This window comes from Ceratotherium simum, chromosome 1 (genome assembly GCF_057802395.1).
Source record: "Ceratotherium simum simum isolate JZ-2026a chromosome 1, ASM5780239v1, whole genome shotgun sequence".
NCBI classification, from domain to species: domain Eukaryota; kingdom Metazoa; phylum Chordata; class Mammalia; order Perissodactyla; family Rhinocerotidae; genus Ceratotherium; species Ceratotherium simum.
In genome coordinates, this window is record NC_141900.1 from 93,346,588 (window position 1) to 93,606,263 (window position 259,676).

At 40.5% G+C, this 259,676-nt stretch overlaps 2 protein-coding genes, 1 long non-coding RNA gene, 1 other non-coding gene and 1 pseudogene across 11 annotated transcripts; 3 read left to right on the forward strand and 2 right to left on the reverse strand.

Moving 5' to 3' along the window:
* Positions 1 to 7,973: 7,973 nt before the first annotated feature.
* On the reverse strand, positions 7,974 to 114,415 carry CREB3L2 (cAMP responsive element binding protein 3 like 2). 5 transcript variants are annotated; one of them, XR_015552257.1, is made up of 13 exons: positions 113,931 to 114,415; positions 53,701 to 53,917; positions 40,222 to 40,397; positions 38,403 to 38,490; positions 34,559 to 34,743; positions 32,376 to 32,522; positions 31,335 to 31,393; positions 29,971 to 30,039; positions 17,164 to 17,263; positions 16,753 to 16,879; positions 15,138 to 15,354; positions 13,249 to 13,481; positions 7,974 to 8,631 (listed from the first exon to the last, which is right to left on the reverse strand). XR_015552257.1 is itself a non-coding variant. In XM_004430719.3 (12 exons), the coding sequence occupies exons 1-12, from the start codon at positions 114,030 to 114,032 to the stop codon at positions 13,406 to 13,408; spliced, it is 1,563 nt and encodes a 520-aa protein (XP_004430776.1). In that variant the 5' UTR covers positions 114,033 to 114,415; the 3' UTR covers positions 7,974 to 13,405. The 5 variants fall into 5 exon arrangements, 2 of the variants coding, with proteins under 2 accessions (XP_004430776.1, XP_087287497.1); XR_015552256.1 differs by having other exon boundaries at positions 7,974 to 13,079; XR_015552255.1 differs by having other exon boundaries at positions 7,974 to 13,110.
* Positions 114,416 to 128,006: 13,591 nt separating this feature from the next.
* Positions 128,007 to 128,485, forward strand: LOC101395766 (small ribosomal subunit protein eS7 pseudogene; annotated as a pseudogene).
* A 42,521-nt stretch (positions 128,486 to 171,006) lies between these two features.
* On the forward strand, positions 171,007 to 207,739 carry AKR1D1 (aldo-keto reductase family 1 member D1). Of its 4 annotated transcripts, XM_014787719.2 has the most exons (9): positions 171,007 to 171,099; positions 182,202 to 182,369; positions 183,862 to 183,978; positions 188,925 to 189,002; positions 192,960 to 193,082; positions 198,485 to 198,594; positions 199,332 to 199,497; positions 205,060 to 205,142; positions 207,138 to 207,739. In XM_014787719.2, exons 1-9 carry the CDS (start codon positions 171,007 to 171,009, stop codon positions 207,178 to 207,180), a joined length of 981 nt encoding a protein of 326 aa, XP_014643205.2. In that variant the 3' UTR covers positions 207,181 to 207,739. The 4 variants fall into 4 exon arrangements, with proteins under 4 accessions (XP_014643205.2, XP_087291881.1, XP_087291885.1 ...); XM_087435755.1 differs by lacking the exon at positions 192,960 to 193,082; XM_087435759.1 differs by lacking the exon at positions 183,862 to 183,978.
* A 7,091-nt stretch (positions 207,740 to 214,830) lies between these two features.
* Positions 214,831 to 235,779, reverse strand: LOC147918284 (uncharacterized). The gene is made up of 3 exons (XR_015553337.1): positions 235,432 to 235,779; positions 225,739 to 225,840; positions 214,831 to 214,971 (listed from the first exon to the last, which is right to left on the reverse strand). It is a non-coding gene; the product is annotated as an uncharacterized LOC147918284 (long non-coding RNA).
* Positions 235,780 to 248,652: 12,873 nt separating this feature from the next.
* LOC147918285 (U6 spliceosomal RNA) lies at positions 248,653 to 248,758 on the forward strand. Its single transcript, XR_015553503.1, has one exon. It is a non-coding gene; the product is annotated as a U6 spliceosomal RNA (small nuclear RNA).
* Positions 248,759 to 259,676: the final 10,918 nt, after the last annotated feature.

The window sequence follows — 259,676 nt, forward strand, 5'->3', positions numbered from 1 at the left end:
GAGCTGCAGAAAGGCAAATATGCGAGTTAAGAGATATTGCAGATAGAACAAGGTCTGGAATAAGAGTTCCACAAGGAATTAATAGAGGGAAGGGGAAGAGGCAATATTTGAAAAGATAATGGCAGAAAATTTCCAAAATTGATGAAATACACCAATCTTCAGATTAAAGAAACACAATGAATCTCAAGTAAGGTCAATAAATACACCGTTGAGTTTATTATTAGACAAAGAAGAGATCACAAAGTAGCCAGAAGAAAAAGCCAGATTATCTTCAGATAATCAAGAAGTAGAAAAAAGTGATTTCTCAACAGCAAAATTGGAACCCTGGAGACAGTGGAATCAAAATAGAGAGAGAGAATAACTATCAATCTAAAATTGTCAAAAAAAGAGGTAATTATGTGATATGATAGAGATGTTAGCTAACATGGTAATCGTATTGCAGTATATAAATGTATCAAATCAAATAATATCTCAATACAAAAAAATTGTATAGCCAGCAAAACTATCTTTTAAGAAGTAGGAAAAATAAAAGATGATAACAGACAAACTAAAGCTTAGAACAAGACCCTCACATAAGCCTTTTCCTGTTTAACACTTAGCAGGTATTTTTAAAGTTCTGCTGCAGCCTCCTGGTCTGCAGTACCTGCTTCTCCTGCAGGTTTAACATTTTTCGTATCTTATTGCTTTTTGAAATGTGCAAGCCAGCACTAGCTGAGAAGGATTTAACATTTTTCTGACCCTGGGTAATGCGACCATAAATTTCTTTGGCTTTCAGCTTCCTAACAATGCTGCCCACTACGCTTTTTTATCAATCCTCATCTCATGAATCCAGAAATGCAGCAGCTTTTCCATCTTTATAGCTTCACTACTTGTTATAGATGTTACTTTAGCACTTGCCAGAGTAGCCTCACATACAGGTTGGGATTTCCTCTTCCTTTTTCTGGATGTGCTGTATTGTTGATTGATTGGCACTGAACTTAGAGCCAACAGTACTATAACCCATGCCTGAATGGAGCTTATCTAACACATATTTTCTCCATAAGGCACATCATAGCTTTTTGCACTTAGGAGCATTACACAGAGCTTTAGCACTATGCGTGAGGGCCATTTTAAACAGCAAAATCACCAACAAAAAGCACAAAAATGGAGGAAACATGGCACTAAATTGATCACAAAAGGACATCTGTTTACAGTATGAGAGCTGAAACGAGAAGGCAAATGTCACCTTGTTCGACCTTAACTGGGAACACGTGCATCAGGCAACTCAAATTTTTTGCTGCTCTGAGCAAGTCCATGAATTATCATGAAAGCACTGTGATTACTGATTTTGGAGTTACAAATAAATTTTAATGATGAGGCAAATTCACAAATAAGCTATCTGCAAATAACAAGGATCACCTGTACAACTAACATATTGTACAGAAATTGCATGAAAAGGGCAGAGCTGCTCAGAATTAAGCCATTCTAAAGTCCTTACATTGTTCAGAAAGAAAGCAAATATACTGACTAATTTTTAAGGTTTAAGTTAAATATGCATTAAAAGAATAAAAATAGTTTGTTTCAAAAGAATAAAAAGAGTGTGTTTGACTTCAAGCAATAACAACCACAAGATGTCATTTTATACCCAGCAGATTGGCAAAAATTAAAATCAGATAGATACCATCAAGCATTGGTGTATTTGGGAAACAGAACACATATATCGCTGATGGAAATGTAAATTGATACAACCATTTTCATAAAAGTTTGTCAATAGCTAAGAAGGTTTATGTATTTTAAAATGTGGTACCCAGAACTGAATGGAATATGATATACATGAATCAGTTTAACTCAGAGCAGAGTGTACTCTTGCTTCCTATGACTCGAGGCAGATTCTGAGTTTGCACTCACTTTACGACAGTCACATTCCAATGTGTCAGCAGAGACTTCAAGATATATCTCCAAGCCAGAGCTTCCTTAATCTATTATTGGAAAGGTAAGGTTTTGGATCTAAAAATAGGTATGCCATACACCAAGTGCTCTGCCTCTATCCGCTACCATCCACTTCTCCCTCTTAGTTCTGCCTGCGTAGGTGCCGCAATCAGGTATCCAGGGAAGGCAAAGGGAGTAAGGCTTACAAAGGGGGTGTGAAATGCCATGAGGTCCTCATGAGAGGTCTCCCCTTTGCCATATTATCTTCTTCCCCTTTCAACCTAGGACACATTCAGCTTCTAATATATTTTTGATCCCAGTTTGAAGGTTTTTTTTTAAATTTGTGTCAAAAGTTCAAGCTCTTAATTGTTAATAACATCTACTCTTTTAGACATGCAGAGCCCTTTCCCTTTGTTTGTGCAAAAAGTCAGACATCTCTAGAGCAATGAAAATATCATCAGAGATCATTGCAGGCTTAGCAATGTCAGAGGGAGATGGAGTTTGGGCAGCAGAGAGAGAGAGACTCACTCACTGTTAGTGCTTGGTGCCAGACTTTTACTCCATCAGTTAGGCAATGGTGGGACGAGAGCACGTGCTGAATCATCTAGAAAATTCTTGGAGGTTATTTGATTGAGATAATACAAATAGAACATGGCTTAAGCCACCAAAGACAGAAGAAAGCAGAGGTGAGGCATGGGCGAAAACAGGAAGATTAAGTAAACTACATTCGGAATGATTAGACTCTCCCTGGCCCTACCCACCCCCCCACCCCATCCATCCAGAACACCTGCCCACAGTCCATTCCCCAGTCAGGACATTGAAATGCTCTCCTCCTGAGAAACTGAATGGCCCCAGACCATTCATGTACTCTCCTTTGGGAACCCGAACAAACAGAGCTAACTTGTCATCCTATCCCCTGGAGAGTTCAATCTGTTCATTAATGCTCTGTTTTATTATATTTTTGAGAATTTTAAACTTCATATTGTGACTCTCATAAAGACATAACTTTTATGTTTTGATCCAGGACAACATTTATATATATATACATACATATATACACACACACACACACATACATATATACACACACACACACACATATATACACACACACACACACACACACACACATATATACGTATATGCACACACACAGGAGCGAAATTAAAGTTACATGAAACAGTGTTAACCTCTACTTGATTTATTTTGATATTTTCAATTTTATTCTGTGCAGTGCCATCCCATCCCATCTCATCCCAATCCATCCCATCCCGTTCTGTTTTTTTTTTTTAAATTGTTGGTCAAAACACAGTGAATTGATTTCCCAAGCCCTTGACCCTCAGTTTGAAGAATACTAGGCTAAAGGAAAATGAACATGCACTTACCATGACTCTCAAATTTAGGACAACTAATCACTGTACATCATTAATGTTCTTTGATGTATGTGAACGGACAACAATAGCCATTCAGATCTTTGAGGAAGGCTGACAATATAAAAGAGAGAGACCAAATGGGGAGGGGAAATGACAAGAGAGAAGTGTGTGTGTGTGTGTGTGTGTGTGTGTGTGTGTGTGCTGGAAGTGGTAAAATTCTTATATACCATAATAAAAACTAAATGTCTAAAACTGATATATCGGGTATTAGCAGCATAAACACATAATTCAGAAATATAGAGATAAACGCTTTTCTAAACTGAAATTGGTTACTTCCAAGAAGTAAGACTAGTGGATAGAAAAGAGCTAGAACAATGGACTGCTATTTTTCAATAAAGGCTTTTTAGTACTCTAATTTTTTTAGCTATGTACAATATCACCACAATAATTTTTTTTAATTTAATTGTATTGCAGGAAAATTTTGTCATTAGTTCCAATAGCACTCTTTCTATCTCTTTTTTCCTCATTATGCCATACATGCAGTCCCTAATTCTAATTGACTATCCCTATAGCATCCCTCCTAGTTCAATTTATATCCCCTGTCAAGTACTGCCTCTGGGGTAGGATTGCATGGAATTATGTGTCTGGTATTGCAAATACCATTTCAACCATATTTTCTTTTATGCATTCATTTACAATTTAAACTATCTCAAACCATGGTAAAAAGCTGTATCAATCATTGAAAGCATTTAAATGATAGCTAAGCCAAGAAAGGAAACATTCTGGGGATTGCAGGCACCTTTTCTGTCCTGGTGGTCTCTAAACATGTAGGTAGTTTTATCTTTACATTGTTTTCTTTGCGGGGAGGTTTTTATTTTGAACCAGCCCAAGCACATGGAACCTCTCATACACCCATCAGGAAACTGAACTTGCCGCCTGTTTCGCAGTAATACTGGGGAGGACATTAGTTATGAACACTCTGACAGCCCCAATTCCCAAATACTTTTCACTTAAGAAACATTAAACATTTTGAAACAGACTTCTTGGAGAACAGCACAACAGCCTCTCCAGCAGCTTTCATGGTATTCCTCAATGGTTATTTTTGTTCCTCCATCTAAAAACAACAGCATAGAAGGAGGAGGAGAACACATGGGCTCCTTGCAGGGCCAGAACTCTTGCTTAAAATTGCCAAAAGATCTAGAAACAGCTGTACCCATTGGAAGACAACATCAACTTGTGCAACGCACCCAGACTCACCAAACAAAGAGGAATCGAGTATAACCAGCCTCTCAAATGGTGACTTGGATTATTTTGCAAGAAATGATTGAGATGAGCCATCTTCCTTCTTTTTCCCTCTCTGTAGAGACGGCGGAATGTCTCTTTGGGAGTGTCCCAAATCCTGCTAATTCTAGGAAAAAGACTATGGCAGTGGCATCTTACAAAGCAATCCCTTGGAGGCATCATGGATGACTTGGACAGCTAGGCTGTCACCTGCCCAGATAAGGCACAACTAATGGAGATGGTACTAGGTTGTAAATCAGGACAGCTGGTTCGTGATTCTTCCCTGCAGAATTTCACTCACTGTGTAACCTAATCTGGAGCAATGCACGTCTCTGCAGCCCCCATTTCCTCACTGAGCAGCAGAGACAATAAAGATTGCCCACCTTCCTCATGGGTGATCAACTGGTACATCAGACGACATGTGAAAGACCTCTATGTAAAGCACAAGGTCTTATACAAGTGGGATCATCAAGAAAATTTTTAAACGTAATTTTTGAGAATAATGAAGGTTTATCTCTGGGACTAAGAACAGATCCCAGACTGCAATGTTTTTTCATATAGTGCAAAGAAGGGCAATCAATGTGCAGACTCCTCCATCACTCACAGTCCAGCTGCCTCCCGACTCAGGCCTCTCGTTTCCTGTCCCTCAAGGTGAAACTAACCACCCTCCCCACCTTCTAGACTCATCACCAATATGATATCTTTTCCTTTATTCTCTTGCTTGTGACTCCCAGAAAGTCAGCCACCATGTGGTCTAGAGGCTGTCAACTCGGAGGACAGAAGCACCGGGTAAGTAACATGAATGAGTGAACCAGCCTGGGAGTGGGGAAATGTGTCCACCCAGAGATGACCTCCATACTATTACTCAACTTCTGAAGTTGCCAGGTCTCCCAGTCTCTCAGGAGAAGATGGAAATCTGGAATGTCATGAGAAATCTTTGAATGTTGAAAGGTTAACCAATAATTTTTAAATGTTTGAAACATCATGAGACTAAACCAGAAATATCTGTGCATGAACTGAGGGTTTGCAACTTCTGATCTAGGTTAACTCTGTATTTTTACAAGTAAAGATCCTCAAGCCCTAAGAAAAGCATAGTGTAGTTCAAAGACTATGTCCTTGGAGTCACTGAAGACCAGGGCTCAAATCTTTCCTCTGCAGGTAATTTTGGTATGACCTTGAGTAACTTTCTAACTTTTTGAACCCCAGTTTCCTCAACTGTGAAAGGGGATAATTATATATCCTCCATAAAGTTTTTGGAGGAAATAAATAGGATCATAGATAATACATGAAAATCACCTGGTACATAACAGTTACTCAATAAATGTCTCCTTTTTCCTCAAGGCCAGCAAGTTAACGGTATAACTATGCAAGAACCCATAACCCTATAGCTCGTGAATCCAGTTCAGTCTTTTCCCCACTGTATCCCAGTGTTTCCATGCCTCTATAGCTCTCATTTTCAGAGATATGAGGTCTGATTTACTGATTTACACGCCTAGGACTTTAGACACCTGCTTTCAGATTTTCCTCTTTTCCCATGAACAAGCCCTACCACTCTCTACAAGTCTCATTTTTCTTCTCTGGAACAAAAGTGACAACCAGTACGAAACGAAACAATACATTCTGTGTTATATTACCCTAAATCATGTAGGCCCATCGGGGAAACCCAGAATGCCCATGAGTCTGGGATCAGCCTCTGATTTGACATTTCGATGCCTAAGGAATGTGTTTTAAAATGTAGGTTTTGGGGCCGGCCCCGTGGCTTGGCGGTTAAGTGTGCGCGCTCCACTGCTGGCGACCCGGGTTCGGATCCCGGGCGCGCACCGACGCGCTGCTTCTCCGGCCATGCTGAGGCCGCGTCCCACATGCAGCAACTAGAAGGATGTGCAGCTGTGACACACAACTATCCACTGGGGCTTTGGGGGGAAAAAATAAATAAATAAAATCTTTAAAAAAAAATAAATAAATAAAATGTAGGTTTTATTATTACTCGGATATGGTGAGGCCAAGAGATCAAGAGACAATTGCCATTGAAAAGACAGCTTGTTACTCACAGTTCTCAAGATGAGGGAACATGCCATACCATGCAGGGCCACAGAGAGAAGCACCAGGCTCTGTCAGGAGGCAGAAGGAGTGAGGGGGAAAAGCAGGCAAGAGCCTTTATTGTGGTTTCTGCAGGAAGGAAGGAGCAAGGCAAGGTAAGCAGGCTTAGGCTTGGCTAGTTTGAATAATTTCAGTGGGTTCTAGGGTATAGGGACTGTCTCTAGTTGTCTGGTACCTGGCTCTGGGCTGATTAGGGCAGGGGACAGTGGTCCCTGTGAGAGCCTGTGGAGGTGGCCGGGGGTATGGGCTCTGGATTGGTCAGTTTGTATATGCAAGATGTGCTTGTAGGCAAGTCCTTTACTATCTCTAGGAATTGGCTAGCCCTGGGAGGGGCAGCCCCTGCTGGATCAGCAAGGGCCCAGATGTCAAAACATTAGAAATACAGAAAATATAAAGGCATAATTAATACAGAACATTCTCAAATCAGTGAGCATTTGCCCCCTCCACACATCACTGGCATGATATCAGCATGCTGAGGAGAAGGCTTCCATAATAGGCTCCCAAAATAAGAAAGAAAGAGGGAGGACGTGTTACTAAAAGCCTCCACAGGGAAAGGCCTCTTGCGTAGGGACAGAAAAAGAGGAGGCCGAGGTGCTCAGAGGGGAAAGGCAGTGGGAGATTAATACACCCCCGAGCCCAAAAAGGGTTAGGCATGCTGCTAAGAAGTAAAAAGGGGTTTTTTTCCCCAGGTAAGCATGGTCCATGGCCTTAGTCTCTAACATCCTGGGTACTCTTTCTGAGGCTAAATGAAGCCCCACTCCCTCCGAGTGGAGAAAACTAAATTTGAATGCAGAGATTGCAATGGAATGAAGATGATTCTGCTTGAGTGCATTGACCTTTATCAACCATTTCATCAGAATTTCTGGAGCATGAATCTGTGTTAGGCGTCCTCTGCAACTGTTCATATGAAGAAGGATCTTTCTCTTCTGGCTGAAGTCCAAGCCATCATTCTCAAGCATCCCAAGATGGGGAAAGCAAAATCAAATTGACCGAGTTCTGAAATCCAGTTAGGGAACAGTTGTAGGAGACAACAAAAATAGCAGTCAGGCAACAGAAATCTCTAGAGAATACTGTTTTTCTTCCTGTGACTGACTGAAAAAACAATTACACTTCTCAGTATTCCTTGAACTGAGACTTGGATTCAGTACCAGATAATATACAAATTGCTGGTTTGAGACACTTCTTTTGGTTTGACTAGATAATCACGAAAGAACGGTTAGGCACACATACGCAAATCCACGCTCATAAGAAAAGCAAAATACATTTAAAACCAGATTACCAGGATTTTAAAGACTGGACAACATTTTACTATTTAAGAAAAAATATTTTTATTTGCAAGAAATGGAAATACAAAAGCATAACAATTCCAATTCCAATTCATTTTTCCCCCAAACTAAGTATAAGTATCCTACAAAGCATTTTTTTTTCTTTTTTGGTATTTACTCAGCTATGATAAAGAATAAAAAGCCATAAAAAACAGCGCAATATGACAGATAATAGACTCACAATGTATTTAGACTTAAACACTGCTGGTCTATATAACCTGTTACAAAAGAGAAGAAAGCCCAGTCTGTCAGCATATCATTAAAGCTCACGGTTGATTACAGTCCAGGGTCTGCTAAGCATTGTTTAAAAAGGGTCACTCACAATTTGTCAAAGAGTGCTGGTGTTTTCCATAGACTCATAAAGCATTTTATCTGAAAGGGAGATTTTCTGAACAGTGTAGATCACGAATCCATGGTGCAAAAAGTTCATGTTCTCAACCAGCTGGTGAGCAAAGGATACAAGCAGAGAAATAGAGCTAAAACCCCTCGGTTTTCTTTTCCAGGATGCAAAGCCTGCTAGCTGGAACTCACAGAAGATTGCATGAACAAGACAGGAGATGAACATCCGGTGGCCATCTCCAGTATGAGGCAAAGAACTGAGCATTGCACAGCAGGGCCAGCGCAGGAAGCAGACGCTGCATTTCCTGTCCAGAGAACCTTAAAGTTCATAGTGTGTCCACAGTAAGGAATCCACTCAGCTTAATCCACAAATTGCTGCACTTCCCATGACACTTAGCTGTTTATCCATCTCATAGTAACTAGTTGCCCTTGTTTACTCTTTCTATAAAATGAAAAGACTTACACTTTATTTAGCACAGCACCCAGCACTTAGTAAATACTCAAGAAATATTATTTCCTTTCCTTCTAGAAACCAAGACAAAATAAAGCATTCCTGAATTCTATGTTGCCCCAAATGACAAAACGAAACAGCATCTAGTTTTTTCCTGTGCTAAGTGCCAACCCCTTGACCACGGAGGCATCGAGCATTAATCTTCAAATGAGCCAGGATCCTTTGCACCGAGAAAAATGTTCTGCTGTGAGAATTTATAATACCTTTAATGCCAGCTGGCCATTTTTGATGTGATTGCACTTCTGCAAAATGGGATTTTCCTAATGGACATAACCCTGTGTCTTTTCTCTTAATGTGCAAATCTGACCATGGCTCACTTTGAGGAAACCATTTTTGAGACTTTGAAACAAGTTCTTTCTCCCACACCCACTTCAATCTAATACTTCAAGGCTGTATATAAAATCTCCCAGGGACAAGGGAGTCCTCAGTCATCCTGGATTCATATATAAGGCATATGTAAGGCACAAGGGCGTGTCTAAGACAAGAAGGAATGTGTATGTGTGCATGTGTGTGTGTGCGTCCATGTGTGAGAGAGAGAGAGAGAGAAAGAAAGAGGGAGAGAGAGACCTAGCACATGTGTCTTTTGAATATCTATTGACGAATGAAATTTCCTCAGCCCCTTTATTCCTCCATATTCCCTAGGGCCTCATGCAGCATTCTTCCTCAGGAGTGATGGGCTGACTCACTGAATGAATGAGTGAATGAATGAAAAATCTGAAATCTGTCTCTGGCTCCTTCATAGCCCCCATCTCACAGCCCCCTACTATCTCCTGGAACTGCCCTCCCAGAGGGGCTTATCCTAGCAGATGTCTCCTAATTGTCTCAGCTGCAAAGCATTCAAATAAAATGATTCTCACCAGGGCACCACCTGCTAGTGGGTCCACAGGTCCAGCCAGCACTGCAAGCACAAGTGCTCGTGCCTTAAATGAAGGTTCTCCAAGACTGGATTCAATGGAACCAAACTACTGACTCATGGTAGACGAGGGAGGCTGAGAGCCTTTTCCTCCATCTCCAATCTCCCCGTTAGCAAGGCCGGCACGGATGGTCCATTTCCTCAACAGGCAGCAGGATGCCTCCATTCGTGCCTTGGGCTCAAGTACACATCTCATATGACAGTGTGTTCAGGGGAGCTGGCCCTGAGAGGGCCTGTCTCTGTGGTTTGGGTTGATCTGAGGACATGGGTGGAAGGAGCCATGAAGTGCTGAAAAATTTTAATGAAACACTTGTGACAAAAATCCTGGACACTGACTCACTGCCAGAATAAAGACGAATCAATTCAACACTCCTACTCTACAGGCACATGAGATTCTCAGCCCTCTTTGGGCATTCAGGCTAAACCGAAAGATTTAGGAAGGAAAAAACATGGTATTTATAGTTGGTTTGTAAATAAGTTGAGCTAAAAGCTGCTTTCACAATCTACAAATTAGGTCTCCAAATCAAAATCATTTATATTAACAAAAAGGTTATCTAGTTTTGCCTACACTGGTGTCAAACCTCACCCCCACCCCCTGCCCGAAAGGAGCAACCTGGTTCTGCCCTTGGGTTTTTACATAATGCTCTCTTTCTGTGAGCTAGGATCCAGAGTCCTAACACTTCACAGAAATTCCTTCTCAAAAACCGGCCCGACGCCTTTCATTTGCAGTATCCATTTCTAAGTGCAAAGTGAGACCTGTGAAAAGAAGCATGCTGAGACTCAGGTCTCATCCAGCAAAAAAGTACTTGTTCTCTGAATTTTTGCAAGACATCTCCTTCACTAGGGTAATCAAAGCAAGGGAAGAGGAAAACCTGTTCACATGATGAAAATATAACTAGTATATATTTTAATTAACATAATTATTCTTTATGGTTTACGGTTGCGCTGACCGTCTCGTATTTTTTGAAACTGAAGTTGGGAAGCTGACGTCTGCCACTATTTGGAATCTTCAGGGCTAAACAGGTATTACTGACTAGTCTAGGATGCTGCTCTGTGGGGGAAACAAACCCACTGATATTCTGGGCTTAACCCTGGAACAGAAAATGTGAACCCATCCATTAATTATTTGACACCAGTGTGGTATTATCCAACTCTTCTGTGCGCCTTGACTTCATTACGTCTCCCTCAAGGCATAACTGTTTAGTTCCCTCTCCTCACCCAAGCAAGGAGTGGAGGGTAGAGGTTTTTCTCAAACCAGCAGCAGTGCTGGTTCCTGGAACCCCCTTAAAATGGCCACTTGAGCTCTCAGGCTGGTATCCCATGTCTCTAGATACAGATTCAGCTCTGGAATAACAGTTTCCCAGAGAGAAAACCCTGCTCTTGGAGGTCTGGAGGGAGTGATGTCAAGCACGGGTAGCTGCAGGAGAAAACGAAATCCTCAAGGCCCTCAGGACAGGGGCTAGAAGTTTGCTGCCCTTTCCCTCCTCCCTCCTCGCTCAGAAGAGCAGGTTTTCCACTCTGGCTAATCCAGGAGCCCTAAAAACCCCATCTAGCTCTGTCGCAGCAGGTGGGCAGGCTGATCCATTCTCACTTCTGCCCTTAAATATGAAACCTTGCTTTTCTCATTGTCCACATACTACTTGAGTTAATTCTATCTTTTTACCTTCTTAGACCCCACAGGCTGCCTGTGCCTGATAATTAAGCTCAGGAGGATGCTGAGCAGAAGAGAAGGAGAGGGGGGAGTAGAGAGAAGCAGGAGCAGGGGGCGTGCTGGCATCCCCTCTTACTGCACAGCTCAGACGGTCTCAGCCTTCCCTGACCAATGCAATGGACAGTGAGAACCGTGCAGACAGCAGGGCTGCCGGGACCAGTGCAGTCCCGATCTGCTTTCACACACTGCCCAGAAGATGAACTTGGCCATCTCCCAGTCTAGAACTCTCTCCATCACAGTAGGCAGAGAGAGGAATCACTCACAGTGAGCCCCAAGTGTACCTAGGCAGACAGAGCAGAGATCTGCTTATGAGGTACGATGGCCAATGTTAATGATGCCAAATCCTATATCTGATATGGAATGGAAGGCCCAGGTGTGGGCTTAATCCCTCCTAAGTACAGGTTCCAATGACAATGTGGATCAGAGAGAGTGGGGAGTTAAAAAGGCCCTTCAGCTACCACTAAAAATAAAATACACAATGTAAGCAAATCCCCTACACAAAATCTTTTACAAGCTAAGGAAAAACACTTAAGGGGAGTCTTCTACATGATACAATAAAAAGGCAATTTCCATTTCTTATTTGTACGAAAGAGGAAAGATTTTTTTAAACTACAAGAGTTACTTTAATCATTAAAAAAAAAAAAAAAAAAGTAGGTTGGGGGGTTAGGTTGTATCTCTTTGGGTGAGCTGCAAAGTAGCCAAACCTGACTATAGAAGGTAAGACTGTGGAGACAGAAATGTCACCTGCTCCAACCCAGGCCTCAGGCCCACCCCCTGTATTAAGGCAGAAGAGGAGGGTAAAGCAGAAGAGCTGGGGGACGTGGGGGAAGGGGCCAGGAGCAGGTGTGGAGAGACAAGCTAGCAAGGTTGTCCAAAACGCCTGTTGTCAGGGCCAGGGCTTCCCCGCTCTGTTATGGGCACAGGACAGAAAAAGCGTCTGGCCACAGGCCTGAGCAGGGCATTGCTCGTCTCTCCCTCTGAGTTCATTCTACAGGACACACGCTCAAGGGGATTTCCCAACTGTAATTATAGGCCTCCAGTTTAACAAGAAAAAAAAAAGAAGAAGAAGAAAAGGAAACGAAACATGGTCTAGAAAGATTGGGGATCCCAGAGCCTAGGGTGTCCTCCTAGCTCCAAAGGCCAACAGAAGACTTTGCTAGCTTGGAGGGAGGCGTCAGATCTCTTCAGTGTGGTTGTGCAGGAAGCCTCAGCAAGCTAATAAATACTATTTACAAATGGGGAGGAGAAGCCAGGGAGGCAGAACTAGAGGCATGTGGGGACCCAGGTCATGGAGAAGTCCTACAAGCAACAAGATGGGGTGGGTGCGCCTGGAGTAGAAGAGCCTGATTCCTTCAGGCATTGCACTTGCGGCCTGAGAATATGAAGGCGGAGCCCGTGCTCCAGGGCCGGGAGGACAATCGGCGAGGGCTGGACAGGACAGAGCGGCAGGGGGTACTCGCTGGAGGCCCAGGCCTTCCAGGGCTGACGGGGCCAGACACACCGGATACCCGGGCTGAGGAAGGCAGGACATTGGTCAGGGCTTTGCCAGATCCCAACAGGCATCCTGGGATCTTTGTGGCTAGAGTCCGGGGTCTCTTCTCCAAAGAGGTGGTCACCCCTGGTGAGAATCAGGCAGCATCTTTTTGGCACTATAGGTAGAAACAAGCCGGCTTGTCCCACCCCGACCCTAAAATAATTTCCTATGGCAGTAAGCGAAAGGGAGGGGGAGATGCCAGGCCCCCTGTGCAGAGAGGGACATGGGACTGGAGGGGGAGGTGCTCTCTCACCACAGGGGGAAATCCCAGGCTGTCCTCCATCCAAAGCCACGACTGCTCGCCCATGTCTTCATCCAAATCAGGTGACAAAAAGAAAAAGCTGATGACAAAGGTGGTTTGGGGATGTAAAAGTAGAGTGAAGAGAGAGAAGGAGGTGGAGACTGCCTCTTTAGAAAGTGGCGTTCACTCTTCTGTCGAGTTCTACGACTTTCAGTGTTTCGTTCCCCTCCAGTTTGGCGCTGACCCTGTGAAGGCATTGAAAGGAAAAAGTGTTAGCCACCAACTGTCAACAACGATCTTCCTGCTTGGTAGTCTGATATAATCATTCTGTGACTGCAACTTTGCAGGCTGCCCCACGAGTGGTCCCTGTCCTTTTCCCTCCTAATGGCAATTCTCTGTTCCAAAGTCTCCCACTACCAGCCTATCCACTCGTCCACATTCCCACCTTCATCCTCTCCCACGAGGAGACATCCCAACCCAGATGATAAACATGGTGGTTTGATACTGATTTGTTATAAATGGCTTTAAATTATTGTATTTACTGAGGATGGTTAGACCTATGCTAGACTCGGGGAAGGAGAAAATAAAAGGATAAAAGCTGATCCCTGATCTAGAATAGCTAATAATCTAGATAAAGATTTAAAAAAAAAAAACTTGAAGTAACAATAAATATATAACAGAAAATATATGTTATTAAATTGTGTAGCAGCCTAGAAAGTCTCTAGGCATTCAGAGGAGGACTATGAGGGCCTTGGTATCTGGCAGACATCCCAAAATAGGTGGGATTTCAATGGGGCCTTGAATAGCTGAGCTAAGAGGGGAGAAGACTTGCGTCAGGAGCCAAGAAATGAAGCAGTTGAGTCTTTCCTCTAGCTCCCAGTGGCAGCTCGACAATTTCTCTATAATGGGAATAACAATGCCTAACTTCTTAAAGTATTTAAAAGGATATATATATATCATATTTGCATAATGTTTAAAATAGTAAGCACTAATAAATGTTAAATATGCCTGTATAATGCAAACAGATAAAAGTATAGATAATTATGAACGTTCCTCTGAAGGAACGGGGAAGAAAGCCAAAGAATTTGAAACAATCTCTCTCACTTGCGTTGGAATAGTATCATTTCTGGGAAGCAGAGCATTCAGCTAGATCACCAACCACACCACTCATAACCAAGAGTGTCCACACAGACCCTCCTTCCTGTGTTGTGTGGCCTTCCCAGGTACCTCCTCTAGCACCATAACAATACTCTGCAGTCATACAAGCCCTTATGTTTACAAAAAACACTTCCCCACAACTATCTACAGGAAACAACTCATGGATTGGAGCCAAATATATGTTATTTTCAATATGGAAACACATACATGCATAGTGTCTCTCAAATGATGTCCCTCCATATAAATATCTAAATATAAATATATAATCATAATTAATATGTTTACTTACATATAAGTCATAAAACTATATATTGATATATAGCATCATATATATGTATCTCCAGTTGGAAGCTAGAGAAGGCACCTTGAGGCTACATTTGCAATAGCAAGCACACTGCTGTTACTGGGCTGTGTGTTTACTTGAGTGGCTTGGAAAAGAGGATGAAGATAGCAAGGAAGCAATTCAAGCCCTTGCTCCACTTCTTGGAGCCATCACTACCAACTCTCTAATGTTGCAGCAGACATGGGGGGAGCTCACGCTAGGTCTTTTCCTCATCTCTGCTAAGGGCAGCTGTTGGCAAGCAGTGGATTCTCCAGAGTCCCGGGTCCTGGAAACAGGTTCTGAAAGAGCTGAGGGACTGGACTAGGCCTATGGGAGAGTCTACGCCCTACATTGCAGGTTGCTGACTCATAGCCCATCATCCGCGCATTAGAGGAGTTTAATCTATGTCCATTTGACTCACAAGTGCTGCTGCAGCTCCAACAGCACTGATTTCTCCAGGCTGGTCTCATTCGAGATAATGAAATGAGGAAGATCCACGTCTGGCCTAGCCTCCAGCCCTGACGCCCTGAGCAGGGAGGAGCCTCTGTCCCAGCGCCCAAGCTCCCCAGCTGAGGCTGGGGTGGATGACTCCTCCAGGGGAGAATGTTCCTCATAGATCAGCAGGTTCCTGGATCTCACTGAGGACAGAGCAAAGTAACAGGCGTTAGCGAGGCACCGCAAAGGCACATCACACCCCCCGCCACTCGATGCCCAGGGCTGGGGGCAGATGACAAACAATTCGTGGGTTCTTGTTGCCCAGGAATGAGGGTGCCAATGAGAGCTGGCTTCCTATAAAGGCTTCAGGGTTTCAGAGTTTTGTCCATTGAAAAATTATACCAATTATACAGTGTTGGAAGAACAATAGAAAAGCAAATAAACATGAAGCAAACTGCTACCCCCACTACTTTGAAAATAAAACCCCCCTCCTTACCCACCCATAACCATCTAGGGGAGACAACTCATGGAGAATGGGAGTCAAACACCTGGAGATGTCCAGACCCAGCTAAAATAAGAAGCATTCCCAATGAGCAGGTCTTTCAAGAGAACGTACAAGGGCAGAAAACTGCATTTTCATTTAGAAACTGGAAAGAAGACACAAAGCTAAAGCCATAAATCAAATGATGGAGACAGTCCCTTTTGTTTTATAGGATGGTTACATAACTAGATGGCTCTGTAGCAATTTTCCACAACATAAAGACTATGTTTCCATTGGCTTCCATTTAAATTTAGAGACATATTCCTTTAGGAAAAAAAGAATGTCCCAAGAGACCACTGAAATTATTTGGTTGAAATGCTAGAATTTCTGTCAGATACCTGGCAGGGATACACCTGCCCAGTGAAGACCACGAGCCTTTCAGAACTGTAAAATTGTGCCTACCCCAAACCCCATAGCCCCTAATTCCACACTTGTTCTTATTAGTGTATATATTATGATCCCTACACACCACCTCTTGATTTCCTACATACTTAAAAGAGATCATTGATCTAGGTGAGACTATCACATACTTCTTATCTAACATCTAAGTCTCCAAATTCTCTAAATCTTGGGCATAATGTTTCATAAGACAGACTGACTCTTTAATTTTATTTTGCAAATTCTTACTATAGTAATATACAATTCCACTGAGTGGAAGTAGAAACACAGGAATTCCCTTAAAATGTCGTGGAAAACTTAATGCTCCCTCCCTCCACCCCAAAAAGCCACATCTATCTCCCTTATCAGAACTCAAAGAGGAGACATCAAAATTTGCCAGGGGACATAGTCTAGAGCAGAAGTTTGCAAACTGTACTCTGTCGAGCTCTAGAGAATTCCCAGTGGTGCCTCAGCCCGATGGTTGAGGGGCACAAGGGGAGCCCCAGTAGCCTGGGCACAGACTCCCTACAACTCTCTTCCCTTCCTTCAATGGAGAAGCTACACTTTTACCACTTTTTGAAAATTAGACTTTCACATAAGATTCCCTTCAGAAAGTTGAACTTTCAGAAAGCTCCAGAGAAATGAAACAAGACACTTCCCAAGCTGCTGAGTGCTGTCTTACCGACAGAAGCTGTGTACGGCTCCGACATGGAATGCTGGCTGGGCAGAGCCATCTTGGTGGCAGAAGGATAGGGCCCGTAGCCCTGAAAGAAGCTGCCAAATGCGACAGCAAAGCATAACACAACGACCTGTAGGGTGAGGGAGAACATGAGGAGCTGTCAATTCCAAGATCCACGGAGCAAACCTTTAGATCTGCACCACCTGGGAGGTCCAGGGAGACAGACCCGCCTCCACCAGGCCAGCAGACTGCACCCACAGACCAATCGCTGTAACATCACAGCAGAGAAATAGCCTGGGAGTGAGCTGTATGCTTCCTCCAACCCACAGCACTTGGACTTGGCAAGCTGGGGAGAGACTGGAGATTGGGGAGTGGGCCAGGGCAGTTATGGTGCTGTCCCTTTGGGAAACTCACCATGAGGCAGGTGCCGGTCTGCGTGCCGGCCAACTTGCAGGTGCGCGAAACCTTGCCCATCACCAAAGTCTGAAGCTTCTGCAGCTGCTGCAGGAGAGTTCTGCAATTCACAAATGGAAACCATGAGGGGGTCTGAGAGAAGAGAATGCCTTTGGGTGATCTCTGCCCCATGCTCCAGGAATGTAGCTGGGACTTCGTGACTAATTTGAATAGAGCACTGAGGGAAAGTTTCCTTTGGAAGAAGATGTGGGTCCCAGTGCTTCCAGCACCAATGTTGCAAAGCTTCTGGGGGCTCAGAATGAGCCCACTTTAACAGCTTGTCCAGTCCCTGTGCTGTCCTGAGTAAGAGGTCAATGTCCCAAGTTATCCCTCACATGCCAGAACTTGTCTGTCAGCCATTGAGAAAAAAAAGAAGAATGTTCTGATTGGCTGGTGATGGTGATACAAGGAGCGCTCATTTACCCAAGAGATGAGAAACACTGAAGAAGACATCAGAAAGGAGAAAAGCAAAGAGAAGCAAAAATGCCCAGATGAGAACTGAAGGAGTGGCCAGAGGTGGTGGCCGTGACTGGAAATGGCAACAGTATCACTGAGCAACAGGCATTCGACGGCAGGTTTGAAGAGACAGAGAAAGAGGAAAAACAAGAACGACAAGGAGGCAAACAGCCATGGGCCCCTCAAGCCTCTGGTCCTTGAAGGCTCACAGCACCTCCACAGCCAGAAATGAAGCCAAAACAAGAAAGAGCCAAGAAGCTTGCTCAACAGGACACAAGCTCAGAGCCAGGCATCCTGAAAACCATCCTCTGATACAGACTCTGCTCTTTCTCCAGGAAGAGACAGACAGCAGGAGCAAAAAAGAGTTGTTCTAGTCCTAAATTGGACAAGTGTGCACACTCTTAAAAGGGAAGGGTTTGGGATGAGAATAGTATATTCTGCTCTGTGTGACATCAAGCCACAGAAAGAGCAGATGGGGAAATTCTTTGCAAATTCTGAACACTGCAAGCCACAGAAAAGGATCTCACAACACACCCTCCTGAATTACAGCCTCTGCGATGAATTTTGCCTGAGCAGAGCAAAGACTTGAGGCCCCTCCTCGCCCTCACCCCTCTTCCCCAAGCCCAATGCACACGGCAAAGTGGGAAGATTTTACAAGCAGATGTTTTTTCTTGAGTCTCAAAGATTTCCAGAAAATTCATGCTGTGATGTAACATTAGAAAGCCAGACAAGTTCATTGGAAAACATCAGCAAATAAGTCATTTGCAGAAGAATTCTGGGCTATTATAGATAACTTGCCTCTCACTGCAGTCCATCTCCTGAACAGCCTTCAAGTCCCAGAGGAAGCAGGATTTACCAGGGTTTCCAACTTCTCCCCAGCAAGTGCCAATGAAACGAGTTCTCCCGGACTTAAGCCAATTAAGGACAGGTTGGCCATAGAATGATACAGCTTTCAGCACTGAGACTGATGAGAGTGGGGGCAGCATTGGAGCAGGCCACAGCACACGTAGCGGAGGCTTTCTGACTCACAAATCCCCATTTGGCCCCATCTACACCATATTTGTACCTTGTGCACCGATTTTAATTTAAGCAAAACAAAATCATGCATCCTATTAATTAATATCATTAATTTAAATTCTATTAATACGGAGGTCTTTTTAGTAGTTAGTTGCACTTTTTGGGCTTTATGGTTATCTAGAAGTATAATCACTTGTAGTTTCAACCCAGTTTGTTTACGCATATTCAAGCAACAACAGTCTTTAAAAGCATTCTGTACATTACTCTAGGCTGAGAAATACTGATGGCACGATTACTTTAAATTCTACTTAAAGAAATCCTGCCATCTGTGACAACATGGATGACCCTGAAGGGCATTATGCTAAGTGAAATGAGTCAGACAGAGAAAGACAAATATTGCATGGTATCACTTATATGTGGAATTGAAAAAAAAAAAGTCAAACATAGAAACGGAGAGTAGAAAAGTGGTTGCCAGGGGCTGCAGTTGGGAAAAAGGGAGAGGTTGGTAAAAGGGTATAAACTTTCAGCTATAAGATGAATAAGGTCTGAGGACCTAACGTATAACATGGTGACTATACAGTTGATAACACTGTATTGTATAATTGAAATTTGCTAAGAGAGTAAAACTTAAATGTTCTCACCGAAAAATTAAAAACAAAAAGGTAAATATGCGAGGTGATGGATGTGTTCATTAGCTTGATGTAGGATTCCTTTCACAGTGTACACGTATATCAAATCATCACTGTGTACACTTTAAATATCTTACAATTTTATTTGTCAATTCTACCTCAATGAAGCTGGAAAAAAAAGAAAAAGTTTGCAACTAAATGATCATCTGATGCAGCAAGTTATTTTCCTCATTACACTTTTTCTCTCTTCTCCCATGACCTCTCAAGAGTACTCCATTCCTACCCACTAGCATAGGTGCCTTTTCAAAACTGAGAGTAAGTGACCCACTGCATCTCCACTCACCTTCCTGGTAAGTATTCATCTCACAGAGCTGAGGTTTGGCCGGTGGGAGCACACATTTTATCGACCACCATCTGTAACGCCAGCCCCAAAGCCCTCGCTGGGTTGTCCCTGCTGTATTTCTGGAAGTCCTGGGGCAGATACACAGGTGAGCCCACAGATAAGACCCGTGTTTGACCATGTGGCACAAATCCTTTTCCAGTGTATTTTCACCACCTCCCGTGGTACCAGTTAATAAAGTCTTTGTTGCCAGCTAAACTACAGAAAGGGGCCTCCCTGTTTCCTGGGTTGCCTGCTGCAGAGCCACATCTGTAAGTGACGGCTGCCACTTTTGCTGGGCACCTCAACTCCCACAGGGCACTCAGGCTGCCTGTGCTGGCAGCCCACGGTGCTGAAGTTCAGTCGTGCTCTGTGCACCAGTGGGGAACGTTTCTCATTCTAGGCTTTCATTAGACAGCAGCTTTCCAGATGTTACCAAAGCTGTTTACTTTTGCTTTAAAGTGGTAAGGTGTTTTTAACGTGAAATCGCCATTTCCATTTTTACCAAAAGTCCCTATTTACCCACAATTATCCCACACTTTGTCCCTGCCTGTTCCCTGCCCCTTGTCCAGTCTTTAGAGCATCAACCACCAAGAAAACCAATTCCACACAACACTCAGAATCACTCCTGCCTTCCAATTTCTGGTTGAGATCACTAGGCCTGGTACCCTGCTCCCCAGGATAAAGAGTCTCCCAGGAGGCTCCACGGTCCCTCCTGAAAGCAGACCTCTAGCAGGCCAGATACACCTAAACCCCAATGGTAGAATGACTTAGACTCAAGTTGGGAGCCCCAGCTACAGGTGCAAAGAGCTACAAGTTTGGAATAAGGACCACGTAAGTTTTTTTAGCTGGGCAAACGGGGACGGCGTCACGTTTACCACTTGTGTGGCACTTTACTTAGCATTCATCGGCACATCCTCTCCTAACTCAAAGATAATTATATTCTGAATCTACTGCAAATGAAAATGGTTGTTTAATGGTCCCTGATTTCTAACAGTATATAATCCAACTCTTTAAGATGAGCAAAGATGTAGTTTAAAATAGATTTTTTTAGTTTGAGATTTTGGTGGAAAGCAACAGTGATTTATAACACGCTGTTTGCTGCTGCTTCTCCTCGTTGGATTAGTGAAGGTGAACAGAACTGACGGTGGAAATGATGACACTCTGAAGGCCCCATCAATCAGCGACACTGAGTGATTCCACCCGAGGACAGTGGATTAGCTCATCCATCCCAAAAATCTAAAGAGATTTCCATGATCTGATAAGGTTTGGGAAATGCATATACAGGTGTACAACAGAAACACTCACTTTCACCATGAGAAAGAAAATTAATAGTGATTGAGTGCCCCCTCAACAAGTTCTAGGAACTTTATACACTGAGATACTAAGTAATTGTCTCTAAGTAAGTAGATGACCTAAGATGTAAACCAAAACCTATCTGACTCCATATCTCATGTACTTTTCAATGTGGTACAGCATGGTACCCTAACCTACAACCTAATAAAATTAATAACCAAAGACTTCTTACTAGTAGAGTTTTTCTTAAATCCACTGACATTAACATCATATTGACAATAGCCCAACCAAGAGATACGTCCACGATTAGATATGAAAAGGTCACTATCAACAGGGACCAAGCTGCAGATAGAAGAGCCACAATGAAACCCAGTCCAATGGCAATGAGTACATGCTAACAAAGTTTCAGTGACAATGATATAAAAAAAAAAACAACTAAGGGCAAATATACATTTCCTGGTACATCTTTGAATACATCAAAGATAAAATGTAAATGATGGATAAAAGAATCAAGGGTGCTCCATGCCCTATTTCAGGCGCCAGGAAGTCAAACCTGGGCTTTGATTAAAAAATGGAAACTAAAACATCTGTCTTTCTGTCAGACGCCAAAAGAGCTGATGAGATGGCTTTAGGATTGCTAAACTGGTGCACGTTCACCGGAACAGGGGGATAGGCTCCCAAGGCAGAGAAACCTGAGTTTAGATCTTAGTTACCACTGCTGTGTGCCTTTCATCAAGTTACTTAAGTCCTGACTTTAGGCAGCTAGTCAAAGTTAATTCCCTTGACCTCATCAGCTACCAGAATAATGAGAGAATCCCCTCCTGGGGTACTGTGGGTTTGCTGCAGCAAATACACCTTTGAAGAGCACTCGCTGTCTCTTTCCACTGATGACAGATGAAGCCAGCCCTCTTCATGGGAAAGCCTGGGACCTCATAACTGAGATGAAGGTCTGAGATGATGTGGTACTTTCCCTGACGCCACTGGGACAGATGCCATGGCCTGCTGTGTTGGGAGCTTGGATGACAGCTATTACGCAGCTTGCATGAAGGGCTGGGAGGCGAAAAGGCTGCCATCAGATGAAATGGAAGAATGAGTTTAAAACTAAAGCTTTAAAAAGTCAACCATAGGACAGATCCCATGGTGCACTCACAGCTCAGCATAAACTTCTCCTTTATTACTGTATTTTAAATCATAAGTGATCACGGCTATTTATGGCTTAATGAATTCTTGGGCTTCCGGGAGCAAGGTCTTAATTTAGAGAAAGGAGTACTCTTAGCAAACGTTTATCTGGGCCAAGAGATTTTCCACAACTTGTTAAATCGGAGTGTCCAACACTCGATTGAAAATGTGGATTTTGTCCTGTGGTGAGATGTAAAAATAAACTTAATGGCTGTCCTCATACAGTTCCTTGCAAAAGAGCAATCGAAGGCAGCTGCCAGCCTTGCCCAAAATAAAGCATCCCACCCTGTATCTTGGGAGGCATATTAAAGGAAATTGGGCAAAACACTCGAAAGTAGCCAAGAATGTGAGACACAATCTTATAACAACTGAGAAACACATCAACAGGCTTGTGTTTTCTTTGTATTTGATTTACTTTTGTTTTCTTCTGTTTCTTTTATTTATAAGAAAAAGAGCGGGAGAGAGAGAAGAGTTACACAGTCATTGCATCTTATACTTTGAACATTCAAGTATGTAATTTGCCACTGGTGTCAGAAACCAGGACTGAAGTAAAAGACTAAACTGGTGGTTCCCAATTACTTGCTGTGCTGGGAGCTTCAAACCAGGCCCTCTCTATAGACATACTTTCTATTGAACCTTGTAACACATCTTATTCAGAAATGGACCTAGCTGGGCTCTGGTGTTTGTGTGCACATCTGTGTGTGTGTATAAACCACTCTTTGGGTAAATCAGCCTCCTACAGAGATGAAGGAACTTTTTTCACATCCTTATGGAACTATCTAGAGCTGTAATTTCCAAATTCCAAATCATGAATCATTAGTGGGTTGTGCAAACCATTGGAATGTGACTGGTGTGTTTTTTAATGAAACAGAATCAAACAGAACGTACGATATCTGGGAGCATCATAGATAGTAAATAAGTATTCATTTGTGAAACATTCATATAAGTTATGTATATGAAGTATATGTACGTCTGGTATGTCTGGGTTCACTACACAAAACGTAAAATGATTACACTCAGAAAAGTCTAAGTGCCACTTATCTAGTGCATACAAGCAAAAAAATTAAATATCAGTGATTATCAGGTGGCTTCATGATGGACGAGCTAAGCATCCACGTCCTTCTGAAGCAAAATCCCATCCGAATCCATCCCCACCTCCAGTCTTCTAGAGTTAGTGTCTAAGATTTGAGGGTTAGGAGGGTGGTGTCCAAAAGCTGAACCATCCACTTCAAAGTCTTGGGGTGGAGGGTGGGGAGGTGGTGGGATACAATGATAATAATTAGGAGTTCTACACATTATACAACAATATTTAAGGAGACTCATGAACTATCTCAAAGACTTTTAAATACTAAAGTGTGACATATACAAAAGATAATCACGTTCTGCTGAAATCCTAAACTGAATAAATATTCATTTATTTATGATCTTTTACTGAAGTTTCAAGGATTGTTCATGGGACTCTGGTCTAAATGAAAAAAAAAAAAAGTATAATTGTCTCCTTTCTCTTTGTGTGTAATTGCTACATTACAAAAGGGACCAAAGGACACTTCTGAAATATTCTATTACCTATTTGCCCAAGAACACAAAAAAGAGAGTTCTAGAATGTTTTCTGGGGCTGTGGAATTTCTAATTTTACTACTAAATTATATTAAAATGCACTTCTGATCTCTCTGGGGAACTTACTCTGGTACCCAACAATCCTTTGAAGTCTGAAATATTTTCACCTGAAAAGAAAGCTTATACTCTTCACACAACCAGAAGCGAGAAATAATGAGAAATGAAAAGTGAATGAAACCAAGGTAAAGGTCTACAAAGGAGTAACTTGGGTCATTTATCAGCACTCCAATGGCCTCTCTGTGTACAGCAGGGGGGTAGGCTCATCCAGTTATGGTCAGTCTAAAGAGAAGAGGAGAACCCACACATGGAAGGCCATAAGACTGCATAGGGAGCAATATACAAAACTGCTGCAAATGGACGCAGCTGTGTGGCTAAACAAACAAACTAGGAAAGCAGAACATAGTTAAAGCGGGTTTAGCTGGAAAGACCTTTACCAGGAATTGTATATAGATTTTAAAGAACAAGCAAAGTAGAGGTAGATAGAGAGAAGGACTATAGCCAAGAGGAAAATTAAGGAATTCTTATTTCTAATAACAATTAGAGATACATATCAGCACAAGAATGTCCCTTACTTCTGTGAGGTCTGGAGAAAGAGTGCAAATGAGGCCCACATACCATACATCTCCTCCTCACCCAACCCACCCCAAGCCAGGCAAACTCTGCCCATAGGTACCCCAAATACTTGCTCCCTCAAATTCCCTCCAAGGCTGGGTTTGAATTTAGAATTCTCTGACTCCCCAGGGCTCCTCACCAAAAAGCAGTGGTATGGACAGAACTACTCCTGGCCACAGCCTGATGCCTTTCTCTTCCTATCTCTGGCTCTGCCCCACACCAGTTGGGAGACACAGCTCTCTTTGGGTCTCATGCTGCTACATGTTTTACTGACTACGCCATGACTGCAAAGCCCTGATTGCTCCTTTCCATGGGCCATAACATAGGTTGTTTATGAAGCGGTAACCTTGAGAGAAGAGGTAATGTCTCCCCCTGGGTGGAAATCAGGCTTAATTACTGCTTGCTATAAAAGCAGTGGATTCCCCAAACTCAGGTTCCTTAGCTGTGACACAAACCCACTGAGAGCACAGCATCCACCTGGATCCATCCTGGAACTTGGGGGCAAGGAGAACCAATGAAAATATGCTCTTGCTCATACTGCTTGTTGTGCTGTAAGTAATCAAGTTCTTTGTCTCTGACCCAGGAATCTCATGTCTTCTGTAAATAAGATCAAATGGAATCCCAGATCAAACACACTGTACAGGGTTTCAGGCACACACTTGCCAAGGTTCAAATTCCATATACAGTGCTCACAAAGAGCTGTCTTTGGCCACCCCATCAGCTTAAGAGCCTGGTCTACCCTTTGGAGAACAGACTTGCGGTAGAGATCTACACAGGCCTTGGAAATGGGTTAAGGCCATTTGGGCAGGGAATTCCAGGATCCCAGGTACCAGGGAATGATCTAGAAGGGGCAGAGTGAGAGCTCTAGATAGACACATCCCCTTGCTCCTGCTGACTACTCACCCCACGGAGAGGGGTGTGCTAGAGGAAAGCTAGAGCAGCATCCTCTAAAACACTGGGTCCAAAGCAAGCCCTGTTGCTCAGGTCTAACACTGGCCCTGTGCTGGGGAAAGGGAGTGGTCCTCAAAGGAGAAAGGGGCACAGCAGAAGAGAAATCAAGTTAAGGACTTAATTTAAAAATTAAGTGGCTGAGTTCTAGTCCTGCTCTACCTCTAAATGCTTGGATGACCTTAACCTCACCAGGCCTCAGTTTCCTCTTCTATAAAATAAAGTGATGAGCAGTTAAATAAGATGATCTCTAAAGAGCATTTCAAGTCTAAACGCCCCTACGATTCTACAAGTCAGGGCTGGAGGAGGGGGCCTGTCGCTCACTGCCCTGCAGAGGCATGAGAGTAAAATAAGAAATGAGTGGAGGAAACTGAGCCGCAAACACCTAAAACTGCTGGGCTGGGCAGTGGATGTGCATCACTTGTTTAGAATAAGAGGAGAAAGACAGGATTTCTCAGGAATGAGACCAGCGTAGGGCCACACAGAGAGCTTGTAGCTTAGAGAGGTGAATGAGAAGCATAAGAAAGCCAGGAGGATCCTCCAGCAGCCACACACGGCCTTGCTTGGACTTTTAAGTGAAAATGTATTTCCTGATTGAGCATACGGGGGGCCCCCTGAGAAACCATCTCTCTCTCATCTTACACATTTCCCGATGGCACGCAATTAGCGGATGGCCTCAGCAAAGGAAGCGTGAAGGTGCCTTCACACTGTTTCGGCTCTGCTCCGAGGCTCCTGGGGTCAGGCTGCAGAAGGGTTAAGAGGACTTCTTCATCTCTCCTGTCCCAATCCTCTTCCAGCTTCCTGAGCTCAGGTAAAAGGGTCTTTTCACCTAGAAGCCAACAATACACTAGGTGGTTGCTGCTGAGGCCAGTATAAACTGAAAGATTCAGGACTGACTCATTTCTGAGGACACATTTTCGTCTGGATGGAAAAGTCGCTTGTGGGGTGTAGCACAGAAGTGGTAAAATGCAAAGAGGTATAATTCTTCTTTAATTTGGTCAATGATGAAACACCCACTCGCCTTTCCTGCCATGTCATGCCACAGGAAACAATGGCACCCAAGGTGTCCCACCCCACTTCCAGTCTCCCAGGACCCTGTTCACGTACTCCTACCTCTGTCCAGCTACCTCCAAAGGATAATAATACAAGAAGCGTGAAAAGGAACACAAACACAGGTGTATGTTCATTAGACCGAGCCCTGAACTTAGTGCAAACACTGGGTCACTTACACAATGTGACGTGAGTAAAGGGTCCAAAAGTCTCCACTTACCACACACCCAAAACACCAACTCCTCTTGACTGGTTCGGGCAGGAGATTGCCAAGGTTTACATGACAGTCACTTTGGCTAGCGGGGTGTCCTCTGAGCAAGGGGAGGCCTCAGCAAGGAACAAGAGGAGAAAGGAAGAAGAGGAGCTTCCCCAACAAGAGCAGCTCTGCTTTTATTTCTTGATCTCTCAAGCCAAAACACATTAAAAGCTGCTCCTGGGTTGTGAGAACTCCTAGGAGCTCCCTGATAAGATTTCTGTGGGAAGATTACAGATTAATCCATTGTCAGCCATTACTACCATAAAAGAGTTGTCCAGGAGAGGTAAGCTTTGATGAGAGAGAAGAAATGGGAGGAGAACACACACAGGGCCTCTGGGGGAACCACGGTGGAGGCTCCTGACAGTCAAGGGACAGAGCAAAGTATCAATATCATGAGGTAGACTTTGTTTTTTCAATGGAGGTTCTGGAAGGCTACACGACTGGAGAAATGGCCCACACCGTCAGTAAAGAACAGAAGGAAAATCATCACGAGAAGAACGTAAAATAACACTGACCCGAAGCTCAAATAGGTCATAGGTTCCCACACCTCATATGGCATAATAACTAATATTATATTAAAATATCTATGGCCATTATTTAAAGAGATAAAAACAATTGACAAAACATGGATTGTTGTTACACAGATTCAGATGAGACTTATGTCAATGTTCCTCAGATGAGAGCTCTTTACCAAAATTTGATAGAAATGAAGATTCTGTATACACATATTTATTGATATGAAAATATGGCCAGCATGTTTTGTTAAATGGAAAAATTTCTTAACAAAAGAGTATGTACAATATAAATATATACATATAAAATATTCCAAAATGTAAACATATCTCTGGATGAAAAGATGGTAATTTTTTTTCTTTTTTAAATATATTTTCTAATTTTTTCTACAATGGGCCATGTGTGGGTTTTTGGGGTTTTTTTTTTAAGTTCAAAAAATATGATACAGCACTGTCGGCCTGGAGAGGGGAGAGACCTTCATCTCAAGCGCCCACGGCTCCCCAGCATAGCCCGTGCTGTGCCTCTGCTGCCCCCTTGTGGCTGTGGGAAGACCTGACACTTGGAGTCCCTAGACAAGACCAAACATGGACCAAACTCCACAGTTATCTTGGATAGATTCCTCTTCCTCTTTTCACCAAATCATGACCCGGATTTGTCCCACTCATGAACACAGGGCTTCCACGGCAGCAAGTGCTAGGATGGGCGTGAGAACTCCTGTCTGCTCAGGATGCTAAAGAGATGGGTACAAACTCTGGCAGGGGTTCAGGACCCAGAGAAACACTGGCAGGAGTGAAGGTGGAGATAAGAAGGGAGGAAGCCTCAGGAGACTCACGGCCAAAGGCGACCGTGAAACCAGAATGCTAAAGTGGTACTGGAAAGCGTCTCCTCTGTCTCAAGGGACCAAGGTGATACCACATGGAGCTGATGACAGTTATTTCATCCTGCAGTCTGTCTACAGGGCACTTGAGGAGACTGCCCTGGACCTGCTATATGAGCTCACGTTCCCAGAAATGCACAGGGAAATTCAGTGGGGTCACAACGTCCAATATTCCCACTGATGCTAGTTTTAACTTATGACTAGATTAGCCTGTTCTTTGAGCAACAAACCATGAATATTTAGGAAATGGGAGCCAAATTTAATGTTATTATCCAAAGACACGCAAACAGATTTAATTTGAACTGTTAACATTTGCAAAATTTTTAGGCATTAAAGCTAAGCCTTTAAATGATTAATTAATATTTTGCTTACCTAAAAGTCAATTTTTCTCTGCTTGAATTATCAGATCTATAACAACTAAGAGCAACAGGACCCCCCAACTAACGACTACTTTCCTTTTTTTTTTCGGTGAGGAAGATCAGCCCTGAGCTAACATCCGTGCCAATCCTCCTCTTTTTGCTGAGGAAGACTGGCCCTGGGCTAACATCTGTGCCCATCTTCCTCCACTTTATATGGGACGCCGCCACAGCATGGCCTGACAAGCAGTGCATTGATGCGCGCCCAGGATCTGAACCCAGGCCGCCAGCAGCGGAGCGCGCACACTTAACTGCTGCGCCACAGGGCCAGCCCCCCGAATACTTTACTTTTCAAAGCATAGGTATGCACCGTGTATACACACAAACACACAAATTCTGGACAAATGCTCCCCAACTCCAGTTTCTTAACCCCATACCTTAACCCCTTTCTCTCGCATATGACCCAGGGATAAAGCTCAATATTTATTGTGGACAGCAGAACAGAACCCTGCCTAGTCTTTTTTGCACCACCCTCTCACCTTCCAGTGCTATATCAGACAATGCTCCACTGCTAGTCATGGGGTTTTCATGGCCAATTTTGGGGGGAAGTGGTTAAGTGGGTGGCCAGGTCCTTCTTCCCAGTCTGTCTTAGTTTGGAAGATGAAACCCGTCCACCATGGGTGACATCGGTGGCGTAGCTCTCAGCATCATAGCAACATGCAACCATCACACTATGACAACCAATGGACGGGTGGTGTGGTTCCCTGACTGGGAAACAAACCCGGGCTGTGGTGGTGAGAGCACTGAATCTTAACCTCTAGCCCACCAGGGCTGTCTGATGCTTCTCCTATACTGAGGCTCCAGAGCCAGATTGCCTGCATTCAAATGCAGCTCTAGCATTTACTGTGTGACCATGGGCAAATGACCTAAACTTTCTGAGTCTCAGCTGCCTCAGAAGGGGGTGTGAAGGGGATGGTCACAGGACCACCTCATAGAGCTGTCAGAAGGTTAAACGAGTTAATATCTGTAAAGTGCTGAAAACAGCACCTGGCACAGGACATGCTGGAGGAACTCATTAACTCACTCTGTCCTACAGTTATTTTTCAAAATGGGTTTGAAATGTAATTAATTAATTAACTAATTAATTTTTAGAACAGTAATTAAAAAAACAAACTGATTTTCTCTTTCTTTTTCACTAATGAACACCATTTCTTACCCAAATTGGGGGACAGTCAAGCGGCCAGTGCCTCTTTCTCCACCTCTAAAGTTTGATGGCATTTTCAGGAGAACCAAACTTATTGACTTTATTTTCCTCCAAGCCTCTTCCTTAACCCCCTTATAATAGTCCTTGTCAGGATCAGCCTCTTCATCAATCTAATATCTTTTAGGAAAGTAAAAAACATGCGTGTGTGTGAGTGTGTATATGCGTGTGTGTATGTGTGTATGTCAGGAACAGGTAGGTGGGGTATGGTCATCCTGTGATCTCCTCCGTTTTCCTTCCAGTTCTGGTCCTGGATCTGCCCAACTCCTTCCCCACCTTCCATGAGGCAGTTCCATCAGCTCCTCACTCCAGCAACACTTACCTATTGGTATTCTCCAGAACCTCTACCTTCTTCCGAAGCTCCAAGTTCTCAGTTGAACAAGACTCCACCCTACAGAGGAGAGAAAAAGAAGAAAATTAGTTTTATCAGAAGAGCAAACACTAAGCCAGGAGCTAGGGTGGAGGTAGATGGAGACAGAGAAAGAAGACAGGGAATTAGTTACCCTGGGGAGGCGAAGGAGAGAGCTTGGCCAACCTGAGTTGGGGAGAAGAGTAAGGAAACAAAAGAAAAAAAATAGAGAGAGCTGAGTAACAAGTGCCTCGATAGTGGAAAATGAACACGGATGGTGCACAACATAAACTCTTTTAGGCTGTTCCCACCTTGCTTTCTCTCACCCCTTCCCCACCATTCTCAACGCCCATCACACTTCTCCCTCCATACTACAGGGGTCTGGGTGCCATGAGCTGTACTCTTGGCCAGAAGGACTGATAGGAAGCCATGGGGCTTGGGGCAGGGCGAGAGGGGAGGACAAGAACCCAGGACTTCACGACAAGGAATCTGGGTCCCAGAGCATGCATGCCCCAAAGAGGCAATAAAGAGATTTTCAGGGAAACATCTTGACCCTGAATGCCTACAGAAAATGGAACCAAATGGGACTACTAAGTGCTAAATTACCAAACTCTAAATCAGGAGGTAGAAGCACTAACTTACAGTAGGAACTTCAAGAACCAGCCAGGATCCATCGACCACTCCTTTCCCCAGATACACATGAAGACTCATTTCTGCGTCTGGGGCCACATTCCCATCTTAAAATGATATTAGTTGGTCAGCTGGAGAACTGTTTTCTAGGGCTAGTACAAAATTGAATTGAATTCATATTTTTCTAACAGCCCTCCTGATATCCCAGGCTCTTCAGAAGAACAAAAGGTGCCTTCAAGTGTTTTTTGTAAAAGTCACTCGCCTATAGCATGAGCTATAGTGGACAGAAAATAAAGAACACCACCTGACTTATTTCATTCCCTGGTTGTTTATTCTCGGCAGCAAGGGAGTGTGGCCAGTGGGAACTGATTAATTAGCACTGCTCCTTTTGGCCGAAACAGTGCCTCTCCTCTGAGGAGTTCCAGGAATGTGCCCGAATGTTAATATTTGTACTTGCTTGAAAGGAAGCCCTCAAGGACTCAAGGATCCTAAGACTGAGTGTATTTTTCACTTCTTGCCGTACTTATAAGCTTTCCCCTCTAAAAACCACTAGGCGGCAGGCAAAACATAGTTGATAAACCAACGGGCTTTCGTGGCAGCCAGAATGAAGACTTTACCTCCTTCTCGTGGAAAACAGATGCTCTGCACACTCACATTTCTCTATGTATATAGCCCAATAAGCACAACCAGTTTGGCAGGAGGCTTACTTTTTCTCCAAGCTGTCCATGTATTCTTTCTTCTTTCTCCTACTTTCCTGGGCAGAAATCTGAGATTTAAGGGGAGAAAAAAGGATTAAGTTCCAGCTATATCAGTAAACCAGTTATGTGCAAATGCAAGACAGGAGGCCGACAGCACAGACATCACAGAAGCCCCACTCACTTCTGTGACCACCCCTTATTTATTTAACCTGCTGTTTCATCTACTAATCACTTCTTCTGTCCTCTCTGGTTTCAACCAGCCTATGTTCTCATGCTTTCCAACAAACTAGCCCCCAGTGGGAGGGACAGTGGGCCAGGAGTCAGAACAGAACACACAGGTCATAAACCATCTTATGGTCTTACAGAAATGATTTCAACTCCACGGACCTCCGTTGGTTTAGCTATAATAAACAAAGTAAGACAGTTCGGCTTGGCCACGTATAAACTCCCCGCTGCTTCTGCACGTGGATAAAGAGTTATAACTAGGCTCTTTCCTTCTTCCTCTCTTTGCCTCCTCCCTCCTGCTCTGCCCATGCCTTAGCCATGCCCCTGGGCCTCACTAGCCCTGATTCACACTGCAGGGGCCTAGAACTAGGAGACTGCTGGACCCAGGTATAGAACAGCAGTCTACAGAATTTTTTTTTTAATCAAAAACCACTATCAAGAAAAAAAAATTAAGCAAACACCTGCAATGTATTTATATTTATTTATTTATAAATTATATACAAGCCAACTAGAGGGAAATACTGTGCACTTCATAAAACAGAAATTTAAACGGCTGAGGTAAAAAAATAAATGTTAAGTGGGAGTTCTAATATTTTCCCCCCGACCCCTGAATGGATTATCTTGGGCACCAAGGAGGGTGCACACCCGATTTGGGAGTCCATTGGCCTAGAGGATGGATGGAGGGGCTGGAGGGAGACAGGGGCAAGCCTTGGTCCCCACCTTGGCCTGGGCCGGTGTTGGCCATTGGGAAGGGAGGGAGAGCACGTGGGCTTGGTTCTGCTCACCATCTCTGCTCACAGAGGTGCCTAGATTTGAATGACCCACCTTATTCTTGATTTTCCTCCGGATTTTCTTCAGGGCCTTCTCCTCTGATTTTGTTAGGGGCAGTTTGGTGGGGATGGGATAGCCCTCAGCGATCAGGGTCCTCTTCTCCTCCTCTGTCAGGACCAGGGGGCCTGATCCCTGCAGTTTCTGTGCAGACCAAGGAGCAGAAAAGAGTCAGAGAAAAACATCCAGGACACTGAGGAATCACCCCCTGGGGGTGAGGAGAATCTGTTATAATACCTCGCAAATGGCTGAGAGAAAAGGATGCCCACTTGTTTTTGGTGAGAAACGGATATTTTAAAGTGGAAGCAAAGACGGAGAAGACACTCTTGTGTGAGCGTTATAACTCAGGGTTCGTAATTCAAGGGAAAAGGTAAAGAAACCTCCACCCACTACTTCCCAGAAAGTACCCCACTAGCTAAAAAGTCAAAATTAAAGCACAGAATTCATTTCCCCCATCCCTAGGGATTTCCTGGCCTTGGAGTGATGAGGGCTTCACTTGGAGCTCTGTTTGTGGGAAAGAGTTTGGTTGTTCTCCTGAAAAAGCAATTTTGCAAGATGCTTTCTACACATGAGGGGTCATTTCTTGTCCTCCACTTACAGCTAAGGGGCCAGGGCTCCCAGGGATACACCTGCAGGCACTTTCCATGAAAGTCACTGGTCGGTACAGTCACAGATTGTCCATCATCAACAAGGATGAGAACTGTAGCTCATCTCATTTAGCTCATATTAGAATGACGTGCTTATAATTAGTCAAACAAATTGCATACCTATCATGTATTAGCTCCATGTTAAATGCCATGGAGGACTCAAAATGAACTCCATCTCTCAAGCAGCTAATGATCAAGATTGAGACTGAATCGACACACACAAAAGGATGAGAGCCATTAAATGCTACACTGTAATATTAACTCAAGGTGCATTAAAAATTTGGAGAAAGAGAACACTTACATGAATTTGTGTGATTAAGAGAAGGATTAGGGTAGGAGATAAAACTTGCATGGGGCCTCCTGAAAGAAAGGGGATGATTTACATAGAGAGAGGAGGGCATTCCCAGCAAAAGGTAGTATTTTGAAAAGGAACCGAAGCAGCCACTCTGCCCAAGTAGGTAAGAAGTTCTCAAAGCAACAGCAGGTTGGGGCACATGTGAAGGGCCTTTCGCTCCTAGCAGAGGTATTAGGGCTTGACGCCAACAGTTAATAGGGAAACACAACACGGTTGTTGAGCAAGAGTATGATGTGGGGAGGATTTCCTCCAGGAATACGTAGAATGGACTGATTGTAGGAGGACACAGATACACAAGATGAACACTATTCTACTAATCGAAGGAGTGGAGAGTCCAGTTACAGCTGAGAAGGCAGAGATAGCAGGGAAAGAGTTAATTCCCTTGCCTTCGGTAATAGCGCTCCTTGAGAATGTGGCCACAGATCTAGAATCTTCAGAGAAAGACTGAATTCAAATTTTCAAAATTACATTAATTGATAGATGGTTCTTACAAAATTTTTAAATATCTTATTTCATTTAAATTTGCTGTACATGATACTACAATAAGGTTGATTATAATTTGTAAATCTTCACAGAAATCAATGAACTCTTCAGAACAATAAGAAGTTAATTATCTATCCCTATTTTTTCTCTGGAAAATGGTGTCCTTATACGTGTGAGGGATGAATGATGACTCATGATTTCTAACCTGAGTCACTGGGGTAAGAGTTGAACCACAGACAAAAAAGGGTTAAACTGTATTTTTGAGCTTTGGACATCAAAGCGTTTAATCTCAGAGAGATTTTTAAGTTCATCACAGATTGCTTATTTAAAAAATAAGTTATTTCCTATCGTAGGTCATAAAGACCACCTAGATTTATGGTAAATATTTGTGATATAATTTTGAGGAGAAAAACAACACAACACTTTTATTCCTCATACCTATAGCTATGTAAAATAAACATGAATAAAAACGGGAAGTGTGCACAGGAAAAGGAAGAGAATTGTGTTAGCATGGTGAGATTACAGGCAGCTCGTAAAAAATGTTCTTTAAGATTATCACCTGCTTTAGTAGTTACACCTAAAACATGCTGACAAGAATGAAAATCCAGTGGTCCTGCATGGCGCCCACTGTGGGTGAAGCTCCGAGTGACAGAAAGACAGGGGTTCAGGCCCAGAGATGCGAGTTGAACACTTACATGTGGCGCTGTGAGGAGAGGAGAGCTGGAGAGGGCCGAGGGGGCCCGGGCCACGGCCCTGGCCGGGCTGTGGGTCTGAGGCAGGCCAAAGGGGTGCAGGCGCGGGTTGGGGCTCAGGCTGCCCTCTGAGTCGCTGCTGTGGCTGCTGGGAGGGGTGGGTGGTAAGTGCAGGTGGTCCACGGAGGCTGAAGAAAAGAAAACAGATTTCACGCGTCAGACAGCAACAAAGCAGGACTTAGGGGCGATCAAACAACCGTACATCCATACAGCGGAACCCGGGACAGCTGAACAAAAGAATAAGGAATCTCCATGCGCTGACGTGGAAAGATCTCCAAGATGTATTGTTAAGAGGGAGTTAAAAATAAATCAAGGTGCAGAACAGTGTATAATGTGGCCCTCCTTTCGTATGAAAAAGGAGAGAAAGAGAACACAGACTCATATTTGCTTGTATCTGCTTAAAGAAACACTAGAAAATATATAAGAAACGAATAAAATTCTGACCTAAGGGGCGCAGGGGGAAATTAGCTAGGGACGGTGTTGGCATAACTCTTCACTGTATTCATTTCATGTAGCTTCTATAGTTTGACTTGTAAACCATGTTAATAATATGATCTTTAAAAAAAAAAATAGCAAAATCTGGGAGCCCATGAGGGTTTGAGAAAAACGCGTTTATTTTTAGAGGAATGTGCATGGTAGGGCCTGCAGGCAAGATGCCAGGCATTCTTCATTCAGCAAATACTAAATCCATCTGTAGATAGATAAATAGGCACTGGAAAATAAAGGGGGGGGGGGCTTTCTCCTGCAAAGTCCTCCAGCATCTAAAAGTCCATCTTTTGCCTCTCCTCGGGGAGGCAGACACTCTCTGCCAGGGCCTGTGAGCCTCAGACAGTGTCCATCAGGCATTTCCGGGGCAGCAGGGATGGGCTCCTGGAGGAAGAATCCACTCTGAGTTCAACCTGACAAAAGAGCTCTGGGGTCTCACTCCTTTCTCTGAACAGCCTTTTTCTGAAATACCTTGAAAGCCAGCCACTGTTACTAAGCCCAGGGACATAATCTTGGGTAAGCCTTTCACAACCACACCCCTCTTGGGGCCCCGAGGACAAAAGAGCCCTTAGCACAGCGGCTCTAAACTGGGCACAGTGCCTGGGTGCCTCCCACACACCTGGGGATGCTCAGCCAGAGAACTGCATGGGGTCACGGAAGGGCCTCGGCCTTCTCCTCTTCATCAAACAGAGAAAGCCCACAGACTGTCGATGCGAAGGCCTTTCTGAGACACAACAACTGACCTAAGAAAAATGGCCCATCCAGAGCTGCCTTTGGAGGTGACAAGCAGCAACCAGGTGGCTCTCTCTCCTGAAACACCTGAATATCCGAGGTAACAACAGCTGATGTCCCTCTCGGCCACCCCCTTCCTACTGCCCTCCCCTCCATTCACAGCACACATTTTTTTCTTCTTTCTCTCTCTCTCTCTCTTTCTCACTGTAACCCTCTCTTTCTGTTTTTCTAACACATTACTTTTCACTAGATGTTTCTCTTTTTCTCTGCCAAAGGGCTCCCTTGGTTTTTTAGTGTCTACAGGCACTCAGAGCTAAAGAATATTCTAGAACAATCATACATACTTCTATTGCCAACAGTTCCAGGCAGCTAAGGAGGGTAAGTGTGTGCCTTAAATCTGAGCTTGGCTAGAAAGGAGTCCTGAGAGGGTTAACCAAGGCTTTCCCAATGCCATGAATGCCTATGGCACCTTATGGTGTTAAATAAATTCAACACGGAGGCCATTAGACTGAGGCCTTAATGTTGTGGCAGCCTAAGCAAGCAAACCAAAACCTCAGCCTGCCAATGCCTCGAGGTTACGAAATCAAAACCCAAGAACAACCCATCACATACAGCCAACTGGGCTTGAAGCTACAGCCAACAATCCTTTCCCTACTTTGCTTCCGCATCTCCTCTATAAAAGTCACCCGGAGCTCCTGTTGGTGGAGCCCCCTAACCACTTCCGGTATGGCGCTGCTGGATTTGAATTGATTTTTGTTCAAATAAACTCAAAATGTATAATATGCCTCCATTTACCTTTTAACAATGGTTTAAAACAAACAAAAAAAAACACCAGAAGCCGACTAACCTGTTAGGGACTCCCGTTGTCTGCACGCTGTGCTGGTACATCCGGGAGGACCAGCCAAGAGGGCCTACCTAGAGCCTCCCTATCCCTTTCACTTGGCACAGGCCAGATAATACTTTTCTCCTTTCTAGGCAGAGGGTCTCCCACAAAAATCAGAAATGGTATGACAGGAAAAGCGAAGCAAACTTGCATCTCCTCTTTCCTACCTATTAAGAGCTACTGACCTGGCCACAGGTGCCTCAGTAACAGATTTCTAAATATCATTTGAAATGCCGCTCTTAGGTTACTGAAAGGGGTGGAGACAACGAGCTACTTTGCCTAGAAGCTCTGAGGCATCAAGGATATTGAATTTCCTGATCTCTGTCTAGGATAATGAGAAAGGATCGCCATTTCCTTTACTCTTGAAACATTTCTCCTCCCGCGAACCCAGATTCTAAAGCCACGATGGGATTCATTGTTACAGTTATGACACTTTCTGAAGCATACTGCAACATAAATTAAAACAGCAAGAGTATTCAATATGATAGTAATAACAGGTGTCATGAAAACGAAAGGAATTACTTGAAAGCAGTATATAAAGCTGAAAGGCATTAATGTGTATCATTTAGTGCAAAGAAATACTGTCCCAATAAGGATTCTAGTCAATATTATTAATTTTTTAAATTTAATCCTTTCGTTACCGATAATAAAGGCAAATGCCAACCCTAATTAAATTGTCCCAAATCAAACCCTGAGTTACTTTCTAGTGGAATGAAGGTAGACTATGCTTCCATGACAACTGTTCATATGTGACATCTACACATTAAGTATATAGCACAGCACATACCTTTTCTATGACAAACGCAAATACAAATTTCTTATTTGTTGACCATACGAATGAACTGTGCTTCTAAATCTGGACTGAAAGTATAAATACAAAGGGGGGTGATGGCATGACTGAAGACAGAATTAAGAAGAGCAGAGCCTGTGCAGGGGATCTGACTCAATAAGGCAGAGAGAGCTTCTCTACCATCCATGAGACTTAGGGGTCTGCATTCAGAATTCCTAACAATGAGCTTCATATGAGAACAAGGGGGAGAAGTCAGAAAGAAACTGACACAAAGAAAGAAAAAGGGAAAGTAAGACAACTTCAAGTACGACATTATTTAGTTCTAAACAGATGGCAAGAAGCCCAGGAGATACATGAATATTACAAATAGGTAGGAGGCTCCTTGCAACTACTGTCATCCAAAATCAACATTTAAAAACACTGAATTGATCAGATAAATTGTGAATTCACTTTACAAAGGGTTTAAATCAGAGTTGTTTTAAACAGGCAAGAAGCCTTCGTGGAGGTCTGTTTATTGGCCTCTCCCGGTCATCACTTCAGTGCAGGGAGCTGGGTTTATTCACAGGTTTACCAGGGTGGCCCCAGGGCAGCAGCTTTCTTGAGCGTCAGCGCCCAAGTCGTAGCAGTCTATCAATGTTTTGAAAAATCACCCTGGCTAGGAGTAAAAGTAAAGTAAAAGCATTAGCTGGAAATTAAGCATGTACGTAGAGTGGTAAATAAAATTCAGCTTTTGAAATTTGTATTTAGAATCAAAGTTCTTAAGAACAGAACTATTTCATAAAGCAAGCTACACCCGTGGTACAGACGAATCCCAGCACGTTCTCCCACATCCCCGTTCTCTTCGACTGCGCCCCGACACCGGGTAACCCAAAAGAATGCAGGCAGAGCAGACGCACCTTCTTTAGGAGAGAAGTTTAGGAATTGATCCACTTCATGAGGCTCCAGCTTAATCTTGGGAATAATGGTCTGGCACGAGGAGTCAACCTAAATGAAGAATTTCAAACATAGTTGTTTTTTTTGTGTGAGGAAGATTAGCCCTGAGCTAACATCCGAAGCCAATCCTCCTCTTTTTGCTGAGGAAGACTGGCCCTGGGCTAACATCCGTGCCCATCTTCCTCCACTCTATATGGGACGCCGCCACAGCATGGCTTGAGAAGCTGTGCGTAGGTGCGCGCCAGGGATCTGAAGCTGCGAACCCTGGGCCGCCGCAGCGGAGCGTGCACGCTTAACCGCTACGCCACGGGGCCGGCCCCTCCAACACAGTTTTTAAAAACCAATAACAACCCTGAAGAACACCCAGGGGAGCTATCTGTCATCTGTGTCTTCCTCTCCAGGCAGCCCCGCTTCTCTGGAGCCGGCTGAGCCCACCGAGCACAGGCTGCTGCTTTGACAAGGAGGCGTTTTAGTTCTTGACCTGTCTCTCATTGCCAAACCTGGCATTACAGTGGATGCAACCCTCGGAATTCTAAAACTAAAACCTCAGAGCTCACATATCAGTGCTTCTTGCTACTGTTTTTACGGTAATATAAGGGCATTTTATCATGAAATAGTCTGGTGAATTTTTAAAAGGCCACAGGCCTCCACCAGTTTGTCCTGCAGTAGGAACTACATGAACCAAGCCCATCCGTTCTCTCCAGGCTTCCTGATGCCTGACCACATCTAACCATGAAATACAGAGCAGAGAAAGGAGAACAGGCATCTGGCCCACACACAGGGAGAAAGGCCATAACCCTAACCTTTCTGATACATACTTAAAAATCAACTGAAGTAAAATCTTGTACAGCAAGGAGACTAATACATGCTCTAGAAGCCCAGTGCAACAAAGAGACTCAGGTAACTATTGAGAAAGGAACTACAGAGGGCAGCTGCAGAGGTGTTCAGTCTATAATCCTTCATCTCCTACACAGATAGAATGTAGGAGCACCAAGAATGGATGTGCAGCAAGGCCTTGGTGGCTCTGCTGCTTCTGTGTTCCCTTGTCCTGAACAGGTAGACCACTCCACCTTGCTCAGAGGAGATCCGACTTGAAGAACGTCAGTGGAGGCATTGTTTATAACCTGAGGCTTTGAGCCTAAGGAAAGTTAGGACTGGCTTCCAACATCTGTAAGATGTACAAGTATGATCCTGGTCCAATGCCAGACACTGGAAATACCACAGACAAGACGAAGTTAAACTAAATTCTACTTGCTGCAGGAGTCGAATCAAGCAAGGAAGAAATTCCCAATTTCTTATGCTTTCCACAGTAATACAATAAGAATTGTAGGTGGGAGACCCCTGTATGGGTCAGGGCAACTCAGCATTGCATTAGGAAAGTAAAATATTACATAGGAACCACCATTCCCAACAGCCATGGCACTGTAAGCCACAGATTGCATTGTCGTCTTCACCACTCCCTTTCCACTGGCTTAAAATCAGTCCCATGGAGAATTTTTTTTTATCATGGATATTCATCTGGTTTTTATTTTGTAATAGAAATCACAGGAAAAATGAAATCAGACTTGCTACCAGTTTTTCTAGGCAATGTCTTTAAATGAAGTATATAATCAATGCTGACACCAAATCAATATATCCTTGATATACACATACATACATACATAGTTATATATCCTTAGACATAGACAGCCACTAGCTCCAAAAAGATTAAATGCCTTACTGGCGAATGAGGATCTGTATCGTTTGATCCAACCCCTTTATATGGAAGAAAATTGAGTATACCCCAGGATTTATTTCCAGAGGGGGTTCCTCCTTTTCAAAAGGGGTGGAGATGGCTGTGATGGTCAGAGTGACAGAGGGAACAAGTCCTGGGGGTGGCTCATCCGTAATTGGTTCTGTCTTGATGGTTGTTGATGCGAAGTCTGTAGACAGGTACCATTTCTCACTCTCCACCTCATCTATGGGAAAAAGACAAACACATATGTGAATTTGTTCAGGGCATCAGGCATAAGTAAAACAAGTGACCACTGATCTTTCTCCTCAAAGAAAGCTCCAACAAAGAATTATTGAGAGTAGAATAACAGGAAATAAAGTGAGGATGTGAGAGAGGAGATGAATGGATAAAGAAATGAATGGCAAAGTAAGAATCTATACTAGTATTTGCTTGTGTATAAGTATGCCAAAAGAAACTCTGGAAGGATCTGTATAAAAGAAAGAAGCTTGGCTTCCTCGGCCAAGCAAGAGAAGACTGGGTAGATGGGGAACAGGATAGGAGAGTGAATTTCAATGTGTAATGTTCTATACTTTTTGGTTTTCAAACCAAGTGAATGTGGTATCTGTTCAAAAATAAGTAAGTACATTTAAAAATAAGAAGTGAATGGTGAGCAACCAAGTCTCAGGAAAGAGTTAAAGAGACAATGGTTATGAGGTCTCTATCCTTCTCCCCAATGGACAGTTATTTGTTTTCTTAGCTTTTTTTCTTCTCACTCCCTGCCTTTTGTCCTCTTCTGTTTCCCTATGACCCCACTTATGCCTTAAACCTGACCTAGACTTCTCGAACTTTACTTAGCCCTCTGGGAAACTTCAGCATTTGTAACAAACATCTGCCTGAAATGGACTAAATACTCATCCAGAGAAAAGGACCAGATCTTAGCAAGCCTGGGTCTTCGCTTGCTGCTGGCTTTCAGGATTATCACGAGGCCCGGGGATGGCAACGAAGCCACAAGACAGAACAGACAGAAGCACCGCTACCATTTAACGCACATTCTTCTAGGAGCCTGCACAGTACCATGTGGTTCTTACCAAGTTACTTCAGAGCCAGCACCTCAGCACAGCCAAGGAGAAAGAGGCAGGAGGGCAGGAAGGGAAAAGACAAGGAGGTTGCAAATGGGTACAGAACAAGAAAAAAACAAGCCAGAGATACCCAAAGTCAGCATTCCTTACCTGATCCCAGTTTCACTAAAATGAGGCTAAAATAAAGCAAAGATATGCTCCTTGCTTTATAAAAACATTTAAACACACACACTACATGCTTAGTGAACCATTACTGCAGAGGGGAGAAAAGTCGTTCACATTACGAAACAATTTTAAACTCAAGAATTAGGCTCAAGTTTTCTGATGAAAAGGTACATGAAAATCATTCAGAACTGCTACGGATCGGGGGAGAGCGGGCACAGAAGCTAAACACTAAAGTTTGCAATTATTAAAATGGTATTTCATAAGCAACTTCCTTCAATCACAGGAAAACGTTAGATTCACATTCACAAAGGAAAATCCAATTTAAAAGTGACTTGATTAATTATCCGAGTCCTAATTTATTTCCTGAGGTAAAATAAAGACGGCCAAGACTTCTGTAGGTTGAAGACATTTTGCTTTTAGAGCTGGTTCTACAGAGCTGCTGAGTGCTGTGGTGCGCTGGGGGAATTTCCATCATTCACGGGGTGTGCCCCACATCCTGGCTGAGGGGGAAGGGAGGAGACAAAGGGGCTTTTGACGGCGGCCAGAGGAGGGAGACCACACTGTACCTGACACAGACCTCTGCTAGCCAGAGGGGCGCCCAGCTCAGGTCAGGGAAGCCACTGCAGGAGGAGCCAAAAGAACATTCTAGCACCTCTCCCCAAAGGAGCTTGGGAACTAGAAGGCTCTGGCACCTTCAAGGAAGACACGCTCAGGACAGATTCGAGGAAGGGTGGGAGAGACAGATCACAGACCACACTTTCTCCATACAGGATTGATATGTTGATGTCTCTGCTTTGTGAAGTCAACACTTACAGCCTATCCACATTGAGCAATATTTACCCCTGGCAGAGGCTGGAAGAGAGATAGTAGGATGAAATACAGCCTGGGTATAAGTTAAAATTAACAGGAAGGAGGCACCCCTGAGAAAAACGTTGTGCGCAATTACCAGGAAATGGTGAGATAAGGCCAGATCCGTTGTCCATGCAGTTATGATTATGGTGATGAAACTTAACTCACAAGGCAAACAAAAGAAATGGCAAAAATAAATACAAAAAGTAAATAGAAAATGAAATCAGTTCTTCCAGTCTAGCTAAGCCTTTCTCAAAGCACACACATTCATAAAATAGGTCAAGATGGTTTATAGTCTTAAGGCTCAGTGTCCTACACCCCTATTTAGAAATTTTATACATACATAATCATTGCTGTATCAGAGATGGAGACTGAAGGGCAGACGATGATGCTTGAACTGTGAAACAAAACTTCCTCTCTCAAAGACGACAAACTCTCCCGGTGAGAAGCCAAGGAAGCTGCCCCTCCTCCCCTGAGCTTTTTCGAGGACAAACAACTGGTGTTGCCTTCACACTCCCACTGCAATTATTAGCTACAGTAATGGTTCACTAAGCATGTAGTGTGTGTGTTTAAATGTCTTTATAAAGCGAGGACCATATCTTTGCTTTATTTTAGCAATTTATTACTCTATCTTGAAAGACGTTTTTTGAGTTAGAAAGACTTAAAGGCCATCGAGCTCAAATACATCATTTTATAGATGAGAAAACTGACACGCGGGTCTAGATCACACAGCAATTTAGTAGTAGAACCCAGATCTCTGCACTCCCGACCAGAATTCTTTCCAATAGGAGACAATTTAACATGTGGATAAAGTTTTGTGCACAAATATGCTCCTTGTGGCATTATTTATAATCACAAAACACTGAAAATAATCAAAACATTAAAGAGCAAGGGAAAGGTTAATGAATTTTGGTGCATCCATACAACGGGATATTTTGGCAGCCAGTAATGTTAACATGTACAAAGCCTTTTTAACAACAAGGTGAAGATTTATGATAGAATATGAAAGAAAAAACCTGGGTATAAATCTATATACTATTAACGAAGAAAGTGATAGAAATATGCCAAAATAGTACAACTATCTCAGAGGAATAATTCGGAACATGTGTGACTTTTTCTGTAAATTGTATGCTATTTCTAAATTTCCTGTACTGGGAATATACTGTCCCTGGCTGATGACACGTGGACATGGCCTGCTTCTGCCTGCTCTACTTTATGTCTTACGATGGTAGTTATTAGATAGAAGCCCCAGCAGCTCAAGGTGCTCTTTCAGAGTCCCTTGACTTAACAAGAGTCAATGAGTACCTTCATGTCTGTAATAAAAGGCATTGTGGCTCCTGTTCTTCACTCCTCCCTCAATCCATGTCCTTTGCCATGTAATTTTGCAGTGCCCTCCTACGGTGGACTACCCCTACCCTCAGATTGGCCACATGACTTGCTTTGGCCAACGGGATGTTAGCTTCCTAACACAAGTAGAGTCTTGAAATGTGCTTGCATGACTGGACTTACACACTTGTACTTTTGCCATCACATGAGAAGGATGTGCCAGGACAATCTACTGATCCCAGGAGAAGGATGACAGACACATAAAACAGAGTCACCCCCAAATGAGCCAGGCTAAGATCAGCCAACTCTCAACTGGCCTTACACATGAGTGAATCTAGCTGAAACCAGCAAAATCACTCAGCTGTCCCCCACCTGAATCAGTTAACCTCCAGCCAAGGCACATAAACTATAATAATAATAAATTGTTGTTAAAGCTAATAAGTTTTGGGGGTTTTTGTTATGCAGTAACATGGCTGGCTGATACAATGTAGCTGAATTTGTATACACAAGAAATTAAATCCATTACATCAGAACCTATTACAACAAAATAGCTGTACCTTGTTTCCATAATAATTCCTCTAAACCATCAATTGTGACCCATATCAAGAAATATTTATAGATTGACTGATTAGACCTACCAGTTAAATCATAAAATAAATGACTTAAGATGAAGAAAGTCAGCCAGTAAGAAGTTTGCTGAGAAGAACATTCCAGTGGCAGTTGAAATTAGAGAAAAGAGCTTTCATACTAAACTACTGGGTGTTGGCTTGTACTCTGTCCCTCAATGGAAATAAACATCAAATCAGAGAAAACAAAATGACAAATGCAACCTATGAGGTAGGGGGTTAACAAAGGATAGAGTGAAAGGGAATGAGTAGAATATGTATTATGATTTTTCCACATGACATTATTTTTATAGTTTTATTTTAGTGACAGAAAGATCAGTAGAGCCACCATGACTTAGACCTGGAATTATCCTTAGATGTTTGAGTTACTGGCTACACTACAAAAACAAGAGTCAGTACACACTCTACACCCTCTAATTTCTAAAATTTGAAATTCAGATATTGAGTGCAAAAATTTTTTCCTAAATTGTGTTTACATGCCTTTTAAGTTTCATTTCAGAAGGAAATAGTAGCGCACACCGTGGGGAGTAAGAACAACCGCCATATCATCTGATTTTATTTAAACAGCTTCCTGTCAAAGGTCAAACTCAGCTGGCACATTTCCTGAGTATCACCACTTAGCTATCAGCAAGGAAACAAAAACAAGCCACTGTCTCATGGTGATGAGCAAGTCCTTCACATCCAAGGACAAAATGGAGCAGCTATGAGCCATGGGGCCGGAAGCCAAGATTACCAAGATAGCAGGGTGGACAGAGGGGCTGAAAAAGACACAAAATTGAAGCCAACGTAGAGGCAACCAATGCAGATCCCCAATCACTTCCATGTACTGCACAAATAACTGCACTGAATAGATACTGATTCCTACAAACGGGGAAAAAAAAGATTAAACTCTAAATTGGGAGTAGGCAGGATCTTTATAAACATGTTATATATATATATATATTACATATACATACATACACAAATACATATGTAGATATAGTGTGTGCACATATTCTAAAAAGAGAATCATGTGGGGTCAATACCCTTTATACGATATACACATATATATCCATTTGCTATGTATATAACATGTTTAAAGTGAAAAAGAAATTTTTGTAAATTAAATAAGTATGCCTCATCTATATTCCCCAGCATTTGGCAGCTGTGTTTGCCCTTTGAAATTTTTCAAAGGAGGTGGCAAATCTTGACCGGTTTTTGATGTAAAAATCTCTTAAAGGAAACATGCTAAGGCTGGGTTCTGGAGGCTGGAAGAGGGACAAGAATTCTGCTGAGTGTGTCAGAGTCATATTAAACTACAGCCCACCACACGTTCGAATGGAAGTTAGAGGCCTGTCTGCCCATGGTCTCTCCCTGAGTGTCTTAACTCTGAAATAACCTTCAATCGTGAGTGACACAAAGAGATGCTGATAACAGTAAAAACAGCAAACACTTAACTATGAGTGTTTACTGTGTGCTTAGTATCGTTTTAAGTCTTTACATATATTAATTAATTCAATCCTAGGAGGAACCATGTAAAGTATGCTCTACTATCACCCCCACTGTACAGACAAGGAAGCTAAGAGATGAAATAACGCACCCAAAGTTACACAGCTGGTACAGGGCTGACCTGGGATTCAGACTCAGGCAAACTAGCCCCACGGCCTGTGCTCTTGGCCACTCTAGCACATTGCTTTTCAAGAAATCAGTGATTAAACAGATCTCTAGCCAAGAGTGATTATTCTTCAATTAATGTTATTTTGAGCCTACAATTAGCCACTACAAAAGGTGCAATATTCGTTCTTTCCATATTTCTCATCTCAGTTTATACAGATTTCTAACCCAACGTTTGAGAGGTGAAGAATCCAGTTTAAGACCAACCAATAATAGCTAAAACATTTTTAGTGCTCACCATGTGCCAGGCCCTGTTCCAAATGTTTCCATGCATTAGACGGGCCTTCGTGATCAACACGGTTTTTCTCAGATACCTCCCTTACTCCGTATTCTTTCTACGGTTGTGTATACAGAACCTCTTTGCCTTACTGCTCTCACTCATATTGTGACCAGAAATTATGTACTTAATTATGCAGTAATCTGCATGAGGCGATAATAATAATAGCTAAGATTTATTTAGCACTTACTAATTGCCAGGCACTGTTATAAATGCTTAATATGTATTAACTCATTTAATCCCTAAAATGACAGTATGAAGTAAGTAGTATTATTATTATTATTCCCATTTTAAAGTTGAGGAAAGTAAGACCCAACATTACATCATCAGTAAGTGGCAGAGCCCAGATTCAAATCCTGGCAATGTGACTCCAGAGATTAACCGCTATACTCTATCAGTGTTCTGCGTTTAGCATCAGGTCCTCCTGCAGGATACTGTGTTTAGAGAATGAATTAAATAAATATCTTGGAACAAATGATTGATTTCAAAAGATTTATGTAGTACATACACAAAAAATCCTCATGTACACTTTTTTCTTCATTGATATTAGGACCCTCACTCATGAATATTCAAAGTCATTTTAATGCTAGATAGATATCAACATTGCTTTCTTACACTATTCTAACACTGCAATGGCTAGGCAGACAAAGAAGTCATTATTTCACTTAAAAAGGGGGAAAAACATCATTATCCTTTTTACCTGTTAGAAAAAGAAAATAAAAGGTAATATCAAAAAAGGTGATGAATAGCAAAAGAGCAAATACCACAAGCCCAGGTTTCAGACTCAGAGAGAACAACTGTTCCTCTGCTTGTCCAATGCAACCACATCAGGTTCTTTCTTGAGCCCACCCATGTCAGAGGCCCCAGTTACTCTCTGCAGGTGGATGGCAAATACGTCTTCCTTTTCTACCCCTGAATCTACTCCCTCTAAGGTGGCTCAGACTGATGTTCTTGTCAGTAGCTCAAACTAAATGTGATGAAGATACAGCTATTCATCACTTCTCTGTGACTTTCTTTCAGGTCCCACTTCCTGGGAACATTTCAACATCAAGATGTCTTCAACACTGCAAACAGAAAACCTAAGTCATCTATGACTCATCTCTACCCTTTACTCAGCATACTTGATCTTCTGCTAATCCTGCTCTGGGTTTCATCTAATCATTTCAAAATCCGTTTTTTCTTTGCCATGCGTGTTATACACCTTTCCATTTCTCCCTGTATTATTATATCCATGCACACCTTCCCTGCTCTGGCATCATCAGCCATGAGACATTATTTTCTTCTTCTAGTCTCCAAAAAACACCATCCCACTTTCCCTGTTTCCCACCAAACTCTGAGTCTTTGCCTTCCACCAGGCTGTCCCATTTCCCCCAAGCCACCTCATACCAGCAGCACATGTTCCTCTTTAGCTCACAGACTATTGTTTTCATTCCCACCTGTGGAAACAGCTCCTTAAATTTAGGGTATCCATACTAAGCCAGCCTACCCAGCCATTCCTTGCCCCTGCTGGCTCGAAAAGCCCAGCTAAGTCCATCAGAAGGAAGAGGATTATTTATTTTCCTGGCCCCACCCTCTACAGACCTGCAACAGCCACAGGTGTAGTCCTTTATTCCACCCAAAATAAAGGTGCCTTGACTTGCACATGGTGCAGATACTGTATCAGATCACTTCTGCATTAGTATATTTTATGCTGAGTCTATTGATACATTATATGTTTTCTAACTTCGTATCATCTTAGGAAGATGACTGAAATTAAAGAACAAAGCAAACGAATACCTAGCATGCCAATTTAATTACGAAAGAACATGACTAAAATAGAGTAACGCATGAATATACCTCCATGTGGGGAGGCGCAAGGCTTGGTCATTCAAATAGAAGCCTTTCAGTCCTCAATCAAAGCATAAAGTATCCACAAATATTCCACTTGGATATTTCTGCTTATCTCTTTATAACCTTCTCAATTTTTTTTTTTTTTATACAAACAGAAAATCCTGCTTAGCATCTGGTTAACAGCCTTAATCATGGGGAGAAGCGAATGAGCTGGATGTAGGGTATCTTCCTGGTGGTTTTGATGGCTAAGCCCACACTCCTGGGACTGGCTCCTGTGGGTGCTGAACCACATGACGTTCTTTAGCTCGAGTGTTTCAGAGAAGCCTACAGCCCAATTCAGCCCTGAAGACAGATGACTCCTATGGAAACTTAGAGGAGTATTTCTCAACCATTTTTGGTCACAGACTCTTTTGAAGATCTAAAAAAAGTTATAAATGCTCTCAGCAGAAAAACTGGCAAATGTTGATAGCCCAAACTTTTGTATACAATTTTAGGAGTCTACAGTCCATTTGAGGTCCATGAAAGGATAACAGGATAAGAACACCTATATTTGCCCTATATAATTGACCTAGACTTCAAGGAGGGAAGGGGAGGGGGAAGGGAGAGATAGCAGGGAGAGAACAAGGAAGGAAGAATGGAAAGAAAGAAAGGTTATGGTGGGAGAGAGAAGAGGGGAGGGAAGAGGGAGAAAAAGAAAGAGAAAAATCTTAATAAATTGGGAGAAAGTCTCTACTCAAACTGTTTATCTTATCACTTTGTTTCAGGTTTAGAAGCAATTAGAGAAGAACTGCATTTAACCTAAGTAATATTGGACAAGAAGATCTGGATCATTGGCTTTCCCAGGTAGAATGAAATACTCACTATCCATCACTAGAAACAAGGACTCCTAGTTTTGCTTAAGCTGTTTTCACAATGCAACAGATAAAGAATATTAAATTTAATATGAACAGCAATTTTTAAATGCTGCCTGCTTATGTGTTGCCTAAAGAACCATCCTTCTCCTCCGTCACGGAAGGGATCTGCTTGACAGAGAACTCGGCTTGAGAGGCATCCCTGTGGACTGATCCTCCCTTAAGGGGGGTGCAAACTGGGGTTTAAACGAATAAAATAATTCTGTTCCCAAACATTTGCCCATCCATAGAACTCAGAAAAATAATTGAAACTAAGACCTAGACCTAGCTTTCCTCGGCAAGTTCCCCATCCATTCAAGCACACTGCCTAACTTTGACTTCACACATCCCAAATGGTTACTATCTGTGTTCGTTATTCCCTACTTATGAAAGTGCTTTTGCTGGCAAAGGAAGGTAGCTTTTGCTCAGAGAAAAAAATAGTTCTTAATGAAGATAAACTGTGGATCAGAAACTCTTTGCAAAATATATCTGACCCGTTGTACCTGTTCTCGGCAAACGACTAGCACAGCCTATTGTGGCACAGGATCTATAAACAGAACGAGGCGCCAGTTGGGGGAACTGAATGGTGTGTGCTTTGTCCTAAAGATAAGAAAGCCTTCCTGGAAGAGATTGACTGATTATCTCTCCCACACTAAGCTATTAACATAGGTGGCAGCACCCATGGGTTCCTTTATGCTGCATTTATATTGATCAGAATTAAAAAACAAAGACAGAGTGTCATCACGGAAGAGAAAGGGACCCTGAACTTTTGGAAATCTGCTTATTTGCAATCATATCACTAGGAATCTTGTTTTAGAAGAATCAGTGTCCTAGCCCTCTGCCCTCTATCTGCTTCCTTCTAATCATTGTTATTGTTTCAACTCTACTCCACGCTTCAAGGCCCAAATAAAATTCTGCCGTATCTTCAATGCGTGTGCTCTCTCCGCTCTGAACTTCTACAGTTTCATTTCCTCTTGGGACATTGCTCATATTATGTCTGATAAGTACTGGGGTACATGGTATTTTCACTAGACTCTGAGCTACATCGTAGGCAGGATCTAATTTTTACTATTGTGTCCCAAAAGTATCTAGGATGGTGCCTGACACACAACAAATATATGTGGAATTGAAGGGAAAAGTGAGTCTGCCTAGATTGTTTAGGCATCTCTAATTTGCATATTCTACAACAGCAAGGCTGTGGAATGGCTGATTACTCCACAAATGCTAACTGTCTGAACACAATATATAAGTATTGCTACATTGTCATCACATACCTGCCATGGGGCCTTTGCACTTGCTGTTTCCTCTGCCTAGAAGCCTCTTCCTGAGACACCTAGTTCTTTCCCTTATCTCCTGCTGATCTTTGCTCAAATGTTACCTTCAAAGAAGGGTCTTCCCTGTCTACCCAATTCAAAATTTCAATTCCTCTCCTGCTATGGTTTGAATGTTTGTGTCCTCACCAAATTCATATATTGAAATCCTAATGCCCAATGCGATGGTATTGGGAGATGGGTCTTTGGAAGATGCTTAGATCATGAGGGTGGAGCCGTCATGAATGGGTTAGTGCTCTTATAAAAGAGACCCCACAGAGCTCCCTAGCCCCTTCTGCCACGTGAGGATACAAGAAGAAGTTTGCAACCAGAAGAGGGGCCTTACCCAACCATGCTGGCACCCTGATCTCAAACTTCCAGGCTCCAGAACTGTGAGAAATAAATTTCTGTTGTTAATAAGCCACCTAGGCTGTGGTACTGTGTTATTGCAGCCCAAATGGACTAAGACACACACACCCCATTTCAGCAACTCCCTATTCCTTTTCCTGATTTATTTTTCTGTATACCACTGATCACCATCTAATATACTATATATTTTACTTCTTTTTCTTATTTTACATCCCCCCCATATCATAGAATGAAGCAGAAATCTTTATGAATTGTGTTCAATCCTTTACCCTCCAGTGCTTAGAATAGTCCATGGTAAGTTAAGCACAAGGTAGGTACTCAATACATAACTATGGAATGAATTTTTTAAATGAATCATAAAGCATTTGTAAAACACCTACTTCTACTTAGCATTGTGCTTGATCCTGTATAAGAAAATTGCTATAGGCCAAGAAATACCAGCTGATCAAACACATGCACCCTAGTGTGTCCGCACAGTGAGGGTGAAAGCAATGCATGAGACAGCAGAGCAGGTGTCTTTCCTGATGCCATCACCAAAGGTTAGGAACATGCTTCAGTCTTCCATACCTTCTCCCTTAACAACTCAAGAACCACTAAATGAATGGATGGCTACACTGTATGGCACTGATAACATGTGACAAAGGAGTTCAGACATGGAAGAAGTCACTTTACAGGCAGCACTATGAGGAGAAGTGTGGTAGTCAGCTTCTGAGACATCCCCCAGTGATCCCGTCTTGGCATTCACATCTTTGTACAGTCCTCTGTCACAATGAATCAGGACAGAATAACGTCCAGGGCTAGGTCAGAAAAGGCATCTCAGCTTCTGCTTTGGGCTCTAGGATCCCTCACTCTTTGGAAGGCAGCTGCCATGTTGTGGTGACACTCAAGTAGCCCCATGGAGAGGCCCACATGGGGAGGAACCAATTCGCCAGCATCAAGTTGCCAGCTATGTGAGGGAGGCACCTTGGAAGTAGATCTTCTAATCCTAGAAAAGCCTTCGAGGACCGCAGCCTCAGCCAACATCTGATTTCAACCTTGTGAGAGATCCTGAACCATAACCACCTAAGTGAGCCACTCCTGAATTCCTTACCCACAGAAATCATGAGAGGTAATAAATGACTACTATTGTTTTAATCCATTAATTTGGAGAGATTTGTTACACACCAATAGATAACTAATACAAGACGTATTGGAAATGACTTCCACAAAAGAAGGAGGACTTGAAATAGAGGCATCAAAAGGATTGTTGGAATGATATAGGCAAAGCAGTGAAGGGAGTATGGGGAAAAACCATGGACAAAGGCAAACACAAATGTTATACAGAAACCATATCCACAGAGAACCTCAGGATTGGAAGAAATCTTAAAAGTCATTTAGTCCAACCTTTTATCTAATGCTAGAGTCCACCCTTAAAATAATAAAACTAAGGCGAGGATGGCATGAATGTAGCTAAGGTGAAACCCAGAAGAAGGCTGACTTCCTATAGTTCTCCTCCATATAGTGATACAAATGAGGAGTATTTAGTCATAACAGAGACCATATTCCTGCGTTTGAACTGAGGCCATTCCTGGAAGTGATTTAATAAGAATTGAGGAAGAAGGAAGAGGGAGAGCAAGAGGAGGGGAGAAGAAAGAGGAAAAGGAGGACACACAGAAGAAACAGAAGCAGAAGAAGGAGGAAAAGAAGAACAACAACAATAACCACCCTATAGCAACAGAAGAAGAAAGAGGAGGAGAGGAGAGAAGGAAAAAAAATTGATTTATTGAAATGCTATGTGGTGGGCACTGTCCTAAGTTCTTTAAACACATCATGTCATTGTACCTTCACAACAATTCCACATCCTCAAAATATTTTAGTTCTGTTTCCTCCCCTCCTTCCCAGGAGACTGCACCTCATCCCATTCCCCTGATCTGAGCCAGAGAAAGTGGACAAACTACAGAAAAGAAGGATTAAGTCATCATGCACCTAGCCTCTTGTCAGGAAAAATCTGAGCATATAATTAAGGCTCCAGCAGGGTCCAGCAAAGAAAGAATCCACTCACAGATTTGGGGCATTCCCTTCACTGTGGATACAAGGCCAAATTTCCTGGGCTGCTGATCAGTACACCTCTATTCAAAGGAAGAATATATCTGAGATGAAAAAGAAAAAAACCTATAGCACTCTCTGTCCCAAGATATGATATTTTACTGGTCCCAGAGTTGGTTCTTTCAGAGGCCAGTAGTAGATCTGAGAACCCAAACTGGAAGAGAGATTTCCCCACAAAGCTAATGCCCTGCTTGAAGAAGTAGATACAGGCATTTGCCTTTAACCAGGGGGAGGCAAGAAGGAATTGTTCTGTAGGCAGCCACTTCAAAAGATGCTGCCATATGTACAGTGGTGTAAGGATGCAGGGAGGACACCCAGGTCAAGCCAGAGGATGTCAAGTTAGTGACCGTTCCCCACCATATCATCCTCCTGTGAGAAGAAGGCATATGCTGAATTAAGATTAGAGAAAACAGTTTTTAAAACTTACTCATGGTACTAAAATAGCTGGTTATACTTCTAGGAAAACAAAACATACAAAAATAAATTTAAAAGGTCTACATATCTTAGAAAGTTTGGAAGATATAGCACATACCAATTAAAGGCCTATAGAATAATAGTCAAAGAATCTTAACATCTCTAAGGCCAGGAAAACTAGACCTTTAACAAATGCCATACTGATGTCACTGATGATGAGCATAAAAGGATCACCAACAAGAAAGTCTAGGAATGCTCACCAAGATCTCATACACACGGGGTCAATGGAACATGCCGAAAATGGGTTAAGAGGATGCCCAAGAGGCTCCTACAGAGAAGAGTGGTCATAAAAATTATTTCTCATAAAAAATGACATGACCTCTTGAAATAATGGACTCACTGGAATTATCAACCAAATAGGCCAATCTGATTTGTAAAAGGATGCTTTGTTGCCCAATCCACAGGGTTAAAGGAAGCAATTACTAGTGAGTTCCCAGAGTACAGTCTCGAGTAGAGAAATGTGTCCTGTGCCTTGGCCCAAGCACAGGGCTTTACACACAGCAGGTATGTGGCTAAAGTGGGTGGCGACAACAATATAACACACATTCCACACCAACAAGGAGCTCAGAGTCCCAGGTGCCAGGTCCCAGGTATTTCCCCTGCTCTGAGCTTACCGTCATTGAAGCTGTCACTGGTGGTAACGTGGGTGAACGGTGACGGGGCCCGAGGCTCCTCGCACAGAGAGTAGCTGTGCTCGGCCTGGATGAGAGGCGCCGGGGACGTTGGGGATGGCTCCACCTCCATCGACACACTCTTCTCTGAGAGGAAAGGGTCATTCAGGAGCTGACCCAACACGTTCTGGGAAAACTCATCCAGAAGTTCTGAGAAGTGCTACAAAAAACAAAGGAGGAAGAACTCAGTTTCTCTGAACCATGATCTGATATTTACACACATATTCTAAGGCAAATATATCATCCACCACTTTAAATGAAGTCACTAAGATACAGTGTCCAGTTATCTACGGCGGTGTAGCAAACCACCCCAAAGTTGAATGGCTTAAAACAACCACAATTTATTATTTCTCACCACTCCGTGGTTTGGCTGGGTGGATGAGCTGATTTCTTCTGGGTTCACTGATAGAGCTGCAACGAGCTGGAAGGTTGGCTGGGGGCTGGGCTGGGCTGGGACAGCTGGATACTTGGGCTTTCTGCTCAGAGGTTTTATCAGGCTGGAATTCCTCACAGGATGGCAGAAATGTGAGGGAGAAAACCAAAATAGATTCCCCCTCTTGACAAGAAGAACAGCAAAACAATTGCAGATGAGCGTGGACAGAGGATAGCATGACTCACTAGGGGCCATCACTGAAACCATCTACCACATTTTGCATTGGGAATATTTTTAAATTAGCGGTCTTGTATTTCTATTGCATGAGAGTGCTATTTATAGCAAGGCGCCAAGTTCAAAGGCATCACACGCCTCTTCTCTCTATTCTCCCCACCACCTGGGCTTTGTTCCTCTGCAGCTTTTCCTTAATCTCCTTAATTTCTTCTCATCCTCCATTTCCAACACCACAACTCCCTAGCCCCCATCATGCCATTAAGATGATACAGGGATGGTCTGTACATATATTCACAGGATTCCTACATCCCTTGTTCCTCTCAAGGATCTGCAGCCGCATCCACTCTCGCTCACTGATAGGAGGATATTCGTGGTATGAGGATCTGTAGAGCAGCTTTCTCAGCCTCAGCACTATTGACATTTTGAACCGGATAATTCTTTATTATAGGGGTGGAGTTGTTCTGTGCATAATAGAATGTTTAGCAGCATCCCCGGCCTCGACCCACTAATGCCAGAAGCGCTCTCCTAGCTTTGAAGACCAAAAATGTTTCCAGACACTGCCAAATGTCCCCAGGGGAAAAAAATCATCCTTGGTTTAGAACCACTGCTATAGAGTATATTAAAAATAAGAAGAAGAAAACTCAATTTAAAAGTCCATTTTGGCACCAGCTGTTAGAGCCACTTCTTCCTTCTTAACGTTCCCTGAGTCACAGCCCAACAGGTGTCATCCTGATTGATTCAACTTTAGGGACACTTCAGGTATAGAAAGGATTATGAAAGCAGATACAGCAATAAGAGATCTGATTGCAAATGCGGATACTTGGGGTAGGCAATGAAAACTCTTGGGATTCCCATGGATAACTAAGTGCTACCACTGAACTGATGTGTTAGTGAAGGCGTTATTAAAACGAATGCAGCTTGGGGAAGGGAAGGCAGGAGGTGACCCTAAGGTTAGAGCTCTAAGACTAGGCTAGTTGTCTGACAGAACCTCTCCACTAATAAAGGAGAGAAGCAGACAACAGAGAGGAGGGCCTTGTAGGCAAGGTCCTTAAAGCAGAGTTAGATTGGTGGGGCTGCATCTCATCAGGACAGAACGCAAGGAAGCCACAGGCCTTGGGCATGTCCTAATAGGCATCGGTTGTCTATGAGAACAAGACAGGGTGGTTGGGAGAGAGTTCTCTGCGTACAGACCCATTGAGAACTGCAAGGGCCTTAGGAGCATCTAAGGCAAGAATTCCCAAATGCCAACTGTCTGCATCACAATTACGGGGAGAGTTTCATTTTAGTCGTTTTATAATGAGATATTTCAAGCATTCGGAAAAATTATAGAGAATAGTACCACGAATAATTACGTACTCATTCCTTTGGGAAAAAAATCTTATTTTCCCATGTTTGCAGCTGCAACATTTTTTTCTTTATTCTTTCTTTCTTGATTAAGAAATAAAACATGAAGGGAGTGTTAAAACTCCCATCCTTTCCCCTTCTTTCCTCTCAAAATTAACTTAGTAGTTAATGCCTGAACCTGGCATTCATCATTTCCATTCAGGTCTTCACACTGTTACTACACATGTATGTTTCCATTACATACATATGAATTTATTAAACTTTAAATAAATAGAAACATATGTCACACATCCTTCTGCAACTTTATTCTCTCAAAATTTTTTTTTCATTATTCATGTTTATCCATGTAGCTGTATTTCATTCATTTAAACTTCTGAATTGTATTCCATTGTATTTATCCATTTCCTCTCGAGGGACATTTAAAGATTTTTTTATTATATGTATATGTACTAAACATTCTTGAACAGGAAGGGAAGTTTTTAAAACATACAAATCCTATGACTCAGCTTCAGAGATTTTGACTTAGAACGAGTCAAAGGCATCCATATTAAAACCACCACCACCACCTGCGATGCTCACTTCAGTTTTTCAACCACTGAAAGTTGACCCATTTCCATTCATCATCCCTCTCCCTACACCACTTTACAATTAAGTCCCTAGAAGTTTACAAAGTCCCTAGACATTCAGATATGTTCAAGGTCAGACAAAGATTCATGGACTATGTGCTAAATTTTAAATTGGCACTGGAGATAGAAAACAATAAATAAGAAGATAGAAAAAGCCCATACTTTCCTTGAGCTTCCATTTAGGCCAGTGCTTCTCAAATTTCTATGTGCATATGAATCACCTGAGGCTCTTAAGACATAGATGCCGATTCACAAGTCTAGGCGGGCCCAAGATTCTGTATTTCTAACCAGCTCCCAGGGAATGCTGCTAGTCCATGGACCACACTTTGCATAGCAAGGAGCAGAACAGCTGCAAGGCTAAGATTAGAACTCAGGTCTCCTGACTACACAATAACCTGAAGTCAGGGTCTGATTCCCTAAGTGGTTCCCAAAGACAAATTTACTGGTTGCCTGATGGTGAATATGCTGCAAGCGTCTGACGGAGTTCCTTTCAAGACCAAAATTGAGGTAAGAAAAAGAAAAATAAACAACACAGAATGTACAATGCAAAAGCAAAAGTTGAACTCAGAGACCCACATTTCCAAGCTACAATTCTGTCCCTTGAACTATAATGTCAACTCTGGCCAGCTGTGCTGGCCCTGCTAAGCCTCTGGGAATCCTGTTGTATTGTGAAGCAAGGCTCTTCTCGATTGCTGTGCATTCCCATGGACGTTGCCAGGTTGGGCTACTCTGCTGACACTATGTGGTCTTTCTCCTGAGCAGCACTAATGAGTGTTTTCATGAACATCCCCTGGCTAACCAATAATAAACCTTCTCAAACTCTGCTAACTGTCCCTGAACTCCCCCTACTTTGGATTTTGTAGTAACTATCACGTTACCAAACCATTTAGTCCTAAATGATAGGGAGTCCTGAAGTCCTTTTTCCCTCTGGAAAAAGATGCTCCTCAGAAGAAGGGACCGACTGTGCCTAACCACCACCCACACCTAGGAACATAGCAAAGTGATGAGCACTGAGTAGGTCTGGGGAGGCACTTGTGATTGAAAAGAAACGCCCAACTTGTCCCAACCAGACACTGTGACTCAGCCCAGCAAATTAGCTCCAGCTGGGTCTCCTTGGCAGCTGTGGGCTCCCGGGCTCAGCAGACAGGTCAACATCCCACTACTGGTGCAGGGACCAGGCCAGAATCTGCCCACCATTAACGTCAGCCAGTGAGAGAGGGGCATACGGTCTTGGAGGCCAACAACCAGAGAAAGGAGCAAAGTGAGCCTCAAAAAGGGAGCCTTTTTGGATCCTGCACACACGTTAGCAAAGGACTACTCATGTGAACCCAAAGGTTATTCAATTTTAGTTGAATTCTTTCAAAGACATGGCATAACAGCACTTTACCATTCTGCCTAATAGTTTAGTCAAGCTTTATGGATTTACAAAGTACTTTCATAACTTTCCCTTCAATCAGTGCTCGCAACAATCCTGGGAAGAGGGCTTTAAACCTACTGTCCAAGATCTCAGTCACCTACTGTTTGAACTAGCCTTCAACTAGGGTCCTCTTATTTCAAACTGACTGAACTCTTCCCACATTGTTTCTCCCAGGAAAGAGGTGTTTAAGCTTCACAGTCCAACTGCAGGGAGAAGTTCTAACAAGTATAAAAACATGATGCCAATGCTGACGATTGACGACGATGTTGATAGGGTCAGGTGCTGGGCTCACCTGATGGACGAAGGGCTTGACATAGTAAACTTTCAGAAAATGAGCGAGGCGCTTTCCTATAAGGTAGACATGTCCCCATTTATAGATGAGAAAACTGGGGCTCGGGGCAGTTAGGTACATTGCCCAGGGTCCAGGTTGCACAACTGACAAAAGGTAGAATTGAGATTCCATCCCAAGGCTAGCCAGTTCCAAAGCCCATGCACTCTCTACTACAGCATGCTGCCTCATTTAAGTCAGCCTCTAAAGGTGACACGTAGTGGAGACTGGAATAAAAAAAAATGACTCCTTGACAGCCCATCTACTCGTCCATTATGAACACGCAGTCTTCCACATTCAAAGTGTAGAAACAGGCCACAGAGTAGTTGGATGGAAAGGCTCCTGGTATCACTGCTGTAGGACATCAGCAGTAAGGATAGAGATATTTAGTTGCCCTTAGTGCATAGCTCTGCCAAAGAGTTCAAAGTAACATCACAGAATCTCTGGGTTGGAAGTAACCACTTGACTGGGTCAAACCCCTGCCTCGTGACATGAATGTTCCTCACCCACCTCAGTAAACATGTTTGGTAACTTCCTTTAAGAATCTGTGTCAAGCTCTTGTCTCCCCGTTACCTAAAGACGCAGCATTTAGTATCCTCCAACCTGACCACAACCATCCTATCAAGTCTTGTCTCCCTTTATTCTGATACACGATGCTTTCATTCCAACCCTAAGAGTCTCCATATGACATTGTGGTAATGTAGCTTTGGAGCCAGACAACTCTGAATTTGAATCCTGGCTCCTAGCTGAGCATGCCTGAGCAAGATCCTTCAGTTCTCTAAATTTCAGTTTGTTCCCCCTGTAAAGTGAGGGTAACAACAGTACCAGCTTCCTACTGGCAGGATTAAATTAAATAATGCATGTAATGCACCTAATACTTCACTGGCGTAATGATCAATTTTTTAAAAAAACAAAACACTATCAAAATTAAAACAATAAAATGTTGGCATTTTCCACTCGCACACTGGCTTCTCACACAGTTCTTCCTAGAACATCCTTTCATTTTCCTGTCTATCCATCAGGAAATTACCTAAGACAGAACAAATCTGTTTCCTTTACAGCCATCCTACACAGACACAGCTTGAACTGATCTCTCACTTCCCCGACCAACTACAGCCCTTCAAATAAGTAGCTCTTAATTTGACTCATTTTTACTTTTCTTTGATGTTCCTTTCATTGCCATCTTACTTAAATCTTTTATCATTAGGCCTTATAAAGTCTATAACCCAGATGTAAACATTTTTACCCACCCCCCTCTGAGCCAACCACAGACCATACATCATATGCACTCAAAAACTATCTCTGGTTTCCATCTATTATCATTCTACAAGATCCTGGCCAAACAGTAAACAAATCCGAACTAGAGCCCAGGCCTCCCAACAATTATAAACAAGTGCTATCAAATGTTTAAAACATGTATCCAAATACACAAATCAGATAAATTAGGAGAAATTGTTAACTTTACATAAATTACTTCCTTTATAAAAAATTACCACGGCTCTGAAGCATTGACACTTGTGTTTGCAGGTCATTAACTGGTTGTCAAAGGAGCTTCCAAGGAAAGAGTGGTTTATGATCTGGGCTGCCTCCTGCTGCTAACAATTGCCCCAAGATCTGAGGTCAGGGGGGTGACGAAGGGGGAATAAAGTAGGAGGAAAATGAAGGATTCATAATTCTTGAGCTCAAACAACTGGTTGCATAAAGCTACTAAGCTGTCTTCCTTGCACTGCTCACCGCTGAGGCTCACTCATTCAACAAACACAGTGAGCAGCTACTCTGAGCAAGGCACTGTGCTGGGCGAGGAGGTGGGAAGATGAATGAAGGTCATCTTCAAAAGACAGCACTGTCCTGACATGTGACGTGAGTTATCTGAAATGTATGTCCTGTGCTCCTATTGACCAATATGCTCTTAGAGCACGTTCTAAGTAGTTTTGCCCTCCCAAGGTGGGCCCGACAGGTACCTTTTGTGCTGGAGCTAACTGAAGAGAGCTGCACCCGAGCAAGGATGGGAGTTCGAGTCCCAGCCCTGCACTTCACTGGTTGTCCCTCCACCTCTTCTTGTAAAACTCCACCTTGTCTGTAAAACTCGTGTGTGTGTGTGTGTGTGTGTGTGTGTGTGTGTGTGCTGGGGGTGGGGGAAGAGTGATGGAATAGACTTTGGACTTGATGGGTAGTTTCTCACCTTTTTTTGATTTGTGGACCCTTTTGAGAATCTAATGAAAACTTCCTGCCTGAAAATTGCCCACAGACACTACACACGAACACGGCACACGATTCCAGGCGGCTCACCGGCCCCTGAAGCCTGTCCCTGGACAGGAGAGGAGGATTCCAGGAAGCGGGTTAAATGCTCCCAGCAGAGCGGATAGTAACAACACACCAGTAGTTCTAGGTCCTTGCTAACAACCTATTTAGCCCTAATACCCTATCATTTTCTAAAATGTGGCAGGCAATATAAAATGGAGCTACCAAAGCTTTTCAACTTAGGAAAAGGAGCAGAGAAAACGCCCTTCTTCTGCTCCTTGAGTTTGTTCAGCTTTGTCTCCCTTCCCCTGCCCAGCGTGAAGGGGGCGGGGCGCAGGAGGTAATGGTTCTGAAAGCAGAACCCGCAGCGCCTGGGAGAGGCCGGGGTCCAAGGCCTCCCAACTCTGCTCTGCGCCCCACAAAGATGCTATTCTCCAGGCCTGCTGCCGGCCACCGGCTGAAGGCTCACTCTCAGGCAGAGGAAGAAGGGTTTTTACTGAAAAATCACAGGTAGGAGCAAGCCTTGCCCAGAGCACAGAATGCTCCAAAGACGGGAGCACGGATGTAGGGGATGTGGTGGGGGCAAGCTGACAACTCCCAAAGCCTCAAAGAAATGCAGAGAAATAATTTTGGCCACACACCTCAAATTCACTTTAGAAACCAAGGTTTCCCTCCAGCAAAACACAGTGTGCCAGTATTGCACAAGTAACAATGCAATCCAATCCTGAATGGTCTAGAGCAGTTCTTCTTAGCTTAACATTTGATGTGAAAAAATTCATTGTTTCATTCCATAGAAACAAATTAATTAACGAGATTAAGGGAGAAACAACCCGTGGGTGGATCCTGCTGGCAAAGGAGAACTAAAAGGTTCAGAGTTAGCTGGCAAAAGAAATTCAATCTGCCTACTTCTTGGCTCATTGATATATATATATATAAATAGCTGCAAATGCCTGAAAACGCACTTCTTAGTTCTTTCGGAATCCAAACTAGCCTTAGCCTGGTAGAAGGCCCCTTCTCTGGCCCAACAGTATCCAACCAGTCCCCAAAAGAATACAAACGATAAGAAAATATAATAATAATAATATCCTCTTCCACGTTCAATGCATAGAGCTTTACATATGACAAAACACTTTCACATCATTATTGTATCTGATTCTGACATGATCAAGGATTACCGAGAGGGTGGAGAAGCAGACTGTGGAGTAGAGTGGAGGAGGGCAGGAATCCCAGTTTCCAGCTTTCGTTCCTATGTACTTTCAGCATAGCCTGCTGCCTCCCGATCACTAACACAGAGAACTCAGCAACCAGACTCCTGACTGTCAAATGCTTTTTGAATTGTAATTTGGGCCTGAGGTTAGGGTAATCTCCTCACATTTTGGGAGGAATTCCTTGGGATTGTTTTAGAGCAGGCAGAGCTGTTCCAGAAATAACATATAATCATATGAGGTAGAGTAGTCTTCTTTGATTTGTTTTGAGAAACTCAAACCATCCCTGCAGTCCTTCTCTTGCCTCTTCCTTCAGCCACAACAGACAGCTGAATCTCCCAACAAATAAAAGCCCTTCAAAATCATGATCAAGCCAAGCCTTCCAGGCTGAGGCGGTACAGATTATGCCATTCTGTTCTCTCCATCCATGGTGGGAGAGCTACAGGGACCTGGGATGTTGAAAGGCAGCCACCTTGACAACTGATTCTTCCCTCATCTTTTTGTCTTCACTTTGATCCCTAAGTCCAGATTCTTCTCCACACTCTCAGTCCAGCAGAGCTTTCCGTCTGATCCATCCTACATGCCAAGGCCAACAAAATGTTTGCTTTTAACCTTCCCACACTTAAAACTCTCCAACATTACTCAATCTAAGTCCAAACTCCCCACAGTTAGAGTTAAAATAGATTTAAATTTCTTATTCACCATCTCCCAGTTAAATTCCCTGAAGAGGTTCTTCCTAATTGATGTTTAATCTTCTGTTGATACTCCTCCTTCTGTCCTTTACCTTCAATTTGCAGTTTTCAACCCTTGTCTGTTCTCACTATATAAGCAAATTCAGGGGCTGTTTAGTCAGTCTCTTCTAACTGGGTCTCCTGCCTCCTGTCAAACATAACCTTCTCCTCTCAGGTTCCTTCCACTCTCTTAAACAGAAAACTACCCCATTTCTGCCCTGCCACACCTTCCATATCAACACTTCAGTCTTTACCAGGAAACACCCAGGGCATCCCCTCACATCCTTTAGTGAAGGCAAAAGCTAAGATATTCATTGTTTGCACCCTCTTGGGTCCCACTCTAAAATAACTAAAATATGGTATTCTGTCATTCCAGAAAAACTTCTCATTATGATGACAGGCTCCAAATCATAGACTGATGAAGCTTGAAGAAACCCTGGAAATCATCTAGCCCAATCTGGTCATTCTAATTTAAGAAAACTCGGGTCCAGGGTAGTACGTGAAATCAAAGAGTTGAGGGTTGACCTCTTTACACTGCAGATTCTGTAACAAGAAAGATGGTCACTAAACATATGCATCACCAAACAGATGACCGAAGAGGGTCCCAGAGACTTCCTCCATGGAATTCGCTGAACAGGACATGCTGTTTGTAATAGGACAGTTCTGTCTCCAAGTCAAGATCCAATGCCAAAGATATCAGGTTTGAAAAATTAAAGGAGCCATAAAGTTTTCAGGAAAAAAAAAATAGCATAGTCCCTCGAAACCTATCTGTTATTTATGAGCCAGATATGTCGTAAGAATTACTGAGATAATCTCATTCGTAGAGTGCCACGCAGGGTAAAAGGAAAGTACTTCAGAGGTACGAGGTCCTATCTGCCTTGTTTAAACGGACAGGGAATGACTCACTGCCAGGAGGCACCCCTTCACCCCCAGATAAAAGCAACAGGAATCCCACAGGTTGCCAAACTGGGAGACCCAGGAAGGTTCTGGCTTAAAGCTACTTAGATTCTTGTTCTGTCAGATGTCACACGCATGCTCCACCTCTCTGGAACGCTGGCCTGCTGAAACATACCAGAGGATCTTAAAGATTTTTTTTTTTTTTTTTTTTTTTTTTGCTCCCAAAGCCCCAGTAGATAGTTGTATGTCACAGCTGCACACCCTTCTAGTTGCTGTATGTGGGACTCAGCCTCAGGATGGACAGAGAAGTGGTGCCTCGATGCGCACCCGGGATCCGAACCCGGGTCGCCAGCACCGCAGCGCGCGCACTTAACCACCAAGCCACAGGGCCAGCCCATACCAGAGGATCTTAACCATCTGAAGGGGTGTTTTATGCACTGGAGTCATGAGTCAGAAGACATATTTTCTAGATCAGCTCTGTAATTATTAGCAGCAACCTTGAGCAAATCACACATGCTGTCTACTCCATTTGAAATTAGGAAAAATATCATCTGTTTTTCAAAATTGTCATGAAGATAAAATGAATTCATAGTCTGATCCAGATATAATATGGTTCTATGGTAAGTGAAAATTGGCTGAGAACCATTAGGGGGCTAGGAGCATGAAAGCTACTTCACATCTACCCACATAGTTATTTCTTACCTCCCTCTTTACTAGCCAGTTAGTAATGGCAAATACTGGGAGCATGGCATGAGTTGGTTGTCTGCTCCTGCATGTTCCTTCCTCTTATGAAACCCAACCAGCAGAGGAAATGAACTCTGTTCTATCTCCAAGTGCTACTAGAATCCAAGAGCTCAACAGCCTGGTCAAGACACGATATCTTGAGACAGTGGGGAGTGAAAAACTACCAGTTAGCTCTCTATTACCCCCCACTGCCTGCTCCAAGCTGAGCCAATAACTCCAGTCCCATTACTAGAAACAAGACAGATTGGAGAGGCAAGCTCCATTATTTTAAATGAAGAACCTAAAGTTAAGAGATGCTAAACCACACTCTTCCTCCAAAAGAGCAAAATTTGATGTTTTTTCACTTAGAGGAGTTCCTTTCACTAATGAGAGCTCAATAAATGTTAGCTGTTTCATTGTCGTTATTACTACATGCCTTCATGCCTTGTTGAAATTGAGACAATTTATTAACCATTTCTCTGATCTATCAGCTATTAACACTATGAAAAATTATGAGGCTCATTAAATAACATTTATTCTTGGTGATCTTGTACTAGATTCTAGTTTGCCTTTTGCTTATTAAGGGGCTCAGTGCTCAATTTGTCAATTCATAGTTGATAAATCTTCCTTTTCTCCATCGAAAATCAGGCCCATATCTCCAGTCTCAAACGCCTCTCCATTCCCTGCAGTTGCTCCATGGGTCACGAACAACACTTGGATCACAGCCATACGTTTCCTCAGTGCCCTGTCATTTTAAGCAGCAATTAGAATTTTTATGCAAACCTCTCACTCAAACTCTTATAAAAGAACAGGTCACAGCCAGACTCAATTATCACGTTCCCACTTTGGTGACACTGCTGACCAAAAAAAAAAAAAGGGCCAGAAAACCCAAAGTAAGCCTTGGTAAGAAGAATGAGATCCACACCCAGTGGGCAACTGAGAGCCCACGACAGAGCCCAGCAGAAAGAGAGGGAAATGGAGCAATTTGGTTGTGAGAAAATGTCCTGGACATGGTCAAGATTCCTTTTGCTGATTCTAAGCAGCACCCAGCCAAATCTTTCCCAAGAGATGGATATTTTCAGAGTCTCCAGTCTTGCCCTGGCAGTGGAGTCCAGTTGCTCCAAAAGGTATCCCTCTAAGTGCTCTGGCCCCCCGGATTGTCCCTGTCATCCAGCTACAGCCCTGCCCTTCCTCTTCATTTGACCTTGGGAGAGTTGGAGAACGCCTAAGGAAGGTGAAAGAAAAGAAGCCATAATATTGTCTTTCTAAGAAAGACCATAAATGGAATCTAGTGATCTCAGAGAATAAGCAAACAGAAGATATTCTGCAGTCCCTCTGGCAAACACGTGCAAACACCACGTTAGAACTTGTTACCAAACAGCTGAATTGAGTACTTTTTTCTCCCAAAAGACAATGTAGAACAATGCTTCTACAATTCTTTCATGATTGGACAGTGGTGGATAACGGCTTACTGCATCATGCATAGCAAGCATTTGCCTTCTGGTCATAAAAGATTCTTTTCCGGTACGCATGAAGCAAATGGTCTCAGAAATTACATAATGTTTAAAAGTAATAATGATGCAATGCCTTGCAGGGGGTGGAGGAATATTTTGGAAAGAAAGTCAGCAAAGCTGTTTAAATAAACAGTATAAGAAGTCAAAAGTGTAGCTGCTGGTGTAGTAGAAAGAATGCTCTATTTGGAATCAAAGGTTTGGATTTAGACCTAGCTCTGTCACAGCCTGGTTCTGTGACCTCAGGCAAGTCATTTAACTTTTCTGGGTCTCTTTTCTTAGAATATAAAATAAAAGAGTAGGACAGCTGGTCTCCCGGGTCCCCTGAAGCTCTAACTTTCTGAGACCAGTGATGATGTAGGTGGCCTCTGCTTCCACTCACCTAAGGGAATAAAATAGCCTGAAAACAAATCTTAAGCCTGAGTCACTGTTCCCTGCAACTCCCTCTTTTCTGAGCCTCTTTTGGCAAAGAATTAGTTCCCCTGGGATGGCTGAGCTAACAGCTGGACAGTACTGGCTGATTTCCGCCTTTGAACAGCTGGTTTACGAGACAAACAACCAGACAGGCTTTTAACAGAAAAAGTGACTCAACTTTTGCAGCCAAGTATAGATGGAGAGAAATATCAGACCCAAAAAGTGCTTTCCCCTGACCCACACCCCCTTACATGGACCAATAGCCTTCTAGCCTTAGCTATGCAAGACCTCTATGAGAAATGGGGGAGAGAGAGAGGACTAGCCAATTTCCAGGAAGCCCCAGAAAAATTCATGGCCATAGTTTCATGTTTTCTGTTCCATTCCTTAGAAGAAACCAAAAGTCCTGAAGTGGTTAGAGGTTCTCAACCAGAGCATGCTGGTAGTTTAGGTAAAAAGATTCTTCATTGATTGGAATTGTCCTGTACATTACAGGGCCCCCTGAGCACCAAATGCTAATGGCTTCCTCTCCCCATCATGATGACAACCAAAAATGCCACCAGATATTTCTAAAAGCAAAAGAAGCTAACCCTCAATATGTAGACTCAGCTGGATCATGAGGAATCTATATGTTAATTATGGTTCTTTCCACAGGTCTGTTTTCATTATTTATGTGAAACACAGCACTATATCAAAAAATTCTCTTGATGACTGAGTCATTGAATTGTATTCCGTCCACTGCCTAACGACCCACCAATATGAGAGTGCCCTTTTCCCCACTAGTCCTAATACTCGCAACATTTGCAAGCTCTGGTTTCCAATAGGTTAAACTTCTAACTAACTTTTAAAGTCTGGGTTTATAATAAACTGATCCTTTCCCCACCTTTGTTTAAACAGACTTTTGCCACCAGCAGCCCATTTAGAAGGAAAAGGGAAAGAAAAACAGCAACTCAACAAAGCTGTACACAGAATCTGCGAGTAGAAGGGAGGTGCAGCTGGACCCCTCACCGACTCGTGAAGTCTGCAACACGCAGTAAAATTAGTAAATTGTGCCAGTGCTCATACTCCAGTCTCAACAAAGTGGTTTGTTTATTAGGGCTTCTGGCTCACAAAAGAAGTATTTGAAAACTCTACATGTAGCCTTGGGAACAGACCAGGGGAAAAGTAAACATAAAGCACAAGTTTTGCCTTTGCAAGCAGCAAGCACTGTACCGAGGACATTAGAGCTCCCAACAAGGGAAGATAAATAAGGTCAGCGTTGAGTGAAAACAAGGGGATCACAACCAGTGAGAAAGATTTACTGCTCAAAGTTGGATAAGCCTGACTTGAGAGCATCATCTGCCTATCTGAAGCTTCAAATAGCCCAGATAAGATTGTTGCCATAAATTACGGTCTAAGTAAGCAGCTATTAAAAATATTATTGTCGAAAGCTGTTTGTTAATAAACGCCACAACATATATCACAACAAAATGTTCACAATACATATCAGTGTGAAAATATATTACAAAAACTGAATTCCCTATATTTTCAATTATAAAGTAGAGAATTGTCTATAAATACTATAACATAGAAATGTTTGAAAGGATATCTGGCAAAATATTGACAGTGCTTCTGCATAGTGTAACAGATGTGCTTTTTTATTCTTCTTATCTATATTTTCTACAGTGGAAACCTACGCGTTTATAACAGGGAAAAAGCATTTGTTTTTTTAAAAAGCCTCCATTTAATCAAATTAAGTGAGACCTGGTTTAAATAGTCCTCAGGGAACAAAGAACAGTGAGGACAGCTGACTAGAGTCAACATTTTCTGCCCAGAAGATGGATATTCTATGTTTCGTTCCTGATAAAAAATAACCCATTGGCAGGCGCAGGCTTAAAAGACCACTTTACGGGACAATAATACTTCACTTTTCCTCTGACACTTTAAATGTTAAATGAACAGAAATCTCTCTAATTTTTTCCTCCATGTTGACAGCAATTAGGACCCACAACCACTGGGCCTTTCTCCAACTAGCAAGGCTGCTACAAGTGAATGTACAGGGTTTGTCTTCAAAAACAGCTTCAATCAGGAACTCTGCATACAATGGACCTGCAAACGCTGTAAATGAGCTCCTCTTTATTCATCCTCTCCTCACCAGAGTGGGCCCTGAAACATCTCCCAGCAATTGCCCTAGCAATAACACTTTTTCTTTTATAAATCAAAATTTCCACCCTGAGCCATGACAATTAAGGTTGTACCCTTAGATTGTATTTAGTGGTAGTTTTTGTTCTTTCAGGACTTGGGGCCACCAGCCACAAATATCTAAAATAACATCTTTGATCCTGCTCCCCAACCCACTTTCCCCTTCCCAAATTATAGTCTGCTACATGGAGGGAATAGACAAGCACTGGCCACTCACTCTCTCTTACTCACTGTAAAAGGCTGAATTCTAGGACAATCCCAAGATTCCTGCTCCCTGGTGGACACACTCTATAAGATCAGTATGTGCCCTGTATTACCTAGGGATACGATGGATGGCGTGCTTGTGAGTGCCAGGTTACATAATGGAGAAGGCAATTTTGCAGATGTAAGTAAAGTCCCAATTCAGTTGACTTTGAGTTCATCAAAAGGGAAATTATCCTGTGTGTGGGTCTGACTTAATCAGGTGAGCCCTTTCAAAGAAAGTCTAGAAGTCAGAGAGAGAGTCTCCTGCTGGCCTGGAACAAGCAGGCCACCAAGATTTCTACAGATGCAAGAAACTGAATTCAGCCAACAACCACGTGGGCCTGAAAGGGGACCCCGAGCTCGGAGGAGACTGCAGTCCCAACTGGCACCTGACGGCAGGTTGGGGAGTGAGACCCTGAGCAGAGGACCCAGCTAAGCCACGCCCAGACTCCTGATCCAGGGAAACGGTGAGATAATACATCTTGCTGTTTTAAGTCACTAAGTTTGTGAGAATTTATTACATAGCAATAGAAAAACTAATACACCTACCGGCTGGCCACATATCTGTCCACTCCCTCGCCCACACTCTCTCTTCTTCTTGCCCATCTTCTGAGGATGTTTATGCGGAGGAAAAAAGAATCCTGAGGACAGATGTGAGGGCTGAAGACTCTGTGATCCTTGGAGTCAGCCTCAAACTGGGGAGTGAGGCCCTGCCCCTCCCTTGACTTGTCTGGGGTGCTCCACCCCCGTTTCTTCACTCTGATGCTTTGCCTCACCTCCCTCTGTTCACTCCTTCTGGGAAGTCAGGCTGAGATGGTGGCTGTGACTTCATACCTGGCCTCCCAGATCACGGATCTAGGTTTGGATAAATCTTTTTCCTGATAGACTGGTCAAGACCAAGTTGATTTTTTTTTTAAAGAAACTTTTATAAGAAAACCGAGGGGAGGAAGGAGGAATTTTTGAAATGAAAGGAGTAGACATTTACACAGGACACATTTCTTGCTCTAACTTAACTAAAGGCTAGTCAGAGCCTGGCTTGGCTGGTGTGGCTCCTGGAATAGTTGTCTCCACATCCACTTCCTTCCCCAGCCCTGTCTTTGCAGGAGGTGTACAACTGTGCCAGTCTCCCTCTGGCCCGACTTGCATTTGAGTTGGCACCCTACTAGCTCTGGAGCCTCCCTCCCAGGTCCTCCCACTCTGGTTTCTGGCTCCATGGATGAACAAGGTACTTCCTCATCTGACCTTAACAACTCCACCCCTACGCCTCATACTGGGACCTTACAGGACAACACTTCTGCTTCACTCACTGTCTTTAGGCCTCTGTGCTCCTGTGTCTTACTCTTGTTCTCTAACCTCTTCGGCGTCAATTCACCTAAGCTATATTAAGAATCTCTATGTGTTAGGCAACTGTGCTGAATTCTAGAGATACAGAGATGCTGTCATGCAGCTTAAGGTCTACTAGGACTGTTTAAAACATGCTTGCTAGTCCATTATTGAGGCTGATACTATATTATTCCAAAACCCAATTCATGGTCAACCTATTTTTCTCAGCGAGTGCTCAAGCTTCATCTAGCTAGTAGTCAAAGGAACACCATGGTGGAGACCAAAACTTACCTGCAGCTTTTCTATCTCCAATAAATATATTCTATAAAGTCAGGAGAAAACAAATGTAATAGAATCTCAGTGCCTAGGTTCCATCTCCCTACGAGACTCCTCACTATTAGACTGTTTATTTGCAGATACCCATTGCAAGTAACAGAAGGAAACAGAATACTGATTCACTTTGACCAACGTGACTCAGTAGAGGTAAATATTAACCTCTAAGAGGATCCCCTTGGCTATTCAAATCTGTGCTGGGCTCAACACAAGAATTCCCTAGTTTGAATTTTCCTATTGAATCCACAAGCATGAATATTAGTGTTTTACTGAAAAACAGCCTCAGGAAAACAAGGCCATCCCCATCCATGTATCTGTCTTAGACTGCAAGCTCCTAGAAGGCACGTCAGATGCATTTCGTTGTCTTTGTTCTGTGACCCGCACAGCACAATGAGCAAGTGGCTATTCAAATGAGTTCTAGTGATGACAAGAAAACCAGCATGGTCACTGGGAATTGCCCATGTCAGTTTGTTACTTGGTCCCAAGCTTAATGACTGATGGCTGCGTATGCATCCTCGGGAATATAATGGACATTCACACAAGAATGGGAAAAATCCCAAACAAGTTATACACGAAGGTACCCCTCCATCTAGTTGGGAAATGAGTCTACAGCTTACCTCAGGGTCCAGAGATCACTGGTCTCAGAGTAACCTCAAAGGCCAAGCCAGCAAAAACCAAACGTCGTTTTCTCTCAGGCAGATACCAGCTATCAAAGTTCAGAAAGAAACAGCCACATGGACCTGGAGTTTAGCATTCTGATTGCTGACCTCATCGTCCCGCCACTGTGAGGTTTATGGTGACCTTATAGGAGCACTCTGGCGGTTGAGTTTCATCTTCTAATGTCACACAGATGTTAAAAAGAACATGATGGAAACTGTGTTGTATAGGTGTAAACTGGATCTCAAACATTTTATTAAGGACCCACTTATTCTTTTAATTGCAAAATTATCAGAAGAAAGGGAATCTTTTCAACCCTAGTAATTCAAAGGCTGGCTGCTTGGAAGGCTTTACCTAGTTTGGGGATCTTCTTGTGCAAGTCATTTCCTTTCATTTCACTTTTCCGATCAATAAAACAGGCACGGTGTTGCTCCAGCCTCTTCCCACACCACTTATTTGACCTGGGTCTGTTATATGTAGCAAGCCTCTTCCGCCACTTCTTCCAACATTCAACAGATATTGTCAATATCCCAATCAAGATTAGGAAAAAAATCTAAGGGAAACTTCATTAATGTTTATTTTGAAACATTTATGTTTCTTACACATAAGAAACATATTTTCTTAGGGGAAAATAATGTGTTATGGAAGATTAAAAAAACTAAATAGTGACATTAGCTTAGACACTCATTGATGCAGAAGCCAATGCACACTGTTGATTCAATAATGATGCTATTGAGGGTGGTAATCTCCAGGAAGAGTTGCTAGGAAACAAAGGTCACTGTCAAGATTATTTATTGATTTTCTCTAAGGATCAATAGATAAACTCCTTGTCAACATAGTTCTTATCATCAGAGGCCCAATGAGGAAAGTGGCCAAATATATTATCTCAATAAATCTTCACAACAAATGTATGAGTTAGGTAATATTATTATCCCCATTTTGCCAATGAAAAAATGCAAACTCAGAGAGGTTCTACGACTTGGCCAAAGTTGCACGGCTGAGGAAGGGGCAGAGCCAGGAAATCAAAATCAATTCTTCTGACTGTGAAAGCCACACTCTTTCCACTACACCATATACCTCTTGATTCTCCATGGTGAAAACGTAGGTGGATATTATTATGCATTTGTGGGCCACATGAGAGGTACTGTGTTTTCAATGGGATATCTATTCTCACCAAGCAGGCACTGGTCAGAGAAAGGACCAAGACTCACTCTCAGAACCTCTCCTGAGGGCAAAATGCCTGATAGTCACTTCAGAAAGACAGGTAAGGTTATGTATGCTTCCCATCAATTCACATTTGTGTCTTTTTCTGGGAAAATGAAAGTAACAATTCCATCTCCCTCACTGGTTCATTGTAAAGATCAAATTACATAGACCACATCAAAGAACTTTGCCAATGCTAAAGCCCTCATAAATGTAAGGTGGGATTATTACCATTATCCCCTATGGAGACACAGAGAGCTGTTTCTTCCCACCTCCAGGCTTCTGACCTATTCCCTAGTAGTGCTTTTTTCAGGATTTGGTTTGTTTAGGGTGGGGAGTGAGGAGGATTATGGAGGCTCCACAAACACCAGAGTAGAAGCGTGTCTATGTCCCCATCCAAAGTGAGTCATTTATGGTTCAGTTAATCGTGGCATAGCCAGTCGGTAGAATAGCACACAGCTGATCCTCATTATTTGTCAATTGGATATTTACAAATCTGCCTACTTGCTAAAATTTATTTGTCACTCCAAAATCAATATTTGTTGTGCTTTCAGAGTCATTCACAAATACTCGCAGAGCGGCAGAAGTTGGAGTTTCCTGAAGTGCACATTTTCAGCTGAGGTTGAACAGGGCAACACTCTGCCTTCTTGTTTCAACTCTCCTACTGTAAACAAGTGGTCTATGGAGTGCCACATTTTTCACATTTTTGTGCCTTTTTGTTGGTGACTTTGCTGTTTAAAATGGCCCCCAAGTGCAGGGCTGAAGTGCTGGCTAGTGTTTCTAAACTCAAGAAAGCCGTGATGTGCCCTGTGGCAAAAATACATGTGTTAGGTAAGCTTCGTTCAGGCAGGAGTTACAGTGCTGTTGGCATGAGTTCAATGCTAACGAATCAACAAAAAGTATTATATAAGGTGTCTTTAAAGAGAAACATACATAAGGTTATATATTGATCAGTTGATGAAAGTCTTGTGACCAGAGGCTGGCAGGAACCTAACCCAGGATTTCCAATAGGGCCAATGATTCAGTATTCACTAATTCAGTGTTCCCAGGGACTTTCTGGTTCCCCAAAACCAGAATGGACTTTATTTAGTCATTAAAAGTTGTAAGTACAGAATACAAACTTGAGGAAGTGTGGGAAAATGACTGCTATTCATTTAAAGGGCTACATATTAACTATCTAAAACCATATACATGAAAAAGACTGGGAGGGAATATACAAAAGAGATAATAGTGCCTCTAGGTTAGTGGCATTATAGAAGGTTTTTTTTTTTTTTCTTATTTCTCCAAGTTTGGTAATATTCATGGTTTAAAAATAAAAATTTAAATGCAAAATAACTCCCACCATTAATATCTGTGAGAAAAATACAAAGTCCTTTTCGTCCTTTCTATGACTAATACTACGTTAAGCAACCCCCGACCCCCGCAAAGGTACTTAAAACCATCTGGAGGACTGGTGAGGTTTGATTCACTTTTCTGAGAATCTTGAAAATGATCTTCCTAATATGGATCGGATTTAGCAGCTGACAACATTGAAGGTTCTCTTCGTGATTTGATTTCTACTAACTATTCACTACCATACACCCAGCCTCCTTCCCTACTTCCCCATTGTTGATGTGACATCGCTCCCAGGCCCTCAGATTCTCAGCCTCTCAACTCAAATGTCACCCCAGAAAAGCAGTGCCTATGCCTCCAACTGTAGTCACGGACCCTGTTGTACCATCTTCGTGGCATTTACCATTATCTGAAATTATCTTATTTATTTATCTGTTCCAGCTTTTACAGCCTGACCCCTGCCCCCTCACTAGAATACACTGTCTGTCTTGCTCATTGTTCCACAGCCACCTCATCTCACTCCACCCCCTAGCATACCTAGAAGGGCCACCTGGCAGATAGGAGAAGCTCAATAAATATTTGCTGACTTACTAACTCTTAGGTTTTCCTGATTCCTTTTTCTCCTTTGACCCCAAACCAGCCATAATCGTTTATTTACCTATCTTATTCCAGGAGGAGTTTAGGATTATATCAATCATTTAAGAAGTCTTTTTAATTTATACTTCTCAATGTCCCTTGATTCCATCTGAATTTATTTCCTGGGAGACAACAGGGTTCAGAGTTGGAGACTTAGTCCTCTCTAACTCGTTGTGGTTGATTTAAAGTGGGATTAGCCCCTGGTGGTGTTTTGTTGAAAACCTGCTTATCACTTGGCTGATTAATTGCTACTCCACATAACGCATTCCTTCTTCATGACCAAATTACTGCAACAGCCTTCCAACGTCTCTACACACGCTCCAGTCTGGCTGAGGTCCGAGGGAGTGATGGATGAATAATAGTGTCTGAGATTTGCTGTTGGTTTATGTTAATGTTCTTTAAAAAGGGCCAACAGTCGCCAACACATGACCCTCTTGAAAGGGGAGTGTGTGCAGGGCTGTGGAGGAGAGGAGATTTGGGATGGTGATGACCATCTCGAAATGTGATGATGGAGAAATCATTTTATCTCTGTTGAAAAACTCCTTTTTCACTTACTTGTGTTGTAAGGCCACGAAGGGATATACACTGAGCTATTTCTGATATCACGTCTTAATCTGAAAGCAGCCGTAATATAGAAAAAATGCTTTACCTAATCCTGTTTTCATGATGGTTTCTAGGCAACTGCTTGATGCTTGATATGATCATGGGTCTTCACACAGCCCAGTAATATCACACAGTCATGTAATTTCACCAGGTGGAAAAAGAAGCAAGGGTTTGTGAGCAGCAAACATGGAAGAATAAATGGAACTTTCTTGATGAATCGTAAGGAGAAAAAAATCCAGACACTCTTACTAGAGAGATCAAAATCTTGAGAGGCCCCAGTGCGGCCTTCTGTCTGGTATTTTGAAGTTCCACAGCATAACTAGAATTCCACCCTTTGATCCTGAGACACAGGTTGTGTTTGTTCTACTTATGCATGAAAGATAACTAAAATAACTAAAATTGTGAAATTGCCCATAACATTTAACGATTACTGGGGGAAAAGTGTAGGATTTCAGTGTTTACTTAATTTTGCTGCAATTGTATATTATTTTTCCTGAAAAGAAAAGACTAGTAATCAATGCTAGAGACATAATCCACAGGTTATAACCACGCCTTCTCTTCCAGGTGGGGACTGCAGATGGTGACCCAGGAGAAGTAGCAGCAGAGCCAGGAGGGGCTGTGGGCTTGGGACCATCTCAGAGGTGCCTGTCTCTCTCTGCTCTTGACCGCATGGCCCCAGCCTTCTATTTTCATAAACGTTCAGCAAAAGGAAAAGCACTGCAAAGAAATTAGGACGTCGCAGCGTGGTGCCACCCTCTACAAAGACAGTCATACTTAAGTCTGAACTACTTAAGGAGCACCCCTATTTTTTAAAATGGATTGTTTTGTTTTTCCAACCTCCCCAGGTCACCACGTGTAAAGTTCACCTGGAACAGTGAACGAAGGAATTTGGGATGCTGTGGCAGGGAGAGGAGGCAAGAGAGAGAAGGGACAGGCAGGGGGCATGAAGGGAGGGTGACTAGCTGCCCCAGATTGCCCCAGACTTTCCTGGTTTTAGCACTGAAAGTCCTGCCTCTCAGAAAACCCCTCAGTCCCAAGCAAACCGGGACAATTGCTCAACCTACAGAGGAATAGAAAGAAAATTGCAGACATTGCCTAAGCATGGGCGTAATTAGTCATTTAACACTCTTAGTCTCGGAGAACCCAGACTCAGGAAACCCTGCTCCACGGTGTCCCTGCTCTAAAACTGCAGAGAGCCAGCGTCTGCGATGTTGGAGTTCCCCACCCTGCTCCCTCCACTGGGAGTCTCGGTTCTTAGTGAACACCAAATAACCTCTAAAGGGCAACATTCCTATACATAGCCCCTGGTAGAGACGCCATTCTTCCACCATTTTAACCTACATTTAACGTAAATAATCGACGGCCATAATAAACCAATTACTTTCCTGACCTCTATTTCTCACCAGGCCAGCCTTTTGGAAGTGGTTAACATATACGCCACCACTCCATCTAGAAATCCTTGCCCCTTCTCCATCTTCATAGAGTAGGAAGCCTTTAACCAGGCATAGAAAAAGCACATGTTCACAGACATTTCCTTTAAAAAGCAAGCAGCAAAGCCCTGATGGATGGAAGCAAGTCGCATCCTACTTTGCTAAGTGCCACAGGAAAGTGTGACAATGGCAATTTTATGACTCAGTACTGCCACCCCACTCATCTCCCCTTAAGCCTCTCAAGCCAAACATAAACATCAGGTTCAAAATACTTATTGAGCCTAGAAATATATACATCAGGGTGCCTGGCACATTCACTTATAATTTGTGATTAAAATTTTGTGGGTTTTTTTTTTTACCTATACAAGTGATGGAATTGTTAACTAAACTTATTGTGGTAATCATTTCACAATATATGGGAGTCAAATCAATATGCTGTACACTTTAAACATATACAGTGTTGTACGTCAATTATATCTCAATAAAACGGGAAAAAAATAAAATAAAATTTGGGTTATAATCAGGAAATAATTTAAAATAAAGAGTAACTCAGAAAATAATTTCACAAACACTCCTGAAATCCACCACCTAGATTTTTTAAATGTAAATCTGCTATGCTGGCCTCAGATTTCCAAAAAAGAATTGAAATGTTACAGATAAAACTAGAACCCCACACAAAGAGGCATGTACCATAGGAAGGTGGAAACTGAAGCTCAGAAAGATTAAATAACTTCCCCAAGGCTACACAGCAGGGTCTCTGGGAGCTTTCAAATCTTAGTCTTCCCTGCTGCAAGTAAAATTTCTCTTCTCTCACTGGGTACCTTTCAATCCACTTCAAATCATTCTTAACTTTACGCTTAAAACACTAACCAAGGCACTTGATTCCAGGACTCAGATTTTGCTGCCACCAAGTGCTAACAGATGCCACGTATTTGGTGGCAAGACCGAACAGCCAATTCACCTCAGGAATGTAAAACTTTGAATCAGAAAAGACCCAAAAGGCCTTCTAATTATTTATAAACAGTTGTTTCCTGCTTATAAGTGGAAATGAAATTAAAAAGCAGCAATTTTTGGGCCGGCCCAGTGGCACAAGCAGTTAAGTGCGCGCGCTCCGCTGCGGCAGCCCGGGGTTCACCGGTTCAGATACCGGGCGCGCACCAGTGCACCGCTCGTCAAGCCATGCTGTTGCAAGCATCCCACATAAAATAGAGGAAGATGGGCACGGATGTTAGCCCGGGGCCAGTCTTCCTCAGCAAAAAAGAGGAGTATTGGCATTGGATGTTAGCTCAGGGCTGGTCCTCCTCACAAAAAAAAAAAAAAAAAGGAAGCGATTGTATGAAGAGAATAAGATATAACTAGTACTGTACAATTTCAACATAATTGAACATTTTAAACTATAAAACATCAAATCAAAACTGAGCTTTCTCTTATTCACAAAAGCTCTCAAGCCCACCTCAGCCCCTTTCAGATTGCCATTTTCACTCTACATTTTCCATCTTCGGGGCCCTGACAATCAATCAATGCCAAATATTTTTTCAGAAGCCAAAGCCCAGAAACACCATATTGAAACAGCACAAAATAACAATGGCAGTTATTTCATTTTAATTTGTATGTTGCAATCCAGGTTCTGAACGTTATTACCAGGACATTTAGCACAATGTCTCACCTGAAAAGTTAGATCATGCAAACGGGTGAAACCACATTCCCCAGGGCTAGATGAATTTGTTCACCCTTTTCTAGGAAAAGGGATCTGCCCCTTGAAGGAAAGTGGCAAAATTCAATTCACCCAGTCGTTGAAGAGCTGCTTTTAGAGATGAACAGCGTTTCATTTTGTAAAATAAAGGCCTTTCTAAAAACAGTGTGTGTGAATTTAATCCAATTTCCTCCTTGATAGACATTAAAATTCTCAAAATGTTTTGTCTTCCCTTCTTCCTGCCTCTCCACTCACCCAGCCCCCGCTCTGGTCTAGCCAGACATAATGACATGGATTTCCCCAAACATACAGTGCTCAGCACGCCTCCTGCCTTTGGACACGAGATTCCTGCAGCCCGCAATTCCACTTCCCTCCCTCTCCACCTAAAAACTCCTACTTCATAACCCAGCCTCTACCCACCACGCAGGAAGTCACGTCACTTGGTACCCAGAGCCCCTTACATATACTTCTCTTACTGTATTTACTCCCTACTTTGTGCATTTTTAGCTATTTCCTGCTCTTCAAGGATGTGACCACAGGATCTAACATGGTGCCTAGACATGGCAGAAGCCAAATAAATGCTTAGTAAGTCAATGAAAGTCATGGCCTCTGTTGCTCTCCCCGTCCTTCTCTGTCACATTCTGACCATCCACAAGGCTGCCTAGTGACACCATTCCGGGGTCACCCTTCACACGGAAATCTCAATCAGCCCTGACTACCTCCCTCCAGAAAAAAAATACAGCAACTGCAACCTAAACAACCAGGTCATTCCCTCAACTAAGAAAGAACCCTTAAACTGGAGAGAAGATGGATAATCCTTTGTTTTAAGAAAATGAAGAATATTTTCCTAACCCAAATAATTCCTACTCCCTCCATTCAGTTTACCTACTTTATAAGTTTTCTTCAAAGAACACATCTGAAGAAAAATGACTGAGTGTAACAGAAGAATGGTAAATGCAATGACCTTTATCTCTCCTCTGCCAAGGTATTAATTGATCAATAAGCAAAAACATTTCAGATGAGCTCTTATTAATTTTTGCTGTAACATAGGGTGGAATAATGATCATAATATAGCATCTGCTCCCAGAAAGTGAAAGTATCTGGCATATTCTATACTAGGCCTGATCCACTGAAGTCTTGAGGAGCTGTTTCCAGATCATCACTGTATCTAACCTCCACGGTCACTGAGAGAAGCAGGCAGCTCCCTGACCCCTCCCCTTCCTTCCTTGCTCATGCAATTCCCCAGCATCCATGGGGATATAGTTGAGTTTAGAATTTTTTTTTTTTTTTGGTGAGGAAGATTAGCCCTGAGCTAACATCTGTTGCCAATCCTCCTCTTTTTGCTGAGGAAGATTGGCCCTGGGCTAACATCTGTGCCCACCTTCCTCTATATGTGGGACGCCTGCCACAGCGTGGCTTGATAAGCGGTGCATAGGTCCACGCCCGGGATCCGAACTTGTGAACCCTGGGTCACTGAAGCAGAGTGCACAAACTTAACCACTATGCCACAGGGCCAGTCCTGAGTTTAGAATTTTTAGGTCAGAAGACAATTCAGAGACTTAGTGTTACCCAAGGCATATAAGGCCAAGGCTATGGGTTACCGCCTTGATGGTCTAACACAGGTTAGAAGAGCATTCATGTTGAAAAAAAAAAAAAAAAGAACCCCATTAAATTTGAAACTTAGAGACAAACTGAAATCTCAAATCTGGTGTCTGGGGAAAATGACTGGAATTTCTACTCCTTCAAAATGATCAGAAAATAAATTCTTAGCTACTTAAAACAAACCCAGCAGCTTGAGATCATCTGATGGATTATAAACAGTTCAAAGTAACTTTATTTAAGGAACTACCTTATCTGTTTAGCATTTGCTGCAATACAATGTTTAAAGGTTCCAAGAGATCCAGTTAATTAAATGGGAAGGCCCCTTTTTCCCATGTCACACTTTCTGCATCAAAGGACAATGAATAAGCCGCTCTTGAGCCGGGACCGCCTGAGCAGCCCCCAGCCAGGCCATCCAGCTGACACCACCCTACCCTGCCTGGCCACTGCTTAGATATGGACGAGTGGACTGGTCGGGGATGAGATCCAAGGACAGCCCTGTGGGGTCAGGGTCAACCTTCTGGCACCAGCACCTTACAAACTTGAGCTCTGGACAAAACACTATAAGGGAAGTAATAACTTAAGCATCTCTTTTCAGTCTTCAGAATAGCAATTCATGAAAAAGGACGAAAATTAAAACAGAAGAGAAAGAATCTGTTGACTCCAAGGAACTAGAATTGACTCATCAATGAGGATTATAGAGTCCTCATCTGGGGAGGATTGCAAAAATGTCCTCAATACTTTGCAGCTCCTCTCACTAAGAGAAAGTCTCTACTACTCTGCTCGTTGATTCTGGAATGGCCTTTTGAGTTGCTTTGGCCAACAGAATGCAGTGCAAGTGACATTGTCCAAGCTCTGAAACTGGACAGCACTTGACTAAGAGTCTTTGGCACTTTCAATCTCCCTCTTAGAAACTTGAGCTGCCATGTGAACAAGCCAGGGCTAGCCTTTTGCGTGATGAGAGACCCAAGGTCCAGCACCCCCACCATCCCCTTCCTCTTTCACTCCAGCAGATCACCAGCCATCCCCCAGAAGCAGAGCTTTCTACCTGACCAACAACTGACCACAGATTCACGAGTGAGCCCAGCTGAGATCAGCAGAAGAATTATCCCTCTGAGCCGAGTCCAAATTGCTGGTCCACAGAAATGTGGGCTAAATAAATGGTTGTATGTTTTAAGTCACTAATTTGTTATGAAGCAAAAACTCATGAACCATTCTCAGAAACTATTCTGGAAGAGAAGAGAGGACCGTACATCTGAGTGGCATTAAACTCCTTGAAGACAGGGAACCAGACCAATGATTTCTCAAGTATTCTATAAACTAGAGTGAATGAAATCATGATGAATATCAAAGTTATAAAGACTAAATTAAATTATCCAAGGTAAATTACATCCTTTATCATCCAGTAAAGGAAGTGGGTACCATATTGAGAAAATTTAAAGTAATTTTATTACCGAGCTTAGCAGTGCAGCAGAAAATGGAATGATGAAACACTCACTTGCCTCAATAACTTTTCACTTTCACTCTCTTCCCTTTATTTCTCAGAAGTCTACTCTTCCATCTTACCCCTCCCTAGTTTTTATAATTCCCATCACTTCGTATCGCCATTGCACTCCTCTCACAAAAACAGCAGCAACAGCAGTAACTTCCACTTGGGGAGGCACTTTTCTAGGTGCTTTACATACATTATATTGTGAATTCTCACAAGCGTCCCATTAGGTAAGTGTGACTAGACCATTTTATAGACCAGTAAACTGAGGTGCAGAGAGGTTAAGTAACTTGCCAAGGTCACAGGGTTTGAATGTGCTGGAGCTAGAATTTAAACCACCCTCTGTGTGATTACTCAGCTCACGAATTTTCCATTATGTAACACTGCTTCTATGGAATAATAAGTGCTGAGCTCATAACACAGACTTTTCAAGAGAATGCAGGCTTACAATACAGTGACTATAAATGAATGCAGAAATAAACATTTATATATATACATAGACAGGAGGGAGAGAAAGTGTGAAAAAGAATAAAAGAGAGAAAGATGCAGCTGTGCAAACCACAATTCTGACAAAAGAATGGGAATTTTATTGATTTTGGACACAGCCTTTCCAAGACTTAGAGAGAGAGAGAAAGAAGTAAGAACATATGATGGTTAGGATCAGCGGTATATTAGCCTGCAGCCATCCAATAAAAGACACCTCTGAACCCGAAGCACATATATGTGAAGACATCAGGAGGGGAACCACCTAAAATTCACAGAAATGCAACTGGTTAATTGTGCATATTTTTAAACAGTTCTGCCATAATACAACCACCCCTAAAATCAAATGTGTTTCATTTAAATTAACAAATAAATATAATCGTATTTATCAATTATTTTAAACTTAAAAGTGACATTTCTTTTATTCAAAAAGAAATGTGGCCTTAAAAAGTAAATCTATTGGCCAGCCCCAGCGGCCTAGTGGCTGAGTTCAGCGTACTCCACTTCCGCAGCCTGGGTTCGGTTCCTGGGCGCAGACCTACACCACTCATCTGTCAGTGACCATGCTGTGATGGTGGCTCACATACAAAAAAAAGAGGAAGACTGGCAACAGATGTTAGCTCAGGGCAAATCTTCCTCAGCAAAGAAAAAAAAAGTAAATCTACTGTTTTAGTAAGAAACTTAAATTTTTAAATTAAATCTTTATATTCTGTATTAAATTCATTTCCTGGGCCGGCCCTGTGGCTTAGTGGTTAAGCGCTCGCACTCCACTGCTGGTGGCCCGGGTTCGGATCCCAGGCGTGCACCGAGGCACTGCTTCTCAGGCCATGCTGAGGCCATGTCCCACATACAGCAACTAGAAGGATGTGCAGCTATGACATACAACTATCTACTGGGGCTTTGGGGGAAAAATAAATAAATAAATAAATAAATAAATAAAATTTAAATTCATTTCCTTCTTCCAAATTATTTACAAACTAGAGAGTAGAGATGAAAATTTCTAAAATTTGTGACTGTCCCCAATTTTCCCAATGTAAATTAATTAGTCCAGCATCCCTGAGGTCAGACCAGCATATAACTAAGCAGCAGTGTGGGGGAAAGTGTGTTAAGTCCTCTGAATTAAAACTGGGGAAGGAACACCACCACAAGAATCCCCCCTTCCTCCATAGCCAAAGAAAAGCTGAGTCTGATTCTCTCCGGCTGAGTCACTGTCACTCCCCACACTCAAGGGCCCAGAGCTGGAGAGGTGTCAGCCTTTCCCCACTCTCCTCCCCCAGGAGGAGGTCCCTTCTCCCCACCTTTGCCGTAACAGGACACTCAGGGCGCTCCTTCTGCGGATCTAGCTGCTAGGCCTCAACTCTCGCTGTGGGGTTGTGGAGTTGCTCCCCTGTCACATCACCACACCTTCCCCTTTCCGTTTCTATACTAGACCGTCCTACCTTTCTCTCTGCTACGCTGGTCCCTGGAGAACTGAAGCGTTTTCTTATCCTGCCCAGAGACACACCTCACAGGCCTCTGGATTGTCACCTTGACCCCTATTCTACACTCTGTCCCTGGAAGTTCTCAGACTCATCTTTTGTGTTCCCTGAAAGACCCCCCACCCCCCTCCCTGCCCAGCACACTGTCCAGGGCTCTCTCACCTGATCCGAAGATGACGGCCTCCTGCCCCCGCTCCTCGGCCGCCTGTCCCTCTATGCCAGACTCCCTAACATATCTGAAGCACAGAGTCCCCTTCCTAGGAACTCACACTGCTCCCCTGTGTCTCCATGACTCTGTCTCTAGCCCTCCATTTCTCTGTCCCTACCCCCCTCACCTCCACACCCCTGCTCTGCTTTCCCGTCTGCCATCCGACCTAAAGTCAGAGCCCAAGTCAGAAAACTCTTGTTCTCCAAGGGAGTAGAACCAGGGAATGTTCAAAGTGAAAGGGACCTTGGAGGTTTTAAAATTTAAAAGCAGGCTCAAGGGATACCACACAAAGGACTTCTGAAGAGGAAGACCTCACTAAGTGACTTAGAGACCCCTGCCGGGCAGCTTGAATTGTTAAGCTGTCATACACTGAACTAAAAGCTGTCTCCTTTCACGGGATGGTCGTGGGTCTGACTTTGGAATTTATTTGAAGACTGTCTTAAAGAAGGACTCGGATATTTATTCTCAGATTATATCACTCCTCTGCTCAAAAGTCCCATTAATCCTCTGCCTTTCTCTGCCACCCAGCATCATCCCCCACCTCTTTCCATTGCTCTCTCTGCTCCGGGCACTTGGTCTCCTCAATGCTCCCCATGCACCAAGACACCCCTTCAGGAAGCACTTTTCCCAGACATCCGGGTTGAGTGCTCCTTGACTTGCACTGCCTTCAGGTTCAAATGAAACAAAATCAGAGAGGCCTTCCTGACTGCCCTATGTAAACAAGCCACTCCATCTGTTTGATTGTTCCCCTGTTTATGCCAGCTCCACGAAGGCTAGAGCTCTGTCTGCTTGATTCACTGCTGCGTCCCCAGCACCCAGAATGTAGTACCCGGCACACAGTGAGTACCCCATACATATGTATTCAATAAATGAATTCCCACCCCCATCCATCCTCACCATCCCCCATCACTCACATACAGATTTGCTTTCTCTCACATTGGTCTGCAGATCTAGCTTTTCTACCTAGCAAGGTGATTTTGAATACTGATTCTGACATATAAGCAGTCCCTGTCAGCTTTGAGTCCCTTGGGTCTTCAGTTCCTCCATTTCTCCTTCCTTCCATCCCTCCCTCACTCCAGCCCCCTCCTTTAACTGCCCTTCCTGATCTGTTAACTTCTACCCCAACAAAAGTCTTGATAAGTATATGGTCTATGCCATCTTCCAACTTACTGATAAGATAGATGAACAGACATAGCGCTTCTAAAGACTCCTCTCTCCTTTGGCTTTAAGCCAGAATCTACATTCTCTTGACTACATCTCAGAAAATCCATGCTACCTCTTAGCCAGCATTGCTTTCTTCTTACTCACAGAGGATCTGTTTAATAATCAGCTCTGGATGTTTTCCAGGTATTAAGGTCAAGATTTTCACTTTTCAAAAATCTATACCATTCTCACCTCTTTCTAATTTTCTGGTGACTCATACTTCACTTTGGTATTTCTTACACTGGTTTTTTTACAATCCATGAGATTTTTATATTTGTCCTAAGATAAACATCAATCCTCCTATCTTCTGGATACATTCTTTTGAAATCTGGGCTTATCAGAAAATTCTCTAGTCACTCTCTGGTGTCATTATCCCCCATCTTTGTTTTCCTTTTCATGTTTCTTATAGATTGAATTTAAATTTTCTTCTAACATCATTCTTCATGAACTATATTCATATTAGAGTCTTTGGCCATGGAGCTTACCTAATTTTTTCCTGGATTATTTGAAATCCTCCTCCCTAAATTTCTGATACAGGGATAATTATGTTCAGGTATTACCTGATTTGTTTTTATAACCTTAAAATAGAAATGGTCATTCCCCTCTTAGTTTGGTGTTTTGTTTTGTTTTGTTTAGCCTATTTTGCTCAATGTTTTGGTATATCTGTTGAAAATAAAAAAAATTAAATGAACAAATGATGACATCAAAATAAGAATTTATCACAATCTTTTTTCAGCAGAAATTCCTAAAAAGTCTAAACAGTCCCCCTTATCTCCGTTAAAATTACCAGGCTCAAGAAACCCTCACTTAATCTACCAGCAAGTCTATACCCTGGCTCCAAAAACACTTGTCACTCCCAAATCAATCATATATTTTGACAGGGGAATGTTCTCCTCAGCTGTTTATCCTTCCCACACACTCAGCACAGATACTGAAGCACCTGAGGCTATGGACCCATCAAATACAAGAATTTTAAGCCATCCAGACAAACCAGATCTTTCAGATAAAGGTTTTTTGTGGGCCCCCTGTTCCCAGGGAGGGAAGGACCCGGACAGGTGTGACATGCAAGGTAGTCAGACATTATATTATCTGGACAAACTGATTGCTTCCAAATTCTCCAAATTCTACCCTTTTCTTTAGATTATAGAGAATCACAAGCCAGCACAGTAGTGAGTAAAATCGAGTTCCACTCCAGTGATTATCCAACAGGGGAACAAGATAGATGAGGAAACTACCTGTGTGAAGACACTTGAAATGCAGCAATCCCCAAAACCAGGGTTAGATTGAAGAGCACTGTGGGGGGCAGAGCCCACAACTGCTCAGACTATTGCCAACTGCAGTAATCATGTCTTCTTCAGACAACTAACAATTTACCTATAAACAGAAATTTCGTTCTCCTCCCTCTCTCTCTCTCTAACACACATCGTACACACACAAGCATACAAACATTTTTACACTCATTATAGGAGAATAAGAGCCAAAAAAGACAGAAAAATGTGGAATTCTGCCAACTTAAGCATTTGATTTTTTTCCTCTAGAATAATTAAATGAAATCAATGACAAAAGCCACTGGATTTTGAGGCTTTGGAGTCTCCTTCTGAAATATAGAGGACTATTATTAAAATGTTAAGAGAACCCACAGATGATTAGGCCAATGCTAGTGGTTCTCCTGGAATATTACCTTGGGCCACCTTACAAGGAACCCTGGCCTCAGAAAGCATTGATTAAATAGTCTTAAAGAAGGAACATGGCCCATGCGAGGAGCAAGGAGCCGGAACAGAAAGCCCTGGGTTCCCATCTGAATGATGCAACTATCTGCAAAGCCTCGGCGCCAAATCATATGCTATTTTCTATGGTGAAGTGAACTGACCAGGTGAGCTCTCAAGTCTCGCTCCACTTAAAATTGTCTGATTCTACATCTGAGGAGGAGCAAAAGAAAGTGCTGTTACGTATGCCAAAATCAGCAACTGGGAGATCAATCCACTGAATGCAGCTTCCTAGTCTAAGCCAGAAATTCTTAAACTTGAGCGTTGTCTTAGTCCATTCGGGCTGCCATACCAAAATACCATAGACTGGGTGGCGCCGGCAGATTCAGTGTCTGGTGAGAGTCTGCTTCCTCATAGACGGTACCTTTTTACTGTGTCTTCACATGGCAGAAGGCACCAGGGATCTTTCTGGAGTCTCTTTTATAAGGACACTAAATCCCATTCACCTCCCAAAGGCTCTACTGCCAAATGCCATTATATTGGGGATTAGGATTTCAATGTACGAATTTTGGAAGGACAAACATTCAGGCCATTGCAAGCATGTATCAAAATCACCTAGAGGGTCTACTAAAACACAGATGGCTGGGACTCACCCCTGGAGTTTTTCATTCAGCAGGTCTGGGGTGGGGCCCAGGAGTATGTATTTCTAACCAGTTGTCAGATGCTGCTGCTGGTCCATGGAGCACACGCTGAGAACACTGGTCTCCAGGGAAGAGACTTGATGTTCACTGATGGGATCAGGGACTTAGGGAGCCGGGGCTGGGAGGGGTACCAGTTGACCAAGGGGAGTCAAAGAAGATACAGACCAGAGAAGAGGTACAAATGTGAACAGCCATGAAATTCTTCCAGAAAGTGAAAACATAGGGCTAGTTACGTCTTCTTAAATTATATCCTGTTATAAATTGTCAAATAGATTATGTTATTTTCATTATATATCTAGCTTAAATACTTTTAAAAACTATGTCCTAATAACCTTAGATTGTAATTTAATGCTCTTTCAAAAGCAAGGAAAAAACAAATGCAAATTCAGTCAACAAAGAAAACTGGAAATACACGATGCACCAGCACTCAGGGGAAAGGCGTTCTTCTTGGTTCACCACGTTCTTCTTGGTGTTGAACGCATATATTGAAGAAGTGTGTGTTGATTCTAGCCACAGCTCAGAAAAGGGAAAGCTGGGAACAGCTAATCTTTTGGAGAGAAGGGGGAGAAAGAATGCCTCGCTTTTGGCTATAGAAAGTTCAACCTGGAAATTTTATAAAGAACAAGCAATAACATATTTTGCCTCACTTTCCTGCCTCTAGACTGAAAAATAATAAAAATAAGGAAATTATAAAAAGAAAAATGAGAGGGAAAAAGGAAGAACTGATGTAATATTAGAATTAGAGTTCCCTCGCAAACGCTTTATTGACAAGCTGCAAGAACTGTAGTTCTGAATCATTTTTCTGCTCCATATAATACATATGAGCAGCACTCTCCTCAAGGTCATCTCTCTCATTACGTACAGATGCTCAAGTGTCTGGGAATGAGAGCGTGGAAGGAGAGTGTTCTGGGCTGAACGTTCGTGTCCCCTCAAATTTTATACGTAGAAGCCCTAACCCCCAATGTGATGGTATTTGGAGGTGGGGCCTTTGGGAGGCGAACAGGTTAACATGAGGTCATGAGGGTGGGATCCTCATGGTAGGATGAGTGCCCTTACAAGAAGAGACCAGAGAATATGCTCGATTGCACTCCTTCTCTCTCTGAACTGGGAGAAATAAATTTCTGTTGTTTAAGCCACCCAGTGTATGGCGTTTTGTTATGGCAACTCAAGCTAAGACAGAATGGGAGTGAATTGAGATCAGCCCAGCAGTTTGGGGTCTGAGCTCACAAGCGAGGTATCACCATCTACGAGTGACAATTTACCTAACTTTGGGCCAAGTACCCAGGAAGAAAACAGCCTCTTTAATGTAATAATGTCATCCCGCCAATAGCAAATCTAAAAAGAGAATAAATGCCAGGCTTAGTTTGAGTCTCAGCTGCTCCCTCAGTGCCTTCACCCCCACCCTAGTTCTTCCCTAATGCTAACCCAAACAAGAGATGCCCCAGATAGCTCTCAGCAGCACATAGCCCTTGCCACTCACCTGAGCCGATGGGACAGCTGAGTTCTGGCACTTGGATTTTCTTCCAGATCCCACGCCCCATGACTTCCAACTGGCGTTTTGCTCCTGATTGCTGGAACCTGCCTTACGCTTTCCCTCTCAGTACAGGAGGCCTGCCCTGCACTCCATTCCGAAGGATCTTCTTCTATGCCCCCCAACAGATCAGTCTCATGTTGGCCTCCTGTATGACTTACAACCGTTTCCTATCTGGGATTCCCTTCACTGCAGTGCTCCAGCCACGTGTTGGGACACCATGTAAATACCTAACACCACATAAATACTGTTTTTTGAGCACCAACTCTGTGCCAGGGTCTGTGCTTTAACATGCATTATCCCCAATCCTCAACACAATGCTGCAAGGTAGATATCACTCTTTCCATTTGTGGGTAAAGAACATAAGACTTAGAAACTTAAATAATTTTCCTAAGATCACACAGTTAGTCAGCAAAGACTTGTTATTTTAACCTGTCTGTCTGACTTTAAAGTCCATAGTCTTTCCAATACACCGCAGTGCCATTTCTACCGCATCTTGGCATACCCTGTCCTTTCCCTATCCTCCACTGCTCACGCCTCCTTGGACTGGAGCTGGTCACTCTTACATCCTCTTAGCCTCATGCTGTGCCAGGCTGTCTGAGCTTCCTCCACCAGGGTCTACACTAGGTCAGTCTCCTAGTACACCCCCCTCCACCCCACCACCTGGTCTCTGTCCCAACCCATAAATGAATCCAATTTGGCAGCTCTGCCCTGCCACATCATCAGTCTCCATGTTGAAGCATAAAATAATCACAGTGCATAAGAACAAGTCTTGTGAATAGTATAGGTCGTCGGGGAAAAGGAGGGAGAAAGGAAAGGAAGGGAAAAAAGAAAATGAGGAAGGAAAAAGAGAAAGAAAGGAGAAGAAAGAATCAAGAAAAAATTAGAGCAGAAGAGACAGAGGAAGAATGAAAATGTGGCGCCCAGTAAAACACCATGTGTCAAGTGAGGACATTCGAGAGGCTGCTTAGTCAGGACAGACAGGAAAATCTGGACCCGGAGCAAGATCCCTGATCTTCCCAGTTAAGCCAAAGCAAACTGTTCCTAGTTTGAGAAGAGAATGTGCATGATATCAAGATTACAAATCATAAAAGCAATGTTTGATCTTTCATTGGATACTGGATTTTAAAAAATCCAGCTAGAAAGGACATTTGGGGAACGACCGGGGCAATTTGAACATGGACATATTAGGAAATAGCAGTCTATCAACATAAATTTTTTTGAGCGATATGATTTTCAGTGAGGTTGTTTAGGAGTATGTCTTTATCCTTCAAAGATACCTGCTAAAGTATTTAGAGATGAAACGTCATAATGTCTCGACTAACTCTCAAAGGATCAGCAAAAACAAAACAAACACACACACATATGCAGAAAGACACCAAGACAAGCTAATACGGTAAAATATTAACAATTGGTGGCTTTAATTGGAAGATATATGTCTTCACTGTACTAATTTTACAACTTTCTCAGGTCTCAAATTTTTCGAAATTTTCTTTCAAGAAAAAATTGGGGGAAAAAAATGGTAAACTAGCCCCAACCTAAGAAGCAAACACTTCCATAAGCCTCAGGACATTTCCATTTACCCCATAAATTCCTCCTACTGACCTGGAAGGCACTGTTATGCGCGGATTAAAAGCTCATCCAGCTCTGGATTCAGGCTGCCTGTGCTAGGATACCATCTACCACTGATGAGCCAGACAAGCGACTTAACCTCTTCAAGCCTTAGTTTCCTCACCTGTAAAATGGGGCCAAAAACAGTACCCAACTCAAGGGGCTGCTTGTGAGAGCTGCTGTGAGAGAGGACAGAATATATAACAGTACCCCACTTAAACTGCCCAAACAGAATCCCAAAGCACAAGGTGACTATTGTGTTGTAGAATTTTCTTCTTCTTTCTTCCTCTTACGTAAAACACAGAGAAGCAATCTCAAAAAGATAGCATGTGCCCAAGACCACAGAAACTGGAATTGATCCACACATCATGTCTTTAACGGGAGAACAGGGTGACGCCTCTTTACCAAACAAAGTTTCTCATAAACTCTGTTTCCTAACCTCACATTCAGGGTTAAGCACTCTCAGTGGAGAAAGCAACCGTAAGAAAGAAAAATGAGCCTCCTCCGGTAAGGAGGACAGTCCACGGAGTGGGGCAGGGGCTAGGTCGGAAGCCCAAAGCCAAAACAGAGTCTCTCTTTTGGCAGGGAAGTCTCAGGCCAAGGACCTGGAGGGCTGGCTTCTCCCCTCCCCACAGTAACTGCCTTGATGACTGAGAGTGTGGCCCAGACAGAGCACATTCCACAGGACCGGAACGTGGGCGCGGGGCCAGCAGCCGTTAAACACCACTTTTGTATCCCCCAGCAAGAAAGAATGTCTGGAACCAACAGCATGTGCCTTGTGCTAAGAACAGATTTCTCCTCTGGCTATTCCTCCGGGCTACAGAAGGACCCTTAATGCCTCGCACACCCACCTACGCTGCCCTTACTTTATAACTGTGTGCCTCAGTGCGAGATGCTTCAGGGCATCCGTATTTTTTTAAGAAGTCTCAAGTATGTTTCCAACATCAGTAAGAACATAGTCCCTGAATTAGGTTAGCAGCAACACTGAAATACACACAAATTTAAAAGAAAATAATCAAGTCTATACAGAGCCTAAAGTTGCCCACTTATTCCCAGAATTTGAGTTATATATTAAAAAAAAAAAAAGGCTTGCAAGACATCTAAGTTATTACACAGGACATTATTATTAAGGGGAGCTGCAGATATTGCAGAAGCCGCACTCTCTGTTGCAATGTTGTGACGAGTGGGTGCACGCAGAACTCACGTCCTTACTCTGTGCAATCAGAATCCCCTTCTAGGGGTCTTGTTCCCATTGCAAACCATCTTACCGTATGTTCTTCTGCCCTTAATCATGGACTTCTCTGGATAGTCAGAAAAAGCCATAGAATGTTTATAAAGCATATTTTGGCTCTTTTCACCTTTCTTAAGTTATTAATTAAGCCAACCTATTTGAAAGAGAAAAAAAGGAATATAACCTAAAATTCTAACATTTGGATATTGGTTAAGAAATACAAACACACAAAATTTACAAGACATAGGCATTAAAAGGTAATAGATAACTATTAAAATAAGAAAAATGTCTATTATTGAATGTAAGAGTATGACACAAAAGTTATATGAAACAAATGGATTATGGCTATGTCAAAGAACTATTCATAGAAAAATGTCTGAATGCTAATTAAGCATAATAACAGTTCTTCTTGATATGAAAAAGCAAAACAATGAATCTAGAATAAGGGCAGATTTCTTATTTTGAATTCCACAGTCATCTAAGGGTACCAAACACCAGGTCTCCGTAGCATTCACTGATAAATCACCGTGGATCAATCAACACACGGAGAATTTTCACGTCAGCAAGTTCCCATATGGACACCCTGGCAACACAGTCCTCCTGTTTGATTTGGGGAATGTCCCCAAATGCCAATGAAAGGATAGAGGCTTCAGAGCCTCTGTGAAAATATTTACACATGAGAAAACATGCACACGCACGCACACACACACACACACACAACCCACACCAGAAAATTGAAGAAATAGGCTAGTATGAAGGACTGAAATGGTTTGCAATTCCTCAACTAATGACAGACTTAGTCATAGAGAGCCCTACTCCACTTGTTTGCCTTGTGTAGAAGCCTTGGGTCCTGAGGGGTGGAGATCCTGGCTGTTCTCTGAATCCGTAAGCTCACGGTGGGTGTGTGCTCAAAGCTGATAAGCTTTTACTAAGTTGGTTTAGAACTACAGCAAGGAACACAGGACAGAGTTTCCTAGACAGTGACCCACAGGTGCCTATTCTCTTTGATCACAGTGGAGATCCACACGGCCCTTGGGAGCTAGAAGAAAGCAGAGCTGGAGTCCGTTAGTCTACTGTGTTCCTCAGAGGGACCGACCAGCAAAAGGTAACAGGAGACGTCCTCAAGTCAAGAAAGTAGCAGCATAGGGCCCATGTGGCACCGGATACATGACTATGCTCTGACACTTACTATGATGGAGACACTAGAAGGGACAGGTTATTATATACGCCTAACGCCATGCAGGCAAAATGTGAGAACAGCAAGAGGGGTCTCAGGCAGCCAGAGCTTTACAATTTATTCTCCACACCCTCCTCTGAAAAACCCATTTTTATCGATTAAACAATTATTCATACAGAGCTTCTAATTAATGACTCTCCCATCCATATTCACAGTTAAATTCTCCAATAGTTAATTACGCAAGTTTTCACAAGATTTCTAGCAATGTAAAAACATCTGAGGAGTTGGCATTGCACGTTCTGAGGAGCATTTCCAAACCAACGATTGCTCATCATTGACTCCGCTGGGGTAAAGCGGGAGTCAGCTGGCATGAGACATGATGCAAGAAGGAACTGATCAGAGGCAGAAACAGCCATACTACAAAATTAGAAATAAAAGAAATAATGCCAAGCATCTGCCTTTTAAAAAAGCCAATCTCCTTGTGTAAAGAAATGGGAATAAAATGACTTGTCCTACCTACCCCATCGGGTTAATTCATCGAACAAACATTTCTGAGTGCTGGGTACTGGGGTACAATGGTGATGAAAAGCAAACACATCCTTGCTCTATTGGGACATACACGAGTGAGAGAGAAGATGTCAATCAATCAAAATAATGAACATAAAATATAAAATGTTATAACTCCTCTGAAATAAAATAACCCAGATCTCTAAGAACAGGAAGCGTTTCCTCAAGGCTTGAGTCAATCTAGAGGATAAGCAGCAGTTAACTGGGCAAAGGGGAGAGGGGAGGAGGACAGTTCCAGACAGGGGGAATAGCATGTGCATGTGCAAAGGCCCTGTGGCAGGAAGGAATATATTTAAAGAACTTAAAAAGGGGAAAGGGGTTCTTCTGGCTGGAGTACAGATTGCCAGGGAAGAGCTATACAGACGTCAAACCACAGAGGGAGCTGTAGGCCTTGTTAGGGACTGTGTTTTTATCATAACAGCAATGTAAAGCCATTGAGGGGTTTAAGGAATGACAGTGACTTAATCAGATTTGCATTTTGTAAAGATTTCTCCTAAATTTGGGGATGATGGGAAGGAGAGAGGACAAAATAGATGCGAGGAGAGTTGTTAATAGGTTACTCCAGTAGTCCTTGTAAAAGATGGGGGTAGCGTTGTCCTGATGAGGCAGCCAAGGAGATGGAAAGAAGTGGATGGAACCAAGACATTTAGGAGGAAAAGGTCCATAGGACTGAGTGACAGATTGGATATGAGGGTTTAGGGAGAGGGTGACGTCAAGGATGGCTCCTAGGTGCCTGGCCTGCTGGAGCGAATGGATGACTGCACCATTTGCTAAGATACGGAACAGGCTTGGGGTGGAGCCTGGGGGAGAGACACATCATAAGTTCAGTCTTGGACATATTTCGTGGAGGAACCCCTGAGACAGTCGGTGGAGAGACACATTGGCAACTGGATGCTCAGGTCTTGCAGAGAGATCCAGGCTAAAGATATAAATCACAGGCCTATCACAATATAGATGGTAATTGAAATGACAGAAGTTGCCCAAGGGAAGGTTACAGAGTGAGAAGAGCTGACATTTCAGCATCAAGCCCTGAGACACTCAAACCCTTTTAGAAGATTGTATGACTTAAAGGAGATAATGGATATCAATGGATCTTACAAACTGTAAAGTACCATAAAAATTAGTTACTATAAACACTGAAAACGCTCAGAGACTAATCTCTCTCTGTATTTTATATGTGTAGAAACTGCAAGAAAGGTTACAGATCAAGCTCAACAAGGTCAGTAGTTGTACCAGACAGGACTGGGTAGGAGTTTAACGCATATCAAAACTCCAAAAAGTCCAGGAGAACAGACAGTTTGAGTTCTCTGTGAGCCCAAGAGGCCCTGGGAAGGGAGCTTAGAGTCACTCACAATCAGCAGGGTATTTCTTTTCCAGAACCCACAAATGAGTCCCGTCCTTAGGCCTCTGCAATAAGCTGGCTACAGCTCCCTGGGGCCTGGCTGACACACTGTAACCTCACATCTGCAGGACTCTTGCCCTTCTCCCTCCCTTAAAGGGCCTTTGTCATTTGTTCCCCAGCCCCACAGGCAGGACAGAAGAGCCTTTACTTCTGAACTCCTTAAAAGCGGAATGAAGTTGGGGGAGCAGGGAAGTCAGAGAGAGACTTCATTCTGCACATTTCAGGGAGGACCAGGACCCATGACTCAGTGAGAAGTAGAACACAAGCACCACACAACGCGCTTCTTGAGGCCTCCTCATCTCCCGATGCCTCAACACCCAATTTTAAAATAGCAGGCAAGAGGGAGGCAATCAAGCCTTGCACAAAACAGCTTTTATTTTTCCCTTAGGAAAACTGTTTTCAACTATATTCATTTGCAGAAATTAAAAGTGATTTCACCCTCCAAATAGTGACCTTAGAATCATTCTGTCCAGCTGCAGCAATGAAATGCAATTCAGTGCCGGCCATTGGGAAAGACACGGAGTGGGAGGCTGGACCAGATGACCCTCAATGGTTTCTCCAGCTCCAAGATTCTTCCCCATGTGGAAGAACCAGATGTTCCTATAAAAGAGTTAGCATCTTTCAAAAACATTTATTTTCTCTATGCTAGTATGGGAATCAATGGCACTCAGAATTCCAATTAATCAAGTTTTGGGTTCAACACAGATATTTTATCAGTCAGGAGTTTGCTCTCACCAACTTTCTCTCTGGGGTCTTCTCGGGGTCGCTTTCCTGAATATACAATGGCCACCCAGCCACCAGGCATGTGCTGAAACCTGCTGACCCTACACTCTTCTCCCACAGCACAGATGCAGTCACTCTCTACTCACCTGCACCATCAAGCCTTGGGGGCATCAGCCCCAAATTAATCATCTGGAGAAGTGTGGAAGGTTTTTTCCAACATTCTAATTTGAAAAACGTAAATCAGAGCAAAGTTGAGAGAAGTTTATAATGCCTACTGTATGCCTACCACCTAGATTCTACCATTAACATTTTATTGTTCTTGCTTTATCACAAACCTATCCACCAATCTATTCATCCATCACTCCACTTTACTTTTTATGTTTTACATGGTAAATCGCAGACTTCGGTATAAATATAAATCTGATCTGGGGACTATGTAAAAAATTCTTATGCCCCATCTCCAGAAATTTTGAATTAGTTAGTCCTGAGAGGGGCTCAGGCGCCAGCTTTTTTTTTAAATCTCCCCAGGTAATTCAAATGTGTAGACAAAGGGAGAGGCCAGAATGCATCGGCTTCCCATGAGCCCTGACAGGTAGGAGTGGGAGAGGCCAGAGGGTGGAGACAAAGAATGCCACAGCCATGCAGCCTGCAGTGCTCAGTCTTCTTGTATGTGCACACCAACACACACAACCCACAAACACAAAAGGCAAAGGATGCGGAGGCAGGGTTGGAAAGACTTGCCTTTATTCCTTTAGAACTGAGGCTGCAACAGGGGAGGTTCAGGTCTAAAGGCACTCCCTGAGTTACGCACTGGCCGTTGCCCCTGCCCAGCTGCCTCCCTCCATCCTTGCCAGTTTCCTTCTCCCCGTCACGCTGCCTCCAATCTACAGTGGAAGGCTGCACGGAAATGAGGTTGCAGGTCTTCTCACATCTAGCAACAGGGAGAAGGGAGGCTTAGCAATAAACTCTGCCCAGGTTTTTTAGTCTAGACGATCCAGAAGCAGAACGTTTCAGTGGCAGCAGTGGCTGATGCAGCAGCATCTCCATTTCTGCTCTCACAGAGACCCAGGGGACACCATGAAATGGTTATGCAACAGTGCAACAACTGCAAAATAAAACTGTGGGGACAGATAATACTTATAGGAGTTCAGAAAAAGGAATGACGATAGTGATTATCATTAACTGGGCATCTAATCAAATATCAGAAAATCAAGTATCAGAAAAGCCTGGATATTAATTTCATGTTGAAGACAATAGACAGATCGATCCTATGTAACAACACCAATAAACCTCATTTTCTTTTGTTTAAGAAATGTAGAAGCAGTACTCAGCAGTGCCTTTTAATCTGAACTTAATATCTTAGAATTAGGGAGAACTCTTAACCTTTTCTAAAATGACACCACATAAATAATCTCATTTAACCCTCACACCAACTCTGTGAAATCAATGGGTAGTATCATCCCACCTTACAGATGAAGCAAATAAGGCCAAGATAAATAAAATTAAATCAGAGACTATTGAGCTCAATGAACCCAAAATGTAAATGACCTGACTTCTGGCCACATTTTTGTAATTTGAAAGCACTTTACAGAAAAATTGAATTCAAAGTCCAATAGAATAATCTCTCTTAAAACAGATTTAACAGGAAAGATGAGTTTGAAAAGCAATCAGGACAAAGCAAATAAAATGTCCTGATGCCATTTCTGATTCTAATTCCAGAAGCATTTCAGATGGGTGCAGAAACAGCACTGTTTACGAAACGCAGATAATCGACAACCTGGGAGAGCCATGCCTCGGTCTGGACGATGCCAGCTAAGTTTACACAGCTTAGAGCATCCGTTAAACTTCTGTGAATTTGGGGAGAGTCCAAGATTTATCTCTAAATGGACTATAAACTACTTTGTCTTTTTTTTTTTCTTTAATTTATTGGTGGGGCATAAGGGGGCCTCTTTTAAAAAGCAAGAGATTTACACAAAAATCTGTATTTTGGGCTTCTTTTAAAGCCAGATCATCTGCAATATTGGGTCCAAATTCCTGTCTGGCAAGTGTCTGTCAGAGCTGAGTGGCTGCTGCTTCCTCTGAACAGGTGCTGAGCTCTCCCAGTCTCTCCAGTCCCTCTGCTCCCTACCAACTCCCTGATCAGCCTCACTCGTTTACCCGCCTGACTCCTGAGCTCAAGTGAACATGAAGGGAGGTGGTCCAGGAAGGTGAGAATGGTCAGCCCTGATGCTATATGAAGGTTAGTAAGTCAGATCACATTGTTTTCAAATAATGGGGAGTAGGAAAGAATGTAGGACTGTGGTCAGGCAGTGATACTGGGGATCAGAAAGCTGAATGACCCAATCCACTGTTATTCCCACCAAGTGATGAGGAATGGAAGCAAATGAGCAAATGTTCAGTTTAGGGGACAAACAGTGCAGCGTGCAGGTGAAGAGCTCCCTTTAGTTCTTGAGGGTGGGACCCCCATGATGGGATTAGTGCCCTTATAAGAAGAAAAAGAGAGACCAGAGCTCTCTCCCCCTCTCCACCACGGGAGGACACAGAGAGAAGGCAGCCATTTACAAGCCAGGAAGAGGGCCCTCACGAGGAACAGAATTTGCCAGCACCCTGATCTTGGACTTGGATCTTGATCTTCCCAGCCTCTAGACTGTGAGAAACAAATGTCTGTTGTTTAAGCCACCCAGTCCATGGTATTTTGTGATAGTAGCCCAAGCTAAGACACCTAGATACTCTCAATGCCAAATACCGTCCACCTGGCCCACTGTGGGGCTAAGAGGCTCTGAGACACTGGTCCCCTCATTTTTGCCTCCTCTACCACACACCCCCAAGGCAGGGTTGGAGAACGCCCTCCAGAGCGCTCTCGGGCACACAAATCCAGCACTGAGACTGGCTGAGTGCCCAAAGAAGGAACTCAAACAGGAGAAGCAAGGGCAGAAACGCAATGTCTCAGGGCCACCAGGCAGCCCTCAGAGGTGCAGGAAGGGAAGAAGAGTATTGCAACTGAAAATCCAAAGGGAAAGCTGGTACAGAGCTAGTGGTCTTTCAACATGTTCCAACAGATGTGGCTAAGTTAATATCCCCTCTGCACACAGCGAGGAGTCCATAAACACTGTCGACTCAAGGCTGCTCTTCTAAAGAAAACACACCAGGCTACAGGCCGGGATTATTAAACGGCTCCAACCGGGCAAAGCTGCTTACTCTCAAACGAGTGTTTTTACACCCCATCGCTCTCCACCAAATAAATTTTTACAAATCCTTGCTCAAAGCCAATTCCTCCAAGTCGCCATCCCAGCCTGGCTCCTTGGTCTGCCATGGACTTTCCTCACTGTTAGCACGCATCTCTGCTTTGTCTCACACAGACGATTGTTCTGGCGGCCCTGCTAGGCTTGGCTCCTCCGGCGCAGGGCTAAGTCTTCTATGGCTTTTGTGATCATTCCAGGAGGCCAGATTCCAGGTTCTGCACTCAGAGGCGGCCCAGTAATTATTGTTGGCCAGCTGCTTCTCCTGAGAAAGGATAATCAGACCTTTTGATTCCCATACACACACCGCGCGTGTCCCTGCCACTCTCGTCTCCGGTGAAAGGGACTTCTGCACAGATCACTCATATTCCGGGCACAGTTTACGCATCAGGGGATGAGCAGCCCAGCCCAGGAGTGCTGAAAAGTGCATCTGGGGTTTTTGGCACACTGAGCAGAAGTAATAGGAAATAAACAGTTCCCTTATCGGTGACATGAGGGGTTGTGCTCAGCCATCTCAAACGTCCCTACCAGACCTACGATCCTATAAGTTGGGGAAAATGTCATTTTGTAGTGTGGCAATACTGTTACTTGACCACCCAGTATCCATCCTGCCCTCCCTCCTCACCATCAGACATGCCAACCTTGTTCAGGGTAGCAAGGTATGCAGCTAAAATACTCACCTTCTTGGCCTCTCTTGCAGTGAGGGGTGGCCAGCGAGACCTAAGAGGACTTCTGCTGAGGACCTCAAAGCAAGCCTTAGCTTTTCTAATATAGGTACCACCCCTGCTTTGTCCTCCCACTTTCTTCCTGCTGGGGAGGCTGATGTTATGCTGGAGGTGAAGCAGTCATCTTGCAGTCATGAGGCAATGCCCATGAGGACAAAGGTCTACCTGCTAAAGATGGCAGAATGAAAAGGTGGTACAATCCTGGGCCCCACTGGCACTGTTCAATCACTACACCAGTCCTAGAAGGCCTAGCCCAGGACTTCTTCGTTCACAAGATAAGCTTCCAGGCTTAAATCACTGTATTTTGAAGCCAAATGATATATACACTTGTAATCTTGAAACTTTTGTTCTTGGTTTTGTTTTGATTTTTTTTTCTAAAAGCAAATTTGGCTCAGGTAATGGTTTCTCAAAAGGGCAATGAGAAAAAAATAAATCAACCTAGCAGGATATTTTTCTTTTAGTTGGCAAACACCAAAGAATAAACTTCCCCATGAAAGTTGTCAGCATTTCATGAAAAACCAATGAAGAGCTAACTAGTCTCCAAAAGTGTCAGCTCTTTTGCAGTCATGCAGCTCCACAGAGAAGAACCATCAGGAACTCGTTCCAACTTGCTAGCCTCTATAGCTAAGGATTTTCTCTCTTTGGCATTCAATCCCATTATAAGCAATGACTTTTTTTGTTTCAAATAAAAATGTATAACTTCCGGGGGGGTGGGAATTTGTGCACCAGTGTCTAACAGCTCTCTCCCAAAGCCCTATTGAAATTGCCAAAGTAATAACGAGGCGTTATGGAAGGGGTCCATTCACATGCTAGAATCTACATGCAACTTCTATACATAGAATGCTGTTGATCCAGATAAAAGGAAGGCAGAGAAGAGCAACTTAGAACCCTGCTTCCAAAGAAAGTAAACTCAGAGGAGGTTCTCTCGCTGAACTCTACTTATATCAACTACTTTAGAAGGTCAAAGGCTGAATGTAGTTCGGGCCATGGGTCAGGAGAGCATGTGGCTTCAACACCCTTTGCTGCAGCTTATCCACAGCACTCGAAGTTGCTCTGCTGGGAAGGCCCGGGGGACAAGCAGTGCCAAGCAGATGGAGAGCCCTTCAGGCTTCTCCTGGACACTGTGGACAGGGTCCGGCTCGGGCTGTTCCACACCATGCTCCCCACTCCTTCCCAAGCCTCCTCATGTTAATGGATTCCTAACATACCACAATCAGCCCCAGAAACGCTGTGTATACCAGAAAAACAATGAAAATGATCTGAACGTCCAGTCATAGATGGTTGTTTCAGGGGATGGCAGGGACAGGGAATGGGCTGGCCTCTTCTTGTCTTCCTTCTTGTGACTTGAAGAATGTTAACACCTGCCACCAATCCACCCCCTCAAAACCTACAAAGAATTTCAGTTCCACAGAAGCAGGTGCCTGAAAAATCGCAGTGTGAATTCAGTCATGCAAATCAACACCGGGCTTCGAGCCTAAAAAGATTCAGGCAGGAACTAAAGAAACTTTTAGGTGTTTTTTTCCCCTAAATGTCTGGTTGCAATTAGGCCATATTAGGGTGAAGGCAGTCCAAAGGTACAAACTCCCAGCTATAGGATAAAAAGCCCTGGGGATGTAATGTACAGCATGGTGACAATGGTTAACAATACTGCATTGTATATCTGAAAGTCGCTAAGAAAGTAGATCTTATAAGTTCTTATCACAAGGAAAACAATTTGTAACTATGTGAGGTGATGGATGTTAACTAAACTTACTGTAATCATTTCACAATATATACATATATCAAATCATTATGTTGTACACCTTAAACTTATACAATGTTATATGTCAATTATATCTCAATAAAACTGGAAGAAATAAACACATAAATTAGGCCACATTAGAAAGGCTTTATTCTGTTTACTGATTTTTTTCTGAAGTTTAGAATTCAGCAAGAGTTTTCTCCTACGTCTCCCTGAAATTGTTGGGAAATGGAGGCCAGGAACCCAATATCTCCTTAGTGGCCATGTACCAGGCACAGAGATAAACACTTTATTTCCATCATGTCACTTATCTTCTATCATGGCCTTGCGAAATAGCCTCAGAAACGTACCCAGAGTAGGGAGTGCCAGAAGCAGACTGTAAGCCCAGTCCTTCATTCATCCATTCATCCAGCAAATATTTTATTGGACACCTATCATGTGCTCGGCACTGCTGTGGTAGCTCCCATCCAGTGTGTCCAGGGAGTGCCCCAAGCAGAGGCTGGAGCCCACAGAGCCCCTGGGCTGCGATCAGCCTCATCCATTGCTTCAAGGCACAGGGCGGATACCATCATCATCTGTGAGTGCCAGGTCGACAGAGCTGGGAAGCACTGAATAAATAATGTGCTGGTGGTGATAAGGGCTATGAAGTTTGTGCTAACTCCAAAATCTCTCCTTTTTCTATCAACCCTCTCCCGCAGTGGTTGAGCAATCAGCAGACAACAGGACATTCAGAATCCCACGACAGAAATAGGAAGGGTACGAACAAGAAAGCTAAAAATTCACCATGCTCACTCCACTCAGCCATCCCACCTCTCAGCTGGGCCAGGCTTAATTTCAGTTTCCTCCTATAAGTCTGTATTTAAATCAAAAAGAAACACTGGGTTTCGACCCACCTCCTGTTCCTCCGTATGTAAACACAGCTGAAAAGCCAAATGGTTTTCTAGCTGCTGCTTCTCTGCCTCTCTCTCATCACACAGGAGAATGCTGGGGTCGCTGGGCGCCTTCGGCTAGAACGTGAGGCCTTGGAGCCCAAGGGGGGCAGGTTTGTCTCCATCTGGGTTTGGTCTCACCTCCTCGGCCTCCTCAGCCCAAAGCCCCAGGCCTTCCAGCTGCCCCCAAATGTGGGTCACAGGTTGCAGGAGAGCCCTGGAAAGAAAACTTGCAAATCCACAGCAGAACCAGAAAAACAACTCCTGGCAGTGCCTCAGAAATGAACACCACGTCAGCGTAGGAAGTTAAAAGTCAAAGCTACAAAGATCGGCTTCGGGTTCTTTGGTTACAAAAAATATAGTATTTCTCTCACTCGATCCCACCCTCCTTCCCAAAGGACAACGTCCAGTGCCTAAGCCATTTGTAAATGGAAATGGGGGGAACACACCATATTTTAACTTTTTAATTACATTCCACTGAAATCTATAGGTCTGCTCCTAAATCGTTTGAAGTAAGTTTTTATTAAAACAAAACAAAAACAGCCTACACACACACAAACTCACACACATATGCTTAAGGCTCTTGGGGCCAATCTGGCTTCCTGTATGACTACAAAAGGAAGCTTGTCTGTGACTAATTTTAAAAAACAAAGTTAAAATCAAAAGCTGCCACAGGTAACCCCAGCTTATGAAGCCACATTCCACAAGTGTGTAACAGCAGGATGCTGCCAGCGGGGTAGGTTGTTTGTGGTGGCAGAGGGCGGGCGTGTATGGGAACTCCGGACATTCTGCTCAATTTTGCTGTGAACCTAAAGCTGTTCTAAAAAATTATGTCCATTTATTTTTAAAGTTTGTAACACAGGTGCTTCACACTCACAAGGCGTTTTGTTATTGAAATAATGTGATAAAAAGTAACGTTTCCCAGTTAGCCAAGAGACCCACTTAACCCACACTGCAGCGGAACCTTGGGGTGAACTTGGTGTCTCCTGGCAGGAGTCTGTCCTGCTCCCGGGTGAGAAGGGCCGCCTGCTTCCTCCCTGCGCAGAATTCTTCTTCCACTCTACTCCCTTCTTTCTTCAGCCCTTCATGTGCTGGCTTCAGTCCAGGCTATAGGGCTCCTCCTCCCATGCCTGTTCCTCACCTCCCACGAAAGCAACATCCCGGATACAGGGCAGCAAAGAGCAAGGGCAGAATCCAGCCCAGCATGCAGGGGGCACAGGGAGGCCTGGAGGGTGTCCCACCAGAGTCCCCTTTGAAGGTCCTGAAACCCAGGCCCTGCTTATAGCTGCACATTTTCTTTGAAGCTGCATCATTTATTTTAATGTTCCCTCCACTAGAAAGCCCTCAGGCTCATATTCTTATTACAAAACCATTTGTCTTCACGTGTCCCTATTATCATGTCATACAAAACATGGGGCCAATTAGAGTTTTTTCTTTTTCTACCATTTGAATATTGTTGATATCTCTGCAATCAAATTCATCTTTGGCAACTAGTGAGTTCACCTGATACTTTCTCAGTGGGAAGAGTCAGAAGGAATACAGAAAGGAAAAGGCTGAAGCCTGATAGGCATTTGATAAATTCCAACCCTCTTTACAGGCGTGAGTCCAGAGACCATCCTTTTGCAGGCCCGAAAGCCTGAGAACCATAATGACACATGCACATAGGGACACATGCATGAACCCCTCCTCACCACCTGGAAGGACATCGGGGTTAGATGGACTCAGGTTGGAGCGAGGAATGAAGGAAGCACCCTCCTAAAACTGCACGGGCACCATGACAGTCTGCAAGGCCATCTTTGAGGATTGCTTTTAATCTTTTACAAAACAAAAGGAAAGAAAGACGCAGTGTTGCATATACTATCCATCGTGCATACTTCCTCTCAGTTCCTGTGCTTCTGCAATTTCCAATCTCTCCTGGAAACAAGGCCTTCACTCCTTGGCACAGTGCCACACAGCATGACCACAGGTCCAGACCACAGGGAGGCCTCCGTGGCTCCAAGACACAGGTACCGCCCTGAGCTAACATAAACACAGTCCTTGGAGTGTCTGGCAGTCAACTGAAGAACACACTCAGCCCTTATTTATCTCAACTATTCTGCAGCAACTCTCCCCTCTTTTGGATCCTGTGATGGGATTTTCCTGAATTTTCTCCACATTTTCCTGCCAAGTCTTTCTGACTTTCATCTGCAGATTACTCTTCCCCTGCCAACCCTTCTGGTGCCCCAGGGCTCCATCCTCAGCTTTCTCTCACACTCCTCACTCTCACCTTGACCTCTCTGGACTATCTTATACGGACTATTGGCTTCACTTTTCCCTCACTAGACTCGTAACACCCAAATCTACATCTCCAGTCCAGATCTTTCTCCAGAATTCCAGACCCAAGTTTCCAAATGCCTTTTAAGTATCTCTCCTGAATGTTCCACGAACACATCAGAATCACCATGTTTGAAACTGAACTCATTATCTTTCCCACTAAACTCATTCTTCCTCCAAATATTCCTCTTCTAGGTCAATGGCAGCACCATCACCTTAGTCAGCCACTTCAGAAAACAGGGAGTCCCCACATGCCTCTCTCATCCCCACGGTGACCAAATCTCCACGTCTAGCTCCTAACTCTTTCTTGCATTCACGTGCTCCTCCCCGTCTGGTTCAGGCCCTCACGGTGTCTTGTTCTACTTCATGGATGAAATACCAGCCAGCAGATCGTCTTGCCGCCATTAATTCTGCCCTCCAATCCATCCTTCATAACCATTAGGGTTTTCTTTCGAAAATACATTTCTACTCCTGTCCCTCACTCGTCAAAAGCCTTAAAAGCCTCCCACTCTACTGCCCACAAAACAATGTCCAAATGATTAACAAAGCATGCAAACCTTTTACAATCTTGTCGTATCTCCCAACACTCCCCACAGAGCACCCTATTCTCAAACCACATAAAACTACTTGGGACTCCCAAAATCAACCACGACCTTTTACACATTCCAACTCTATTCCTGATGTTCCCGCCGCCTGGAGAACTCCTGTTTATACTTCAGGACCCAATGCAAATATCACCTGCTCTGCAAAGTGTTCCCAAACGCTTCATCTCCTTCAGACTTGTTATTCCATCCTCTGTGCTCCAGAAATACTTTGAATATAGCTCTAATGCAAAATGTACACCACGTATTTAATGACTTGTAATTTAATAACTATTTACGCATCTTCCTTCCCACTCTACTGGGAGAGCCACAAGGTCAAGAATATGTATCTTCCTGCCCAGAACACACACAGGTTTGGAAAAGCAGTTCATTAAGTTCCTCCAATTGGAGGAAGGACCAGCTGTGAGAGATGTTGCCCCAGGATGCAGACAGGAAGCCAGGGGAAGGAAGGAGTTAATGGTTGAACCTTTAAAACCCTATGACTGGTAACCTTGGACTTAAATTTCTGTTTAACACAATTGGCCAGTGAGAAAGCATTTTCATCACAAATCCTTACTTCCGCCAAGTTTTCTAAAAACATCACCCTATCAGTTTGAATCCTGCAGGCTCTTTCTCAGCCAAAAGGAATTTCCCTTTAAACAAAAACTATTCAGACATTTCCAAGATATGAAATGTTAAAAACCAGGATTTTCCACTCAGACAACTAGAAAACTGTTTGTGGATTTTTTTTCCCAGACTCCTCTTATTTGCCAAGAAAGTCTGAAGAAGGTTTTTTTGGTTTTAGTTTTTTTTTTCTGATGTTAAAAAAAAATGTTTCCTACCTCTGTGCCTCTCTGTTTTCCATTCTTTATTTTGTCTGGGTTTTACAGAAGCGAGGTGTTAAATCAGAAAACAGAGGCTACAAAATGCAAAACAACACCTGCCAACTGAATTGCCCCAATGAAATAGGCTATCGACTGAATCTTGTTGTTGTTGTTGTTGTTTTAAATTACTCATTTTTTAAAGATGAGAGACTTTCAAGGATAGAAGCCTGATACTCAGCATGGAACTGTGGAGTTAAAAGAAACTTCGGGACAGTGGAATACCAATGCAGCATTTACATTTGGATAAACTGAGACCTAGGACATCAAGTAACTTGTCCTACGACGAGTTGACACATCTAAGTGCTTTATGCTCCAAAGAAAAATTCTCTTCCAAGAGCCACCATTGATACTTCTAATAAGAAGCAGGCATAGAAATTTGAGTGGCTCAGAACAACCCATCTTAACTCTTAAAAAAATTCAAAGCTCTTCAATAATGTCGATGAAGTTTAGATAAATAAATTACACCAGAACAGAGCAACTCAAAGGCAGGCAGTTCAACACGAGGCAATTGTAATGAGCTTGACAGCAGCTATACACACCGAGGAATATATGGTTCACGATCTAAGAAGTTGTGTCTCACTTTTGCATTGACCTTCCACATAGTCCTAGAAAAAATTAGACATACCACCGCAGAACACCACAAAGGGTTTCCCAAGCGAAGAATAAGCACAAACCCAGTCAAAACACAGCCTGCATCTGATGGGTGACATTGACTCTAGAAACAGCTGTGTCCTAGTAATGACCTGTGAGCTTCTCAAGGGTTTACACTGCAGGAGAGCTGAGTCACTAAACATTCCCTGAGATAAACGGGGTGCAGAGATAAGGGGGATCAAAGTGTCCCCAGCTCTTCTTAGTCAGAGTAAGGCATCATGAAGATTCAAGGGTTACCCAGCTAGAGCTGTTCTACAGCTAATAATGGCCCAGAAGAATTTTGGGTCCTACTCCAAGGATCTCCCACTTTCCATCAAAAGACAAATAACAGACATAAAAATCTGAGAATTAGCTGTTTTGAAATTGATAGAGGAGCCCACGGTAGCATCCAGAGAGAATAGAAGGCCAAGTACCAAACACTCATATTTTAACAGATGGTAAGGAAGCCAGTGAAGGAAGAAAAACTAAGCCTGCCAGAGTGTCATGGAAGCCAAAGCAAGAACAAGTTACGAGATGACCTTGTGGTCAATATTGCCAAATATTTCCATGAGGCCTAGCAGGTAAGAACAGAGAGAAGACTGGATTCAGTGGTTAGGGAGAAGTTGCAAGACCTTCTAGCAGCAGTAGGAATCAGAACATACAGGGTGCAGGAGTAAGTAGAAAGTAGGGAAATAAAGGCCGTAGCTATCGACCATTTGTTTGAGAAAACCTGGGAGTGAACAAGAGAGAAAAAATGAGCAAGAAGGGGCAGCAGCATCTGGCAAACATGTGTTCAGGGCAGAGACCTGTGTTTACAGCAGAAGGTAGAAGCTGGGGAGGAGAGGAAATGAAGATGCATGAGAGAGAGTAATTACAGGCCTCCTGTGCTTCCTGAGTGATGTCAGACTCCTGAACTCGGGACACCTCTTCCCCGGAGAGAAGACATTTGACTTAGGGGAGAGGGTGGAAAAGTGTGTCTACTCTGGGCCATGCAGTGACGTGTGAAGAAACTGAGACCCAAAGAGGTGAGGTAACTTGCCCAAGGTCACCAGAGAACCAGCGGCCCTGGGCACCAAACTCGCCAGGCTCCAAAGCCCACCCTTTCCACAATGCTGCCTTCAACTCTGCTCTAGTGGGAACTGGGATTGTTATACAACCGCCCTCCCTCCCAACTTGTTCTCTAAACAAGAAAAGATATTAACACCGAATAACCCAAGTCACTTTCATGCTCAACTTTCAGATTTGCAGAAGCATTTACAAGAATCTCGTTTAAAAAATATATTAACAAAAGAAGCCAAGGTCACTGAACTTATGCATTCTCTAAGACTGCCTCTCTCCATTTAATTGTGCGTTGAGCTATTATGTATCTCTGAGCATCCTGTGCTTGACTAAGCATCGTGGGAGTATAGACAAGACAAAGCCATTTCTCCTGTCCTCAAGGGGCTTGTGTTCCAGCTGAGCAAATCTCTTTACTGTTCTAGGCCTCAGATTCTCCATAGATAAAATGGGCCATGGATATGTGCCCTATGTGCCTCATGGATAACGTAGACAATTCCATTCAGGGGAAAGTTGAGGTCACTTGGAACTTCATTTGGAAGTGCCCAAGAACATGTGGTGAGCAGGGAGAAGGACAAATAGGCTCAAGGTTAACACAAAGAAGGTGGGGTTTCATCATTTCCTTTCCATCCTGACTCTAGAGAGGCAGGGAATGTGGACACTATACCGCGCAGCCATAGGCCCTCAACCCTACCAAATGGAAAGCCAAGGCCTAGGGCCATTTGCCCCAAGACAGCCAGCAGACAGGTCAGAGCCCAGCCGGGCTGAGGCAGGCAGTTCAAGCTGCCAAAAGGCACACATGGCCTTATCTATATTTAAATAGCCATATGCAACTGGAAAAACAGCTTCTTTGAAAAATGACATTCAGCTTTCCGCCTGCTGAAGTGAGGTTGCATGGGCCTCGAACAGAGCAAGTCATTCTTCTCTTGCATGGTGAGCATGATTACAGGCTCAGCTAGTGACCTCCAGCCCTGATATTTGACCCTGAGGCAGAGAGTTCAGATGATGCAGTTAATTCTACATCTCCTAGTGAGTGAGTTGGGACAGCAGTACTGCCTCCCTGATAGCCTTCGCTTGCATTTCAGAGACTATTCCTGTCTCTACAGTCTTCATTCATCGGGCGCTATTAGCACAGCTAATAACGTTCTTAGAGCTTTGTAAGCAGCGCAGTACTTAGTTTGATCTTTTGCTACCAAGGCTAATTATTGTGGATTTTAAAACATTTTCCATTTGCTAGACCATGTTTGTGAGAAAAACAGCCATTGGTTAAACAAACATACCTTTTAAGGAAAGGACTGCCAACTCAAGACTATTTTACTAATGATCAGTTACAAATGGTGACCCTCGTTGAGCCTCCAAAATCTCCTCCATCCCCAGATGACTAATCTAAGCCAATCATGTAAATCCTTTTCCAGCCATTGGTTTAGAAATGGTCGTGTAATCCAATGCTTTCCAATAAAACTGAAAGAGGAATCAGCTGGCGGGCTTCTGAAAAAAGCTTCTTCCATCCTAAGGGAAGGGACACAAGGAACCTCTCTTCTTCCTCTGGCTATTGGCCAACTGAATTGAACGCCTGAAACTTACATGGGGGATGAGTTGCCTTCAGGATGCCTCCAACCTGAAGATGAAATCTGCATATAGATGGATGAAATCTAGGTCCATGATGACACTAAGGAGCTGCTGAATCAGCCAAACAAACAGCTATACTTCTAGGCCTCTTGCAACACAACATAATAATTTACTTATTGTATAAGCAATCTTTGTCAGTTTTCAGCCACATGCAGCTGCAGGCATTGTAATTTAATTCAATTATCAATCTAGATGCAATGCCTCATTTCTCCTGCAATAAAAACTTCATATCAGAGCTTCCTGCTTCCATAGAATATTATCACTCAGGGATTTTTCAAGAAAGAGAGCAAGTACAAAACTCAACACTGCCCTCTCATCTTTCAGGAGTGTGCCCAAGTCACGTTCCCCCAGTCCATGGTGTTAACACCATGAGAACAATTTCAGAGACGATAATATAACAGGCCAAAGATTTTTCACCAAGCCAGTTAAAATTGTTTAGATCATAGATAAATTAGCAACACATGTGCAAGGCTGCCTTATGAATAAGAGCCACATGTATGGAATAGTGAGGACTCTTCCCCGCTCCCCAAATAGTCCTCCCCTACTTGCTGGCTATTGGCTTAAGCTCTCCACTTAGAGATTCACCCTTTCAACCTGACAATTACTGTTAAATATAAATGCCCATTTAGGAGTCATATGTTAAGACTTACAAATATTTCAATGTTTAGTGTAAGCTTATCAAATCTTTCCTGAGAGCAAAATTTAAGAGAGGGAATTGGAAAGAGAACACCATTATGGGGACCACTTGGGGCCCAAGAAGGGAGGGAAACATGGAAGGGGTAAAAATGAAGAAAGGTGAAGCAAGGGCCTCGAAGACAAATTACACTTACTTTACAATCTGTCTCTTACTAGAACTCATCACCTTTATTCAGTTTGTGACCAGAAGTAATGATATTCTCAAGTCACAAGGACCCAGGTTCCCCCTCAGAAGCTGGCCAGGGGCCAACAGTGGGAGGCAAACATCAAACCAATAGCTTCAATATCCCATTGGAGCCATATCAGTCTCCGGGCCAGCCAGGAGGAAAGGGAAACCACCAGCCTGTGAGATGAGCCAACTCTATTCCGGCAATCAGTGATAGATGTGGAAGCCAAATGGTCTTCATATCCGGGCACCAGGCAGGTTGAACATTCTCTTAACTCTCTACCTACCACTGTCTGGGATCAGTCATTTCACTTTAAGAACTAACTAGATATAACATTTTAGTAGCATAATCACTAAAAAATTTTACAAAGACTGGATTTATATGAATTTAGCGTTGAGAACAAGCAGAACTGTTGTCATTCTCTTTGCAAAGACTTGGCAATTCTTATCATATACTTTTTTAAAAAGATAAAATTGTTGCAAAAATTTATGAAATCCCTATTTTTCAGATCGCTAAACTGAGATATAAGAAAGTTACCAAGATCACAAAGTTTATCATACACAAACTCACTGTTAATCTTCCATCCTGAGAGCCCCTTTCCCCCAAGCACTCCTGCCTCCTGTATTCTTCACCAGAGGCCTCCACCGACTCCAGTGGTGTTGAGCATTAATGCGCACCATGTCCCCCTCTGCCCCCAATGAAACTCAGGCTAAAATTACCTCTAGTCCAGTTTTACATGGTGCCTTTAAGTTGCAATTTTTCATTTTCTAAATACACTAAGAAGGTAAAAATTCGAACAGTACAAAAGAATAAGTGTAAATAACTTCCTCTCCCTCCCTCCTCTCTTGATCTCCAGTCCCTCAAGTCCCCTTGCCAGAAACAATCAATTATCCATTTCTTGAGCATCCTTCCAGACATAGTCTGTGCATATATAATATACATGGATAAAATTTTAGACCGCTCTGTCCTTTAAATTGCAAAATCCTACAGTGAATTCCCAGAAATGTAATTGGCATAGAACCTTATAGGGACACAACATATATGTTAGAAATGTCCCACATCCAGGCAGGTGTGGGGGAAGGGACAAGGTTTCTCACAATGATCTCAAACCATAAGAGAGACACTCGTCATTTTTAGATCTGCCATCTTTTCTGAACCCACTTTTAGCCTATATCCACTCTAGAAGCAACAGCTTTCGTAAAAGTATTACTCATGGATTTAAAATAATATTTCACTACCTGTATGGGAACTATTTTTTGCTTCAAAAGAAAGCCCAAAATTCTAATAATTCAGGATCTAACAAGCAAATCCATATTTTCCCTATCTATGTGCTTCATTATTTTGTACACTTCGAACCTGTCTCCTCTAAGCCTTTGTCCTTCTGGACCAAGAAGTCTTCTTCCTAACTAACTAAATGAGAAAAACATTACTCCTGATGGCTCACAGAAGGCGCCTGAGAGACTTACAACCCCAGCCTCAGGCAACTTGAACCTTCTATGTTTTTAAAATCAGGTGGGTGATGTTTGCTAAAACAGGGCATCAGCAATCATGCATGTGGTAACTAAATCCCTATTTAGGGCAAATAGAGCGATCACGCTAGGAGGGCATGGTGGTTGGCACCGCCACTTCAGTTAAACATTAGCTGTCTTCAAGGTCAGCAGTTTCTGATTTCCCAATCATCCTCTCCATCCTCTGACTCAGTTCCTTCTCTTTAAGTCTGCATCCTTCATTCATACAGCATGGTGGGCAAGAACTTGGCCTTTGGAGGCAGGCAGACCTGAGTTTGAACTCCAGTTCTGTCAGTAATTAGCCATGGGACCTTTACCAAGTCACTTAAACTTATTAAGCCTCAGTTTTCTTATCTATAAAAGGGGAATAATAAAAATGGCTCTCTAATTGGGTCATTAAGAGGGTTCAATGGTATAATTTTTGTAAAGCACTAAACACAATGACTTGCAACAGGGCCAGCTACATAATCTGTGGGACCCAATGGAAAATGGACATGTGGGGCCCCTTGTTCAAAAATTATTAAGGATTTCAAGATGGTGACAGCAGAGCATGGAACCAAGTGTGGGGCCCTGTAGGAGTGCATGGGTGGCAGGGCCATGAAGCCAGCTCTCCCTGTCAGATAATAAATACTCAGTAGATGGTAGCTATTATCATATCTTACCACTTTCCTAACTTATATCTGCACCTTACCCTCCCTGCAGGCTCTCATCTCCCTACACAATGCCCAATCCAATCAACTTAGCAAGTTTCACTGGGCCATTCCAAACACAGACATTGTGTCTCAGAAGTAACCTGCATTTACAAGGAAAATAACTGGCCAAAGTAGGGGGATCTAAGACAGAAGGTGACGTTACCACAGGTTCATGCCAGATACACTCCCACCTTAGAGCCTTTGCTCTGGCTTTTCCTCCTGCTGAGCTAACATTCTCCCCTCTTTCAAGCCTTTGTTCAGATCCACTTTCTATGGGATGCTTATTCTGATCAGTCAATTCAAAATCATATTTTGCCCTTCCTCCATCCTATGTTCTCTATTTCCTTTACCTTGACCCGCTTTTACTTCTTCTATAGCACTTATATTGTCTAACATACTATATAATAATATTTCTTATTATGGTTATCATTTATTATCTTCCCTTACACACACATCCCACCCCCCCCAAGAATGAAAGCTTTTCAAGGTCAAGAATTTTTGTCTGCTTTTGTTCATTGACGTATCCCAAGTGCCCAGAACAGTGTGTGGCATACAGAAGATATTCAATAACTATTAATTGGAAGAATAAATCTTTGAATGAATGCATAACCAGGTCATCCTTTCTCCACCTGGAGGTCAGGCCATTCTACATTATGGACAAATAGAATAAAAACTAGCTCTGCAACTGGATACCCAACAGAGTTCAAGAAACAGATGGGAAAGTTATCTCTTTTCAAATCTCTGCCAAACTCCCCTGAGTTTAGAAGGAATATAATCCAGTCGTCTGTGCTACCAAATCCACTACCCCTTTAACACTAATTCAAATATACAGTTTGTTGGCAATGACTTGCAGCAATGATGAGTGCCATTTTATACGAGTGAGGTGCCCAGAAGAGACACGACCCTATGTGACAGACATAAAAGTCATTTAAAAAAAATAATATTAGACACATCACTGCTTCATTACAATGACGTAGAGAAACTAAGCCCTTAATACTAAAAGGAATGTAAGGTCTCTAACCCTGAAACTGTGCATAAAGATGCTAATTAGAGCCAGTCCAAGCTGTTCGGCCTGGAGTTAATGTCACAGTCACAGGTAGCATCTCAAACCCTGGCCTGTGATCTCACATATGTAAGTCACGGGGCCCGAGAAAGGGAACGTGGACGCCTGTGCATAATTCATTCCACCAGCTGAAAGACAACCCCAAAGCTGTAGCATTATAGCTGCTGGATGGGACATCTTCACAATACGTTTAAGAACAAAAGAGAAGAGCTGCCCCTCCACAAATGGTTAAAATGCAGCCCATGTCAGTAGAAACATCTGGAGCACCCAATTATCAGAAGATATTTGAGGGCCAATGTGCTCTAAGTGCTGTATGGACGACAGGAAGCACATCTGGGCCTCCAACCCAAAAGCAGCCCACGTGGTCCCCACAGGATAGGCTCAGTGAGCAAAGCTGGGCGGATCATACCACACATCTGGCTTTTTGCCCCAGCGGGAACCACCACTCCCTCTCGGCCCTGCACTCTCTATTTTTTAAACAAGCCATTCTCGGCCACCACAAATGCTTTGGTGGGAATCACAGGGAGGCCCTCATCCCTTTTCCCAAAATAACGTCAGCCAGAGGCAAAGGCCAAAGAGGTGGAGCCTGCAGGCCATTTTGCAAAAGTTTCAAATATCCTGGCACTGACCCCATTAAAAGAATCATGAAGGGGACGCAGCCAAGCCTCTCGTTTTCTCATTAGTGTTCTCTTTCTCTAATTACAAACTCTGCATTTATAAAAAAGAAACAAAGAGATCTCACATAAAGTCATATTGTCAGTGCTGGCTGTTGGAAACACAATTTCATTTTGCAAATTTAATACCAAAAAATTGAAATTGAAAACTTGAAATGTGCATGCTCTGTGACAGTTTAATCCCCAAAGGGGTCTCTGAGGCATAAGACTGAAAAAGGAACTGGTGAGCTGTCCCACCTTCTCCAAAGTCTTCCTGAAATATGCAACCGCCTCAGATTTTCCATACTCCTCTGCTGATCTTTCCTCTGAAGAGGGAGGAAGCAGATTTCTTGGCTATACAGTTAAAAAAGCCAAATAAAGTGGTCTTCCTCCTAATGTGAAGGAGTCTTTCCACAACACACACACATAGAGGTGTACTTCTTGAAATATACGTAAGAAAGCAAAGCGGGAGTGGGGGGGATATGACAGCGAAGGAAAGAAAATGCTACTTTATTTTGTTTGTTTTTTTAAAAGCTTCCTACAAAAATCATTAGCAAACTAAACAGAGACATATCATTTTCAAATATGCTTTACAGTACTGATAGCAATAGGAAATGATATTACAGATGTGAAAAAGCCTCGGAAAAAAGTATAAATTGCTAAAGGAATACAAAGTGTCATTACTATTATTAAAAGCTTAAAAGGGCCAGCGGCCCACCTTTATCTGTTCAGATAGAAAAACCACCTCTTTCCCCAGATCTCTTCATTCTGGGCATGGCTCTTCCCAAATACTTCCTTCCCAGCTCCCTGTCCCCAACTGTTCCTTTGGTGACAACACTTCCCCCTTTCAAGCCGCCCCTTCGCCGCCCCGCTGAGTCCTCACCGTGTGATACATGAGAGCCTCGGTTTCCCCGGGCTCTGACAGCTCGCTCAGCTTGCGGTCCCACTGCAGGACGCTCTGCTCCCCGCTCTCCAGCACCTCCATGATGGTCCGAGGCGCGCTGGGCCGAGGATGCTTAGGGCAGGAGGGGAGCCGGCAGAGCCGCCTCGAAGGGCGATCCGGCTCGCGCGCTTGCCTTGCGTGTGTGTTTGTGTGTGCGTGTGTGTGTGTGTGCGTATGCGTGTAGTTTATGCACTTAGGAAGGAAAACGTTGGCTCCTCTGCCTGAGGGCTCCCGTCCGGTGTCCTCCGGGATCCCGGGGGAGACAGGCTGTCCAGGGGTGAGAGTGAAGGCTGAAGGGGTTAAAGCAGGGAGAGCATCCCAAATGAAGGCAGGAGATAAGCTCTCATCCCAAGAAAATCCCTTCGCAATAAGCCCACTTTCCGCTACTGCTCCAGACACAAACTTTGAGACTCCCCAGAGCTCCTCAGCTCTGCTCCAGGACCCAGTACGACTCCACCTCCCTCCGGCGTAGTGACCAATCGGATACGCACATCGCCTGACTCACCCAATCAGAAGTCTTGCTCTCCATCCTGTCCCGCCCCCAAAGGCAGGGCCACCGGGAAGTCTCCGCCCAGGCTGTGGAATGTGGTGGGGGGAGCGCCTTTGACGTCACCGGAGAACTCCTCCTGCTTGCGCACAGGCAGCTACGGCTGTCTGAGGCAGCGGACCAATGGAATGCTTGGATCCGGGAGTGATGGACTGAGGGCGTGGCCAATGATAAAGGGGCTCCTGGGGCGGACAGCCAATCAAATAGCGACAAGAATACATTTTATAAAAGAGGGAGGGTAAACCCACTCCTTTGCTGAGAATCCACAGAAAGGAGCGCCGGCGTGTAGAGCAAGAGAGCTGCTGTGTGGGCAGATTTATATACTGTCTTAAATATTTCCAAGTTGATTAGCTCGTTTGAGTCTTTCAGGATTTTTAAAAATTGAATTACATATTATACACAAGTATAACTATTTCCCATTGTGCATGAATTTGTATTAGCACATTCTACCAAATTGTTCTTCACATTTTTTGCCCCCTTTTATTATGCTTTTCTCCTGACATGATTTTTATGGGCTTCACTTATTCTATTTTTTCTCTCGTTCACTCAACAGACGCTATAAGAGCCAATGGCTTGCTTTTCCAGGTCCTAGAACAGTGAGCTAAAGAACTTGAAGTCATACAGCTTTTATCTCACTGTAGGAGTCAGGCAGATAAAGAAATAAAGGCATAAGTTCCGAAAGTGGTAACTGCTATGAAGAAAAATAAAAGCAAGGTAACAGGATGGGTGGGTCCAGGCTATTTTAGATAGCAATCAGGGAAGTTCTTTCCGGGTAGGTGATATTTTAGCACAGACCTAAGTGAAATGAAGTTTGGAGAGGAGCTGGTGTTTTGCTGACTGACAGGGAGGCCAGTGTGGCTGCAGCATGGTGTGCCATGTGAGCGATGGGAGAGGAGGCCTGAGAGATGGACAGAAGCCAGACCACCAAGCCTGCTTAGATCAGGGAAGAGAGAGCCTATTCTAAAGTATTTTCCTCCAACACTGTGATTTTTCTTCCTCCTTTTGAGGAAAGAAAGTCCTTGAAAACATAGTTTGCTCATGTTACATATAAAGGAGTCATTGGTAATTGTTTCTAGAAGTTTCTTACAATGGAGCATTCAGGTGTTCTGTATTACTTTGCTTCGCAAGTATTTTCTGGTGGGTGGAGGCAGTCAAATGTCTTAGAATTCCATGTTGTCTTAAAGCTGCAGTTTATCATGGAAACTATTCCATTTGTCCCCTCCTATCTCCTGAGTCTTTTGAGAATATTTTAATGCTTTAGTAGAAATTCTAGCTAATGGGCACACACCTTCCTTGTATAATAGTTTTCTCATTTTTTTCTTGGTCCTTGGTTTTTATTTTCCAATCTGCTGCTTCCCTCACCACATCCTTTTCATAGATCACCTTTTCAACTTTTAAAGACCTTTCCTATGTTTTTAGCATAACAGTCGACATGAGCAAGTGAGGTAAGAAACATGTACACCCTCCTTAATATTGGGATACAAACATTTATCTATCAGACATTTCTGCTTTTGACCAAGTCAGCCTCTGGTTATGTTACTGAACCGGAAGTGGGTTCACTCACCCATCACGCAGCAAGCCAATCTCTGACACCAGGTGTAGTGGAAGAAAGTAGGAATTATTGCAAAGCGCTGAGCAAGGAGAACAGGCAGCTAATGCTGTAATCCTAACTCCCAGAAAAGCTACAAGCAAGGGTTTTTATTTGGGGTTTTAGGTAAGGGAGGGGAGCACGTGGCCTTGGGGGCTGAAGTTTTAAGAGTCCTTTGCGCAGGTGTGACTGTCTTTCATATTTCTTCATGGGTCACACGCAAGTTCATGGGGGTTCTATGTGTTGCATGTGGTGGATTTTTAGTCTGTGACATCTAAAGTTTACAATCAGTCGTTTTAACCTCTCAATGCTCTTGTACAATGCTTAGTCAAGTTGGGGGGGGGTGCTGTCAGTAAGCTGGTCTCTTATCAGTGGTCCTCCTGCTGTTCTGCAAAGCAAGCTCACAAACTTTGGTTACTTTGTTTCCCACTTTAACCTTGTGGGTACAAGACATGGTTTCACCCTAATCTAGGGAAAATTGAACTCATTGTCCTTGGTTTCAGTTATTCCCCATGTGGTAGGCAGCTTCTAAGATGGCTCCAGTGATCCTGCCTCCTGGTGTTCACACCCTGTATAACTCCGTCCCCTGTGTGTGGGCTGGACCTGGGGACTTCCTTCTAACAAACAGAATATAGCAAAAGTGATGAGCTGATAAAAAAAAAAAAAAAAAGATTCTAACCCCTGACTTACTTGTTCTCTCTTCTTCTCTTGGTCTCTTTCTCTGAGGGAAGCTGGGTGCCATGTTGTAAGCTGCTCTTTAGAGAGGCTCACATAGCAAGGAAGAGAGGAAGGTGTCCAGCCAACAGCCAGCAAGGAACTGAGGCCCTCAATCCAACAACCCACGAGCACCTGAATCCGGCTAATAACCTAATCTGAGTGAATGTGGAAGCAGATCCTCCCCGAGCCCAGTCCTGAGATGACTGCAGCCTGTGAGAGACCTGAGCCAGAGGACTCAGCTAAGCCACATCCAGGTTCCTGACCCACAGAAACTAAAGGGAATAAATGTATTTTGTTTTAAGCCACTAAGTTTTTCCTTTATAAAATAAGTAATATAATCATTGCACCCTAAATGTTTGATTAAATATATCTATACTCTAATAATAGTGTCACGATCCCTAATGGTGAGTCTTTTCAGCCTCCTTTATTTCTTGTATCCTTCTCCTGTTCAATATACACAAGACTTCTCACCAGCCCATTTCTTGTTCTGCATCCTGACTCCAGAGTCTGTCCCTTTCCCCCTCATTCTTAGGACTTAACAATTTAGTTGACTCTTTTTCCAGCTTCTCTGGCATCCTTTAAAAAGTAGCAGCATTTGCTCCCCATCTGCTCGTTTTTCTTTTTTTAACTGAGATATAACTGACATACAACATTATATTAGTTTCAGGTTTACAACATAATGATTTGATATTTGTATATATTGTGAAATGATCACCACAATGTGTCCAGTTAACATCCGTCACAACACATAGTAACAAATTTTTTTTCTTGTGATGAGAACTTTTAAGATCTACTCTCTTAGTGAAGGTTTAAATAAATAAAATTAGAAATGAAAGAGGAGAAATTACAACAGACACCTCAGAAATACAAAAGATTTATAAGAGAATACTGCAAAAAGCTATAGGCCAACAAATTGGATAATCTAGAAGAAATTCTTAGAATCATACAACCTTCCAAAACTGAATAAAGAAGAAATAGAGAATTTAAATACACCAATCACCAGCAAGGAGATCGAAACAGTAATCAAAAACCTCCCAAAAAATAAAAGTCCAAGACCACATGGCTTCCCTGGTGAATTCTACCAAACATTCAAAGAAGACTTAATATCTTTCTCAAACTCATTGAAAAAATTGAAGAGGAAAGGAAGCTTCTCTTTCTACAAGGCCAACATTACCAGACAAGGACAACACAAAAGAAGAAAATTACACAACAATATCACTGATGAACATTGATGCAAAAATCCTCAACAAAATACTAGCAAATCGAACACAATGATACATTAAAAATATCATACACCATGATCAAGTAGGATTTATTCCAGGGATGCAGGGATGTTTCAACATCTATAAATCAATCAATGTGATATACCACATTAACAAAATGAAGAATAAAAATCATATGATCATCCCAATAGATGCAGAGAAAGCATTTGACAAGATACAGCATCCATATGTGATAAAAATTCTGAATAAAATGGGTATAGAAGGAAACTCCTCAACATAATAAAGGCCATAAATGACATACCCACAGCTAATATCGTACTCAACTGAGAAAAACTGAAAGCTATCCCTCTAAGAAGAGGAACCAGACAAGGATGCCCACTTTTGCCACTCTTATTTAACATGGTATTGGAAGTCCTAACCATAGCAATCAGGCAAGAAAAAAAAAATAAAAGAGATCCAAATTGGAAAGGAAGAAGTGAAACTGTCACTATTTGCAGATGACATGATTTTATATATAAAAAACCCTAAAGAATCCACCAAAAAACTTTTACAAATAATAAATGAATATGGTAAAGTTGCAGGATACCAAATGAACATAAAAAAATCAGTTGCATTTCTATACACTAACAACAAAGTAGCAGAAAGAGAAATTAAAATACAATCCCATTTATAATTGCAACAAAAAGAATAAAATACCTAGGAATAAATTTAACCAAAGAGGTGAAAGATCTGTACACTGAAAACCTTGTTGAAAGAAATTGAAGAAGACACAAAGAAATGGAAAGATATACCATGCTCTTGGGTTGGAAGATTTAACACAGTTAAAATGTCCATACTTCCTAAAGCAATCTACAGATTCAGTGCAATTCCTATCAAACTTCCAATGACATTTTTCACAGAAATAGAACACAGAATCCTAAAATTTATATGGAACAACAAATGACCCTGAATAGCCAAAGGAATCCTGAGAAAAAAGAACAAAGTGCGAGGATCACAATCCCTGACTTCAAAATATACTACAAAGCTATAGTAACCAAAACACATGGTACTGGCACAAAAACAGACACACAGATCAATGGAACAGAATTGAGAGCCCAGAAATAAAACCATACATCTATGGACAGCTAGTTTTTGACAAGAGACCTAAGAACATACAATGGAGAAAGGAAAGTCTCTTCAATAAACAGTGTTGGGAAAACTGGACAGCCACAAGCAAAAGAATGAAAGTAGACCATTATCTTACATCATATACAAAAATTAACTCAAAATGGATTAAAGATTTAAATGTAAGACCTGAAACCATGAAACTTCTAGAAGAAAACATAGGTGATACGCTCTTTGACATAGGTCTTAGCAGCATATTTTCAAATACCATGTATGACCAGGCACGGGAAACAATAGAAAAAATAAACAAATGGGACTACATAAAGCTAAAAAGCTTCTGCACAGCAAAGGAAACCATCAACAAAACAAAATGACCACCTAACAATTGGGAAAAGATATTTGCAAACCACATATCTGATAAGGGGTTAGTATCCAAAGTATGAAAAGAACTCAACAACAACAAAAGAACACGATGGGCAAAAGATCTGAACAGACATTTTTCCAAAGAATATATACAGATGGACAACAGGCACATGAAAAGATGTTCAACATTACTAATTATTCTGGAAATGCAAATCAAAATGGCAATGCGATATCACCTCACACCGTCAGAATGGCTATAATTAACAAGACAAGAAATAACAAGTGTTGGAGAGGATGTGGAGAAAAGGGAATTCTCATACACTGCTGGTGGGATTGCAAACTGGTGCAGCCACTTTGGAAAACAGTATGGAGATTCCTCAAAAAATTAATAGAACTACCATACGATCCAGTTATTTCACAGCTGAGTGTTTATCCAAAGAACATGAAAACATGAATGCATAAAGATATATGCACCCCTATGTTCATTGCGGCATTATTCACAATAGCCAAGACTTGGAAGCAACCTAAGTGCCCATCAAGGGATGAATGGATAAAGATGTGGTATATATATACAATGGAATACTACTCAGCCATAAAAAAAAGATGAAATCCTGCCATTTGCGATAATATGGATGGACCTTGAGGGTATTATGCTAAGCTAAATACGTCAGAGGGAGAAAGTCAAATACCATATGATCTCACTCTTAAATAGAAGGTAAAAACAACAACAACAAACAAACACGTAGATACAGAGATTAGATTGGTGGTTACCACAGGGAAAGGAGGGAGGGCGGAGGACAAAAGGGGTGACTGGGCATCTGTGTATGGTGATGGATGGTAATTAGTCTTTGGGTGGTGAATGTGATGTAATCCACGAAGAAATCGAAATATAATGATGTACACCTGAAACTGATATAAAGTTATAAACCAGTGTTACCGCAATTAAAAAAAAAAAAAGATCTACTCTCTGAGCAACTTGCAAATATACAATACAGTATTACTAACTATAGTCACCATGCTGTACATTACATCTCAAGGACATATTTTATAACTAAAAGTTTGTACCTTTTGACCACCTTCACCCATTTCTCTCATCCCCCACTCCACCCCCCCAACTCTGGCAATGACCAATATATTCTCTGTATCTATGAGTTCAGTTTCTTTGTTTTTTGGGTTTTTTTAGATTCCACATATAAGAGAGGTAATACAGTATTTGTAATTCTGTGTCTGACTTATTTCACTTAGCATAATGCCATCAAGGTCCATCCATGTTCTTGCAAATGGCAAGATTTCCTTATTTTTTATGGCTGAATAATATTCCACTGTATTTTTACCACATTTTCTTTATCCATTCATCTATTGATGGACACCTAGGTTGCTTCCATATCTTGGCTATTGCACATAATGCTGCAATGAACACGGGGGTGCATATGTCTTTTCGAGTTAGTATTTTAATTTCCTTTGCATAAATACTCAGAAGTGAAATTGTTGGATCATATGGTAGTTCTCTTTTTAATTTTGGGGGAAACCTCCTTACTGTTTTCCATAACGGCTACACCAATTTACATTCTCATTAACACTGCACAGGGATTCCCTTTTCTCCACATCCTTGCCAACGCTTGTTATTTCTTGTCTTTTTGACAATACCCACTCTAACAGGTGTGAGGAGACATCTCATTGTGGTTTTGATTTACACTTCCCTGATGATTAGTGATGTTGAGCATCCTTTCATCCTTTGATGTACCTCTTCGCCATGTGTATGTCTTCTTTGGAAGAATGTCTATCCAGATCCTTTGCCCATTTTTTAATTGGATTGTTTGTTTTTTTTCTATTGAGTTTTATGAAATTTTTGTATATTTTGGATATTAACCACTTATCAGATACATGACTTGCAAATATTTTCTCCCATTCTGTAGGTTGCCTTTTCATTTTGTTGTTGGTTTCCTTTACTGTGCAGAAGCTTTTTAGTTTGATGTAGTTCCATTTGTTTATTTTTGCTTTTGTCACCTTTGCTTTTGGCATCAGGTCAATAAAATCATTGCCAAGACCTACGTCAAGGAACTTACCACCAATATTTTCATCTAGGACTTTCATGGTTTCCTACACTTAAGTCTTTAATCCATTTTGAGTTAATTTTTGAGTATGGTGTAAGATAGTGGTCTAGTTTCATTATTTTGCGTGTGGCTGTCCACTTTTCACAACACCTTTTATTGAAGAGACTGTCCTTTCCCCAATGTGTATTCTTGGCTCCCTTGTGATGAATTAATTGACCATATATGAATGGGTTCGTTTCTGGACTCTCTGCTCTGTTCCATTGATCTATGTGTCTGTTTTTATGCTGATTCCACACTCTTTTTATTACTATAGCTTTATAATATAGTTTGAAATCAGGAAGTTTGATGCCTCTGGCTTTCTTCCTTTTTCTCAAGATTGCTTTGGCTATTCAGGGTCTTTTGTGGTTCCATACAAATTTTAGGATTGTTTGTTCTATTTCTGTGAAAATGCCATTGGACTTTTGATAGGGATTGCATTGAATCTGTAGATTGCTTTGGGTAGCATGGACATTTTAACAATATAAATTATTCCAATCCATGAAATATCTTTCCATTTACTTGTATCTTCTTCAATTTCTTTCATCAGTGTCTTACAGTTTTCAGTGTACAGGTGTTTCATGTCCATGGCTAAATTTTTTCATAGGTACCTTATTCTTTTTGATGCAATTGTAAATGGTATTGTTTTCTTACTTTCTCTTTCTGATAGTTCATTATTAGTGTATAGAAACACAATGATTTTTGTATGTTGGTTTTCTATCAAGCAACTTTACTGAATTCATTGATTAGTTCTGACAGTTTTTTGGTAGAGTCTAGGGTTTTTTATATATAACATCATGTCATCTGCAAATAGTGATGGTTTTACTTCTTCCTTTCTGATTTGGATCCTTTTTATTTCTTTTTCTTGCTTAACTGCCCTGGCTAGGACTTCCAATACTATGTTGAATAAAAGTGGCGAGAGTGGGCATCCTTGTGTTATTCCTGATCTTAGAGGCAAAGCTTTTCAGCTTTTCACCATTGTGTGATGTTAGCTGTGGGCTTGTCATGTATGGGCTTTATTATGTTGAGGTATGTTCCCTCTACACCCACTTTGTCAAGAATTTTTATCATAATTGGATGTTGAATTTTGTCAATGCTTTTTCTGCATCTATTAAGATGATCATATGATTTTTGTCATTCATTTTGTTAATGTGGTGTATCACAGTGATTGATTTGCAGATGTTGAATCATCCTTGCATCCCTGGAATAAATTCCATTTGATCATGGTGTATGATCCTTTTAATGTATTGTTGAATTTGGTTTGCTAATATTTTGTTGAGGATTTTTGCATCTATGTTCATCAGGGATATTGGCCTATATATTTTTTTGCTTATGGTATCTTTGTCTGGTTTTGGTATCAGGGTAATGCTTGACTCATAAGATGAGTTTGGAAGTGTTCCTTCCTCTTCTATTTTCAGAAGAGTTTGAGAAGGTTTGGCATTAACTCTTCTTTAAATGTTTGGTAGAATTCACCAGTGAAGTTGTCTGGTCCTGGACTTTCATTTGTTGGGAGATTTTTGATTGCTGATTCAATCTCTTTACTAGTAATTGATCAGTTCAGATTTTCTATTTCTTCATGATTCAGTCTTGGTAGGTTGCATGTTCCTAGGAATTTATCCATTTCTTCTAGGTTGTCCAATTTTGGCATATAATCCCTTCTGATGTCTTCTTTGACTCATTTGTTGTTAAGTAGCACGTTGTTTAATCTCCACATATTTGTGAGTTTTCCAGTTTTTTTCTTGTAATTGGTTTCCAGTTTCATACCATTGTGGTCAGAAATGATGCTTGATAATTATTTCAATCTTCTTAAATTTATTAAGACTTGTGTTGTGGCCTAACATATGATCTGTCCTGGAAAATGTTGCATGTGTGCTTAAGAAGAAGGTGTATTATGTTGCTTTTGGATGGAATGTTCTTTATATGTCTGTTAAGCCCATTTGATCTAACCTGTTGTTTAAAGCCAATGTTCCCTTATTGATTTTCTATCTGGATGATCTACTCATTGATGAAATTGGGGTATTAAAGTCCCCTACTATTATTGAATTGCTGTCTATTTCTCCCTTTAGATCTGTTAATACTTTATTTATATATTTATGTGCTTCTATGTTGGGTACATATTTACAAATGTAACATTTGTTGGGTAAATTGTGTAAATATTTACAAATATTTACAAATGTAACATATGTAAATGTAACATACTTACAAAAGTTATATCCTCTTGTTGGATTGCCCCTTTATCATTACTTAATAACCTTCTTTGTATTTTATTGAAGTCTTTGTCTTCAAGTCTGTTTTATCTGAGATAAGTATAGCTACCCCAGCTTTCTTTTCATTTTCATTCACATGGAATATCTTTTTCCATCTCTTCACTTTCAGTCTGTGTGTGTCCTTACATCTGAAGTAACTCTCTTGTAGGTAGCATATAGATGGGTCTTACTTTTTATCAATTCAGCCATTCTATGTCTTTTGATTGGAGAATTTAGTCCATTTATATTTAAAGTAATTATTAATATGTGTGTACTTACTGCCATTTTATTAATTGTTTTCTGGCTATTTTGTAATTCCTTTGCTCCTTTCTTCTTCTCTTGCATTCTTCCTTTGTAATTTGATAATTTTCTGAGTGGCATACTTAGGTTCCTTCTCTTTATCTTTCCTGTATCTACTGTAGAATTTTGCTTTGCGATTATCATGAGGCTTACATAAAACAAATTGTATGTAAACAGTCTATTTTAAGTTGATAACAACTTAAGTTCAAATGTATTCTAAAGCTCTACACTTTTACTCCCCTCCACATTTTATGTTTTTGATGTGACAATTTACATCTTTTTTTCTTGTGTATCCATTAACAAATTATTGTAGTTATAGTTACTTTTACTACTTTTGCCTTTTAACCTTCAAACCAGCTTTATGAGTGACTAGCCTATCACCTTTAAAATATTAGATTATTCTGAATTTTACTATATATTTACCTTTACCAGTAAGATTTATACTTTCATTATGTTTTCCTGTTACTAATAAGTGCCCTTTTGGTTCAGCATAAAGAAGTCCCTTTAACATTTATTGTAAGGCCAATCTAGTGGTAATGAACTCTTTCAGCTTTTGCTTGTCTGGAAAACTCTTTATCTCTCGTTCAATGCTGAAGGACAATTTTGCCGGGTAGAGTATTCTTGGTTGGCAGTTCTTTTTCTTTCAGCTCTTTGAATATATCATGCCACCCCCTTCTGGCCTGCAAAGTTTCTGCTGAAAAATCTGCTGACAGTCTTTTGGGGCTTCCCTTGTACATAACAAGTTGTTTTTCTCTTGCTCTTTTTAAGATTTTCTCCTTGTCTTTAACTTTTGACATTTTAATTGTAACGTGTCTTGGTGTGGGTTTCTTTGAGTTTATTTTATTTGGGCTTCTGGATCTGGATGTCTCTTTCCTTCCCCAGGTTAGGGAAGTTTCAGCCATTATTTCTTGAAATAAGTTGTCTGCCCCTTTCTCTCTCTCTTCTCCTTCTGGGACCTCTATAATGCAAACGTTGGTCTGCTTGATATTGTCCCGTAAGTCCTTTAAGGTATCTTTACTCTTTTTTCATTCAATTTTCTTTTTGCTGCTCTGATTGGATGAATTCCACTTTTCTGTCTTTGAGCTCACTTGTCCTTTCTTCTGCTTCCTCTAGTTTGCTGTTGCATTCCTTTGTTGCGTTTTTCAGTTATTGTATTCTTCAGCTCTGTGACTTCTATTTAGTACTTTTTATATTTTCTATCTCTTTGTCAAAATTCTCACTCTGTTCATCCATTCTTTTCCTGAGCCCGGAGAACATCTTTATGACTGTTATTTTGAAATCTTCACAGGAAAATCATTTATGTTAATTTCATTAAGATCTTTTCCTGAGGTTTTGTCTTGTCCTTTCATTTGAAACATATTCCTCTATTTCTTCATTTTCCTTGATTCTCTGTGTTGGTTTCTATGCATTAGTTAAAACAGCCACCTCTCCCAGTTTTGAAGGAGTGTCCACATAAAGGAGTGGCCTTGTGAAGGAGTGGCCTCGTGAAGGAGTGGCCTCGTGTAGGAGGGTTATTGTTCAGCCCTGCCCTAGCTCTTGATTGCCTCTCAAACCTTTGTGATTGTCCACGCAGCCTACTTTATTCTTAATGGCTCCCAGTAGTTGAGGGTGTGTCAAACCTGTCAGTGTCCCACAAGGGAGGATCTCAATCAGCACCTAGATTTAGGCTGATTGGAAGCCAGATCCTCAGGCAGCAGCTTTTAAAGAATGCAATATACCTCTTCCATGGGGAGACTGGGAGATGGGCATTTCTGTCCGCTCCCTCTGCACTGATGCCTCGAATGATAGCCAGTTAGGAAATATTTCTTTGTTTGCTACTGTCTCATTAAACCATGAACACAAGCCCCACTGGCCACCAGAGCCAGCCTATCAAGATATTTGTCCTTTGGTGGCAGCCACAAAAGCCGGTGTGCCAGATAGGTACACAAGCTCCTTTCTCCGAGACACCGACGACTGGGATGAGGCAGAGGGACAGCATGAAGATGGCACCCACTAGCCTCCCTGGTCCCTGGAGAGGATTATAGTAAGTCCCTAGATGTGTATTTAATAAGAAGCCTGCCCCTCAGGCCACAGCAATGACAGTAAGCTAATAGGCCTCTTTCACAGAAAAACTAGGAGTGTGTTTTAGTTTGCTGTCTCTGCACTGTGTGCTGGGGGTGATAACCATGTCCTGAGGGAGATAGCCAGTTAAGAACTGTTTCTCCATTTGGTACAGTCCTGTGGGACCTGTGAACATTAGCCTCACTGGCCATGAGTGCCAGGCAATAAGGTAGTGTCCCCCAGGTGGTAGCCACAAAAACTAGGGCACCAGATGTGTGCACAAGCTCCTTTTCTGGAGCTACTAGCACCCTGGAGCAAGGCAGAGGGAGAGCATGAAGATAGTGCCCACCCTCTGAGGTCTCTGAAGAGAATCTAAAAGAGTTTGCCCTTAGATGTATGTTTAATTAGAAGCCCACCCCTCAGGTCATAGCAATAAAGATAAGCGAATAGGCCTTTTTCACAGAAAGACTGGGCACCTCAGTCTGTTGCCTCTCTGTTGTGCCCTGGTGATAGCCAGTTAAGAGCTGTTTCTCCGTTTGTTACAGTCTTGTGGGACCCACAAGCATAAGCCCCACTAGCCACTAGAGCCAGGCAATCAAGAGGTGTCTCCTGAGTGGCAGCCACAAAAATCTGGGTGCCAGACGAGTATGCAAACTCCTTTCCAGGAGATATGGGCAACCTGAAGCAAGGCAGAGGGAGAGGGCAAAAATGGTCCCTGCCAGCCTCTGTCTTTGGAGAGTATTTCAGTAGGCCCCTAGATGTGTGTTAAACTGGGTACCTGCGCGTCAGGGTGAAGCTTTAAGATAAACAAATAAGCTTCCTTCCCAGAAAGACTGGGTGCTTTTCAATCAGCTGACTCTGCACTGGGCCCTGGAGTAGGCGAGTCCATGGAAGCCCTTTGAGAACTATTTCTCAGTTTGGTATAGACTTGTGGGTCTTGTGGCTTTCAAATCTAGATGTTTTGGGGGCTTGTCTCTCAGGTGAAAATTTTAAAAGTTGGGGTGCTCGCTGTGGGGTTCACACTCTTTGCCCCTCGGGAGAAGCTCAGGGCTGTGAGTTCCCTCCTGATTGTGGGTTCCCACACCAGGTGTGTGGTTTATGGTGAGATTGTGTCTTAGCCTCTCCTTCGTGTTCTGATGTGGGCTTTTTCTCATTCACCCTACGTGGAGTCACTCAGCTAGTTTTTGGGTTTCTTTCAGAGGAAATTCTTCTGTGTGTAGCTGTAGATTCGGTGTGTCTGTGGGAGGAGGTGAGTTAAGGATCTTCCTACATCTCCCTCTTGAACCAGAACCTCCCCTGTCTGTTCTCAACAGAGAAATAGCACCAGCATGATTGGAAGTCATTTTTTGCCAAAACCAAAATCAGATACATGAGCCAACAAGACATTTTTTTGATTATTTTTGTGATATGATTTGCTGTCTTTCCATGTGCCCATCTATTTACAAATTTGCTCTACATGCTTTATATAACTTTATCCTAATTATTAAAACAAATTGTATCTAGAATTGGGCACTTGACAGATTCCCATAGTATGAAAATAAAACCCACCTTCCAAGATAACATGGCCCCCTGTGTCCACATGCTTTCAATTTGACTATTCCACAAATATTCATCTACGGAATTTTCCCCTTTTGTGTCCTATAATTTTTTCAGGCTATTCACAAGGATTTGTTAAGTACCTGGCGAATTCAAGACATACTATGTCCACATTTTCCGGGTATAAAACTTTCTTAGAGAAAGAAGCAGAGTCTTGCCATTGACCTTTTTCCTAGACTGATGGTTGGGAGAGGAAAAGGCCATGTTCAGTTCAAGTATGAAGATGTGGAACCCAATGGCAGAAAGTCAGGTACATTCCAGTCTGGTGTTTCTCAGGCTTTCCTGCAGTTGGAGATGAACTTTGACCTCAAGGCTTAGCCAGGAGATGAATATCACAGCAGCCAAGGAAAATGAACTTGGTGATAGTCAGAAAGATATGATCATCTTGGTTCTCCTTCCTCAACTGGGATGTTTCCAGGAGATTCAGTCCAGCTAACCCATGAATTGGAGAAGGAGCTCAATGGCAAACCTGCTGCCTTTGTTGCTGGGAGGAAAATTCTGCCTAAGCTAACATGAAAAAGCGGTGCAAAATAATAAGCAAAAGCATCCCAGAGCCATCCTGACACCGATACATGACACAAACCTTGAAGACTTGGTCTTCCAAGTAAAGTTGTGGGTCACAGAACATGTGTGAGACTGGAGAGCAGTAGGTTTATAAAGGTCTCCCTGCCCAAATGGTGAGAATTATGTGAAGAGGAGGGGCAGGCAAGAGAGGACGCCATCACAGTTCCCTAACTCCGTTAGTTTCCTAGGGCTGCCATAACAAAGTGCCACAAACTGGGTGTCTTAAAACAGCAGAAAGTAATTGTCTCACAGTTCTAGAGGCCAAAGGTCTGAAATCAAGTTGTGGGCAGGGCCATGCTGCTTCTGAAACTCTAGATAGAATCTGTCCTTGCTTGTTTGTAGCTTCTGGTGGTGGCTGCCAATCCTCGGCATTTCTTGGCTTGTAGCTGCATCCTTCCAATCTCTGCCTCCCTCATCACACGGCATCCCCCCCTCACGTGTCTGTGTCTTCACGTGGCGTTCTCCTCCCTGTGCCTCCCTCTCTCTCCTCTTCTTTTAGGGACACCAATCATATCGAATTAAGGGCCCAGACTACTGCAATATGACCTTATCTTAACTAACTAGATCTGCAATGATCCTATTTCCAAATAAGGTCACATTCTCAGGTACCGAGGGTTAGGACTTCAACATACAATTTGGGGGGACATAATTCAACCCATAACACCTATCAAGTCACCACCAACCTTACCCCATGAGTTCCTAGTGCAAGTACATTCCTTTCTTGATCATTTTAATACCCCTAAACATATCTTTGATTTTTTGATGAAACCACCATAGCCTTAAAAAAAACAAAGCAGGCCTCATTACATTTAGGATTTAGCATCCCTGTCATTGCTCCTTAAGGTATGTGCCATGCCCTTCTATATCTCTTCTCTCTTCCCTTTGTACATGTCCACTCAGGAGCTCATCCCAGTGCTCCCCCCACAAACACGGAGTTCTCCAAGTACAGCCCCCTGGCCTTCTGTATTGAAACCTTTTGTGATTACATGATCAGATTTGCATTTTTGAGAACATCTCATTCCTCTTGAGCAATTTTTCCTTTTGTTATATCAAACCATACGATCCCGTCTATCTCGTCACTGAACTTTGTTTTAATGGATTCTGAAGACTCAGTATCTGTTTTGTTCTGTGTTCTATAACACTCTTGGCTTTCTACCATCCTTTGAGAGTTTTCTTTCTATTTTAACATGTTCTATCCCTCAATTCTAGTTTAGAATAGGAGCAAACTTTCACCATCCCTTGAGGTGCCTTCTTTTAATTCTTCCTGTGCTATCTACAGTATAACAAAGAAATTTTCCAGCTTTGAGGAATTTCTTTCAGTTACCATTACTTAACCAGAAATGATATCTTTCTATTTCACAGTCATTATTCCTTTTTCACAGAGAGCAGAGAGGAGGGAAGAAGTCTGGGAGAATCTACAGTTCCTCCCTGAGAAATCTAGAATTCAAGGATGAGCTCAGGAGTCCTGTTAGCCCCATAGGATCGTGAAATAAATGGTAATGAGAACTCTGAGCACTGAGGGCGAGAAACAAACAAAAGGAGAGGGTGAGGGGAGCTCCTGCCAGCCTCTGCGCAGTCCGCCCTGGGTAGACAGTGAGCTGGAAAGGGCCGCAAGGCACAAGCACCCTGGCTTCAGATATGATTCTTGTTGAGGTGGGTCCTGGGTGGTGCCACCCTACCTGAAGCCAAGGAAACATGTCTTTCTGTCTCTCAATTTCTGAGATAAGGGACTATGAAAGCCTGGAGAACAGGCTCCCTTTTGGAAATCTGCTAGAAAATCTGTGAACCTCTTCCCATCTCGGCAAGATCAGACATGGCAAAGCCACCTGGACAACAGGAATTGCCACGGGTAAGAGCTGCCGCAGCCACGTGTTGCTGGCCCTGCCCCACCTTTGCTGCCCTCCAACCATCTTGAACTGCAGCCTCCCGAGGCCACAACGCAGCTTCACAACCACATCTGAATGCATACTCGCACTAATCTGCTGCTGAGACTGAGCCTGCTAACACGCTATAGCTGCTTTTAAAATGTTAGAGAACATTCTCTCAGTCAACTGGCTAACCATTTGAAAATAAAATTTTCTAAAGCCCTACCTTACAATTTATATGGAAATAAACTTCAGATGGACTGAGAATACGTGTAAAATGAAACAAAGCTATCCAGAGAAAATAGAGATAATACACTTGTATAATTTTAGTGTCAGCAATTCCTAGGCATAATATAAAAGGCAGAAAACATACAGGAAAAGCTAGATTTATATATACAAAGATAGATATGTATATATACAGACACATATGTACACATAGATATACATCCACACAGAATATATAATTTAAATAAATGGGATTAAAATATTGTCCATGCTGTTGTTAACCTGAATGTTTTTTATGAAGGTCTTGTTTCAGGTCTTGTTTCATTGTTTTTCCCCATAGTCCCTTCCCACCCCAAGTAAACAGTGTTAACAGCCTGATATGTACCTTTCCACACTTTTCTTTATGTCCATATAATTTTACACAAATATACACACATCTAGGGGAGCTCAGTCATTGTAGCATTATGCACACTTCCCTGCATTTTGCTTTTCTCACTTAACGATAGGTCTGGAAAATCCCCCAAGTCCTCCAATATAGACCTAATGCATTCTTGTTAATGACTGACTGAAAAAGGTTGTTAAAAGACAAACTGAGGCATATTAAAGATTTTTCATTTATTTGAGCAAAAATTGATTCAACTTGGGCAGTATCCAATCTAGCAGATAGAAAGGAGTTATGAGGAGAGACTTATATATAGGCAGAAGGGAGCAGGAACAAGGAAGTTGGACCAGGCAGAAACGCAAGTTGGCTATGGCAGGGTCACTTTGCTTTAGGGGACGGCAGGGGTCTATCAGTCAGATCACCTCACTAGTGCTGATCAGGTGGTTCCTGACTGACTGGTTTAAGATTCCATTTCTGAGAGAGCAGAAACTGTAATTAAATTAAAGTCTCGGTTTGGTGATGTTGGGCTTAGCATAAGCCACTCCATTTTGGGCCTATTGCCTTGTTTGTAACAGGATAAAGCACTTTTTATTCCCCCAATTAATAAGCATTTATTCCATTTCCAGATTTTTACCTCTAGAAACATCAATTATATGACATGGGATAATACGCTTTTCTTTTTTTAATTTCCGTACAGGTGACCTTCTCCCAATAATGGAAGATTAGGCTCAAGTTGCTGAAGTTGACAGCCTAAGAGCACCCAGTGCCCAAGGAGTGGGGATGGGTGCCAGGAGTGGGGACGGGTGCCAGGAGTGGGGACGGGTGCCAGGAGTGGAACACAGAAAGGAGAAGGGAACTGAAACAGCATGAAGGGCTGGGGCAGGGATGGGAGCCTCAAGGATATACTTTGCCATGCCACACAATTTTGCCTGACCAGCGCAGGGCTCTCACTTCAGGATACTGTTCGCACTGTGTCACAAGAGAGGTTGATGGAGGCCAGAGATTACTTAAAGGAGGATGGAAGACAACCAGAAACTAAACATCTGAACCGGAAAGAACACGATCTTCAGTTTCAACCAGAATTTTGGTCATTTCTACAACACTGCCACCATGTGGCTGTAGAATAACATTGCAGCTAGCAAACGAAGTGAGAGGTTGGAAGAGCTGAGTAGTCATTAAGTAGAACCAATTTTCATGTTCTATCTTGATTTCCACCTCCCAGGTCAAGATACAGAACATTTTCATCAACCCAAAGAGTGCCCTTGGGCTATTTCCTAATCAGCACTCCCCTATAATCACTTTTCCAATTTCCATTAGATTTGCCTGTTCTAGAGCATGGTATAAATGGAATCTTACAGTACACCCTCTTTTGTGTCTGGCTCACAGTGTCTATGAGATTCATCCACATTGTTGCATGTACAGATGATTCTTGGTATTCACAGTAGCTGAGTTCTAGAAAGTTGCTACAAACACTGAATTAGCAAACACTGAATTAGCAAACACTGAACCATTGCTCCTCAGGGAAATTCAGGGTTAGGTTCCCGTTAGTCTCTAGTCTCAAAAATTTCATCAACTGATAAATACATATAAACAAACGAACATATCGATATATATAGAATGTGTATCAATTGATCAGTACATGTAAACAAGCAAAATTAAAACAAATACCCTGGGGCCAGGCCTGGTGGCCTAGTGGTTAAGTTTGGCAGGCTCAGCTTCGGTGGCCTGGGTTTAGTTCCTGGGCGCGGACCTACACCACTTGTCTGTCAGTGGCCATACTGTGGGGGCAGCCCACATACAAATAGAGAAAGATTGGTCCAGATGTTAGCTCAGGCGAATCTTCCTCAGCAAAAAAACAAAAAACAAAAAACTCTGTTTTATGTGTGTTTCTGTTTAGAGACTCCTTATTTAATATACATTCTGGAGTCACTAACGTGGAACTCACTGCCAACAGCACTCTAGGTCACGCATGAAAGAAGCTTCTCCAACACAAGTATTTTCTCTGTGAGGCACATCACAACCCCCTTGAGCTTAGGAACACCAGGCAGCACTTCAGCACTACACTTGAGGGCCATTTTAAACAGCGAAATCAATATCAAAAAGCACAAAAATGTGAAAAACATAGCATTAAATAGACCACAAAAATGCATGTTTATAGCATGAGCTGAAACAAGAGGGCAGAGCGTGGTCTCGTTCATCCTCACTGGAAACATGCACACCAGGCCATTCAAACTTTCCACCACTCTGTGTATGTCCATGAAGGACCACGAAAATGCTGTATTGATTTTGGACTCACAAATAAATTTTAGCAAATAGGAAAATTCTCAAATACAAAATCCACGAATAATAAGGATCCATTGTAGCTGTACTTTGTTCTTTTTTACTGCGGAGCAATATTCTATTGTATGTATATAACGCTATTTATCTGTTCACCTATAGATGGAATTTTGGGTTGTTTCCTGTTCAGTGCTAACCTTCTGAAAGCATTCTTGAGCAAGATTTTGTGGAAATATGCACATATTTCTCTTGGATATGCATATCCATAGGTGTAAAATTATTGTGCACGTTCAACTTTATTAGAAACTTTCAAACAGTTTTCCAAAGTGGTTTACCATTTTATACTCTCATCAGCGATTTGAGAGTTTCGCCTCCCCCACATCTTCACCAACTCCTGCTTCAGCAAGTCTTCTTAATTGTTTTCTGGTGGGTGTGTATTGGTGGTTTTAATGTGCATTTCCCCGGTGACTAATGATGTTGCATACCTTTTCATACATTTATTGACCATTTGGATATATTTCTTTGTTGAATACCTTTTCAAGTGCTTCATCCACTTTTAATTGGGATGTTTATCTTTTGTATTACTGATTTATAGGAGTTCTTCATATATTCTACACGTTAAGTCCTTTGTCAAATTGTCACCAGCCATGGTCTCTAACCTGCTTCTCTTGTCCTGCCTAAATTCTAACCTCTGTGTTTGATCTAACTCTCTTGTCCTCTTGAAAGGTGCAGGTGTTCCTTTATCTAACACCTTGGGGCCTTCAGCTTATGTGACTTTCAGCTATGTTCCAGGAAGAAGCTCTAAGTGACAGCCACCTTGGACCCAGTCACTCTGAACCAGACCAGACTGGCCCACACCACAACCACAAGATAGGCAGAGAGTTGTACTAAAGTAACCTGCCCTCATTAACATCGTAAATTCCCTTTCTCTGGGAGGGATGAAGCAGCCATTTTTAGGTCATGCGATGTATGTAGAAGCTGATTTCAAACCACGCATGTGCAAGCTTATGCCCACCTCTACATGTGATGATGAAACTTCCCCTTTGAATACTCATTCCCTACTCCAAATAAAGATACCCACCTCCCTGTGCTCGAGGGGGCCATAGCTTTGTGAAATTATTCCCTGTGGTCTCTATTTTTCTTTGCTACCTGCCACAAATAAAAATTCTGCTTTGTGAAACAACTACTTCTGGTGCAGTTTGATTTAACTCCCAAGAAGGGACCCAGGTTTGGTCCGATAACAAAATAAATACATGTGTTGTGATATGTAACTATTTTCTCCCAGTGTATGGCTTGCCTTTTCACTCTCTTAATACTGACTTAACGATGAGTGGAGGTTTAAATTTTCGATTAAGTCCAATTTGTCAATTTTTCATTTAGGATTAGTGCTTTTTGTGTCCTAAGAACTCTTTGCTTACTTCTAGGTAATGAAGTCATTCTCCTGTTTCTTCTAGAAGCTTTATAATTCTGTCTTTCACATTTATGTCTATAATCCATCTCAAATTTTCTGTATGATGTAAGGTTGATTTTTTTTCATACAAATATACAATTGCTCTAGTACGGAAAGAACCTCCTTCTCGAGTAGAAGTTTGCATCATTAATTTGAAATCTTTCTCCTTTTTAATAAATGTATTAAAGCTATACATTCCCCTTAGTACTGCTTTAACTGCATCCTATATATGTTGATGTGTTTTGCATTCACTGTTTTGTTCAAATATCTTCTAACGTCCATTGTAAAACTTCTTTGACCCATGAGTTACTTAGAAGTGTTTCTCTTAATTTTCAAATATGTTGGAATTTTCTAGTTATCTTTTAGTTATTGATTTTTAGTTTAATCCCATTGTAGTCAGAGAACATATTGTGTAGTTTTTCAATCTTTTGAAATTTTTTGAGACTTGACCTGTTTTGATGAATTTCCCATATGCACAGGAAAAGACTGTGTTCAGCAGTGGTTCGACGTTGCATTCTATAAATCTCAATTAGAATTCAGTTGTTCAAATATTCTCTAGCCTTAATGATTTTTGTACTTGATCTCTTCCTCTGTCATTACATGGCATTCTCCTTGTGTCTGTCTCTGCGTTTTCTCTTCTTTAAGAACATCAGTCATATTGGATTAAGGATCTACCCTATACCAGTATGACCTCATCTCAACTTAATTAATTACATTTTCAATGACTATATTTCCAAATAAGGTCACATTCTGAGTTACAGTGGTTTGGGACTCCAACATATCTTTTTGGGGACACAATTCAACCTACCACAGCTAGATATAAATTTAGGTTCAAAATCATTTTCCTTCATTTCCATTCCATTAAAACACTTTTTAATTTCCCTTCGGGTCTCTTCTTTGACACATGGATTATTTAGAAGTGTGTTATTTAGTTTCCAAATATTTAGGGACTCCCCAGAAATCCTTCTTTACTGATTTCTAATTTAATTCCCTTATGGTCATAGAACACACATTGTATGACTTGAATCCTTTTAAATTTTTTAAATTTGTTTTATGGCCCAGAATCTGCTCTGTCTTGGTAAATGTTCCATGTGTATCTGAGAAGAATGTGTGCTCTGCAGTTGTTGGATAGAGTGTTCTGTCAATGTTAATTAGGTCATGTCAGTTGACAGTGTTGTTCAAGTCTACGCTATCCTTGCCAGTTTCCTAAGTGTTCTACTAATTATTGAGAGAAGGGTATTGAGATCTATGACTATAACTGTGGATTTGTCAATTTGTCTTTTCTGATTATCAGTTTTTTGCTTTATGTATTTTGAACTCTGCTATTAGGTGCATAAACGTTTAGGATTGTTCTGTCCTCCTGTTTAATACCCTTTATCATCATCATTGTGCTTAGAGTTTGCTGAACTTCTTGGATATGTGGATTTACAGTTTTCTTTAAGCTTAGAAAGTTTCGGCCATTATTTCTTCAAGTGTTTATTCTGTTCCTGTCTCTCTTCCCTCCATCAGGGAATCCAATTACCCATAGTTTAGGCTGATGGATGTTGTCCCACAGCTCACTCGGTATTCTTTCACTTTTCAAATTCCTTTTTCCTATATTTCATTTTCAATAATTTCTATTGCTATGGTTTCAAATTTAGTAAGTTTTTCTTCTGCAATGTCTAATCTACTGTTAATTACATCCAGTGAACTTTTCATGTCAGACATTGTAGTTTTCATCTCTAGAAATTTGATTTGAGTCTTTTGTATATCCTCTAAGCCTCTATTTAATACTAATGTAACATTGTAGAAAAAATTAAATGTTAAAACTTTAAAACAGGCAAGGCAATGAGTAAATTAATTTAAATTATTACCATGATCTCATTGATCTAGAGATTTTGTTTAGCTATATATATACACATAATAACAGTTTAAAACTTTATTAGAAAATACATCTTTTTTCCCATCTTTCTTCTCCTTCCTCACTAACACGGTCTTCTCATGCCTTTCAGGTATCCTTATTAACAACCTGGTGTGTAAATTTCTGTATTCAAATTCATGCTCACTTATCCAGACACAATATAAAAGCATACATACACACACATGCTCACATATGCACTCATGTATATATGGGTTATTTTTCTCTGAAAAGATGGGATTATATTATACAACTTCTCTCTTATGATCCTTGCATAACAACGACACTGGGAAATCCCTCCAGGTCACCCGTTAAAGCTTCCATTTATCTGCTTTAATGACTGCATAATATTCCATGTATTAAAATGCACCCAACAATTCCAGTATTTATGAGCATTATCTTATTTCCAGTTTTTCATTTTGTGGGGTTTTGTTATTGTTACTGCTATTTATTATATGTAACATACATTATACTTCCTTGTGTGTGTGTGTGTGTGTGTGTGTGTATATATATATATATATATCCTTTCACATACATATTTGTACAGTTTTTCTATGGAATATGGAATATGTACCCCGGAGGGTAATATTTCCCAGTGAGTATCTGCATTTTTAATTTTTATAGATCTTACCAGCTTTCTCTCCAAAAAAACTCTATTTTTATTTCTATCATCAATGCTTGGACTTCTGCTTCTGGCCAAGATGGAGTACAGAGACTATATTTAAGCTCCTTCCTGAAACAATCTAACAAACCAGACAAAATATATGAAAACAGTTTTTAAGACACTGGATGTTAGACAAGGAGAGACAGTGATTCCTGAGAGAAACAGTATAAGTTGCTATATTTCTTGTGAATAAAAAATAATTTCTTTATATATTAGAGTTATACCAATTTTGTCAATTGCTAATCTGAATTTAAAAATTATTTTTTTACACAGAAGTTTCTTTCTCCACTGCCACAAACCAGTGGAACTGCATTACCATCTAAGAAAATTAACAATAATTCCTGAATAGCCAATTAATATTCAAATTTCTGCAGTTGTCCTCAACTATCTTGTAATTCTGGGTTTTGTTTTGTTTGTTTGTTTTCTGAGGAAGATTTGCCTGAGCTAACAACTGTTGCCAATCTTCCTTTATTTTGTATGTGAGCTGCCATCACAGCATGGCCACTGATAGATGAGTGGTGTAGGTCCACGCCTGGGAACTGAACCCAGGCCACTGAAACGGAGTGCACTGCACTTAACCACTAGGCCACCAGGGCTGGCCCGGTTCTCTTTTTTAAAGTCAGGATCCAATCAAGATTCACACATTGTATTTATTACTTATGTCTTTTTAGTCTCTTTTAATCTGGAATATTTTTTTATTCATGACATTGACTTTATGAAGAGACAAGGCCAGTTGCTTTGTAGAATAACCTATATTTGAGATTTATATGCTTTTTATTCATGGTAATTTAGCATCCTGTAAACTGGAAGGTGGGTCCAAAGGCTTGGTTAAATCCAAATTAAACATATTGGGCAAAAGTGCCCAAAAGAGTGACAATGAATTATTTCTATATCATCATATTAGTAGGAAAATAATAGCAAGTAGTGCGATTATTAGTACATGCCCAGTTTGATTACTTCATTAAGGTGGTAATTGTCAGATGATGCTGATGAAAAGGTATGTTTTTCTCTCTGGAATGACATTTTGGCGTAGTGCAAATTAACTTGTTGCCCAGTATACTTGGAAGTAGAGGTTTCCACAACCACTGTGATATTCACCCAAATTGATTGTTTAATGGAAATTGAAAAGTGATGATATTGTAATTCTTATGTTAATCACCTGCATTCTTCAGTAAAGAAGAGTCATCTCTCACCAAGTGGAGATGAACTGTTGTTCCTTGCAAAATGCAGGAAGAAAGTTTAATTATTTTTCTTTAATGACCAATTTCCAGAATGGGAGTAGGTATAATAATTGCCTCTGATGGTGGTCTGTGAGTCTTTTTTTCTTTCTTTCTGTTCTTTTTTTAAAATAAGTTCAGACTCATAAATTTGTATTTATTCAAAGTTTTTATAATCACTATTCTCTTTGATAATCAAATTGCCCCAGATTTTACCAGTGGGAGCTCCAGCAAACTGACTGCTGTGTCCTTTCGATGTCACCCAGTAGTCTTTGAGCTCTTCCTTCTCTTTGGCACACCCAGAATTAGTGAGCCCACCTGTCCTCTCCCAGCCCCAGTCCATACTCAACCATATCTCTAAAGAGCCCTAATTCCCTGGAGTGGAGAAAGGAATTTAGAAACCGATATCTGAGCTCTAAGAGGGCTCTACTAGGATGTCATTGCTTTTAGTCCCTTCAAGATGCAGAATATGTGTATATACTTTTAACTTGAGTTTGTATTGATACATTCAACTCAAATTTAACTTGACGTGGCATGATTTTATATTTGTAGCTCTCTGACACAGAAAATCTTGGTTCCTAATAACTTTAAGATATTTACTTGTTTGCTTTATCTTACAATAAACATCTAATGCTTTCAAAATTGAATACCAATATTATGACTGAGAACAAAACTACTGACAGAGGAATGAAATTTATTTGTAGTTCTCTCTCTCACACTCATTCTTTTCTCTAGTTTCTTTTACTCGTAATCTATATTTCATTAAAGATGTACAGAGTTCTGTGTTCAAAGGTCACTTGGAATAATTCTTTTTTCTCTGAGATTATGTTACCAAGTTGACATACAGTTAAGTTCATTTGTTTCTGTTTGTTTTCTATTTTAGGGCTTCCTTTTTTCCATTTATGATCTAATTTTATTTTATTATGATTATTTTTTTTTGTAGGAAAGATTCACCCTAAGCTAACATCTGTTGCCAGTCTTCCTCTTTTTTTTTTTCCTCCCCAAAGCCCCAGTGCATGGTTGTATATCTTAGTTGTTAAGTCCTCCTAGTTCTTCTATGTGAGCCATCACTACAGCATGGCAACTGACAGATGGGTAGTGTGGTTCCGTGACCGGGAAACGAACCCAGGCCACCAAAGCAGTGAGAGTGCCGAACTTTAACCACTAGGCCATCAGGGCGGGCTCTAATTTTATTTTTCAAATATGAAAAAGAAATTTTTTTAAGATGAAAATTATGTCAAAAAATATATACTCGCAATAGATTTGCTTCTATTCCAAAGCCTTCCACCATGACTCCAAACTACCACCATCTTCACTAGAGGGAACTATTTTTATTTGTTTCTAGTTTGTCATTCCAGTGTTCCTTTTTCAAAATTTTTTCCTCACTTTGCACCTTACAATCATTGAAATACAGTCTATCTGTGCCAAGCAGTATACATTTTAGTTCTGATGGCTTCTGAACCTCATAGAAAGAATATCTTACTATTTGTTGTTTTCTGGGACTCTTTTTTCCACTCAGGATGATATTAGTGAGATTTGTGCATGTTCACTCATTTTCATTGAGATGTACGATTCCATCATGTGAATTTATCACAAATCATTTATCCTTCTGTCACTGGCAATTGGTTTTTCCAGGTTTTTTCCTATTATGTATATACTCTTGTGAATAGCCTTATTCATGTTTCTTGGCACATGTGCAAGACTTTTACTTATTTAAACAACATGGAATTGCTAAGAAGAATGGTATGTAAGATTTCACTACAGTAAAAATTTTTGTAGAGAGACTTCTGGTTTCCAGTCCAGTGTGTAAGGAGCTCAGACATCATCCTTCCCATCCACACAAGAAAGTGTTGAACAAACTGAAGATCAATGACTCTTCTTAGATCCTTCAAAGAACTGAGGTAATAGGGCAAACCACTGTCCCCAAAACTGGGGACACAGGCAGATACAGACAACCACAAATTATCAGAGTGAAAACTTCTGCAAGAACCAGTACTGGGGTAGGAAAACCTAAACTGTAACAATGAATTGCTGGAGGCTCACTGTAGGTAAGTTTGAGAGTTAAAAACTCGGGATGGGGGTGGGGGGCAGTCTTAGGGGAGTCCCCACACTTTTGTGAGTTTTGCACCTAGGAGCTCAACCAAGTTCTCACAGTGCAGATCAGAGAAAAAGCCTCTCATACTTCTGTCAGTGAGAGGGGGAGAGTAGCCTGTTCTTCTTAACAAGGCCTGACCTCAAAAGAAACTATTTTACCAGAGCCTAGCTGACCTTGGGGAAGGGAAATACCCAACTCCAGCACCCTCTAGACTTCCTGTCCCACCTAAGGGGGAGAGGAGACTGAGAAGCACTTGTGAAGGTCACAGCCCATGGGTACGGGCTCCCTAAAAAGCTAAGACCCAATCACAGGACTACAGAAAGCTTCCCCTCCCCTTGCACTTTACCACCATATCAATAGGGTTCCTGTATAATAATGGGATTATAACTGAAGGAACTGCAATTCTCAGACCTTATTTAAGAAGAGATATCTAGGGAACACAAAAGACAACGGGTGAGACAAAAACAAGGACACCAGAGAAATTTTAGTATCTGACACCAAAATGTACAACAAACAGCACATACAGTCTAACCCCCAGCCAGATAAACCTAAAACCTCACACTAAAGGCCTATTTACCTCCGTTCCTTTAGCCCAGTACACCATGTCCAGCATTCGACAAATAATTACAAGGCATCCTAAAGACAAAAAACACACTTTGAAGAGACAGAGCAAGCATCAGAACCAGACTCAGATATGGCAGAGATATCGGAATGATCAAACCAGGAGTTTAAAACAACTACAATTAACAGGCTAAGGGCTCTAAAGGAAAAGATGAAGAACAGATGGGTAATATAAGCAGAGAGGCGGTGTTGAGTTGAGCTAAACCACTCCATGATATTGCTGCCCCAGCAACCACTTTGTGTGGCCAAGCAGACTGCAGGGACCTTGAACCGACATTAGCCCCTCCTGTGAGCGCACGCCCAAGATAACAGCCTGAAGAGTCGCAGGTAAAGGTAAACCCTGATCTGACTCTCCCAACCACCCTCATGATAGCATTGTCCCCTGCCTTCCAGGGCCTTCCCCTTGTGCACCCCTTAGATAAGACCCCTATAAACCTTACCAAAACCTCGCTCTTTTTGGTTTGAATTGACCAATCCAGGCTTAGCCTGGGAACCTCAAAGCACTCCACTCACGGCCCCTAATCAAGGCACATGCTGCAGGTCCTGCCCTACTCTCTCTGCCCACACCCTGCCTTGACCTCCCCGTGGGCACGAAGTGTGCTGTGTTCCTCCTCCAGGACTTGTGAGTAATAAACTTTTCTATTTCACTTTCCCTTGCAGTCTTTTGTTGAACTGTGGCTCACCATCTGATACCTAGGGCTCTACTTAACAAATGTTAATTTTAAAAAGTCACAATAGGTGGAAACTCTAAAAAAGAATCAAAGGAAATACTAGAACTCAAAAACACCGTAACAGAAATGAAGGCTGCCTTTGATCAGTTCATCAATAGACTGGACATGGACAAAGAAAAAATCAATGAGCCTGAAGAAATGTCAATAGAAACTTCTAGAACTAAAATGCAAAGTGAAAAAGAGAGAGAGAGAGAGAACAGAATATCCAAGAATTGTGGGACTATTACAAAAAGTGTAACACATGTGTAATGAAAATACCAGAAGAAGAGACAAAGGAACAGAAGAAATATTTGAAGCAATAATGACTGAGAATTTCCCAAAGTTAATGATAGACAACAAATCACAGATCCAGGAAGCTCAGAGAACATCAAGCAGGACAAATACCAAAAAACTATACTTAAGCATATCATATCCAAACTGCAAAATATCAAAGGGAAACAGAAAGTCTTGAAAGAAACCACAGGGTAGGGGGAAGACGTGAAACTTACCTGTAGAGAAGCAAGGATAAGAATTACCTTGGACTTCTCTTCAGAAACCACATAAACAAGAAGAGAATGGAGTGAAATATTTAAAGTGTTGAAAGAAAGAAAACACCAACCTAGAAGTCTGTATCCAACAAAATTATCCTTCAAAAATGAAGGAGAAATAAAGACTTTCTCAGACAAACAAGAATTGAGGGAATTTGTCACCAGTAGACCTGCTTTGCAAGAACTGTTAAAAGAAATTTTTCAGAAAGAAGGAAAATAATATAGGTCAGAAACTCAAATCTATATAAAGAAAGGAAGAGTGTTAGAGAAAGAATAAATGAAACTAAAAACAAATATTGTATTTTTCTTATTGTTACTAATCTAATAGATCACTGTTCAAAATAATAATAGCAATAATGTACGTGGTGATTATAGCTTACAGATAAGTGAAATGAATGACAGCAATGTTATAAGGATAGGAAAGAGAAACTGGGAATACTTTATTATAAGATATTTATACTGCCTATGAAGTGGTATAGTGTTATTTGAAAGAGGACTTGGATTAGTTGTGAATTTATACCTCAAACTGAAAGGCAACCAATCAAAAAAAGTTTAAAGAAAGAAGTATATTTACACATTAATAAAGAAGAGAAAATGGAATCATATGAAATGCTTGATTAAAACCAAAAAAGGAAGAAAAATAGTGGAAGACCAAAAAAGAAACAAAGAACAAGAACAACAAACAGAAAACAGTAATAAATATGGCAGACGTTAATACAATTATATCAATAATCATCTTAAATGTCAATGTTTTAAATACACAAAAGACAGAGACTGTCACAGTGGATTAAAAAAAAGACAACTCTATGTTGCCTACAAGTAACCCACTTTATACGTAAAGACACAAATTAAAAGTAAAGGATGGAGAAAGATATACCATGCTAACACTAATCAAAAAAAAAGCTGGAGTAGCTATATTAATTTCAGACAAAGCAGACTTCAGAGCAAGGAAAATTATTAAGAATAAAGACAGGCATTTCATAACAGTAGAGGGGCATTTCATAATGGTGAAGAGATCAATTCTCCAAGAGGACAACAATTCCTAATGTGTGCGCACCTAACAACAGTTAGATTAATATTTTTAACAAAAAAGCATAAAAATACATGAGGCAAAAACTGATAGAACTGCAAGGAGAAAGAGATGAATCTGCTATTACCTTTGGAGACTTCAACACCCCTCTATGAGAAATGGACAAATCTAGCAGGCAGAAAATCAGTAAGGATATAGTTGAACTGAACAGCACCATCAAACAACTGGATCTAATTGACATTTATAGAATATGTCATCCAATAATATAAGAATGTGCATACTTCTTAAGCTCACATGGAAGATTCACCAAGATAGATCACATTCTGGGCCATAAAACGCAGCTTGACAACCTTAAATGAATAGAATAATATAAAGTATGTTCTCAGACTACAATGGAATTAAACCAGAAATTAATAACAGAAAAATAACTGAAAAACCTTCCAAATACTTGGAGATTAAACAATATACTTCTAAATAACACATGGATCAAAGAAATCTCAAAAGAAATTTTTAAATATTTTGAAATAAATGAAAATACAGCTTATCAAAAATTGTGGGATACAGCAAAAGTTTTGAGGGAAATTTGTAACATTGAACACTTGTGTTAGAAAAGAAGAGGGGCCGGCCTGGTGGCGCAAGCGGTTAAGTGCGTGCGCTCCGCTGGGGCAGCCCGGGGTTCGCCAGTTTGGATCCCGGGCGCGCACTGACGCACTGCTTGTCAAGCCATGCTGTGGCGGTGTCCCATATAAAGTGGAGGAAGATGGGCACGGATGTTAGCCCACGGCCAGTCTTCCTCAGCAAAAAGAGGAGGATTGGCAGATGTTAGCTCAGGGCTGATCTTCCTCACAAAGAACAAAAAACAAAAAAAAAAAAAAAGAAAAGAAGAAAGATCTAAAATCAATAATCTAAGCTTCCACCTTAGGAAACTAGAGAATAAAGAGCAAAATAGGCAGAATAAGAGAAATAATAAAAATTAGAGCAGAAATCAATGACATTGAAAACAGGAAATCAATAGAGAAAATCAATGAAACTAAATGCTGATTCTTTTTTTTTAAGTTATTTTATTGAAGTCATATTGGCTTATAACATTGTGCAAATTTCAAGTGTACATTATGATATTTCAGTTTCTGTATAGACTGCATTGTGCTCACCACCAATAGTCTAGTTTTTATCTGTCACCATACATACGTGCCCCTTTACTCCTTTCACCCTCCCCCCACTTACTTCCCCTCTGGTAACCACCGATCTGTTCTCCTTATCTATATGTTTGTTTGTTTGTTTATCTTCCACATATGAGTGAAATCATATGGTATTTGTCTTTCTCCGTCTGACTTATTTTGCTTAGCATAATACCCTCAGAGTCTATCCATGTTGTCACAAATGGCATGATTTTGTCTTTTTTTATGGCTAATACCCCATTGTATATATATATACCACATCTTCTTTATCCATTCATCTGTTGATGGGCACTTGGGTTGCTTCCATGTCTTGGCTATTGTGAATAATGCTGCAATGAACATAGCGGTACATATATCTTTTTGAATTATTGATTTCTTGTTCTTTGGATAAATACCCAGTACTGGAATAGCTGGATCGTATAGTATTTCTATTTTTAATTTTTTGAGAACTCTCCATACTGTTTTCCATAGTGGCTGCACCAGTTTGCATTCCCACCAGCAGTGTATGAGGGTTCCCTTTTCTCCACATCTTTTCCAACACTTGTTATTTCTGGTCTCATTAATTATAGCCATTTTGATGAGTGTGAGGTAATATCTCATTGTAGTTTTGATTCGCATTTCCCTAATAATTAGTGATGCTGAACATCTTTCATGTGCCTGTTGGCCATCTGTATATCCTCTTTGGAAAAATGTTCAGATTCTCTGCCCATTTTTTTTTTTTGTGAGGAAGATCAGCCCTGAGCTAACATCCATGCTAATCCTCCTCTTTTTGCTGAGGAAGACCGGCTCTGAGCTAACATCTATTGCCAATCCTCTTCCTTTTTTTTTTTTCCCCAAAACCCCAGTAGATAGTTGTATGTCATAGTTGCACATCCTTCTAGTTGCTGTATGTGGGACGCCCCCTCAGCATGGCCAGAGAAGCGGTGTTTCGGTGCACACCTGGGATCTGAACCCGGGCTGCCAGTAGCGGAGCACGCGCACTTAACCACTAAGCCATGGGGCCGGCCCCTCTCTGCCCGTTTTTTGATTGAGTTGTTCATTTTTTTGTTGTTGAGTTGTATGAGTTCTTTATATATTTTAGAAATTAACCCCTTGTCATATATATGATTTGCAAATATTTTCTCCCTGTTGGTGCGTTGTATTTTCATTTTGTTGATGGTTTCCTTTGCTGTGCAGAAGTTTTTAGTCTGATGTAGTCCCATTTGTTTTTTTCTTTTTTCTCCTGCCTGAGTAGACATGGTGTTCAAAAATATACTGCTAAGACCAATGTCAAAGAGTGGACTGCCTATGTTTCCTTCTAGGAGTTCTATGGCTTCAGGTCTTACATTTAAATCTTTAATCCATTTTGAGTTAGTTTTTGTGTACGGTATAAGATAATGGTCTACTTTCATTCTTTTGCATATGGCTGTCCAGTTTTCTCAATACCATGTATTGAAGAGAATTTCCTTTCTCCATTGTATGTTCTTGGCTCCTTTGTCAAAGATTAGCTCTCCATAGATGTTTATGGGTTCTCAATGCTGTTCCATTGATTGGTGTGTCTGTTTTCCTGCCAGTACCATGCTGTTTTGATTACTATAGCTTTGTAGTATATTTTGAATTCAGAGAGTGTAATACCTCCTACTTTGTTCTTTTTTCTCAGGATTGCTTTGGCAAAATGCTGATTCTTTAAAAAATCAATAAAAGTGATAAACCTCCAGCCATATTAACTCAAAAAAAGAGAGAAGAGACAAATTACTAATATCAGAAATAAAAAAAGGGCCATCACTACAGATGCCATGAGCATTAAAAGGATAAAAAAAAAAGAATATTATAAATAATCTATACCCCAAAATTTTAAAACCTAGATGAAATAGACCAATCCCTTGAAAGATATAATCTACTATATCTTTCACATACTATATAACTCACATAAAGAGAAATAGATAATATGAATAGGCTTGTATCTATTAAAGAAATTGAATCAATAATTAACAGCCTTTTAAAACAGAAAACACTAGGCCCAGATGATTTCAGCAGTAATTCTACCAAACATTTAAGGAAGAAATTGTACCAATTCTCTACAATCTCTTACGGAAAACAGAAGCAGAGTGAATTCTTCCTAACACATTCTACGAATTGGCATTACTCTAATACTAAAACCAAACAAAGATATTACAAGAAAGGAACACTGCAGACCAATCTCTCTCATGAACATAAGGGCAAAAATCCTCAACAAAATATTAGCAAATTGAATTCAACGATGTATAAAAAAAAATTATACATCACAACCAAGTGAGATTTATTCCAGGCATGCAAAGCTGGTTCAACGTTCCAAAATCAATTAATGTAATCCATCACAAAAACACAATAAAGAAGTACAAGCATATGGTCATATCAACAGATGCAGAAAAAGCATTTGACAAATACAACACCTATTCATGTTAAAAGCCTTTAGCAAACTAGGAATAGAAGAAATTTCTTCAACTTGATAAAGAATACCTACAAAAACCTACAGTTAACACACTTAATGGTGAAAGACTAGATGCTTTCCTGCTTAGAAAAGGAATAAGACAAGGATGTCCCCTCTCATCACTCCTATTCAACATCTTACTGGAAGTCATAGGTAATGCAATAAGATAAGAAAAGGAAATAAAAGGCATACAAATTGTGAAAGAAGAAATAAAACTTTCTTTGTTCACAAATGACATGATTGTCTATGTAGAAATCCCAAAGAAGTAACAAAAAAATATCCTGGAACTAATAAGCAATTATGGCAAGGTTGCAGGATAAAACATTAATACACAGAAGTCAATTGCTTTCTTATATACCAGCAATGAACAATTGGAATTTGATTTTAAAAACAAAATAACATTGGGCCGGCCCCATGGCATAGCGGTTAAGTGCACACGCTCGCTGCTGGCAGCCCAGGTTCAGATCCCGGGCGCGCACTGATGCACCACTTGTCAGGCCACACTGTGGTGGCGTCCCATATAAAGTGGAGGAAGATGGGCATGGATGTTAGCCCAGGGCCAGTCTTCCTCAGCAAAAAAAGAGGAGGATTGGTATGGTTGTTAGCTCAGTGCTGATCTTCCTTACAAAAAATAAAATAAAATAAAAACAAAATAACATTTTACATTAGCACCTACAAAATGAAATACTTAAGTATGTATATATATAAAAAAATATATACAAGATCTATATGAGAAAAACTATAAAACTCTGAGGAATGAAATCAAAGAAGATCTAAATAAATGGCGAGATATTCCACGTATATAGACAGGAAGACTCAATATTGTTAAGATGTCAGTTCTTCCCAACTTGATCTATGGATTCAATACAATCCCAATCAAAATCCAAGCAAGTTATTTTTTGGATATCAACAAACTGATTCTAAAGTGTATATGGAAAGGCAAAAGACCCAGAATGGCCAACACAATATTGAAAGAGAAGAATGAAGTCAGAGGAAAGACTCAGAATAGCCACTATAATGTTGAAAGAGAAGAACAAAGTCAGAGGACTGACACTACCTGACTTCAAGAATTACTATAAAGCTACAGTAATCATGACAGTGTGGGATTCACAGAAGAACAGACAAATAGATCAATGGAACAGAAGAGAGAGACCAGAAATAGACTGCATAAATATAGTCAGCTGACCTTCGACCTTTGACAAAGGAGCAAAGGCAATTCAATAGAGAAAGAATAGTCCTTTCAGCAAATGGTGCTGGAACAACTATCCAGCTACATGCAAAAAAGAAAAAGAAAAATGAATCTAAACACAAACCTTACGCCTTTCACAAAAATTGACTCAAAATGGATCATAGACCTAAATGTAAAATGCACAGCTATAAAATTTCTAGATTATAACATAGAAAATCTAGGTGACCTTGGGTTTGGCAATGAGTTTTTTCATACACCACCAAAAGCATGATGCATGAGAGAAAAATTTGATAAGTGGGACTTAATTAAAATTTAAAACATCTGCTGCAAGAAAGACACTGTTAAGAAAAAGAAAAGATAAACCATAGACTGGGAGAAAATATTTGCAAAACACATATCTGATAAAGAACTGGTATTCAGAATATACAAAGAACTCTTAAACTCAACAATAAGAAAATAAAAAACCCAATTTAAAAATAGGCAAAAGATCTGAACAGACACCTCATCAGAGAAGGTATACAGATGGCAAAAAAGCATACAAAATGATGCTCGACTTGATGTGTCATTAGAGAATTTCAAATTAAAACAACAATGAGATATCATTATACACGTTAGAATGGCTAAAATGCAAAACACTGACAACAGTAAATGCTGGCGAGGATGTGGAACAACAGGAACTCTTGTTCATTGCTTGTGAGAATACAAAAAGATACAGCCACTTAGGAAGACAGCTTAGCAATTTTTTACAAAATTAAACATACTATTACCGTACAATCCAGCAATCGAGCTCTTTGGTATTTAACCAAATGAGTTGAAAACTTACAGCCACATAGAAACCTGCACATGAATCTTTATAACCGCTTTATTAATAATTACCAAAACTTAGAAGCAACCAAGATGTCCTTCAACAAGTGAATGGATAAACAAACTCATATATCCATACAATGGAACACTATTCAACGATAAAAAGAAATGAGCTATCAAGCCACAAAAAGACATACATATTGCTAAGTGAAAGAAGTCAATTTGAAAAGCCTACATTCTGTATCATTCCAACCATATGAATTTTTGGAAATAGCAAACTACAGCAACAGTAAAAAGACCAGTGAAAGGTTAGCGGTTATCAGGAGTTGACAGGGAAGGAGGGAAGGATGAACAGTTGGAGCACAGGAGATTTTTAGGGCAGCGAAACTAATTGTAATCAAGACAGTTTGGTATTAATGTAACAATAGACATAAAGATCAATGGAATGGAATTGAGAATCCAGAAATAAACTCATGTGTCTATGATTAAGTGATTTTCAACAAGAGTGCCAAAATCATTCAATGGGGAAAAAATAGCCTTTTTAACAAATGCTGCTGGGACAATTTGATACCCACATGCAAAAGAATGAAGTTGGACCCTTACCTCACATTATACACAAAAAATAACACAAAATGGATCAACTATCTAAATGTAAGAGCAAAAACTATAAAACTTTTAGAAGAAAATATAGGAGTAAATTTTCATGACCTCAGATTTGTCAATAGCTTCCTGGATATGACACTAAAAAGCACAGGCAACAGAAGAAAAAATAGGTAAATTGGACTTCACCAAATTTAAAACTTTTGTTCATCAAAGGACACTATCAAGAAGGAGAAAATGTAACCTAAAGAATTGGAGAAAATATTTGCAAACCACATCTTAAAGGAGTCTAGTATCCATCCAGAATATACAAAGAACTCTTACAACTCAACAACAAAAGACAAATAAAAACTGGCAAAGGACTTGAATAGACATTTCTTTAAAAATACATACAAATAGCCAACAAGCACAGGAAAAGATGCTCAACATCATTAGTCAGAGAAATGCAAATCAAAATCACAATGAGATACCTCTCCAGACCTGCTAAGATGACTACAATAAAAAAAGGAAAATAAGAATGGGAGAATGTGGAGAAATTGGAACCTTCGTACATTGCTGGAATTGTAAAATGTTGCAGCCACTGTGGAAAACAGTTTTGTGAGTCCACAAAAAAGTTAAACATAAAATTACCATACCACCCAATTCCACTCTATATATCCAAAAGAATTGAAAACAGTTGTTCAAACACATGTTCATGAACATTCATAGCAGCACTATTCACAATAGCCAAAAGGTGGAAACAACTCAAATGTCAATCAACAGACAAATGGATAAACAAAATATGATATATCCATACAATGGAATATTATTTAGCCATAAAAACAGGGCCGGCCCCGTGGCTTGGCGGTTAAGTGCGTGCGCTCTGCTGCTGGCGGCGCGGGTTCGGATCCCGGGCGCGCACCGACACACCGCTTCTCCGGCCATGCTGAGGCCGCGTCCCACATACAGCAACTAGAAGAATGTGCAGCTATGACATACAACTATCTACTGGGGCTTTGGGGGGAAAAAATAAATAAATAAAATCTTTAAAAAAAAAAAAAAAGAAATAAAAGTACTGATACAATACAGATGAACCTTGAAAACATTATATCGAGTGTAAAAAGCCACTCACAAAAGACCATGTAGTATATGATTCTATTCATATGAAATATCCAAAATAGGCAAATCTACGCAGACAAAAAATATATTAGCTGCTGCTTAGGACTGAGGAGCATGGGGAATGGGAAAGTGTACAGGGTTTCCTTTGTGCCGATGAAAATGTTTTAAAATTGAGTGTGGTGACCATTGCACACATCTGTGGCTTTTATACATAAAAACCACTGAATTGTACACTTTAAATGGGTCAGCTATATGATAGGTAAACTATATTTCAATAAAACTGTTTTTTAAAAAATAAAGAGTAATTGGTTTGCCTAAAATATTGTTTGGGGGAAAAAGAGGAACCAATTTCTTAAACATAATTATATCAGATCCCTTCGCAGATAATACAAGTGAAAACCTCATGATTTTTTCCATGTCTGTGTTATTTCGAGTGAAAAATTTGCTATATTTACACCACTGCAGAACAAATAGAAAAATATGACTACTTTTCCAATTACATGGCTAGATTTTATATACTTTGGACAATTTGATCATATTATGAAAGTTACAAACTTTTCCTTTAGAACATTGAGGAGACACAGCAGTGATGGGGGCACCCTACACTAAGAAACTCAGTTATTTATGAGAGAGAAAAAAGCAAGGAACAAATAACCATACTACATTTGTACCATTCCGCCACACTGCCCCTTAGCATGCCTGCAGAAACCCTTGTGCTTGGGCTGCATTGTGCTGGCACTGGCCAAGCATGCAGGCAGCATCTGCATTGTTTAAGGCCAAGAAGAATCACATATACCTCAAATCTTTTTTGGAAACAGATGATTGTAATGGGAAAATGTGTGGAAACCCCAGACTTTTACACTAGTCTCCCTCTCCTTCAAAAATGAATGCAATAGCATCTGCCACTTCACGATATAATATATAAACAAACATAAGTGCCTATGTGCAGGATACTTAATTGTTTTCTTAAATTTTTCTATTGTGGTTTAAATGTTGCATGCTGTCAAGTGCACAAATCTTAAGTGTACAGCTAAACAAATTTTTGCAAATGTCTATGTCTATTTAATCACCACCCTGGCAAAAGTATGGAACATTTTCAGCCACCCAGAATGCGCCCCTGTGCCCCCTCCCAGTCAATAAAGCTCTACCCAAAGTAATCATTACTCTGACTTCTATCACCATAGATTAGTTTTGCCTATTTTTGAACTTCATTCAAATGAAGTCCTATAGTATGCACTCTTCTGTGTTTAATGTCTGTCACTTAACATGTCTGTGAACTTACCCGTGTTGTTGTATGTTGTTCTTTTTTATTATCAGGTGGTTAGCGTTTCTATGGTAGAATTGTCCAACTATGGGAAGCTATCTTGGCACACACCCAAAAATGAACCACTAGAGTGGCTCTTTCAAAACCAAAGGGTACTGACTGTGCATAGGCAACCAAATGTAACAATTCCAGAGGCAAAGAATTTTAAGAATAACAATTAGAACATGCATACTGCGTTACTCTGTTAATATTGCAGTATCTTTACAAAGTTCATTCCGTCTCTGAAGTTCTTGGTTTCATTATCCAGAGGCTAGACTATCCATGTAAACTGAATTTCAACAAACCTTTTTTTCAGCCTCCATTATATTATAGAAACTCTGCTAGTTACTGAGGATACAAAAGTTTCCAAACCATGTTACCTCACTTCCGAGAACTCATGGTCTAGGACAGACAGATACATAAATGAATAATTGTATTATAATGGGTCATACGCAATAATGCATTTCCTCTTCTACAATATTGCAACATTCAGGAGAGTTTATGGAAAAAGTCTTCAAAATTGCATTTATTCAGCTCCCTGACGCGTGGCCCCAGAATCCTGGAATAGTTTCAGATTTACCCCAGATCAATGTCGTGTTTACTTGATAAACATCATAGAAAGCCAAGGTAAAGGTAAATGCCCAGACTTTCACCAGGTGGGCTACAGAGCCCAGCAACCACAGGAAGGAGAAAGAAATAAACTAAAATAATGCAATCATTGCAGCTAAAACCAAGAAAGGGAAAGAAAGGTGGAAGGGAGAGAGAGTGGAAGGCAGGGAGGGAGGGCGGGAGGAAAGAAGGAAGGGAGGAAGGAAGGAGAGAAGGAAGGAAGAGCCAAATGAGATCTAATAATAATCATTCTAAATATATCTAATCTAAATAATCATTGACAAAAAATAATAATAACTATAAATATTTGGGCTATTAAAATATGTATAAAATTAAAATACATAATAATAATGGCATAAAAATCAGGAAAGCGGTCAACGGAGTTAAAGTTAAATCTCTGAGAAGAGGTTAAAAGTAAAAGTAATACACTTTTAATCAACTTCATTGAGGTATAATTTAAGTATAATAAAATGCACCCATTTTAAGAGTATAGTTAGACAATTTTTGGCATATTATATATTCATATACCACCACCACCACAATTAGATATAGGAGATATTTCCATCATCTCAAAAGATTTCTTTGTGTCCTTTCCCAGTGAATTCCAACCTTCCATCCTGGACCTCAAGCAATCACTGATCAGCTTTCTATCACTATAGATGAGATTTGTCTTTCCTAGAGTTTCATGTAAATGGAATTATAACTTATGTACTCTTTTGTTTCTGTCTTTTTCATTCCACATAATGATTTTGAGATTCATCTATGTTGTTGCATGCATAAGTAGTTGGTTCCTTTTTATTGCTGAGTGGCATTCCCTTGTATGAATACGCCACAGTTTGTTTATCCATTCACCCATTGATGGACTTTTGTGTTGTTTCCAGTTTGGGACTCTTATGAATAAAACTGTTATGAACATTAGTGTGCAAGGCTATGCATGGAAGTATGTTTTCATGAGCAGGTGGTTCATAGGGAAAAAGTACAAATAATCAAACACAATTTTGAAAAGAAACAAAATCTGAAACACAACCACTTTGTTCATTCGGGAACCACTCCCTCTCCTTGCCTTTTCAGGCCAACGGAGGGTAATAGTCGCCATTGTTACCAGTGCTGACATTCTGTGGTCTCCTTACACATACATCTTCATGGGAGGTTCCATATGACCATTTAATAGAGGAAGAAAACCAAAGACCTGGTTTACAGTTAAATGGCATGCACAATGGCCAACAGCAGACAGAAGTGCATGACTGTTGCACTATAGTCTTACTCCAGAGTAGCCCTAAAGATATAGGTGAAGGAAAATCCTTCTAGTGGGCAGAATATTGGATGGTATATCTAGTGGTGCACTTTGCATGAAAGGAGAAATAGTTTAAGGTAAAGATCAACACTAATTCATGGGCAGTGTCTAGCTAGTTGTGTAGATGGTTAGAGAATGAACCTGTTACTTCCTAGTATCCAACAAGACAACAGATACTGCCCTACAACCTAACAAGAGCAGATATTGCCCTATTCCCTGGAGGATTGTATTGATTTCATTGGTGATAGACTGATTACATCGGACCCCTTCTATCAAAGAGGGGACAGTGTTTGTCCTCATTGGAATGGACACTTTGGTACAGATTTGCCTTCCTTGCTGACAGTACTTCTTCCAGAATATGATGACTTACAGAATGTTTCATATATTGTAATTATTTACAAACAATAGTTCCTCTGACCAAAAATCATATTTATTGACAAAAAAAAAATTAGGGCAATAGGCTCATGGCCACACAAGCCATGGTCTAACCATCAACCAGAAGTTGCTGACTTGTAAAACTGTAGAATGGACTACTGAAGACTCAGCCATGGGGTCAGCAAAATAGTCCTTGTGAAGTGGTTCTTTTGGACTTTTCCTAGTATTTTGCAAATATGAATAATTTATGCAGTGAATACTTTGTACACATATAATTTTATACTTTTGCCAATGGATCTATAGATAGATTCTTAGAACGGGGATTGCTGGGTCAATGAGTAAATGCATATGTGATTTTACAAGGTATTGCCAAATTTCCCTCCATAAGAGTGCACATCTTGCATTCCTATCATCATAGCATGAGAGCCTCCCCAATGGGGCAGATTTCTTCTGGTCTGATATGTGAAAAATAATATCTCAGTTTAGTTTTAATTTGCATTTCTCTTATTATGAGAGAGGTTGAACAACTTTTAACATATTTAAGGGCCATTTTAATTTCTTTTCATCTGAATATTCAGTTTTTAAAGTAATTTATTGTGTTGCTACTCTTCTCCATTTTTTAGAAGCAGTTCATTAATTAGAAATATCAATCCTAATTAATGTCCTAAATACATGTGTGTAAGTATGTGTATACATACACACACATTTTTATTATGATTGTCTCTGGATTTTGAACATAGGAAAGTTTTCTTCTATATTTGCAAGATCATTTTTTTTTTTAACCTTTTAAAACTAGCTCCCCTCATTCCTGTTCGTGAGATGTTTTCCTGGCTATTCTTACTTGGATATTTTTTCTTTTTTTTTGTGAGGAAGATTAGCCTTGAGCTAACATCTGTTGCCACTCCTCCTCTTTGTGCTGAGGAAGATTGGCCCTGAGCTAACATCTGCGCCCATCTTCCTCTATTTTATGTGGGACATCTGCCACAGCATGGCTTGATAAGCAGTGCGTAGGTCCGCACCTGGGATCTGAACCAGGGCCGCAGAAGTGGTGTGTGCAAACTTAACCATTATGCCACCAGGCCAGCCCCATTTACTTGGATATTTTTCCATACGATTTTTATAATCAACTTGTCCAGCTACACAAAAAAAAATCATGACATTTTTGTTGTGAGTGTGTTAAACTTATAAACTAACTTAGGGTAAAAAAGATGTAGTCATTTTAATTCCCTTTGGTTCATTTTGTAATATTAGTTTACAGTTTTCAAATGTTGAGCGATCACATTTTTTTTCTGGTGTGACTTTTGTATATGTTAGTACGTTATTCGTTTCATTTTCATCCCTTCTTGTTTTCCTTTCAACATCTTTAGGTGAGGGTTTCATTGCAATTCTTTTCTGTTGTCCATATTTAAATAAGATGTTTTCTTGTATTTTTGTCTGAGAAGGATTTTCGTATTTAGTATTTTTGTAGAGGGTGGGATCAAGCCAGAATAGTTTTCCTAACTTCACTGCTAAGGGGCCTCTGTCGTTACCATGGAGAATCCAAACAGATGACCTCCCCGTGAAGCCACTTCTACAATTCTGAGATCTGCTTCCTCTGGGTCCATTCCACCAGTAGCTGAAACTTGTTTCTCCCTTGCTTTCAGGATTTCTGCTCTACTCCCAGCAGTCTTTTCCTCAAAACATGTTTCTGTCTTCATTGAAATGAGTTTTTCCTGGATATTTCTGAGATTCTTAAAGAATTAGGCTGCCTCGAGACTTGCTGATTTCCTGCAGCTCCTTAGGGAATACTCATGAGTATATTAGATCCCCAGTTTCTTAGTTTCACTGATTATTTTCAGATCTGTTTCCCAAGGATTCCACTCAGATTTAGGCCCTCTCTTTGATGACTTAAGAGTTTTGGGGCAATTTCTGTGTTCTGGGGCTCACTGGACATCAGAACTTCTCTGTCGCTTCCATCCACAACTTCTACACAGACTAAATCTGAGTTATGCAGGATCCTGCTTTTTTAGGTCATGTAGCCCCTACCCACTGATGTTCTGGGTTTCATGGAGGTTACTCTGTCACCAATTTTATTGAAGTTATCTTTTGTCTTTTTTTCCCCCTTCCTAGTTTCCCTCTTTCTAGACTGAGGGCATTTGGAAAGATTCAAACACTATACTGCCATCATGGTCTTGCTCTTTCTAGAAGTCTCTCATAAAATCTTGAGCAAAATGGCTAAAGGAGGCTTTCTAATTTCCAGGGCTTTGGGTTATGTGATGAATGACCACTTATTTGAGTGCATCACTCAAAACAAACTTACCTTTACCCCTAAGATGGCACTCTATTTAAGGGCAGGACTACTCTCCACAAATATCCTGCCAAACTATCATTTTCAAAATGTTGAAGACACGACTCATATAAGTATGATAAGAACAAACATCAAGGGCTTATTTCACCCATTAATAAGGACAGAACAGATAAGATGGTAAAGCTTAGTAAAGTTCCAAGAAGACTTAAAAACCAAAGGTTTAAGTAATTCATCAGGAAAGGCAGTCTAAAAATTTAGGGAAAAAAATTGCTGGGCTGGATATAAAGCTGGTTAATGTCCCACAGGGCAATACAACTAAAACTTTTGGGGTTATCTTTTCTAACAGATAGAAATCTACAAGTTAACATGTAAATTAGTATACAGACTTCTATCAAGCGCTAAAGAGCACTAGAGAATTAAATAATCATTGGAGGAATTTATTAAACAATACCCCCATATGACATGCTGTACTCTTTTTTGATTTCCAAGTTTTAGGTAACTTTTCTTAACAATGCCCAGTGAAATTATCAGAGTTCAGCTGCAGAAACCTCAGTCTTGCAATCGTGTAGAATTACTTTCTGCACTATACCTGGGAATAAACCTGGAAGACATTATTAAATATGGGTAATGTCACACATAATGAGTTACATCACATATAATGTAAAAATATATTCTGAATCTTCCAAAAATGGTCCACTTTTATGTCATCTACTAAAAATTTCCTCATTTGTTTTTGACCAAATATGTTTCCTATATTTCTATATTTCACACTCTTCTCCTTAAAAATCCTCTTACACACATCCTTCTGACTAAAGTAACAGTGAGGAGAGCTGGACCCGGGAGATGCCTGAATCGTGAAGCACAAACACTGCCAAGACATTCTCCATCACTTGCCTCTGCTTTTCTTTGTCAGTGACATTCTCTCATATCATCTCCCTCCTCATGGCAGGGACCACTGTTACCAACAATGCTTAGTTCCTTATGTACAAAATCAACGTGAGCATTTTAAATTTGTGAGGGACTCTAATTGACCTGACCTACTTTATGTGCTTACCCTCTAGACTAATTGACACTGGCCAGGAAGTGGGGAAGACACTATGATTAGCAGCCTCTATAATAATCACATGACTAGACTAAGTAAAGGAGCACTTTTCAAGAAGATGAAGGGAAGATTGCCTCCAGAAGATGGCAGGAGTGCTAGGCAGACAAAATAATAGATGTCCACCAAAACTGATCAGTCACATAATACTGACAAATGTTTTTATATAGAGACAGGATAATAAATATGATTTGTCTATTTATCAAAGAAATTGTTGCACAGGATTAAGATTATAAACTCAATATAATAAACATCATTTTATTTAATGTACTGATTAATTATATATTAAGACTAAAATTAAAACCTTTACATTTATCATCTATTTGTATATTTATTTATCTCTGTGTCTTCATACTTACTTATAAAGGAATATTAATAAATCCTTTATTAGAAAGTATCACATGAATACTGAACAAAAGGAGAAAATTACAATTTGGGTTGTCTTTCTGTAAAATGACTTAGTTATTTTGTGCCACAGAGGTCTGTTTTTTATTGTCACAATATTCTGTTAGCCCTCATTACTTCTAGCAGAGCTCTTAAATAATTTTAACAAAAAGTTTCTTATTGCTTAAAAGAGTTAAAGTTTCTACTAATTATTGTTTCTGGTTGTGGTATGTTTTTAAAATAGTGCCTGGACAAAACAAATACATTCTCCATAACTTGTGCTTGCCTCTAGAAACTTATGTCTTATGGCTATAACTTTTTTCCTCTTAACACTCTTGATTTTGCCTTTCCCAAATTTAGGCCCCAAATTCAGAAAAATAAAACAATGTGGATGATAGACGTGATTTACAGATGGAATAGAAAAGCTTTATCTTTATCTCTGGGTCTCCTGGATGACATTTTTGACTCTTGGCCAAGAAAAGCTCAGTTTTATGATCTGTTAGTTAGAGGGTAAGACTTCCTTGGGAACAACCTCCACCCTCCAGATCAGTTTCTTTACAGATGGTGTGTCACTGGCCAAACCAGTTCAGTTAGCTGGGCTTGATTATGTAGACTTCCACTCCATTGGTAGACCTCAAGCTGAGAGTTCTTTGAAATATCCCAGAAGAAGATAATCCCCCAAAATGACAGTTGACTCAACACTTAGTTGAAGCTAATGATTACATAAAGTAGTCATTTGCTGCTCCAATCTCTGGAATGAGATTAATTTTCAGAGAACTCAACACCCTTTTCCTTTGGGTTTGTTTTACTACTAATCTTGCCTAATAGCGCACATTGAAGCTCCCCAGTGACTGACTAACAGGCTCTCAGTATGCTTTCCCACGCCTTCGTTTTCTTGCTTCTAAACTCCTATGATCTTTTTGTGCCATTTAAGGAGAGACAAAACATTCTTATGCATTTTTCTCAGATCATAGTCACTGCTGTATATCTGATGGGTGGATCAATACCCACTTGACCCTGCTGAAAAAAAATTAATACGTATTTTTTAAAACATTTTCAAGATAGATTTCTTGTACAGATTTCTTCTGGTACTGAAATTTCTCTCATGTCATGAATCCCAACCTACAACTTGGTAAAAACTGGACTTTGCCTCCACATCAACAAAATGCTTCTTATGAGATCATTAAACGCTGCCAACCAAACCCAGTTTACTGAGGACCAGGAACCACCCTCATTGAATGGTCAGTTTGCTCTCTTCAGAGTCACTGAATCCTGCTTTGCAGGAATTGTTTAACTTCACTCAGAAAACATGTCTGCCTGTAGGGCCCAATGATTGATTCACTCCTGATAAGATAAGCAATGTTTATACTTTCCATAGAGGCTGTTCCCCTCTAAAGTACTATTTCTTATGTGGACTCTACCACTAGAGGCCCATCACACCAATTTAAATTCATCAGCCGAAGTATTAATGGACAACCACATAACTCTTGACTTCTTTTTTGACTAACCAAGGAGGAGTTTATGCCAGAACAAACATACTTTGGTGCAAATACATAAATACTAGAAGAGACTCAGCTGGATTTTTAAGCACATTTTTGAGACCTGGGTTAAGTCATCCAGGCCCCTTGATGAACAGTCTTTTACAAAACTAATAATTTTTTTCTGGTAATTGCCCGTATTACAATTGGTCAATGCAGCCTGTCTAGATTCTTAAGTGCTACTCTACAGACACTTTCACATCAGACGATTCAACAATTTATTCTACGATAGAAGGATCAGAAGGGACTAACTCTTGTCCAACTTAGAAGTAACAATCCCCAGACAATCTAACCAGAAGAATCCTGATAATGGGAAAGATCTGATCAAAGATTAATATCCCATAGTATGACTTTGTTGTTGGCCAGAAGTGGAGATGAAGAAAGAAAAAAGCAGCCCTAAACCTATCAACTGGTAGCTGGCCTAGTTTCTACCATGAGGCCACAGTGTACCTCTGCTAAACATAAATAATTTCACAGAATATCAACGTCAATTGAGGACTCTTCATGACCATGATGGGATAAGACAAAACTAAGTTCACTGCGTAATTATGCCTGAGTAGAAACACCATGCAACCACAAAAATTACCAAATATCCCATTTTCAGGTAACATGAGTGACTGCTACTTTTTCTCCAACAGCAACTCTAGCCATGCTCCGTTCCTTCTGCTTCCTAGAAAAAAATTATTAAAATACCCAATCACTGTATTGCCCCTGTTTTATGAAGGCACCTACACATACACATAAATACCTGCATCCTCAAATCTTCCCCCCAAATCACCTAACATAAGCCCAATTTCTACAATGAGCCCTTTCTCTCTCCCTCTTACTAAGGCATCCCATTCTTCCCCACAGACTGCAAGTCTTCTTGCTGTAGGAAGCTTATAAAACTAAATTCATTTGTTTACAGGGGTGTTCCTAATGGTCCTTGACTGGTAGCATTACCAAATGATTGACTAAATGGGGCCATGTAAAGTACTGGACATACGATATACTCAAGAAATTTTTATGATCAATTTTTTTGTTACAATTATGATTGATAACAACTATCCAGTAATCTGATTAAATCAACTTTTATCTTTGGTATGGTCAAAAGTAAGGATTTTTCTATCATCAGATCTACAGAGATAATAGTATCTAGTTGGCTGTGAGTACATTATATATGGAGGTCTCAATTTATTTTCATTTAATTGTGACTTGTTTGAGTTAGTCATTTGCATAATATCTTTAAAATACTTTTTGTGGCTGATTGACTTGTCAACCCTGCTATAGTTCCATTAAGGGTACTAGAGTGCAGTAGTTAAAAACATGGGCTCTGGTCAGATAGCCTGATGGTTGTGCCAACTACTGGCAATTTTTGACAAGTAACTTCTTTTGAACTCAAGAGCCTTTCTATGATAATATTATCCACTGTATTAGTTTCCATGGGCTGCCATAACAAACTACCACAAACTGAGTGGCTTAAAACAAAAGAAATTCATTCTCTCACAGTTCTGGAGGCTAAAATTACAAAATCAAGGTATAAGCAGGGCCATGCTCCCTCTAAAGCCTCTAGAGAAGAATTCTTCTTTGCCTCTTCCTACTTCTGGTGGTTGCCAGCAATCCTTGGCATTCTTTGGCTTGTATTTGCATCACTCCAATCTCTGCCTCTGTCATCACATGACATTCTTCCCTATGTGTCTGTATCTCTGTTTTCTCATCTTATAACACCAGTCATTGGATTAATCCTTTCTGACTTTATCTTAACTAACTACATCTGCAAAGATCCTATTACCAAATAAGTTCACACACTGCGGTTTTGGGTAGACACGAGTTTTGGGGGACAATATAATGCAGTACACTCACCACATAAAATTGTTGTGAAAATTAATAAGAGAATCCATGTAAAGGGCATAGTAAATACTCAATAATAATCTCATTATTTTCATCGTTAAAATTATTTGTGAATTTATACCAGCAAAGAGAGTAATAACACACAAGCAACTCTTTTATTGACTGGAAATAGGAGTTATTTTAGGTTAGGTCAATTTATTTTAAAAGTATTAATATATAAAGAGTAACTTCAGCCATTTCTCACAAGAAAAGCAATCCAATATTTAAATTCACATCAATTTAGTCAAGATGTGTAATAAATTAAGAATTAATTTAAGAAATATGTGAAGGTTCTAGTTTCAGGTAAGATGGAGTAAGCATACTCCATCCTGACTCCCCCACTGAAGACAACTAGAAAACATGAAATAATGTATAGGAAAGTTAGTTCAGAACTATGAAAAGTAGATAGCAGCAGGTGGATTGGGAAAGAAGACCAGAACTCAAGGACCACTAGGCTCTCTCAGTCTCCCTCCGCCAAACAGAAAGTGGGCAGCAGGGTGCAGACAGAGAACTTGAGGAGAAGACATCTAGTCCTGGCTTACAGAGGGAAAATCATAATACTCTAAGAGCATGAAAATCCCCCACTTTTTTCCCACTTTTTTTTTCTCCATTCTCCTATGCTCTAGTTCCCAAGCAATGCCATGGTAGGGGTTGTAGCATTCTTAGGTAACAGGGTCCAGCAGGATCCAAAACTGGGCAGAAAGGAAACCTTCCTCTCTTTTCACTGGCGCAGCAGTTCCAAGTAGGTGGGCCCAACCTCTGTTGCTTCTATTCTCTCATCACATGGCCCTGGACACAGGCACACTTACAGAAACACACAACAGAGCAGCAGGGTAACCAAAGCTTAAACCTTCTAGATGGAGGACCAGAAAGAGAGCATTAAGGAACTAGAAAGTAACAAGGAGATTGCAGTGAGGGAAGATTTTGGGAAAGCAATCCCGTAAAGGCGTTTATGAACTACCCTGGGCTCAGCCCTGAACTGTGTATGCTTGGATACCATTCAGTATAGCAAACACTTTGAGAAAGGAGCTAACAGATAGACCACTGCCTAGGTCTCAGACTTGCCACCAGGTGGTGGACATGCAAGATAAATCCAAAGATCACGGCAAAATCTGAAAACCAAACAGATAGTGGAAGCACAGTGCACGGAAGGCAGAGGGAACCTTGTGGCCTAAACCTAACCAGATTGACTGCCTTCTAAAACAAAAATATCAGCATTCTACAGGATTTAAACAGGGTCCAAAGTCTTATAACCTAATGTTCAAAAGTCCTTAATATAATCTAAACTTACATTGCATGTGAAGAACAAGGAAAATCTGAATTTGCGTAGCATAAAACCAAGAGGTGTTAATGCCAAGATGTCATAGATGTTATAATTATTTGACAAAGACGTTAAAGCAGCTATTACAAAAGTGCCTCACAAACAATCAAGAACACTCGTAAAGCCAGTGTAAAAATAGAAAGTCTCAGCAGAGAAATAAAAAATATAAGGAAGGACCAAATGGAAATTTTAGAAATGAAAAACATAACTGAAATAAAAAACTCATTGGAGGGGCCAGCCTAGTTGTGTAGTGATTAAGTGTGTGCACTCCGCTTCAGCGGCCTGGGGTTCACAGGTTCAGAACCCAGGCGTGGACCTACACACTGCTTATCAAGTCGTGCTGCGGGGCATCCCACATATAAAGTAGAGGAAGATGGGCATGGATGTTAGCCCAGGGCCAATCTTCCTCAGCAAAAAGAGGATTGGCAGCAGATGTTAGCTCAGGGCTAATCTTCCTCACCAAAAAAAAAAAAACAAAAAACCTCATTGGAGTGGAATGGAGAAACTCTCATTCATTGCTGGTGGGAATGCAAAATGGTATAGCCAGTTTGGAAAACAGTTTGGCCATTTCTTACAAAACTAAACAAATTCTTACAATATGATCCAGTAATCGTGCTCCTTGGTATTTAACCAAAGGAGTTGAAAACTTATGTCCACAAGAAAAACCTGCACACAGATGTTTATAGCAGCTTTATTCATAATTGCCAAAACTTGGATGCAACCAAGATGTCCTTCAGTAGGTGAATGGATAAATAAACTGGTATATCCAGACAATGCAATATGGTTCACCACTAAAAAGAAATGAGCTATTAAGCCATGAAAAGATATGGAGCAGCCTTATATGCATATTACTAAGTGAAAGAAGTCAATTTGAAAAACCAATCTGTATGATTCCAACTATATGAGATTCTGGAAAAGATAAAACTTTGGAAACAGTGAAAAGATCAGTGGTTCCCAGAGATTAGGAGGGAGGGAGGGATGAAGAAGCAGAGCACAGAGGATTATTGGGGGCAGTGAAACTATTCTCTATGATACTGTAATGATGGATACATGACTTTATACATTTTTCAAAACCTGTAGAATGTACACCACCAAGAGTGAACTCGAATGTAAACTATGGACTTTGGTGGATAGTAATGTGTCTATGTAGGTTCATCAATTGTAACAAATGTTCCACTCTGGCAGGGGATGTTGATAGCGGGAGAAGTAGCGCACGTGTGGGGGCAGGAAGTATATGTACTCTCTGTACTGCCTGCTCAATTTTGCTATAAACCTAACACTTCTCTGAAAAATAAAGTCTGTTTAAGAAAAAAAATAGAACTCACTGGATAGGCTCAGTAGCAGAATGAATGAAAAAAGGCAGAGGAAAGTTTGAGTGAATTTTAAGGTAAGTCAACAGAAATAACTCAATCTCAAAACAAAGAAAAGATTTTTCAAAAAGGAAAAGAGGAAAATGGCAGAGTAGGGAACTCCAGGGCTCTGTCTCTTTGCAAAAACGACTAATGAGCTGGCAAAACCCGTCAGCATCATTTTCTGCAGACCTCGAGAACCTAGTCAAAAACTTGCAACAACCAGGGGAAAGCTCGAGGAAGAAAGAAGTTGCTGCTTTGCGTGAAGAGAGGGCTGTGGTGATTTAAAGTGCCCGCCTACCAGCCGGCACACTCCTGATGGGTGGCAGCCATGAGGACTGCATCCACACTCCTGGTCAAGATGCTAGTGCCAGAGGGAACAATGCAGCTTTTACTCTTAAAGAATTGTGGTTGTGGGCTCCAGACTGCCTGGTGGCTCCCGGAAGGAACATGTAAGGGCTTGCCTATATTTTGCCTGACTCAAAGCATTCCTAGGGCTACAGTGGCTGCCCAGGGGGCTTTTGCTGTGTGCATTTATTTATTTATTTATTTGTGTGTGTGTGTGGAAGATCGGCCCTGAGCTAACATCTGCCAATCATCCTCTTTTTGCCCAGAAAGACTGGCCCTAGGCTGACATCCAAGTCCATCTTACTCTACTTTATATGGGACGCCGCCACAGCGTGGCTTGCCAAGCGGTGCATCGGTGCGCGCCCGGGATCCGAACCAGCAAACCCCGGGCCGCCACAGCGGAGCGTGCACACTTAACCGCTTGTGCCACCGGGCCGGCCCCTGCTGTATGCATTTAAAGACAGAATTATTGGCTGTGGCAGCCTGGGGCTAGGGGTAATAGTTGGGACAAGCAACAGACAGACTGAAAAGTCTAGGAAAGAAGAACTTGGGAAAGGAGACGGGAGGGCTTTTAAAGGCTCCTATGTATACCAGGGAATTGAGAATGCCACACATATTGTCAGGGCTGGGTACATGCTCAAAAACGGCCTGAGAAGACCCTAAGCTATCACCTCTGACTGGCCTTCAGGCTCTGTGCAAGCTGGAAGTGAAGGACAAGGCAGAAGTGTAAGCAGCCTGGCTACGCGTTGAAGGAGCACCCCAACATAGAAACAGTCTGCAAAGACTGGAAGAGGAGTTTTTATTGTTATTGTTCCAAGCATGGAAGGAAACTTAGAACACCAAGTGGCCACTAAGTTAACGGAACACAGACTTCACATAACAATGACAGACTTAACAAAAATAATTTAGAGAAGGTAAAACAAGCAGACAATAACAACCCACAGCAAACAGTAACAACAAACTTTGAGGAGGGGGATATATCTGATTTCCAGAGTTGTCACACTGTAATATTCAAAATCTCCAGTTTTCAACAAAAAATTACAAAGCATGCAAAGAAACAAGAGCATATGGCTCACTCACATGAAAAGAAAAAGGAAATTAATAGAAACTGTCCATGAGGACAGTCAGGCATTAAGCCTACTAGACAAAGACATTAAATCAACTCTCTTAAATATGCTCAAAGAGCTAAAGGAAATCATGGAGAAAGAACTAAAGGAACAGAAAAAAATGTCTCACCAGATACAGAATATTGGTAAAGAGACAAACATTGTAAAAATGAACCAAATAGAAATTCTGGAGATGAAAAGTACAATAATTGAAATGAAAAATTAACTGGAGGGGTTGAACTGTAATTTGAGGAGGCAAAAGAAAGAATCAGTGAACTTGAAGATAGGTCAATTGAGATCATCCAGTTTAAGAAGAAAAAAGAGAAAAGAATTAAAAAAATGAACCAAGCCTAAGAGACCCATGAGACACCATCAAGTATATCAACATATACATAATAGGAGTCCCAGAAGGAGAGGAGAGAAAGAAACAAAAAGAATATTTGAAGAAATAATGGTGAAAACATTCCAAATTAGATGAAAATCATGAATCTAAATACCCAGGAAGCTCGATGAACTCGAAGGAGCATAAACCCAAAGAGATCCACAAGAAGACACATTATAGTCAAATTGTAAAATCCCAAAGACAAAGGGAGAATCTAGAAAGCAGCAAGAGAGAAATGATTCATCACATACAAGAGATACCCTATGAGATTAACAACCAATTTTTCTTTAGAAATTATGGAAGCCAGAAGGCAGTGGGGTGACATATTTAAAGGACCAAAAGAAAATAAATAGTCCACCAATAATTCTATATCTGGCAAAACTATCTTTTAAAAATAAAGAAGAAATTAGCACATTCCCAGATAAACAAAAACAGAGGGAGCTGATTGCTAGTAGACTTGCCCTACAAGAAATGCTAAGGGGAGTCCTCCAGGCTGAAAGGAAAAGATATTTGAAACCATATGAAGAAATAAGTAACAATGATAAAAGTAGCTACATAGATAAATACAAAAACCAGTAGTATTACATTTTTGGTTTTTAACTGCTCTTTTTTCTCCTATATGACTTAAAAGACAAATTAATAAAACAATAATTATAAATCTATGTTAACTGACCCAAAATGTAGAAAGATGTAATTTGTAAAAATAACAAAACAAAAGAGGGAGGGGTGGAGTTTTAAAGGATCAGAGGTTTTATATACTTTGAAATTAGGTGGTATTACGTCAAACTTGATTGTTACAAAGTTAAGATGCTAATTGTAATCCCAGGGTAATCCCAGTACTATGGACTGAATTGTGTCTCCCCAAAATTCATGTTGAAGTCCTAACTCCCAATATGATGGTATTTGGAGGTGGGGCCTTTAGGAGGTAATTAGATTTAGATGAGGTCATGAGGGTGGGATCCTCCTGATGGGATTAGTACCCTTATAAGAAGAGACCAGAGAGCTTCCTCTCTCTCCCTCTCTCTTTCTCTGTTTCTCTCTCCCTCTCTTCCTCTCTGTATCTGTCTCTCTTTCTCCCTTTCTCCCTCTCTCTTCCCCACCATGCGAGGACACAGCAAGAAGACAGCCATCTGCAAGCCAGGAAGAGAGCTCTCACCAGGAACTGAATTGCCAGTGTCTTGATCTTGGACTTCTCAGCCTCCAGAACTGTGAGAAATAAATGGCTGTTGTTTAAGCCACCCAGTCTATGGTATTTTGTTATAGCAGCCCAAGCCGACTATGACATCCAAGAAAAAATTTTTTAAGTACACAGAAAAAGAAATCAGATGGGAATCAAAATAGTAAACTAGAAAAAAATCACTCACAGAAGAAGGCAGTAGTGGAGGGATTGATGAATAAAAAGGGAATAAGACATATAGAAAACAAGTAGCAAAATTGCAGAAGTAAATCCTTCGTTATCAATAACTACTTGAAACATAAATGGATTGAACTCTCCACTTAAAAGGCAGAGATTAGGAGAAAAGATTTTTTAAATGATCCAAATATATGCTGTCTAAAAATGATTCACTTTGGATCCAAAAACACAAATATATTGAAAGTAAAAGGATGAAAAAAAAGTCCATGCCAAAAGAAAATTCCCAAAGAGACCTAGAGTGGCTATACTAATATCAGATAACATGGACTTTAAGATAATAATTGTTATGAGAAACAAAGAAAGACATTATGCATTGACAAAAGGGTCAATATATCAAGATACCAATTATAAGCATATATGCACCTAATAAAAGAGCCACAAAGTATATGAAGCAAACACTGACATAATTGAAAGGAGAAATAGATAGTTTTACAGTAACAGTTGGAGACTTCAATACCCCACTCTCAATAATGGATAAGACAACTAGACGGAAAATCAGTGAAAAAAAAAAAAAAATAGAGGACCTGAATGATGCTATGAACCAACTAGATCTAAAAGACATCTATAGAACACTCCACCCAAAACAGCAGAATACATATTTTTCTCAAGTGCACACGGAATATTCTCTAGGATAGACAATATGTCAGGCAACAAATCAAGTCTCAATAAATTCAAAATGATTGAAGTCATAAAAATCAATCCTATTTCTATGTATTAGCAATGTAGGATTGGCAACAGGATTTTTTAAATGCCTTTTAAAATAGCTCTAAAAGAATATTCTACCTATACTTAGGTAGAAATCTAACAAAACAAATATAGGATGTGTATGCTGAAAACTTCAAAATGCTGAAGACCTAAAAAAATGGAGAGAAATACTCTGCTCATGGATTCAAAGACTCAATGTAGTAAAGAGAACAAATTGATATATAGATTTAACTCCATTCCAATAAAAATTCCAGCAGGATTTTTGAAGACACAGACAAGCTGATTCCAAAATTTATGTAGAAAGTAAAGGAACTAGAATAGCTAAAACTCTTTTGGAAAAGAAGAATAAAGTTGGAAGAACTACACTATTTGATTTTAAGACTTGTAAAGCTGCAATAATTAAGACAATGTGCTATCAGTAAAGGAAGGGATACACAGATCAACGAAACAAAATAGAAAGTCCAAAATAGGCTTACCCAAATATGGCCTCTGATTTTTAACAATAGTGCAATGAAATTCAGTGGAGAAAGCATAGTTTTTTCAACAAATGGAATTGGAACAATAGCATATCTTTACGTAAAACAAAACAAACACTTCTAGCTAAATCTGCTAGATTATACAAAAATTTACTTAAAATGGATGACAGATAAATGGAAAACATGAAACTATAAAACTTTTAGAAAAAAACATAGAATAAAACTTTTGTGACCTGGGGCCAGATGAAAAACTTCTTTGACATGACACTCAAAACACAATACAAAGAAAACTGAAAAATTCAGCATTATCAAAATCACAATCTTTTGCTCCATAAAAAACACAGGTAACAGAATAAAAAGACAAGCTTCAGACTGAGAAAAAAATATTTGCAAAGCACATATCCAGTAAGGAACACATATCAAGAATTTACCAAGAAATCTCAAAACTCAACACTAAGAAGACAAGTCAGTTAAAAAAAGGGAAAGAGATTTGAACAAGTACTTCACCAAGAGGAGATATAGATGGCAAATAAGTACATAATAAGGTGTGCAACATTGTTATCCACATGGGAAATGCAGGTTAAAACAAAAATGCGATACCATGACAAGTCTATCAGAATGACTAAAAATAAAAAAAGTACTGACAATACCAAGGGCTGTCAAGGATGCAGAACAACTGCAGCTCAGGTGCATTGCTAGTGGAAATGCAAAATGTTACAACCATTCTGCAAAGCAGTTTGGCAGCTTCCTACAAAGTTAAACACACTTACCACATGACCTGGCAATCCCACTCCTGGTTATTTAGCCAAGAAAAATGAAAACTAAAAATACCTGTACACAAATGTTTGCAGCAGTTCTATTCACATTCACCAAAAACTGCAAACAACCCAAATGTCCTTCAAATAGAGAAACAAACTGTGGTACATAAATATACTGGAATACTACTCAGCAATAAAAACAAATTAGCTGTTGATACAAGCAACAACCTGGATGAATCTCAAAGGCATTTTGCTGAGTGAAAGAAGCCAATCTCAAAAGACTACATATTGTATGATTCAATTCATATGATATTCTCAAAAGACAAAACTACAGCAATGGAGAACAGGGGCTGGGAGTGGGGGATAGTGTGAATATAAAGAAATAGCACGAAGGAGTTCTCTGGGTTATAGTATGTTTCAGTATCCCAGTTGTGATCTGTACATGTGCTAAAATTCATAGAGTTGAATACCAAAAAAATCAATAATAATAAAAACAAGGAAACATATACTAGCCAACATCTCAGCACACAAAGGTGCACACTAAGTGTTTGTCGGATCAATTTACAAATGATGTTGAAGACCACTACTGCCCATGTTCCACACTGCCCCAACCTAGTTGAAATTCTTGCGTCTACTGGCTGACCATGCATATGTAAGCAAGAATGAGTGTCCTGGAGAGAGGGCAAGTCAATACAGACAAACTTCAGGACGCTTTCACCATCGTGGACAGTCACCTTTGATGTTACCAGGTCCAAAGTTCTCATTTTATAGACAGTACAGTCCTTTGCAGGAAGACTTTAATAAACATTTGTTCATTGTTTCCCTAACTGCTACTTCTTTCTTTTTTCTTAACAATCTCCAGAATCTTCCCAGGTGAGATTAACCTCAATTCCAAACTTAGAAATAGCTTCTAATTATCTTAGGGCAATCAGTCTTTCATTTCCTTTGACCATCATAATCGATTTAGTGATGGATCCATGAACCAAGAAAAGCAATCAAGGCCCAAAAGACTCCATTTCTGAATTACTGTGTGAGCTATGGAGTAAGCAAATCTCTTTTTTGTTGGGTTTGAACATGGAACCCTGTCACTCCAAGGACCGGTTACCATCTTTCAATGAGAAGGGGAGAGTCTGCTAAGAGAGCGAGGAGGTGGAGAGATGAACCGGAGAGTGAGAAACTCGTTCCTGGCCATATCATTTGTTTCTCTAGTCCAGCATTTCTCCAACTTAATTAGGTGATAAAAATCCCAGGACCCTTCCCAGTCCTGCTGCATCAGAGTCTCTAGGGAAGTCCTGGGAAACTGCTCTAGTCTTACCTTAAGCTAGCCCTGATGTTGAAGTTATCAGGAATATGAACCAATAAATTTCCTTTATAGTTTACTTGCCAAGAAAAGCATCCTAACTCATAGAAGCCAGCTAGATTTCTTTCTTTTGATTTTTCAGTCTTTTCTTTGCAGAGAAGTAAGCATAAGCTCTCAGTGAGTTATGTAATTTATATGACCAGATGAAGTTCAAAGGACAGTCTCAGATAGGATTTCCAGAACAATCTGGAAAAAAATACAGATTGAGAAACAGACTCGTTAACCTCTCTTCTCTCCCACTGCTCCTCCCTCCGGCCCTCCTCTCTATGATTAAATAGGCCCTGGGTCTCCTTTTCAGAAAGACTCTTCCCGTGGTATTCAGAGTCTCTTCAACAAATCTGAAACCCCAGACTCTCTCCAAGATGTACTTCAGTGCTGAAAATCACCGCATACCTCTAAGTGATGGAAACAGCATTCCTATCATTGGACTTGGTACCTACTCAGAACCTAAATCGGTAAGCTTATCTCTGTTTTTTGTTTTTGTTTCTTTTTAAGAAACTTTCCTGAAGCATAACCTGTAATTCATTTTGAATGGATGTCATTGATTTACTTCTTTTTGTAAGACCTCCAAGGACTACTGCTTGGCTAAACGAGTATTGGGATCAAGGTTAAACTAAATCAGTGTATGATTTAAAATGATCTTAGATTGGAAAATGGGACCTTTCTGCTTCCTTTACTGAAATTCAGCTAAGTGCTGATTATTAGATTGAACAGGGACACATGAAATTTCCAAGCTATGGAAAGCTTGGAACGAACATTTAGTGAAAACCTACCATGTGTGAAGCACTAGGCTATGGAACATTCAACTACGAAGAAAACAGTATGTCTTTTGCCTAGGGATTAAAAATCTAATAGAGGAGGCAGACTTTTTAATAACTAACTGTAAAACAATGAAGATAAGAGCAAACGCTGTCCTAGACCTGTAAACAGGATCTCTCTGAAAAGACAGGAAAGGGAATAAATTTGATCGTGAAGATTGAAGTGGGTTTTCATTAAAACACGGTAAAGCTTCTACTTATAAGAAAAATATCTTTCTGCTTTTCTCCTTGCGATTCAACATTTAATGCTGATTACCAGAATAAACAGTGGTATGTGTACAAATGCTGCTGAAATCTGAGTGCTCATGTATGAATGAACTCTGTAAAGCTAAGTCTGAGTTAGTCAGGCAGAGAAGCAGAGCTAAGGCAGGACTTTCTAGGCAGGTGGAAGCATAGAGGAGCAGGGGTTTATGACATGTCCAGGAAAGGCCGAAGGCACAGTAGCTGGCATGTGGAATTAGTGGTAGAGGTAATAGCAGCTGGATCTGGAAATGCAAGTTGAGACAGGATTATAAAAGACCTTGAATGCCATGCCAAGGAGTCGGAACCTCATTCTATAGAAAAGGAGGAATTATCTAAAGTTTAGGAACAGAGGAATACCACCATCAGATCACTGTTTTTGAAAGATATCTCTGGGGCAGCATGGAGAATAGAAGGCAGAGGAGGAGAAATAAACTACAGACACCAAGAGTAGTTAACAGTTGCATCACAATCCCACATTCCACTTCAATTGCCCAGGTCTCTTGTTTTTGGTAATGCAAAGGAAAATCACAGTTGGGGCAAATACAAGAGTTGTCATTGGCCCTTTCCTCTTCTTACTTTGCCCATTGTCTCCTATGATCTCATTCATAATCTCGGTTCCAACCACATATTTGCAGAGACTCCTAAATCTATGTTTCCTATTCTGTTTGTTTTATCTCCCATACAACTGTGGACCGGCTACATCAGAACCACCTGGGGCATTTCTTAAAAATACAGATCCTTAGGCCTCACCTTTGGTCCACTGAATCAGAATTTCTAGGGGTAGAACCTGAGAATCTACATTTAACAAGCTCCTTGGCTAATTCTGTTGTGCAATCATGTGCTCCATCTCCCACAGGCACTTCTAACTCAACATGACAAAACTACTCTCACTATCTCCCCTTCCACCCAAAATACTTCTCCTAGCAAGTCACACTACCACTCCCAGCCACCCAAGCCAGAAATCTGAGTATATTCCTTCATTCTGCACCCTTCCTCGATTCTCCCCTTCTCCACATTACATACAAATGATTGTTAAATCACAGTTGAATTTATCTCAGAAACATTTCCCCAATTCATACCCTCCTCTGTATCTCCCTTGTCACTGCCTGAGTTTGGGGTCTTAATTTATCTTTGGGCTATTCTGCCAGTTTTGTCCCCTTCCAATTAATCACCCAAACTGGGGCTATCAGGATCTTCCTCAGACCCAAATCTGATCATGTCACTCCTCTGCCTAATTATTTCAACAGCTCCCTATCAATTATAGGGTAGATTTTACACACCTTCCCTTGCACACTGGGCCTTTACGGTGCAGTAGAGATCTGTCTGTCCAGCAGCATCTGTCACTACTCTGCCACCTCCCCCTATGTGCAAAACGTAACTACCTAAGTTCTTTGAACAACTCTCCCATCTGCATGCCTTTGAACATACTGTCTTCTACCTGGAACACCGTTTCTCCTGATTCGTTCACCTGGATAACTTCTACTAAACCTTGAAGACCCAGCTCAAGGATACCTCTCCTTAGAAACCCATCTCTGAGCCACCACAACTTGTCCCTCCTGCATGCTCACAAGCCCCTTGTGCTCAACTCTACTGTAGCACTTATCACACTATATCGTAATCATTGTTTCTCTGCAATCTTCCCCACAAGACTGTGAAATCTATTGTTCAGCTCTGTGTTCCCAGCATAGTGTCTAGTATGTAATGAGTGTTCAGCTAATGCTTGTCAAATTAACGAATGAGTTTGAAAGGGGATGTATATGTATGTGAGCATCAGAGGGTATGAAGATGTAAATGGATACAATAATAATAGCTAAAATTTTCTGAACACTTAACCACGTGCCAGAAACTCTTTTAAGTACCTCACATTACGTGCATTTTTTAATTTAATGCTCACATTATGAAAGAGACAACATTTAACCCCATTTTACAGATAAGAAAACAGGCATAGAGAGATAAAATAAATTCCCCCAAACTTATAATGCTAAGGAGCAGAGCTGGGATTTGAACCAATGTAGTTTGGGTCCAGAACCTATGCTCTAATGCCTATACTATATTGCCTGTTATGAATATCTCTTATGTCAGTGAAGCTGCATATTTCTAACTATGACTTTCTGTGTATTTCTGTATACGAAAGTATCTATGAGATATATATATATATATATTTATTTATTTATTTATTATATGTATTTCCTGAAACTCAGTGGGGCTCAAAGTGCTGTGTCTACCCATAAGTATTATTGAGTACCTACTATGTGTCTAGTAATATTAAATGCTATGGGTTGGAGACATTCAGAAGCAGTCATGTGACATTTCCCAAAAAGAACTGTAACTCACTTGAGAAGGTAAGACACACACTAATTAGAGAATATGACATACGAGGAATACTATTAGAAATGAAGATCCTGCACGCACCAACCACACGGTGGTCAGAAATACTACCAGTGGTAAAGTACTATATGGACTTAATGGTGTGTCTCACAAAACCAGAAACCCTACTATGAAGAAAAATACACCACACATATCTAGAAGATGTGGGATGTCTGGAAGAGCTGGGGTTAAGGGCGGAGATGGGAAGTGGAAAGAACGGAGTGTCTCAAATAGAGCAGACTCATGGCTTTCTGTTCCAAACCACACAACTGACAATTCCATTATTGCCTACCCAGGGCTGATGAGGCAAAGGCTAGGACTACCTGTGCTCAGTTGGTCACCCTGAAATCAAAATATCAAATTAGATTTAACTTCAGAATCAATTTTAGTCCTAGAGGGCCAGTCTGATGCCAACGTTTAGTCTTCTCCACTTGACATGCCTGAGATTCTTTTCAAAACCTTTCATTCCACAACAAGAGATAGAAGGCAGATGCCGGGCTGAGGTAACCCTTTAACTAAAAGTCATTGATGTCTCATGTACGTAGTCAAGTCAGCCAATATTTGTCCCGGGATCCTGTTCAGTTTTGTTGCCTCAGAAGTTAGAGAGCAGCAGGGTGCCAGGGGAAGACTTAGGCGTGTCTTCAGGGGGAGATGGAGTGGGAGCAGAGGTGGAAGGCTAAAGTAAGGAAGACTAATACTTCTGCTCCAACTTCTGCCCTGTTTAGATTCCACTAGAACATGTGGAGATAGGAACTGTGAGAAAGCAGCTTGGAAGAACATTATTGTGGAGCTGGGAGAGGCCGACCAGCCCAGCTTCTCCTGACTTACAAAACTTTTTTTTTCTTAATATGCTCAACTTTCTTGTAAAGGTATTTCATGCCTGTTGATTCAGGGAATTTGAGATGGAACCAACATTTCGCAGCACCAAGCACTCTGTGCATTACCTCATTTGACCATCACTAATGAAAACCAAAATGTACCAGTTATCCATGTGACTTTTCCCTATGACAGCTTCCCAGAATGCTTTCATACAGGGACCAAATAGTCTATAATGGCCTCCCAACAGGTCTCCCTTCTTTCTGTCTGTCTCCCAATAGCTCCATCTGGGTAAGTCCAATAGTTTCTTGAGTCTTGTTCTTTTTTCTTGCTTTGATAGAAATTAATTTGTTTTCTATGAATATCAGCCCATAGAGTTAAAAAGCCAATATTTATCAAAAACTTCAGATCAAACTGAAGAATGTCGCTGGGTGTGCAGATGACACAAATCTGAGACCAATGGTAAATATTTTGGTAACTGGTAATAATTCAGTTCAATGAATATTTGTCGTGTGCCTACCATATGCGAGACATTTTTCTAGGTAATGCAGAGATGGAAACAAAGGACTAGAAACAGGGATGTAAAATCTGTAAGTGGAGTGACTGAAGGCTGAAAAAATAGATACACATATAACTAAAATATAAGGAAAAGCTGAAGTGCTTTAAGAGAGACAATACTTGTTCAAAGATGAAAGTAGCAATGAACAACTCTAGTTATGGGGTAGACCAAGAAACATCCGTCAATGGGGAAGGAGTGGACTAGGAAGGTAGATTGGGGTCGTAAATGATCCAGGATTCCTTCCTGGGTGGCCTTGGTGGAGATTTCTGTAGCTGCAGGAGATTTTCACAATCTGGAGAGTGAGCCAAACGCTTTGCCCATGGGGCAAAGGAGAGGTGATGTCCAAACCCTGATGAATACCAAAGAGGAGCCTGAAACATCAAGTCCATTCTGCACCTGAGCTGGAGGAGGTGGAGGGTACAAGGCTCAGGACCCCTTCTCAGGAATATGCCATCCTTTAAGTGGTTCTTGCTGTCTCCCCAGTGCCCAATTCCTCTCCTCCTTTCAACTCAGGGAACCTTGTTTCACCTGGAGAAGGCAAAGCCTTGCTTTTCCAAAGATTTTTTTTTTAGATCTGTTTTTAAGCTGAGGACGGAGTGTTAAGGAAAAATAATTATTCTGTGTTAAATTATACTGTGTTAAGGCACAGTAAGGAAGACTTTATGCAAGGGAGGGACTGTCGTGATGGGTGTAGGGACCACTGTGATTGAATTCTGCTTAGGGGAAAGAGATTGGGCTCAACTCTGAACAGCACGAGCAAGTGGGAATTTATGGCCAAGGAGCAGGTTTGGAGTCAATGGATGGAAAACTACCAAGAGGAGACATCAGGGGTAAGGGAGGATTCTAGCTAAACCCACCTAGCAGGATTCTTGCTGAAGACAATCTAGGTGATCAGACATCACCTGGGGGATGGTGGAGGATGAGGAACCTGATTAGATATCAAGAGTGATGGGATATGGAGGGTGAGGGGTTGTTGCTGAATTGACTTAGCAGCATTCTTGCTAAAATTGGACAATGCAGAGACCAAAATGGAAGTCCATGTTGGAAAAGAGTTCAAGGGAGCCTGATTAGAGTTTGGTCAATGAAAGAAGCTTTGTCAGGGGTAGCGGTGGTTTCACAATATCTTCCTAAAGGGACTACGAGCTCGGCAGGAAGCATGAATAAGTGATCCTGAGTAGCTAAGTCTATTTCTCAATTTTCTTCTGCTTTCCCATTTTGAAAATAGACAGGAATGCAAGAAATGTTTTGTTTTCTTCTTTGCTACAAGCAAAAGGAAAACACATGCACCTAACACTCAGGAGACTATCGTCAACCCACAATAACTAGAGGACCAGAGACCCCACCCACCGTTCTAAAAGAGGATGGCAGCTTCTCCACTACAGCCAGTTGTCATGCATAAACTAGGGTCCAGTGTGGCCTGATCTTCAACCATTTTTTCAGAGAATGTTGTAAAATTAATCATTATTTTTTAAATAATAGCAACTCGTTTAGATTTTTGTAAAACGCTATATGGGTAATATTTTGAGGGCCAAAAAACAAAGAAGAAATTCAATTGGTGTTATTTTTACTTTTAGTAGAGTGCATATCCTGAGTGCTTTCCAGTACCTTCACACTCACACTCCTGCCACGGACCTCGGCTTTCAGAAATCAATCTGCATTTTGTTATGTCATTCCTCTCTAGAGGCAATAAATCCTGCACATCAAGCTGCAAAAAATGGTTTGATGGGAGGGGTAGAGGGTAAAAAAAAATACCAGGGAGAAAAACATAGGCTCATATTTCAAAAATATTAACCTGCCAAAGTTAAAATGAATTAAAATGAGAAGAGACGGAATACATGGAGATCAAGTGAGAAGGCTTCTGTAATAAATCAGGCAAAAAAATAATGAGGACTTGAACTTGGTTGGTAGCTATGAGGAAAATAATTTGGCTGGAGCCTAGGAAGGAAGTACCTTGGCTGAAGGCTACAAATCATTAGGATGAACTCTACAAAGCTTGGCAATCAATTGGATCAGGCAAAGGAGAACAAATGGTAGATCAAGGGCAAAAATGACATTTCAGGCCCAAGTTAATACATTCTTTGGATCTAAGATTTTGAAATTTATTTGAGTCACTTACCCCTTATTTTTTATCTCCCTCCTGTTCTTTTTGTAACATTTAAAATTTTGAAATATAATGTCTTAGAGAGGGACAAACACTTTTAAAGCTAACATTTGTGTAACCACCACCCAGCTCCCAAATTAGAACATATCAAACCCAGTAACGCTCCCTCAAGAGGTAATTGCTTTTCTAACTTTTATGGTGATTATTTTCTTGCCTTTTTCTAAGGGTTGCACAACTTTAACATGCATTTCTGACAATATAGTTTAATTTTGACAGTTTTTGGACTTTTTGTGAATGGAAACATACTGAATGCACTATTTGTTTCTCTTGACTCTTTTTCTAAATATTATGTTGTAAGAGTCACCTATGTTATTAATCATGTCAATCATTTTTACTGCTGTATAATATTTAATTATACGAATATATCAGTATTCATTTTACTGGTGGGCATTTGTCTTGTTTCCAGTTTGGGGCTTTACAGACAATATTGCTACGAAGAGTATTGCACATGTCTCATTGCACACATGCATGAGTTTCTCTAAGATATATACCTAGGAGTGGAACTGCTGTGCCATCGAGTATCAGTATCTTCCATTTTAGTAGATGATATCAATATAATTTCCAAAGTAGTCATATAATTTATACTCCCTCCAACAATGTATGCTCCACATTTTCACCAACACTTGATGTCTTTTTAATTTATGCAACACTAGTAAGTGTGAAACCATCTCTCATTGTGGTTTTAATTTGCATTTCCTTTACTCTATATGAAATTGGTCAATTTTTCATATTTTTATTAGCCATTGGATATCTTTTGTAAAGTGGCCATGCCTTCTATGCATTTTTATTTATTGAATTTCCCTTTTCTTACTGATATGGTGAATTTTTAAAATACCTGGATATGAGTCCTTTGTCAGTTATATCTATGTGACAATATCTCTTCCCATTTGTCATTTTACTCTTGTCCTGGTGTCTTTTGATAAGTAGAGTTTCTCAATTTTAATGTGGTCACATTTATAACTCTTTTAATTTATCTTTAGTACTTTCTGTGGTTTGTTTAAGAAATCCTTCTTTACCCAAGTGTCAGGTTGGATGGGGAACTCTGGGGGAACAGCCTCTGACAAGGAGATTTGCATGCTAGAGGCTTACCCGTAAGGGAGTGAGAAAAGCAGGTCTGTGCAGTGGGAACTCTTGAACTGTGATGGAGTCGCTTAGCAATCCCACAAGAAGCTCTGGAATGGGAAGGGTGCTACAGAGTTTTGCTGAAATACTTGGTGCTGAAATATACCCCTGTATCAGCCATAGAGGCACTCAGATGTGAGTAGTCAGCAGCCAACACTCCTGACATCTGAGGAAATGAGTGCCTCTATCCTGTGGGGTATACCATGACATCCACTACAGTCTACCCCGGTGCCAATTGGAGCTACTGGCTTTGTATGCTAAGTTCACCTTGGGATAGCTCTTCTAGAATTCTGTTTGGTCTCTTTCCTGGAAAAAGTTTAAAAGAAGAGGTTAGCAGAATGAATATAGCTCCTGCCACTAAAGCTGTCTTGAAGTTGCAACTTATATTTCTTGTCTGTCTCCAAGACTACCCATTCTAGATTCCCCGCACCCTTAGCCAACATCTCTGCTAGTCTAGGTGGCTTACCTGATATTATGACCCAGATCCTCATCCTTGAGTTGTCTGAGTCCTTGGTCAACTTACCCTCTCAGGTCATGGCTGCTGTACTTGTCCATTAACAATCAAAATTGGGAAGGGGTATATCATTGGATCACCTAGGTGCCAAACATTTTCTTCCCTGTCTCATTGTGTAACAATGGAAGAGCCCTGCCTCCTTCCACGATAAAGGTCACTAACTCCTGCCAGTATGGCAAATGCTTTCTCTGAAGGCTGAACTCTTGAAATAAGGAGGCTGGTTTCCCCTGGTAACGGACAAAAGATAACTACAATAACAAAGTCTAAAATTCAGGGATGGGAAGCACACATTTTCTAAGTGGGTAAAAGGGAGTGATGCTAAGCTGAACACTCCTACTGCGTTTTCAGACTCGCATATTCTACTTACTGGGGACACAACACCATATAACGGATGTTGACCTAGGGTATATGTCACGTCCTGGAGGATGGCACCTCATCCTTGTAGGACTCTCCCCTTTCTTGGCCATTTCAGGAAACAGAATTTTTTATTTTACTGAGATTGTCCTTAGTTGTGGAGTCAAATTTTTGCATTTTAGATTCTCCTATCATATCACTTATTTGAGTCTCCAAATATGGTATTCTATTTGATTTTCCTGATTTTTCCCTATAATGGATTATTCTAAAGAGTCTATCAGAATTTATATAGAATTCTCTTGTGCTACATTTAAGAGTTACAAAGAAGTATTTTTCTCTTTTCCAAGTAGTTCTTCCATATTGATTAGAATTAAGTCCAAAATAGTAATGCACCTCATTGCTGCTTCCGCCATCTAAGGGAGAATATCTTTAGCAAGTAAAGAGTGTACCAGATATTCAGCTTTTAGCACAGGCTCTTAAATGATAACTGAATAACTGAAGACTTTCATCACTATAACTTGCTTCTATGCCATAATCTTTATTAAAAAAAGCATCATCCATATATTACTTCAGGCTGACAGTCAATACCTCACTCCCACCTCAGCCCTTGTCTTGCTCACTTTCTTTATCCTAAGTGCTCTCCCCTGTGCTTCTTTTCTTGGGTTAATCTTTGAAAATAGAAGCATATACTTTAATATGCATTGTTTTGGGCTCTTCTCTTTGTGTATTAAATCTACTTTAGCTCTGTACTTAAATTATCAGTTCCAGCCCACAAAATCTCAGTAATATTTCTGAGATTATATTTACCATCTCATATTGAGCTTTATTCTTTTCATTAATACTATGTACACACCTGAGGAAAAGAAGCAATATTTTTATTTTTTCCCTGTGAATTTCTGGATTTTACTCCAACTCTCCTCTTCCTACTGTGCTTTTGTTGTCACACTTGCTGCCATCCATAACATCTCATTTTACAGTTTTGGATTTTTTGCCTCAATTTCTGTTCGAGTCCTATTGATCTTATTGTCAATTAATTAACCAAAGAGGTATTTCTGACATTCCTGAAATGTGTGTCTCTTTTCCCAGCTATTTGATGTTTTTGACTATGAATCCTATTTTCTAATACCATCTGTGTAGCCAGTTTGTTCATTTATCATATTCTCTTAGCTTAGGAAAAGAAAATACAATTTATGCTCCCAAGGCTTTCTATTTCCAGCCCAGGACTGCAAAGTCACGAGCAATATGAGAGATTTCTTGTCGCGCTCATTCTACAACAAATCAATAGCTATGGGCCAGAGTTCACAGGTCTGGTATGAGTTGTCAAGCATTCAGTTAGAACACTGAAAATACAGAAGAAAGCACAAGTAGTTCTTAACATTTGTGAATGAGATCACAATGAGCTCCATCTGAATATGAGGTCAATAAAAATCTACAAATAGGATTAAACTTCTTCCCCACACACAACCTAAAAGATGATTTGAAAATTTTATTTGATGAAACTAGGTATTTGTCTTGACGGAAATCGCCATCAAGTCTTCCATTTCTCATTAAGAAAAAATGTAACTAAGATGAGACATACTCTTGTATATTTAAAATGTCGCCATAATTAAAGAACAGTAATTTATGTGCAATCTGAAAAACCGATAACTTATACCTCAGGTGTTAAGAATTTGTTAGTTTTTTGGTCCTGTCAACGTTCAGGGGAGAAGATATTCTCATTCTTATGTTTCATGCAGGTTAATAAAATGAGCAAAGGTTTTGCTACCAAATTGGATTAAAATATATCATGAAAAATCTAACATGCCTCCCCAACAATCTTTTTTCCCAGCTTTATTGAAATACAATTGACATACAACAAGCTGCATATATTTAAAGTATACAATTTGATGAGTTTGACACATGCGTATACCCATGACGCAATCACCACAATCAAGATGGCAACCATATCCATCACTGCCAAAAGTTTCCTTGTACTCCTTTGTAATTCCTCCCTGCCACCCATGCCCACGCCCCCTCCCCCACACCCCAGGCCATCACTGAGCTGTGTCTGTCACTATAGATTCATTTTCATTTTCTAGCACTTTATAGAAATGGAATAACAAAGTATTTATTCTTTTTTGTCTGGCTTCTTTCACTATAATTATTTTGATATTTATCCATGTTGCTGTGTGTATCAATAGTTCATTCCTTTTTGTTAATGACTGGTATTCCATTCTCTGGCTATATCTCAGTTTGCTTACCCAAACCTTTCATTTATAATTGAGCCTTCTTCAATGAACTTGTGCCCTCCTATAACATGGCTACCATGAAATCTCCTGTCACTGGTAAAATTGATCAAGTAGCATTTCTGAAGCCACAAATCTGAGAGCAGACCTGGGATGGATGGAGTCTCCACTGAGGCTGGGAAGCTCTGCAGAAGGTCAGTTTCTCCAGTGCCTGGACAGCATCTTCCAGTCACAACAGCATGGAATGTGGAGTTTGTCATTCCAGTTTGTCATTCATTGCTGTGAAACAATGTACAAAACGCAAAGTGACCTGATTCAGAATGATTAAACTAAAGGAAAAACACACTTCCCTTTTCCTCCACCGCCTTGTCATTTCAGACCCCTAAGGGGAACTGTGCGGCATCAGTGAAGGTTGCCATTGACATCGGGTATCGGCACTTTGATGGGGCCTACATCTACCAGAATGAGCATGAAGTGGGGGAGGCCATCAGGGAGAAGATAGCAGAAGGAAAGGTGCGGAGGGAGGATATTTTCTACTGCGGAAAGGTGAGATCTTCCCTTCACACTCTATCTCCTTATATTAATGGCAGATCTGATGTCATTTTTCTCTGCTAAATAATGTTGGACTCACCAAGAGGAGTGAGTGCTCAACTGTCAGATTCCTTACTCTTGCCAACAATTTAGGGTCTAATTAGCCCCTTGAAGGTTAGGGAAAAACTCCTTCTTCATACGTGGGCATTGATTTAAAACAATATGGGAAGAGCCAAATCTACAAAGCAGAAAAACTGGGGGTAGAGGGATGTGGGAGGTGGTTCATATGACATAAGCATTTGTCTAAGCTTTCTTTTAAAGGTCAGCCTTCTTTTTCTTTTGTGTATGCTTATTTATCCATAGATCACTAATTTTTTTATCGAGATGTAATTCACACATGCTCTAGTTTGATAACACAAGCCGTAATTTTTCATTACCTAACACTTTAGAGATCAAGTAATTTCTTTTTCTTTTTTTGTTAAGCTAAGTTTCCTTTATTTACTTTATTTTTTCTGCTTTATTGAGATATAATTGACATATAACATTGTATAAGTTTAAAGTGTACAATGCACTGATTTGATACACTTATGTACTGCAAAATGATTACCACCCTAGTGTTAGCTAACACCTCCATCACATCACATAATTACCATTTCTTTTTTGTGGTGAGAACATTTCAGATTGACTCTCTTAGCAACTTCAAGTATATAATACAGTATTGACTATAATCACCAAGCTTTACATTAGGTCCCCAGACCTTATGCATCTTATAACTGGAAGTTTGTACCCTTTGACCAACATCTCCCATTGTCATTCGTGGATAGCTATCTAATTAATTATCTTTGTTGGGGGACGACGAGGCTGGGGTCTCCTCTGCTGCCATTTTGGTGACATCATTGGTTCAGCCAGAGGTCAGGTGATTTCTTAGTAGGAACTGGCAGAATTTCCCTGGGATCTGAGTAAGACCAAATGAGAACAAAGGAGCAGTGAAAGGGAATCTAAACTTTTGCAATAATTTAAAATTTCACCACCTTATGCACTGACCATCACAATGTGAAGGATCCAGAGAAGTCACACACACAACCATATTTCTTTTTCAGGTGAAGCACACCTTTTTTCAGAATGACATGAAAATAAAGCACCATGCCGGGTCAGAATAACTAGTCAGACATGTTCCCTAGTTACACAATGAGGAAAAGTGAGGGTGCTGAGGGTCAGTTAGGAGATTAGCACCAGGCAGAGGAAGACTTTGTCATTGAATTAGATACTCTGGGGTTCAGGTGGATCTTTAGGTCTCTCGTACTATATTCAGCTAAAGCTATACTCTGGATGTCAAGAGTTATAGCAGCTCATCCTATACTCAGATGACACTGTAGCATAAACATATTTTTGTGAAATGAAATGAGTGAATAAAATGTGTATGAGTGCTTTGTAAAGAATAAAGGGCTGCATTATCATAAAAAAAATAGTGTGGACGTTAGTTAACTATCCGCTTTTATTCTTTCAGCTGTGGGCTACAAGACATGTCCCAGAGATGGTCCGCCCAACCCTGGAGAAGACACTCAAGGTCCTCCAGCTAGATTATGTGGATCTTTACATCATTGAAATACCCATGGCTTTCAAGGTGAGCTCAGATGCCTAAAGGTTAAGGCTCTGCTCTTTGGCAACCATGAGCCAGCAGCTATGTTCATGAAGCCAGTTCATTACTTAGCACCGTAGAATGTTATGGTGTTTTGTTTCCATATATCAGATAGTAGTGACCTAGCCTGACAAATGCCCGGAAGGATTATGTGTAACAGATGCAGGCCTGGATCCCAAGTTTCTTGATTCATAATCCAATGCACTTTCTATTGTATCATGTCTTTACAATGACAGTTTAAATTCTCTCCATCAAACCAACGTGTCGTCCCCTAACTGTAGTCCACATTTCACTTGCCTGGCATCCAGACACACCCTCTTCCCACTCATACAGTCATGAAAATGTCCCTGCAATGCATAATGCAAAGTAATATATACAACTGAAAACCTACTCACCATCTACCCCCTCCAAAGGGAAATAATCCAAAGAATAGTCAAGTTTTTGGAGCTAGCTCCAAGATCAGGATATCTATGTGATATCTCTTCCTCTAGTTCAAATGCACTCCTTCCTTGAACTTAGATCTATGGACTCAGTGTTAATTTAACCACGAACAACACACCCAATATACACTGCTGAAGAGGAGTAACTGCTTTAAAAGTTCATTGAGGGAAGGAGAGATTGAAAAACAAAACTGGCCACTTGTCCACAAGGTAAATCAGATCCTACTGGGCAGGAAGAACAAGGACTCTCTTCCATTGCAGTGGCCAGAATTCCTTTACGCAGCCAACCTGGCTGCCCCTATTCTGTTCTTTGGAAGTATTTTCTTTACTGACTCTCCTCTGTGGTCACATCCAAGAAGAACTTCGGGGAAGGTTCCCCTTCTTCATGTGGATATGGGTTTGGAGGCTTCACAATGGCCTTGATAATCATAGGCTTTTATTGGTCAGGTTGGGATTTCATGGACAAGACAATATCCCTTAAAAGCTTGATAGGCTTTTAGTAAACTCGCATTCAGTCAACTCCATGAATGAGTAATTAAAACTAGAAATATTATAGGGTCCCATTTCTTGCATCAAATCCTTGGCCTGTGGTTTCTGTCTCTTAGTATAGAACCTCCTTTTTCTCCTCATCTGCCCAGTCTTGAGGTTAATGGCCTCCATCTGCCTTGAAATAATACAAAAACAGAGAGGCACAGATAATGTGTTCTTTGCACCCAGTCTGCATCTCATTAGATGGTGCGCCTTTGTCAGTTAAGGCATCCATGGCCTGAGATTTTTGCCTTCAAAGGGACATTGAGAACCAGAATTTTCCCAAAGTCCAATTTTATTTCCTCTAGGATTCTTATCTTCCTGCCTTGGCTGGCATTGACTTTTCTATCTCTGGAAGACTCAGATCTGAACTTCTGCCATCTTGGATGGCATCCAGGAGCAGAAAGTACCCATTTTAGCAAAATGTGATCTTACCTCTCATCTTACAAGCCCAGTAGCAACAAACACATTTATCTTTCCTCAGGACCTGACTGAAGACTGCAAAAATGACCAACAAATTCTAACACCCAACGTTTTTCTACTCAGTCCCCTTAGCTCCAATCTTAGTAGGCTCATTGTCTGAATCCAAAGACACAAGGCAACAATTTAACTAGATGCCATGCTACTGGATATCAAGAACTGCCAATTCTCAGCTGGAGGTGGGAAAATCCTCACTGTCCACAATCCCAAACTGACCTAGCCAATTCCACATTTTTGGTCCATTACTTACTACATCCCAATACCTTTGTATTAGTCAGGACTTTTGTTATAAATGGCACAAATTCAACTGAAGTAGGCATTAGCAAAAAAGGAAACTAAGAATTCCAAGAGATACCTAATTCAGGCACAGCTGGATCCAGAAGCTCAAACTATTTTCTGCACTCTAGCCTTCTCTATCTCTGTGTTCTGGTTGGCTTCATTCTCAAAAATCCCTCTCTGTATGATGGCAAAATGGCCATTGACATGCTAAGCCTACGTCATCAATACAACTCGAGAATTCAGACAGAGACCGCACATTAAACCTCATGGAGAAATACTGATTAACCTTGCTTGGGTCATGTACCTATTACTGACTAACCTTTGGTCTAAGGGCATGGATGACTGATTGATGTCTATGGCCAAGAGTGGGAGCTGGGTCAGCCCACCCAAACAGCATGTAACGAGCTCCTTCAGAGAAGACAGCATAGGAATGATAGAAAGCAAAATAACAGATTTCCACTATACTCATTAGTTAGAGGTAAGTTAGCATAGTGGTAAGGAGCATGGGCTCCAGAGCCAGGCTGCCTAGTTTGAATCCCAGCTCTGTCACGTATGAGCCAGATGACCTGGTCACATTATTACCTGGTCTCTTTTCACATCACCTAAACATGGTGCAGTGGAAAGAGTATGGACTTTGGAGTCACACAGAAGAGGGGACTGACTTTCAGCTTTATTACTTACTAATAGTCACTTTGGTCTTTCTGAACTTCAATTCCATTATCAGTAAAATGGAGGCAATAATAACTAACTTGCTGAGTCTTGTGAGGAGTCATTAAAATTAACCATGTGATATTACTGACACAATGCCTGACATTTATATATAATAAATGAAAGATAATATTGTGAAATGTTTAAGTGGAAAAGAACCTTAGCAATTATATATCCCAATAACCTTTTTCACAGAAGATAAAGTTGAGGCCTCAAGCAATGCCAGGTTTAAAGTCCATCAGAACTGGGCCCAGATGCTGGATCCCCTGATACCAATCCCATACTTGTTCCCCTACTACACTGCCCTTCCTGCCCTGTCCTCACAAGCCTAACAATCCCACGATCCTGTGGACTATTTCTTGATTTCAGGCTCTTGGGAGTTATAACCTCAGCCCTCCTTCTCACTCAGCCAACTTTGACTCTCATCCAAATGGCAGATTTCTAAGCTGAGTCTTAAAGATTTAGAAAGAACCTGTATTTAAAAGTGAGAAAATGAAATTTACATCTCTGCGGCTGACTAATGACTTGTAAAATCTTTTTGGAGAAGGTAAATAGAGAATTTCTATTCCTCTTCTTAGATGGGATCAAGACTCAAGGACACAAAGAAGGTAAAACTTTTAACAGTGAGAAATAACACAATATAATGACATTACCGCCCAACTGAGCCTGTAACTCCTGTATTTGAGAAATCAATCTTTGAAGCCAAAATATCACATGCTTTTTGAATCTCATGATTTTTTAAATCAAAAAAGCCTTTCTTGCTGAAATATTTTAGCACTTTATTATTTTTTAAATGTCAAGTTAACAAGCAGACACAATTTCAGAACAACAAAATACAAAAAAGTCATGATAAGACGTTTTTAAAAGATGAATAAAGTTATTGCTGAACAGGAACGAGAGTCAATAGCATAGATTTTTTAGAGGATTGGATTATTCTTCTAACGATGCCTTATATTAAAGAGTGGGAGTGGAGGAAAAAGACAATGGGTTTATCCAGACGAAGAGATTAGTAAAGTAAGCACAGTGGAAGCTTAACTAACAGGGACACCATAGAAACATCTAACAAGGGTTCAGGATTGATAAGGACTTAATCAAAATCTGGGAAAGTAAAAATTATTTAAGAGAGTTCATGATGGAGGCATAAAGCCATTTCAGAACAGAAGTAATATTAGGAAATGCAAAAGGCAAGAAATACGATGGAAGACTAGAGTGGAAGTGTGGGTCATATATGTGCAGAAGGTCAAAGAGCTTAGAAATCAGAGACAGAAAGGGTAATTAATGTGAGTGATTACACGGCATCGGGAAGAAAGGAGCCCTTTCCTGCTCTCAGTGAGGAAATTGAGATGAAATTGTCTTCACTAAAGAGGACAACGGAGAAAGTGTTATCATCAGGAGAAAGTTTCATTCAGGTGAGATGGCAAAGGGAAAAATTAGGGGGAAAATTTAAGAAGTTGGACTTTGTCCAACTGCTTGATTTTTCACCAAAAAACAGTCTATTATCAAGATCTACAAAGGTTTCCATGCTGCTGACCACATCCAATAGATACTCTGTCCTCACATTATTTGATCTCTTTCAACACTGTTGACTACAGCCTCCTTCTTTAAACATTTTCATCTCCTGACTTCTGAGCTCACGCTCCCCTGATTCTTTGGCAGCTTCTTCTCTGCCAACCTCCAATGGTTATCCCAGTACTCTAGCCACAATATTCTTGTCTTACTGAGCACATTCTCTCTATAGGTGATCTCGGTCAGTTGCATGGATTGAATACCATTTTATATGCTGAGGATTCCCAAACTTTATCCGCAGCCGTGACCTCTCTCTGAGCTTCCTTCTGAGGCTTCTCTGTCCAATTGCCTCCTCAAATATCCACTTGAATGGTCTTTTCAAACTCAAAATATCCAAAACAAAACTCTTGATTCCTAGCCCAACCTCAGGAAATGATTACCATCATCCACCCAAAGAGCCTAGCAATCATCTTTTATTTCTCTCTATCCCATTCCCAAGCCCATAAGAGATGGATCTCATTTTTAGATATAGCAAAAAAGGAGAAATCTGAAAGAGAGTATTCCACACCACAGTCAGTCTTAGTTGGGAAAGGATGACCTAAAAACTAGAGAAGGAGATTTGACACCCAGATAGTGTGTGAGGTAGACAAAGAGATGCTGAACTCCTGGAGAGCCCGAAAAGGGAAAGAAAAGAACCACTGTGTGGTTAGCCAGAACTGAGAAGTAGCGTGCTGTGCATTTGCCTTATTCTTAGGGAGCATTCCATTCATCAACTATACTTTTCTTAGCTGAAGAATTTCCTCTCACCCTTAGTAATGATCTTTGGTTTCTTATGAGAATAAGAAATGTATCTATTTATAAATATATAAATAATTAAACTTGAATTGCTCTTCCGGTACCAGAGTATATTGGTATATTGACAACTAAAATTCCATAATTTTAATCCCCAGATATAAATCAAATGAATTACACTTATTCTTTTTTTTGAAGCCTGGAGATGAAACCTATCCAAGAGATGAGAATGGCAAGTGGTTATATCACAAGTCAAACCTGTGCGCCACCTGGGAGGTAAGTTCAAATGAGCCTCTCTTAAAGGACAACGTTTTTAAACTGGGATCTGACTATTCTTGTCCGATTTATGGAGAGACGCAGCCTTTACTCCCAATGGAAAGTAATAGTCAGAAGAGGCATTTCTAACCACAAGCAAAGACGTCTAAAATGTCTGCTTCTGGGTGCTGAAAAATTCTTGATTTTGTTTTGATGGAAGAGAAGAATGCCAAAGATAAGGAAGAGAGAAGGGTGGAAAGAAAAATTAAAAGAAATGTTCTACTGTAACAGTAAATAAAAAATATGTACATAAATGAGATAAACTCATAAATTCTAAAAGTTTCTCAAATTGAATTTTAAAAAATCAGTAATATGATGTCTAAAAGAAACAAACTTAGTAGGGTGGTGAACATGATGTAGTCTACAAAGAAATCGAAACATAATGATGTACACCTGAAATTTATATGATGTTATAAACCGTTACCTCAATAAAAATAAATAAATAAACAATAAAAGAAACAAAACAAAATGATACATGAAAAATTGAAGATTAATTCTGGTTCCATTTCTGAGCAGGCTGCTGGCTCCTTCCCCAAGGTCACAAGAGTGGGAAACTGGGGAAAACAAGAAAACCCTATAGATTCATGGGCAGGGGGACAGATATTTTGAACTGGTTTGATTATGAGGTAATGTGGCAGCCTTTACCTAGAGTAGAAGGCAGCCCAGCAAGCAGTTAGGAGGAGGCACTATTGGTGTTCTTTTTGTTGTTTCTTCTTTCTTGCTATATTGTCTTAGGACAATATTGTCTGCTCCACATGTGCAGAAACTTAGGACTCGTGTTCAGATGTCTTCAGGAGTCAGATCAGAGCAGCACTGAAATCCTGCACTTGTGAGAAGCTGAGAAAAACACGAGTTACTACCTGGCCTCTGGCAGTTGTTTCTCTTCCTCTCCCATTCCAAACTCCAAAAGCTGGGAAACTATACTCTAATGAGTATCTCTTTCTTTTGTGTGTGCGAGGAAGATTAGCCCTGAGCTAACATCTGCCAATCCTCCTCTTTTTGCTGAGGAAGACTGGCCCCGAGCTAACATCCGTGCCCGTCCTTTTCTACTTTATATGGGACACCGCCACAGCGTGGCTTGACAAGCGGTGCGTTGGTGCACACCTGGGATCCGAACCCCAGGCCCACGCAGCAGAGCGCGCGCTCTTAACCGCTGCGCCACCGCGCTGGCCCCATGAATATCTCTTTCTAATAGACATCCCCCTGTAGCTAACAGCTGAGGATCTGAACTGTGGAGTTGTTTTCAGAGGTGAGGAGGCACTGACCAGGTTTTCTGGTGCCTGGGGCTCTGCACCCGAGAGACCACACTCTCACTCCTGACCTCAGTGGAGCTGACTAGGTTTGGAGTCTGGTGTTCCCCTCAAAGGACTGCCTGACAGCGTAGCCAGTATCCACAGGAGAAAATGAGTCCACAGCACAAAGTAACAAGGCATGTATTTCACAAGGAAACAACATATCTCAACTACAGATCCCAACCTAAACAAAACAGAGGATCAAGAACTTTTAAATTGGCCAATTAACATATTCAAGGAGATAAAATATTGGCAATATGAAACAAGAACAAGAAAACATTTTTTAGAAACAAGTGAAAGTAATTATTAGAAAAAATAAAAAACAATGCAATCGATGGGATAAAAATAGAATGGATATAGATAAGGAGAAAATTATCACATTGAAAGATCAGAATGAGGAAATCTCCCAAAATTATCACATTGAAAGATCAGAATGAGGAAATGTCCCAAAATTATCACATTGAAAGGTCAGAATGAGGAAATCTCCCAAAATTATCACATTGAAAGATCAGAATGAGGAAGAGGGAAAGGACAAAAAAACTTTTTAAATATGAAAGAAAAGCTAAGAGATGTAAAGGAGAAAATTAAATTTTCCAGTATCCACACAATGGGAGTCTCAGAAAAAAGAAAGAAAAAGAAAAAGAAGTAATATTTGAAGGAAAAAACCAGAGATATTGAAAGGGCAAGGATTACCAAAGAAGAAAGAGAAGGAAACCTTCTAGATGCATTACAGTGAAATTCCAGAATATCAAACATAAAGAGAAAATATTAAAACTTCCAGAGTATAGCAAACAAGCCAATAAAGGAAAGAAAATGGAATAACAAAAAATAATCAATCCAAGAGACGGCAGGAAAAGAAGAAAAGAGGGAAAATGAATAGATGGGGAAAATGGAAAACAATTAGCAAGATGAGAGAATTAAACTCAGTGGTAACAATAAGTATAGTATATGTAAACAGTCTAAACAACCCACTAAAAAGGCAGAGGTTGTCAGAAGGGATAAAAAGCAAAACCCCACTATACATTATATACAAAAAATCTGTTTTAAATTAAAAGACACAAACAGGTTAAAAGCAAAAGTTAAAAAGAAAAGAAAAAATAGAAAAAGATATACTAGGATGACAGTAATCAAAAGAAAGCTGGAGTAGCTAGTTTAATACCAACAAAGATTTCAGAGCAAAGAGTATTACCAGAGATGAAGAAGTTTGTTTTATAATAATAAAAGGGATCAATCCTAAATATCTATGCACCTAATAAGAGAACTCCAAAATACATGAAGTATAAACTAACAGAACTAAAAAGAAAAAGAGAATAATCCACAATTATAGTCAGAGATTTCAAAACCTCTCTCTCAATAATTGAGATAATAAGTAGAGAGAAAAATCTATAGAATACAGGAGATTTAAACATTATCAACCAACTTGACCTAATTGACATTTATAAAATACTTTGCCAAAATATCACAGAATGCTATTTTTCAAGTGCATATGGAACATTTAACAGAGTAGTGCATTTTCTGAGACATAAAACAAATCTCAATACATTTAAAACTATTCTTTACACAAAGTAGGCTTTCTGATAAAATTGGAATTAAATTTGAAGTCAATAATAAAAATATATCTGAAAAGTCAACAAATATTTGGAAATTAAGAAGTATACATGTAAATAACATATAAAAACAAAGAAGCAATAACAAAAATTATATCTAAATATAATCTGTATGCTAGCAACACAGTTGGAAATTATATTTTTAAAAAACAATATTAAATATTTAGAGAGAAATTTAACAAAATCTGTGCAAGACTTATACAGTAAAAATTACAATACATTACTGAGAGAAATTTTTAAAAATCTAAATAAATGGAGAGCTCTATTATGCTCTTTGATCAAAAGACTGAATACAGGTAAGATGTTAATTCTTCCCAAATTGACCTATAGATTCAAAGCAATCCCAGTCAAAATCCCAAAAGAAATGAAAAGCTGATTCTAAAATGTATAGGGAAATGAAAATAACATAATGATAAAAGATTCATTTTACCAAGAAGATAGACCAATTTTAAACACATAGGTACCAAATAAAATATCTTCAAAATATATTAAGCAAAAATTGATACAAAACAGGAAGACATTGATAAATCCACCATTATAGTGGGGGATTTCTGACATATTACTTTTAAATTATTGAGAAGCCTGGAAAAACAAAACTTAATTTTACATATAATGTATGTACGTATATATACATACACATATGTATGAGAGAGACACACAGAGAAAGAGATACTTTATCCAAAAATAGAACATACATTTTTCACACACACTAAACATTTATAAAAACTGATCAGGGACCATGCCATAAAGAAAACCTCAACAGACTTCAAGAAATAAGATCATTATTAATGTGTTGGTATATTGTGAAAATACAAGGGGAAGATATGTTATACGATATTTCCCAAACTCGTTCCATTACAAAATTCCTGCCTGTCTCCCCGACTTTTTTTTTCTCTACAGAATGCCTATTAATATTCCCAGGCACTTTCTTTTTTAAAGAATTCATAGTCACCTTTAAAAACCCTTATTCTTCCTTGTTTTGAGGCTCCTTTCTTGACCCATTGGCATTTACTCTACAGGCTTTGGAAGCTTGCAAAGATGCTGGCTTGGTGAAATCCCTTGGAGTATCCAATTTTAACCGCAGGCAGCTGGAGCTCATCCTGAACAAACCAGGACTCAAATATAAGCCAGTCAGCAACCAGGTACCTCTTGACAGGGGAGTGGGAGGCAACCCGGGGGGCAGGGGGCTGGGGGATCCAATATTTACTTAACAGAAAGAACCCTGGGCAAGGAATGAGCAAGTCTGTGGTCACTCTACATGCATCTCATCATAAGACTCTGGGCAAGTCTTTTGACTTCTCTCAATTTAAGTCCCTTAAGAAAAAAGATTTGGAAGTTCAAATTCATGCAAAAGTAACTCCAAAAATTTTTTGAAGAAAAATAATGAGGGGGAACAAGACCTGCCAGATATTAAGACATAACAAAGTATTTAAAATAATGTAAATAGTGCAAGAACCAACATACAAATAAGTAGAAAATAAATATCTTAGAAACAGGCCCAAGTATACTAAAACTTACTGGAAAACAAAATAGCACAAACTAGTAGCAAAGGGATGGATTTTTCAGTAAATAGTGTGGGGCAAATGGCTAGTGATGTAGAAACAAATAGAGATCTTTGCTTCATGTCATACGCCAAAGTGCCCCTTTGATCAAGAGTTAAAGAAGAAAAGGGAAATCGTTTGTAAACACTACAAAGAACTTTAGTTTTCTGGAGCAATGGATAGAAAAGACAGCCATGGGAAAATTATAAAGAAAACTGATACATTTAATAGTATAAAAATATTAAACTCTAAAAATATTAGAAACAAAGAGCAAACAAAATTTTGCTTTTTAAAAAATATAATTATATTTTTAAAAATATAATAGAAAAAAGGAGATCATATCCTTATGAATTAAAAGCCTAATAAAAATCAATGAAAAAAATCAATGAGAAAAAAAAACTCAACAGAAAAATGGGCAAAAGAAATGAACAGAAATTCACAGAATACAAATTACAAGACTGGTAAACACATGAAAAATGTTCAACTGCACTAATAATTGCAGAAATTTAAGTGTTATTTTGTATTGTATATCAAATTAGCAAAGCTTTTGTTTTAGTTTTTAATATAATGTTCCATGTAAGCAAGAGATGAAGTGCTGGAAAGTGCAAACTTGCTCAGCCTTACTGGAAAGCAATTTGGCAATAAGTATCAAGAGCCCTAAAAATGTTCACAGTCCTCTATTTCTAGGAATTTACCCTTGTGAAAAAAACCAGAATGCCCAACATGTGTGTTTGTCACAGCACTGTTTATAATGGCACAAAAAAAGGGAAATGACACAAATATGAAAAATTAGGGGAATGCTTAAATAAATTACAAAACATTCATGTTATGTGAAATCTTAACAAAAGATGTTCTTGAATCATTTCTGAGGAAAAGAGAAATGGCCATGATATTAAGAGGAAAGACCAGGATACAAAATGTAATACAGTATGAAGGCGATCATATTATGAAAAACCATGCATAGAAAAAAAGATTGGAAAGAAATACATCAAAATACTAACTGTGGTTTTCTCTGACTGTGAATTTTGTTTTCTTCTTTATGCCTTTCTGTATTTTCCAAGTCTTCTGTAGTGAGTATATATTACTTTCATAATCACAAAAAAATACTATTATCCATCTTGTCCAATGGGGATAATGATACCCTCTTCACCCTCCTTCATAAAACATTAAGAAACCACTTGGATTCTTGGATTGGGTATATATTCACATAATGTGATTATGGTTGGCTTGTTTGTTTGATTCATTGTTTTTAGTAACTTCAAAAGCGTCTGGTATGAGTTAATAACAGAAAGAATGAATTATTACCTACATCATGACAATAGCCCACAGCTAAAATAGAAGCATTGTTATATTTAAAAGCACCACTTCTGAATTGACACCTAAGCTAACACTATACCATATGCTCTCAGAAACAGAGGAACAACAACGTTTGACGTCCTAACCGATCTCAATCCATCCCTTTATTCCTACCGTACCCCTCAGCAGCGCAACTCCTTCCTGCACCCCCAAGAACAATATTTTGTTATAAAATGTTGAAATGACGAACAGGTTTCTTCTTATAAATATACAGAGAAAGATGGTGATTTTTGAGCTCAGAATGAAAAACAGAGTAAAAATTGGACAGTGTCCCCTCATGCCAAGGAGGAAATACCCTGACCTGTTGGCACAAGAATATTGATCAGCTTCAAAAATCTAACCCACGAGGGAAGCAGACATATTGGAAGATCATAGCCTGAGCCTACTCACGTGTTCCGTGGTGTCTGAAAGTGGAAGTACATCAATACTCTAGAGACGGCACAGATCAAAGTGCAGGTCTCCTGGCCACCAGCCATTACCCTGTGCACTGGGTAGGACCATCTCTTCTACTCTAAAGATCCAAAATGAGCAGCTTTCAGCACACAAGCACAAGCAGTTTTCAATCCAGGAACATGATGAGCATATTGTGGGCATTATACAAAGTGGACACATTTTATGTGCAAAGGATACAGACCTGAAGACCATGCATAATACAAAATTCACATATTTCGAAACTAATTTTCTCATTAGAATAAATCTAAAGTAAAATTTGCAAATTTTTGTTTTTTTCATTGACTTCATGAAAAAATTCACATAGAATATAACCTCACTCTATACTTATTCTCAGGGCCTGAGCATGCCAAGATTCCTTAGTACCACCTGTGATGTCCATCTGAAGAAACGTGTCTCCTGGCTTAGTCTATCTGAAACCCTTCCTGGTGGGCAACTTGTCATCAGTGCTTTCCCAGCCTAATTCAAAGGAGACTGCAGATCTACTTCAGGCCATTTAATTTCATACAAAGTTCCAAACCTAACTCTACTAACATAGTGGAGAGGGGAGGAAGGGAGGGAGGAGTTAAAAGGAGGGTGGGAGGGAAGGAGAAAGGAAAGGTATCAAAATTCTTCCAAGTTTTTCCTGACCCTATTCTCTATGCCTAAATCACAGGTGTCCTGACACACAGAAGTCAATAAATATTTCTTGAGTAACTTAATTAATAAAAGGAAAATTCAATGCAGTTTTTTACAGACAGACAGAAGAGGATGGGGTTAATTAACTAAAGGGCTTTTGCTATTTTTCTTCACGAATTCTGTCCAGCTGCTTAACTTCACATTGTGAGATTTCGTTATCTATCGCTATAGCCTTACCAAATAGTTCTGTAAAAGCCCCTAAAATGTCAAGACACTGACAAGTTACATCAATTTTACATAGCAAACAAGAAAAAGTAAACCTGCGTCTCCACTGGCCCATTCGCAAAGGGCTGGAACCAGCCCCTAATAAAGAAGGGAGGCAAGTGTGCTTAAATATGCTTCTACTTGGAAATGAGGAAGTTCCAAGACAATGAAAACATCAGAAACCATCACCACCCTCTACCTTGGCCTCAGCATCCGGTCCCAGCCCACTCAACAAGGATCATTTCCTGGCCTGAAATGACCCCAGGAAGCTGCAGCCCTTCTGAAGCCCAGCCTACACCAGTCTGCAGCATCAGTAGTGGTGTTTCCCAAGAGTCTGGCTTTGTCCTCTAGTACAGTTGTTGTTTTCATTCATTCAACAAATAGTCATCGAGCACCTGGCTTATGCCAGGCACTTGGCTAGGTTCTAGGCATTCAAAAGTGACCCAAGACAGATAGAGTCCTTGCTATCATGGCGCTAGCTGTCTAGTGGGACCAGACATTAATCAAACAATCACCAAAGTTATTTATAATTAGAAAATGAGATAAACGCTGTGGAAAGAAGGAATGTGGTTCTCTGAGTTCATATGCACTTGGATCGTATTAGCTTATCCACTCCCACCCCCATCCCCATAATTTCCCTCACTAAGTGACCCTTCAGTGATACGCCCTAAAATTTTTATCTAAGAACCATCTATGCAAAGATTTATATTATTCTTTATAGTTTATATTATATTTGAGTTTATATTACATTAACTCAAAAGTTCTGTTAAATACATGTTTCTAGTATGTACTATGCTATGAGTACATATATACTCGTATGTACTAACGCAACTCTCTGTAAAGTCCCAAATTTGTTCAATCACAGATTCTGTATTCACACACCTGTTTGTTCTATTTTTAACTGTATTAGCCTTATTATACATACCTTTTGCTACAAACCATATAAAATCCTTTTTCAAAGGGTAGTTTATAAAAATGTTCAACATATATATAAACACGCACACACATATATATAAATATGGATATACACATACATGCATGTACGTGTTTAATAGGCCAGAGGCAGGTCATGGCACTCCAACCTCATTAGAAAGGCGGGTAAAATTTGTGGGTAAAATTAAATGTTGTATTTGGAACAAGCAGGCAGGCATTAAATTAAGGAATTCATACTTAGTGTCTAAGCAGTAGAGTGACACGATAAAACATGTTTTGGAAAGATCTTTAAGTCGACCAATGATAAACAAGCTTGAAAATAAAAAGAGGGCTGAAAGTGGAGGGTGATGTTGGGAGTGGGAGAGAGTAGAGGAAAGAAATACGATGAACACTATGATTCCTAACTTATTTTAGTCTATGTGTCACTTTTGAGAATCGTTTAAGAAATGTTCCAAACGGGGGGAAAATCCACAAGTGTGTCTTAGGGAAAGGGAGGGAGCAAGATTATCGGAATGAGGGGAGAGAGAAGAAATAGTAGAAACTGACATCAAAAAAAAATCTATACCAAACTAGAAAAAGGAAAGAAGACCCATCACTATGAGCCCCAGTTTACCTTTCTACTTCATCAATAGCATTTCTTGTGCCTTCTAGAAATGTAACTTGTCAAATATTCAGTCTTCCAGGTGGTGAAAATAATAAGTACATTCTTAAAATATTTTAATTAAGCCTTGGTTGATTTTAATTAAAAAGAAAAGAAAAGCATAGGTGAAAAACTACCATTGTGTTTAAGAAGAAACTTTGAGAACTTTGTCGACACAGGTATTTGTAGTGCAGGGATCTTGTCAATAAGATACTGAAAATAAGAGTAGGCTTACGTTTGGTGGTGTAAAGACCTCTCAGCCAAGAAGACAAAATTATCTTTAAATTTAGTTTCACACATGCTCTACCTCTTGTGAAAATATTCTTACATGTTTGATAGCTAGGGACAGAGGCTTCTGCAACATGTCCCTTCTACTTATCAACACTGTAATCTGAACTTTGCGACTGTATGTTTGTTATGGAAAACTGTATTTGGTAGAATGTTTACTATAAATAACTGAGTTTGTTCACCTAAACTATGATACCTATACAGAATTGAATTTGTTCCCCAGTTATTTTAGAATTAAGCCACAGATGGTGACCATTACTAACCTTGTTTTAATTAATCTCACTGGTATATAAATAATGTAATTTTCTTGTTAGGAAAAATATTTAGGATTTTCCTCATTATCCATAACACTTTTAAATGGATTTTATTGAAGAACTTTTATTTTAATTATGTAAAATTGCATTCATCTACGAGGCCTTAATTTTGTGCTCTGTTCTCCACTGCAACCACATAGGTTGAGTGCCATCCATATTTCACCCAGCCAAAACTCCTGAAATTCTGCCAACAACATGACATTGTCATTATTGCATACAGCCCTTTGGGGACCTCTAGGAATCCAACTTGGTAAGTAATGCTGTATGTCTCTTTAGGAAGTGTTTCCTTTGGTGTAGAGTATGAGGCTAATGTGAATTACTTGATTGAAATGACTCTATTTGGCTGTGTGATCTTAAGAAAGCAACTTAACTTCTTCGAGTCATTCTCCATATATACAAATTAGAGCTAATAAAACCTTCCTCACTGAGGTGTTGTAAGAATCGATTATACTATATGTATGAAATTCCCTAACAGTGTCTGAAACACAAGAAATGCTCAATAAATATTAGTTTAGGTATTATTTGACAAAGAGTCTCTAAGGTCATATTCTGAAATTTTAGAATTTTTTGATCTCTGTATTCAATGGCGACACTTCTACTGTGACGTGTTCCACAGACTTAAGTAGAAATTTTTCTACTCTAAGATGATTCCAAGAGTTGTGCCTCTAGTTCTTCCACTTCAGTCTTCCTGCTCTCCCCTTTATGCTTACTTCCAACCCTGTTCTCTCTGTTAGACCCATCGAAGAAATATGATTTACCCTTTGAAAGAGACAGCTCTGTAACCTTGCCTCTCTTGACCTTCCCATACTAAGAGCAACTCTTCATGGAGTACTCTGCACTCAGAGAAATTGGTTACAGGTGACCTGAGGTGTCCTGGTAGGTTACCAGGTGAATGGGGAGACAGAGGAGGAGAGGGATTGATTAGCCATTGGTTCTCATTACTGGAGCTAAATACGATGCATGTTTTGATTTTTTTTTAAATCAAAGGGTGAATTTATCTTCCCCACCTTTGTTAGAGGATGCGCTTCTCAACTCATTGGGGAAAAAGTATAATAAGACAGCAGCTCAAGTTGTTTTGCGTTTCAACATCCAGCGAGGAGTGGTTGTCATTCCTAAAAGCTTTACCCCTGAAAGGATCAAAGAAAACTTTCAGGTAAGAGAACCGCTTCTGGAAATGTAAAAAGTAGAGTATTTTTTATTTAGAGAATTTTCTGTTCAGATTAATAGAAAACTTGTAATGCCTTCATATTTTATTTTATACCAGCTCCCCAAACCCACTCTGCCCATATCTGGATTTAATCTTAGCTGAATGTGAGACAATTCCTGGTACTTCAGGATTGCTTTGCTGCTTACACATTACCCAGCTCCCTTATTTCTTCTCTTTCCTTTTACCTATTGACTCTTGACACTACCTATTCACTTCTCCGCCAGCACAGCAGGAATAGAAGGTATAAAATCTGAAATTCATAGTAGTCAACTTTCCACCTTAATGACTCAGGTAAAGGTTGGGGACAAATTTGGAAATTATTGAAGAGGATCCTTTAGACTTCAAGAATGCTGCTTGCCTTTATTCCCTCTATAAATAATCTGTGATCAGCCTTGTAACTTACAGGTGAGAAAAGAGGCCACTAGACAAAGGAGAGATTAGTTTACTCTGCTACTACTAAAGACTAAACTGCTGGGTAAATACAGCCATGGAAAAGTACCATGTAAAATTAATCAATTACCCATCAGTTAATAATTTAAATTTCAAAATTTTTTTCTTACTGATATTTAAAGAGAAAAATGAGATAGTATTTATTCCCTTAGATAGGAAAATAATCAGAATGTTGATGATATGTGGGAAAAATTTCATATACTGCTGTTGGAAACATTAATTGGCATAAGATTTGGGGGAGGAAGACGTCATTTTTCCAGACCCATCAAAATTCAAATGCACATATCCATTGACCCAACAATCTTATCCTATAGATGTATTTGCACATATGTATGTGCATATGTGCATATATATCCACATATACGTGGATGTTTATTGTGGCATTATTTATCATTTAAAAAACTGGAAACAATCTACAGTAGGATCTTATAAAACAAATTATGATATATTTGTACAATGAAATATATAGCCATTTTAAAATAATGAAATGAAAATATAAGTACTGACATGTGAAGATATCCATGATATTAGACAAATTTATCTTCATGGCTTTTTTGCTACCACAGGACAGAACGCAACTCAAGTTTAGCAAAGAAAAAGAAACAGAGTTTATTGGCTCACATAACTGGAAAGTCCATGGCTAGATCAGACGTGACTGGACACAAGCATTCAAATGATTTATAAAAGGATTAAGTTCTCTCTCTCTCTCTCTCTCTCCGCCCCTCTCCCCCACATGGTGGCACAAACTGTCCAGGCTAATCTCTTACTCATATTCAGAAAAGATGATCACATATAAAGGCTTCTGTTGGGGTCTCTGTCAATCCCTGATTATCCCTTTGTGGGTCATTAGCCACCCTTATATTAATCACGGTGTCCAGTAAGCAAGATACCTTGATTGGCACCTTGGGCTACATCCATATTCCTGTGCTGGAGGAGGTGAGGTCATGTGGCAAACAGCCCCACTAGGTGGGGGAAGGGAAGTTCATAAAAGGAAAAAAGGGATTCTGTTATTAGAAAAAAGGGGAAACAATGCTGAACATTTAAACCAACTACCAACAGTATTTTAACTTTATTTAACTTACCAAAATACCTCTTACTAGCAAGTGGTTGACACGATGTTTTTAGTCATCTTAAAAGAATAAGAGATCCACTGCATGGCTAATGTGTAGGTTCATCAACAGTTAAAACAAAACAAATTTTGATGCACCTGAAACGAATGTTTTCACGGATTCAAAATTTTACTGTTTGGAAATGGAGAGTGGTTACTAATCGTCTGTGCAATGGAAGCTTAAATCTTTTGGACTTTATGACATTTAGCAAATCACAATTTTGTACTGAAGGAACTGTCATTCTCCTTAAAATTTTTCATTACAACCAATTCTGCTATATTCCATAATTCTATAGCCCTGATAATAAGGGAATGGAGTTCAGAGATTCACATACCACAAGAAAATATGAAAGGGATACAGATTTACCAGGAAAATGAGAGTGGAAATCACAGCCAATTTCCACTCTTTAGGGTATAGACTCACCCTATAACCATGAATTTTGCTGGGTATTAAACCAAGAATCAACAAAATAGAAAATTATGCTCTTTTAGAGCTGAAGTAAAATAAACTTAAAAATATTTTAAAAGAGTGGTAAAGACCCACAAAACATAAAGGGTAAAGGGAAAATTAAATAAGTTTACTATAAAAGAAGAGAAAGTCATAGAAATAAATTATGTAATAAAAAGTTAAGTTAAACCATAAATTTAAAAACTGGATAAAATTAAAGGTAAAAATGAAGAAAACCAATACAGAGGCAGAATAGTTTTCAAGTTAAAACAACAATGAAAAAGTACCAAATTACACCACCAGCCTTGTTGCCATCATCCACATTCCTTGGAGATTTTCTCTCTTGACTCACTTTCAGTCTCTCCAACACTCCTCCTCTCATAATTCTTAGCGAATTCAACATCCACATAGATGGTCCTTCCAACACCCTGGCCTGACAGTTCCTTGACTTCCTCTCTCCCAATGATCTTGTCCTATATATCTCAGCCACTAATTCCAATGGCTATTCCTTGGAAATTGCAATTACTAATACCTAATAACTCCTCCATAATCTCAAACATCCCACTCTCTCTCCTGCATTATCAGTTGTTCCTCTCTACTACATAATTCCCATCAACATACAAACATTTTGTAACCTCCAATCTTAAAAAGTAAAATTCAGGGGCCAGCCCCATGGCCTAGTGGTTAAGTTCGGCACGCTCTGTGTCAGTAGGCCAGCTTTGGTTCCCGGGTATGGACCTACACCACTCGTGGGCAGCCATGCTGTGGTGGGGACCCACATACAAAATAGAGGAAGACTGGCACAGATGTTAGCTCAGGACAAATCTTCATCAAGCAGAAAGAGGAAGATTGCCAACAGATGTTAGCTCAGGGTGAATATTGCTCAACAACAACAAAAAAAGTAAAATTCAGTCCAGGCTCACTTTCCTCTTCAGCTATTATCCATTTCTCTCTTTCTGGTTACAGCAAACCTCTTAAAAGAGAATTCTCTTCTCACCGCCTCCAAGTTCTTTCCCCATCCCCACCCCAAACCCATCAACCAAGCTTTCACTCTGACCATCCCACTGACACAGCTCTTGTCAAGGTTAGCAGTAACCCCCACATTGCTAGAGCCAACAATTAGTTTTCAGTTCTTGTCCTACTACATCTTTCAACAGTGTTTAATACCGTTAGCACTCTCTCCTTCTTAAAACATTTACTAGAAGAGAAGCAGGTTTGGGGGGTAATATCAGGAGCTCAGTTTTGTAATATGAGATCCTCATTCACTTAAGATAGTTTGCGTCATGAAAAAAAAAGACCGCTGAATCCACATAAAAGAAGGAAAAACTGCACAGAAACAATGGAGGAAGGGGAAATTTGGAAGTTTATCTTAAAATTGAAACCGAAATTTATGAAAGTAATTTTACTTATTTTATATTCAACAAAATTAAAGTTACAATTGCATATGCGCAATAAATCTTAGAAGAAACAGTGAATCAGTGTTGATTTTTTAAAATAGACTTGACAAAACTACATGATAACACAACAGGACATCCTCTACTTCACAGAGGTTTTTGCAGAGTGATCACAAAGAGAATAATTTTGATAAAATTTCAGAGGGCTTCATCTGAAGGAGATTCTTAATCCTTTTATTTTTTTCAAATCATGCTCTTTTGATATATTTACCAAAGTAGATTTTAGCTGTGTCAGATTCTTATTTGAAAAAGATTGTGCCTACAATTAGAGCAAATCTCCAAGATCACTTTCCTTGACTTCATGAAATCCTACATCTTGGCCAAGATTTGCAACTTCACTTTGCCATTAGGGCTCATTGAATATTCACCGGAGTCGGAGACTGACTCACTGACACTCAGAGGGTGGGCAAAAGGGCACTTTGCGCAGCAAGGCTTCATTTTATATGTGATTGCTTCATTCGTGACTGTTTTTATGTTATGAAAACTTTTGATTTCTTACACAATACTTGGATAATAAATATCAAAGAAAGGATTCCCTGAAAAGAGCACTTAGAAGCAATCCATGGGGGATGATTAAGTAAATTGTGTTACATGGACGCAGTGGTTAAATGAGTAAAGTCAGTCTATATATTTTAACAGAAAAGATCACCAAGACAGGTTATGTAAATGAAAGAAATTGCAGAATAATAAAGATAAGATACAATTATTGCATTTTGCTCTCAGTGTGTTCAGTGTTTGGAAGGAATATCTGGGAAGGGGGATAGGACTGGGGTGGTGGGTAACAAGAGGAACTTTTTCCTTTTTATCCCATACATGTCCATGTACTTCTGTAGTGTTTCATTTCTTTACGAAGAACATATATTTATGTATTACTTATATAATTAAAGTTTGTAAATTGTTAAATACTCTAAAATAAAAGTTATGGGTTAGCAAAATAAAACAATAAAGTAAGAGCAGATAAATTATAAATAGATAAACCAAATATTAAAAACATAAATAAGCTAAAATAAAATTTTTAAATGTTAATAAAGGACATTTGTAAAAACCAGAGTATAAAGTGTACAAGCTAAGAAAAAAATAAAACAATGAAAATGTAATTAGAGTTAAAAGGTAGAAGAAGAGACATTACAAATGAGGAGAGAAAGAAGAAAAAACTTGAAGAAGATAGAACAAAGCAAATTAACAGTTAAAAAAATACATAGCCAAATTTATCAACTAGAAAATATTTAAAAAAACAAAATAGTGTTCGAAGGCCATAGTCCAGAATCAAAGTTCAGCATCTTATCCGGAAATAATAAGAATTCTTCACTCTTGGAACTTCAGGAGATGTCTGAATATATGTTGTTTCAGAGCATTTGGAATTTCTTGCAAGATGTCCCCAGCAGGACTGTCTTAAAGACAAAGGACAGGGCAGGGCCCGTGGCTTAGCGGTTAAGTGCGCGCACTCCGCTGCTGCCAGCCCGGGTTCGGATCCCGGGCGCGTACCAACGCACCGCTTCTCCAGCCATGCTGAGGCCGCGTCCCACATACAGCAACTAGAAGGATGTGCAGCTATGACATACAACTATCTACTGGGGCTTTGGGGGAAAAAATAAATAAAAATAAAATTATAAAAAAAAAAAAAAAGACAAAGGACAAAAGCGAATTCCAGTTCCACATCGGTTCCACTAGTTCAGCTCCCCTTAGACATCTGCAGAGATGTTCATAAATCTTTGAAGCGGGGCCAGCCCGGTGGCATAGCGGTTAAGTGCACGTGCTGAGCTGTTGGCAGCCCGGGTTCGGATACCAGGCGCACCGATGCACGGCTTGTCAGGGCATGCTGTGGCAGCATCCCATATAACGTGGAGGAAGATGGGCACAGATGTTAGCCCAGGGCCAGTCTTCCTCAGCAAAAAGAGGAGGATTGGCATGGATGTTAGCTCAGAGCTGATCTTCCTCACAAAAAAAAAAAAAAAAAAAAATCTTTGAAGGGCTCTCACTGCTGGCCCCACTATCTGAGCCCAAGCTTGACCCATCACCTACCATTAAAAATATGTCTTTTATTTCAGATCTTTGACTTTTCTTTCACTGAAAAAGAAATGAAGGACATTGAAGCCTTGAATAAAAACGTCCGCTTCGTGGAACTGTTAATGTGAGTTCTGGGGGATCATTACTCAGGCACTGCCTCGTGGTGTTGGATTGTCAAGCATCTGGGCTCTTATGAACCCAGACCTATGTCCACAGAAAATACAAGCGTAAGGCCAGTGGGCAGCATGTTCTGTATATTAAACAGGTCTGGGTGAATTGGATCCACTCTAGGATCTTCCTAAAAATCTACATTTTTATTTAAAAGAAGTTTTCTGGCATTTATATGACATCTCATGACTTAGGTTAAGTTATGGGAGGCTAAAGACCTTGGGGAGAACTAAGTCATAGCGTATATATGTTAACACAATAGTGGCACAATTATTATATATATGATATATATATTATATATACGTATAAAAGAATATAGCTTATAAATATATATACACACACATATATTTGTATACATACACACACATTTTTTTCTCCTTAATCATTCTTTATTAGTATTTCCAGTTCTTCAAATCACCTGGATAGTCATCCTCTTTCTGCACATGACTCTTTAAGTGTTTAGAAAATGCTTATTAAAATGGTTCAGATAGTTTGGACACTTCACTTATAGGCCCCACTATTTTTCATGAGTCAGAAAGTGCTCTGACTGTGCTATTGAATTTCTTAATTAATGAAACAGCTTCCTATGTGAGTTTTCCAGGGGAAAAAATTATTTGACATCAAAAGCACCACCTAGCCTTGAGAATAAGAGTAAACACCAGGGCCGGCCTGGTAGTGCAAGCAGTTGGGTGCACACGCTTCGCTGCTGGCGGCCCAGGGTTCGCCCGTTTGGATCCCAGGCGCGTACCGACGCACCGCTTATTAAGCCATGCTGTGGCGGCGTCCCATATAAAGTGGAGGAAGAGGGGCACGGATGTTAGCCCAGGGCCAGTCTTCCTCAGCGAAAAAGAAGGGGATTGGCATTGGATGTTAGCTCAGGGCTGGTCCTCCTCACAAATAAAAAAAATAAAAAAGAGTGAACACCAACTCAGAACTAACCAACACGTATAGGTTAATTAATAGCTCTTGAAAACGGACAATTTCTATTGAGTAAATATTAAATTAAGAAGAGAAGTAAGATATAGTCAATCTACAAATGTACTGATTTTTTTACAGACCGTTAGTTGGTGACATTATTCGGTTTGATATTTGACATATTTAATACCTAATTCTAGCAACGCTGGGAAAATAACTCATCATACCAGGAAACAACTAGAAAAATCAGCAAGGAGAAATAAAGATTAGGCCCCATTGGTCAAAAAAATGTATCATTTAGGGATATTGGGCCATGATTCATCTCTGTTTTTCATCCAGTTGATCTTAGACACTGAGAGCCTTTTTTTGTTTTGTTTTATATTTTTATTTAAAGCTCATAGTACTTGCAGAGACAGAGAACTGAATCTTGGATATGTTCCATGACAGGCACACACATACTCCAGTAGTTTTATAGACTGTTTCACTACCGTCATTTAAGAGATTTGTTCATCATCACCATTATTGGCATGGAAACTTACTTTGCTGGTCATCATCTTTCTAGATCTCAAACTTTCAGTTCTCAGGAGGCCTAGTGAGAAGGGCAAGTAAAAACTCTGAGAAGACAGTGACACTGACTGGTCACAGAGCTTTGAAGAGAAATGCCTATGTGCTTCACTGAAATGGGAGGCAGCCTGTATCAGGAGCAGAAGGGAGGAAGGAGTTGGGAAGAGGCATGAAAACACAGGCAGGCATCGCTCACCTCCTGTGTTTTTGTTCTAAACAAAATGTAATGTGGAGGCAATCAGCCTCCCCCTCTCTCACCCTACACACACACTTACACTCAGGGTGCTGTCCAGGGCTTCAGTAAAAGGTGCTGACTTGAGGAAAAACAGGGAAGGAGAGTGGGTGAGCAACAGAGAGGGAATGAGTAAGAGAGAGAGGGAGTAAGCAGTGAAATTGTCAAAGGATGCTAGTAACACACACAGCTGTGTAACTCTGGAGTGAAATTTTTCCCTTTGGGAAATTGTTTTGGCAGGTGGAGTGATCATCCTGAATACCCATTTCATGATGAATACTGACTTCAGAGAGCTTCTGAACTGATTTTTCCCTCCCATGTGTGTCAGGACCTTTGGCTGTGTAGTTCCACCAGATGTGAAAATGAAAGGAGTTTTCCTATCCTCACATGAAGTGGTGATGGAAACATGCTTAATTTTTGTGTAGTGTAAGTGACTTTGACCTAGCTACATTGGAGAAAAAAATGTTTAAATCTGTTGAAATAATTATTTGGAAATTATCAGCTAATATTTTATTAGATCAATGTCTTCTGGGTTTCCAAACAAAAAAACATCAAGCTTTAGAAAAGACTTCAGAGGCAACATATAAAGATAAATAACATGAATCTGAGTACTACCACTGGTAGTCTGAGTTCTTTAGTAGTTAACAGGGCAACAAAAATTGTGGAGAGCTGGCACATGCCATTGTGCTGGCAGTGGCCTTGATGGTTTGCACCATTGACTGTAAGACAGACACAGCCAAGATAAGAACCACACGTGCATTATTAACAAGGCGTGATTTGCTGCACCTTGAGTAGAGAGAAAGGGCTAAGTGTAGAAGAGTCTTAAAATAGAGCTAATTAAACACTACAGCAGTCAGCAAAGCCATAATGACTTAGTTTTTGTCTGTTTCCATCCAATGTATGTTTGTTTAGTTTTTACCTAGCTTGAGGAACAGATAATTGCTGGTTCCCTCTTGCATGCTTTAAAGGGCTTGAGCTTCAACCTAACTGGTGATTCAGACTTACACTGCCTGTCACTCTTGCCCCCATTCATCACAGGACAGCCATTATGTGAAGTGGCTTGAGACAGCCAACATATACAAATAAAGCCCTGTATCGTAAAATAGTCCAAAGATGACTATTTTAAAAGAAGGCATTTAAAAAGGAGGCTTTAGGAAACATATTGAAAAAACAGGTTTTATAAAATTATTATACTTAAGACTTTGAAAATGTTATTGGGACACCTATGTGAATTTTGAGAAAGTAGCAAGTTTAAAAGAACACTAGTAATTTTACTGTACGTAAATTTTTTTTAAAGTGAATAAGAAGATTATTAAAATTCCACAATAGAGATGTACCTATTTTCAGTTCAACTAGAGCAATAAATTTTATTGATTCACACTAAGTCACTCTCACAGGGCAAGAGAGTTCTTCAAAAATTATGTTTGCCCAAGACCAACTGTTTTCAGACCATCTTCAATGATCAGAAAACATATATTTCTCAGAAATGATCACTTTAAAAAAAACTGATCTTGACTCATTGTTTCCACGGATTCTAATATTAATACTTATTATGCTGTCTTCTGGAAAATTTCTTGTTCAAAAGAAATAATAAAATATACTGATTTGTTTCACCTCATGAGTCTCCATTTCTTGCTTGGGATGGGGGAAGGTGGGAGACTCATCTGAATTCAATTAAAAGACTTGTGATTGTGTTCCTACCGTACATTAAGCACTGGGCAGAGAGGGAAGAAACACGGGTACCATCATGGAAGAACAGAAACTCGAGTCCTGATCCCTGTTGTCAGACCCCTTCAAAATATTTTGAGGGGCGTGGTGTGGAAGAGGGACCACACCTATCAAACTATTTTTAAAAGGCAGGCATTTGAAAAGAGTCCCACCATTTTTCAGGGGAAAAAAATATATTTCTAAAGATTGAAGGGTTGCAATCCTCTCTTAGTCATAACAGAGATGGAGGGAAGAGTTGAAGACAGAAAGGAGGAAGGTCAGGAAAGAGTGACAGTCTGATATGAGCTTCTGCATGTCACTTCTTCCTCCACTCTTACCCTCTCAAGATTCCCATCTATTTTGGGGATGAACTGTGTCCCCCTAAAATTCGTATGTTGATGTTGTGGCCCCCATTACCTCAGAATGTGACCTTATTTGGAAATAGGGTCATTGCATATGTAATTAGTTAAGATGAGGTCCTACTAGAGTAGGGTGGACCCTAATCCAATCTGACTGGTGTCCTTATAAAAAGGGGAAATATGGACACAGACAACATACAGGGAGAACACCATATGTAGATAGAGGCAGAGATCGGAGCGATGCTTTTACAAGTAAAGGAACCCCTAAAGATTTCCAGCAAACCACCAGAAGCTAGAGAAGCATGGACCAGATTCTCCTTCACAGCCCTCAGACAGAACCAACCCTGCCAAGACTTTGATCTTGGACTTCTGGCCTCCAGAATTGTGAGACAATAAATTTCTGTTGTTTAAGTCACCCAGCTTGTGGCACTTTGTTATAGCAGCCCTGGAAAACAAATACATCATCCCTCAGTCGACATTTCCAGTCTCTCCATCTGACATCAGCAGTAAAAATGGCCTTGCTTAGTCAATGCTTTGCTGAGCTCAGATACTGATGACCAATAATTTTGACCCTCTTGGGAACTCTTGCAAACCCAGAGATGTTTGCTAACCCAACTCAATCTTCTTTCTAATCAGAGGCTTCTGATCAGCTATAGAGTAAGATATATCAGTAGTGATGTAACCTGCCTGGAAAAGGAGAGTAGGCCAACAGCATACCATGCTCACTGATCCATAAAAACACATGGACTGGAGCGCAAGGAGTAACCGCCCCAGCCTGCAGAATGTTTCTTGATCTGCCTATCCCTGACTGTTGTCACTGGAGGACCTCCTTCAGGCACTGACTTCCATAGATAATGACATGGAAGAGGCCATGAGAGATGCATAGGCAACGATCCCATGTGTGCAGGCTTCAACACTTTGAGATGTGCCCACTTCATGCCCACAGTTACAGGAGTTAACAAAGGTTGAGCTAAATCATATTTCCCAGGCTTGCCATTTCTCTGGAACTCCTTTAAAATTTTAGGCTTCTGCTGGTAACTTCAATTTCTGGTAGCTGCAGACTAGTAACTAAATCTGGATATCCTGTAGAGCCCTGATCCTTGACTGAACTCTCCCTAAATCTGAACTGTAGCCTTCATGTTCCTACCTCCAGATACCCAATCTCCAAGTTCTTACTACTCTTGGCTGGGCAGGGGGTGGGGAGGGGTAGATAATCACTTTTAATCATAATCTCCTTCTGGGCACTGGGATTTCAGCCCGTTTGAGAGCTGAGATGCAGAGTGTGGTGGAGGGGAGTAGTAGTGGTCTCGACAAGAGTACACGGACCATTGCAGGGACCCCCTTAAATCTGGCTATTGGTAAATCTTCCTACAAAGGCTATGTGGCATCCTTAGGAGCAACCGGGCCCCATTAATCCTGTCTTGAGGGTTGTCAGGAAGGGATGAAGTTGCCAGATTGGAGCTGGGTAGCCCTCAATTTAAGTCCTGCTGAAGGCCATACAGAGGTCAGGGAGGAGAGCCTTACCAGGAGCCGGTGGAAATGATTGAACACACTTTTTTAACTGTGTTGCTAGTTGGTAATGTACTATTGAGCATTTTTGTATTGATATTTATATATAAGACTATTCTGTGGTTTTATGTACACTCTTTAATTTGTTTCTATTATCAAATTGTGCTCATTTCATTATTAAAAAGAGAGTGGATTTTCTTTCATATTCTCTGCTCTAGAACTAATTAAATGAAATTTAAATTATTTGTTCCTTAAAGTGTTGGTGGAATTTACCTGAGAATTTCATCTCTGTCAGTAGGGAACCTGTATATTTTCTATTTTGTCTAGGATCAATTTTGCAAATTTATCTTCTTCTCGAGATGTATCAATGTTATATAGTTTAGCAAATGTAAATATATTTGTTCATTTAGTCAACAAATTTTTTTGTGAGCCGCCCCGCTAGGCTCTATCCTAGGCAGTTGGGATAGATTAGTAAACAAAAGAAAAATCCCTGAGCTCTCATATATGCTTATACTCTTCGGATTCCCTTACTTTTCCTAAACCTGGAATTATTTCCCCCTTTCCATTCTTATATTGTATGTTTATGTTTTGGGTTTTTTTTCCTATTAATCAATTAGTGGTTTACCAAGTTACTTTTGCTTTTTTCTGGATTTCCCTTAGAGCAAGTTTCCCAAAGGAAAAGAAAACTCATTGATTAGTTCTGCTGTTTTTCTGTTTCCTAATTCATTAATATCTTGTTTTCTTCTACTGATCTCTTGTCAATTTTTCTTAGCTTGTCCATAAACTTCTAACTTCTTCGGTTGAATGCCTATTTCATTGATTTTTGTTTGTTTTTCTTTTTCCTGTTTAGTAAAATAAACATTGAATGTAATGAATTTTCCTCTGAGCACTGTTTTAGTTAAGATTTCATAAATCAATATTGTTCTTTTCTAGATATTCTGAATTTTGGTTTTGCTTTCTTCTTTGATTAATAGTTGTTTACAAGAGTTCTTGTCTTATTTTAATTTCTAATGTTAATGGCTTTTTTTTCTAGCTTTTATATTCTACGTTTAATCATGCTGAGCTCAGATATCATCAATCAATGTTTTTAATATTTCATGGGATTGTGACAAGATACATTCTATTTTAAAGTATTGAGCTGGATATAATGGACATACATAAGCAGAGAGCCCGTGTTATACATTTTTACCACCTGGTATTAGAAAAGCTATTTTGAGTGAGTGGTTCTTTCCTTTAAAACAGAGGTTCTTAACTGGGGGCAATTTTGTTCCACCTTCCCCCAGGGGACCTTTGGCAATGTCTGGAGACATTTTTAGTTGTCACAGTTAGTGGGGGGTGGGGAGAGGTGATACGGGCATTTAGTAGTGTAGGGGATCAGAATTGGCCACCCCAAAATGTGTCTCTTTGGCTTGATTATTTTTAAGGACAAGAGACTCTGAAAGAAACTTTGACCTTCCCTAACTGCCTAAAAGAATTTAAGATTGAAGGCCTGTCCCGAGGACAGGTCATCACGGTAGATAACTCTGGGTATCAGCAGACTGGGAAGGTCCTTGCTAAGCCCATTCTTATCAAAATTCTGTCTACCAAACATTTGTTTTTCCATTTCCATGTGAATTGCCTTCCTCCCCTTTGAAGTCCCAAACCACTACCGCCAACATCCTCCTTTGTCTTTAGCTGCAGATGGTATTTAAGGTGGCAGGATTTGACCATTCTGGCGAGTTACTCAGTTTTTCTGGGTTTCTCCCATGTATACATGTTATTAAACTTTGTTTGATTTTTCTCCTGTTATTCTGTCTCATGTCAACTTAATTTTTAGGCCAGCCAGAAGGACCTAGAGGGTAGAGGAATTGTCTTCCTCCCCTACAGTAGGTAGAGGCCAGGGATGCTGCTCAACATCCTACAGTGCACAGAATAGCCCCCACAACAAAGAATTATCTGGGCCAAAATGTCAACAGTGCTGAGGTTGAGAAACCCTGCTAACACAAGAGTTTTTCTTGATAGATATTCAAATGTGCTTATTCCTAACGCCATAATTTCAGCTCATTGCGTATAACTGAAAACTAATCCATTTATGCTCATTTTTATAGTGCTTAACATAAACCGCCCATCCTTTATAATTCATCTATGTTTTTTCTTATCTTTTCTCAGATTGTTACACTGATAACAGGTTTTAAGCTTTTAGTATTTGAGTTTAAAGCACATGGGCAAATGAGTCCCAATGAAAACGAGTTAATGCAGGAAACAGAAATTATAAGTGATTTCCTCAGTATGAATCAAAAGAAAATTGCTCTGATAAATAACAGCCTGCTATTAAAAGATAGAAGCAATCTGAGAGATTAGATTAAACTGATAATCTACTTTCCTTCCTGCCCCAAATTCCTTGAAATAACTAAGCAGAGAGCCAATTAAATAGTCCAAATCCATAGCACCTCTGGAATAAAGAAAGAGTACCATCAGTGAACCAAAACTCCTGACGGATAGAAAGCAGAAGTAATTGGGTTGACAAAGAAATAAGAGCTGAAAGCTGTAGCCCAAAGCACTTGCAGGAAACAACTGCTGCAAAGATAACAGCAATTTTAGATATGCTTCAAACTTAGAATCAATAAAAAAAAAAAGTAGAAGTTCCAATGACCTCCATTCTGCCAGGGCTATGCCCCACTATACACACACACAGTTCTGAGGGGCTGCCAATAGCCATGTTTGTTCTTCAGGCTGAAACCCACTTCTTTCTAACCAAAGTGAATACTATTTCGGAAGAGGTGACACAATATTGAAACTGGAGAGAGAAACAGATCACTGCCTTGGGTAACTTCAAAGATCTGCACAAAAGGCAGGATTAAAAAAAGAAAAGGGCAAGGCCCATGCTGGCATTTACTTCCAGTATAAAGCTACAGAGGGGAGGAAGGGGAGAAGAAGTGACAATAAAAGGAGGAAACAGTAGGATGTATCGGTATTAAAGGGGTCCTTTGACTATATAAGGACCAGTGTAATTATGACTGAAGGAGACCAGAATTTGCCATCCTAAAATATGCCCCTTTGGCATAAGGATTATTTTGAGCTGAAGGCAATTGAGAAGAAACAGAGGCAAGAAAAGCTCTCTGCCCTCCCCCTATTTGTCTAAAAGCAGGACACAAACTTACAATGGTGTGTCCCTCCCCCCCCAACAGGAAGGACAAAAGTTAATCACTGGAGACAACTTTAGATCCTTATCAGTCTGGAGACCACACCAGAGGAATCTACATAACAAACTTTACTAACCAGCCTTTGTCCACCATTAGTCTCCCACATATTTGCCTTCAAAATTTGCCCTTAGAGACTTTTCCTTTGTCTTGTCACTTCTTTAAAAATTTATTGTTCCTTTGCTAAGAAGCAAGCCCAAGTTCTAACCAAACCTTTGAGTTACTCATCTCTGGATACTCCCATGTGTTACATGAGCTATACACATGTTAATATACTTGTTTGTTTTTCTCTTGTTGATCTGTCTTTTGTCAATACAATTTATAGAGCTCCCACCAGAGAATGCAAGACAGGTAGAGGAAGAGATATTTTTTCCTCCCCTACATGACTGTGTCATGTATAAAATCATATTATCCTCCTCCTAACACCTTCCTGGAGGAGGCAAAGAAGCCATGAACAATTACCATGGAGACCATAAGACCAATTATCTCCTCTTGCCAACTTCATTTGCATTCTGGGCAAGGAGCCTCTGAAAGGAAACAAACGCCAACTATGGAAACCGAAGGAACAAGAGCAGCACGTAGGTTACACCAGCTAACTGCAAGAAAGACAGCAACAGGGTTTTGCCTAAAATGACCTTGGGCAATTGGGAGTCTAGGAGGCAGAATCAGAAAGCTAGAGGCTCCAAATGCATTGATGACATCCAAAATTCCAAGAGCATTCTTCAAAGGTGGGTGGCATGAAAAGAACGGCCCTTATGCAGAGGTGTCATCAATCACAGCTGTACCTGACCATTAGCACCATTGATTTCCACCTCCCTCTTCAGGCTCTTTGAACAGGAAACTGCTTTCTGACCTGGTGGTAGACCCCTTTGGAATGCCTCATATATCCTTTGGTATAAGTCCCTGAATACAGATTTTCACTGTGTAATATAAAAGAACAGCTTCTTGTTAATACCTAATGACCTTGCATGCATCCACACAGGCACATAGGCCAAGTTTGAACAGCAGCTGATCTGAGTCTTGGCACAACATCCTGGATCCTCCCAAAACGTGAGTGCATAGGAGGCTTGTGAGGAACTGCTACAAGGCCATTTCTCACTCTCTTCCCTATCTGCCAAGGAGGCTGAAATAAGGCAGCTTCTCACCTCCTCCTCATATCTGATGAGATATGAGGCTCTCTCTCTCACCTCCTCGGGGTCCAACTGCAGGCTATAAAGTGGCTTAGCAGCAGCATAGCATGGATCCTCAGCAACAGGAGAGACCATCATTCATATTGCAATCATCTGAACCCTTTGATTTGGTGTTGCCCTATGCAAGAGACTGAAAAAACAAAATTGTCAGGGCCAGCCTGGTGGCATAGTGGTTAAGCTTGCGTGCTCCATTTGGGCAGGCTGGGGTTCGCCGGTTCAGATCCCAGGTGCGGACATACACCCCACACGTCAAGCCATGCTGTGGCGGCATTCCACATAGAAAATAGAGGAAGGTTGGCAGAGATGTTCGCTCAGGGCCAATCATCCTCACCAAAAGAAAAAAAAAAAGGAAATTGTCATTATTATAGGGACATGGAAACTGAAAAAATGAGAGATTATGCTGTTATATTCAGAAGGAAATGATAAAATTAGATTTCAATAATGATTTTCCCAAGGGTCCTGCTGGTACATAATTATATGTCTTTGTTTCTTTAACAGATCAATATTCTTAATAGATACCAACATCTCTGTTTTCATGTTAGATTGTGCTACTTTATCACCATTGCCACTCTAGTTGCAGAAGAGTTGGTAAAATTTCCCGTTTTATAAATACAATTTTTTCGAGCAAACGTATATCTTATCTATCTCTAGGAAGAATTAATAAACCTGACTTAAGATTTATTAAAATTTAATGGAGAAAGTTCTTATTCCAATTATCCAATAGAAACAATATTAATATATCAAATATTAATGTAAATGTGAAGAGGAATGCAAGGTTTCCTAGGGATTTCTTTTTTACGCTTTAAATGTACTGTTTCTAAGAAAAAAAAATGTTGTGCTAAAGTGGTAAAAAAAAAGTTTAAAAAAACTTTATAAGTTTAATTAATGGTTAATTGGTTACATGGCTACTTGGAAACATGTCAAGAGGAAAAATTATTTTTAAACAACCTAAAAGTTTTAATATGTGGTACACAGTTATATAGGGAAAAGTTGTGTGTAATGACCAGGATGATTCCTTGGATAAATTAGATTTTATGCTTTTGGATTAGAAATAGCTATCTTTTCCCTGATTTTACCAGTATAAAATTATTTAGTATATTTTATTGCATTTATTTTCTAATAAAAAGGCTAATTAATTTGAGTTTTCTAAATTTCCTTTACTGATTTTAATGGAAAATAAGCTAATTCATACAAGATTATAAAATATTTAAATTATCAAATTTAAAAAATGTAAGTTATCAAATTAAATTATAATAGATAACTCTAAGACGGATTCTTACAATGCTATAAATCATACAGACATAATATGTCAGCATAAATTGTAACATCCAAATCTTTAGTTAGTTTTAAGCCCTTAAACTAATATTAAATTGAGTTAATTATTGAATTATCTTTGGATACCTGGAAAATTTCTAAGTAAGTGTTAAAAGCCAGACAACAGGCCCAAAATGGAGTCACTTATACTAAACCCCATGTCGCCACACTGAGACTTAACTTAATTACACCAGTTTGCTTAGTACAACTTCCTTGTTCCTGCTCCCTTCTGCCTTTAGAATGTTTTCATTTTGTACAGCTCCTCAGAGCTCCTTTCTATCTAGTAGAGTGGGTGCTGCCCGACTCATGAATAGCCGAATAAAGTCAATAAGATCTTTAAAACTTACTCAGCTGAATTTTGTTTTTTAACATAAGATAAAGATAGAAAACACTGGTCACTAATCATTTTAATTTACCCTTCTCTCTTATTTTTACCAAAATTATAGAATGCCCATCAATTAGCAGATTAAAGGATGAAAATGCCTTTAAATGATAATGCACATGCATATTTTTCCAACTTAAAATTTGATAAGATGATAATTAGTACTCATGGACAAATATAACTAGACTGTTCTTACTTCTCTGCCTTTTAATTTTCTCTGTCAGGAGGATACAAAATTGGTTGCTACAGTTGAGATCGCAAAAGCCCCTCTTGGAAGCCAGATCTTAAACAGGCCTTTTCCTTTCTTAACAGATATTACAGCGATCCCTACTCTGGGCATTTCTAACTATGCCAAACCTCTTTCAATATTCATAAAAGTCAAGGTTATTTTTATAGGGTACAAACTCCAATTTAAAACCCTAAACTCATCTCATTCTAATTTGTCTGATACCCAACTCTGATGACAATATGATGTTATTTGGTGTTAAGAATAATTAAGGTAATTTCTAAATATTTTATTTAAAATATTATGTTGCTAACAAACCATTCTATTCAGATAACTCTGACCCAAACATGCCACATTACCAGAGGTTTAAGAATTAACATCTAGGCTTAATGGTAGATATTACACCTTTAAAGTAGTTTATGAATTTCCCATGCTATGAAAATAAAGGTATTTTCTAATTTCTTTGTGAAGTCCAATAAAATTATTGGAGATAATCCAACATCCAAAGAAGATTTCACTATTAAGTTTAAAACCAATAAAGAAAATGCATTATCTTACTATTATTACTGGTTTGCATCAAACAGAGACTAAACCTTTATAGGCAATAAAAAGACAGTTATTTAATCTAGTTTCTGGAAGAAAAAAAAAACGTATTCAATTATTGATAGAATCTTGCCTTATTCGTAATTTTCATAAACCAATAAAACACTGAAGCTGTAGGGCAAGGACTGAAACCCCTACCTAAAGAACCCTTTGAACATTTACAAATGAATTTCATTTTATTGTTTCAAGCTTTGATATATATTTTAATAATTATTTATAAATAAATATTCTGGTTGATCTGAAGCAGTCTCTTGCCAAAAGACTAACATGCTGATACAAAAACATGGATTTTGTTTTCCTGCCTGGAAGCATCGTCAATAATTAATAATGATAAAAGCTTACTTTACAGGTAAAATTTTTTTTTAATGTATGCAAAGTACATTAAACTGAAAAGTCCACACCATCCCCGAAGCTCTAAGAAGAAAAAGGCAAGCTAATGATACTTTAAAACCAATACTGCCCTGCTTCTAGAGAAGCTTGGCCCAGAGTTTTACCTCTAGCCCAAATGATAATGGGATCTATACCTCAAAATCTCCATAAATTCTCACTATATTAAATTGTTATTAAAATGCCCTTAAGACTTGGTTGAGTTCTCTACTGACACAGTCCACCGTGATACATCCTGATCTCAACAAGTATTATTTGTGTACTTAGTTATATACACGGCAGGTGCCAGCCACACCTCCAAAAGGGACACCAATAATACACCTCTACAGACTAACTTATCTAGAAATACTGCAACATGGATGAACCCTGAGGGGATTATGCTAAGTGAAAGAAGCCAGTTATAAAAGGACAAATATCGGGGCTGGCCTGGTGGCATAGTGGTTAAGTTCCACCACTCCACTTTGCCAGCCTGGGGTTCACAGGTTCAGATCCTGGGCGCAGACCTGTGCCCCACTCATCAAGCCATGCTGTGGCAGCATCCCATATACAAAATAGAGGAAGATTGGCACAAATGTTAGCTCAGGGACAATCTTCCTCACCAAATAGAGGAAGATTGGCACAAATGTTAGCTCAGGGCCAATCTTCCTCACCAAAAAAAAAAAAAAAAAACAAATACTGTATGATTCCACTTATAGTAGGTTCCTAGAGTAGTCAAATTCACCAAAACAGAAAGTAGACTGGTGGTTGCCAGGGGCTGGGGGTAGTGGAGGAGTGTGGAGTTAGTGTTTAATGGATATGGAGTTTCAGTTGGAAGAGATGAAAAAGGTTTGGAGATGACTAGTGGTGATAGTTGCACAACAATGTGAGTGTACTTAATGCCACTGAACTGTACACTCAAAAATGGTTACAATGATAAATTTCACGTTATTTATACTATACCGCGAGAAGAAAAAGGAGAAAGGGAGAGAAGAACTTATGATTCTACAACCCGGCCATACAAACTGGCTGGAGACCTACCTCTGAGGCCCACGAAAAGGCCCCAGAAACAGACCACTACCAAAGCAGACAGCTTCCTGTGAATTCTGTAATTCAAGATTTTGCAAATTAAGATGACATAGGTGTAGAGAGTGTACTGCCAAGGCCTTCAAATCAAGATGCATCATCAGGATATAGGATTCACACTTGAGCTTAGGTTTCTTAGTCATCTCACCTCCCTTCCCTTACTTCTTTCCTTGCATATGAATCCTTTTTAGCATGGGCACCACTATCAATTTCCAATGTTGAATCTGCTGTCCAACCTTTTCAAGCATTTAAAACAAAACCTGATAGGCACCGCGCCCGGCCCCCGCGGATCTGTCTTTTGCTTCAACAGTGTTTGGATGCAACAGACCCAGGGACGCCCCTTTCTTCCAGCCTCTGAGCACCCTCCAATCTCTTTTCCAGTTGCAACCTCCGGGACCATCTTCTCTGCCATCCTCTACCTCTGGGATGAGCCAACACCATTTTCCAAGCTTAGCTCCTTATTTCCCATCAACCATGAGCTTCCAGATTTGTCAGAATTAGTCCACTGAGGGGGAGGCTGCCGTCAACCGCCTGCTCAACTGCATCAGCAGGCCTCCTACACCTACCTCTCTGGGTTTCTATGCAGACCCCGACGATGTGGCTCTGGAGGGCGTGGGCCACTTCTGCCGCGAGTTGGCCGAGCAGAAGCACGTCTCTTGAAGATGCAAAACCAGCGAGGCCAGGCCGGCCCGGTGGCCTAGCGGTTAAGTGCGCGAGCTCCGCTACTGGTGGCCCGGTTGGGATCCAGGCGCGCACCTACCACCGCTTCTCTGGCCATGCTGAGGCCGCGTCCCACATACAGCAGCCAGAAGGATGTGGAGCTATGACATACGACTATCTACTGGGGATTTGGGAAAAAAAAAGGAGGAGGATTGGCAATAGATGTTAGCTCAGAGCCGGTCTTCCTCAGCAAAAAAAGGAGGAGGATTAGCATGGATGTTAGCTCAGGGCTGATCTCCCTCACAAAAAAAAACAAAAAACAAAAAAAACCAGCGAGGCCGCAGCACTCTCGTCCAGGACGTGCAGAAGCGGTCCCAACATGAGTGGGGTAAAACCCTGGACGCCACGGAAGCCACCATGGTCCTGGAGAAGAACCTGAATCAGGCCCTTCTGCATGCCCTCAGTTCGGCCCGCGTAGACCCCCATCTCGTGACTTCCTGCAGAGCCACTTCCTAGATGCGGAGGTGAAACTCATCAAGAAGATAGGCGACCACCTGCCTAACCTCTGCAGGCTGGCCGGCCCCTGGGGGACTGGGTGAGTATCTCCTCGAAAGACGCCCCCTCAAGCACAACCAGGAGCCTCTGGAGTCCAGCAGACTTTGAGGGGCACCACTGGCCCCCCCTGGCCTCAGGGCTTCTGCCTGAGCCTCTTCCTGCAGCCAATACGCAGCTGTTTAACCATCCTGGAGCCCTGGCCCAAGCCGTGGACCAAATGGAAACAATCAAGCATTTTGCAGCAAATAAGTAAATATACTAAAAATAAAAAAAATAAGGAAAACCTGATATCAAAAAGGATCTAAGACACTGCAGTTCACTGATTTCTACAATGATTCTACTCTGGCGAGAAGTTTCAAAACTACAATGTGTGATCCATAATTTATCTCTGATGAGGAACCAAATAGTTAAAATACTCCATTAAAACAAGCACACAAAACGCAGCTTATATAAATTTAGTGAAGCTACTTTCTTGCTAGGCCTTAGTTTTCCAATTTTCTCTTAATATTTGTGGTTGTCCTCATCCCTTTGTGCCCTCCTCCACTGCCTGATAGCCAGGGGCTAAAAATGTTGCTATGCAGCCATTCCTTTATCCCCAGCTGACATCCAACTGAGAAGACTGTGTCAAGAAAAGACTAACCCCTTATACTAAACGTGCTCCATTTGGAGCTCGTTTGACCAAAAGGGGGCGAGTTGAGAAATTCCTGAGGGAAGTGGTGCAGCCTTAGCCTAACTAAAAGATGGTGCCAACAGAAGGACCCAGGCAGATGTTACACAGAGACAGCTGTTGTGTATACTCGACGACTACACTCCCATATTCTTCTGGAGAATCCATAAACCGACGAAGTTCTTGGATACCTGTCATCAGCCTTCTTAAGGACAGAATGTTCAGACTGATCCCTGTACCAGCTGCCAACTAGCTATCCAGTGGGGAAATGGAAGTATGTTGTAATAAGGCTTTTATATTGAACAGGAAGTTGTTGACAATAGTCTAAGTTAAACACGCATCAGGGAAACTTTAGAGCAATCATTTAAAAAAAAAATGTGGAGCTAATAAGTCAATAGTGGAGATCAACGTAATCATAAAAATATTCAGTAAATCCAAAAGAAGGTAGGGAAAAAAGAGAAAGAGTTCAAAGGACAGATGGAACAAATAAAAATCTTATACCAAGATGGTAGATGCAAACTTGGTCAAATCCATAATTACATCTAGTGTAATTTGAGAATTCAAAATACATAAAAGGCAAAGATTGTCAGACTAGATAAAAATGTAAGACCCAACCATATGCTGTCTACAAGAAACTCACTTTAAATATAAATTAGAAAACAAAATAATGAGATTGCTTTATACTTGTTAAATTAGAAAAATTGGGGGAGATTGGCCTTAACGAAGTGCTTATGGAAGTGTGTTCTGTCAGCACAGTCACGCTGGAGAGCAGTCTGGCATTTGGTCCGTGCATGCCCTGTGGTCTGGCTATTCCACAAATCTAAGCAGTTATTCCAAAGAAACTCCCACCCGTGTCCATAAGGTTGCATGCACAAGGGTGCTCACAGCAGTGTTGTTTGTTGTAGCTGGGTGTGGAAGCAGTCTGGTGCAGACGGCAGAGGAGAGAATAACTAAAATCTGGTAAATGCACACCGTGGAGTACTATGCAGCCAGAAGAAGTAACAGGCTAAGTGTAAACATAGCAACATGATGCTTTAAAACATAGTGCTAAGAGAGAAAACAAAACAGAGAAGAAACAGGATGAGATCTATAATCATATAATTTACATAATTAGAGACGCATTCTAAACAACATTACCCATTTTGGAGCAATACAAATGAAAGAATATGCATTTAAAATATTAGAATGGTTACTTGTATATGTAGGGGAGTGAGAAGATGAAAAGGAATAAATGACAATACATAAATGCGTAGGTACATGTATAAAAACAAAAGAGGAGCCTCGGACGAGCTAACAACATGAATGTGCCATGAAGTGAGGCATATGATTAACTTGACGCCCATCCATGAAGTCTAACTAAGAAAAACATGTAAAATAAAATGTCATATAGTTGAATCTGTCAGTATTTTCCTTTAGACATTCTGACTTTTTTACCCTATCCTAAAATTATATAAATCACTTCTATTTTTCTAATCATTTGTAGTTGTTTTGTTTTCTGTATTTACATTTAGATCTTCAATTCATCTGAAAACACTTTTGCACGTGCTATGCAATATAGCCATAATGTTATACATTTTTTAATAGAAATCTAGTTGTTCCAATGCCATTTATTCAAAAAGGCCACCTTTTCTCACTGATTTTATTTTATTTTTTTTAATTTTATTTATTTATTTATTTTTTCCCCCAAAGCCCCAGTAGATAGTTGTATGTCATAGTTGCACATCCTTCCAGTTGCTGTATGTGGGATGCGGCCTCAGCATGGCCGGAGAAGCGGTATGTCGGTGTGTGCCCGGGACCTGAACCCGGGCCACCAGCAGCAGAGCGCGAGCGCCTAACCGCCAAGCCACCAGGCCGGCCCTTTTCTCACTGATTTTAAATGCTCCATTTATCATATGCTTAACTCCTATAGTAGATGAGTCTGTTTCTGGGGTCTTCTTGATTCCTCTGATCTATTTGTTTATTCCTCTACCAAAACTACTAATTGGTGTTGCTTTATAATATATTTTACTATCTGTTAGGTCCTCCCTCGCTATTACTCTTTTCAACAATTTCTTGGTAATTATCACATTTTTTTTTTTTTCTTCAGATGAAAATAGAAACTTTTCAGTATCCCCCTAAATGCTCCATTGGGATTCTGTTTGGAATTGCACAAAATTTATGTAATATTTTGAGAAATGTTGACAGCTTTATTATATTAAATCTTCCCACCCAGAAACATAGTATGTCTCTGTGTTCAGTTCTTGTTTTATGTCCGGTAGTAAAATCATGTAGATTTCTTCAGATAAGTGTTCCACCTTTCCTGTTTGATTTATTCTTGGGTAATTTATAGATTTGTGCTACCGTCAATTTTTTTTTTTTTAATTTTCATTTCTCACTGGGATGCTATTATAAAGAAAAGCTATTGATTTTTGACTGTTTACACTTTATCTAGAGATCGTTCTAAATTGTCTTTTATATATAATAGTATATTTTTATTTCAATATCTTGAATTTCTACTTTCAGAAGGTGATAGGCGATTGGTAATTGTTTTCCTTTCAAAGTGAGCAGGGAAAAGAAGGAATTTAGATTCAAACTATCTCTATTTTATTTTATACACACACACACACACACACACACACACACACTGGTGAGTAGAACGTTTACAACATTGTTTAAAAATTGGAAAATTTTAAAGCATTTAGTTCACCAACATATAAGGTAAAGGTTGTGTCCAGAAGTAAACATAAACAAATATAAACATAATAAAATGAGGTATTTAAGAAAAAGAAATTTTTTTTATATATAAAATTAAGTGGCTGGGTCGGCCCAGGTGCACAAGCGGTTAAGTGCGTGCACTCTACTGCGGTGGCCCGGGGTTCACCGGTTCGGATCCCGGCCATGCACGGACGCATCACTTGGCAAGCCATGCTGTGGTGGCGTACCATATAAAGTGGAGGAAGATGGGCATCGATGTTAGCCCATGGCCAGTCTTCCTCAGCAAAAAAAGGAGGATTGGCAGATGTTAGCTCAGGGCCGACCTTCCTCACAAAAAAATAAAAAATAAAATAAAATAAAATTAAGTGGCTACATATAAAATTCAGCGACTTCTACAGGCCAGGCACAACACTGAAGCTTGAAGTTTAATGTAGAAAACCATTAATAATATTAAATTATTTTAAATAAGATAAATGCACATAAATTTATACCAATAGGCAACATCATATCAACTATAGGCAATCCTCCCTTTGCATGTGAGACTTTCAAAAAAGACCATGCAAGCTGAAACCGTGCAAAGCAATCTTAATAATCAATGGGAAAAATTACAATCATCTGTGACATTTAAAATTTTTGTCAAAATGTTGAAAATTCTCTTACTCTTGATCATGAATGTACAATGAAATTGAAAAAAAACAGAACTAACATTTATTTACTACAACATAAGTTATAATTTTAGAAACTATGAGAACTGAAGTATTTTATGTCTTTGTAAAAAACTTATCAAGAGTAGTTTGAACAGTTTTTGCCTCTTTCTCACTTAAATTATGGTACAGACAAACATCTTTTCCATACTTTGGAGAACTGTCATCTTCCTTTCTAAGTTTGGATCAGATGCCACCATTTTATCCTCTGTCCTTTCAATGTCATGAGATCTCTCTGAGAGTTCCTTTAATGTCAAGATTCATGTTGATGTCACGTCCTCTGGGATACCTTCATCCTTTTCCTCCCAACCACCTTCCTCGTTTATGTCGATAAATTCGCCTTCACTAAGTACCTCTGGCTGCGTATCCACTAAGGCTCTCAAATGATGACAGTATCAACATTCCCACACCCAGTGATCTCTTTTATAACTCCATTTATGCTTGATTCAAATTTCACTTCTAGCATTATCACTTTTTGTTTTATTGTTGTTTTTTTCCTCCATTCATCATTTTTCCCAATTCTCTATTTTAATTATCCACTTTTGTAAAATGTGTGGCTTTATCACTGGAAGGCAAGGAAACAATGCAACTACATCCTTTGCTGTCTGTGTGTGATGGGAAAACAGATGCACAGTGACCAATCACTGACTGACTGATGATGACTGATCACTGAGTCTTATGGGCATCTGTTATCTATGTAGTAATTTGTGGACTCAAGAACTAGCAGCAAAGTTTGTACTTTATACAATTAATGACAGTTAATATTCTCTGACCACTGAAACTCGGACCATGTAGTTGGGAGACTGGTGTTGCCTAACTAAACCATGGTAACTTAAATTCGTACATTTTAGAACCATGTAGAGCAACAATTACCTGTGTATCTATATCCACTCATGTTTTCTCTGTCTAAATACATTCCCAGAGGTGTTAAGCCAAGTCAGAAAAGCTCAAACGCATGGAGCTCAGTAAATCTCTATTTGACAATCTTATTGCAGGGCTGACCCCGTTGCTTAGCGGTTAAGTGTGCGCGCTCCGCTGCTGGCGGCCCAGGTTCGGATCCCGGGCACGCACCGACACACTGCTTCTCTGGCCATGCTGAGGCCGCGTCCCACATACAGCAACTAGAAGGCTGTGCAACTATGACATACAACTATCTACTGGGGCTTTGGGGGGGGAAAATCTTATTGCAGTTTCTTTGAAGAAATTGACAAGCTGATTCTAAAATTCATATGGAAACACAAGGGGCTCAGAATAGCCAAAACAATCTTGAAAATGAAGAACAAAGTTGGAGGACTCACAATTTCTGATTTCAAAACTTACTACAAAGCTACAGTAATCAAGAGAGTGTGGTACTGGCACCAAGATAGACATACAGATCAATGTGCTAGAATTGAAAGTCCAGAAAGAAACCCATACATCTATGGCCTATTGGATTTCTACAAGATGTCAGGCCAATTCAATGGGGGAAAACGTCTTTTCAACAAACAGTGCTGAGACAAGTGAATATCCACATGCAAAAGAATGAAGTTGAACCCCTACCTCTCATCATATGCAAAAATTAACTCAAAATGGATCAAAGGCCTAAATGTAAGAGCTAAATCTATTAAACATGTAGAAGAAAACACAGGTGTAATTTTTATTACCTTGTTTTAGGAAACTGGGTTGGATTGTGGGGGCTGACTAGATAAGTCTAAAATCCACAGGGCAGGCCATCAGGAAAGGCAATGGTCTCTTAGATATGAAACCTAAAGTAAAAGCAATAAAAGAAAAGATTAATAAGTTGGACATCATCAAAATTAAAAACTTTTGTGCTTCAAAGGACACCATCAAGGAGGTGAAAAGATAACCCAGAGAATGAGAGAAAAATTTAGCAAATCATATATCTGATAAGGGACTTGTATCTAGAATAAATAAAGAACTATTACAACTCAATAATAAAAAGACAAATAATCCATTTTTTAAATGGGTAAATGATCTAAATAGACATTTCTCCAAAGAAAATATACAAATAGACAATAAGTACGTAAAAAGGTGCTAAACATCATTAGTCACCAGGGAAATGCAAATCAAAACCACTATGAGATACAACTTTATACTCACACAGATGGCTATAATCCAAAAAATAGAAAATAACAAGTGTTGGCAAGGATGTGGAGAAAATATCATACACCGCTAGTGAGCATAAAAATGGTGTAACTATTTTGGAAACAATTCATCAGTTCCTCAAAATGTTAAACATAGACTTACCAAATGACACAGCAGTTCTATTCCTAGGTATATACACAAGAGAAATGAAAACATATGTCCACACAAAAACTCATACATGAATGCTTATAGCAACCATTATAATAACCAAAAAGTGGGAAAAAAATCTGCGCAAGTCAGAATTCCACCAGAGAAAAAGAACCAGTATGCATGTATACACACTTATGAAGAGATTTATTGAAAGGAATTGGCTTACTCAATTGCACGCCTGGCTTGGGTTGTACAAAAGCCATAGGAGAGACCATAAGAAGGGACGGACCAGAAGCTCTCAGGCAGGAGCTGATGCTGCAGGCAACAGGCAGAATTTCTTCTTCCTCAGGGAAACCTTACACAACCCAGATGTCCATCAATGGATGAATGGATAAACAAAATGTGGTACATCCATACAATGGGATATTATTCAGCCATAAAAAAGAATGAAGAACCGATTAACGCTACCACACGAACAGACCTTGCAAACATTAAGCTAAGAAGCCAGTCACAAAAGACCATATATTAAATGATTCCATTTATAGAAAATGTCCAGAATAAGCAAATTCATAAAGTCAGAAAGTAGACTGGTGGTTGCCTAGGGTTGGGAGATTCAGGGAAATGGGGAATGACTGCTAATCGAGTTTCTTTTGGGGGTGATTAAAACTACTGGTACTTCTATCTGGGCCAGAAAGGAGGCCAAATTCCCTGAAATTTCCTCAACTGATTTGTCTACTGAGACTGGGTTAGTTCTCTTCAAAAAGATGTTTGACTAGGGCCCTGATATTATCGAGTCTAGTGATTTTCAGACTTGTTTTTAGCAGCAGAACTCATTTTGCAAATAAATTGTATTCGGGACCCCAATATATAAGAGAAAGAAAAGCTATTTTCAATCGACATAATGCAGTTTACAAATTCAAATTTATAATATTTACTTATTATAAAGTCAACTAATTACATTAATGAGGCTGTTTTGATGAATCTTAAAATTAAAAAGGATACTACATGTTATAGCAAACTCTAGATCAAAATTTGTTTTAATTCCATAGTATTAAAAATCCTGGGACCAGCCCCATGGCCTAGTGGTTAAGTTTGAAGCGCTCCGCTTCGGTGGCCTGGGTTCGTGGGTTCAGATCCCAGGTGTGGACCTACAGTACTCGTCATGCTGTGGCAGCAACCCACATATAAAGTAGAGCAAGATTGGCACAGATGACAGCTCAGGGCTAATCTTCCTCAAGTGAAAAAAAAGAGGAAGGCAGGCCCAGTGGCATAGTGTTAAGTTTGCATGCTCTGCTTCAGCATCCCAGGGTTCGTAGGTTCAGATCCCAGGTGAGAACCTATGCACTGGTCATCAAGCCATGCTGTGGCAGCATCCCATATACAAAATAGAGGAAGATGGGCACAGATGTTAGCTCAGGGCTAATCTTCCTTACCAAAAAAAAAATTAAAAAATAAAAAAGAGGAGGATCAGCAACAGGTATTAGCTTAGGGCTAATCTTCCTCACCAAAAAAAAAAAAAAAAGAGGAGGATTGGCAACAGATATTAGCTCAGGGCTAATCTTCCTCAGGAAAATAAAAATAAAAATCCTGACACAATACAAGAATAGTTGAAAGACCAATGGGTTTTTTTTTTCTTATGTTTAACCATCTTATTAGTTTATTACATTGATAATTCTTTCCTCAATACTGGTAAAAATGACAGCAAAATACATATACAATTCTGAATGCTCAAATCATTAATATGAAATCAGTAATCACTTAATAGCTTTCGAAACTAGAAAGAAGGGCAACATGAAATGTTTATTCAAAGTTGAATCACTGGCAATATCTAAACCTAGTTGGTGTCTTTATCATAAATATAAAAATCAAACATGAAGTCCCCAAAACTTACAGTAAGAGCTGACATTTTTATGTGATATTATCATTATATAGTATGCTGTATATTTACTTATTATTGCATAACAATAACTACCCAATGACTGTGAACATTCTCAAGGAATCCCAAGATAAATGCCCAGAATCTCTATCTTCCATTGTAGAACAGTATAAAAATTATTATAGATTTGTAATATATATAAATAAGTAATTTACATATATGTGAAAAATTTGGACACAATTCAACATTAAAATAAAGTCATACAGCTGTTATTTGCCATATAGCACTTTTAGAAGGAGATAAAGGTGTTAAGGATTCTCGATTCCTGAGAATTGGTACAATCTAATGTTCTGCAATCATTGTACCCAACATTTTGAGTTTGTTGCTATTGCAATATTGTATGACCTAGTAGATTTGGGTAGCAAATTTATCCCGAAAAGAGGACAAAAATTAACCTTTGAGAATGAATATCATATAGCAGAGTTTCCAGGAGAGAAAAAAGAATTATTTTAAAAAGGGAGAAGGGAGTGTGTCTGTTTCCTTTCCCCAGCTGAACCTGTGCCTTAAGTGATTAGGCTGTAGTCCCCCAAATCTTCTAGCAATTGGTAAAACAGTGCAAACACTGCTTCACATCCAAGGCCAATACTGTTGCTCTGAAGAACTATGGCCTTAGCTCCATAACCAATCTAGGACAACACAGACCTGCTTTTTCAGACTGAGAACACCAGGTGGCATATGGTGGCTGAATCAGAGCCTTGGTAGTCATGGCAACCAGCTACCATTCCAGCTCTGCAGCTGCCATCTTTTATCCAAAGCAGTGTTTTGTGCACACTGGGGGTTTTGCTTTGAAATGGTTGTACTGTGTGCTTTTCATTCTTCATAGAGTCAGGGTTTCTGCTTCTGGGAAGGAAATTCTGGTGCCAGAGGTAGATAAATACCTCAGGTCAGTTGCATTAATTTTATTTTCTGTGCACTATTTATTGTGTCTGCATAAAGCAGTCTATGCACTGATATTTGAGAAGGCCACGGCTTCCACAGCAGGCTTTCCCTAGGGAGGCTAGACTCCATTGAAGGGAAATGCATGATGGAGCAAGCAAGTGAGTCCTCTCTGGACCAAGGTTAAGAACAAACGTAAATGCCCAGTTCAGAGCTTGAATCGGTTGTAGGTGCAATGACCCTGAGAGCTGCCTGTACCTAAAAGATGTCTGCTATAACTATCACTGATCTGTAGACAGAGATGTCTGTTCACCAACCTACTGCAAGGAGGTATTTGACATAATTACAAAATTTGTTTTGTGTCTGCCATGCAATAATAAATCAAACATTTATAAATTGGAAAGTATCCCTTTTCTTTTCTATCAGTCAAAAGCGATGAGATTTTCTAAGTTAATTGTCAGGCATTGCCTCTGGTGATTGGCAGTATATCACAAGCCAGGCTGCCAAAAGCCATTCTCTTTGCCATTGGGAAGAGGGCTGAAGTGAGTACTGTTATCCAAATGTCTTCTCTAAATTCCAAAAAGGTTCTGTACTGAACAGGGACTCACTTATAAGCACATCTATGGTAGCAGGATGTTGTTTATGGCTATCTGTTAGACAGAGGGGTCATATCTTAAATGTGCATTCTTTGGATGAAAGATCCTTCTCATAGAATTAAAATTCTGTTAAAAATGCATTATTTTATGTCACCTGAAAAATGAAGAATTTACACTGCACATAATCTAATAATAATTATGAAGGCTAGATGAGAGGAAACTTTACTTAGAAAATGACTGAAAAAAATACGATGAATATTAACAGTTGTGAGACTTTGAACAGATTTTTTTCTTCTTTCCTCTTTATGTGTTTTCTACTTTTTAATCAGGAGAATGTATTACTATGTCATAAATATATAAAAAATTAAAATAGTATATTTTAGACTGCCTTTTAATTTCATCAAAGCGATCTCATTCCTTTTCACTAAATACGTTACAAATGTAAAACTTTTAACATTTTATTTGAAAAAATCATTTGAAATCATGAACTCCCCAAAATACTTTTAATTCAGTTTAATTGTTAAATAAATTTTAATATGTTTGCTCTAACAGAAAACAGACTTTTTCAAAATCTGTAAACAAGAAACTACTCAAAATAATTTGTGTCTGGTATTCTCTGTGAAGTAAAAGTATTATTTAAGGCTATCTGAAGAAGTGACTTATTATATTTAATTACATATCAGACTCAGTTTCCTGTTATTTTATGAAGATATCTATTGACAAGAAGGATGATATATATATTTATTGAGAAACCTGGCTTGTAATTTGAACAAGTTAGTTATGGAGTTTTCACACATTTACTGGTTTTATTCTATTGCATATTTTTTCTAATGTTCTGCTTAAAAAGAAGAAAAAGAAAAAAGGTTTTGGTGAAACTGAACCAAGAGAGGTAGACAGTACTGGATCAAGAGACACAGGTGCACTAGTCAGGCTAGTAATTTGGCACCACTTCATAAATATTGTCCAATGTTTATTTAAAGGAGACTGTGTCACTGATGGGGGAAGGATAGAGGAGGGTGGCTGATGAAATTGATGGGCTTACTCTCCTCTAGAGCAGTGCTGTTGTAGTAACTGCAACTCATATACCACACTCAGTACAGTAGAATTCTGGGGGGCTATTAACAATTATGTTCTAGAAGTGTACTTAATAATATGGAAATATATTCAAATTGTGTCATTAAGTGAGGAAAAATTATGATGTTGAATAGATGACAGATAGACACACCCTCCTAGTGATTAAGAACCATCATCTCTGTCATCATTTAATTAGTGCAATTGCAAGTAATTATTTTCTGATTTCTTTACACAATGCAAATATTTTCTGCCAGATTGTTGCTTTTTAACAACACCTTTTATGACATCTTTTGTCATACATCGATGTTTTGCTTTTATCTAATAAAGTCTCTCAGTCTTTTCTTTTTTTGATTCTGGGTTTTATGTCACACTTCAGAAGGCTTTCCTGCCCCCAAGATTATTAAAATATTATCAGTTTCTTCTATGATTTTTTTAAGTGTTTATGTCTATTTCTTTAATACAGATAGAATGTATTTTTGTATATGCTGAGAGGTAGAGTTAATTTTGCAATAATGAAAAAGTGTAACTGCAGGCCCTCCAGGACCAGTTCAACTGACCCCATCTTATCAACAGAGTGATTAAGAATTGCCTTTCAGAAAATTTGTGAAGTCACATAGCCAGAGCACGTGCAGAAGAAGAAATCTTGACCTGAAATGACCGCAGAACTAAAGATTCTCCTCCCCACAGAACCAAAGGACGGAGGCATGACCAGAACGTAAAAGTCAGACTCTTATCAGAAGTGACAGGTCTGTCATTCAGGAGATCCAGTATTAAAATTCCTTCCCACCTTACCATAAATGTTTAAAACCTCATCATGAATATTTAGAACCTCATCACAAGTATTTAGAAACTTATCATAAATGTTTAGAACCTTACTATAAATGCTTGAAGCCCACTGATCAAAACCTGTCCTGCCAGCATTTCCACATACCAGCCTGTTCTCCCTAACCTCTTAAATTTTGCCCCAAATCCTGAATCAGGGAGACAGATCTGAGTGCACATGCCCCCTGTTTCCCTGCAGATTGATCTTGCAGAATAAAGCTGATTTCTCTCCCAAAAGTTGATGCCATAATTAATTGCCTTGTTTAAGCAGGTAGGAGAACCGCATTTTTATGTGGTAACAAAAGCTATTATTATTACTGAAGGGGTTCAGAACATACTACCCCAAATTATGCCACTTTGGCTTGTGGATTATTTTGAGCCAGGCAATCAAGACCCAGCAGAATCAGGAAAAGCCCTTAACTCCCCTTTAACTGCCTAAAAGAAAGTATAAATTTCCCCATTTGTGGGAACAATCTACATTAATAAAGGATATTTCCATTAGAAAGAGTATCTGTACCAGGAATAGAGCTACTAAGAGAGAGAACTGTTTTCACCTGAGTCTTATCTGCATAAAAGGGCAACTTTTATTTACCACACATTTCCTCCTCTCATTGTCTCGTGAGTTGCCTCCTCCCCACATAATGCCCCAAACCCCTGTCCCTTTCCTTAGCTCAGGTTGGTATATAAATCTCAATCCTCTGGCCACCTTTGAAGTCTCATATCTTTGTGGGTCCCCTGAGTGTATGTACATAATTAAATTGGGGTTTTTTTCCTCCTGTTAATCTGTTTTATGTCAGTTTAATTCTTATACCAGCCACAGAAGCTAGAAGGGTAGAAGGAAAACTTTCTCCTCGCCCACACTATCATTATTATATTATTATTTTATTAGACCTTCTCTGGATTTTGTTTTTTCTCTCCTAGTTCTGCCAGATTCCCTGCATCTAATACATATATTTAAATTCTATTTGGTGCTATGAAGGAGTAATCTGAGAAAGAAGAAATTATTTTTAGAACAAATGAAAATATTACAGATATTCATTGGCTACTTACATGCATTTGTGGCCAAAGACCATGAACGATATAAGAAAGGAGCTGCAGGGCTGTTTCAAATGTATCTAAGCCAATTCGGTCATGCATAGTTTTTAGTTGCCTTTTGATAGATACCCATGGCTTTCAAAAGCAAGAGGCAGGTGACAACTACAGAGACCTCACTTCCAGATGGTATGTTATAGTTGAAGCAAGACTCAGGTCTCATTCTGCCATATGTATAAATATTTAGCAATCAAGCCCCCAAACAATCACACCACCTGTTTAGTGAGCTTGATGAAGTCTCAACACTCTGGCCTTTTAGGTGCTCCAGCAGCATCCTACAGGCATTAGAGGCAGGGAGAACAGTGTCCAGCTGGGGGGCAGGAGTGAGCTAACTCTCAAGTCAGAGTTGGGTGACAAAATGCTCCCATGACAGCCCTAGATGTCACCCAGAGCAGTCCCTAAAAACATTTTATATCTCTAAATGCTTTGTTTTTAAGTTGTGCTTGCTTATAGGAACCAAGGCAGAGCATTGCCAGATGGCCAAACTGTAGAACGGTCTAAACCAGAAAGGTCCAAGATGGCATGGGGTGCCATGAGCAAGAGGTGCGGTGCACAAGAGGTGCTGAGTGCAAAGGAAAACGTGTGCAAAAGGTGCTGCGTGCAAGAAGGGAAGATCTTCGCACGCCCCAAATGCTCTCACCCCCAGTGATGACGTGGAGACCCCTCCCCCTTCACATCCTGTAAGAACCCTGCTCACCTTCCCTTCCAGAGAAGGTGTTTTAAAGCACAAGCCCTGCCTCCTCCCTTCATTGATCAATGAATAGCGTTTGTGCTCTGCTATTCCGACCCTGGTCTCTTTCTGTTGGCGGGAGCCGCTCCGGGCAAAAGGACCCACTTGCGGGTTACTGGTCCCTTAGGGCTTGGTAACACAGACACAGTTGAGCATCCCAAGCCTGGAGAGATAATCCAAAGTGTATAAACTGTTAGGCTGGCTAGATGTTTTTACCTCATTTATGCAAAGGCAAGAGTACCCCTAAAACCTTTTAGCCCATCCACATAAATTGAAACTCACTTCACCAATGAGAAATCATTTCTAACCTCATACGCTAATTAACAAAGCCCCTGGAATTGATATAAAAGAAGGACGGCTGGGGCCACAACCTAGCCCCTCTGGAATGTGGATTCTGAGCTGAGAATTTCAGATGTTAACCTACCACCCCTGGCGTGTGTTTTCTCAGTTAGGGATCTTCAAGCGTCAACTAACCATTCCTAAGAAGAGAATAAAACTAACTAGGACACATCACACTACACTATCTATACTGAAGCATTTTTAAATTAATGTAAAAATAATCTGATCACTGACGCTTTCATTTTTCTCATGGCGATTTCCTGGGAATATTGCCCTTAAGAAGGACATCTGGTTAAGACCTGGGTATCACTACGGGAGCCCACATCTTCTTTAGTCTTATGAGTAACACCCTCCTCTCAATGTGGTCCGTGATTCTCAAGAGGAGGTGGGATATTGGGGAAGGATCCCCCTCCAAGTTTGGCCTATCAGAATCTCCTAAAGGAAAGAACACTCTATCCTGTCAGTCTTCCAGGGAGGGAAAATTACTATTCAGTTTCCCAAACCCAGCATGCTTAGGTTGCATTCCCATTGCATTCCCCTCTGGATTCTATATTTTACCATCCTCTCCACCTTAATCAGTAACAAAGGCCTTTGCAATACTACCATCGCCTAGTCCCCAGCCCAAGTTAGAAACTCTTTTAGTTCCCTTGCCTCTGGGCAGGTCTGTCTATTGCATCCCACAAAAGAAGAAAGAAAAAGTCAGAAAAGGATGTCCAGCCCTAAGCTTTCTTTTGCATCTGTATGCTCGCTGGCCTCGGAATCCCCCAAGCAGTGAAAGGTAAACAAGCCTCTGGTCTATTCTCCCTTTGTTCTCCGAGCTGGGAGGAGATTTTCTTCTCAGATTAGACTGGGAGAGGTCTTTTTTCTTTGCTTAGATGATTTGAACTGATAATTTGCATCTACAAGGGGAACTAAGAAATAGTGGCTGCCTTCTACTCCCACAGAAGACACTATGGAGATGCTCCTTACGATAATCTCACCTCCACTGACAGAGAGAGACCTCCAAAGTGAATGGAAACCCAAAATCAAAATTTTCAATGCCAAGTTTATCCTAGTATTGTCTCTGGATAACTCTCCCTATGGTCAAACGGGTTTTAAGTCACCAGCCTTAAAACTAGTACCCCCTCCACCGGAAAAAAAGAAATCCAGATAATTTCAACAAAAATATACAAGTAAAGACATAGGATAAAAAACAAATTAACCTGGTATTGCAAACAAAAATAACCCAGTATTACAAACAATAGAAGAGCAAGATAGCAAAGGTTCACATGAAAATCTCACAGGGCCTCACCTCCAATAGAGATCCTTCAGAAAGCATGAGATTTTTTAATATAATTTATGCAGTTTATCCTCAGTGAGGTAAAAGAAAGCATTGCTTTTCATTAAACCAGAATAGACTTTTATAAGAGAACTAATCTAAGACATAGCAACTGAAATAAAATAGATAAAATAAAGAGATGGTAAAGATGGAAGGAAAGCAGTCATTACCAAAGAAATCAGAACAAATGGAGCTGAAGCAAAATCAAAGTTATAACACACAAAAAAATTGCTATCAAAAGAAAACAGATAATGGATAGTGAGAGAGCACCATGTTGTGGGGGAGGGGTTGTGACGAGAGAGCAACGCTCATACATACCTTGGGAATAGTTTTAAATTCCAAACACAAAGGCAGCAGGGACTCAGCCCGCAGCTTTCTATTGAAGAATTTATGAGGTTCCTTAGCCCCTTCATCTAGCACCTAATCACAGAGCCACCTTTACCTGAAAACTCTCCTGCCTCCCTCACACACAACCATCAAACACATTATAAAAGGAGAGCTTTAGGCTTCAGGAAACACCAGCTAATGACAGAGTTCTGTGGAAATCAGAAAGTATTAGCTTGGATTCCATCAGACTGACAGTAACGATAGACATGTAAGTTACATTTATATTTAATAAGAAGCTTGATGAGATGCAAAATGCTCGGCTGGCCATTATTTTTCTTAGCACAAATGAGAAACAGTCGGCTAAAGAATATTTACCTTCTGGTGATAACCGTTAAAAATAAATAAATAAAAAAAACAGTGACAAAGATTTTCTCCTTGACCAAACTTTAGCCAGGCCCCTCTGAGCCCTCTGTTCAACTACGCCTGATCTTGGACTCCTGTGTCTGTCTTTGCATTGTCCAATTTTAGCAAGAATTCTGTGAAGTCAGTTTAGCCAGAATCTCTCACCCCAGATAGCTAATCACCCTCTGTATCTAATCAAATTCCTCATCCCTCACCATCCCCCAGGTAATATCTTATCACCCTAACCTGCCTTCAGCAAGAATCCTGTTAGGTCAGTTTAGCGAACAATGACCCTGCCTCTTAGTAATTTTCCATCCACTGAGCCCCTCACCCCGAACCTGCTTCTTGGCTATAAATCTCCACTTTCCCTTGTTGTGTAGAGCTGAGCCAAATCTCTCTCCCCTGCTACAAAACCCCATTGCAGTAGCTCCTACACCTATCGCCAGAGTCCTGAATAAAATCTGCCTCAGTGTCTTTAACAGGTGTTAAATTAATTAAAAAAATGAGGCTGTTAGACTGAGGTAGCTTTAATGCCTTAGTACCCTACAAAAGCAAACCAAAACCTAAGCCTGCAATGCCTCAAAGTTAAGAAATCAAAAACTAAGGGCAACCCATCACGAAGAGCCAACTAGGTTTTTCCAAATAAGCAAATGCTTAAGCTATAGCCAATCAGATAATTTCTTTGCTTTGCTTCCACATATTCACTATAAAGTCTTTCCCCCAGCTCCTGCTGATGGAGAGCTCCTAACCGATTAAGTTTTGGTGATGCGCAATTCTACCAGATTTTTGTTCAAATGAACTCTTAAAATTTTAATATGCCTTAATTTATCTTTTAACACAAGTGTCAAGAATAATTTTTTCTTTGACAGTAGGTAGGGCAAAAATGTTTCCAATTAAATATGTGAATTGAATACGTTTGCCTCTGCTCATCCAGAAACTTCACTGAAAATGAGAGTAAAGTAGCATGAGTCACAAACCTGAAAGGGACAAAGAGACTAGGAGAGTAGGGGGAAATGGTGTCAACCAAAACTTGGGAGCTGGAATGAAGATGACAGATTGGTAAATAAGACCAGAGAGCACCAACATCAAAGTGCCTAAAATGAGGGCAGGTGGGATGTGGAAGTGGGGTATAAGCAAGCCGATTCACAATGGTGTTTTGTTTTGTTTAATTTTGAGAGTTTATTTGAGCAAAAACCAATTCGAATCAGGCAACACCAAACCAGAAGTTGTTAGGAGCACTCCTGATTCACAATGTTGAAGCCCAGAAAGTCTCAGGGATTTGAGGCACCAGCACTCCCCATAGGTGGGGCTCAGGTAAGTCTCAAAACAGGAGAATTCATTGAAAGTCTGTTTTTAAAGCAGTTAGGGGAAAGCAGGAGAGCCCCAGGTGAAGCAGCAACGATCCTACGTGTAGAGTTTGCTCAGTTGTAAGCTGCAATGTGGCCATGGCTCTGAGCTACCTGGCAGAGAACCACTGCCTGGCAGAGAGCTAACTAGAGATGAAAGGAGCCCTGAACGCCTACTTTGAGCTATCTATGGATGACAGTGCCTTGGAAAGCCACCGTTAGATGCCCTCTAAGACTTAGCCCTGCAAACGGTGACCTCAAAAGAAAATTAATGGGAAGATTTTATGACCAGAAAAACATAAGCCTGCCCAGTTTCCATTCTGATATGGAAAGAGCTTGGAAGTCATCACTCCCATCCTTACAATAAGAAAAAAACTGTATAAACTGAAAATCAACAATTCTTCTTAGAAACATCATAAAATTAAGGTCTCAGGGAAAATTCCTACTCCAAAAATTGGAGAGATGGGTGAATCATAGCTTACATGGAGCAGAAGCCACCAGAGATGGAGCATGTAGGAATACTTAAAATGTAATTGACTAATTGCTGGAGATTGAGCAAGAACTAGCTTGAGAGTTAAAAAAAACTCCTGGGGACCCAGTCTGTCCCAAATCTGGGACAATTACAAAAAGTGTAACATAAGCAAAATGGGAATACCAGAAGAAGAAGAAAGACAGAAAGGAGCAGAAGAAATATTTGAAGTAATAATGGCTGAGAATTTTCCAAAGCTAATGACAGACACCAAAGCACACATCCAGAAAGCTCAGAGAACACCTGCAAGATAAATACCAAAAATCTACACCAAGGCATATCATTCAAAATGAAGAAAACAAGACAGAGAAAAAATCTTGAAAGAAGCCAGAGGGGAAAAAAATTTCTTACCTACAGAGGAACAAGGATAAGAATTAGATCAACTTCTTTCCAGAAACCATGCAAGCAAGAAGAGAGCAGAGTGAAATGTTGAAAGTGTTGAAAGAACAAAACCAACAACCTACAATTCAGTGTCCAGCAAAATCATCCTTCAAAAGTAAAGGAGAAATAAAGACTTTATCAGACAAACAAAAACAGAAAATGTGTTGCCTATAGACCTCACTTTTAAGATGTTAGAAGAAGTTCTTCAGAAAGAAGCAAAAGTGTTTAGATCAGAAACTCAGATTTACATAAAGAAAGGAAGAGCGTTAGAGAAGGAATAAAAGAAAGGAAAATAAAATCTTTTGTTTTTCTTATTCTTATTGATCTAATAGGTCAGTGTTTGTTCAAAATAATAATAACAATAGTATATTAGGTGATTATGGTGTATGGGTAAGTGAAATGAATGACAGCCATGTTATAAGGGAAAGGAGGGAGGAATTGGGAATACTCTGTTATAATGTGTCTGCACTACCTATGAAGTGGTATAGTGTTATTTGAATGTGGACTTAGATTAATTGTAAATATATATTGTAAACTCTAGAGAAATCACTGAAAAAATTTAAAAGAGAAGTATAATTGATATGCTAAGAAAGAGGAGAAAATGAAATCATATAAAATGCTCAAATAAAACCAGATGATGACAGAAGAAGAGGGGTAGATAAAAAGAAACAAAGAAAAAGTACAATGAACAGAAAACAGTTATAAATATTGTAGATATTAATCCAACTATGTCAATAATCACTTTAAATATGAATGATCTAAACATACCAATTAAAAGACAGACTGACTGAGTAGATTAAAAAACAGACAAATATGTTATGTACAAGAAACTCACTTTAAATATAGAGACACAAATAGATTAATAGTAAAGGGAAGGAGAACGATACACCATACTAACACTAATCAAAATGAAACTGGAATACCTATATTAATTTCAGACAAATCAGATTTCAGAATAAGAAAAATTATCAGGGCTAAAAAGAGGCATTACCTAGTGGTAAAGGAGGCAGTTCTCCAAGAAGATATAACAACCTTTTATGTGTATGCACCTAACAACAGAGCATCAAAATATGTGAGACAAAACTTGATAGAGCTGCAAAATGTAGACAAATCCACTATTATAGTTGGAGACTTCAACACTCCTTTATCAGTAATTGATAGAAAACCAGTAAGGACATAGTTGAAGTGAGCAGCACCATCAATCAACTGGATCTAATTGACATTTATAGACTACTTCATCCCATAACAGCAGAATACACCTTCTTCTCGAGCTCACATGGAACATTCACCAACAATGACTACACTCAGGGCCATAAAACATAACCAACAAATTTAAAAGAGTAGAAATCATACAAAGTATGCTCTCAGACCACAATGAAGTTAAACTAGAAGTCAATAACAGAAAAGTAGCTGGAAAATCCCCAAATATTTAGATATTAAACAACACACTTTTAAATAACAAATAGGCTGAAGAAGAATTGGCAATAGAAATTTAAAAACCTTTTGGACTAAATGAAAGTGAAAACATATTGGTGCTTCTAGGGGCCCTCCCCACACCCACAAAGCTAGGACTCTACCCTTCCCCTACCCTGGTGGAGCCTGGAAATTTACTCTCTGGAGATCTTGCTTTGAACTCTGGACTCAAAACAACAGGCATAGCTGAGGACGCTATGTGAGTCGGGTAATTAAGTAATTTTCTATACACCATGTCTCTGGCTCTACTTCCCAGCCCTCTTCTCCTACTTGTCTTACAGAATAATAGTAACCAGGAATATGCCCCTGTGGTAGGCAGAATAATGACCCCCCAAAGACGTCCACATCCTAATCCACAGAACGTGTGAATATGTTAGGTTACATAGTAAGGGGAAACTAAGATTGCTAATAAACCTGGGTTATCTGGGTGGGCCCAATGTAATCAGAAGGGTCCTAATTAGTGAAGGAGGGAGGCAGGAATGTGAGAGATGCAATCTGAGAAAGATTTGACCAGCCATTGCTGTCTTTGAAGATGGAAGGGGACCACAGCCAAAGAATGTGGGGAAACTTTTAGAAACTGGAAAAAAGCAAGAAGACAGATTCTCCCCTAAAGCCCCCAGAAAGGAGTACAGCCTTGCTGACACCTCGATGTTAGGCCTGTGAGACTCATGTCAGACTTCTGACCTCCAGAACTAGAAGAAATAAATGCATGTTGTTTTAAGACAGACATTTGTGGTAATTTGTTATAGCACCAATAGAAAACTAATACAGCCTCCTCTTCAGAAAATATAGACTTCTCTTGAAAAACTGACCAGTCCAAGGGGAAATTCATATAGATATTGACACTTTGGAGTCTCCTGAAAAATAGCCAAGGGGCTTGCCTGACCATCCCATGGTGAAACACCCTCTTAACAGCCACACTCACAGATGCACTACATACATCGGAATATAAAGGGAAGGCTAAAGATCACTAGACACTTGGGAAAAGATTTTAACATGAAAGAGATCTTAACAAAGACACAAAAAGAAGGAATTTGAAGGAAATAGACACTATGAAGAGAGAAAAATCATTTTTAAAAATATGATTGATATCCTCAAAGAGATAAGAGAAGATATTGAATCCATGCAATGGGATACTGAGGTAACACAAAGGACCAGATTGTCAAATCAGACTCATACAATATCAGAGATCTTAGCCAGTATCAAAATTTATTAATGATTCAGAGGGTACGGATAATCATGACATGCAGGCAAAACATGGAAAGGTCTGAAATGGCCAGTGCAGGCCCTCAGATCCTTTATTGCCACTTTAGAACAAGCTTTCATTCAGATTTAACATATAACGTCCTAAGTAGTATATGCAAAGCAACAGTTACACAAAGAAAGCTATTTCATTCACGAAAATTTCCTTTTTATGCTCTGACAATTGCATAGCAGATACTGACACTGTCAAGCAGGCCATGCGCCCATATATCCATATATTCCAGATTTGCTTACCAAAAGCAACCTAACCAGACCATGTACATCCTGGTAAAAAGCATTCCAGAAATTAGAACACTTTCTGCTTGTAGATACCATCCCATTAGCTTGTTTACAAAATTAACTTGGTCATTTCTTTTTTTTTTTTTCCCCCCTCTCCTCTAGCATTCCTAAGGAAGGTAGGATCAGTAACAGACCAGCTACTAAACCTTTTCTTCCCAGATGGTATAAAAAGAAACATTCAAAAATCTCTTGGAAATTAAAAATATGATAATGGAAATAATATTTCAAAAGAAAGATAGAACTATAATGCCAAGAAATCTCCCCTAAGATAGAGCAAAAGGCAAAGAGAAGAAAAACAGAATAAATGAAAAATATTAGGGCCGGCCCCATGGCCTAGCAGTTAAGTGCGCGCGCTCCGCTGCTGGCGGCTCGGGTTCGCATCCCGGGCGCGCACCGACGCACCGCTTCTCCGGCCATGCTGAGGCCGCATCCCACATACAGCAACTAGAAGGATGTGCAGCTATGACATACAACTACCTACTGGGGCTTTATGGGGAAAAAAATAAATAAATAAAATCTTTAAAAAAAAAAAAAAAGAAAAAAGAAAAATATTAAATGATCAACCCAGGACGTAAGCCAAGTAATAAGAATTCCAGAGAAAGGAAACTAAGTTTTAACACAGGAAGTGTTACCAGAAATAACAGCAAATTTTCTTCCATCTATGCAGAGTAAGTCTCTAGCTTGAAAGGGACCTCCTAGAATGGGGGTAATGAATGAATTCGATGCACAATGAATTGGGGGTGAAAAAAAATCACACCAAGTCTCATCGAGACATTTCAGATTACCAGGGATAAAAAGAAGATCCTAAAACTTTCAGAGAAGGGGAAAAAAATCTCAAATACAAAGGACCAGGAATCAGGATGGCATCAGATTTTAACAGGAACACTGAAAGCCAGAAAACAATAAAGCAATGACTTCAGAATTCTTACCAGAAATAATTTGCAAACCACAGGACAAAAAAAAAAAAAATCAATCAAGTGTGAGGATAGAATAAAAACTTTTTTATATGCCAAATCTCAAGAAGCAACTAGAAGAATCCACCCAAACAAGAGAGAACACTAAGGAAAATAAGACATAGGGCTTAATAAACAGAGAATCCAGCACAGAAGAGAGACAATGAAAATTCTGAAAATGATGATGAGGACACCTAAAACAACTATGAAACAAGCCATCCAGAATGGAGAAAGAGGAAGGAAAACGGTGGATTCAGGAGAGATGTCTGCAATGTCTCCACCTGGATGGATGAATGGAGACAGAGCAAGGGCAAGAGAAAGGAGAGACTGGTAAACTGATCGATATTTATCAAGTTTTATTTTAAGGGATAAGCTCTGCATTTACATATGTATGCATTACGTATGAACTATAGTAGGTAGTACATTCATATGATTCAAAAACAGAAGAAAAATCTCACTTTCACCCACGTCTTCACCCACCCTGACCCCCTGTGGGAGATCAGAATTGACCACCTCAAATTATGTCTCTTTACCTTGATTATTTTCTCTGAAAGAAACTTTGACCTTCCCCCCTACCCCAATAACTGCCTAAAAGAATTTAACTCTGGGTATGGATAGACTGGGAGGGTCCTTGCTAAGCTCATTCCAAGTAAAAATAGAAGTTATCCTTTGTAAGAGACATTTACATTTGTAAGGGAAAGCTCCATTTGTAAAGGTATCTCCCTCTCTGTACTGAGAAGAAGGGGGGATGACCTCATCTCTAGAAAATTATCAATGAGGAAGGCAAGGCTGCATGATAATCTTACTGTGCTTTTCTGGTAGTATCCCATAACTGACTCCCCCCACCCCCAACATCCTCTTTTGTCTTTACCTAAATCTATTTAAGAAGAAAACCTCCACCATTTTGTCAAGATACTCAGTTTCCCTGCATCTCTCCCATGTATACATGTTATAAAGCTTTGTTTGATTTTCTCGTGCTATTTGGTCTCATGTAAATTTAATTTGTAGCCTAGCCAGGAAGGACCCAAAGCGGGTAGAGGATAGTCTTCCTCCCCTTCAACCCCCCACATACATAACTATTTTTGTTAGTTTCTTGTGTTTCCTTTTTTCCTTTTTTTGCAGGGGAAGATTCACTCACCCTAAGCTAACATCTGTTGCCAATCTTCCCCCTTTCTTTTTTTTTTTTATTCTTCTTCCTTTTTCCACCCCCCACAGCCCCAGTACATAGTTGCGTATAGTTGTAAGTTCTTCTGGTTCTTCTATGTGAGCAGCCACCACAGCATGGCTACTGACAGACAAGTGGTGTGTTTCCACGCCTGGGAACCAAACCCAGGATGCCAAAGAAGAGGGTGCCAAACTTTAACTGCTAGGCCATCAGGGCTGGCTCTCTTGCATGTCCTTTTAATGTTCCTTAATATAATGAATAATTTTCTATATTCCTAACTTTATATGCGTATATCTCTAGGACAAATTCTCACAAGGAAGAGTTCCAGGTCAGAGCATAAATGCCTTTGTAATTGTGACAGATATTGCCAAATTGCCCTACATAGGTATTCTAACATTTTGCAATCACACCAACAATGTCTCAAAGTGCCTATTTCCCCACAGTTTTGCCAACAGAATGAATTGTAAAACTTTAAGATTTTTGCCAATCTTAGAAGTGAAAATGGCATATTCAGTTTTAATTGGCATTTATCTAACTATTGTCAACCTACAAAAACAGAAGTCAGTTTAAGAGGCAAAGTGTTTATTTGGAAGGAAAGAATTGCAACTCAAGGAGCACAGATTCAGGTAGAAACCCAAATAATGTCCTGATTACAGGAGAGGAGCTTAAGGCTTTTATGGGGAAAAGCGGGGATGAGGGGAGCTCCATTAAAGAAGAGTCATTGGTGCTAGAGGAAGTAAGGCTAGGTTTGTACTTTGTAGATTGGCTTGAGATTTGATCATCAGGCAAAAGCCTAGACTTGTACTTCATGGATTGGTTATCACTTGGGTCATCAGCAAAGCTCAGTTTTATCAGTCCTTACAAACAGGATATTCTTGTCCTTACTGACTTCTTGGAATGTTGGCAGTTTGGTCCAGTTTGAAAGATAAAGAAAAGAAGACGTGCAAGGCAATTACTCTGAAATGGCTCCTCTGGCTCTATTTTAATATGGCTCCACTCATGTCATCTTTCACATTGTAAATAAGACTTAACATCTTTCCATAAACATTTTCATATTTATATTTCTTTTCTGTGTCCTTTTCATGTCTTTTGCCCTTATGTCTATGGTGACTTTTTTCTTATTGATTTTGTGTGTGTGAATGTGTTGAGAGAAGATCAATACTTCTGACAAACAGTTTGGAAACTAAATAATATAATTGGGGGTAGAGAAAGAAGACATGTGGGGTACAAAGGTGGAAGGGTTCCAAGGGCCAAAAATAGAAGGTCAATAAATAAAACCTAAAACTCCTTAGTCAAGAAATAGCATTATTGTATGTTATTTTATTTTATTTGTTTATTTTTTGTGTGTATGAGGAAGATCAATCCTGAGCTAACATCAGTGCCAATCCTCCTCTTGTTTGCTGAGGAAGATTGGCCCTGGGCTAACATCCGTGCCCATCTTCCTCTACTTTATATGGATGATGCCACAGCATGGCTTGACAAGCGGTGCATCAGTGCATGCCCGGGATCTGAACCTGCGAACCCCGGGCCACCAAAGCGGAGTGCATGCACTTAACCGCTACACCACCGGGCCAGCACTGTATGTTATTTTTAAAGATTTTTTTTTTTTTTTTTTTATTTTCCCCCCCAAAGCCCCAGTAGATAGCTGTATGTCATAGTTGCACATCCTTCCAGTTGCTGTATGTGGGACGCAGCCTCAGCATGGCCGGAGAAGCAGCGCGTCGGTGCGCGCCCGGGATCCGAACCCGGGTCGCCAGCAGTGGAGCGCGCTCACTCAACCACCAAGCCACGGGGCCGGCCCTGTTATTTTTAAATGTGAAAATAACATTAAACAACAGTTGGATGAATTGAAAATGGCTTCCTGTGAAAGAAGGCAGAGGATGACCATTTTTCATTAAAAGATATAAAAACTATTTGAGTGATATATATTTTTTAAAGATTAATGTTTGCATATTCTGTTTTCTTAGATACAAATTCCTCTTTCTGTGTTTACTGATAGTTATTGAGAAGGAAGATTTCCATGCTATCAGAAAATCTCAGATCCCTGATCTAGCTGGTCTCTTCTGGAGCACTGCAAAATGCAAGTCAAGAAAGAAGTGTATCTGGGGGAGGAGTGGGGGAAATGGGTGATGGTGGTCAAAGGGTACAAACTTCTAGTTATAGATGAATAAGCTCTGGGGATCTAATGTACAGCATGGTGACTATAGTTAATAATACTGTATTATATACTTGAAAGTTGCTAAGAAAGTACTAAATCTGAAAAATTCTCACCACACACAAAAAAATGGTAACTATGTAAGGTGAAGGATGTGTTAACTAACATTTTTGTGGTAATCACTTTGTAATATATACATATATCCAATCATCACACTGTACAATTTAAATTTACACAATGTCATATGTCAATTATATCTCAGTAAAACTAGAAAAAAAAAGAAGAAATGTACGTGACAAATACAAATACAGCATGAAGTCTCGTTCTTCCACAGTTCTGAACCATTTCATTCAACCTTTTCCATGGACTTTTTTTCATCTTACCTCTAACCCTCTGTATTAGTTTCCTAAAGCTGCAGTAACAAAGTACTCTAAACTGGGTAGCTTAAAACAATAGAAATTTATTGTCTCACAGACAATGAGGAGGCTAGAAGGTCTAAATCAAAGTGTCAGCAAGGCTCTAGGGGAAGCTCCTTCCTCGCCTCTTCCAGCTTTCTGGTAACTCTTGGCAATCCTTGGTGCTCCTTGGCTTGTAGATGCATCAGTCCAGTCTCTGCCTCCATCATCACATGGTATTCTCTCTGTGTGTCTCTCTCTCTGTGTCCAAATTTCCCTCTTTTTATAAGGACACCAGTCACTGGTTTGGGGCCCACCCAATCCAATATGACCTCATTTTATCTTGATTACACCTGCAAAGACTCTATTTCCAAATAAGGGCACATTCACAGGTACCGGGGTTAGAACTTGAACATCTCTATTTGGGGGATGCAATTCAAGCCACAACACCTTCCCAGCTAATTGTGCTGTTTATTCTACTGTGTTTTTCCTTCCCTTTCCCCCCAGACTTTGCCTTAGCCCCACTTCTCTGAAGCCAAACTAGGCTTCTCTCAGTACTGTAACTGCTTCAGGAAACATCGCTTCTGAATACACCCAACCCAAACCCCATCTGTCCTAGGAAAATTGTGCACTCCATTGGGTAACCTAGTTCCTCCAAGTGAGAACCCCACAATGCTTGGTAGTTGCCTATTGGATTTGATGTGCAAATGATACCAAGACCCTAGCATAAAAATAGAAGAAATAATGGTGTCATTGAAAGGGCATGGGGCGTGAAATCAGAAAACCTGAGTTCCAGTTCCAATACAGATACTTAAAAACCCAGGACCAACCCAGGTCTTCTAAATTCTAGTATAATGTTCTTTTCATCCTTTCATGGCCAGAATGTTCCACCTGTGGCCCAAATCAAGTTCCCACACCGAGGGAAGTTTTAGATGAAACTGAATGCAGCACCATCATTGAAATGGAAACTCCTGAGGAGAAGGAAGAGGAGAAGAGGAGGAGGAGGAAGAAGAAGAAGGAAAAGGAGCAGGAGAAAGAGGAGGAAATTGCAAAATACAGGGTACACAAAATCTGTTTTAATTATTTTTAAACAAACACAGAGAGAAAAAAATCCCAAAGGCAAACTGTCTCTTAGAGCTTCCCTAAAGATGAATGGACAGAAGACCTTGGCAGATACCAGCCTGTGCTTCACGCTATTTCGGTTAGTGGGTGAGTCATACATGCTGGGTAGTGAATTTCTCAGGCTTTCAAACTTAAATGGGAGTAAACAGTCCAAGGCATTCATTTTTAGCATGGAGTGTTTTCTCCTGATGTTCGTAAAAAGAATCAATTTATTATGATTAGGTCATGCTTGATCCACCCCAGGAATGTTTTCAGAGTGACAGAATATTTATTTCTCAGAGACGTCACTAAAGTTCAAGAAGGTCTGATCAGCATACTTAGAAAAGCTCTTGAGATCCTAAAAGGGCTAAGACAAATCCTCTCTGTCCTTTGTGAGCCAACTGCTATTGTTACTGCATCTGCACTTGGGCAATGGCGTCCACCTTTCCATTCTAAACATAGAATAAGAGAGTAAGTAATTAAGGGAGCCTAATTGCACCAAAAGAAAATTCTGCCTTCTTTTTCCTTGCTTCAGAATAACTTAATTGTGCTTCCCACATGTTTTGAACAAAAATTTTAGACTAGAATTTAGTGATAAAATGCCATTTTTTCTCAACCTATCATAATTACTCAATAAATACAAAAATTTTAACTTCAAAAATTACGTCTAAGATTGTTCATGCAAATGGGTTGTACTTTGGGGCAGAACCATTGTATATGGTGATACCACAAGTCTTTGATGCCAAAACTTGCAAGGATTTGACTTCTAGAAATCTGCAAATCCAGGCCATAGTTAGCAAATCAGCAAATCAGATGCACTGAACTTGACCCAGGACAGTTTGGATGTGTAACTAACACATGAAAGTTAATTATTTCTCCTTAGATTTGGTGCTTTGAAGGGATCTCAGGTCAAAGGCTTTGGATGTGACAGAGGCAGTCAGGTATCTCTTAGGGATTGTTAACTGAATAAGGTTAACTGAGCATTCTTCCCATTCAAATAACAAATTATAAAAATTGGATCTTTCTTGAAATAGTTAACGAGACAAAGAAAATTTAGGTTTAGCACCATCAATTTGCATTTTAATTATTTATTTATAAAAATTTTTTTAGACAAGAAGTGTAATTAAATAACAAGACAATTCACCTAAAGAGAAACCTATGTAGAGTCCCTTTTTTTTTTTTTTTGTGAGGAAGACTAGCTCTGAGCTAACTTCCATTGCCAATCCTCCTCTTTTTGCTGAGGAAGATTACCTCTGAGGTAACGTTTGTGCCCATCTTCCTCTATTCTGTATATGGGACGCCACCGTAGCATGGCTTGATGAGTGGTGCGTCGGTCCACGCCCAAGATCCTAACCTGCGAACCCTGGGCCAAAAATCAGAGCCTGGGAACTTAACCACTACGCCACCGGGCCGGCCCCAGAGTTCCTTTCTTTTAAAGTAATCTCTCCCTCCTCTAAAGGCAGATTGCACTACATACAGCAGCTACAAAAGAGAAGTAATAACATTATCCTTGATTTAAGTAATCAATAAAAAAACATTTAAATTCGCCAAACAAGGTTCCCAAGGATTGTTGCTGACATTGTTTTGTTAAATGATGATTACAAAATAACTCGCTCATTTTTACTACTGTAAAATAGTAAAAACTTAAGTGAAATACCACTAATGGAAAAAGCAAGGTATTGGGGGTATTTTTTTAGTGTCAGATTTTTTTCCCAAACATCTCCATTTGGTCAAGGCACACCATTGGAAATTTAGTTAAAAAGAAAGAGGGTGCTTGTTTTGGCAGCACATGTATAAAATTAGAATGATACAGAGAAGATTAGCATGGCCCCTGCGCAAGGATGACATGCAAATTCATGAAGCATTCCATATTTTTAAAATAAATAATTCACAAGGATGTAATATACAGTGTGGAGGATCAGAATTTGCCACCCCAAAATCAAGTCTCTTTGACTTGATTATTTTTAAGAACAGAAGACTCAGAAAGAAACTTTGACCTTCTCCCTAACTGCCTAAAAGAATTTAAGATAGAAGCCTGTCCCAGGAAGGAGCTATCACCATAGATAGCTCTACGTGTGGTAGACAGGGAGGAACCTAGCAAGGCCCATTTTATCAAAGTTCTCTCTCAGTCCCACTGTTGATAGGTGGTCCAACACATGTTTGTTTACCAAACATTTGCCTTTCCATCTCCATGTGAATTGCCTTCCTCCCCTTTGAAGTCCCAAACCACTACCCCCAGGAGTCTATGCTGAGAGCCATCATCTATGATCAGTGTATAGGGCCTTGCTCTGGTCTCTGATGCATATCCAGCAAAACAAAGGATAATCAGGAACTAAGACCAGATGTCTGCCCTACCTGAAGACTAGATATCTGCCCCATTCGGTGACCAGCCACCTATATAACTGGCCTATAGTCTTTGCTCTGTAAGATGGTTCATTTGGACATTAGTCAGCCATCTTCCTCCTTGCTAGCAAGATGTAATAAAACCCTTTCTCTCCTACCACCTTGCCTCTCGACTATTGGCGTGTCTTGCAGCAGGCAGACAACTCCCCTTGGATGGTAACACAATTCAACTCAACTCTGACACTGTATACCTGGAGTTGGCATCAGATCCCACAGGTTAAGGCCTCAGCCTTATAAGACTGGCTCCCTACACACATTTCAGTCTCCAATCACACATCCAGGTTGTCACCTGTGCTTCTGATCAACCAGCTATAGAATGGAGGTTCCAACAAGCCTCTCCTTGGGTTCAATTAATTTGTTGGAGTGGCTCACAGAACTCAGGAAACCAGTTTACTATTACTGGTTTATTATGAAAAAATATAACTCAGGAAGAGTCAGATGGATGAGATGCATAAGGCAAGGTATGGGGAAAGGGCGTAGAGCTTCCATGCTCTCCCTGAGCACTCCACTCTCCCCAAGTCTCCATGTGTTCACCAACCAGGAAGCTCTCCAAACCTTGTCCTTTTGGGTTTTTATGGAGGCTTCATTACATAGGCATGGTTTATTACATCATTGGCCATTAGTGATTGAACTCAGTCTCTAGCTCGTCTCCCTTCCCCAGAGGTCAGGAGAGTGGGGCTGAATGTTCCAACTGCCTAATGGATGGTTCCCCTGGTAAACAGCCCCCATTCTTAGGTGACCTAGGGGCTTTCCAAAAGTAACCTTATTAACATAACAAAAAAACACCTTTATGGAGCTCATCACTTAGCAAATCCAAGGATTTTAGGCACTCTGGCAGAAAAAAGGACAAAACCCAAATATATATTTCTTATTATAAATCACAATATCACGCTAATTGACTTCATAGTATATGCCTCAATCTTGGACGGTACCATAGAACTGTTGGTTCACAAACTGGCCGTCATACAGGGAGGGCAAGGAGAGACTGAAGAAAGAGGCAGGCCACTCCAGACTGGTGGCTGGCAGTTTTAATAAGCAAGGGAACTTACTTAAGAGGCTTGTCTGGGGTGGCTGTAGGATGAGTAGATCTCCACACTCGCCCACCAGAATTTCAAAATTTTATATAGAGGCCTTAACAGGGCCTCTGAATACAGGGTCACTGTATTCAGTCCAGACAGTCTCAAGAATACCTTACTGTCTCAAGGCTGCATCCTTGAAAACACAGTGGGAATGGTGGGCAAAAGATACATTGCAAGGATAGGGGAGGGGGTGAGGAGCCTCCAACTGCCAGGGTCCAGCTCTCGGGTCAACCAGTGGTCACACTCTCTTGATGACCACCTCCAACACCTCACCAACTTCAAATTAATATGATCACTGCTTTCCCCCTTCCATGGGCTTTTTCTGGGCTGTAGAGAGCACCAGTCTCCTTGGCTGCCACTTTACAAAGGAGGAACCAGGACCACATCCAAGGAGCAAACCATGATAAGCATTTTAAATTCTAGTGAGAAAAATAAGTTGTTAAAATATGTTTAGAATAGGATTTAAGCAGATAAAAATTGCTATTAGTTACCTTACTCTCAATCATAGGATGTTTAGGCTGGAGGAAACTGAGGTTCAGAGAGATGAAGTGGCATGTCCAAGGCTACACTGGGTGAGCTGCAGAATCAGGATGAGAACCCAGGTCTCTAACCCACTTGTCTACTACTCTACTCTCCATCACTCCTCCCCATCCTTCACCAGCTGGCCTAAATTGTAACCCTTCTCTAGTCTCTCTATGGTTTTAAAGAAGAAAAATGTAACCTTATACTTATTTAATTCAGTGTTAAAAGCCCACCAAGTGAAAGCAATCTTGAGAAAGAAGAACAAAGCTGGAGGTATCACGCTTCCTGATTTCAAACTATACTACAAAGCTGTAGTAATCAAAACTGTATGGTACTGGCACAAAAACAGACACATAGATCAACGGAACAGAATAGAGAGCCCAGAAATAAACTAATGCTTATGTAGTCAATTAATTTACAACAAAGGAAGTGTAGGGGAAGAGGGAGAATTCCTGCCCACTTTTCCCTAAGGTTCTTATGGCTAGTCAAATAATTAAAAAGGCAGATTAGGAGGAGAAAATCAAACAAAGTTTAATAAAATGTATACATGGGAGAAATCCAGGAAAACTGAGCAACTCAGGCATCTGGCCCAAGCTGCCAGCTTAAATATCATCTTCAGCTAAAGGCAAAGGAGGATGTTGGGGGTAGTGGTTTGGGATTTCAGAGGGGAGGAATACAATTTACATGGAGACGGAAATGCAAATGTTTGTTAAACAAGTTTTCTGGGCTAAAAATGGGCTTGTTGGTGCCTTTCTATCACACCTATTTTACATTATACTATAGCTTTTTTATAGTATTAGATCCTTCCTAGAACAGGCCTTCTCTGTTAAATTCTTTTAGGCAGTTTGGGGGAAGGTCAAATGTTCTTCCTGAGTCTTCTGAGCCTTTATTGTCTTCAGCTCGAAATAATCCACATACCAAAGTGGCGCATCTTGGGGCAGCCTGCCCTGAAGCCCATCAGAGGCAAGAATACACAATGCAGAAAAGACAGTCTCTTCAACAAACGATGTTGGGAAAACTGGACAGCTACATGCAAAAGAATAAAACTGGACCACTTTCTTACACCATATACAAAAATAAACTCAAAATGGATTAAAGACTTAAATGTAAGAGCTGAAACAGTAAGACTCCTAGAAGAAAACATAGGCAGTAAATTCTTTGATATAGGTCTTAGCAATATTTTTTGGATCTGTCTCCACAGGAAAGGCAACAAGAGCAAAAATAAACAAATGGGACTTCATCAAACTAAAAAGCTTTCGCACAGCAAAGGAAACCATCAACTAAACGAAAAGGCAACTGACTGAATGGGAGAAGATATTTGCAAATGATATATCCCATAAGGGATTAATATCCAAAATGTGTAAAGAATTCATACAACTCAATATCATAAAAACAAACAATTCAGTTAAAAAATGGGCAGAGGACCTGAATAGACATTTTTCCAAAGAAGACATACAGATGGCCAACAGACACATGAAAAGATGCTCAATATCACTAATCATCAGAGAAATGCAAGTTAAAACCACAGTGAGATATCATCTTACTCCCATCAGAATTGCTATCATTAAAAAGACAACAAATAATAAGTGTTGGTGAGGATGCGAGGATAGGGAATCCTCATATACTGATGGTGGGAAGGTAAATTGGTACAACCACCATGGGCAACAGTTTGGAGGTTTCTCAAAAAGTTAAAAATAGAATTACCATACAATCCAGCAATTCCACTTCTGGGTATTTATTCAAAGAAAATGAAAAAACTAACTTGAAAAGATATATGCACCTCCATGTTCATTGTAGCATTATTTACAATAGCCAAGCTCTGGAAGCAACCTAAGTGTTCATTGATAGAGGAACGGATAAAGAAAATGTGGTATATGCATACAATCTCCAATGGAACATTACTCAACCATAAAAAATAAAGAAATCTTGCCATTGGCCACAACATGGATGGACCTAGAGGGTATTATGCTAAGTGAAATAAGTTAGAGATAGACACATACCATATTATTTCACTTACATGTAGAATCTTAAAAACAAAACAGATAATCAAACAAAACAAAACAGTGACAAACTCATAGACATGAAGAACAAACTGGCGGTCCCCAGAGGGGAGGGGAGTGGGGTATGAGCAAAATAGGTAAAAGGGATAAGAGGTACAAACTTCCAGTTATAAAATAAATAAGTCATGGGGATGTAATGTACAGCACAGGAAATTAATCAATAATATTGTAATAACTTTGTATGGTGACAGATGGTTGTCAGACTTATCCTGGTGATCATTTCGTAATGTATATAGATGTCGAATCACTACGTTGTACACTCTAGACTAATATAATATTGCATCAACTATACTTCAATAAAAAAAAAAAAGAAACCCCAAAATCATGCCCAGCTCTTCACTTTTAACTATTAGAGAAAAAAATAATAGTGGAGTCCCAGGGAGTGACCCACATCCATGCATGAACATATTTTCCCTGAGAAAATTGTGCTCATCTGCACCAGGACATTTAACAAGAAACTTCTTGTGTCTTTTGGCAGGAGTCACCCATGACCACTGCATCCTTGGCCTCTGCTTCATTGAGACGGACACCACGGGTGTGTGCTCAGTCCTGAATATGGGCTGCAGTCCCATGTCTGATCCACTGGTGGACCCGGGGATCTACAGTGGCTACCAACCTAGTGCAAGGGAGATCGCCCTGCTTGTTCCAGTTGTTCTTGGTTGGGCAGGGGCCCTTATGTTCATCTATCTGGGTGACAAATATTTTGCCTTCCCACTGGGCCAGTTTTTGCCATAAATCTTGTCCCCATACCAGGGTGCGTTTGATAGTCCAGTCCGTTTTTTGTCATTTCCCTGCCATATGTTCAGGCCACTGGCCATGGCCCGGGAATCCATGAAGGTGCACCATGGAGGGGATTTGAGGATAGCCTGCATGGGTAACCCCACAGACACCAGCTCTGCTCAGTGGGTTAGAATGCTCATCTGTCTGATCCTTGGTTGGTGAGGATGGGTCTATCTCGGGGGTATTTGGCAGCTGCCAGCGAACCCCATCAGGCTCTAATTCATCCATCCGAGGACCAGGCCACACCTTACATGAGAACTTCCTCTAAACATAGTCCCCAACAGGTAACTGGGGTAGCCAGAGGTTTCATAGCACCCAGAAGTGGACTTTCCAGGGTGTAGGCTACCTGTTTGTGCAGGCATGTGGCCCCTTGGGGCCCCGGGTGACCTTGGTCTTATATATACTTTCCATTTGATGATGAAACTTTGTTGCACCTGCCCCACTTTGTTGGTTGGGTTAGTGTTGACCAGTTTAGAATGGGCTCTCGGGCCTCGGCCACACCATAGACTCACATATTATGCACTCTGTCTCCACCAGTGCCCAGTAATAGGCCAGGCACTGTTGCTCATATATATAGGCCCATGGACAATGTGGAGCAGGCGATGACCTCAGCCTGCTGGGCCATTAATCCCCATAAGATTTAGGGAACAGCTCAATGTATCATCTTTTTAGGTGTGGCTTGGGATGTAGCCCAATGAGACATTCTAACTGGCATTAGGGAGAAGCTTCAGACTATAGTACCACCAACTTCAACAAGAGAAGACAACACGTTCCACACCTGGCCGTTCTGCTTGCCCCACTGGTGAAGGCCACACGCACAGCTCCACCTTTGAATCAGCCTGAACAAAGGTGTGCACTGGAAGAAGTACAACATGAAGGCAGTGTAGCCCTGCTTCGGGGGCTCCTAGAGCCCCTCAGTCCCTTTGAACAACAGGTCTCAGCAACACCCACCCATGCCGACTGGAGCCTATTCCAGAAAAGTCTGCTACCGGTGTTCAATGGCCTATCTGATTCTGCACCAGGAAATTCTAGCAACAACCAGGTAGCCTGCCTTTGAGCAACACCTTCTTGAGGGACCCCAGACTAACACAAACAAGAGGAAGAGGGAGACACTAATCTGGTGACATATCTGTGGGGGTTGGTAGTACTGCTAAAATGCCCCAGAAACCATTTCTGACCTCTCAGTTTAGAATTTGGAAAATGTGGTAAATCGTGCTCTACTGGCCAGTAATCATAAATGATTTGTTTGTATTAACTTCTTGAGAAAGCGTCTTTTGTTTTTCCAATGTTTAAAGTGGCCGTGAGACAGAAAATACCAATATGGGTGAAATCCTTTGCAGGTATTTATCTAACCATCCATTTCCGCATACACTGTCTCAGTGATCCTCACAATAATTATTGTATTATTGACCCCATTTGCCAAATGAGGAAACAAAGTCTCAGGGAGATTAAGTGATCCGTGTATTGCCATTTGTCCCCTAAGTGGGATACCCAGAAAGAGAATCAAGGTCTTTGACTTACAGTTCTCAGTGTCTTTGCTTTCTCCCTTCATTGGACACTTAACCTACGTTTTAACACCATTAGGTTTATATTTTAACACTAATTAAGGCAATCCATCCAGTAGAACTTCCAAGGAGCCCTAGTGCCTCTCTGGACTTCAGCCAACAGCTCAGCTCAAGACAGTAGGGTTTCATCTCTGGCTTTCGATGTACATACCAGACATTGTCCAGACAAACTAAAAAGACCCCAACTAGACCAGGATGATAAAACCAACAGGGAGCAGAAGGAAACTAGAACTCCCCCCACTATTTTACATTCATTAATTCATCCCTTTGTTCATTCATTCCTATTCATTTGTTCATTTACCCAAATACTTTCCTATCGAGGAGGAAATCAAAGGAGTATAGCATTCGCTGCCTGTTCCCAAGGAATTTGCAATCTACTCAGGGAGTCTTACGTATATACAAAATTTACCAACAGTATCTTGTATTTTTTAGAGTGTGTAACATGGAATTTTATTAGACATATGGATTATAATTTTTCAGGAACAGTTTTCTCAGTGCTTTTTATTGAACAATCTTGTGATGCTATCTTAATCTTACACTAAATTTTCCTCTATCTGAAGTTCATTCATTTTCATTACTACTATATGGTGTTCTACTTTATATAAATATACTTCCATTTCTATACCTATTCTATTCAGGATGGATATTTGCATGGTGTCCAGTCTGGGGCTAGTAGGATGTACTCCAGCCCTTCCCCTCCTGTTGCAGCTGTCACGTTCAAGTATCCTCTCCTCATGGCTCCCTCATGGCCATTGTGAAATGTCTGAGCCAGAATAGTTCACATTATTTTTTGCCAGTAACAGTGTCAGCCCCTTGGAAACAGAGCCCCTGGAATAGTCTGGCTCCCCAGCCCAGGCTCTGCCATCCACCCGGCTACCCAAGAACACTGGCCACACTGGAAGGAAGCATGTCACCAATGAAAGACCACAACCACAGGAGACCTTGAATCCAGAGAGCTGCTAGAGTGTGAGGAAGAGCAAACCCATCTGAGCTGTTTTTGCACGAAGAGATGGAAGACTTCTGCCAGTTGTCAGGGAAACTCCTGCCATAAACCTGTCCCAGCTACTCTCAAGACAGGATCCAGATTCCCCAGTTACATTAACCCTTAACCTTGATCCCCATCACTTGCAGGTAGGCTTTTATGTCAAAATCCTGCATGCTCAGAGACCATGCTTGAATGTCCCAACTTAGTTTGTCACCAAACCCAATATGCCTTACCCAAGAGCTGTCCTCTGGATAATCAGTGTCCCAGGGCCGCTGGAAAATTCATTTAAAGGGCCAGTTTGCCCTTGAGGAAAACTACATAGACCTGATGACTGGAAAACTGAATCAGATCTAATAATGGAAAAAAAATAGCTTGGAAGTAATGATTTAAATTTGCCTTGGCAGAAATGTAATATTTAGGTATAATGAATATAATTGACTATAAAGAACATTTCTTTGATCTTTGGTCGATTGCTGTTTATAATGCAGGCCTACAGAAAAATTTAAAGTCTAAAATTGTTTGAATTGCTTGTTACTGAGTACATTTTTAATATATTTCGCCAACTAATGTATTGATTGGGGAGTATCATAAAATTTAAAACAAAATTCCCTGTTGGTACTAGGGCACCAGCTAATGTTCGCATTTCATATTATTGTTCATATCATCAGCTGTTTATTTATTGTACTAGAAAGGTATTATTGAGTTTTCAATATTGATCTCTAATTTCTTTCATTATGACATGAATCAGTATGTAATAACTGATATTCATTTACCACTAAAAATTCACAAAGCAGTATTTCATAGACATAAATTAGAAATCACTAAATGATTATTCACTATATATTTTATAGAAAGTGTTTCTTTATTATGAAAATCTCATCAGTATAAAAATAACTGCCTTTAAAATTTTGAGTGCATGACACATACTATTTTTAATTTATTTTTATTTTTAAATAATTTCAGATTTACAAATAAGTTGCAAAAATGGCATAAAAATTTTCTATATACACTTTACCCACCTTTCCCCAGTGTTGTAACCATGGGCCCATTTAGAGCCAGTTCCAAAAGACCCCATCTCTTAACAACAGTGATTAAGGACAGTCTTTCAGAAAATCTGAAAAGTCGTGTAGCCAGAGCATGCGCAGAAGAAGAAATCCTTACCTGAAATGACCACAAAACCAAAGATCCTCCTCCCCATAGAACCAAAAGACCAGGACATGACTGGAACTTAAAAGTTGGACTGTTGGGGCCAGCTTGGTGGTGTAGTGGTTAAGTTCGTGCGCTCCACTTCAACAGCCTGGGGTTCATGGGTTCGGATCCTACACACCGCTCTACACATCGCTCATCAAGCCATGCTGTGGTGGCATCCCACATACAAAATAGAGGAAGATTGGCACAGATGTTAGCCCAGGGCCACTCTCCCTCACCAAAAAAATTAAATAAATAAATAAATAAATAAATAAATAAATAAATAAATAAATAAATAAATAAAAATTCGGACTCTTATCAGAAGCAAGGGGTCCCTCATTCAGGAAGATCCAGTCTTAAAATTCCTTCCCTACCCTTTCATAAACATTTAGAACCCTATCATAAAAGTTTAGGACCTCATCATAAAAGTTTAGAACTCTGTCACAAATGTTTAGAACCTTACCATAAATGTTTGAAGCCCACCAATCAAAACCTGTCCTACCAGCATTTCTGTGTGCCAGCCTGTTCTCCCTAACCTGTTAAATTTTACCCCAAATCCTGAATCGGGGAGACAGATCTGAGGGCACACGCCTCCTGTTCCTTCGCAGATCAATCTCACAGAATAAAGCTGGTTTCTCCCTCAAAAGCTGATGATGTAATTAATGGTTTTTTTTTTAATGCTCATCAGACAAGAGAACCCCAATTTTGTGTGGTAACAATGTTAACATCTTACATAACCATCATACAATAATCAAAAACAGGAAACTAACATTGATACAATACTATTAACTAATCTAAACACCTTATTCAAATAGTACCAATTGTCCCACTAATGTCTTTTTCTGACCCAGAAAAAAAATCCAATCCAAGGTTCCACATTGCATTTAGTTATCATGACTCCTCCAGTCTCTTCCAATCTAGGACAGCTTTGTTTTGTTGGTTTTTTTGTTTTTCATGACTTTGACAATTTTGAAGAGCACTGGCCAGTTATTTTATGGAATGTCTCACAATTTTGGGTTGTGATATAGTAAAAAATGTTTGTTCTTCACTGTATGATTTCACTCATATGTGGAATATAAACTAACACATGGACATAGAGAACAGTTTGGTGGTTGCCAGGGGGAAGACAGTGAGGGGGGCGGGCACAAGGGGTGAAGGGGCACATTTATATGGTGACTGACAAATAATAATGTACAACTGGAATCTCACAATGTTATAAACTATTATGACATTAATAAAAAAAAAGTCAAAAAAAAAAAATGTTGGGTCTTTGTTCCCAGTTCCTGCAACTGAGCTCCTAAAACCCTTGGAATTTCCTGAGTGCTAGAAGTCTTTGTTATGCTAATGAGGATACTCTGAACCCTAGAAGGCTTCAGGATGGGGGCTGATTGCCAGAAAAACCAACCATGTGATTAGAAGGCTAGAACTTTCTGTTTCTGTGGACAGAGAGGGGCTGAAGATTGAGCTCAATCACAAATGGCCAATAATTTAGTTAACCATGGTACATAATGAAGCCTTGATAAAAATTCTTGAGCAAGGTTCTGGGAGCTTCTGGGCTGGTTAACACATCAATGTGTTGGGAGGGTGGCACACCTGGAGAAGGCATGGAAGCTCTGCACCAGCCCTCCCAAGGCTTGCCCTTATATATCTCTTCCATTTGGCTGTTCCTGTGTTGTATCCTTTATAATAAAACTGTAATTGTAAGTATAGCACTTTCCTGAGTTCTGTGAGCCATTCTAGAGAATTATCAGACCTGAGGAGAGGGGTGGCTGTGGGAACCCCCAAATTTGTTTTTGGCCGGGCAGGAGTGTGGTGCCTTGGGGACACTCAAGAATTGCAGCTGGTATCTGTAGTGGGGGCAGTCTTGTGGGACTGAGGTGGGACCTGTGCTAACTCCACATAATTAGTGTCAGAATTGAATTGTAGGACATCCAACTGTGTCACAAAATTGGTGTTAGAAAATGACACACAGGCTTATCTAATGTCTCCTCATGATAAATTCAGGTTATGATTTTTGGTAAGAATACCACAGAAGTGATGTTGAGTCTTCTCAGTTCATCATGTCAGGAGGCACATGATGTTGATACGTCTCAATGCTGGGATGTTAACTTGGATCACTTGGTTAAGGTGGTGTCTGCCAGGTTTCTATGCTGTAAAGTTATGCTCTCCCCAAACCTATTATTTTTACATGTTTCAAATTCTAAGATAAAAT

Excerpts from the sequence above, each read along its gene's own strand:
- CREB3L2 (XM_004430719.3), bottom strand. The coding sequence starts at position 114,032 with ATGGAGGTGCTGGAGAGCGGGGAGCAGAGCGTCCTGCAGTGGGACCGC. Across the intron at positions 38,491-40,221 it reads CTCTGGAAATAAATCCTGGG|GTTGACTCCTCGTGCCAGAC; the intron begins GTATACTCAATT and ends TTCTTCATTTAG. Across the intron at positions 16,880-17,163 it reads AGACCGGCACCTGCCTCATG|GTCGTTGTGTTATGCTTTGC; the intron begins GTGAGTTTCCCA and ends CTCACCCTACAG.
- AKR1D1 (XM_014787719.2), top strand. The coding sequence starts at position 171,007 with ATGTACTTCAGTGCTGAAAATCACCGCATACCTCTAAGTGATGGAAAC. Across the intron at positions 189,003-192,959 it reads ACCTGTGCGCCACCTGGGAG|GCTTTGGAAGCTTGCAAAGA; the intron begins GTAAGTTCAAAT and ends TTTACTCTACAG. Across the intron at positions 193,083-198,484 it reads ATAAGCCAGTCAGCAACCAG|GTTGAGTGCCATCCATATTT; the intron begins GTACCTCTTGAC and ends GCAACCACATAG.